General features: G+C 40.7%; 11 protein-coding genes across 18 annotated transcripts; 8 read left to right on the top strand and 3 right to left on the bottom strand.

Annotated features, from left to right (window-relative positions):
- Positions 1 to 792: 792 nt before the first annotated feature.
- On the bottom strand, positions 793 to 9,006 carry znf330 (zinc finger protein 330). Its single transcript, XM_080880571.1, has 10 exons — positions 8,953 to 9,006; positions 8,390 to 8,547; positions 8,278 to 8,297; positions 8,105 to 8,175; positions 6,684 to 6,760; positions 4,073 to 4,199; positions 3,893 to 3,997; positions 3,703 to 3,749; positions 1,999 to 2,116; positions 793 to 1,287 (listed from the first exon to the last, which is right to left on the bottom strand). The coding sequence occupies exons 2-10, from the start codon at positions 8,507 to 8,509 to the stop codon at positions 1,025 to 1,027; spliced, it is 948 nt and encodes a 315-aa protein (XP_080736697.1). The 5' UTR covers positions 8,510 to 8,547; positions 8,953 to 9,006; the 3' UTR covers positions 793 to 1,024.
- Positions 9,007 to 11,019: 2,013 nt separating this feature from the next.
- On the top strand, positions 11,020 to 30,251 carry rnf150a (ring finger protein 150a). The gene is made up of 7 exons (XM_080879431.1): positions 11,020 to 11,760; positions 19,274 to 19,524; positions 20,787 to 20,858; positions 20,983 to 21,065; positions 21,167 to 21,263; positions 21,373 to 21,583; positions 25,371 to 30,251. Exons 1-7 carry the CDS (start codon positions 11,307 to 11,309, stop codon positions 25,502 to 25,504), a joined length of 1,302 nt encoding a protein of 433 aa, XP_080735557.1. The 5' UTR covers positions 11,020 to 11,306; the 3' UTR covers positions 25,505 to 30,251.
- A 4,667-nt stretch (positions 30,252 to 34,918) lies between these two features.
- On the top strand, positions 34,919 to 40,344 carry LOC308395893 (aminoacyl tRNA synthase complex-interacting multifunctional protein 1-like). The gene is made up of 4 exons (XM_080880938.1): positions 34,919 to 35,390; positions 36,092 to 36,273; positions 38,167 to 38,335; positions 38,769 to 40,344. Exons 1-4 carry the CDS (start codon positions 34,985 to 34,987, stop codon positions 38,933 to 38,935), a joined length of 924 nt encoding a protein of 307 aa, XP_080737064.1. The 5' UTR covers positions 34,919 to 34,984; the 3' UTR covers positions 38,936 to 40,344.
- Positions 40,345 to 41,564: 1,220 nt separating this feature from the next.
- On the top strand, positions 41,565 to 63,697 carry tbc1d9 (TBC1 domain family, member 9 (with GRAM domain)). Its single transcript, XM_080880902.1, has 21 exons — positions 41,565 to 42,333; positions 49,639 to 49,749; positions 51,647 to 51,765; positions 52,077 to 52,305; positions 52,575 to 52,836; positions 52,935 to 53,142; positions 54,694 to 54,900; positions 54,975 to 55,139; positions 55,236 to 55,386; positions 57,080 to 57,294; positions 57,386 to 57,503; positions 57,578 to 57,863; positions 58,017 to 58,146; positions 58,357 to 58,455; positions 58,623 to 58,691; positions 59,183 to 59,423; positions 59,592 to 59,657; positions 60,039 to 60,125; positions 61,331 to 61,399; positions 61,556 to 61,659; positions 61,745 to 63,697. Exons 1-21 carry the CDS (start codon positions 42,213 to 42,215, stop codon positions 62,528 to 62,530), a joined length of 3,843 nt encoding a protein of 1,280 aa, XP_080737028.1. The 5' UTR covers positions 41,565 to 42,212; the 3' UTR covers positions 62,531 to 63,697.
- A 2,861-nt stretch (positions 63,698 to 66,558) lies between these two features.
- Positions 66,559 to 69,578, top strand: ucp1 (uncoupling protein 1). The gene is made up of 7 exons (XM_080879606.1): positions 66,559 to 66,649; positions 66,844 to 66,977; positions 67,192 to 67,390; positions 67,846 to 68,043; positions 68,132 to 68,233; positions 68,567 to 68,747; positions 69,202 to 69,578. The coding sequence occupies exons 2-7, from the start codon at positions 66,852 to 66,854 to the stop codon at positions 69,314 to 69,316; spliced, it is 921 nt and encodes a 306-aa protein (XP_080735732.1). The 5' UTR covers positions 66,559 to 66,649; positions 66,844 to 66,851; the 3' UTR covers positions 69,317 to 69,578.
- Positions 69,579 to 69,827: 249 nt separating this feature from the next.
- elmod2 (ELMO/CED-12 domain containing 2) lies at positions 69,828 to 78,901 on the bottom strand. The gene is made up of 9 exons (XM_080879607.1): positions 78,745 to 78,901; positions 76,684 to 76,831; positions 76,564 to 76,592; positions 75,413 to 75,510; positions 75,201 to 75,330; positions 74,706 to 74,839; positions 71,919 to 71,987; positions 71,643 to 71,776; positions 69,828 to 70,677 (listed from the first exon to the last, which is right to left on the bottom strand). The coding sequence occupies exons 2-9, from the start codon at positions 76,826 to 76,828 to the stop codon at positions 70,520 to 70,522; spliced, it is 897 nt and encodes a 298-aa protein (XP_080735733.1). The 5' UTR covers positions 76,829 to 76,831; positions 78,745 to 78,901; the 3' UTR covers positions 69,828 to 70,519.
- Positions 78,902 to 83,105: 4,204 nt separating this feature from the next.
- On the top strand, positions 83,106 to 88,262 carry gprin3b (GPRIN family member 3b). Its single transcript, XM_080880556.1, has 2 exons — positions 83,106 to 83,445; positions 85,435 to 88,262. The coding sequence occupies exon 2, from the start codon at positions 85,527 to 85,529 to the stop codon at positions 87,672 to 87,674; it is 2,148 nt and encodes a 715-aa protein (XP_080736682.1). The 5' UTR covers positions 83,106 to 83,445; positions 85,435 to 85,526; the 3' UTR covers positions 87,675 to 88,262.
- Positions 88,263 to 97,364: 9,102 nt separating this feature from the next.
- On the top strand, positions 97,365 to 131,913 carry LOC308395007 (ovochymase-2; the record flags this gene model as incomplete). Its single annotated transcript, XM_080879658.1, has 25 exons — positions 97,365 to 97,431; positions 100,458 to 100,588; positions 101,547 to 101,640; positions 103,171 to 103,311; positions 103,541 to 103,638; positions 105,669 to 105,795; positions 106,191 to 106,388; positions 106,490 to 106,705; positions 110,006 to 110,146; positions 111,404 to 111,649; positions 111,804 to 111,989; positions 113,344 to 113,453; positions 113,734 to 113,834; positions 114,381 to 114,658; positions 114,896 to 115,059; positions 115,828 to 116,011; positions 116,115 to 116,333; positions 116,924 to 117,058; positions 117,200 to 117,421; positions 117,520 to 117,702; positions 119,127 to 119,239; positions 119,322 to 119,416; positions 119,816 to 120,105; positions 130,814 to 130,974; positions 131,532 to 131,913. The coding sequence occupies 25 exons, from the start codon at positions 97,365 to 97,367 to the stop codon at positions 131,739 to 131,741; spliced, it is 4,110 nt and encodes a 1,369-aa protein (XP_080735784.1). The 3' UTR covers positions 131,742 to 131,913.
- Positions 131,914 to 132,548: 635 nt separating this feature from the next.
- fam13a (family with sequence similarity 13 member A) lies at positions 132,549 to 182,599 on the top strand. 5 transcript variants are annotated; one of them, XM_080879718.1, is made up of 23 exons: positions 132,549 to 132,849; positions 136,573 to 136,768; positions 139,659 to 139,868; positions 141,746 to 141,926; positions 144,655 to 144,802; positions 147,148 to 147,231; positions 147,941 to 148,027; positions 152,903 to 153,147; positions 159,010 to 159,051; positions 163,756 to 163,797; positions 163,907 to 164,101; positions 164,950 to 165,148; positions 173,357 to 173,516; positions 177,370 to 177,583; positions 177,658 to 177,799; positions 178,070 to 178,151; positions 178,306 to 178,511; positions 178,704 to 178,787; positions 179,089 to 179,187; positions 179,815 to 179,898; positions 180,539 to 180,735; positions 181,271 to 181,372; positions 181,486 to 182,599. In XM_080879718.1, the coding sequence occupies exons 1-23, from the start codon at positions 132,823 to 132,825 to the stop codon at positions 181,607 to 181,609; spliced, it is 3,150 nt and encodes a 1,049-aa protein (XP_080735844.1). In that variant the 5' UTR covers positions 132,549 to 132,822; the 3' UTR covers positions 181,610 to 182,599. The 5 variants fall into 5 exon arrangements, with proteins under 5 accessions (XP_080735844.1, XP_080735843.1, XP_080735842.1 ...); XM_080879717.1 differs by having other exon boundaries at positions 147,148 to 147,240; positions 179,092 to 179,187; XM_080879716.1 differs by having other exon boundaries at positions 147,148 to 147,240.
- An 877-nt stretch (positions 182,600 to 183,476) lies between these two features.
- On the bottom strand, positions 183,477 to 220,583 carry herc3 (HECT and RLD domain containing E3 ubiquitin protein ligase 3). Of its 3 annotated transcripts, XM_080881620.1 has the most exons (25): positions 220,505 to 220,583; positions 218,975 to 219,325; positions 217,238 to 217,397; positions 214,465 to 214,541; positions 213,454 to 213,675; positions 211,282 to 211,373; positions 210,798 to 210,928; positions 210,071 to 210,222; positions 209,191 to 209,264; positions 208,448 to 208,572; positions 208,222 to 208,281; positions 205,662 to 205,773; positions 204,272 to 204,461; positions 200,202 to 200,365; positions 199,926 to 200,039; positions 199,696 to 199,719; positions 199,493 to 199,591; positions 199,214 to 199,384; positions 198,986 to 199,129; positions 196,278 to 196,444; positions 193,795 to 193,861; positions 192,406 to 192,488; positions 189,661 to 189,844; positions 187,850 to 187,952; positions 183,478 to 186,936 (listed from the first exon to the last, which is right to left on the bottom strand). In XM_080881620.1, exons 2-25 carry the CDS (start codon positions 219,195 to 219,197, stop codon positions 186,728 to 186,730), a joined length of 3,147 nt encoding a protein of 1,048 aa, XP_080737746.1. In that variant the 5' UTR covers positions 219,198 to 219,325; positions 220,505 to 220,583; the 3' UTR covers positions 183,478 to 186,727. The 3 variants fall into 3 exon arrangements, with proteins under 3 accessions (XP_080737747.1, XP_080737748.1, XP_080737746.1); XM_080881621.1 differs by lacking the exons at positions 214,465 to 214,541; positions 217,238 to 217,397 and having other exon boundaries at positions 183,477 to 186,936; XM_080881622.1 differs by lacking the exons at positions 217,238 to 217,397; positions 220,505 to 220,583 and having other exon boundaries at positions 183,477 to 186,936; positions 218,975 to 219,105.
- Positions 220,584 to 222,453: 1,870 nt separating this feature from the next.
- ppm1kb (protein phosphatase, Mg2+/Mn2+ dependent 1Kb) lies at positions 222,454 to 231,853 on the top strand. 2 transcript variants are annotated; one of them, XM_080879240.1, is made up of 8 exons: positions 222,454 to 222,958; positions 224,568 to 224,653; positions 225,648 to 226,174; positions 226,284 to 226,384; positions 228,225 to 228,390; positions 228,523 to 228,667; positions 229,554 to 229,688; positions 229,975 to 231,853. In XM_080879240.1, the coding sequence occupies exons 3-8, from the start codon at positions 225,708 to 225,710 to the stop codon at positions 230,104 to 230,106; spliced, it is 1,146 nt and encodes a 381-aa protein (XP_080735366.1). In that variant the 5' UTR covers positions 222,454 to 222,958; positions 224,568 to 224,653; positions 225,648 to 225,707; the 3' UTR covers positions 230,107 to 231,853. The 2 variants fall into 2 exon arrangements, with proteins under 2 accessions (XP_080735366.1, XP_080735367.1); XM_080879241.1 differs by lacking the exon at positions 224,568 to 224,653 and having other exon boundaries at positions 222,455 to 222,958.
- Positions 231,854 to 232,328: the final 475 nt, after the last annotated feature.

Below are 232,328 nucleotides of genomic sequence, written 5' to 3'. Positions count from 1 at the left end.
GATCAGAAAACCAGTGAAGTTAATGATTTAGGCAATTCATTCCAGCTAATAATTTGTTTATTATTACAGCTGACCAAGCTAAAACGGGACGACTTATTTTGGATATAAGCATACGGGTAAAATGTTTGAGGAAGTTTTTCATAAACAGGAAGATGAAAGTCTCGAGGCACATTGTGGTGAACAGCTAACGCTTAAGGTTTGTTGTTGCTGTTTGGACTATTTAAGACAAGCCAGAGCTTTACAATCATGACTTATTGAAAATTTCCTGTATACTCTGCAGTTGTGTGTGGATTCTGGTGGAATTCAAAAATATGGAAGGATAGTCTGGTCCTAAATGTAACAATCAGACCCTGATTGTAAAAAAAAATCTAGGCAAATTCATAAGATCTGAATGAGTATTTGTCCAACAGCCAATACTGGTTGCCACCTCGTTTGAAAGAAAGTGAAGACCCCCCCCTAAAGCTCTTTAAAAGTTCACCACCATATGACATAAACAACCCTCTTATGTGTGCCAGCTTCACGCCACCAATAGGAGTAACATCATCTTCTTGAGTTTCCAGGGACCATTCACATGGTGGGCAAATGTGACAACCATTAGAGTGTGGAAATACAAAGATCAGCCTTTGCTCCTGTATCAAAAATCACTGCAAAGAGTCAGAAGCAGTTTCATAACTTAACCCAGGCTTGACTGTAAAAACAGAGGAGAAAGCAGGGCACTTAAAGCTTTCTGAGCACCATCAATTTTTTTTAGTCAGGCTTATAATAGCAGGTATTTAATTTATGAAACTGAAATTAAATTGAAACTGTTATTTGAGTCTTTTATTCATTTTGTCTCTATACAGCTGCTTGAATATTGTTTAAAAAAATGTATTTTCTCTTTCAAAGTAACATGGAAAGTTAAAACATCACATCAGCTTTAATATTCATCTCCAGTCTTAATTGTGCATCTAAAGCTTTCTTGAGGATCCTTTGGGTTTACAGGACCACGTGCTCCAGCTGCACCACCTCATCAGTCACCATCAGCTTAGGCTGCAGCACCATCCAATTTAAGACCAGCCAGCGACTCTGACGCAGTTTCTTGTTCGCCCTCTTCATCTTCTTCCTCCTCCTCCTCCTCGTCCTCCTCATACTCGTCTTCCTCGTAGTAATCGTCTTCTCCGTAGTCGTCTTGTTGGTCTCCACCTCCGGACGCTGCGTTCTTCCAGTAAGCATCGTACCCGGACGCACCGTCGTAGTAACCGTCGTCATCGTCGGCACCGGCCTGTCGACCAAACTTCAAGGTGCGCGCTGTGAACAATGCACAGGTGTCAACGTTAGCTCTGGTGTCATTACGCATGGTGGTGAAGCGACAAAGAAAAGGTCCTGTAAGATACAGTCTGCGTAATTCTCTGCAAGCAATGTTTATTCTAAGCCTTCAGGTTGTAATTTAACTCATTATATATCACTTTGTTCCTCTTGTCAATATATGACTATGACACTGCTGTGATCCTTCCACACGTTTTTGCCTCTGTCCCATGTCGGAAATGAAATGTTAATATTGCTAAAGCTCTTTGTGAGGAGCTACAAATATCAGATTCACTGAGCAGGGTTTTTGTTTCAAAATACATCTCACTCTGCTAATAGCAAGTCCTTAGAAATAGAAATCAAATCCTGGCAGCACATTTGAGAGAACAGTAATGTGGCCAACACGTGTTTGGCACTGCTTCCAAGGTCAAAGTTTAATTGCATAACATCAGACTCTGCTTTTACAGCAAGAACCATTGGAGAAAAACCCAAATATTCATGAACAATTCTCTAGAAAATACAATTAGCTGCACTGTGTAAATGACTTCTGGGGAAAAACAAAGAATTTATTTTTCCCCTCATGGTTTTGTTTCATTTTCAAAACACAGTCTGCGGGGAAGTAGCAGCTGTGGCAACTTCCCCGAAACAGGAGCTTTACGGGAAGAAAAACAACTAAACAACTTCCAGTCGTTTAAAGGTCTGCGTAACACTCACTTGACATGCTTAGATCTTTGGTCTCCTGTGTCTCGTGACCACATTTGGGACACGGAGGACCTTTTCCTTTCTCCTGTTTGAAGACTTTACTCTTAGTGTGATCATCACAGTAACAAGCCTGCAAGACACAGTTCAACTTTCAGTCAGTTATGGCACGGAAACGCTGGTGCACGAACATGATATCGATGCATAGTTCTCGCTCAACTTCAAAACTAAAGAAAGCAAAGCAGTAACAGTTCAGGCTTGTTTAGGCAAGAGGAGTAAGCTCATTCATCCACATCCGTTCATCCATAAAAACTCGATCGTATTCCCTTCCTCCAGTCTCAAATTCAGAGATCCTCACTCACTGTAACCAATATATGGCAGCTGTCTTTTGCCTCTTTTTGATACAGACTGTACTCTTAAAAAAAGGATTGAATTGGAAATATAAATGAATAACCCCTGCCCCAAAAAGCAGAGTTCCTATTTCAAATGCTTTCTGATCAGATTGCAACTGTGGCACAATGCCACGCAAGCAGCACTTGTGTAAATGTTGTGAGCCACTCCATATGTTTTTATTTTGTTCCTGATGAAGCCTGATAAACCTGAATGTCTGCTGTAGTCATTCCTACATTCTAATATCCTCAATAAACATGGCTTCTCTGTGCAGAAATGCATGCTAAAGTTCAGCTGGCGTAATTTCGTCAAAATTACCATGTTATCATAGTATAATCAGTCTTGTTGTTTGTTGTCTATATGGAGTTGGGGCAGAGTCTCATGCTCAGGAAATGCGGTTTGGTTGCTAGGAGACCAGCAGAACATATACGCTCAATTAATAAACAGCTCCAGCTAAAACTTTGCTTTGAGGGAGGATCAGCATTATTTACAGTGTTGAGAAGACATCCCTTTCAGCTAGCATGATGAGCAGGAATGATTACAGCAGGCTAATGTAATGTGTAATATTTGGTGTGCAAATGGGCATGTGAGGGTAGCTTTAATTTAAAGCTTTAAAACAGACCTGAGAAAATGCACGTCAAAGATTTACTCAGTCGGCACTGGCTGTCTATGCAGTGCATCTTTTATAGTGCAATTCTTTATCCTGTAATTTTCCAGTACAAATAAACAAACATTACTCTATATATATACACATTTAAGGATAAGCACACTCACTTGTTGTGCATTAAGAGGTGATTTATTGCAAAAGTATGCTTTGGCTACACATATTGTCATGAGCTGCCTGGCAAATTCCTTCACTTGTGCACTTCAGTAAAAGTATGCACTGCGACTATCTGGCCTAGCAACAGCTCGTATAGGTCATTGATAGGACCAACTTATTTTTAACCTCTGTAAGATTAGCTGACAACTGTTAAACTAAGCACAAGGAACAACTAAAGGCAGTATGAGCTCCGGCTGCTATTTTCAGCAGGTCCGTTGTTGTCAGCCTGGAGCGCTTTCTTGCCATTTTATTCGTTCAAAGCTCTTTGATGTTTAGTTTCAGTTACGTGTCTGTTGTACACAAGGAATATTTCCAGATAAAGGGAGAAAAACCAAAAGCAAAACCACATGAAAACAACGATGTGAATTTGTAGCCATCTTATCACATTTGGTTCGTTCTTCTTTTGTTGTTACAAACAGTTTTGTAATGCAAGTTGATAACGTGGGTTTATTTTTTACAAACATGCTTGTGATCCTTTTGCATTATATTTTCACAGACTGATTCCTCACCTTACACCGCAGACAGGAGTGTTGTCCCAGTTTATTACAGGAAACACCTAAAATAATACAACAATATTATGAAAACACATTCGTAACATCACTACTGCACATGCTCCCTCTGGATATTATCTGCTCATATGGAAATGATACACTTTAAACACCCCATTGAAAAAGCCGATTGAATGACAGTGTGACTTACATTTGAATGTTTCTGCTTGAAGAACCTGGCAGCTTGCCTGGTGCTCAAACTGATCATCCTCACATAAGAAGTTCTGACAGAAGGAACAGCGGAAGATTCGCCCTCCTATTTAAGAAGTTAAACCAGTCAGTGGCTCTACTTAGGTAAGCAGGCGAAACAATCAAACAGGGGTGGTCTCACCATGATCCCAGACACTGCGCTCACACTCGATGCAGTCGGCATCAGTCAAAGGACATGAACAGGCGTGAGTGCTCAGGCATTTCCGACCATGGCACACCCAAGCTTCACAGAAGTCGCACACTGCCCCCTTGTGATTGAGTAGGAGAATAACAAGGACCAAAATCAGAAATTGTACTTTCTTTTTTTATGTTTAAATAACCTGCTGATGAGTTTACTGGCATGTAGCAAAAACAGACACTGATTACTGAACACCAGCTGGACCCTTGACACACCTTATCATATGCTACTTAGCTTAATTATTCATTTTGATTGCACTTGCACAACACTGCACCATGAGCATAAAGAGTGTCAGAGTGATACTGAATGGTAAATGGACTGATTCTTATATAGCGCTTTTCTACTCTCCCAGAGTACTCAAAGCGCTCTATACAACATGCCTCATTCACCCAATCACACCCACTCTAAACTCAAGTGCAACTAATAAGCATTCACACACATTCACACTCCGATGAACGCATCGGAGGGCAATTTGGGGTTAGTATCTTGCCTAAGGATATTTGGCATGCAGACTGGAGGAGCCAGGAATCGAACCACCAACCTTCCAATCAGTCGCTAATCTGCTCTACCACCTGAGCCACAGCCACATGAATAATAGCTAGCCCCAGATTAATGCAGAGAAAATCTACAAGCTGCTGCTTCTTGGTTGTAGATGACCTCTGTTGGTGTGCTTGAGGCCTTGTTTATTCTCCTAGCCTGCCGTCTGGAGTGCTGTTGCTATCAGTGACAACATCTAGATGAGCGGCTGATTGTTGCGGAATCTGCTGGCAACATGGATCTCTTGGTTTGTTTGTTATTCGGCATCGAATGGCCTTACATATCAAGGGAGAGTCCTGCTGCATTTACAGTCTCTGAAAGCTGACATTATCATTGTGTAAAAGGACTCCTCCCATGCTATTTGATTATAAACCTAATATACCGGTGGGATTTTAAAGTAAGTCTTTTTTTTGCTGCTATCATTATGCGAGAATGTAGATCCAAGTCCCGGCCCCGTGCAAAATATTCCCACAGCAGCGGAATTTAAAAATAGAGCAGGTCTTGACCTTGTGCACTAGAAGTTTTCTCCCTAAAAGGACTCGATAAAGCTCTGCACTGGCACAGCTGAAACAGACAGGGCCACAAATGAACCTGCTGCCTGGATCTGTTAGAGTTTTAAGAAATCAAACCAGGACCTTGACTAGAAATTCCAAATATCAATACATACAGTGCTGTGAAAAAAGAATTCGTCCCTTTCCCAATTTATTTTTTATTTGTATATTTGTCACACTCACTTTGAGATCCTTAGGCAAATATTAATATTAGACAAAGATAACCCAAGGAAATACATACTACAGTTTTTAAATTATAATTTCGTTCGTTAAGGCAAAAAAAAGTTATCCAAACCTACCTGGACATTTTATATCAACTACTTATGTTTTTAATGCAAATGTAGAATAGTCTTGATGCTCTACATTGAACTGTCTTTCCCATTTTGTATCATCTTTGTGCCTAAACCTATTTCCTCTATGGCAATCTTAAAATGTTAAAAAGCCATTGAGCCAAAAAAATTCATCTGGACCTGAGAACCTCACAAACAATTTTTTAATCAGATTCTTCAGCTTAACATCATCCCTGAAAATCTAGAAAGCTGCCTATACTTTATTATTTTAAAAACATGGGATCCCCTCAACAAATATTGCCCTAAACCTAAATTTCTACTTGCGCCAAAATTGTAGAATTTTAAATAAACTCAACAGTACTGTAACAGCAACTATGTTGGTAACAAATTCTATTATTATTGCCTTGGACTGAAAGCTGCTGTGTTTGTTGATCTGATTCTGATGACCATGAGCTGCTGTTAGAAAGACTCAGTGACGTCAGTTAGAATGATAAGACTACAGGCTAGTTCAGGAATGCCCTTTCAGATAGGACACAGTGTGTTTATACAGATGAATATGAGTCAGGTTTCTATGAAGCTTTTAAATGGAGTCACGCAGAGGTCAACTTTAGACCCTGTTTTTTCTTCCTTTTTATTATTAATATAGAGAAGATTATGCCTAAACCTAAACTGCGCATTTATGCAGATGATACCATCATGTACTCACAAGGCTCTACTCTGAGTCACACTGTTGACAGCAGCTGCAGGCACTCTTTAGAGTACCCAACTTGGAACAGCATTCTCTTATTTTGCAGCTCATTCATGAAATACCTTTCAGAGAACACTAAAGCTGAATCATTTTGTCTCCCTGGGAAAATACAGAGGGTGCCACTGCATGATCTGGACCTTGTATTTGAATTAAATTTACCACTGACAAAATTAACTGACTTGTTTTATTTTATTTTGATGTAACTTTGTCATGGTGCATCTTCTTGGCCAGGTGGCCCTTGAAAAAGAGATATTTATCTCAAAGACTAAATAAATAAAAATATTATTTCTCCCAACAAAACCTACCAGAACAATGTTCCATTAAATAATGTCAACCTAATATCATTTTTACAGTCATAAATTACATTGCTGAATGAAAATAAATCAAACAGATATATAATAGAAAACTTAAATATACAATAAACTTACCACCATGCCCATTCCAGTGCTGTGGACCCCTGGATGTTTGACAACACAATCCGATGACTTCATACATTTCATTTTACCTAAAAACAGGAAGAAAACTTTACAGATGAATAAAACGAACACAAATAATTTCAGTGTAATGGTAAATAGTGTAATACATGAACAAAATCCCCTTCACAACATTTAGCCAAGTTACGATCACTCTCAAGGAGCTAGGTTTGCCAAAGCTACTGTCGTCAATCAAGAAATATCTTTATTAAAGTAAATACAGAAGCTTTCACTAGGACTGAGTTAAACCTTCTGATAACGCTAAAAAAAACACGCTAATAACAGAATAAACTTTCTGGGATTTCCTTATATTGATGATTAAGCATGCTTCAAGACAGGCTGAATAAAAATGAACTTGTACCAGAATAATAAAGGAGAAGAGCATAGAGAAGAAGAAAACAAAACAAAACCACAGAGTTCATGAGCCAAACTTTTTGAACTGTGTGGTTTTCATCATCTATGTAACAAAATAATGGAGTGTAATGGTAGAAGCATGTAAGGTTATGTGAAAAACAACAACTAAACCTTCTTTCAATTCTACTGTTTTACATATCAGCACATTAAAAAAAATAATCTGGTCCTTAGCATGACATGACATGCAGAAACGTGTGGAAAAACTAATGACATCCCTCCTGCATTTATAGTATTTAACAGTGTAAGTAGCAGCCAGGTACTGCTAATCAAATGAACTTGATTTATTGATAATCAGCAATTGTCAGCACCTCTATAATAACAGAAGCTTTGGCAGGTTGCTGATCTGGAGCATTCAGGTACGTTAACACTATGTCATAATCTTTCCAAAAGTGGAGATTCCAACAAATTCACTCACAGATCAGTCTGCGCAGTGCTCCGTGAAACTGCAAAAAAACCGAGAGCAACATCCAAGATTCTACAGACATGTAAAATCCTCTGTACACCAAAGTATTCTACCGTCAAAGGTGAGGACATCTAAAGCTTGAGCCAACCACAGCAAATGTACAACAGAATGGCTTTTTTTAAAAAAACAAAAAGCATTAAGATGTTTGAATGGCCCAATCACAGCCCAGTCAAGCTAAAAAATGATTACTTCATTACTGCTGCTGAATCTGGTTCTACAAGCTAATGAATCCAGGGGTGTGAATAATGTTTCCACACAATGCTTCTGAATTTGGACTTACCTTTTGTTAAGTAATTAATGACCTGGTACAATGTGTTGCTTATTTAGGTTATATTAACCTTTTTAAGACCTTGCAGGGACCTTGCTATCACTGAGCTGGCTGTGAATTGGCACATTTTTGAATGGGCTTGGATGTGAAGGTCACAAATGAGCAGGGAGTGTTAGCTTTAAAATGAATATCTTTCCAACATTACTCAAATAACACGTGCAGTGTACTCACCACACTGCGCGCAGACAGGCAGCTTCTGCACCGAGTTACAGAAATAACAGAAAGCCCTGTTCTTCTGTTTTCTAGCATGTGGCATCAGAAACGTTAAAAAAGTGTTAATTATCTCAGAATTATGGAGAATCTGCAGTTGCACATTGGTCATATAAGTGAATAAAATCACTTACCTCTGGCATTTGTCACATTCCTGCAAAAATGTAACAGTATAAAAGATTAGATACATATTAAGGCATTGCTGTTGTTTTAATTGGGCATCTATCAGCTATCGCAGCTACACACCATGTTGGAGTTGCAGGGGTGTTTGGCCACGTCAACATGTTCCCTGTTGGCTCGTATTTGCTTCTCTCGCTCTTTCCGATTTTCAGCCTTTTTTCGGGCACCGGTTTTCTTTTTGGGCATTTCTGGTTCTCCGCGGAGCTTGACACTGACTCCGTCACCTGCAAACACGGACAAACGGGGTGAACCACGCCGGGAGGAAACTGGGCGACTTCTTCTGCGTGAAATTCAGCTAAGAACGAGCAACTCTTAGCTGATATCTCATCTCAGTGCTTTTCCAATAAGCTGCACAGGGACTACAGCCAGCAACACGGGTGGTGAATTACGACAACAAGCACAACAACTATAAAAAGTTTCTGACATTTCTGTTCATGTTGGCTAGCAGCTCCCGTGTCTGCTGACTGAGCTGGTGTCTCATAAGCAAATTACATTTAAAATAAACTATAACACCACTCAACACATGTGTACATGACTTTTAGACTGTAAAGGAACCTCCTAAGTGTTCCTAAATATTACACGCTAGCGTAATTAAAAAGAAAATAGATTATTTTTGTATTTTTCTTTACCGAAATGATCAGTTCAGAGAACGCAGCTAGGTCCGTCCTGAAAATGTGTTCACCGGAACACTCGGCTAAAAACCATTCGTTCCACACATGCTGGTTTTTTGTTATGGTGGCTTAGCGTCACCTCTTTTCATTTAATGATTGATGTTAAATAATTTACTTTTTTATAGGGCAGTGGTAATGCATAAATATATAATATGGCCTACTTTAAATAACACAATAAACATTTGCAATAATAATGATATAGTCTATATGATATATAATAGAATATATATTACAATAAGATCTAAATTTAACCAGTAAAAGATCATTTCTTTTTCGAATGGGTTTGGCTCCAGTTTTTCTTATAATGCTACTCCATGTGCTAACGCTAATGGGAGCTCTACAATTGCAGGACATTTCCTGTATCACCCTTGAAAATAGCCCATACATGTTGCATAAATGACACTTGTCCTGAGACAAGATGTAAACCTAGCTGCTAAAAAAGCCAAAATATAAAATAGAATTCACCAAAATGCCTTTTTTTTATCAAAACTTTTTTTAATCAAATTGTGCTTCATATATAACCATTAGAATTACCTTTAAATCCACTTTTTGATGTTTTGATTTTGCTGACACGTTTTTTGTAATTGTGAAGTCATTTAGTTAATATCAACATAGTAATTATGCACTGCAACAAATGTGCAACCTTGTTATTGAAACCTATGTAGCTTAGAACAACAATGAGACAATATGTCAAAGAAGAAGTGAGATGATTGGATCATGTTTTAACACCAAAAGTTAGTCGTCTTTGACATATTTTGTATTTTCTTTCTGTCTTTTCTGACTAGATTTGGTGTGTCACTCTAACCAACACATCCCTGTTGCCCATATCATGGACTGGTAGATTTTGAGCATTAAAGCATTTTCTGCTGCAAGTCTCACTCTCCCAATCACACACACACATTCATACATTGCTTTTATCTATACCTAAGCACTTTTATCAGCCAAACCCCAACGAATACATCAGGGGCTGCCCCATATTACCAAAACAAACAAACAAACAAACAAACAAACAAACAAACAAACCCCCCCACCAAAGTTTCCTTCCTTTCTTTATATAACTACATTTATCCTTGACTTTCACAGTACATTACATTCAACAACTGCACCTTTTTCAGACAAAACACTTTTAACACATATTAGCAGTGATTTGCAACCATGTTACCATACATGTAAAACAAATAATACAAACATGTTTTGAAACACAAACATACAAAATATTTGGTCCTGGGATTTTCTTTGTCAAATTTACATCATAATCCACAAATAAATGTAATTTATTACTGTAATTACTCTAATTAATTACGTGTTACTCCAATTCTAACCCTGTTACCAGGTCATTTTAAATAAAACATTCATAAGTGTTTTTCTTAGCTCACAAAGATTTGATCTATTCCATTTGTAATAGTTTGAATTATCTGTTTGAGCAAGGATTGGAAAATAAATATTACAAAGTTGGGCAATAATTAATTAAATTAACATAACATAACTCCCCTCAAGGCACTTCATACTGTAAGTTAAAAGATCCTACAATAATACAGAGAACCCCCAACAAGCAAGCATTTGGTGACAGTGGGAAGAGAAAACTCCCTTTTAACAGGAAGAAACCTTAGGCAGAACGAGGCTCGGGGATCTGTTTGGGTGTGAGGTGAGAGAAAATGGACAAAAGACAGGCTGTGAAAAAGAGCCCACAGTGCAATATTAGATATTTAAGATCTACTTTTTTATTAGGTTCCCAAGCATTGGTAAATGGGCTGTCTCAAGCATAGCACAAATAAAGCATTACAAAAATCTACACATTTTTTTGATGGATTTTATTTTTGTTGTTTTTCTTAAATATATAAAAGAAAATATAACCTAGAAGCTCGATTGTTTTTATTTATTTATGCTGCTATCTTTAAAGCCTAAATTGCTCTCCAATGGAAGGATGACCCTATAATATCCTGCAGTGATTTCTAACAGTTGTAGATTCATCACATGACGTCGTGGTCGGTCAGCGGCATCTTGTCCACGCCCAGGGCACGTGCTGATGAGCAGCGAGCCAGTCCTGGGCGAGGAAGGAAAACAGCTGACGGGGAACAACAACACAGAGTCGCCTTCTCCTGCAGGTGGTGGTGTACCGTGGACAAACTCTTTTCACACTTGGCCTGTTCGGGCTGCTGCCTGGCATCCTGGTCGTTATGTGGGTCTGATACATTTCTGAAGCATCTAAAAGAGGGTTTGATGCGAGCTCTGCGTTGAGGAGGAGGTGGAGGAGGACACACGGAGCTCGCCATCCATCCTCCCTCCCAAAAAAGAGCAGCAGCCGCCGCACAATGGCACCGTCCCTCATCCGAGCTTGCCGCAGTCTGGCTCTCTCGACGTGGCTGGTGTCGTTTTGCTTCGTCCACTTGCTGTGCCTGGACTTCACGGTTGCAGAGAAGGAGGAGTGGTACACAGCTTTCGTTAACATCACCTACCTGGACCCCGTCACGTCGCAGGTGAGGACGGAGAAAACCGAGTGCGGTCGGTATGGCGAGCACTCCCCTAAGAAAGAAGCTAGAGGTCTGGTCCTGGTGCCGGCCCTCCTGCAGGACAGACAGGGGTGCGACCCAAACATCAGGTTCCCTCCTGCCCCTCCAAACACCCCTTGGGTGGCGTTGGTAGCTACGGGGAATTGCACTTACCGGGAGAAAATCCGTAATGTCGCAAACCACAACGCCTCTGCAGTTGTCATATACAACGTGGGCTCCACTAGCGCCAATGACACCATAACAATGTCCCACTCAGGTAAGAGACAGCATGCCAACTCTTTTCCCTAACACTGTCCCAGACTCCTTCAGGCAGAACAGATAATCTACTACAAAATAGTCCCGGCTGTGTTACTGAGCCCTGAAAGCCCACATGCAACTAATCTTCAGCTTATTAAGTCTCCATCCAAGATCAGTGGCTTTCATCCCTGCAGTGAAGCCTGCGAGCTCTTCTGCTTCACTGCAATCACATCAAGCCTAATGTGTTATCAGTGTGTTACACCCGAGGAGCTCCTCGATCAGATATGGCCATATATTTGCCAGATGTGTTATTAGTGGAATAGTATTAGGTTGGGATAAATATATATACTGTATGTTTTATTCCTGAGCTATACTTGTTTATTACTCCACAGAAGCATACATAAATGAGGGTGGGTTTCAAACTGTGTGGCATAGAGTCTGCTGTTTTTTTTTATTGTCAACTGCTGATTAAAAACATGGTGGGAAGTGTAGGGGAAACTTTTCCAGCTTCCAAAGTGCTGCATGCCACAAAGAGCTTGAGAACAATGGTCACAGATTGTCCATTTGAACTTCTGCTTCTTCTCGTTGTTTGACACTTTATTCCTCAGATAAATCTTGTTTGGTTACCTCAAAGCACAAATTCTAGCTACGAAATAAAACACAATAATCAGCTTCCAGTGCAGATGATGATGGAGTAAAGCTATAAAAACAGTATTTTAAATAAGGTTAATGTCCTTACATATGCTGAAAGTTATTCCCCACATTTTTTGTAAATAAATAAGAAATACTGTGGAAAAGAAAAAATAAGCCCATCTGTGTAAAGGATGACTTTGAGTGGGCTTCACCTGCTGTTCTGAAGAAGCACTCTTCTCTTTAGTCCAGAGGATGGGGCATTCATGTTTTCCTAGAATAATTTCAAATTTCAATTCATCTGACCACAGAACAGTTTTTTCACTTGGCCTCAGTTCATTTTTAATGATCTTTGGTCCACAGAAGACGGCGGTGTTCCTGGATCATGTTCACGCATGGCTTCTTTCTATGACAGAGGTTGTTTAACTTGTGTTTGCAGATGGCACAGTGAACGGTGTGCACAGATAATAATGATGATTCCTGGAAGGGTTTCTGAGCCCATAATGATTTCTAGAGTAGAATCATGCCTGTTTGTGATGCCTTGCCGCCCGAGGACCCAAAGATCACGCGCATCCATTGATTTTGAGTTTGAGAATAATTTGATGATCTTATGTCCTGTATATTCAAAAAGTCTTCAAGTTATTCATGAAATAACAGGTTTTAAAATGTTACATTATTTTTAAGTTCTGTTCTGGTTGAAACATGGTTTTGTTAGATTTTCAAATCATTTATATTTACATTTTACACAGCATCCCAGCTATGTTGGTTTGGGTTTGTTTTTACCGTCACAGAAGAAGAAGATGAGTACAACTTTCTTTATTATACGTGTATAAACCGAGTTTTAAGTTAGCCATGGCTATTCAATGTTGAAACCAGTCAAACCAGTTTGTTATTGAATGGAGAGTCCCCACTTTGTAAGGTATTTGCATTTAATCAAATAAGACAAGAGCCTCTAGACTCTCAGAAAGTGTAAGACAAGGATAGTCTGACAATCGCTCCTCAGTGTGACACTAAAGAACAGCAAACCAATCTTTTGACTGGTAACGCAGTCAGTACATGCAAAGCAAGCACTTAAAGACTAAAGCGAGTAAATGCAAAATGATCAAATAACACACCCATCACATTTTGATGACATAATCCGTGTAAAAATCTCATGAAAACAACACTTTGTGTTCTTAGAGTCAGGCCTTTCCTCGTTGTTTTGCCAGAAGCGCTGTGTTGATTAATGGTAATTGGACAAACAGGGTTGTTTAAATAGCACCCCATGCAGAATAATTTACATGCTAACAGCTTTGTAGAACAATTGTAGTGTTTGTTTTTTGTTTATTTTTTTAATCTACCCCTCAAAGTCACATTGAAAGAGAATCGTAGATCTTTAGTTTTACCCACAATCCCTAAAAATCAGTAATGTAAGTCAAAGGGAAAATTCCTGCTATTCCTCTCACATTGCAGTTCTTAAATCTTTGGCTGTTGCAGATGACAACATGGTGCCTGAAGGCTGTTTGACAAAAGGATCTGTACAGAAACAGATGTTCAAACTAAAAATGCAAATCATAGTCACAAACACTGATCAGTCCACACAGAAAGGAGATGTATAAAAACTACTTGTAGGCCATGTTGGTGTAAGTTTCATGAGACTTGTATGTCTCATCCTGTGACTTACTCATGTCATTTTATTTTTAAGTTTTGTAAATGAACCTACAAATCACTGATAATGAACATTTAAAACAGCAGAGGACAGGAAATTTATCTGTGAGTGTTTTGTTTCCTTTTGTCACACATGTTGTGTGACTCATACTATGTCGTACCAGGTATGATGTAGGACCCTGGTCTGGATGGACTAGAGGAGCATAGAGATAAAGCTGTGTGAATTAATATTATATCTATATTAATATGTAATTTCAAAACTGCTGCTAGTGCCACAAGACTGTTATTAACTCTCAGATCTCTTTCATCTCCTTAAAAAATGTTTTTCCTTTTTTATTTCTGTACTTTTTTTTTCTTCTTTTTTACTGCTTTGGTTCACTCCAACCACCACCATCAGTCTCCTACCAAACAGTGGACCCAGAACTCATTGGATACCAACATTGGACTACTGCTGCTTCATAGATGTGACTTTTTTTTCCCACAGCAAAGTTTTAAGGTTTTACTTTTTTTCAGTCAGCCTGTGTGTTGATGGTATATGACCATTAAACTTCCTCTGCTCCTCCTCTGTTTCTCACAAAGACTCCAGTGTGCAGACCTGGTTTACCTGGAGCATCAGATAAAAGGCACCAATCTATTTTTAACTCTTGCCCTGCTTCCAACCATGACATAAATATAAACTAAGGCATATTTAAGAGAAAAGAAAAGGCAACAAGGAGAGGTACAGCGATAAAGCTGGTAGAGAGGAAGGAAGGTAATGGAGAGGGCTGTGGCAAAGACACAGGTCCTAATATGTAGAATGGATAATGAAGCTGCTGCCAGAGAAAGAAGGGCAGACCAGAGCCAACACAGCTGGGCTGTAAAATCCACAGCTGCTAGAGGCAGAAACTCGGCATGGCATTATCCAGTTTAAGTCTTTCTTCTCAAGCCTGATTTGTCTAAATGCTTTGTTCAACTTTAAAGAGATAATTTAGGTTTCTGAATAACCCATGTAGAAATTAACTTATTCATTATGTAAACGAGGATTTCTCACTTCTGGAAAATTATTACTGTTGTTTCCAACCATTCAGATCATGGCACATATGAAAAAAAAACAAAAAAACTAACTAGTCGTTCCGAGATGTCCAACATTCATTATCTCACAGGTTCATATGTGCAGAGTTACATAGGTTTGAGCTTCAAACTAGTCTTTTTCCAGTTATCTAGTGGGATTAAGAGAGTGGGACCACATATATTATGGTTGCAAAACACAATACCCTGCTCAGAAGCCGTCATCCACAGGCAGAATGTGAGTTTTGATAGCTGATTCAGATTCAGTCTTCACAGTCTGTGCTCTCATGTCAGATCTTGCCATCACTGCTCTGGCAGCTTAGCTGCTGAAACACTCCCAAGCTGGCAAATGTGTTGCGTTACTATGACAGAGGGCTACCATATGCTGTCACATCAAAATGACATAATTTTGTCATTTTACTCTTTTTGTCTCTGTGTGTGTTTGAAAATGTGGCTTAAATATGTTTAATGGAACTGCTGTTTTCTGTCAAAGCCACAGCATCTGCTTTGTGTCACAGCTAGTTTTCCTTCAGTCCACTGCTGTTAATAAAGATGTAAATCTATAGTAATCAGTGCCTCAGCGATGTCTACAGGAGGCCTAGATCCTTTTAAAGACATTAACCACACAGCCCGGACAGGCTGGTGCCAACTAAATTAACCCCATTCAGTATTAATCCACTCTTTGCTTCCACATTTTGGCTAAGTGGGTCTGAAAGACACAGATCTTTCACTAGTTCAGCCTCAGTCTCCGACATTGCCCTCCTGTTTTTAGAAGCAGCTATTTTTATCTGCTCTCACTGCGTCACTGTGAGCAGAAGAAGGAGATAAGTGTCGAGGCTTAGGGAAACCTTACTTGCCCTGTTATGCCTTTTCTCGTTTCTGTTAGCTATTAAGATTATACTGCCCGTACACGGTTGTTTAAAGGTCTACAGATTTGGGCAGTTTTATGTTTCAAGTTGTTTACCGTTTAACAAGACGTGGTGCAGTTTTATCTTGTGTTTGCAAAGGCAAATGTTATATCACAGTGACTTTTCCCCTCTACCATATGGTCATGCTTAGTAAAACCATAAATCCGCAGGCCGGGAGCATGTGTCTCTAAGGTTACAGATTGAAAAATAGGTGTAAAAACAGGAAGCATTACGTATGTTATCAGGTAGAGAGAATTACCTTACATTATTGGGGAAGTAAAGCTTAGTTCAAACACCTGTTTAAAAACTTTAAAACTGTCTTCATCCTATGTGAAACTTTTATGAGCGTGAGAAGACTCATAGGGAGAGACTGAGATAAAGAAGTGTGACAGCAATTGGCCTTTACAGTCTGAACATAACCTTGTGTGCAGCCGGATATTACCATCTGTTTTCAGTCCAAATAAAAGCTTTTGTTTTCTCTCTCATTTTTTTAAAGTATTGTTTGCTTTAGAAACTCCAGCACGAATAAGCTCATTATGAGAAAGCTGCTATCTAATGTTTGTGTTTGTGCTAATATTGAAAACACTGCCAGTTGGATGATGAATATAATGCCCAGTTCTTTCAATGCACTTTAAATCCTGATAAATTTAAAAAAAAAAAACTTTTCCTGTATTTTTGCTTTTATAAGCTTCTTGGCTTGAAACTCACTTTGCTGATCCTGACATAAATCACTAAAACTGTGGCTTTTTAATCCTTTGTCGTGTAAAATATAGAAGCTGTTGACTGGGAATTATTATTATTACTCTCATGCTATCTTTGTGATGGATTCATAGCATTTGTGATATTTAAACAGTACTCTGTGTATTTGAGATGCTTGTTGGGATGGCAGTGTGAATAAAGCCACTCTCTCTAGTGACAGATACAAGGTGTGACCCACCATGGGGAGCGTGTCCCTAGAAACTGAGTTCTACAGTCACTTTGTCCGATGTGTCATTTCCTCATCACACAGGGCAGATTAATGCTGCATTTTCAGAACAGATACAAATGTCCCCATTTCAGACTCTATAAAAGATTGCTTTTAAGTCTGGAATTAACTAAATATTTTTTATGTAGTATTTAATATTGATCATTCAGAAGGCCGGGCGGCAGGGTCTTGCATGTGCTTCCTGTGCCTGTGTGGGTTATCTGTGGGTACTCCGGCTTCCTCCTGCAATCCAAACACATGCGCAGGTTTGTTTTAAGTGGCTGTTCAAAAGTGGCCCAATGTCACAAAATTCAACGTAACATGATTCAGATGAGAAAATTGTGACTTAAAGTAGTAATTAAAATCATAAATGGTTCATTACAACAAGTTTAAAATGTAATGTAATTCCCTGTACAACTCAGTACAAGTACTTAAGAATGATGAATGATGTAGCAATGTTACGGCATATGAGTTTCCAGTTTATAAATATGTTCCATGCCTTCAAAATTATAAATGGACTGGTACTTATGTAGGACCTTTATACTCAGGGTGGTTACCTAAACCTCTTCCCACTACAAGCTCATCCACCCAATCATGTGCACATTCATACAGCAATTTTGATCTATGCCTTTTTACTAACACGCACACACTCAAACTCTGTTGTTCAGTATCTTGGTCGTGGATCATGTGAACAGGACGAGCCGCTCGACCACTGCTGAGCAGCCACCCCGCTAATTACTCTAATTGTAGTTGCGTTAAGAGGCTTATACAAAGCACAATGTCATCTGATACTAAAACCCATAAAAATCAGACAATGTAAATATATCCTTTCTCCCTGGGAGTTTTTCACAAATCACTGCATCACTGCATTCTCGTATATAAAAATCGTGTAAGTGTTTTACAAGAATAGCAAGTTGTTTAAAGACAGAAGAAAACTGTAGAAAAAAAGCAGCTCAAAGTACAATTTAAAGTCTCTCCCTTAATGAGAGATGCTCAGAGCGTCTGTATTACATAATCCTTCATTGTGCACAACAAGCAAATCAACAGATGGTTGCTGGCAGGAAGCCTCCGACACCGAGAGTGAGGCTTTAGTTCATCTGTCCTGTCTAAGCTCCCAGCAGCCTGCTCAAGATTCCTCTTTAATGTAGCACACACCAGTCTGAGTCGGCAGAGTTTTAGCACCTCCTCTGCTCTGAAGCACCGTTTTTAAATGCTCGGGTTGTGGTTGGATGTGTGGCAATTTGCTCTGTAAAATATAAAGTAGTGCTGTATGCAAATATCTGCTTTTGTTTTTCCTTTTTATTGGATTTATCGGTGCATACTGTTTTGCCTAACTCCAGTTTTTTTTGTATAAAAGGAAATATTTGTTGTTTGCCCTGTGAATAGCCATCACTACCTCCACCAAGGAGGTTACATTTTGGTGGTGTTTGCGTGCGTGTGTCATCACTCTCATGATAGCTCGAACAGCTTTGAATGAATTCTAAAAAAAGCTTTGTAGGGGTGTAGAGTGAGGTCATGTTAACAATCCATTATATCTGGCTTCCATCCACCGAGGTCACCTTAATGATTTAACTAGAAACTATGATTCTTAAAAGTGTGTATAAAGTGTGTATTTTCAACATATAAAAAGTTACATATATGTCAGTATGTTTCGTAAATATAATAAATCATTCTAAATATCACGTTTTTTTTTTATTATGACCTTGTTATGTGCATTAGGTTATAAGAGTTTAAATAATAACAAAAGTATACTTTTTTGCAAACAAAATAAAATTGTGATCAAAAAACCTTTTCGCTTGATGATTTATTGTTTAGATATTTAAATTAATTTTACTAAGCAATGAAATAAGTGCTACACAAGCGCTGTATTTAAATATATACAAATAGCAAAAAAATAATAATAATAATAATTGTACTCAAAACAAAGTCAAGTATATTAAAATGGATTTCAACCAGATAAATAATAAAATCCTATAATTTCAAACTTCTTAAAGTTTGTTTAAAAAAAAAAAAAAGAACAAAGAAAACAAAAACAAAACAAAAGAAAAATTTTCAGTTCAGTTGTATTTATATAGAGCGAATTCCCAACAACAGTTGCCTCAAGCTGCTTTATATCGTAAGGTAAAGAGCCTACAATAGTACAAAGAAAACAGAGAAAACCCCAACAGTCATTTGACCCCCTATGAGCAAGTATTTTTGTGTTAGAAAATAATAAATCAATATTTTAAAAGTAAACATTTTGCACAAGATAAAGAGTTATTTTATTTCCTCACTTGCAGCACTGATTCATCTCCTGAATGTCTCAATTTGTACTTCCTGTGTTGCGTGTTGTGTAGACACAGGCGATGTTGTGGCCATCATGATCCCGGAGCGTAAAGGCCGTGAAATCGTGGCCTTGCTCGAGCAGCACATCATGATCATGTTGCAGATCACTATAGGAACCCGCAACCTGCAGAAGTACGTGAGCAGAACGTCCGTGGTGTTTGTGTCCATCTCCTTCATCGTCCTCATGATCATCTCCCTCGCCTGGCTTGTCTTCTACTACATCCAGAGGTTCCGCTACGCTAACGCACGAGATCGCAACCAGGTATGTCTGTGTGCAGCCGATGTGTTTCTGACGGGGATAGTGTTGCAGCCGTGTGGTGGATTTTCCCATATGGCCCTGCTCCAGTGTGAACGTAAGGAAAGATCCAAAATTAGCCTGACACCTGGCTGAACACGAGCATGGCAGCCCAGTGAACCATCAAACTGTGCAAATACCTTTCTTGTTGGGTTTTTTGCCATCTCTTTATGAATGGGCTGCTCTGACATTGTAGTGACGTCTGTAATGACGATCCATCACCACGGCTGTTATGATAGGGGCCGTGGCTGTGACAACTATTGTTTGTGTTTTCAATTTGAATTATACTGATTAATGTTGTAAATAGGGTACAGCTGCAATAATGAACAAATCTGCTTTCAATTCATAATGTGAGACAGACGTGGAGCAGTTCAAGCACGACTGTCTGTTATTATAATACAACTCCATGAATCGAGTTTTTGTTTTAATCCAGATTGTGGAAATGGGGTCATTAACAGATGGATGAGTTTATCTATGTGTCGTGTATCTATATCTACACTTTAACTAATGACTCCTTTATTCACACATCTGTCGTTTTTATTGCTGAGACTTTTGAAAACGTTTCAAATTCAGTCTGATGTTTACTTGGTGAGATCTTCTGGTTGCTTTTGAGATCTTTAGTCTAGCCTCTTTGCAGTAACATAATTAGTTGAAACATTTTCTGAATCTGTTTTATTGTTATACAAACGCAGACAACCAATCAAGTCAAGTAACAACAAGTGTTTTTCACATGGTCACCTGCCGCCTTATTGGGTACACCTTGCTCGTACAGGTTTGGACACCGTGTTGCCTTCAAAAGCGGGTCCAAACTCTTCCTTTAACAAGGTGCTGTGATTTTGTTCCATGTTGACGAGATAGCATCACATAGTACGAGGAACAGCACGGTTGATCTTAGTTGATTTCATCAAGAAAGATGAAACTTTATCAGCTTTTTGTCATTGCAAGCCAATATACACTATTAACCAAGGCTACTTTGTTTTAAAAGACAATTTAAATTCCTGAATTGTTCATTCATATATATATATATATATATATATATATATATATATATATATATATATATATATATATATATATATATATATATATATATATATATATATATATATATATATATATATATATATATATATATATATTTAATACATACATACATACATACATACATATTTAAATTTAAATGTTGTTAATAAAGTAATTTTTTTTGTATCTCTGTCTTTTTCATACAGAGGCGTTTGGGAGATGCTGCCAAAAAAGCCATGAGTAAACTTCAGCTACGCACTATCAAAAGAGGAGACAAGGTAACTCAAGTCTAAAAGTACACATACGGCCACAAAAGTCTTCTTATTTATGTTTGAATTACATGACATGAATTTGATCATTTTTAAAGAATTTATTGGCCTCTTATTTTCTGTCTTGTTTAAGGAAACAGAGTCGGACTTTGACAACTGTGCAGTTTGTATTGAAGGTTATAAGCCTAATGATGTTGTAAGGATATTACCATGCAGGTAACTTTTATTTATACCTTACATATATATATTTTTTCTGTGGGGAAAAAATCACATGCACTGTAATATATGTTTTTTGCACTGCTGTCTTGTTTGGTCAGACATTTCTTCCATAAGCACTGTGTAGACCCGTGGCTCCAAGACCACCGAACGTGTCCCATGTGCAAAATGAACATCCTCAAAGCCCTGGGAATCCCAGTGGGTTGTTTTGCTTTATCACACAGATAAAGTGATAATGTAACTAATCAAACCTTACATAAAGCTTTGGCAGTGATAAAGACATTAGGATGCCTCTGATATGTTCCAGTTTAGCGCGGACTGCTCGGATGAGGTTCCTCCAGACTACGAGATGTCTGTCGGAGGTCCGCCTACCAACCCCATTAGTGGAGCGAGCGAAATCACAGTTAACGAGAGCTCGGTAGTGTTGGATCCAGCAGAAAGAGGAATAGACCTGCCGGCACTCCATCCTGAGACAGAGTCAGCGCTTCAGGCGGGGGAGAGCCGTATCTTTGCCAGCAGTACGTACAGACATTTTTTACTTATAGCAGCCTGTGATAGTGGTGGACAGTACAAACCTGATTCTGAAAAAGTTGGGATTCTGTGTAAAATGTAAATAAAAACAATGCAAAGATTTCCATAAACTCATATTTTAAGAAAAATATTAGCTCATTTTGAATTTGATGGCAGCAACACGTGAAAAAAGTTGGGATGGAGGCAACAAAGTGCTGGAAAAGTAAGTGGTGATAAAAAGAAACGGCTGTAGGAAAAATTAATTAGGTTATTTGGCAACAGGTCAGTTACACAATTGAGTATAAAAAGAGCATCTTAGAGAGGCTTAGGGTTTTTTTGTGTATGTAATATACGAAAGTACTGATATCTGAGTACTTCCTCCAGGCACATATATTATGCTGAGGAGTTGGGGAAATCCAGTGCTAATTCACACTTTAACACAATTAAGAAAATCTGTTTTCCAACAGCCTGCCCTTTGTGACGTTTAATGCATCCATGTTTGATTGTTTTCAAATTAAATATACATGAGGTCAGTCCTCCTGTCTAAGATAAAAACAAGAGGAAAAACTCAAGAAAGTCACTAACTAACCTACCTAAAATCTTCGTTCATTGCATTTCTGTAACTTATATAATCACCTAAGGGCTGTGGTGTTGCCTAATAGCTGCAAGCTATTAGCACTTTGCAGCGTGTGTTTATGGGTGTGAGTTCATGCAGAAGCTCTTATGTGTTTCTCCGAACATGATCTCTGAAGCCAAACTATTTTACATTTTACCAAAACAGGGAGTGGGGAGTTTAAGTGTTTTTTTGTAGCAGCATGTTTTTTTAAGCAGTTGTTAAATTGACAAAAAAAACAAAGAATGCGTTTTGTTACTCTTTCTTTATATGATAATAAATCCAATAGTGTTTCACAATTTTTCCTACTTGCAAAGCATAGTATCGTAAACCTGCTGATTTAAGTTTACTTGCACATAACAAGTTAATTGAGAGGTAGTATATCAGTTTGCCAGAGGCACAGATCGTAGTCGAGTGCGATGAGAATGTAAATCGGACCGAATAAATCGTATGTTGCAGCTCGTGCACCAGTGCGCAAACAGATGATGGCACTGACAGGGAGTCAGCACGGGATAAACAAGCTGATCTGCCAGGATTTCTGCTGTAGCGGCTTGGCAGTGATGAAGTGCCAGTCATGTTGCTCTTTACCCTGAGTAATTAGCAGGACTAGTAATGTAGCTATCACTCTTTCCAGTCAGCCATTTAGTGCAGGTAAAAAGACCCTGATTTCTGGACTTCTGTCTTAATGCATTGCTCACGTGCATATATGAAGACTGAAAACATTGTTAGTTGTTGAACAAACCTGTTTCTGTTTAACATGAAACAAGAGCTTGAGCAAAAGTAATCTGCTTTTTCACATTTGTGTATCTGACATGGATGCCATTCAACCATCACATAAGCACTGAAGCATACTTTGGAACACTCTGTACATGTCCACAATTTCATTATACATGTACAATGACAATGAAGGGCTATTCTATTCTTTTAAAATTCCAGCTTCGTTTTCTGCTTCGAAACCCTCTCCACAGTTCAGCAGGAGAGAAGGGAAAAAAAACATTTGAGAGCATCATTTGTCTGTATGACAGCACCAGTTGTTTTCTGCACACTTGCATGCAGTTTTTTCAAGGTTGGTGGTAGGAAGGTTGCTCAGTCCTCTTTGGTAACATCACACACATCTATGGGTTACACCAACTGTTCATTAATGCAGTTAATTATTAGTATATTATAGTTATTAGTGCACTTATGCATAGACATGGTCAAAACAGCCTACTGTACTAAGCATCAGAATGGGGGAGAAAGGGGATTTAAGTGACTTTGAATGTGGAATCATTATATAGTTGTTGGCATGAGATGGGCTAATATTTCAGTAACTGATGACCTGCTGATGATTTTCCCACACAAAAATGTCCAGGGTTTACAGAGGATGGGCCTGAAAAGAGAAAATATCCAGTGCGTGCCAGTTCTCAATGCCTTGCTGACAGAAAGCAAACAGTAACTCAAATAACCACTCATTACAAGTGAGGTGTGCAGAAGAGCACATAGACTACAGCAGTAGCAGAAGACCGTCTGGGTGCTAAACCAGTGAGCTAAATAGTTGTAAACTGAAATATCTAGTGAGTGGTACTTCTCTGGGTGAAAACATCATGGGAGAATGTCCATACTCCTTTGAGTTGGTAGGAAGGCAAAAGAAACTCCAATAACCACTTGTTACAGCCAAGCTATGCAGAAGACTTGTTAGAGCCAAGGTATGCAGCTGAGCCACATATCACACCCCATCACATGCCCCTATCACCTTCTCTTGTCAGTACAAACCGTACGGACTGAAGAAGGCCATTTTTCCCTTGGACTCTGCAGACAAGGGAATCTCTCAGTAGCACTTGGTTAAATCCAGCATTGTGAAAAAGTGAGCAGTGCCTCTCCAGTCCAGGGACCTTATCAGCGCGGGGCATTGGGTAGGCATCCGACTAAGACACCTTGCCTTGTGGTAGTCAACACAGAACCGTATAGAGCCATCTTTCTTCAACACAAGAACTATGGGGCTACAGCAGGCGCTGTGTGAGTCTTCTATCACTTCTATTTTCAGCATTTCAGCCAATTCTTTCTAAACAATTTGTCTCTTATGCTCAGGTAACCTGTAGGGCTGTGAATGCACTGTCATGCCATGGTGCGTTTCAAAATTCAAAATGCTCTCTGGGCCTGTGTGAGATGGCCATCAGAAATGGTGGAATTTTGCACCTCCGGGCCCAATTCATCTCTTTCCGTAGCCAGACTCACCAGAGAAGCGGTTTCAGCTTCTTTCCATGCATTGAGGTTGAGGTTGAGGTGATATATCTGTGTGGTTCCTCCCCTGTCTGACCATACCACTTCACGTAGGACCCCCACCCTCTGAGTTACCACAAAGGGTCCTTGCCACCTGGCAAGTAACTTTGGGCTGGAAGAAGGTTCTGTGTTAACTACCACATACTCTGCCATGGGGTTGTAACTCTTCCCCACAGTCACCATCGGACGTTGATAAAGGTCATGAACACATCCTCACACACTGCCCCAACAGGTTATTAAAACCTGGCCAATCTGTCTCCAGAATTAGAGATGCGTCAGGCGTGAACTAACCGCAGCCTTCACACTATGCATTTTGCCCTTGTATTTAATTTGGAACAGCATTATGGGATATTTGTGTATGTCCTCATGCACACACCTAACCTCCTCCCACTCTGCCTCCAGCAAAGCCCCGGACCTAAACCAGAATTTGGTGGACTATAGCCCGGCGTATAGCCCCTTGGGTTCTTGTCAAGTTGCAGAATAAAGTTGTTACTGAACAGATGGCAGTCTGATGCCAAGACAGAGCAATGTGACAACAGTGTGACAAAAATGAAGGAGTAATCTAAAACTTGCATTTCCCGCTGGCTTCTAAACAGCTGACACAATTAATGAACTAGCTGCAGCTTAAGAGCCACAGATTTTACTCTCCTTTGGAAAAGTGCGAGTAAAAGTAAGCCTTACATGTAACAGATGCCCAAAGCGCCACTCTAAATGGTAATGTTTCTCATGAATTGCAACTTTTCTATATTCATTCAAAGGTGCCTTGTTAGTGTGTTCACAACATGTTTCTGCTGGCTCTAAAAAAAAGGTTGAAAAATCAGTTACCACATTTTTTAGTGGCGATGACATTAGCCAAAAGTATTAAAGACACAGCTGCCTGTGATGTGTCAGTTAATGTATCAACTTGCTCTCTTGCCCTTTAGGTGAGCACCAGCCTCCACTCAGCAGTGATTCAGACACTTCAATCATCGTGGGCATTGAGGTAGGCATGTCAGAATTAGACCTATCCACTGAGCAGGAATGTGATGCCACCAAGTCCAGAGCCAATCAGAGCTGAGACAAATAGCACAAAACTCATAGGACAAGGAGGAAAAAAGCAGGACTGGGTGATCAGGGTGCTCCCCAAGATTATCCAGTGATGAAGTGACCTGGCTGAAGATGAATGTAAATGAGCAATACAAGTGATAGCAGCACAAAATACCTGGTTCTTTCTTCACTTGACTAAAAAAACGGATTAATCCCTGCATCTATGGATATTTAGCTCGCTCATTTCCTGATGCCAGGATGGCTAGTCACACCCCTCACCATGTGGTGACCAACAGTTTGTACATTCAGTCTTTTCACATCCTGAAACCATCCTAACTACACATACAGTAACTCTGGAGGTGTATGAGCCCTTCACAGTTGTTTGTCCCGAGTGAGACAAACCAAACCTGCTGCCGAAGAAAAAGCAAGGCCTTCTGCACACCATTTTCCAGCTTTAATCAATAGAAAAATAGGAGTGGATTCTTTGACTTCCTGGTACAAGATCACTGCCAACAAATCCAGAAGTTGTACTGATATGGCGTGCACCTGCATGGCGCATTAGGAGAGCACCTGAGTGGTTTTCTTCTGATTCTCCAACAGTTGGTGTGACTTTCCACCAGCAGTTCTTCAGCTTCAGACTTGAATGTTAGCTCTGTTGTCGTCGCATGACATTAAGAATTTGGAATATGAAGGCACACAAGCTGTAATTTCAGAATTTCTCAGTGTAATTGTTTTTGTTACTATTTTGTGGTTCTCAGTTTTTAAAACTTTGACTTTACCGACTAAATATTCCTGTCATGGAGAGACAAATGAGCAAACACAAGCTAGATGTTTCTGTCCTCACATCTGACAATCATAGCTTGTCCTAAGCAGTTTGAAGTGATGTCACTCTCTGCCCTGCTGAAACTGCTGCCTGCTGAAACTTCACAACATGTGAAGTAAGGGATCATGTTCTCACTGCTGCTAAACACAGCTGTAGCTATAGCAGTTGTCACTACCAATTTCTCCCACTGTGCACACTTCCCTATACAAGCCTACACAAACCAGCCAATATAAATACGTCAACAAGTCTTTGTGCCAAGCTTGTCTTTTGCATATTAGCCATTGTTATTTGTCATTAAAGTTAATTGCCTTGGCTGACAGGCTGGAACTACACTAAATCTTTTCGTGATTACCACCCTAATAAATAACATCAGGGCAATAAATTATGTCAGTTGAAAAGACTGTGTTAGATAATAAAGGAGGCAGGGCTCGGGTTCATTCAAGGAATTCTCTGCCCCAAGCATTTTTTTTTCTTTGTCCTGGCATGAAACATTTACAGTCTTGGAGTGAGTTTACACTAAACTGGCTAGTTTTGCCAAACAGCATCGATGTACCGTACCCACAGGGTTTTTAGCATGGATCTGCAAAAAAGTGGAAAGAAATTAACAGCATTTGGAAATGTTAAAAATAAGACAGCTAACTTACTACAGTTTGGAAGCACATGTACAAAAATGGTTCTGAATTTAATATAACTAAATATTTTCATTGAGAAGGCATGTGACAACTTATGGTAAAACATAGCTTCAGTGCTTTAGCCCATGAAAACGTACAAAAATATAGCAACTATAACAGATTCTTTTATATTATTAACAAATGTGCTGTTATAGTGAAGACCCTAAACTCTTCAGTGTTTTGAAATTTTACAATGAGTTTCAGCCACAGTCTGTATATAAAAAATGGACAAACCTCCCCATTTGTGTAAGTGAAGACAGTGCCTTAAACCTGCATTCTTTCTAATGGCCAGCAGGGGGCGAGGGAAATTCTGAATGCTTAAAAGTCTATGAGAAAATGATCCCTTGAGATTGTGCAGCATCGTTGGGTTGCCGGTCAGCTCCTTTCCGTTTCCTTTACCTCCATTTCTTACTTCCAGCTCGAGGCTCCAAAACAGGACTCAAACCAGCGGGTTACATCATAGCAGTCATGTCCATCATTTATATGCAGACTATGGTTTGAGCTCATTGTCTTACAGTTGATTTGCTCTCACTGCTCTCAGAGGATCATTTGTTTTCAGAAAATCTCTCCTCAGTCTAGACTACCTGCCCAGAGCCAAAAAAATGACACAAAAAATTATTCTATCGGGATCAGATGAAGACCAAGACTGAAGTTTATTGTGTTCTGTTTACTTGATTCTGCTGCCACCAAGTGGTCAAAATTATGAAATTATTATTATGATTATGAAATAATTATTTTCAGCATTTTATCAATATACTTGTTTTCCTTATCCCAAATTCAACACTACTCTAAAAAGACTGTTTTTGAGAAAAGAATGTAGCTAACTCAGCATGTGCTCCAGAGTGGAAGCTGACTGTTAATGCAATTACATTTATTGTTTTGTTGTTGTTGTTTTTTCATCTAGTTTTTTTTTTTTTTTTAGATTAATTGCTTTTTAAAGAAGGTCTCGTAAATGTTAGCCGAATTTAAAGCTCATTTGGGTCCATTTCCTCTTACATTCCTGCAGCCATGCACACTGAAGAAGCACAAACCCACCGATATAGTCATTGGAGCCATCGGGCTCTAACTGCTGGTTCTCTCTTTAGTCATTTCCAAGAGCTCCTGCAGCTGACTCTATTATTTAAGGCATATGGTCAAACTCATTCTTGCTTTGGTCAGTCAATATCTGTATGTGCAAATATCTAAGTTTCAGAAATAACTGGTGTTAGGAGGCTTATATTGTAATTCTTTATTTGATAGCTATGATCACTACACTCTAGTAAAAGTTAAAATATTCAGGTTGTGTCTGCAGTTTTTCATTTTGATATAATACCTACAGGTGTAAGCTTGACAGTTTTTAAGTTTCCTCGTTTAACTGGAAGATTTCACAAATTTCCATTTTTATAAGCACTTATATAATAAAATGAAATCAGAGTTTTAAATCATCTGACAGACTGCATTTCTTTTGTGTTGAGGACATGAAGGTTAACAAAGATCCTGATTTTCACTAGAGACATAGCAGCTGAAATCTCACCCTACTGGGATCGTTAATCCCCTCATGCTACATGAGCTCAGGCTAAAAATCGAACAGCACAATACAAAGGCATACCCAAAAGTTGTTTGTTTTACCCTCTGATATTTTAAACTCTTGGATTTTCTTTTCTATCATCATGTCTCTAAGGCTTCCATCTAATTGTTTGCTTAGTTGGTACAATGACAAAGTAAAGCAAAGTGCATTTATTTACAGTGCTACATGGCTGGGCTTTGGTTGTGTTGCCAAGTTCAAAAATAAAAAATAAAAATAAGGTTTTCCACAGTTTAAGGCCTTTTTGTTACAGAGCAACTTAAACTGCGTGATGAAGGTCTCTCAGTTTTGTCTGTTTACAACATTTTACTAACAACTTTCTCTGGGGAATAAATGAACTCAAACACCGAAGACATGTCAGCTTATTTCATCTAATAAGAGTTTGTGTCCTGATGAAGAAAACAACACCAGTGTCCCTAACAGTAACTGTAACTTCAACATTGTTTAACGCACTACCTTTATTACTTATTTAAATCATTTCCAACATGTTTTCTGGAAAGAAAAAATGTAATTGCAACAATTTTGGGGGAAAATATAAAGCTCTTCTTAAACTTTATGTGAAAGTGGTTAGTGTCAATAGAAACTAGTTAAATGGCCTGTATTTGTATAGCGCTTTACTAGTCCCTAAGGACCCCAAAGCGCTTTATACATCCAGTCATCCACACACACTGGTGATGGCAAGCTACATTGTAGCCACAGCCACCCTGGGGCGCACTGACAGAGGCGAGGCTGCCGGACACTGGCGCCACTGGGCCCTCTGACCACCACCAGTAGGCAACGGGTGAAGTGTCTTGCCCAAGGACACAACGATCGAGACTGTCCAAGCCGGGGCTCGAACCGTCAACCTTCTGATTACAAGGCGAACTCCCAACTCTTGAGCCACGATCGCCCCACCCAGTTATCCTGCCTTAAAGAGACATTTTCTTTTTTTCACCACCTGCCACATTTTAAAAATCAAAATCAAACTACATTGAACAACAAACTTACATATTTTACATAAAAATAGTTTCATTAATGATGCATGTAATATAAATAATATGTAGTTTAGTTTATGCTTGCTTGTAGTGCGATTATCTCTGAACTTACCTGAAATGAATCATCACGTATCATCAATACTCTATTTTCCCAATAATTGTTTGCAAATCATTTTTCCTTCCTCTTCAAAAAAGAGAAATCCTCAAGAAATATTGGACTTGTAAAATAAAGCCTTATCCAGCATTGTTTTATTACTGGTAGCTTAACCAGGGTGTGCTATTTCTTTTTGATCTGTGTGGCTCTTTCTGATTGTGTTAACCTTTCTATATTGCTATATTGCACTTTAACACTCCAGTGAATGGTGAAGACTGAAGCCTTCTTTTAAGGTACAGCTTTAAAGACAGAGGGCTACAGTAATGAAAATGGGAGATGAGTCAGTTGTTGCTTACAGTATATCATTGTATTTTTTTTTTTAAATCTTTACTCTGTGGATGTGAAATGGATGGTATCAATATATTGTAAACTATATACCCAGCAGATATGAGACCAGTTCTATTTTGTAACCTAAAAACAATGTAAGTGTGATTACGAGTGTCTCTGTTCCTTTCTTGTTCTATACATGATGCATGTGTAGGAATGTCTTTGACTGTCTGTTATGATAACTTTGAATCGGGTTTTTTTTTCTTCTAACTTTTACAAACCTGTCTGTTTTATGTACAATAAAAAAATTATACACACAAAACAATGACAGCACATAGTGATATATATATATATATATATATATATATATATATATATATATATATATATATATATACACTCAACAAAAATATAAACGCAACACCTTTGTTACTGCTCCCATTCCCCATGGGATGGACGTAGAGACCTAAAATTCATTCCAGATACACAATATAACCATCCCTCCCAAACAGTGGTCACAAATCAGTCCAAATGTGTGGTAGTGGGCACATCTGCTATATTGAGATAATCCATCCCACCTCACAGGTGTGCCACATCAGGATGCTGATCTGACATCATGAGTAGTGCACAGGTGTACCTCAGACTGCCCACAACAAAAGGCCACCCTGGAATGTGCAGTTTTGTCTCACAGCAAAATGCCACAAGCAATGAGGGAGCGTGCAATTGGCATGCTGACAGCAGGAATGTCAACCAGATCTGTCGCCCGCGCATTGAATGTTCATATCTCAACCATAAGCCGTCTCCACAGGCGTTTCAGAGAATATGGCAGCACATCCAACCGGCCTCACAACCGCAGACCTCGTGTAACCACACCAGCCCAGGACCTCCACATCCAGCAGGTTCACCTCCAAGATCGTCTGAGACCAGCCACCCAGACAGCTGCTGGAACAATTGGTTTGCACAACCAAACAATTTCTGCACAAACTGTCAGAAACCGTCTCAGGGACGCTCAACTGCATGCCCGTCGTCCTCATCGGGGTCTTGACCTGACTCCAGCTCGTCGCCGTAACAGACTTGTGTGGGCAAATGCTCACATTCGATGGCGTCTGGCACGTTGGAGAGGTGTGCGCTTCACGGATGAATCATGGTTCACATTGTTCAGGGCAGATGGCAGCTGAGAATGTCCCAGTTCTTGCATGGCCAGCATACTCACCGGACATGTCACCCATTGAGCATGTTCGGGATGTGCTTGACCGGCGTATACGACAGCGTGTACCAGTTCCCACGAATATCCAACAACCTCGCACAGCCATTGAAGTGGAGTGGACCAACATTCCACAGGCCACAATTGACAATCTGATAGACTCCATGCGACGATGTGTTGCACTGCATGAGGCAAATGGTGGTCACACCAGATACTGACCGGTTCTGGGTCCCCAGACCCCCCAATAGCGCAAAAAACTGCACATTCCAGGGTGGCCTTTTGTTGTGGGCAGTCTGAGGTACACCTGTGCACTACTCATGATGTCAGATCAGCATCCTGATGTGGCACACCTGTGAGGTGGGATGGATTATCTCAATATAGCAGATGTGCCCACTACCACACATTTGGACTGATTTGTGACCACTGTTTGGGAGGGATGGTTATATTGTGTATCTGGAATGAATTTTAGGTCTCTACGTCCATCCTATGGGGAATGGGAGCAGTAACAAAGGTGTTGCGTTTATATTTTTGTTGAATGTATATAAATTTAAAAAAAAACTTGTTGGACAATGACACTTTTTTTAAAACCAAACAGTCAATTCAATCAATGTGTTCCTCTTTTATTCCATGATTTAGCAGATAAAATATCTGGATTGGATTCCAAAGGCTGATTTGTCACTTTTCACTAAAACTCTCAATATGAGGTCCAAAGAGATCTGGAGCCAACTCAATCTGTTCCATTGTTAAAAAGAAGGAATGCACTGGCCAGCTGACCAACACTGGATCAAAGTGCATGATGACAGAATTCTTGTTATGGTTAAAAAAAACTTCACAACATCTAAGCAAGTTAAAAACACTCTCAGGGAGATGACATGTATCATTGACTGGAATAAAGATACGCCTTTATGAATCTAAATACACAACAAGGTGCAAACCACTGGTTACACTCTAAAGCAAGAAGGTCAGCTTTGACTTTCCCTGTAAACTTAAAGTGCCTGCAAAGTTCTAAAAAAATGAAAACTAACAGACAAAACAACTCTTTGGACAAATGAAAACAGAATGATGTGAAGGGAAAAATTTGGAGAAGGTGAGAAACAGCTCATGAACATATCACATATCTCATATCATGTCATCTATCACACATGGCAGTGTTAATGTTATGTTATGGGCATCTCTGGGTCCCAATGGAACTGGGTCCCTAGTGTTTACTGATCATGTGACTGCTTCAGTCACATCTTCATTCTTTGATTTAGTTTGATGCCACTGTGGTGGTGTACCAAGAAAAAAAAGGAAAAATTGTGTCTTCCTCCGACAAATAATCGATCTAACTATGTCATCTTACTTTCAATCAATCAATTTTCCTGTAGACTCCTGGTGGAGCATGGGGCCACCAATGGACTCTGTTCTGGGCCGTTCTCTTCAGCTGGGTCCACGTCATTCCGGCAGTATTATGCATTACGCTCTCGACAGATCTTCTCCATGTCTGTTTGGATCTCCCCACTTTCCTTTTTCCTTGTGGGTTCCAGTCCAGTGCTTGCCTTGTGACGTTGTCGGATGGTTTTTGGAGTGTGTGGCCTATCCAGCCCCATTTTCTCTTCTTGATGTCTTGACCGACCGGGTTCTGGCTGGTTCTTACTTTAGTACTTCAAAAAATCACGTGTGACACCATGGTGAAAACTGATGTTTCGTATCCATCTGCAATTTCACATGTGGAAAATAATATGAACATATCCTCTTTCAAACACTTATATTCATAGACACATGAATATTTGCTGTATGCAACATTCTCTTATTAATGCATTCCTTGGTCACCTTTGTCAAAAAGTAGGAGACCAGTAAAGAACTTGGTTCTCCTGTGACTTCCCTTTATTTGTTGTCACTGTGGACATCTGTGGTGAAGTAAACAAATTCAAGTTGCTTCCCTTAATGGTAAGCTGTTACACTGAGAGGGTTTAATGCACACTGGTCTGCCAGTTTGAGGTCATAATAATGAGGGAGGAAAGCACTTACACTGGAGATCAAACTAGGAGGTTTAAATGTTTAATGGGGCTTTCATGGAGGCACAACAGATGCAGTAGTCCAAAGTAAAACTTTTATGCTCACACAATGAAGAAAACTGTGATCACAGCTATTGTTAACACTCAAAATAACTACATGTCTCTGTGTGTTTGTGTGTTAAATGAACAAAACAAAAAAAAGCCTCATAAAAGAGTTGCATTGACCACAATGCCCATTTTCAAGTAAACGATGTTTAAGAGCAGCAGATTTAAAAAAAAAAAAAAAATCTTTATTCTGAATCAGTACATGGTCTAACCTTCTCACTTGTCTGACATTCTCCAGGGAAGTTGAATAAGTGGAAATGGGGGGGGGAGTATCTTCAAGAAAATACTTTGGAGCACGAACACCCATACAGTGTGTCAGAGAGCCAAGCACCATTCACATGTCTGTAGGTATTAAAACTGAGGACATGTTCGGGAGAATTGTGTGCAGTTGGAGGAAAACGGAATAGCAGTTTTGCTTTTTTATGAGAAAAATAAAATCTGAAAAATAAAATCTGAAAAAAAAAACCCCCAAAGAATTGTGGAAGTTTTTTAAAAGACTTGAAGACTTTAATTCTTTAAGGAAGCTAAAATTTAATATCTATAGATAGATAGATGGATGGATGGATGGATGTTTGGATCATCAGTCGGTCAAACTGAAACTGGAGCACAAACTTCTTGGAAGCCTGCACAGCACCCCAGAACATTTGTCATACAATTTCAGGAAAATTGCTCCAGAAAGGACAAATTCACTCTGGAAATCCAATTAGCTAAGGTGAAGTCTGTCAGACACAATGTATAATTTTAATGCATTCATTCACTGGAGTGTGTTAACCATAAAAAAAAGTGGGGGTGGATTGGGCATGTTGTATAAAGTAGTTTTAACAGTGGCCTCAAGTAGAGTAGAAAAGCATTCACTTCCGCTTATCCTTTTCGGGGGTGTGTTGGAGACTGACTAGCTGTCTAACGACGAGAGGCAGGACAGGACAGGCCGCCATCTGTCCAAGGGCTAACCCATAGACAGAGACAACCATTCACGCTCACATTCCCGCATTGACACCTATGGGCAATTTAGTGTTTCCAATGAACTTATCTCCACATGGTGGAATTGAACTCAGGCCCTTCTTGCTGTGGGGCAACAGTGCAAAAGAATAGTGGGGCAGCAAGGTGGCACGGTGCTACCCGAGTAGAAAAGCGCTAGAACTCAATTAAATTTTATTTATATAGCGCCAAATCACAACAGCATTCGCTTTAAGATGCTTTATCCTGTAAATAAAGACCATACAATAATATAGAGAATACAGAGAAAACCTTAAAAATCAAAGACCACCTTTCAGCAAGGCGACAGTGGGAAGGGAAAACTCCTTAGCAAGAAACCTCCGGCAGAACCAGGCTCGGTGGGGGTGGGCATCTGCCGTGACCACCGTTGTGTAGGTAAATAAATTACCTCACATTATAAGAGCTTAACTACGGTCATTTGATACTTTTTTTACTATTATTGTTTTTATTATTTATCCTGTTGCTGTAACACAGAAAAGTATGTTGCAGGATCAATCTATGTGTTCAAAGAGCTTCTCAAAGTTATTTTTTTATTTGCTTCTCGCTTGTTTGCATCACGTTAAAACACTTTTAGGTCATTTGAAACACAATCCAGCCCGTAGTGTCACTGAATTGCTATTAGTCATCATACGGGGGCAGTAATATACCCGATAGTGGGCTATAGTTAAAATTAGCCCTGAGAGCCAACCGTAGAAGAAGAAAAGGGGGAGCGAAGCTCCAAGGCGGAGGAGGCGAAGGAGGAGGAGGTGGGAATCGATGCAAAAGCAGTCTGCAAACATTTGCAGCACAATGGGTCGCAGCGAGGAGCTCAGTGAGTTTCAGCGGGGCACCGTGGTGGGATGCTACCTGTGCAAGAAGTCCGTCCGTGAGATCTCGGCGATGTTAAACCTGCCCCGGTCCACTGTCAGCGCCGTGATTTTAAAGTGGAAGCGTGGAGGAATAACGACGGCACTGCCCCGGAGCGGCCGACCGCACAAGCTGAAAGAGGAGGATCGCCAAGTGCTGGAGAGAGTGGCGCTGGAGAAGTGTTTGCCCTCCATAAAAGCGCTCACCGCCGAGTTTCAGAGCGCATCCGGAGCCAGCGTGAGCTCCACCACGGTGCGCAGGGAGCTTCATGAGATGGGTTTCCGAGGCCGTGTGTCCTCATACGGCAAGCCCAAAGGTGCGTCCACCGGGAGGCCTGGAGAATGAGGAATGCAGCAGCTGCATATACATACGAGTGTAATATGTAGTGTCCGCATACTTTTGCCATTTCCCCTGATTATCCTCCTGCATGTGATTGCTGAGCGTCCATGCGTTTTGTCTGTTTACCTGGCTCCTGGGTGCAGCGATTTAGGGTTATACCGTTGAGAACGTGGGTGATGATGATGATGATGATGATGATGGTGGTGGTGGTGGTGTGTTCAAAGTACACCCACCTGAATCATAAACTTAGCAAAAGCACAACATTCAAGCAGAATAGGAAATTAAAGTTAAGTCTGATTCCACAATTTCTTTGGTTTAATGTTGCTTCACATGGATGGAGTAAGGAGTGACCTGAAGCCAAAATACTCCCTGACACCTGTAGGTAGTATTACATAGCTGAGTTTATAGTTGTAGTTTGTGGTAGTTGTAATAAAGAGAGCTGTGTCATCTACTAAATGGATCACGTAGGAGAATCCTGTGAAAGGTGGGGAAGTTGAGTCAAACCGAGCGTTTTCTTCATTAATCCTTAAAACTTTAGATTTTTAACAGCAAAGATTTTCTTTACAGATGCAGCAAATCTGTCGATTCTTATATTAGAGGAGCACACACCATAAGGAAAATCAGTTGCAAAGAAAGACCGTGTACCCTGCTGACACTGCGGCATTTCTTTCATGCCAGGAGTGCCGAAGGTGGCAAAGAAGCAGGTGGACGTGTCCCGCCTGGACCTACGTATTGGACGTGTAGTCACGGCCCAGCAGATTCCAGACACTGACGGGCTGTTCGTGGAGCAGATCGATGTGGGAGAGGCTTTTCCCAGGACGGTGGTCAGTGAACTGTCTCAGCACGTACCTGTGGAGCAGGTAAATATCAAGTATTAATCTAGTGTTGTTTATTTCAAGATAAAACTGTTTACCGGTCATCAATGTTTTAGATGACTGAATAATCTACTTTTTTTGTTTCCCTGAAGCCTGTGTGATATATTCAGACTGCTCATTTTATCGAAGTAACAGCCCAAAGCACAAAGATACTGACAGTGTAACAATATCTTTTGAATTGTTACACTCTACACACTCACTTTGTTAGGTACACCTGTTCAGCTGCTGGTTAACAGAAATTGTAATTAATCAGCCAATCACATGGCAGCAAGTTGTTGCATTTATCCATGCAGACATGGTCATGACCACCTGCTGAAGTTCAAACTGAGCATTAAAATAATGGGGAAAAAAGTGACGTAAACACCACAGCGTCCATGCTTTTGTGATCACAGTGTACTCCTCTTCGGATGGATGCTCCCAGCAGGATAACACACCATGACACAAAGCTCAGATTATCTCAAACCTGATATTATCTTGAACATGACAGTGAGTTCACTGTACTCAAATGGCCTCTGCAGTCACCAGCACTAGCAAGGTGTACTTAAGAAGTGGCCGGTGACTGTAGTTTAAGCTGCCCTATTGAGCCGATTCCCTCTGAGGGACGACAGTGTAAACTAAACTGAAAGTAGGATTTGTCTTCTTTTTTTTACTTACAAATTTAGGAAGACTCCACACCTGAATAAGTGACAGGTGCATAGTGGGAAAGGTCTTTGTGAAGAAAAAAACACATTTTCTGGCTTACAGGTACTGAGAAAACTGTACCTGACGAAGGTCGCGTAGACCGGACCATTAAAAATAATGGTAAGCGGGAAGGTCTGTGAAGGTTATACTTTTTTTTTCCACCTTAAAATTGTGATTTAGTATTTTTGTCTACATGAACATCAGTGTGTTATTTTAATGGCTGAGGTGGGCAAACTGAATATTCTGGCTGTAACCGCCTCTGTTCTTCTGGAATGAGGGTCATTTCACTGGTCTTAGTGGAAAAGGCCTGGCTCCCAGTTTGTGTCCCGTAAATGCTGGACAGATTTCAGGTCAGGGTACTTTGTGGTCAAGTAACAAAAGCCATCACTTAACTGTCTTATATTTAGAGGAACACTGTCATCTAACATATCACTGTATGGTAGTTTTGTTTGGTTGGGGTTTTTTGTAAGTACCAGGACATGTCCAACTATTCCGTTATTCAAATTAGGGTTAAGATTTAACACCTCGATGTCAATCTTCCGTTTGTTTTTGAACGCCTCTATGTAGTATCCTTTATTTTATTTTAGAGATGGAATGCTTGAAGCTCAGAGCCTTGAAGGAGGAAGATCTGTGTAACTGTGAACAGTAACAGCCCAAAACACTATTATGTTTACTTTGTTATAAATTAGTATACTGTGTACACTCACGAAAAATAATAACAAAGGTTTTAAAAGGTGATTAAAAATAATAGCATTAAAAAAAATCCTCAAATTGCTGACAGTGGTAATGTTTTCTAATACTGCCACCAGAAAGACAAGCATAGTCTTTTGAAGTGTTCTTTAGGCTGATTTTAAACAACTAAAGTCACCAGTATGGCTAAAATATCACGATCGCCTCTTAGGATTTTTGATCCCAAGTGCCTAACTTTGCTGCACCAGTTCTGGGAAGGACATTCCAGCTTTTCACACCTCTGCAAAGCACTGGCCAAAAGCACTGACATTATTCTTCAACATCAAGCATTCGTCATCTCATTGAGAGTTCTTCATTAGAAAATCAATTAGACTGAACACCGAGTGAGAATTTGATTCCAATAATACCGTCCTATTTGATTTCGGATGTTTGTTTGTTTTTCCCATCAACTTTACCGTCATTTGCTGTTCTCGCTTGAACATGTGGACTCTCCTGCCCTTCGTGCAGATGCAGAATCGTATGGTGGTCCTGCTGTGTAACGAGAGGCCAGTGGAGACGAGAGGAATTGTGAACCAGGCCATGCTCATGTGTGCCTCGTCACAAGACAAGCTGGAAATCCTTGATCCTCCAAACGGAGCGATACCAGGGGATAGAGTGACTTTCCAGGGATTCCCAGGTACTACAGCCTCACTGCTGTAGCTTCCTGCTAAACCTATTCTCAGCCAAATAGTCATAATAGATGTGCGCTCAGCAGATAGTGCTGATCACACGCCTCATTATTTTCCTCTTTTCATCAGTGTTATGGAGCCTCAGTATTTAGACTGTGAGTACTGCACTACTTTAACACGACACACAAACACAAGTTTCCTCCAACTCTGCGAGGCACCTTTGGTGAGAATCGGACTGCAGGCTGAGAGCAGACATCATTCCCAAACTTCACCGTTGGCTCTTCTGAGCTTTTGTGGTTGGATGCATGCAAATCCCTGTAGCCATTTTCCATGAGGATGCTGTTAACAGCAAACCTCCTGGAATCACAAACCCTGCAAGTGTCGAGGTTTACTGAAGTACACAGGGGATTCAAATTTCTCACAATGATGTCTTTGTTGCAGGGGAGCCCGATAAAGAGCTGAACCCCAAACAGAAGGTGTGGGAGCAGGTTCAGCCAGACCTGCGCACAGACGGCCAGTGCGTCGCAACCTACAAAGGAGCTGCCTTTGAAGTAGCTGGAAAGGGAGTTTGCAAAGCCCAAACCATGTCTGACTGTGAGATTAAGTAAATGATCAGTTCTCTGCAGCCTTGCGGGATCCAAGAAATTGCGGAAAAGGATTCCCAGAATAGTGGAGACTGTTATTTTAACGCCCACTGTCTGGGGGGACATGTCCAGAAAACAAAATCACACAGGTGTGATGCTGGGTGGTCACGTAGTTTTTGCTATAAAGCAAGTGAAATAATTGCGAGGTACCCGATGTTGGATGGACTTGAGATTTACTTAAATTACTTTTTCTTTTTTTTTTAACAGAAAAAAAAATGTAGTTTTGAATTTGGCCAACTGAGGGCACTAGCATACCCCATCACAATGTGCAATATGTGTCTTGGTGGTTTGTTCACATGAGAGCATTCACCACACAGGCTGCCTCAGCGTAGTGAAAAGAAAAGGGGAAAATCCTTTTTTTTTTTTTTTTTTTTTTTTTATTCTGGGAACTCTTTGTTAAAATGTTGTTTTCCGTTAAGACATTTAAAGTGTTTTCATTTTCATTTAACAAGGCATGAAACTGTTCAGAAGTCCCGTTTGAGAAACGGGAGATTGACTGATCTCGTTGGGGTTTTTTTTTTTTGTTTTTTTTTTTTTTCATTGATGAGTGAGAATGAACCGAAAATCAATCCATCATGAAACGGACTTTCCACTGACTCCTACATGTTGTTTAGCAATCAACAAAGTCTGTGATTTTTGCTTCTGTTAATCCAGGAAGTGTTATCTTAAATGGAAAAAAAATCAATCTTTGGTTTTTCAGTGGCTTCCTGAAATATCAAACAAATACTTCAAAGTCTTTTGATTTGAATGTAAAAGTGTTTTAAACTGTCTTCAAGTTTTGTATGCTGTTTGCTTTGCTCTTGTGTTTCCCTGGTGGATTGTTGTCCATAAGAGCAGCTCTGGCTGTGAGCGGAGAAGCCCCGCCCACCCTGCTGATCGGATGTTTTGTTTGCAAGGGTCAGCCAATCGGAAGACACCTGGCTTAAAGGGAGGGGAAGGGGTTGAAAGGGAAAAAATGTGTTTTTGAACTCTGCCATGCTTCAGATCGTGACTTGGTCTTTGTTTTGAAACAGTGCGCCAAGCTGTTGAGGAGGCTGCTAAAAAAAAGTGTAAGACAAACACGCAAAGTATATCTTCCTTTATTATAAAGGAGAACTTAAAACTATGGGCCGAGAATGGGGATGTGATTGATGTGATTCAGGAACCAAGAAGTGGAACAAAATGTCCAAGACGCCATGTCCCAGGTCTTTGTTTGACAGTGCAGAGCACAAAGGGAATAGTGTGATTCTCTAGAAACAAAAAAGAAAATGTTACTCACTACTTCAGCACAACATGACAAAGAACCAATGTTTATAATGCGGTCAACAGCATGGAGGGGGAGTGTTGACTAATGCTAGAGAATGACATTAATAAAAACCATTTTAATATCTGAAAAGGTTATGGAGTGTTATGAATGTCACGTCACCCCACCCACCTCCACCTACAGTGCAATCTCTTCATGGACTAACCCACGGGGTAACCCAGAGTGGAGGTACTGTACAGGTTCATGACTGAGATGACACGGTCCTGCAACCACACAGCCCGTCGACGCGACGCGGTTTGCTGGAGGGGAAAGTTAGCAAACGCGTACCTGAAACCAGGTTTCCCCGAGCTGAGTGAACCTGCAAGTAAAATACATTTCCACTGCCTTCGGTGGCCTGCTTTTTGAGGCCACAAACTGCACTGAGAACAACAAACCCTTACTTTACAGAAGAGTCAGTCTCACAGTGTTTGGGGTTATTCTTATTCTCACCATTGTTGCTCTTTTACATTATTGTGTTCCATTTCCAGTCATAAATATTGGGAAATTTGCTAAAGATTGGATGAACAGGCAAAGTTGGCAATTGTCCTAAAAGCATAAGCTGCTTTAGGAAGGGGCTCTGAAAGCCTGCAGCTTATTGGCCAAGGTAAAAACGCTTAGGCAACTCATGAACTTTTAATTAATGTTGTGGTCCTGATTAAAAAGAAGAAACCGCTTGATAAATGCAATCAAATTATTTTAATTAACACAATTAAGAAGCTTAAAGTTTCGAAAGATCACCAGAAAGCTTTCTTTTCTTTTCGTTGCAGTTTTAAATCGGCAGTCAGGTTCAGGAAAAAATAAGTTTGCTCAGTTCAAGCGGGTAAACCACATCTTAGAGAGACTGTCAGAAAATGAGCTCAAACTTGCACGCAGACCGGGTTTGTTCTCAGAAACTTATGTAAACCCAGCGTGGTGTCTGAACTGATTTATGCTCTATTAAAATGGATTTTTATACCACAAAGCCGGATTTGTTGTGCTGTGTTCGACTGGCAAATTGTCAACTCCATGAACCAGATGCACATGTCTGATAAATAAATACATGGGGACGGGGATAAGGTCTAATGTTGTCATGCAGGTTCTCTCTGAATAGCTGGATTGTTCCTTCTGCTTGTGTTGATTTGGATATTTAACCATTTATCAAATAACAAAACTCTATTTTTTGTTTTATTTTTTGTTCGGGTTTTCTTCAGGTTACATTAAAGTAAAACTACAATAAACAATGTGAGTTTGTAGAAACAATAACACGCTCTCTCGGTATTTCCGTGTGCGTCTCCACCTCCTCCCGCTGACGTCGCGCGCTCCGTGACGTGCTTTATTTTGCGTGCGGCAGCAGCTTCAGCTGACACGGAGAGGAGGACCGCGGCGTTATTGTCGTTTCATTTGTCCAAGTGTCGCCTGACCTCAGCACGCGGACGTGGACTTCGCGGCCGAAAGGACCATATAGACCGTTCCGTGGTGACTGTGTCGTGCGTTTCTCTGCAAGCAAGCACTGCACGACTGAATCGCACCTGCCGCGGAGCATGGTCAACAAAGACTGATCAGCACTGCGCCTGTGTGCGCCCACAAACAGAGCCGAAGCTGCACACGATTCCTCAAAGACATCTGTTTGTTTAAAAGACCTCCGTGGGCTCAGGAGGCTGCTGCTGCAGGAGAAGGTTTGCGTGCACGAAATGTGAAGTCCGGATCGGCCGAACCCGACCGATCCGTGCCTGCCAGGTTTAATTATAACACGCTTGCTTGCGCTTCTTTTTGCTTGGATATCCAATACTAGATCCTGCAGCTGCTCGAGAGACAATCAGGCCTTCATCGATCCTTTAGTGATCTAAAAATAACAACACAATCTAAACACAATCACACGTCCCGGTAAGACCAGTTTGACGGTCACCGTCAGCAGTCCCGGGGGTTCGATGTCCCCATAAAATAAATAATAATAATAATAAAAATAATAAACACAGCAGCATGTGGGTCACTCCCGAAGATGTGTTACTTGCTGGCGCGTTATGGATCACCGAGAGAGCGAACCCGTATTTCATCCTCCAGAAACGGAAGGGCCACGGGGATGGAGGCGGAGGACTGGCGGGTGAGTACCATGTTTTGTAAGCTGTTGTCATGACTCCGTAAGGGGGAAAAATCCAGTATTTCGTGTAAATTTGGGAAGAGAAAAAGGTCAGGTGATGGTCAGCTGCACGGTGACAGTGTGTCAGGCTTAACCGCAAGTCGATGCTGGACGGCAAAAAATAAATAAATAAAATGGAAGAGCACGTGACCAAGCAGCTGCCAGACGGCCTTTCACCTGGTCGCGTCTTCCTGGGAGAAAAGCTGAGCCTGCTGCTCTCACAGACCTCCTTCATGCCGGTGACAAACTGCGACCTAGGGCGCTGACATCACACAGAGGGAGGGGGGGGGGGCAAAGAGCAGATCCTTCAGTGTGTGGGATCTACTGTCTGCTTACACAACTTCCACCCACCGACCCACCCATATTGGAGGTCCATAATATGGTTTAAAATGTCTCAGGGTGTTCCTGCCTGCAGTGGAAATTAGATTCCATCCATCACAACAACAACAACTATTGCAACTGTGGTTTCAGCTGTGCAGCTGCTAATGGCTGTGAAGCCTCAACAACAGTGAATCTGTTTGAGTCTGTTTGCTTGCTCATGCTGAATCATTCCCCCTGCTTCATTCTCTCACTCTTCCTCCTCCTCCCCCCTCCTAGCTTGTTCCATCCAAAATGGGTCAAGCAGGAGGCACAGGAGAGCGACAGGTTATGGTGATGGCAGGATATGTTTTTTATTTAACAGTTTAGAACTTAAAGAAGACTGTTTTACATAGTTTTCGTACATGAGGGATATTGTACTGTGTGTGGTGATTCTGTGATGAAATAGCAGCATTCAAATTAGTTCAGGGGATGTGTTTCATATAGGAGCATCTTAAACAGCTGCTCAGACTCCTTGTGATCCAGAGCTGAAGAGAAAGTGATGCTTTTGTCAGTAATCGGTGTTCATCAGTTCTCACTCTCTGTCAGTCAGTGTCACCGCCCACTGAGCTCTAACACCTTGAACTGTGACAAGACTGAAATCTCTGAGGACCACTGTGACTGAGGAGTAGGTGAGGTGGGGGCCGGTTTCAACTGTTATACAGTAAAAGGCAGTGAGGTACATCCTGGTTCGGTCGATCCAGGATGTACAACGCGGATGTCTGACGCAGATTGACAGACAACCACAGATTTTCACATTCACACCTTCAGCCTTTGAACACAATTAACACGATAACTGTCCTGCACGAGCAGTTTAGCTGTAATGAGCGACACAGGAGTTGAATTCATACGTGCCTTCAGTGATGTCAGATAAACACTGTGCTCGGCTAATCAAGTTTTAGTTTCACCTCGGAGTGTAGTACGCTGAAATTTATTTGCTTCAAACACTGAGGGGCTGTGTAACGCAGAGGCTGCACAGATAATCAGTCCTGCTGATGACGCTCCCACAAAAGTAGTAAAAATGTAATTGTGTTACGGTCCAAGGTGAAACTAAAACTTAATTGGCTGGCTTTTCTCCTTTTCCTGCGTTGGCTGAGTGCATCTGAAGTCATTAGAGCCGCATGAACGTATAGTATAATTGTCGTCCTTGGACAAATGATCGTCTTGTGAATTTAAAATGACAAATCCCACCGTACACGTCTTAATAGTGGCTCCGTTTAAAAATCTTTAGAGATTTTCACAACACAGCAAGATTTTGTGTTGCATAGATTTGCTGTAATTATCTGGTGGATCAATGTTACAGTGAATTTCCTGAATATGTAATACAGAAACCAGTTTTAGGCAGAATAAACGGACTTTAATTCATTTTTTAACACAGTCTATTAAATTAAATGCAAATAAAGAGATGCAAGTATTATAAGTATAATAGTATAATATCTGATCGCAGGCATATTTGTGTCATCTCGTCACCATTTCCCCAGCCTTATTCCCATAAAGGAGGCCGGTAAACATTAGGGTTCTTCTCAATTCCAGAAAAAGACGAATATTACAAATTTAGACACTAATATTGGTAATATGACCTGCTATCATATTGATAATTAGACCCGCTGCCTTCTCTTCTCGGTCTCTAGTGTGTCCTTGCTGTGGCAATGCAGAGTGTGCTAAGTGGTGCTGGAAGATGATGTCATTTTTATGTAAAAGCTGAGCTTGCTGACTTGCATTGTGTGCCAGTTGGCACGCAGCACCCAGTGACACTGGCACTGCCCTCAGTCCTTTCAGGGGTAGGAGAAGCCATCAGCAGCACCGGACTCGAGCCTTTTACAGATCAGCATATTCATCTTGACCGAGCTGCAGCTCCCATGTCTCAGAGCTGGAGGGAGGTGGAAAATGGAAAATATGTGCTTGCTTTAGCTGCTTCAGAAAAACTTTGGGTTATGTGAGTCTATGGGTGTCAGCATCATAAAATATGAGGACCAACCCTGCACGAGCAGTTGCAGAACTTCTGCATTGTATGTAGAGAAACGGATAACTAACCCTTTTTGATAATATAAGGCTGGATACATCCAAAAGAAGAGGAAGATGTATCGACACAGTGAGAGCCACTTTCACATCAGTTTTTCTCTTTTTTTTAAATATTTTTTTTTATCAGCATTATAAAAGACCTCTCACTTCTTCACTGTAACCCCTCAAAGAGCCACTGAAGACTCAAGAAAAGCCTGTAGGATGAAAGATGTTAGCCGTGTGGGTGCTCATAAACGGGGTCTGTAGTGGTTAAGAATAGTAAGAATGCAAAAAGTACCACATTTATTGGCCTTCCTGTAATATTTGCTTTTTCCTCTACATGCTTATCACAACTGTGAAAATGAACCAGTTTAAGATATAAAGGTAGTCGGCTGGGCTACCAAATGAGCTGTAAAAGGCTGGGAATCTCAGATTTACAGTGTATAAGCTGTACTTGCAGCATATGAGCTAACAGCGCTGCACATATAATGCAGGCTGGGAGGAGTCTGCTCACTTCAGTGTTGAACTGTTGATGGTCACATGCTGTATAATCAGCCTTTACAGTAACAGGGTAGAATATGAAATTCAGAAAGGAAGGAAATTTAAAAATGCACAACAAAATGTGTTTTTATCAGATGTAAAAGCACTGAATATGCCTATTGTGAAACTCGTTACACAATTGTAGACAGTGGTGCTTTTAGCATAAAATGACACCAAGTACAACACACTATTTCACAACCTGATAATAAGTAAATGTTTGCCTGGTGCAAGTGTGTCGTGCCGGACAGATTCCCTTATCTTGTGCTTTAAGACGAGTCTTTGATGTGAGCAGGCAGAGAGATGTGGCGAGGGAAAAGCAGAAAAATGTGTCTAATATCTTAAATTGATGCAGTGAAACATTTCATGTGGTGAAGATAAAGATCCAGCCTTGTCTTGGCTTTCTGTTATCTGAAACGGTATTGATTGTAATTCCGGGGAAGATTGTGGCCTTTTGTTTGCTTAATATAAAATCCCACACCAGCAGGGCCTCCGACTCTGCTCACCCAAGCAGAAAGAGGATGTAAACAATGGAGAAATGTATTTATACCAGTGCTGTCAGCTTGGTTTCCTGTTCTTCTGCTGAGTGAAATGCGTTAATGTTTCAGAGAATGTGGTTTGTTTCCCTCTAACAATGAGGATCTCTGATTGTGTCTGAGCGGAGAAGCACAAAACATCACATGATTTCAGTTCAGGGGATGATTGCTCTGAGTTTTCCAGCCACATGCTGGATGCTACACAGCTTCATGCTGGTTGCGCACCCACTGCTTCAGTCTGTGGAAGGAAATGTCAGCGTAAAGGCAGAGGTTTGATTTGGAACAAGCAGTCACATGAACTTTGGTTTGATGAGTTAATGCTGCTGGGGTGTGGTTTTTGGGGTTGCTTATCGTACACTTGATAAAAGATCTATCGCGATAAAGACGGTGAAATGACTGATCTCCTGTATACAGCGCCGCGGAAAGTCACAATATTCATTTCTGTATTTTTTTGCTTCCAAGGAGATAGACTTTCTCTTTTTTTCCTTCTTTTTTTAAAGGACTCTTGAGCAACAGTTCTCCAGGCTGTTCATTGAGACACTGGCTCATTGTGAGCCCGGTCCTTCTACCTGATCATTTTTAGAGGATTTTTTTTAAGCTACTTATGAATTTTCAAGCACCAAAAAAAAGTAACCAACTCAAGACATGAATCAGTGTTATGTCTACACATAACAGACAACCTTTACTGTTGTAAAAGCACATCATTTGTTTTGCTGGATCAAAAAACTGGCTTATCTTGCTATGGTGTGCTTTTTAAACTTTTAAATTGAGAAGTCGAAAAAAGTGGAGAACAGAATAAGAAGTGGTAGGTCTAAAAAAAAATAAAAATAAATAAATAAATAATCCACAACAAATGAACAGTGTCTGAAAGTTATGTGCTTAAGAAATAATAGTCCAGAGCTGATCAATCAATCTGGCTGTCAAGAAGATCTTCATAAGACTGAAGACTGAGGTATGCCACATTACACAAGATCTGGGCTGAAATCAGGAAAGAGGTACAACAATGAGTGTCTACAGCTATGGACTGGCCTATCCAGACCTCCACGTGTGGGATCATCTTTACATCCAAAGACGAGCTTTGAATGTCCTTCAAGAAGCCTGGAGAACTGTTCCTGAAGACGGCCTAAGAGATTTCAGGCTGTGTTGAGGAATAAAGGTGGTCATACCAATTATTGACTTTCGATCTCATTAGAGTTATACAAATTCTTATACAGTTTTGTTTGTCGTATATACTGTATTTCCATGCCTATTTCATTAATTTGCTGCACCTGTATCCCACTTATGTAGCAAAATTGAAAGAAATGAGGTGTGGCTACAGACTTTTGCACAGTATTGTATAAAAATTGGCAAAATGGGTCCAAAAATAGCTGAACAACTGTCTTTCCTGCTGTTTGCTTTGGGTTTCACTTTAAACTATATGAACCAAGCTCAAGGTGGTCATAGAAGTTCAGTGGTCTCACCTGAGTTTCCTGCGTTAAACCTCAAAGCAGACGCCTCCTCAGGCTAAGCTATTCATACCATGCAACACACAACTGAGTCTCTTTTTTCTTTTTCTTTTTTTTCCCCTCCTCAGACTCCAGGAGTTCATACTTGGACACTGAATTTCTACCTATCACATCTATTTTTGAGACAAATTACAAAATGCTGATTATTTAACACATTAAAGTCCTCTCTGAGGTGTGCATTTTTTAACCTCGTCAACGTTCTTGTGTCGAAGAGGAAGTTGTCTTCACACTCATAACAGTTTTGCTGTTTCTCTCAGCGGGGTAAACCAAAGTGTGGATTATCTCACTGGTTTCGTGGTGTATAGGACTCCAGTCACCTCTGGGTGGTTTACTGCTTTGTGCAGGCGCTTCTCAAGGTTCAAGATGTTGCAAGTATGAGTCAGTATTTTTGTTTATTTGTCTACGGCTGGAGTTCTCAGGAAACGGCTGTTACGCATGATCTGTAACATTTGGCATAAGTGTAACTAAAGAAGTACACAGCAGATATCAGTCAGGTTAACCAGCTTTTTGATGAGGCTTCTTGATCTGTTCTGCTTTTGAGAGGTAAGAGGAACTGATAAGTAGGACTGTAAAAAGAAAGGCAGAATTTACATGAGTACAGAGATGAGAGAGCAGAGCGGTCAGTGAGTCTAATCCATGCAGATGTGCTTATTTTATTAGTTCTCTCTCAAACTGCTTTTCCCCCATGAAAATTCAGCTTCCTTCGTTTGTCTCGTTTCCCTCCTCCCTCTCTTGCTGTCTGTGTGACTCATACTGTGTGTGCTCTGATGAGCAGCAGAACAAAAATAACCTGTCTCTCATGGCACTTAATTTTTTTATGCTTAATATAGTGCAAAAATCACAGCAATAGAAGTCTCAAGACACTTTGTGTTGGAAGACAAATACCCTAGAACTGATAGAAATCCAAAGACACCCTATGAGTAAGGATTCTGCAATGCTGGGGGATATTTTTACCATTTTCATTTTAATGTAGGAGACTTCGAGCAGAAGCAGAGTCGGGGAGGCTGCCTGTCTCCGACATGGGTTGAGGGGCTGACTGCAGAAGAGAAAAGAAAGGCACAGAGAGACACCAAACAACAAACTTGGGGGGGGGGGAATCACGTCGTGCAAAAATTCATGTGTAGGTTAAAGAATAGAAGTGCTCAGTGCATCATGGGAATTCCCCCAGCAGCCTGAGCTTATAGCTGGGAAACTGAAGGACGATTCAGGGTCAGATGATCCAGCCTGAAGTATTAGTCTTATGAAAAAGAAAACTTTGAAGCTTAATCTTAAAAATAGAGAGGGTGTCTGTGTCCTGGACCTAAACTGGGAGCTGGTTCCACAGGAGAGGAGCCTGATGGCTGAAGGCTTCTGCCTCCTGTTCTACTTTTAGAGACTCGAGGAAGCAGAAGTAAGCCTGCAGTCTCAAGAACTGAAGTGCCCTGCTGGGATATCAGGAGTTTGTATGTGAGGAGAAGGATGTTAAATTTACTTCTGAATCCAACAGAGAACCAGCAAAAAGAACACAACAGTCCCTGTTAGGACTCGAGTTGCACCCATTTGGAACAACTGAAGGCTTTTCAGACATCCTGATACTAGGAAATTATAATAATCCAGCCTAGGAATAGTAGAAAACTAGCCCAGAAAGCCAGCTTAATAAAAGAAAAGTCAGAAACAAAGCAGAAGGGAGCAGCATATCTTACCTTTTACACTTATGGTAAAATAAAGCAAGCAAACCTTGGCATCCCCACAGAGCGAATTCTGATAAAATCACCGGTGTTTTTTTCTAGTTTCTTTAAGATCCAAAGGCACATATAGTGGGTCTGCCTTTGTAAAGAACACTCGGAGGTCAAAAGGCAAATTTAATAGGAGAATAAACACCCTGCTGGTCAGTTGTTTTCTGCAATCTGATAAACCTGATGGGTTCACACTAATGGGCTACAACTGACTTATAAATTATTAACTGACTTATTAACCACTATTAAGGCCATTAGTTCATAAATGCCTCGTGCAGAATGGCTCGTGTAGAACGTGTGATTATATGCAGTCATTTCTCACCCGGCACAATCATAACTGTCAGACCACACGTAAAGATCACGGGTGGGTATATGGTTGAAAAAGTGAAAGCGTTTAATGCAGAGCAGAAATGTTTTTAGCCACAGGATGTTTTTGTTGTACTCAAACCACAAGACCTCATGGTTTTCCCCTTTTGCTTAAGCATAACAGCATGGTATACAAATGTAAATACATGTTATTTGTGTATAGATGCACATGGTTGCACATTTTTAGCAGGACTTTTGTGTTGCCGCCTAACAGACTTCTTTCTGTAGTAAATGTATTCTGGGCTCTTGCAGGTTTGCTTGTTGGGACCTTGGATGTTGTTCTGGACTCGAGCGCTCGGATGGCCCCGTACAGGATCCTCTACCAGACTCCTGACTCTTTAGTTTACTGGATCATTGCTCATGGTACGTGCAGAACAACTGAAAGAAAAGCAAACTTACAATTGAAAATGTATGTTGTGCACCAATTCTACACATTTTAGCATCACATATGTGGGCCACTCCACTACAGACCCATCTGCAATCCTACCACCAGCTTTCACGCAGCTCCTGATGGTTTACCTTGCTGCTGTCACCCATGTTAGCTGCTGAATGCAAGGTGTTACATTGTGCGCTGGTGGTTTTAAAGGATTACGGGCAACGGTGCAAGAATCTGTGGTTTTCAGCCAATTGCTTGATGTAGTTTCATTGTGATTCTCATCAGGTTCTCACAGTAGTCCAATCTGCTACTTACCACAGACTGTGGCAGTAAATCATGCCATTTAGCAGCAATGCACTTTTTAGAAGCAGAACTCTTCTTTGCACCAATATTAAACCAAGTATGTAAATATTCCCGCTTTGGGCTAAGAAATGCATAAGCACTTCTTAATAGAGCTGAACGACTTCTGAGACATTTCATTTTAATTTTGTGTTAATTGCATTATTGATTACAATTTCCTAAAGGTCTGGAAAACTGCTGATCATAACACACAGGCAGAAGTTGGAAGCAAGTCGCAAAGAACGCCACAGACAAAAGTGAAGCCACAACTTCAGCAACCCCAAAGCCTGCTTTAGGGACCTAATAAGTTACATCCAGTAACTACTCTTTTCCAAGCAAACATTTTTATTATTATTCACACAAATTTCTAATCAGCCAATCACAGATCAGCTACTCAGTCCATTTAAGTATGTATTGAGTTTATGTCAAAATGACTTGCAGAAGTTCAAACAGACCATCAAAATCGAGCAGAAGGGGGATTTAGGTGACTCTGAACAAGGTTGGTTGTTGGTATCAACAGGCTGGTCGGAGTATTTTGACAGGTTACAATAACTCAAGTAACCACTTGTTACTTAGGATATGCAGAAGAGCATCTCTCGAACCTTGAAGCAGGTGGACTACAGCAGCAGAAGACCACACCAGTCTGGTCAGCTGAGAACAGGCAACCGAGGCTAAACCAGTTCACACAGACTGGAAAAATGTTGCCTGGTTTGGCAGCCTTTCTGTGGACATTTTATTTGTGTGTAGCGAGAGTGATATCAATTCTCCAAACTTCAGGGAGTTTAAAGAAATTAATCACATAGACAACTGCCGAGCAGGCTGCTCTGATAGCTGAGTTAATGTCACACTTAATGAAGATGAGGCATGATTGGTAAACAGGCAAACGGATTTTGTTCTGAACACGTGTAACAGCGTATTTAATTAGGTCGTTATCTACCAAATACAAATGTGAGAGTACCATTTCTGCTCTCTATCTGAAATGGAGGCCTACAGAGGACTTGCTTGGCTCTGAAATGCCATTGGCTCCCCTCGCCTCTCCCTCTCCTCCCCTCCCAGTTCTTAATTCCTCCCCCCAGAGATGGCAGGCGAGTGGAGCAGCCTGGCAGACATGGCTAATGCAGTCAATGTGCACTCACTGAAGGGCTGTTTTGCAGCAGTGTTCAGGGATAATGGCCCACAGTAGCAGCCATTACTGCAATCAATTTCTCCCATGACCAGAAAGACCAGTTTTAATCTCACTGCTCAGTTCTAACTAAATTGCCATGATATCCTTTCTGTTTTTTGTTTGTTTGTTTGTTTTGGGTTTTTTTTTTTTTTTTAAAAGAGCATGTAATTGTTTTCTTGACTTTCACCGATACCTCCGTCCTTATTTACCTGTCTTATTAACTGCAGTGCTCTGCTGAAGAGGTAAAATATCTACTGGGAGGCTTTTAAACAAAATAGAAAAACATATTTTAAAAACATGTGTGTGTGGCTTTGGGGAACAACCCTCTGTATCACTTTTGAAACATTACGCCTTCATATGAACTGTGATTGCTTTCACAGGAACCTCCCGCAAAGAGATCACAGAGCACTGGGAGTGGCTGGAACATAACCTGCTGCAGACTCTCTCCATCTTTGAGAATGAGAATGACATTACCACGTTTGTCAAAGGAAAGGTCCAGGTAATGACTCTGACTGTACAATCGTGAGGTTAACTTGCATTCCTACTAACGGCCAGCAGGGGGCGACTCCTGGGATTGCAGAAAGTCTATGAGAAAACATCTCCTATCACTTTACTAAACACTTTTAACTTTAAGAAAGCTTGTTGTAAAGCAAGTAGTGCAGATGAGTCCACAACAGCAATGTGGATGTGTGGGTTGTCTGCAAAAACCCAACAACCTTCAGAGGTTTTTGTTTAAATTGAGGTATTTGTAATACACCCTAAGCATTTCACCTCATGCCTGTTGTGCTGTCTCTCTTCATCATGCTGCAGGGTATCATAGCGGAGTACAACAAGAACCACGATGTCAAAGAAGACGATGACACAGACAAGTTCAAGGAGGCTAGCGCTAAGTTTCGTAAACTGTTTGGGATGCCCGAAGAGGAGAAGCTGGTCAACTATTACTCCTGCAGCTACTGGAAGGGAAAGGTGCCTCGGCAGGGATGGCTCTACCTCAGCATCAACCACCTCTGCTTCTATTCGTACTTGCTGGGGAAAGAAGGTTGGACATTACCCAATTATACTGTCTTCAGTAATGTCTTATTTTTTTCCTGTTTATCGAAAGGACCTCAACCTGCAGAGATCTGAACAAGTCTTTTCAAGATTATATCGTGAAACGCTGTTGTGCCTTAAGCCATTATATTTTTCTTATATTCTTTGAAGTTATAGCCTTTCACAAAGCTTAAACCATATATTTAATGCTACTTTAGTTCACTGATATTAAAAGTATGTCCTGTTTTTTGGGGGGGCTTTTTTTTTTCTTACTTTCAGTCAAAATGGTGGTGCGTTGGGCAGATATCACGCAGCTGGAGAAGAGCGCCACCCTTCTTCTGCCTGATGTGATCAAGGTGAGCACGCGTACCAACGAGCACCTCTTCTCCGTCTTCCTCAACATCAACGAGACTTTTAAGTTAGCGGAGCAGCTGGCCAACATCGCCATGCGGCAACTGCTCGACAACAAAGGCTTTGAGCAGGACCGCTCGCTGCCCAAGCTGAAGAAGAAATCACCCAAGAAGGTCTCAGCACTCAAGAGGTAGGTCCTGGTGCAGAGCATTACTGCTTCTTTGCTTTTAGAACTACTGAATATCTACAAGTTTCTGTTATCTTATGTGAGAAATTTGCATCTTTCAGAGATCTGGATGCGAGAGCTAAGAGCGAGCGCTACAGAGCACTCTTCCGTCTGCCCAAAGATGAAAAACTGGACGGTCACACAGACTGCACCCTGTGGACTCCCTTTAACAAGATGCACATCCTGGGACAGATGTTTGTGTCCACCAACTACATCTGCTTCACCAGCAAGGAAGAGTCGCTGTGTAGCCTCATCATCCCCCTACGGGAGGTGAGTCATTCTGTTTATTAACAGCTTCAAAGAATAAAAATAAAAACAAGAAAAACAGCAGATCTTGAAAATCAGACCCACAACTTGAAGCTCAAATAAGCGGCTTGACAGTCGTTTATCTGACTGATATTGGTGTGTGTGTGTGTGGGGGGGGGCTGTCACTTCCCATCTGCTCTTAAACACAGTGTGTACATAATGCAGCTGTCATGCTGAATCGCTGTCATCCATTTCGTTCACTGAGAGCTGTAGACTGGCGTTTTAACCATTTAGGAGTCATTTTCTGTATTCGTGTATAGCTTCGTCACTAAGTTCTAGCTAGTTTCAAATGTCACAACCTCGCTTAGAGGATGTGAGGAGAGTGGAGAGTCCCAGGTATGTAACGCCAGCTATCTGCCACCTAAATGGATCCCTGAGATCAATCCCCAGGCACCTCAGCCCCGGCGCCGTTCCTCAATAGGTCACATCATGGGGTAAGGCGAGGTCTCACTGTGGTTTCATGCTTAACCCCCTGTGATGTATTTCTTAATTTGACTCATGTGATGACTCGCATGGTCAATAGTGGGACAGTGACCTCAGATGGTGTCCAAAGGGACATTCCCCACTCGAGGTAAAATACCTAGAAATCTCCCCTATTTGTTCCCCATCAGCCATAAAAAGCTGATGGTTTATTGTCGTCACCCCACGGTGTGGTTGGGTGGGCGGCATGGACGCCCAAGTTTATGAATACGTTTTAAAGAAATACTCTGCTTTAATGTTTCCCTGTTTAATCAGTTATAATTATATCTGATGTCAGTCTTCACTGACAGACGGTGGCTCTCTTACAGCCGTAGCTGATGAGACGTCTTTTCTGGATCTGTCTCATTGTGCAACTGGAATTTGATTCGGATCTGGCTTACTATGAAAACTGTATCTTTGGATGGATCTGATGGATTTTGATTAGTCAACATCATTTAATGACTGAATCTCAATCTGTAAACAAAGTTCAGCATGAAGTGTTGCATTTCAACTGTTCCTTTCAACATGGCGGCGCGTGCACACGCAGCGGCTTCTCTCTCTGCACTACTCTGCCTGGTTTACACTCAATGTCATTTACCCTTACCTGAATACTGTATATTGTATATTGTATAGCTTTCTTGTTCATTTGTATTGTATTTATTTAAATTTTTACTTTTTAATTATTTTATTTGCATTTTTTAATCATTCTCTTATATTTAAATGTTCATTGCTATTTTATCTAGGGTTTGAGAGTAACGAAATTTCTATTCTCTGTATGTCCTGTACATGTGGCAGAATTGACAAATAAAGTTGACTTTGACTTTGACTTTGACTTAAAAAAAAGTTACTTTAAACTGCATTTAATGCCATTTTGGAGACTTAAATACAATGCAGCCTCGTCAAATATTCAAATCATCTCCAAGATCCAACTATTCCAGACATTTTTCCATCAGTGTGACTGTGACTCTCCATAGCTGCATACATGGAGAAATATGTGCAGCTAAACACATTGTTTGGTCTTTGTTGCTCTAAAATTTTACTCCCGGCATCCTGCAGGTGACCATCGTGGAAAAAGCAGACAGCTCCAGTGTGCTGCCCAGCCCGCTCTCCATCAGCACCAAGAATCGCATGACCTTTCTGTTTGCTAACCTGAAAGACCGAGACTTCCTGGTGCAGAGACTATCCGACTTCCTGCAACAAACCACCTCTAAGACTTACCTGGAAAAAGAACTCACTAGCAGCCTGAACAGCTCAGATGATGAGGTAGGTAGTTTCATTCGGTCACTGTGACATCGTCCAGGTTAAAGCTTCAAAGGCTGAATAAGATTTATCTCCAGGTTTACTCCCAGCATGGATCCCTGCTGTCCAGCAGCCCTCAGCACAGTCTGGGCTCAGAAGGCGAGCGTAAATTTAACCTGAACGACAGCAGCGTGCCCACAGCCACACAAGCCCTCATGACCATGTATCGTCGCAATTCCCCGGAAGAGTTTAATCCGAAGCTGGTGAGATAAATTGCATTTTCTTTTTTTGCATTATAATTAAACTGCACGGTGGATTGATGCTAGCTGCATGTAAATTTTTGTTGCTTTCCCAATCAGGCGAAGGAGTTTCTGAAAGAGCAGGCATGGAAGAACCACTTTACCGAGTACGGACAGGGGGTGTGTATGTACCGCACAGAGAAGACGAAGGAACTCGTTCTCAAGGGGATTCCCGAGAGTATGAGGGGAGAGCTTTGGCTGCTTTTCTCCGGTGAGGAAATGTTCAGGGTGGGCAAAATTAGAGCCCAACCGATATTAGGTACTTTAAAAATCTGACATATTGGTCGATAACATTTTTTTTTCTTTTAGACCCTATAAATAAACTTGTATCATAAAAAATGTATTATATGTAGTTACTGGTGAGTGCTTCATACGATAATAACACAAAGGAGTTTAAAAAAGTGGGGTTTTTTATGGTCACAAGTCAATGGATTATTCCTTTAGGCTGTGTTTGGATCAGCTGATTGTTGTTTTTGTGGCTTTCCAAACACCAGTTGCCAAGAGGAAGTTGCAGAGTGCCCTCTGGTGGTAAAACTGTGCGACAACAACACTCATAACAGTTGAAGGGTGTTTCTTCTGTCTGTTCTTCACTGTTTTAATTATCATTTATTGGCAGTTATTGATACTGATACAATGTATCGGCAAATGGCTGATGTCAGTCTGGATCTAGCAACAAATAAATAAATGGTACACTGTACCTGAGAGGCCTCACATAAGATTTTAGTTTTAAACCTTTTTATGTTTTACAAACTTCTAAAATGTTAGTGTTTTTAGCTCTGATAAATTTGCTAAGCACTGTCTATTACTCTAGTTGATTTTGATGTGCACAGTGATAGTTTCTAAGAAAATAATCAGCCACACATTTAAATAAATGTACAAATTTTCTTTCTGGGATTAAAACTTTGGTCTGATTATCAGAGTAAATATGGTTTAGAGACCTTTTTTTTTTCCCTTTTGTTTCGTTTCTTTTTTGGGTGGGGGGGGGGGGTGGTCTGAAAATCAATCTCAGATCTCACTTGAATTTGTGTGGAAAAGCTTGTACATCATTTTGCAATGCTTCAGATTACACAAGGCTCCTAACTGACACAACATGTTACGCGTTCAGGTATGCACTTGCTCCAGACTTTCCTGTTAGCAAGCTTGCGTTCATCCTCACCTGATTGGAGCCTGGTAAGCAGCAGCTCCTCCTCCTACTCTCTATGACCTACTTGTTGCTGCTGAAAGCAGTTTTCCTCACGGCAATCTATCCCGAGACGACAATTTACCGTGCTCCATTGAATCATTCAGCTGTTGCCAAAGTGTGTCTCATTTTAGAACAAATGGTTAAAAACCAGTTTGGCGAGGCTCTATTCTGGGGCAAATTCCAATAAGCGTGTTTAATGAAGTATGTGCACAGAGACATTACAGGTCCGTGAGGACTTTAATGTGTGTAATTGTGCTGCAAATTTATTCAGATGACTTGGAGGCCAATTGTAAACCTACAAATGGGTCTCTGAGCTACAGTATGTGCATGCCAAATAAGAATAATCTGTATTACAGACAGTTTTTTTTGTTTTTTTTTGCTGTTCATTTACTCAAATCAGGTTTCAGATCAGAGCTATGATGATTACACAATCAGTTGAAATACATATGATAATGCTTGTACTACTATTTTTGTTTGTTTTATTTTTTAAATTATTTATTAATGCATTTGGTTGTTCAGCTGTTGTAATTCCATTTGTCTGGGATCGAGAGAGTACAGCTGTCATCACACGCCTAAAAGATGTATTAGATTATTTAAGTTTATAAGTAAATATATTAGATCACTTACCTCTTCATGTGCAATCAATGAATCAGAGTTAGGTTTGGCATAGATTGGCTGCCCTACTGTGTTTTTCTTTAATTCTCGAATTTGTCTTTCACAGGAGCGATCAACGAGATGACCACCCACCCTGGATATTACGAAGACCTGGTGGAGAAATCGATGGGCAAATACAACCTGGCAACAGAGGAGATTGAGCGGGACCTGCACCGCTCTTTACCCGAGCACCCAGCCTTCCAGAACGAGATGGGCATCGCTGCCCTGCGCAGGGTCCTCACTGCCTACGCGTTCAGAAACCCCAACATCGGATACTGTCAGGTGCTCGCATGCTTGCTTTTTATTGGAGCGGCAGAAAAATCAGCAGTCCTTGACAATGCTTGATTTCTTCTTCTCTTCTTCGATTCCACAGGCCATGAATATTGTTACGTCGGTGTTGCTGCTTTACGCTAAAGAAGAGGAGGCTTTTTGGCTGCTAGTGGCGCTCTGTGAGAGGATGCTGCCTGACTACTACAATACCAGGGTTGTGGGTCAGTATATGGATGTCGTGTTCTCTCTATTTCACTTTTGTTTTCTGTGTATTTAACATTATTTTCTTGTACAGGAGCTCTGGTCGATCAGGGTGTGTTCGAGGAGCTGGCCCGTGAGTACATTCCTCAGCTCTACGACTGCATGCAGGACCTTGGTGTCATCTCCACTATTTCGCTCTCCTGGTTCCTCACCCTCTTCCTGTCCGTCATGCCGTTCGAGAGCGCGGTGGTGGTGGTCGACTGTTTCTTCTATGATGGAATCAAAGTCATTTTTCAGCTGGCGCTCTCCGTGCTGCACGCCAACATCCACCAGCTGCTGGGCTGCAAGGACGATGGGGAGGCCATGACCGTACTGGGGAGGTAAGAAAAGACGAAGCACTTCCTTTTTATTCAGTGATTTTTCTCTAGTGTTTCTTCATCATTAATAATTGTTAGATTCAGTATCTTTTACACACGTCAATCAGCCATGATTATCATTTTTGACACCGACTTTTTAAAACTTATCCATTGCAGGTATCTGGACAGTGTGACCAATAAGGACAGCACCCTCCCTCCCATCCCTCACTTGCACTCTTTACTCACAGACAATGGAGAACCACACCCAGAGGTGGACATCTTCAAACTCGTGCGCAGCTCCTACGAGGTAATAAACCTGGATCATGACGCGTGTTTCTAAGTTTGGTTTTGGTTATCTGAATTCACTCCAAAGATATGAACTTAGACTTTTATGGGATTTGTTTGGACTTTTACCTGATACAATCCATTTTTTGCGATTCTGCTTTTGTTTTGCTGTGATAACATCGTTTTACCACAGCCAAGCTGACCTATTTCACTTTTTTTCCCTTTCTGTCAGAAATTTGGCTCCATTCGTGCCGACGTGATTGAACAGATGCGTTTCAAACAGAGACTGAGGGTCATCCAAACCATCGAGGATACAACTAAACGCAATGTGGTGAGGAGATCATCTTACAGAATCTGGAATTAAGTAAATGTGTTGAGAGGTTTTTAATTGTTTCTTTTGGGCAGAATGCCAGTAGAGTGATCTGATCGTCTGTCCTACATTTACCCTGAATTTCATTTTCTCTCTTCTATTTTTAATTTGGTTATATAATGTTTCAGGTCAGAACCATTGTAACAGAGACTGACTTCAGTATCGATGAGTTGGAGGAGCTCTACGTGCTCTTCAAGGTGAGTTAAAGACAAATCCAGTGACTATAGATTTAAGCTGTGCTTACAATTTGCTTATACCACAGGTCTGTGTAGTAGAGGTGGGCCGATCGCTGCAAATATCAGTAACATTGATACTAATACTGGTATTGGATTGATACTAGTGCAATAGGATCAATACTTTGTTTCTCTCCAAGTTCAGTATGTAGTCCACTGAATTGTGTTAAATACATTCATCTTTAGAGGGGGTGGTGAAAAAATACACCTCAAACATGCACTATGAAAAATGTCTCAAGCTTTTTTTGACGACTGTCACGTCCATTGTATTTGTAACCTGTAGCACTGGCTACAGTTGACCCAATGAGCTTTAGAGACAGATACATTTACACTTAAAGTCTCCGATAAACTCAGGTTCAAAATACATGAGAAGGTATAAGATGTGTGGTTTTTTGGGGGGGGGGTTTATTAACTAATTATCGTTTCATTTTTAACTCTCTTCATAATTTCTTTAGGCGGAGCACCTAACCAGCTGTTACTGGGGCGGCAGCAGCAACCCCACAGAGCGCCATGACCCCAGCCTGCCGTACCTGGAGCAGTACCGCATCGACGTGGAGCAGTTTAAGGGTCTCTTCAACCTGCTGTTCCCTTGGGCCAATGGAGCCCATTCGGAGCCCCTGGCTGTACGCTTCTTCCGTCTTCTTGACCAAAACGCAGATGCCCTCATCAACTTTAGAGAGTTTATCACCGGTTTGGGTAGGTACAGTAAGCTTTTAATCAATTCTTATTTTTCTCAATATTATCTCTATACAGTTAACAGCTTATAACATGACTGATGATGTTCAGCTAGCAAATTGTTTTTGTAATTTGGAGGTAGTTGGAGGTGTAATGTGGCAGATCTCTAAAGCTTTTGGTTGTTTGTAGGTGTTCTGTGTCACGGGGACCTCACTGAGAAGCTAAAGCTGCTCTACAAGATGCATGTCGTCCCTGGTGAGTGTGTTTGGATTCATTGTGGTGACCTTAGAAGGTCTAAAAATGATTTCACACTAGCTGTACAGAAAATGGGAAAGAGAAATGGTTATGCTTCTTGATTTATGTGTTTTGTTTTGTTTTTTCTCTCCATTCACTGTGGAAATTGCTTTTTTTTAAAGGGCCCGCTTTAAGAAACCCCCTGTTGATATAAATTATACCCTGAAAGCTTTTAGCTGAATGCACCCTTATTTCTGGATTTTCATAACATTTTGTCATAGAAACCAAAGGTCCATTATTCGTGCATTTAACTAGTCTGGAGCAGTTGTTTTAAGCTTTTATTGTCCGATCCCACATGTTGAGGATATCAAGTTGAATTCTAAATCCTAACTTCTTTAACAGAAATGACTCATGAACAAGAAGAACCCGACTCTGCATTTGAAGCCACTCAGTACTTCTTTGAAGACATCACTCCGGAAACATCCGTCGGTGAGGTTTCGTTCTTTTCGTTGGGATTTAGATTTGTTTTGTTTTTGCGTGAGGAATTATGCTACATAATGATGATAACTTGGCGTGGTTCTCATGATATTTGCACGAGTGAAACTTCTGTTGTGGTTATGCTTAGTCACGTGATCCTCACATCATGTGATTTGCAAATTATAGTGTGGTTGTATTTTCTTTGGGACCAAAGGCTTTGGATGCACGTTGTGCACACTGACCGTTATGAAGGAACAGCAACACAAATGAAAGTTTACACGTGTGTTTCAGCAGGTGGAGCATCCATCAAGTTGCCCCAGTTACAATCTATTAGATCAAAAGCTGTTGGGCGTAGGAAAAAACTGCTGTATAAATGCATGTGAATGAGGCTTGTAGTAAGAAAGCACAACAAGCTCAAATAGAGTAGAAAAGCGCTAAATAAGAACTATACAACTGCGTGAGTGAGTGAAGGTCCACAGCATGATGCTGTTTTTGAATATGTTGAGCATGAGTCTCTTAGCTATTATGAAGTTTAGAGAAGTAAACAGGCGCAGATCAAATCTGTGGTCAAATGACTTGGTGGTAACTTTCTAGTGCGTATACTTTTCTGCAGTCTTGTGAAAAAGAGTTTCCATCGGCCTCTATGCAGTTCTGTAAAATAAGAAGTTTTGTTAATGCAGTGCCGTAGAAAAAGGCTGAAAAGTGTAGCTTGTCTGGAAGGGTTACCAGGGGAAAGCCTCTTTATCTCTAAACAGAATATGATACAATGACTTAGGTTTGCAAAGGTCGATCTGAACAAACTGCAAGAGTCCTGGAACAAAGTCCTTTGATACCATGTTTAACAAAAGCCAATCAGATCATATGAGCAAAAACACTTCATACAAACTGCCAAGCACGGTGGTGGAAAACTGATGATCTCAGTTTGTTTAGCAGCAGCAGGACCATAGCACCTTGTAGTATGTAGTATTGTAGACCCAAATGTGAGGCTGTCTGTGTGACAGCCAAAGCTTGTCTGAAATTAAGTCATGCAACAGCACAATGACCCCAAGCACAGCAGAAAATCTACAACAGACTGACTGAAAAAGAAAAGAATCAAGGAGTCACAATGGCTCAGTCAAACTCTGGACTACAAATGCTGCTGCATGCTTTAAAATATAAATAAATTAGAATTTGTAATCAGACAACTGTTTGACCTCAACCTTCCTCTTTCTTCTCAGGCCATGACTCAAAGTGCAGAAATGAGAAGGATGATGGTTTTGTCAGAGTGACATTCAAAACTGAGAAAGGTAAATAACATGGTCACATGTATTACTGCATATAGGTCTGAATGTGTTATTCATGCTTTTCTTCCATGACCACGTTGAAAGGACTCTTAGATTTTCCTTTTAAAAAAAGTATGATTTAAGCTGGTGAACGATCACATTCTTTGTCCATTTCTGCAGTGAAGAAACTGAACACTCCTGATTACCGCCATTACCTGAAACTGTGGAACCAGGAGATGAGACCTAAACGGGAAAACACAAAAGACCTGCCGAAACTGAACCAGGTGAGACTTCATTTGCTGCACAGATTACTCAGCAGCGTGAAGACACAGCCATCAGTGACCTGTTTTTAATGTTTCTGTCCTGCAGAGCCAGTTCATCGAGCTTTGCAAGACCCTTTACAGCATGTTCAGTGAAGATGTGGCAGAGCAAGAGCTCTATCACGCTACAGCAACGGTCACCAGTCTGCTGCTGGAAATGGGAGAGGTGGGAAAGCTCTTCTCCTCCTCTTTCAGAAAGGACCACAACCAGGAGGGGAACTCGGAGCCGAGCGTGTGCATGAGAGACGTTTTAGATCCTAAAGGCACCCAGGAGGTCCAGGAGCTGGGGGACATTTTTGTCCCTGCAGGTCTTGAGAATAAGCCGAGCCCCTGTGAGGAGGGAAAGGGGGATGAAGACAGCGAGCAGCTGCCCCCTATGCAAGACATCAAGCTTGAGGACTCGTCCCCTAAAGACACGGGCACTTCCTCGGCTATGCTCATCTCAGACGACGAAACCAAAGATGACACTTCAATGTCATCTTACTCGGTGCTCAGCGCGGGCTCTCACGAGATGGACGAGAAGCTGCAGTGCGAGGACATCGCGGACGACACAGTGCTGGTGCGCAGCGACGGCGGCTCCAACGGCGAGAGAAGCAACCGGCCTCTCGGCGGGGGGCCTCACGACAGAGGCCTGCCTCACAGCACGAGCATCGACAAAGACTGGGCCATCACGTTCGAGCAGTTCCTGGCTTCCGTCCTCACCGAGCAGGCTCTCGTGCGGTACTTTGAGAAGCCAGTGGACGTGGCCGCTCGCATAACCAACGCCAAGAATGCCAAGAAAGTCGGGCGCCCCCTGTTGTCAACAAGTGACTATGAGATCTCGCTGTCTGGGTGAGGAGTTATCACTAAAGAACTGTCCTAAAAGGAAAACAAGAGTATAAATCAGTGGTGTTTTGTAAGGAGAATGAAGGTAAGCGTGTCTGTGTGTGTGTGTGTGTGAGTAATAGCTGAATGAATGGGACCAAAACCTCTCTTAGTAATGTATTTTAAAATAAATTAAAGACTTTTACAACAATCACTAGACTCTGTCCAGCTGAGAAGGAACAGAACATGCATATTACGGTTCGCTCAGATGAAATCCACGTGTACGTCGTAGCTGTACTTTATAAAATATCACGCATAGGTGTTAATACTGTAATCTCTATTACTCTTAGGCTATGTAGATGTAAATGTCAGTACAGTTCCAAACTGGGACATCAGTAGTCTGCAGTGCGTACGATCACCTAACGTTATATCCGATCAAACTTGTTGCTTCCTTACTTTACGAATTCCATTGGCTGCTAATGAAAACATTTCTTTGTTTCTCAGTGGATGAAAATGTGAAAAACACAAAAGAAAACCCATGAAAATTCATAAGAGTGATTTTTTCCTGAGTTTCCATGTAAACTCTTTTCAGCACCTCTATAAATTTAACACAGTGTGTCACTTTGGCAAATTTCGTATGCATATTTGTATTTTCTGTGATGTTAACTTTCAAAATACGGTCCTTTTAAAAGCCCCAGTTCATTTTATCCAGTTATAATAACTAGTAGGAACCAACCTGTATAATTAAACTAATAAAAATAATGATGGGGAAAGGAGAAAAATGATCCACATAAACAGTTTTTCTTTCTTTTTTTTAATTAAGAAGACATCCAGTCATGCCTCGTTACTACAGACAAAAGTGTTGGTCGATGGTTCAGGAAATCAAAAAAAGTTGTGTGTTCAAGGAAAATGATTAGTACACTAAAATGCCGTTAAGAGCCTGCACTCTCTTTATGTTTACAGCAAAATCCACTAAGATATGTTTCCCTGCCTTCAGGCTAGCTGTTTTGTTTTTGCTTTTTTAAAACTTTTTTATCTTTATGCTCTGTACATTTTTACGTTGCTTTTTTTTTTAAATTAAAGTTCTTTTTTGTGAATACTTTCAATTGTAAACGCCCAGTGTTTAATTTATTACTCTGGGTTCTGATGCATTGTATATCACTCCATCCTATTAAAGTTACAGTTTGAATGGTTCAATGCTGCACAGTAAAATGCCTCCAGTCTTCTTTCTTCTTCTTTCACTGACCTCATATTGCTGAGCGCCTACAGTCTGAAAACAAGGAGTGATACTGCCATCTGGTGGAAGATTGGTTAACATGCTGATCTCCATTAATCCATCCTAAACACCAACTGCATCGTCAAAGGGCTGTTCATACACTCGCTGAACACTTTATTAGGTATCCTAGTACCGGTTTAGATCCCCTTTGGTCTTTAGAGCTGCCTCAGTTCTTCATGACAGAGATTCAAGAATGTGCTGGAAACATTCCTCACAGATTTTGGTTTATGTTGAGATGATGGCATCACACAGCTGATCCATGATCTGAGTCTTTTGTTCCACCTAATCCCAAAGTTGCTCTGCTGAACTGAACTTTGGTGACTGTGAAGCACAGTAAAGTCTGGCATTTCTGACCAGAGAACTGCTGCTCGCTGAATATTTTCTCTTTTTTTTTTTTTTTTTATCTGCAAAAATTAGGCTGTGTGGGGAAAATCGCTGTAGACCAGCAGTTCCTGAAATACTGTTGGTAACAGATTACTGTACTACTCTGTGCAGCTGGATTGTTCAGTGTTTTTGATTGTCTGTGGTGAAAGAGTACATGAATGTGTACTCTTTTACTCAGTTACAGTTCGTCTCTTTCTCCCTCCTGGACCGCACACTGTGGGGCTGTGGCCTAGGTTAACCAATCACAGCTCACTGAGCTCATTTACAGCAGGACTTTCTGCTGATTGTGAGGATTGTCTCTTCTCAGACAAATGATAGAGCTATAAATAATTAATCTATTAGAATTTGTTTTCTTCAGGCTCTTCAAATACATTTTAATTGTATTTTCTTACACTCCCTCTAATGTTCACCATCATAAGTGTATGTATACACATGTTCGGGCATTTCAGCTGTGCTTTATAATTATCTTATATAGGGAGGAACAGAAAAGGCTTGAGTTTCTCCATTCAGTTCTATTTATCTAACTCGACCCAACATTTTTTAATCTGCAGTGTTTATTATTAGTGTACGTTTTACATTGCCATTACTTTTTGCAATTTCATGCCTTTTCATGCCACGGTTAGCACTGTTGCCTCACAGCAGTAAGTTCCTGGGGCTTCTCTGTGTGGAGATGTTCTGTGGGTTCTCTGTTTTCCCCTCACAGACATGTGTGGGGTTAAGCTCACCAGGGATTGTAACTTCACTGAATTGCTATCGGTCTGTGATAGCCCTGTGTCACACTGTTCAGGGCAGGGGTGGGCAATTCCAGGCCCCGAGGGCCGGTGTCCTGCAGGTTTTAGATCTCACCTTGGGTCAACACACCTGAATCACATGGTTAGTTTGTTACCAGGCCTCTGGAGAACTGCAGGAGCTAATTTAGCCATTTAAATCAGCTGTGTTGGTTCAAGGACACATCTTTTTGGACAAAACCTACAGGGACACCGGCCCTCGAGGCCTGGAGTTGCCCACCCCTGGTCCAGGGTATACCCTGCATCTTGCCCTGAGTATCCTGGGTTAGGCTCCAGTCCCTCCTGTAATGATGAAATGCAGATATAAGCTCTCTAAATATAGAGATATATCTGTAAGCTCTCTGAACCTCACCGTTTAAACAAAAAAGGGCTGAATTGAACTGAAAATACTCGGTGTAACTATAAGTATTGCAGTTTAATACAACACTGCAATGAATCGTTGTTTAGCATTTAATGAAGGTTGTTAAGCTTTAGTTGAAACAGTTTTTCAGGGGTATTTATTCAGTCTTGTAGAGGGTAGTTTGTGGTGTGCTCAAACCAATATGCAGAAAAAATGTTTAAAAACTAAAAATAATTTAATGACAAAAGAGATCTGATGATAGTAAACTTAATGGCGATAGTTTTAACATAGGGCTGTCGAATGGGACAGCATTAGTAAACGTTATGTGGGAATAATTCTCAATGTTTTTCTTGTCTTTGCTCTTTTTCTAAGAATCTACATTTTCCATACTGTTACGTACATACACCATGTGTGATGTAATGAACAGGAGCGACTGCTGGCAAACTGCTGAGAGGCCAAACATGGTGTGATGTAAAGTTCTTATCAGCTTCACTGTGAACTTCAGTCGCCAGCTGACGTCACCACACTCCCACTTCTGCCCCCCGGCCCAAAAAAGCACATCTTTAACATGAAATGTAAAAGCTGTTAGACTGAGACAGATAATAGAAATCATAAATGAGGGGTAACAGAGCAAAAACTGTATGACGCAACAATGCTGCTGATAGCACAGAGGGGTAATTTGCTGTGAGGCTCGACCATAAAGTCTGTGGAACAGATCTTGATTTAGCCGGTCAGCTCCGAACGCTCTTGATCACAAGCTTTTTGCTGTCATTGGCTGAGAGGGGAGACGAGCCTCTGGTGAACCCTGATACCGATCTGTTATCGCTGCTGCTTGTGGCACACAGTTCATCTGAACAGTTAAATAATTATTGGGACAATATTAAAGTCGGTCACAGATCCTGGATAGAAGAAAAATCCGCTGATAAACAAATTCTACCAAGTGAAATGAAAGAAAATGCACACTCCACAGACTATATTTGAAAGCATGAACATAACGTTTAGAAAGATTGTCATCAGTTAATGACACCTGTGGAAATTTGGATGGAAATAATCGTCAGTTTCACACACCCAAAAAACGGGGACGTTATATGGTTGTTTTTCTGTGTGAGGTGACTTGAACATTGACTTTCTGACAGTCTGTGGACTTTGAGTTGACCCAGGTGTACAGGAGTACACAGTAACGCCTCTCCGAGGATGTCATAAAAACGCCAGCCAGAAAACATAAAACCACAGCAAATGATGAGTCTTTCCTTCCTGCTGAGTGGGGCCCGGTGTGGATTTTAATCTGACCAATCGCATCCTGCTCGGTACCAAAAAATCCACCCGAGGATCAAAAGGAAATTTTAATTTCGGATCATAATCGTAAGTGTGTTTCATGTCTTGAGCATCAGTCCACTTTGATTATTGATTAACCTTTCATTTAAACAGACAAATGATTTGTACAAGAGGTTAATGTTTATGTGGTTGCTTTCTAGAAGAGAATCTTACACTGATTTTTTTGTTTGTTGTTTTAATTGTTATTTCTGTGCGTGGATGCGTACCTGTCGTCCCAGCAGTAGGAAACATGGTAGGACTTAAACCCTCAGACGTTCCTCCTCCTTTGGGTGTGAAGATGGCGAGTGCTGGAGTAGCAGCCTGTATAGCTGACATGGTCACATTCCCTCTGGACACAGCCAAAGTCAGACTACAGGTACTAACTGTGCTATCAATATGATCTTTAGCCGGTCTTGCTTTGCTGTAGCCTACTGTGGGACACAGCGTGATGTTTGCCTCATTGACGAAGAAGTCAACTTTGTCCACTTCAGCACCCTTCAGTCAAACTTCTTCACCTTTCTGAACCATTTGTTCTTAAGCTGCTGCTCTGTAAAGCTGGTTTTAACTTTGAGGACAATGTGTGACCCCAGATTCAAGGAGAGAAGAAGGCAGTGGGGGACATCCGCTACAGAGGGGTGTTTGGGACCATCAGCACCATGATCCGAACAGAAGGGCCCAAGTCTCTGTATAATGGTCTGGTGGCTGGGCTGCAGAGACAGCTGTGCTTTGCCTCCGTCAGAATCGGCCTCTATGACAACGTTAAAAATTTCTACACCGGTGGCAAAGACAGTAAGTTGTTGCCTTTTCATTTATTTTTTGGTTAAGTTAATTAAACCTTCATAATTGTTCTTACTGGTGACAGTCGTGATTTCGAGATTTAATATCCAGCTGTCAAAAATCAAAAAGATGTTTATCAGATAGATGCAGTCGGTCTTATATTCCCTTAGATAAGGAATTCAGATGAAGGAAAGCTTCATTTTAAAAATAAAAAAGTGGGGAGAGTGAAGGAAGGCTATGTCTTGCAGACAAACATGCAATAGATAATTTACGCAGAACAGAGGCTTTTCAAATCTGATAAGTTAAACAAGATTTAGGGAAAGTGTTATCTCTCTCTTGAAAGCGATAAAGGATTCTCACAGTCTGGGTTGTTGAATCAGTTTCTTATCTTCCTTATTAAAACTGATACTAAAATTAGAAGTTCTCAAGCCTGTTATTAAAATAACTGAGTCTTTCCTTCTCTCCAGACCCTAGTGTACTGGTACGTATCCTGGCTGGCTGCACCACAGGTGCCATGGCGGTGTCCTTTGCGCAGCCCACCGATGTGGTCAAGGTTCGATTCCAAGCCCAGATGAATCTGGACGGAGTGGCCCGCCGCTACAGCAGCACCATGCAGGCTTACAGACACATCTTCCAACACGAGGGCCTGCGTGGGCTCTGGAAAGGTACATTCTTTGAGTGTTGCCCATTATTTAAAAAAGACAAACCATAACATCCTTTATCAGTAATGATTAAAGTATCCGTTTCCCTCAGGAACATTACCCAACATCACAAGAAACGCCCTGGTAAACTGCACAGAGCTGGTTACATACGACCTGATAAAGGAGGCCATCCTTAGACACAAGCTGTTGTCAGGTGAGGTCAGCTCACGGTTGTTTGCCTGAGCTACACAAACCCACACACACACATTCACAAAAACAGAGTCCCCGGGAGACTGCTGATTTGGCAAAAAATCCACACACCCTCTCACCTTTTTAACTGATACCAGCACAACAGGCTCCTACAGTACAGGACACGGTGTATTTTCTCTTTATGGTGCAGTGAGTACAATAGCAATATATTAGCATTTATCTCTAGAACTTATATTGCCCCATTCAGACGATTGCAAAATCCACTGACATGTTTTTCTGTGTCGCACAGCTGAGAACAAAGACCGTATTGTAATCTTTTCCCCAACTCTGTCCTCAGACAATCTGCCGTGCCACTTTGTGTCTGCGTTTGGCGCCGGCTTCGTTACCACAGTGATCGCCTCCCCAGTAGACGTGGTAAAGACGAGATACATGAACTCACCACCGGGCCAGTATAAGAGCGCCGTTAACTGTGCCTGGACCATGTTAACTAAAGAGGGGCCAACAGCATTCTACAAAGGGTAAGCCTCTTCACCTGCGCCGCCCACGACAAACTCTTCAAGAGATCCAAATATCGATAGTATCGATACTTTTATATCCTTCACGTTCAGTTTGGAGCCCACTGAATTAAATCGGGATAAAAGGAAAAATATTCTTCAGGCATACAATGTGAAAAATGTCTGAGTGTTTTTGTGTTGACTGATCCTTCTACTCTATAGCGCCTTTTAAAAAAAAATGGTGAAATGAGAGGTGTGTTAACTCATTATTGAGTAAAGTAATGCAGTGGTCATTAAAAATTGATGATTCATCTCATAAATCATGATTATGCTCTCCTCTAAATAACATGACATTATAAGTTAAAAGTATTGGTATCGGCAATACTGGCCTTGGTATCGGTATCAATCCAAAAACAAATTGCAGCATTGCATGACACACAATTTAATTTTTTCACTCTTCACTTTTTCCATTTTGTAGATTCGTGCCCTCATTCCTGAGGTTGGGATCGTGGAACATCGTGATGTTCGTCTCCTTCGAACAAATCAAAAGAGCCATGATGGTCACAAAGCAGAGGATCGAAGTGGTTAATTGAGATTCCTCAAAGTTTGACTGTAATACCTGAACCACAACCGGACTGGCACCTGAATGAGGAAACCCTAGTAACAATAATTTCTTGTGTTAACCTTATTTAACAAATCCACTGTCCTGTGGTGAGAAAGGCGGAAATCCTTTGTTGAAAAAGGATCGCCTCCTGAAAAAGTATTGACTTTATGTGCATGAGGAGACACAGCAGTCTCCTTTTATATTTATAATTTGCCACAGTGAGCCCATTCCAGATGTCATGGATGGGAATATTACAGAAACATGCCAAGTTTGCACTGAGCCCTGTATGACTAAACCTGTCAGTTTTATATGTTAGCTAGCTTAAAGCAGTGTGCCTTTACACTGAATGACTGGTACCCATAATAAAGCATAAAAGGATGTGTTTATGCAGGTCCTGAATTTACTAGACTTGTTTTACACAAACTGTTGTGGTTTGTTTTTGCCTTTTAAACACATGGACATGAAGCACATTTCAAAACAAATCTGCATTTACTAACTTGGAGTGAGTGAGATGCGAGTCGTTACATACATTCCTCAAATGCAAACCCACGGCATAAAAAGATCAGGTCATAAAAATTCAGCATCAGTCTAAAGATACACAACGTTATGAAAACAGGAGCTTAGTATAGTTTAGAGTACCACATCACTAACAGTACATTTTACAGTACAGATCAATGACATCAGTGGGGACACGTTAAATCATGCAAGACTTTTAAGCTGACAGCACCACAAGAGGAAAAATAAAGTGGAAATCACTCCTCACGTCAAGTTTTAGCCATTATCTCTTAACATAAACTTCACATTCCTGAGCAGGACTTCTGTCCTTTCCTGTCTTTAAATATAACAATTTGGCTGCTTGCTCACTCAAAGTGCTTAAAGCCTCACAAAACGACGGATCCGTTACTTTCTCTACAGTCCTCTTTGTGATCGAAAGCCCTCTGGAATGGTTGTTTTTGAGGTACAGGGCGTTGGATTTGTGCTCAGTTTGAGAAACTTTAAATATCATTACAACAATGATATGTGTGTTATGAATGAACCACAAAACCAAACACAAGAGGATTTATTGGTCTGGATCTTGTCTGGAGGGGCCGAACAGTATTCAGTCTGCGTTTAGGGTTTTAATGCTCAGCTACGTTTACGAGGAACTTTCCTGCTTCTCCTTCTACCAATCGTAACATCGTGAAAAACGCTTTTAGTTCTTGGAGCTGACAGTCAATGTGAGACACACATCAGGGTCCTGTAGGTGTGTCCTGACTATGTTATGGAATTTTTCTCTGTATTGGTTGAACTGCATGATGCTCTCGGGTTCTTCTGCCACCCAGAACTTATCGAATTCATACGCCAGATAGCCTGTAAGGAGGAAAGACACACATTTTTGAAAAATTTACCTTCTATCAGAAAATGTTTTTGTTTGTATACACTCACCAGGCAACTTCCTTAAATACACCTGTTCAACTGCTCATTACTGCATATTTAATTGGCTGATCACATGGCAGCAACTCAATTAGGCATGTAGACATGCTCCAAGTGGCCTACTGAAGTTCAAATTGTGACTTAAGTGACTTTTTAAGTGACTTTAAATGTGAACTGGATAGCAGTGCCAGATGGACTGGTCTGTTTCAGAAACTGCTGATCTGCTGGGATTTTTCCACACAACCATCTTTGAGTTTAAAAGGGAGGAAATATTCAGGGGTCACCAAAATTGGACAACAGAAGAAGATTGGAAAATGTCGCCTGATCTGATGAGTCTCGATTTCTGCTGCAACATTCAGAATTTGGCATAAATACCATGAACGTTTGGATCCCACCTCAGGCTGCTGCTGGTGGTGTCATATTTCCTTGGCACATTTTCTTGGCTCCTTTGTACCAGCTGGGCATCATCCAAACACCACAACCTACCTGAGTATTATTCCTGACCATGTCCACCCCATTATGATCACAGTGTTCCCATCTACTGATGGCTGCTTCCAGCAGATAACACATTATGACACAAAGCTCAGACCATCTCAAAGTGGCTTCTTACACATGACATTGAGGTCACTGTACAAAAATCCACAGTCACTATCACAGTCACACTGGCATCATGGACGCATTTTCAACAAATCTGCAACAACTGTGTGACGCCATCATGTCAATATGGGCCAAAATCTAAGAAATGTTTCCAGCACTTCATTGCCATGAAGAATTACAGCAGCTGTGAAGCCAGAGAGGGGTCCAACCCAAGATTAGCAATCTTGAGACTGCACCTAATGAAGCCACCGGTGAGTGTATAATCAGACGCACAGAACAAACAGCAGTGTGATTCGACTACTCACAGTACAGCTGATGAAAGTGCTGCAGCTCAGGCGTGCCCTGCACTGCGTTGTAGAAATGTGGTTTCAAAGCGCCACTCTTTAGCAGGCTGTAAGCCATCTCTGTCAAGTTGATCCCAACTATTGCATAGGAATACCTTTAAAAAACAAAAAAGTATAAAGTGCACTGTAGAAATGACATACTGTGCATATGGAAAACGTAATTTCAAAAAATGAATAAAGTCTACATTATGCGACACAAAACACCAGTGGAAGGTATATGAATCGAAGGTCTCTTACCCTAGTTTAGGATGGTTTGCATGAGACAGCACCTGCCGAGCCTCCGCTGTGTAGTTTTCACTGAAAAAACTGCAAAGAGCCAAAGAAATTAAGAGTTTATTTATGGTCTCTTGTTAACCAATAAACATGACGTCAAACAGAGTCTGCATGATTAAACATGTTGAGGTCACATCATTCTGACCTACAGATTTTAAAAATAAAGTCAATGTGTGTTTGACTGGTGCTGCTTTAATAATCTGACACATCGCTTGTCATTTTGTGTCCTCGTCCTCATCAGTCGAAAGAACAAGTGAAACGAGCGACTGACGTGTTGGGGGTTGCCTTTAAAGTCCTTCAGCCTCAAAGTCAAGCCTGTCTGACATGCTGTCACGCTCTCTTTGTCCTGTTGAATACTGGTTCTGCTGGCTCATTATTCAATACTTGGAGGAGGAGGTGTTATGACAGTGTTTCTTTTTATAATCCTCATTAACGTTCTCTTCTTTTCTTTTATACCCTTCCTACAGCTGACTGGCTGTAGAAGCCAACCTGCATGCATTTAAAGTCAGAGGTGGTGAAACAGCCACCTCTACTCCATCAGCACCACTTTTGTCTTTAGTCGCTATCTCTAGCACTGTTTAATTATTTTTCGCTGAGTTGGGAGTTACTGACAGTCCTTCTTTTCAGTCTTTGTTTCAAATATTATTTTATAGGTGAAGCCTGAATCTTGTTGGTTCAAAGCCCTCTCCTTCTTTTGTTTATTTCTGCCGGGGCTCCCATCTACCTTACTTGGGTGAGGTTTTGTGAGTAATTATTGTTGTACCCTAAAAATTATCTGTTGGGTTACACTGAGCCATGCATTTGGAGTGGAACAGTGTACCTTATAGGGCTGCCACGATTTGTCGACTAGTCACGATTACGTCGACTATCAAAATCGTCGACGACTGATTTAATAGTCGACGCGTCGTTTGAAGCTTTGTAAGATCCCAAAAGACGCAGGAATAAGTAGCAGGATTTAAGAGTGTAATAACGGACTGAAACAGAAGATGGCAGCACTGCATGTACAAGGATGCCAGCTGCCGTTAAACCCCGAAGAAGAAGAAGAAGAAGAAGAAGAAGAAGCAGCTGTGTCCCAGAATTCATAGCGCGGCCCAGCTCAGTTTCCAACAATGGCGGCAGCTAGTTAGTTTTAATATTACTCTTATTATTCTTTCTGGGTCACAAAATAAACGTTTAACATATTTTCAGCCGAGAATGTAGCTGTGTAAACCTCAAATATCGGCTCAGTTTATCAGGACACCACATATTTTCAAAAGCGCTCCGACGTTTTCGGAGACGTCTGTTACCCACTAGCTCGATAGCTAGCCGGGGGCTAGGTCACTAGCGCGGTGAGAACACCGGACTCCCGGCAAATTGTTTTCAAACCCACCGCCGTCTTTCGCTACTCAGGTTAAATATATATGAGTCACTTAGATAAATTAAAAATGTTGTTGTTTGGCTTTTTTTTTTTTTTAGTATTTTATTTGTTCCTGAGTAAATCGGTTTGTCTGAGATTAAAGTTATAGTTTTTACACAGCTGAATAAACGTCAAGCAGACAGCTGATTATCAGAAGTGTGAGATGCTGGAGAATATACTCCAGTGTCCTGTTATATTTTAGATAGCAAGGAGTTTATTAAACTTCACCGAAACAATCTGCAAATTTCATTAAAATTGAATAAACTATCATCTTGTCTTTATTTTTAGTTAGCACCTTAAAAGCTTAAAGCTGTAAGCTAATGATAGTTATATAAGAGCATATGCTGCTGGTGCAATAAGCTGTAGTTTTACGTCCAGTGGATGATGATCTGATTAGTCGACTAATCGCATAAATAATCAGTGACTAGTCGACTATCAAAATAATCGTTTGTGGCAGCCCTAGTACCTTATACGTACCCTTTGAGCTGTATCTACAACCACCTTTCATAATCTGTGTAAGGTAATTAAAAGTATTTCTCATCAAAACTTGAGTGGAATATAATCTTAGGATAAGTACCGTTGTCGCTTCTTGTGTGTGGATCGGTTTAATCATTAGAGCCTACCAAATATAAACATTCAGCAAATTCAGCCAAAAAGCACCTGATGGGGGAAAAAATGTTTCCAAGAATCCTCAAATTTCATTACAAAACCTATAAGAGCTGATGTGTGTCAAAGTTCATGCATCTATAATCAGACAGATTGCACAAATATGACCTGCATAGCAGGCGTTCTGTTTACTGTCCAAAAAACAGAAACGTCACAGATTAGACTTTGCCAATAGGTACAGAGGCAAAGACCAGGACTTTAGTGTGCTGTGGACACACTGATCAAAGAGAGAGTGGTTGGGGCAAAAAAAAAAGTACACATGTTTTGTGCTGACCAATAGTGTCTTCTTGGGAAAAGAGCATAAACTGTGAAAACCTTTGAGAACTTTGTGGTCTCAGAAAGTGGGCAGGTTGCAGTTCTTGATTCAACTATGACAGAGTTCTTCAACATAAAGCGAGGCCAAAACCAGAAGTGGACCTTATAGAAGGATGATGATTCTAAGTAAACGAGTAAATCCACCAAATAATGTCAGACAGAGGAGAAATGGAGCGTTTTGGAACAGCCTAGAAAAAACACAGAGGACTGTGGGGGGTTTTTGGCAAATATTTTTGTAAAATCGCAAATTTTTTGGTGTGTACATAAATGATACACGACAAGTTCACATCCCCCAAAAATTCAGAATTTCGTGTTGTTGTTTTTTTTGCAATGAACTCGATGTTTGAAGGCCTTTACACTGGTACTGTACTCACACGAGGTTGATCAGCCCCAGCAGGCCCATCCCTCTGAAGTCAGTCTTGGGGTCCTCCCCTTGGAATCCAATGTCTCCCCACTGTTTGGTTATCCTGGACTCCAGCTTGACTGTTGGCATCAAAAGGTCCCAAAGCTAAACACACACACACACACACACACACACACACACACACACACGATCAAATCCGTCCACTACAATAACTTGGAAGTACAACGATTCCTAATATGACCTTGTGCCGGCATTTTAGACTCCCATCCAACAACTTACAGTGTTTCTATGCTGATGTGATGTTAGACTGTGGTATTATCTTTACTATGTCAATCGATGTTTAAAAAAAAAAAATCCTAAATGCTACTCTTAGTAATGTGCAGAAATAATAATAAAACACATTTTTCCTTAGTTTACAAATCTTGGTTCAAGTCTCATCTTAGCAGAAAGCCTGTGCATATGGACACAGCTTCACTGCTATTGCTCTAGGAGCAGGAATCCATACCTTCAAAAGCATGGCCTCGTGTTCAGGGTTGTCTGAGCTGAAGACTTCCTTTCTCAAGTCTTCTACAGATATATACAAGCTGTTATATCCTGTTATCTGCAGCAGGCAGATGTGGAGGCTCTCTTTGAACCTGCAACGGAAGATCAATTCAATCACATTCAAAAATCACTCTTACATCAAAGAATTGCAGCTGACAGGCAAAGTAACCTTACTTGGGATCTTTTGCAGGTTTGATGTTCTTCACTTTCATAATTTGATCCACGCATTGCTCTAAGCTATCCTTAGTGGTTTCCAATGCTCCTCTTAAAACCTGCAGAGGAAGAGCGCATGCTAAAGTTATAACACAGAGAGCTACCAGACAGAAATCTGGCGCAAATGCTTTTAGGTCATTTACAACCACAGTGAAAATAACTGTTTTTTCAAAGTCAAAAAGATGACACAGCTAATCTCTTCTTGCACCTGGACAGACTATTGATCTGAAAATGCTTACAAAGCCATATACACAAGCATGACATGTGTAATCAGTTCACCTAAACTTGGCTAGGGTAGTGAAAGATAAAGCAATGATTAAACTCAGGGGATATACTGCGCAATAAAAGATAAAGAGGTCAATAGTGAAGGAAAGTGTGATTCCTTTCCACATCTGTGGGCTTGGAAAGCTTTCAGATTACTTGAAAATCCACAATGCTCCAGTCCTGAGGAGTTTATTACACATATCTACACATTCTTAGTCTCCAAATACTCAATATTTTTTCAAATGTTTGACACTTAACATCTTTTACTGGCCTGACAGTGCTAAAAGTGATGAGATAACAGATTTTATTTATGACAGTGCTGAAACGTAAACTGGAAAAGAGTCCTAAAAAACACACACGCACGCCTATAAAAGCTATTTCTGCTTTAGCTTTTAAGAATGTGAGTCTTTTAAAAATAAAAAAGAGCAATTACTGTCTTGCAAAATGTATTTAAACTGTTGTTTGCCTTTTGGCTGACAGCACTTGGATTTTCTTTGTCCTGGTTTGTACATCAGCACCTAATATATTAACTTTTTTTCCATTATGGCCTATATCAAATAACTACTAACAACTAAATTTAAACTAAATGTTGTAAAAAAATGCACATCTGATACAAAGATCATCAACGATATTTGATTTCAGCCACATAAAAACAAAATCAGACAAACACACCCCCAGCATTAAAGAGCTGCAACAGGAAATCAGAGGAGCTGAACAGATTATCAGGATCATTGCCAATTAATGTTTGTGCAGACCCACCGTTTATCTTTTAACAATATAAAACAATTAGCTCAGAACTACTGAAGGTAAGCCCGAAAGAAAAGCCAACAGTGGTAGAAGGTCCTTACCTTGTTCTTTGATGACTGAAGAGAGTACTCTGCAGGAGGACACAAGAAGCACATTAACACTGCAGAGAAAATGTGTACTAGGATGCAGACGTAGAGCAGATTTGGGGTGATTTAACGCACCTGCTTTTGTAGTCCTTGCTGCCCCTGGCTTGTGTCCAGAGCATATTCTCTGCAGCTCACATGTCCCCGTTACTTGTCTGATGAGCCATTTCAACCAGTATCTCAGGAAGGATGTGTAGACATACTCCCAGATATATCCAAACATGTTCTAGGACATAAACAGGTTAAGGTTCACAGATTACTACGGTGCGAGAAATATCCTGAAGACCCGAGGACCACAAAACTATTCTGGAGTGTAAGTTAACAGAGGTGGAGGAAGTACAGCTTTCATTATATTAAAACCACCACCTTGTACAAGAACAAACCCTGTGATGAAGTTTTACTTAGATAATCACATTTCAGAATTCAAATAGCTTTTATTAGTAAGAGTGAAAGGGAAGGTTCACAATATGCAGTGAGTCCTGCGATGATGTACGGTTTAGTGGCGATAATTAAAAGATAGAAGGCAGAGCTGAAGATGTTAAGGTTTTCATTGGGAGTGACCAGAATGGACCAGATTAGCAATGAGCACATCAGTACATCTGAGTTTTAGCGGTTTGGAGACAGAGATAGACAGGCAAGCCTGAGATGGTTTGGACATATGCAGAGGAGGGAAAAATTATGTTAAAGATGGAGCTGCCCGGGAACAAGAAAACAGGAATGCCACAGAGTAGATTCATGAAGTAGCGAAGGAGAACATGCAGAGGGTTGGGTGTGACAAAGGCATCTACTAAAAGGAAAAGCCGAAAGATGCAGGCAACATGTCTGTATTCGTGTTTACCTAAAGTATAAATGAAAAAATAAACTAAGAAGCTAAATTATTAGTGCATTGGTGTGGTTACAGCTCATTAAGCAGAAGCTAATCTAATGCAGTTTTTTTGTTTTGTTTTCAATGAAAGAGGGCACTTTTTACAACACGATCCAGTCTTATTCTGAAGCACTAAACGGCATCAAACTGAGAACAGCTTCTTATTTTTGTCCTCCCTTCCGCATACATGAGCAGATTATTACTTCGATTCTGATTTATTTACATAGCGATAACGTTTGGCTCAAGGTACTGTAAGATAAGGCCCTACAGTATTGGAGCAATCAAGCAACTATGAGCAAACACTTTTGTGACAGTCTGAGGGAGACAGGACAAAAGGTACACTATGGGAGAGAGAACACACAAATTTAAGGACAAGCACTATATAAAAATTTGGGGAGTGAAAAGAGGTGAGTGAAGAAGAAGTGCTGAGTTTATCACATGAGGTCCTACAGCAGTCTGAGCCTGTTGCAGCATCACTAAGGAATACGTCAGTGATAGCTGATCCAGCCCTAAATATAACCTTTATGAAAAAGAACATTTTTAAGTCTAATCTTTATTATTATTAATATGTTTGTTGTTGTTGTTGTTGTTTTTATGGACATGGAGTATATTGTGTTCAATTGATATATGTTAGTGCTAAAATACACAATTTAACCAACACTTATGACACAGTGAATAAATGCCCGTGAATATTACAGGCAAATAAGTTATTCCAACACCTCTAACTTATATTGAACTTTGGATGTGATGGATTTTGCTTCCTGAGTTGGACTCATGTTGCAGATGCACTTCACTGCCGTCTGTCACAGTGACCACGTTTTTGAAGCCACTGAGGAAGTACTCTGCTACAAGCAGAGTAATCTATTGCTCAGTGCAAGACATGATTAGTTAATCGTGGGTCATCGCTAAATGCGAATTAACATCCAACAATAAAAGCGCCGAGTGGGTATGAGAGAAGAGCCCACGCTCCTACAGCCAAAACAATGGCTAGCACTGATGCTAATGCTAAGTTCGGACATACGTGGTCATTCAGTTTATTTACAGGCACTCTGGGAGTTTAATGGGGCTTTTGAAAGCGGTGCATGTTGATGCTAGCGAAGTGGTAGTGAGCCACTTTTGATATTAATTACGTAAAGGAGCATACCGGCTTCTAAATTCCCCCAAATGACCCGGTTCAGACAACAGGTTGTCATTCGTCTGACTGGTAGCTAGCAACACCACGCTAACCTACTTTAAGTTTCGTACGAGTAGCTGATGCGTTGGGCAATATTTACCGTGAGAGAGTGGTGATGCTCGTCTTACTCTCCAGTCGTAGGGAAAGCGATGCCAGACCCAGGATACAGTCTAACTTAGCCGCAGGCGGGTGGTAAGGTTAGCGGCGGTTCGCCTGACAACAGGCTGGCTGTGATGCGTTCACTGTCTATACAACTATACCGTCTATGCCACGCACACAGCTACACAAGTCTCCCAGGTGACACAAGACAGGCTCTTCTTTCTAACCAAGACTTAAACATTGTTTCTAAATGTTCAACTAAGAAGTTAAAACAATTAACAGTCCATGACACACCTCGAAACTTGGGTTGAATTTATCACTAAGGATTAATATCGTGATGTCTTTGAACACAGCATGATAGTTTCTAGTGCTGCTACAGCGCCATCTACTGCCCGCAGTGGTCATGACTGCGCAGACAACTTCACAACTACACAGTCTAAAATTTCAACCAGACACGAAATTTCAGTTAAGTGCAATAAAAACTTACTGGACTTAATAATAAAATGAGATCAAATATATAGAAAAGATCTTTAGTTTGAAATTTTCTCAATTTGATGAAATTTCATTCTAATAAAAATATGAAAGTAAAGATAATCTAAAAAAAAAAAAACCTTCACTTGAAACTAAAGGAAACTAAACTGAAAACATAACTTTGAAATAAAAACAAATAAAAAAAAAAACTAACTGAAATAACTCAGACAAGAAAATCCCAACTGCAGGTAGTAGCTGGAAGCTAATCAGATAATCAGATATTGCATTTTCCAATATTAGCCACAAGATGATGCCAAATTCACAAAATGTGTGCTACACTGTCTATCATAGGGCTGTTTATAGAAAACAGTCATATTATGCTGCTGATAATGGTCAACAAGCCTCCATTATTCCATTGTCCGTTCAATTTTTTTAAATGGTGAAAACACACGGCACATAAAGACCCACCACTGTGTCACTTTATCGAAAGGGGCTGCACAAAAGCCCTCACCCTTACCCATTAATCTGCTTTATCGACAATGTATGCAGCCTATTCTGAGATGCTTACCAACGGTGCTCTCAGCTGTAATTAAGTCACAGTCTGCTTTCTCACCTAATCAGTCCCTCGGGGCTTTTAAAGGCAGGACGTCTATCACATACAATTACTGCAGTCCAAGCCCTGCCTCAGACCTAGGCTGTATTTAAATAAGGAATCCCCCCACTAACACAGACTGTATTGACAGTGTGATAGATCAGGGTGAATAAGAGAGTATCTATAATGCTACAATTTCGTTTTAACAACCCGGACAGACTTTGCACAAAATCTTTCAAAAGCCCTTCAGATTCGATGAAGTGCTTTAGAAAGTGGTAGGCTACTAAATGTTAGCGCTCTCTGTCAGTGCTGTTATCCACGAGGATGAGATGCAGAAGGGGTGTCACAAAACTAAAGCAAAGATCCAATGATGTCAGCAAGTACAACAACTCCTAAAAGACAAATCAAGTCAATAATATCACCCAAAGGGAGCCATACGAACGCGTTTGTATGGATCGCTGTCTCCGTGAGAAGGATGGCACTGTGTAACTGCTTCCACAACTTTATACTGTCTTCGACATCAAAATTAAAACCAGGCTGGTTTCTGTATTTCTTGGTTTACTCATTCTGATCTACATTTTAATCTGCCGGTGATTACAAGAATTCGCTGTGAAAGTCATTTAAAACATGGGAAAATACTTGTTATAGTTTCCACAGCCCAAGGAGAGTAATCGAGACATCCTTGTTTAAATCTGTACACCTCCAGTGCAGTAGTTTCCACATTTTAAAATTCATGATCCTTTAAATTCCTCTTTGAGATTCATAACATTCCAGTGAGCTGTGAGCTTGCATAAAGTTATTAATGTTTCTGTCCTGATCAGCATTGCTGCTCTTTCGTATGTCTTATCATACATTTCACCAACCATCCATCCATTTATCCAGATGCCCCTACCTGAGTCTGGCTCTGCCTAAAAGCGAATTCTACACTCAACAAAAATATAAACGCAACACCTTTGTTACTGCTCCCATTCCCCATGGGATGGACGTAGAGACCTAAAATTCATTCCAGATACACAATATAACCATCCCTCCCAAACAGTGGTCACAAATCAGTCCAAATGTGTGGTAGTGGGCACATCTGCTATATTGAGATAATCCATCCCACCTCACAGGTGTGCCACATCAGGATGCTGATCTGACATCATGAGTAGTGCACAGGTGTACCTCAGACTGCCCACAACAAAAGGCCACCCTGGAATGTGCAGTTTTGTCTCACAGCAAAATGCCACAAGCAATGAGGGAGCGTGCAATTGGCATGCTGACAGCAGGAATGTCAACCAGATCTGTCGCCCGTGCATTGAATGTTCATTTCTCAACCATAAGCCGTCTCCACAGGCGTTTCAGAGAATATGGCAGCACATCCAACCGGCCTCACAACCGCAGACCTCGTGTAACCACACCAGCCCAGGACCTCCACATCCAGCAGGTTCACCTCCAAGATCGTCTGAGACCAGCCACCCAGACAGCTGCTGGAACAATTGGTTTGCACAACCAAACAATTTCTGCACAAACTGTCAGAAACCGTCTCAGGGACGCTCAACTGCATGCCCGTCGTCCTCATCGGGGTCTTGACCTGACTCCAGCTCGTCGCCGTAACAGACTTGTGTGGGCAAATGCTCACATTCGATGGCGTCTGGCACGTTGGAGAGGTGTGCGCTTCACGGATGAATCATGGTTCACATTGTTCAGGGCAGATGGCAGCTGAGAATGTCCCAGTTCTTGCATGGCCAGCATACTCACCGGACATGTCACCCATTGAGCATGTTCGGGATGTGCTTGACCGGCGTATACGACAGCGTGTACCAGTTCCCACGAATATCCAACAACCTCTCACAGCCATTGAAGTGGAGTGGACCAACATTCCACAGGCCACAATTGACAATCTGATAGACTCCATGCGACGATGTGTTGCACTGCATGAGGCAAATGGTGGTCACACCAGATACTGACCGGTTCTGGGTCCCCAGACCCCCCAATAGCGCAAAAAACTGCACATTCCAGGGTGGCCTTTTGTTGTGGGCAGTCTGAGGTACACCTGTGCACTACTCATGATGTCAGATCAGCATCCTGATGTGGCACACCTGTGAGGTGGGATGGATTATCTCAATATAGCAGATGTGCCCACTACCACACATTTGGACTGATTTGTGACCACTGTTTGGGAGGGATGGTTATATTGTGTATCTGGAATGAATTTTAGGTCTCTACGTCCATCCCATGGGGAATGGGAGCAGTAACAAAGGTGTTGCGTTTATATTTTTGTTGAGTGTATTTCCCCACTTTCGCCAAAATGCTTGCTCGCAGATTCTCTCTAATATTCCAAAATCACCTTAAACGACAGTATAAAGCACATTGAGACACCTGTTACTGGATCGTCGTCTTCTTTATCATTACATTCATGTTAATGTTCAGGGGCAGGGACCCGTGTGTGTGGGATTTGTAACTACTGTGGAAAAAATGCACACTCTTGTGTAAAGTCAGAGTTAGCTTTATTGTCAATTCTGCAGTATGTACAACACACACACAGGATCGAAATTTTGTAACCCTTGACCCACTGTGTGTTACTAGAACGAATCAAAGAATAGTTAAGAATATGAGATGCAGACGAAAGTAAATACGTGATATCAAAGTATAGATATGAATTATATAAGATATATTAAAGCCTAAATATAATTACTGATGTCTATGTATAAAAATATAAAGCAGTGTAAAGCAGGCTCATTCATAATGAACAGTTATTTGGACAGAATCACTTATGTATTTTTTAACTACATGAGCCACATTTCTCTCCGTGTTATCAGCAAAGTGCAAAGTCTTAAGCTGTCTCCGACTCATTTGCATAAGCACGTTGCAAACCACAGAAAATCTTTAATGCGATTTTTTCTGTAGTAATAGTTAATGACACCAATTGTAACCGGCAGGCTCTTATTGTAGAGGCTCTTTATTCACCACATCTGCCGAAAGCACAGAGAAATATTTCTTCATTTTGAAAATAATGTAGATGTAAAATAAATGAACGCGATCTCGCTAAAGCATGCTCCAAAAAAGAACCGCATGAAAGTCGACCCATTTCTCAATAACACAAATGGGAGCAGAAAAACCAAAAACCTCTCCTCTTGGAATATTATGGTCTACGTTAGGAGGCAGAAAGCGCAGGGAACTAAAACTAATTAATTTCAGGACCAAGTGACCCTCCTGTGAAAGCCTGCGGCTGTTACAATGCTGCTTCCATTCGCATCTTCTCCACCCCTCCCCATTCATCCATTCATCTGGTTAACTCTGGATTGCCCTGCCAAGACCAGTTCAGTCTGGGATAGCGCACAAACCATGATCGGCTCGTCACATTTTTTTTTCTTTTTGTTTTTGTAAGCACGAGCCAGCAGTGATGAAGACCTCGGAGTCAGCGGTGACTGATTGCGCACGGTCAGTCAGTCAAGGTGCTTAAATTTTGTGCCTGACTGTGGTGGATCGATACCTCTAAGACCCATATTCTACGTGGAAGGCGTGGCTTGGTGTCATCGACACAGGCTGACTTTTCCATATTCATCCCTAGGTTTTTTTTTTCTTTCTTTTCCCCCCCCTCGTCTCACTGACGCGCAATCGGCACCCAACGGCACGGGGCATAAATCGTCTCGCAAGGTAAGCCGCCTTCATCTTTTCAAGCTCTCTTATACTGTGAGATGTTAAATTCGCCCGCAAGGTCAAATCAAACCAGCAAGCATCGGTGGCTTCTGAGGCGCTGAATTGGGGCAAGAGGCTACAGTGCACGACATGGATCTTAATTGGCCTGAATAGATCGTGTGCACCGCTTGCATGCGGGATCTTTCATGTGCGCCGTTTTGCATGAATACAGTCTGTACGTAGTCTGTCCACACTTTAGGTTATTTCTTAACTGCTGCTGGCAAAAGAAGAAGAAGAAGTAGAAGAAAAGGGAACACAAAAAAGCCCAGACACCGAGGCGTTTATTTGTCATATATTTAATAACACCCAGGATATGCTTTCCATAAATATTTGCGCTTTGACAACAGACAGGCAGATGCATAGTGGCATAGCACAAACAACCCGGCTACACCTGTCCATGACCCACACCAGTAACCTACTATTCTGTGCTGTTCGAGTCACACGTTGGGGGGGGGGTGCTCTATAGTGCGTCAGATTATCATGGTTAAAAGAGTGTGACGGGAATATTTATTCTTTAGTCTCGCCTTATCAGATACAAGTATAACCTGGAAAGCTGTTCGGTTTCCCACTGCTACTCCTAAAGAAGAGGATGCTGGTGTGATGAAGGAGAATGCCTCTAGATCAGATTGATGTTGTTACCTTTACTGAGATGAACTGCACTGATCATCAGTGGATGTCACCGAAATGGAAAAGGCCCATTAATGCCACCCATCGAATAATCATTCAGTGTGTTCTTCATTTGCTTTAGAGATAGTTTTCCATGATTACATCCTTGACCACAGCACAGCTCATCTGTCCAACTCCAAAGGGTCACATATTTCAGCTGTCTGCCGAGTGCTGGGTCATTACTTGCAGAATTGGCTGGATACTTTTACACATTCAGGACACAGACTGAGATGAAGCCATTCATCAGGCCTTGGACAAAGAAACTGTTGATCACTGTGTAGAATTTAAAACAGATAAAGGAAAAACGAGGGTGATGCTGGTTATAAATTTACTTGTGGTTGTCAAAAAAAAATGAAACTTTAAATGAGTGATTATGAGTGATTTTCAGTCCCTCAGGTATGTATTTTAAATCTACCCAATTATATTCAACACAAAGATTAAAGGATAATTGACATATGATATTGTTACTAAGTGGCTAGCTTGCCATTGGCAATATCTCACAGCATCACAACATTTAATTAAACCGAGTCAACGGGCTAGCATGGGGAGACTCAGTTCATTTCATTCATTATTCACATCTCTTTGTATGCTGTAATATTCAATTGCGATAACTTCAGCTGATTTATGAATGACACGCTGTTGGGCGTAGTTTTATTTACGGTAGGATTTGTAAAATGAGAAAAACAGCGGTTAGATCAAACGCCACCAGATGTGTGGCATCCACAGTTTTAATCAAAGATCTGTTTTATCTGTAAGCACTTTGAGTCTAAATGTCGCATTGTGTCTTACTACTACTTTGTTTACGCAGCATTTTCTTATCATACTTTTACATTTTCTACATTCAGTGCAATCAGTCAAGAGGTTTAATATGCAAAATGTGATGGATGCTTATAAAATCTCTGGAGTTTCATTTATTTCCATGTTCTGGAAAAATAAATCATGCATCAGTTGCAGCACAAAGATGATGTTGAGTTTAAAGGAGAATGTGGAGATCAATGAACCAAAAACTACCTCCATAAATATTATTATGTTATATGTTAAAAGTTATAAGTTCATTCGATTATTAAAGTTGGAATCACATATTATATTCTTAGTCAGGTGCAGGTCTCTCGCTGTTCTCTGTCCTGGCTGGTTGATAACTGTTGAGTAAAATTGTCTTGCAGAAATCACCTTGGTCTGGAGTCTGGTCTGATTATAATCATCTGAATAAAGGTGTAATTGTTGTGATAAGCTTAATGATTAAAAACTTCAACTGAGTCTACTTCTGTTTTCCTCCTTTAGGAAATTGCAAAAAGTTAATGATAGCACAGCGTGCATCCGTTTCCATCTTTGGATATACGGCAATATTTGAAGACTGAAGCAGTGACTCCGCCATGGGAACTAACCCAAAAAGGACAGTAACAGTCCAGATGGTGCCTCAGCTGGCTGGGGTGGACACACTGGGCAACAAGGAGTCTAATGCCAACTGGGCTAAAGAGCCCAACCTCAAAGTCTCTCAGGTTTGTCCAAAACCCACCCTCAGATCTCCCGACAAGCAGGATAACCTGTCTCTGACGACTGCTAACGCCGCCCCCCGCACAGAAAAAACAGGTTGTAAGGGAGGGGAACCAGTTACCACTGTGTCAGACAAATCAGCTCCAGGCAATGGAAACCAGATAAAATCTGAGCAAGTGTCAGGTGGAGACCACCAAACACCAAACCTGTCTGTAACAGGCCGAGAGGTGGGTGAGGCAGGAGCTGACCGGCGGGATTCTAATGCTAACATGAAAACTCTGAACCCAACCAGTGAAACGGGCACGTATAAGGCCAGTTCGCTGTCTCCTGTTGCAGCATCGGGCGCTGACACGAACAGCAGTGAGTACAAAGTAAAAAACCCAGTTGCACCAGAAGAGAAGCAGGTACGGCTGACACCCTCAGTAGAAACTACAGCACGAGAGAAAAGTAATGAACGCCTTTCTCCGAATGACAAAAAACGTAACGACAGTGATGTAAGGAGTACAGCATCTGAAGTACAAGATAATAAAGAAACCATTTCCAATCCCCAAAGCAGGGACATGGCTATCCCACAGAAATCTAAAGAGACTGGTCATATGCAAGGTTGCTCATCAACGTCTGTTTCTTTACAAGATCCATCAAAACCCAAGCAAAGCATGGAAACTCCGCTAAGCTCAGCCAAAGCCCCATCTGAGAGTAAAGATGCAGGAGCTGGACCAACAAACGAAAACTCACGGTCAACGCGCCCAGAGAAGGAATTTGCAACAGTATCGAGACCGCAGGTCTCCTCAGATAAACACCAGCCAGTGTCCTCACAGAAAGACTCATCCTCTCTGCCCCAGGCGACAAAAAGCATGCAGGCATCCGAGCAGGTGGCTGAAGGAAGCAGCCAGACTGACACAGCTGTCTTTGAAGGGCAGCGGGACTCCAAGCTCTACACGGAGGCTTCGACAATGACCTCATCGCTATCGCCAGCCCCGGTCAAAAAGTGTCATGATATGGAGGTTCAGGCAGTAGCTAAAATGTGCAGTAAGGCTGTGGCCACGAGTCCTAGTCTGCTGCCTTTCCCTGTGACCCACAGGCCAAGCAGTGGTGCAGTCCCAGGAGAGGAGAGCCTGGCTGTAGTCTACCAGGTGAAAAGCGGCACCGCGACTGATCCGAAGTCAGAGAGACTCACTGTAGAGGCACAAATGTGCCCCAACCAAAACACCGGCATGGTTTTCCAATCAGAAACTTTGTCACAACAGCATGACTCCAGGCTAGGAGCCAAGCCTAAAGAAGCGGGCGCAGCTCTGTGCAACATCCAGCCGGTTTATCAAATCAACATTGAACACAGCGAACCCAAGAAGCAAGCCGCAAAAACAGCCACGGCTGAAACTCCTTCTCTCAGATCAGGGATGCCCCCAGAGACAGCCGTTGTTCCTGTGCCTGGATGTGCTGACAGCAACACTGCTGCGCAGGCCCTGCCAAAAACAACGACAACAACGACAACAGCACCAACGACAACAGCACCGACAACAACAGCACCGACAACAACAGCAGCAGCAGCACCAGCAGCAAACACCACATCCAAGTCAGAGCTCACTAAAAATAGAGATGTGAGTGCAAAAGAAAAAAGCAAAGAAGCGGGAAGTAAAGCCCAGAGTAAGGAGACAAATTCTGGCAAAAAGAAGGTGGAACCGGAGAGAAGCGACAAAGAGGACGATCAGTCACGGAAGCAGAAAGGAAAGAGCATCCACGACGTCGTCTGGGACGAACAGGGCATGACGTGGGAGGTCTACGGGGCTTCCGTGGACCCCGAATCACTCGGCTTTGCAATTCAGAGCCACTTACAGAGCAAAATAAAGGAGCAAGAGAGGAAACTGATGGTCCAGACCTCGCTGCGAAAGTCAATCTCTGGTGCTGATTCGCCGCGACATGGCAGCAAGAACAAAAGGAGGCAGCAGAACATTTTCAGGTCAATGCTGCAAAATGTCAGACGGCCCAACTGCTGCGTGCGCCCCCCTCCCTCCTCCGTCCTCGAGTAGCACAGGACAGAGGTAGCCATTGTCAGACTCCTCCCATTTCCTAGAGGTCAAAACGTTTTCCCTCCCCTCATCAAGATTTTCAATGCCAAGTGAAACATTGACGCCGATCCCTGTAAGTAAGTATACTGGAATGTCGTAGCATAAAAGAGTCAATACTTGTGATGATGTTTGTGATCCAACAAGGTAGGAAATAGAAATATCAAATGAAACAAACAAGAATTAAATAAAATAAAAAACTTATTTTTTAGAAATCAATATGAGAGAGAACACAGTTTTTTAATAAAAATAAAGAAAACAAAGGAAAGGAAATAACAGTGAAACGCATGTATTTCAGTTACAGTGACAGTTGTATGACCTAATATGAAGTCCAAACCTTCACAGCAAGAGGCACTGATCATGGGATAGACATACTAACTCACTGTCAGGATATCTGTGCAAATATATTCAACCGACGTCTCATCGCATCTGGTGCATTTGATATATGTTCATGAGGTGTTTTCGTTTGTTTCCGGGGCCCTATATTTATCAGGTTGCTGTGTTTTCTTTTCTTTTTAGTGAGTACTTAAAGGGGGCACTGTATGCATACATGTACGCTGTTCGATCTCTGTTCTTCTTTGGTTTTCTATTAAAGTAAGCAAAAAAATGCGTTGACTTTTACAACGTCATTTCTCACTTTTCGTGGGTGTAGTGTTTCTGTCCTGGTGATTCTTTTGTTTTGTTTCTAAAGGAGATTCCACGTGTAAATCGAATGCAAAAACATTTATTTCGTCAGGACTCACACACAAGAATAAACGGTTTTGAAAATAAATATTTAAAAGACTAAATGATAAATCAGAGTAAAGATGCAGTCCTTAAAGAGAGCATGAAGTACGTTCAGAGTGAAAGATTTGCTCCAAACTATAGGCACAGGTTTTAGTTGAGCACTTGCAGAGGAGGAATATTAAAGGGCTTGTATCCACCCCTCAGTACATTTTAGGGGGAACGTCTCCCCATGTCCATGTCCTGAAATCTACAGCTATGCTTCCCAGGAGGAAACTAAGCCACTATGTTTCCTCCTGGGAGTCTTGGGTAGAGTTGGGGTCCTTATGTATGGAGACTGCAGGTTTTCTCTGTGCATGCCAGCTGTAATCTTCAGAAACATGCATGTCTTCTGTCACTGTGCTTTTACCAAGTTTACATGTGGAGTTGGTCCTCGGTGGCTGAATGTATTGAGTATTAGTTTCCCTTTAGCTTCCCTGTATTGATCAATAAGCTTATCTCTTTCACTGACAAGGTATTTAATGCTTGAATATTCAAAAATAAAATGTTGTGGGTTCAGACAGGCAAATTTTAAAACCAGTACTTGCTGTAGCATAAATTCTACACTTTTTGTGTGAAAGAAGGTTTTAAAGAAACAACAACTACAGCATGACTCAGAGTAAAATAAATAAATGAGCATAGAGTGATATATACTATTTTAATCTGAGGACGACTTCGGATGCTGCATAAAAACCTGCTAAAGTCAGAGACACAAAGCCAGCCGGCGTAAGAAGACGCAGCAGTGACTAACTGTTTCCTTTTTTTTCAAAGAGGGACCTGATGTTGAAGTTTTAAAATAAAGAGGTTGAAATCAGAAGGTGTTAAAAGTGTACTCGCGGGAAATGACAAATTTCCTTTGCCTAGCTATCTCAATTTTTTTTTATCTTTGAATGGATATAAACATGCAGTAATACATCCGCAGCAGTGAAGTGTCCACCTTTGATGCTGCGGAAAATATACGCTCGCCACTTCAGGGCCTCGGCTTGTTGCGGCCTGAAGTCTGAGTCAAAGCACAGATTTAAAAGAGATTGTTTTGAGAAGAACTCTTAATGTGAAAACTGATTTTTATCTGCATTTACCTGAAAAAGAAACCGCTTTATTACGAGCAGCTGAAACGTCAGGTCAGTGGCAGGATAATTTTACCGTTTTTGAAGAAACAGAGAGAAAACAGACCTGCGGGACACAAACAGATCTGACTGTTATCGGCTGATTTTTAAAACGTATAGCGACTCAAAGGGAGTCATTTCTGGAAAGTAAAATATTTGAATAGTTTAAATTGCCCAAGGGCAGGCTTTGGGGTCAAGGGAAGTCGCTTTGTTGCTTTTAACTCCTAAAATCTGATCATTTTAGGGCTGCAGGGCCTTGAACCAGTTTGTACTTTCATCTAAAGGTTTTGCAGCTGTTTTGACTCAGTTAAAAAAAACAAAAAACTCACGCTTTGGTAGCAGATTAATCATTTAGGTCCCAGAAAACATGGCAAACATTGGCTATTTTCAGCTTCTGAAATGTAAGAATTCAGTTCAGGGTCACATGGGGGTTGAACACCAACAAGCTGTCACGGGGCAAGACGTGTTTTCCTAAAACTTGGGGTAATGTTTGGACAAAACGATTCATCTGCTTCAGGTTCCAAGAATTTTTATTTTTTCTTTATTTGCTAATATTGCACATTGGATGATGGAGTGCCGAATGCGCATAATTGCAGAGATCTCTGTGTATGATTTGCCTGCACACCTAACTGAACCAGCTCTGTCCTTTGTGTGTTCTCCAGCCTTTTCTTTCCAAGGCCCTTTCTAAAACACTTCAGAGTGAATTTACTGTTTTGAGTGGCGTAACACTGATTTCAGGCGACTGCTCTTACTTTCTTAACAAGCACGTCTCTACATATTAACGTCAGGGCGTGATAACAAGAACGAAAAAGTCCTCTATGCCCGTTGTGCTGTGAAATGTCACAACCTGTAAAGAACAGCGCAGTGTATATCTGTCCCACCCAATACCTGACTGGATTTTGTGAAACCAAAGCTCTTTCCACAAAAAACAAAAACAGGAAATCTGTTTTCGTCTTCTGCTACAGCGCTGACTGAAAGGTGTCAAACCAAACTGTAACATCGTTTCAGATTCCAAGTTCAGTCTCAGGCAGTTGATGCTTTCTCTCTCCTTTCCATCAAGTTCAGTTTCACACTCTTACATTTCTGTAGGCCTGGTCACCAGCCTTAATTCGTATTCTTTCACCCCGGCTTTAATTAGCCACGTTTCAATTTTTAATAACCCCCTACGCACTGTGTCATTATGACCGGTTCCTATTTGGAAGTGCAGATTAGATTTGGCCACAGGCGGTGGGTAACACTGGGAAAGATTTACAATGACAAGGAGCACGGGGAGAGATTTCAAAGTGATACCACCCGCTGCTGCAACTAAAAGAGGACAGAGTTTAGCATGCCTTCAGTGTTCACCTGTTTGGCTGCACTTGTTGTGACCTCCGTGGGTGTTTTAATGAAATGTGGCCTTTTTCCTGGTTTTAAACATGTTAATAATTCTCTTTTAAATACCAAATAATAAACATGATGAACACTGAAGCTCTGTTTACTACAGAAAGTAGGACTCTCAACAGTTCTGACTAAACACAACCAAAATCCTCAGAAAATATTTTTTTTCATCAACAACTGATGACTCATCACAAAAGATTAAGCTACATCAAAGGATGCTTAAGCTCATAATATCTGTTAGTTACATTCATTGGTGTTCTAGATCTTTTCTAGAGAAATATATACTCTCACCAGCAGTGTTGGTCAAGTTACTTGAAAAAAGTAATCAGTAACTAATTACGATTACTCCCCCAAAAAAGTAATCCCGTTACTTTACTGATTACTTATTTTCAAAAGTAATTAATTACTTAGTTACTTAGTTACTTTTTAAAAACACGATTTACAACCTGAAATAGGTGATAAAGCGATAGATCTTTCAGCCCAATTCTACTTTTTCTGCATAATCCATCATACAAAATGTAATCAAATGGAAAAGTCTCTTTTTAAAACTTGTTTTATTAGTTTTAACCTTTTAACTTTATGCATCAAGCAAAAATTTAATTATATGCAACATTCTCTGACTGGAAGAAATTTGTTTAACATTTAAACTTATTTTCTGCACATTCCAGCACATAAAATATATATATTTTTTGTGTGTTTAAACTCACTCTTTCAAATAGATGCAAGTAGAACACATCAAAGACTCAGCGGTCCTGTTGCTCTATTTTCACCTGTAAAGCAGGAGCGGGGTAGGCGGAGGTTTACCCTGGTGCAGGTGTGCCGCAGCGGTCAGTGGAAGAATCCGCGAGTTTCTCTGTGAGTTTCCCATTACGTCGTAGCGCTCTCGGTGCTTGCTTGGAAGTTTAGGGGTTTTTTTCGCTGTAAAAAGAAGTTTTCTTCCCACGCACAACGGACACTAATGTTTTTGTCACTTTTTATGGAATCAAACTCAAAGTAAGGTCAGTACTTCCACGTTTTAAACGCTGCACGCTCATACTCTCTCCCGCACTCGATATATGATCCATTGTTGATCTGCACACAGCTGTTGTCATGAACGTCGCACTCGCTTACGTCACTGTCATGAGACATTCTTGCAAAAAAATCACGGTTTTAGTAACGCAGTAACGCAGCGTTCCTACGGGAAAGTAACGGCAATCTAATTACCGTTTTTGCAATAGTAATCCCTTACTTTACTCGTTACCAGAAAAAAGTAATCAGATTACAGTAACGGGTTACAAGTAACGCGTTACTGCCCATCTCTGCTCACCAGTCACTTTACTAGGCACATCTTGTTAGTACTGGGCTGGACCCACTGTTGCCTTCAGAGCTCCTTTAATCATTTGTGACAAGGATTCAACAAAGTGTTGGAAATATTCCTCAGATTTCGGTCCATGTTGACATGATGGCATCACACAGCTGTTGCAGATTTGTTGGCTGCACATTAATGATGTGAACCTCCTGTTCCACCACATCCCAAAGGTGCTCTGTTGGACTGAGATCTCATGACTGTGGACTCACTGTGATGTTCAAGAAACCAGTCTGAGATTATTTGAGCTTTGTTTGGGATCTGGTATCCTGCTGGTCATAAAGGGATGGACATGGTCAGCAAAAACTCAAAGGCTGTGGTCTCATGGTCCTGGGCCTTCAACTCAGTTTTTGTGTTTATGTTCTAAGATCTATATTGGTGTCTCTTGAGCTCAGTCTTCTCTATTCTCATCTCTGCGTCTTTCAGCCTTCCCAGTCATGTACCCATGTCTGCACTAACAGCATTAACGCTGATTATTAATTCAGTCCTGCGTTTTTGGGTCCACAGCTCTGCCTGTCACACACCTAAACCTGTGGATATGACAAAGGTGCATAAATGATGCTCATTTACTCCAAAGTGTGCAAAGAAAATATCCTCCACACCCTTACACCACCAGCAGCTAGCTTGGACCGATGAAATGAGGCAGGATGGATTTCATGCTTTTTTCCAATCATCTATTGTCTAGTTTTGGTCCACGTGAACTGTAGCCTTAGTTTCCTTAGCTGATGTGAGTGAATCCTGTTGTGGTCTTCTGCTGCCGTAGTTGGATGTATGCAGAGATGCTCTTCTGTAAACATCGGTTGTAATGAGTAGTTATTTGAGTTACTGTTGCCTTCCTGTAAGCTCAAAGCAGTTTACCATTTTCCTCTGACCTGTGGCACCAACAAGGCATTTTCAGTCAGTGTATAGAGAATAAAGAACGCTCTGTTTACAACCCAGAGATGACATAAGCAGTTTATGAAATACTCGGACCAGTTCATGTGGCATCAACAACTATGACAACTATGGTGGTCAGTTTGAAGTTCAACAGGTCTTGACCATGTCTACATGCCTAAATGCTTCTGCTGTGTGATTAGCTGATTAGGTATTGGCATTAATGAGTATTTGTAAGAGGAGTCTGGTGATGTGTATCTGCCATTCTGTCGTCATGTGTGTCATGAAGTGCAAAGTCGGACCACATTTTCACAGACTGCATAACATCTAACAAAGTGCTGGTAGAAACACTGGTGATTAAGGCGACAGCACAGCCCTAACGCACAGCTTGGTAGCGAAATAATAATCTCTCAAGTGTTACCACTTAACGAGGAAACTCCCAGGCTGTGTCATAAGCTAAAATTAAAGACTGGTAGTCCATGAGAAGAAGGAGTCCCTCTGTTACAGCCCTAGGGTCTAACCTGATTCCTGCTGAGACTCTGAAACTAGTGTGGCTGAGTTGACGAGCTGAAACCGTGACACAATGTTTCAAGGAGGAGAAAAAAAGTGGCATTTCTTCTGGAAGAAATTGAGGGCAGCGGCAGCAGCAGCATCATTTTGGAGCTATAATTGAAGTCCAAGATAAGTTGCAGTGGTATTGGGATTTGAGATCTGCTCACGGTGACCCAGTTAGCTTCATAAACACACAAGAGTCTCCTGTTCATATAGAAACTCTTACAGGAGCCCCGTGAAAGAAGCCATTACTATTATCCAGACCATCACAGGGATAAAATATGTCCTCGTCATCATTTGTGGGACATTAGATGTGCTCTTATCTTGGGGATGAGCGCTAATAATATTTACAGATCATATTTAGAGATTGTGGAGTGAGTAATTAGTGGTGGCTGCTGATCACAGAGAATTTGTGACAAATTCATCTCCTTTCCTTTATTATTGAGACAATATCCTTAAAATAACGTCAGAAACACCAGAGCTGTGACGCACCATTAGCGAGTGTGTGAAAACAGCTCGTGTATATATATATTCAGACGTGTGAATGCATTGAAATGTTTTGATCAGGTGAATTCAGGCGTTTGAATACGTAGAAAACAGGAGATCTGTAGCTGTGCACAAAAACTTATATGGAAAAGATTTGCAGAAGTAATTGATCATATCTGAGAACACAGAGAAGATGTGTATCTAACTTAGATCCTGTATCTAACTTAAATGATAGTTTGCAGTGCAACGATTGCCATCACTCTCCACTAACACTGCTGCTGTGTTTCCAGTAACTTAACTGCAAAGCTTTGCTGTGAAACTACTAACCTTTGTGCAAATCTTCTTTATGCACTCACATATTGAAAATTATTCATGCAAATCTTTTTCACTTGTTCACCAAATATCATATACAGTTACAGATCTAGTCAGAGCCAAAAAAGCATCTATTTGCTTCCTTTTTTTCAAAAATATTCAAACACTTACTCAAACATATTTGTACACTTACACTTTTCAGTATATTCATCGTTTGTTTGGTTTTTTTTTTACACATGCCGGTTTGATGATAAACAGCTACAGTACTTATGACCTTATTTTGCTTCCATTCTTCCTGGAAAGTTTGCCTGACTATCTCCATTTTCAGCCGTTTCCATTCAGTTTTTCGCCGCCAACTTTCATCTCCGTGTCTCTCTTTGTCACTGTGCCCACCCCCTTTCAACTCCAGCTCCCCATTTCCCCTCTCTCCCTTTCTCGCTGCAACGATGATATCATAATGAAGCATATAAGCCAGTAACAGTGCAGTAATTAAAGCTTCTGCTGGCTTCCTCTGCTCAGAATATTTCCCATGAAAATGGTCTCCCCCGCCCTTATTTATCCTCGTATTGTATTATCCAGATAGCTGGAAGTGAGGCTTGTCCTCCCGATGGCTGATCGGATCCCAGTGGAATACGTGGCCTACATTTATCTGCGGTACAGTGTTGGCCTGCACGTGTGATCGAACAATCCATGTTTCCTGTGCCTCTTTCTTTAAACTTCGCTGTTCTGTATCTGCACCCCGTCCTTCGCCTGTCTTCTCTGCATATGTTTGGATGCATTTCAGACCTCATCATTGATTGCTTACTATTCAGCTCACAAGCTCATGCACTGGTAACCTTTCAACAGTGCATATACTGTATGTGCAGAAAGGGGAAGAGGAAAAAAAAAAGAAAATACATGCACACATACTAAGTCATTCACACAAAGGTCACCTTTCCTGGCTTCATTATGGCTGACAGATGTGCCCATAAATAATCAGTCTCCTGGTGGAACCAGAAGATCCAAAACAAATACTGATAAAGATGAAGCACAGAGAGCGGCACCGGTGCCGGAATCATGCATGCACAGTGTCATTAATTACTGATAGTTTCATCAGCAATAGGTTTCTGACACTGCAGCAAAATCATCATTCTGCCTAAAGAATGATATTTTTTTTACCCCCATTTTCTTCTGCATCCCCAGGGAGAGATAAGCAGCTTTTGTCACACCGTTGCCTTTTGTAAAATAGAAGGAAAGTCCTTATCTCGAGAGAAAATGAAGTGTTAAAGGGGACCAGCGGACAGATTGATTCAGATTCAAATACGGTCAGACTGAATTTAGGAGATGATTTCGATAAAAACCCAATCGAGCGTCTTTGTATGCATGGAGATTCAGGCCAAAATGAAGATCCCCATTGTGAAACTTATTACCTCTAACCTCGGTGCTTTTGTTACAGCACGGCCCCTGTCACTCTGCGCTCTCTGCACCTCCGCAAAGGAAGTTAATCCCATTGTCTGCTTTACCTCAAGCAGTGGAGAAATTAACTCTTTTAGGTCTGTGAAAGCAAAGTTTTGGATGGACAAAACAGTCACCATTTGGAAGAGTTTCAGTTTATGTCTGGATCAAGGCCAATTTATCAAATGCATTTATTGGGCCTCTAGCTGTGCCATTATTTCTACCAGGATTGTGGCGTAGGAATATCCGTTCAATTTAACAGACAATAGTCTGAACATCTGTGTTTCCCAGGGACAAATTTTATAGATTTTGATGGCCTTTTTTAGTGCCACCAAGAGTGAAATATCTTAACAACTAGGCGCATTACAATGGAAGTTTATAATAAAAACTAAATGTCCCCTCACGATCCATTTTAATAACTTTGCAGATCTTCTGTCACTAACAACACATCGACTACGACTCTCTTTCGTTCCTGAAATGTCTCACCGATCATGAGAGACACCTGTGGATCTAAAAACTGGTCAGATGGCACTTTTTTTGGAAAACTTTGATGTGTTGACTTTTCATCTGGTTTTATAATCAAAACTATTAAGAAAAAACGTTTATCAAGTTCCTTAAAAAGAAAACTAACATTCAGAACAGAGGAGATTTCCATCACCCTTGGTTGTCCTTTGTTTAGTGCTTATTAGCACATGCATGCTAACACCAAACCAAGAGCGTGAACATGGTACATATTACTGCAAAATGTGTTATCGTGCTAATGTGAGCATTTAGCAGATGCACAGCAAAAGGAGTCCAGCAAAGCCTTACCAGTGTCCAACGTGGTAGCTGTACAGCTCTGATAGCCTCTGCTTCAAGGTTTATTGCTGATTAAAATCTGTTGACAAGCAGGGAATTACATGCTGAGTGTAGTGTGTGGAAGAGCTATAAATTAAACATGCAAGATAATGAATTTTCCTCATGAGAACTCCAGCTTTTTGATTGTGATGACCAACTAAAATAAAACAATCCTTGCATGCATGTAAATTTCCTTCTTTTTGTCAGAGGTTTTGCCTTTTATCAACTATATCAGTGTTTTTTAAAGATGGAGTCCTAATGACCTGTTGATTGGGGAAGCAGCCACCTCAGTACTCATTAACTTTCTGTTACTGTATTATGTGATACAAATTTATGGCTCTAACATATCTATAGGGCTGGTGTGCTGCAATACCACATCTGACTGAGCTCAAGGTCCATCTGTGGTGTTAAAGTTTAGTTATGGTCCTCAATGTGTGGCCAATAAAGGGGTGAATTGTTGGACGAGGCACCGTCTCCTGCAATGCGAGGAAAATGGATGTGGAGAAGGGTCACAGACGTTCCCAGGGTATGAGCACCCTGGAAATATGTCTGATATTTATCTTCGTAGCAATGACCGGCGCCTGCATCGGCCTTGTGGTCATCTACTTCGTTGACAAAGCTGACTCTGAAACAGAAGGTGAGTGTTTACACCTGCTGAAACACACCGTGCTCCCTTTTAATATCAGCATTTCCCTGAGGTACTTCAAAACGAGAAGCAATATTGTGCTGAGGATTTTCTCAAACCTCTTATATACTTGATTATGTTCTTCTAAAATAAAAATCATAAATCATTTTTTTAACTTAGTCCTTATTTATGATGTAAATTCCAACATTTTTTAGGCAAATTTTGATATTCACAAGTTTGGTGTGCTGACCATGAACATGTGTGTGAACATGTTGCATCTCGTAGCTCCTCGTGGAGATTTTGCAGAGATTGCTGATACATAATAACATATCTTTATTGCTGGTAAATAACTGGTCAATGATTGTTCAGTTGTTGATTTGAACAAAGCCAGTATACAGAGACATGCCAAAGTGAATGTACTGAGCTAAAATTCTCAAAGCATCTAAAATATCTGAAGTAATTATTGCAAAGTACAAAAATAACCAACATGCATCATCATAATAATGATTTGATTGCATCTGCTGTGTGTTAAATGGACTGATTCTAATATAGCACTTTCCTGCTTGGGCATTCTGCACCTACGTGCTTTCTACCCAACATTGCTTCTCTAACGAACACACTGAGAGCAACTCAAGGTTCTGTATTTGCCTAAAGATACTTCAGCTACTTCACAGGCAGTAACTGTCATGACGTCACCCATTGGGTTTGGACTAATGCTGTTTTTGGAATTTCCTTTTAGGGTACAGCTACATTCAATTTTTAGCCAATAATAATTGGTTAGCTAGCTGCATTCATAAATTGCATGGGCACAATGTAAGAGATGCTCATATCATCTAAACACAACAGACTGTACCATACAACAAACCATGATGTTAGTCAGAAAATCCATTAAGATGCTCCAAAATACTTTAACCACACACACACACACACACACACACACACACACACACACACACACACACACACACACACACACACACAAACCTGTGAATCAACACAGCCAGGCCTCTAACTCCAGTATATAAGTAGATGACTTACAAGAAAAAAAATTCACCCTACTCAGAGTTGTTATAAGTATCCATAGAGACCAAAACTGTTTTTTATACCAGGCTGTAAATATATATTCTTAATTCTAAAAAGTCAGACATTTTAAAATGATGGACTAACTCAAGAAGCACAGAGAGGAAGTGGAGCTCCAAACACTTTGGTGTTGGCTTAATTTTTCAACTCTGGAAGTTGCACCTTGGCCCAGACTGAAAAGTATCTCAGCAGCTATTATATTATAAACTGTAAAAATATTATTAATAAAGTTTTTTTCCCCTTTTTTTATATAAACATGCGTATAAAACATTTTTAAAGCCATTAAATTATTTGTTTTTTACAAATACCTTAAGAACTAATCTCACGCTTAACTGTACTGAAACGTAAACATGCAAACAGAGTAAAACCTTCAGTTGTGACCAAGTTAACATGCTGAGATCAGCATTTAGGGCAAAGTACAGTCTCACAGTGCAGAAGGGCTGGCTGTAAGACTTCCACGGCCTTTTCTGTAGCAAATACCGGAGCAGGAAACAGACTCAAGGCAACAGAAAATGTAAGACCAGTGCTAATAAATTGCTGTTATGGAAATAAAGGTAAGAAAAGCCTACATGAGTTTTTGCTGATGTGAAAAAGTAAACAAGTCATGCAATGGTTTTTACAGGGGCTTTTACTTTCTGATCCCTAAGAAATTAAGCCACACACAAGAAAAGGTGCACAAACAGGAGCTCTCTGTATCGTAAAATGACTGTGTTTAATTTTATTGCATGCATCATCACCACTGCAGCGGTCCTTACTATAATACCATCCACAGACACCATCTCCTCTATTTTTCCAGAGCTCCAGTTTAGCAAAACAATCACTCATTCTGGCCTTAAGCGTGAAAAAAGAAATTCAATAGATGAAAATGGCTGCTTTGTGAAAGCAGACACATTTAAGCTGACTTGTTTTGTCTTTGGAGAATGAACCCTGAATTGTTTGTTGAGATGCGTAAAGTGGTGATTATCAGCAGAAACAAATTGATTCTTACGTTACTCATCAGTTGGTGCTTCGCTCCTGAAAAACAGCTGTCAAATAAGAGTGCTGCACATTTGACTCTTTGATCAGGAATTACTGTATGATTATTATTATTTTCCCCTGGTCTTCATCACTTTAACAAATACGTAAATCTCATGAAAAAACTCTGTTACAGATGAGTGTTTCTTTTGCACCACAGAAAAAAAGACGCCGTGACCGAAGCTTCTCTGGCAACAGGCACAACACACAACACTGTGGATGCCACACAGTGTCATCAATGCTGTCACCAAGGCTTCGACTTTAAAATCACATGCCTTTATAGTGTTTTTTAATAAAAAGAAATTCAAGTGTTTAAGTGTTTGCGCGATCATAAATGGTCATGCCTTTACTGACAACACACTTCAGTCAGCGTGTTGTAAAAATGACTGTCATATCATTTTATTTATAACCAAATACCTGAAAAATAACTTATTCCAGTCCACCTCAGTCATCAAAACACAGAGACGATGACACTTACAAACTATTAAGCTGAGCAACAAATTAACTGAAACCTGTTTAATCTAAAGGAGGATTGAATAAAGAAACGGGATTCAGAGTCAAGAAGTGAAAACCCCAAATCCCTGGGTATAAACCCCACAGTCTTTAAGGAAGGATAATTGCTTTAGCAGGTTCCTGGTTTGCACTGGGTATAAGAGCACAGCAATCAGCTGTCGCAGTCAGCTCAAAGGCTCCTAATGCTGCAATCTACAAATGAATCCAGGAGCTACAGAGTGCACAGGAAGAGCGTTTTTTTGTTATTGTACAGTGACTGTTGTTGTGATTTGCCTCCATATGAATAAAAATGAAGTGAATAGAATTGAACGGTGTTTTGTTAATTGATGAAGGGTGGCTGTATTTCAAATGGAGATCATGTTGCCATGATTTAAAAAAAAAAAGAAGAAAAAAAAAAGATGGCTGAGCTTAACCATCTGATGTATTTCCAGGGCTGACCTTAGGGTGTGGGGCTCCTCAAGAGCTGTCTGGAGAGTCGGGCACCTTCACCAGCTCAAACTACCCCAGCAGCTACGACAGTGGCCAAAGCTGCGCTTGGCACATCACCGTGGACCCTGAGAAGGTGACAAGAATCATCATTAGAGCGCTTCCGATCTTCAGCCTCTCTTTAAATTATATCACCAGTAAAATTAGAAAGAAAATTTAATTATGCACTAAGAAAAGTTGAAAAACAAAGAACAAACTCCAACAAGAGTTTTTATCTAAAAATTTTAATCAGTTTTATCTTAACATCTGTAATCCTTTTAATTTACATATTCAAGAAATTACAGTGGCTTATTATGATCAGGTTCAAGCAAAGCAGAGGTGAGTTTTCTCTGTAATAGTGGCTCAGAAAACTCCACAACGCTTCTCTTGAGATGATTTCACGGTTGGTCTTGGTTTTGTAACTCCATCCATAAAAAGGCTTTATCAGAAGTTTTTTTTAAAAAAAATAAATAAATTATTATAGTTTAAAGGGAAAAAATTTCCAGGCTTCTAAGTGTCTGAAATGATTTTCCTGTGAACACCAGTTTCAGCACAGTCACATTATCTCTCTTTTTAGTTCAGATCAAAACCATTTACTCGTGTCTCTATTTCACAGTCTTTAACGGTGCTTCTGTCTGCTGTCTGATCAGCAGAGTTTGTCACATTACTGTTATGGAAACTGTCTTATGTGAGGCCAAGCAGTAGAGGACAGCTGGGATGAGTGCGGTGGCAGCGGTGTGGACAGATGGCTGCCTTGTCTCCTTCATTCTCCTCAGCTTTCCTTCTCAGACCCAGAGGACAAAACAAATCTTTGATCCTTCTTTCTCTGGCAGCACGGCTGCCCTCCTGCATGCCCGACACAGTGGCTGTTATCTATACGCATCTCTATTTCTCTGTATTTGAACACATAAGCGAACATAAAACCTGCTCTCGCACGCGTGCACACGTGCACATTCAGAATTCACACCGAGCTCTCACGCTCACCTATCTCTTCAGCAGCGCCTTCTCAGATTCAAAATAGAAAGATGAAACACCTCTGCGTGTTTGTGTTGCAGGTGATCCATTTGTGGTTTGAGGAGTTTGCCTTGGAGGACACCCAGCTCTGCACAGCAGACTTTATCACACTGCAAGACTCAGTGGGAATCATCGGTAAATATCACACATAAATTCCAGCCTTCCGGCAGGGTGGGGGATAGGAAATTATTTTTAAAAGATGGTGTTCAGTTTCTGGACAGATGGGCATCTGCCCTTTCAAGGCTAAGGGTTTCATCTCTCCACGGGCAGACTCAGCTAGTGAGCTACACACGGTCACGCTGGTTCAGTGCACATTACTCAGCACTAACTCCAACACTGTTTTTAACCACACAGCAGAGTTTATGGGGAAGGAATAATATCATGAACTTGGATTTGGTGTTGCCAGACTAGGGCACAGATTTAAAGAATGGGACTATATTTGGGAAATTAGGTGGACAGGTTGACAGATGAGTTCAGGCAGGAGTCTCTGTGGACTGTGATGTTTGCAGATGACATTGTGATCTGCAATAAGTCCAGGAAGCAGATGGAAGAGAGGAAGTGCGCACTGGAGAGACATAAGCACAACTGAATACATGTGTTTGAATGAGAAGGAGACAGGAGGAGCTGCCAGGCAGGAGGAAAGAGGGAAACTCACAGGGTTTGTGAGACAGTTGTGAGACAGAGGAGGATGCTAGGTGTGTCTCGGGAGAGATGGAGGCCTCCCTAAAGGGAGCAGCTGAAAGACAAAGAAGAAGAAGTGAAGTAAAAGAGTAAAGTCAAATATATTTGGCCTTAGGGGAAATTCTGTATTTCATATATATATATTGACTTTAAAAAAAAGTAAAATACATGAAAAAAGATCAAACCTGATGAGGCTGCAAATTGTAAAACCATTTCATCATACAAAGAGTTCAAAGAGGTCTGTAAATGCCACCTCTGTGAAAAAAGGAGATAAACATATCAAGTGAAAGCACTCAGAGATAAGTGCCACGGATAATTTGATCTGATAATCAAACTCTGGCGCTTCTAAACTTGCTAAATGCAACACTGAAAATATTCCAAAATATGATTAATTTGCAAACTACAATTTGTCAAGAAAAAATATGAAAAAATATAGAAATAAAATGCAAAGCTTATTCAAATCAGTGTCCATTGTTCTACTGTAAGTCTTTAACACTACAATAAAGCCCTCATTTATTACATACATATTACATAACTCAGTGTCATTTGTTGTGATAAACTGATGCGAAATAAACAGCTTTAAGTTCAGTTCAGTTCAGTTTATTTCAAACATGTGCCTTCACAATCATTACAAAATATCATTTTTATTATTTGTTTAAAAAGGAGTAGGCAGTATATACTTATTTGTCCCTACCCCCTCAAGTCATTCTAATCTGACATCATAATTGTTAATAAGTGCTATTTGTACCTCCCTCTGACACATGCATGTAAAAGACTTTTGATCACTCCAGCACGGCACATAAAAGAGACACTCGGACTGAAAGCAATGACTTACCCTTTTTGTGGTCATTCAGTTTTTTTCCCCTTTTTTGTTCACTGTGTGGTCTTGTTGTGCTTGTTTGTGATCATTGTAACTTTAGAGCTGTCTATTACCAGTTGGACAACCCCTATAATAAACCAGCTTCTTATCTGTGATATTTGTAGGTAAATACTGTGGCTACAATAAACCGAACCCAGTGGTGTCGCTGACAAACCAGCTGACGGTCTACTTTGACACCAATGACAGAAAAACAGACCGAGGCTTCAAGGCTCATTACAAAGCTGTGGCTCCACAGCTCACATCAGGTAAGACTATAAGAAATGACTTCATCGAGGAAATAAGCCTGACATAACGTTGGATCTCTGTCTTACGTTACACGATTGACCTGGAAGGCGAATGTTGTAGGGATGGGTGCAAGGTGAGACGAGGGGTAATAGATGGTCAATCAAAACTGGGGTGGGTAGGTGGAGGGGTGTGCTGTGGGTATCCTTGCGCTATCTGTGGAAATGAAGTGCCCTTCATCCCTGCTGCCAGAAATAGCCGGAGCCGGAGGCTTTCTCCAAGGTGATCAGGGGAATCTGATGACGCCCGGCTTCCCAGAACAAAACTACCCAAACGGAGCGCTATACCAGGTAGAGCCACACACATGAACTAAAACACACAAACACCAGCTCAGATCCAACAGCATTTCATTAAGACTGGAACTATGCATCTGAATACTACTACTACTACTACTACTACTACTACTACTACTAATAATAATAATAATAATAATAATAATAATAATAATAATAATAATAATAATGTAATTTATATTGTACCATTAAAAAAAGTTAAAAATCTAATGCATCGTCACAGGACAAGACAGGAAACAAGCAACCCATAAAAAAACTGTATGAAGAGATAAAAATGAAACTATATAAGGTGAAGTAATACTGACAGCAGAAGGATATAAAACTGGGAAATAAGAGCAATTAGAAATGAGAAAACAGGTAAATTAAAAGCAAATATAACAATCATCAACATATATGAATCATCTGAGGAAGCACCAATGACTCTTACATGACTGTATCATACTGCAGTATGATACAGCGGCTATAACTGACATTTTTATATCAGATTTCATTTTCCACGCAGAGCTGAAGGAGGTTGGTCGTAATAAACCCACTTAGATAATTAGCCTGATTAGCATAAAGAAATAACAAACAAACCACCCTGCCCGTCTCCAAGGCTCAAAAACACACGTCTAAAATTCAGTAATTAACGTGTTTGTCGGTTTTGTTTGATCCGCACACAAAAAGTAATCTGAAAAATAAAAGTTAACATCATTAGAGAGCTGCTGGAGCACTTACCCAAGCTCCAGCGATTTCCTAAAGCACTGTATCTGACTTTCAAATGCAGTTACAGTGTTCAGATCCAGTGGCAGCGTAAACACAGCTAATTCAGGAAAATTAAAAATATCTCATTTAGGATATTAAACTGATGTGACCAGATAAGCAACAGAGGTAAACATCTTTAAAACTTTAAAGTCAGACTAATAGGAGGCTTTGAGTTTAACATTTAAACAAGGCAAGTGGTTCCACTTGGTTTCAGTGTAAAGCTGAGCTAATTGTCTCTTGCAATAAGAATAGTATGTAAGTAATTGCAAATAGTAAAAATGTGTTCTTACTGCTTCCTATAAATGCCACTAATGTCTGAAACTGTTGTCTGTTTGAATAGATTTAGATATAGGATATAGGTTACGCCTAATTCTGAACATCATTTATGGGCTTTTTGTTTAAAATCTAATCAAAAATAAATCTAATTGCCAAAAGTGGATTGGTAAAGATATATACTCCTAAATATCTCACATAACATTGACGACAGTGATGTATTAGCATAGACGAGCCTAGACGTTTCCGATTCTCACCCAGATGGCGTTTGTGGTTCTGATCATTCATTAACGCATCTAAATGAATCAGAGTGTATTCGGATGTGCGGCTTTGCATGCTGGGTTTGGATGTGGAGTCATATGGCATTATTTGGCTGTCATCATGATTTCATCTGGCTGAGCTTGAGCTCGACAGATCACCGTCTGTCCAAACAAGAGCAGAGTCGGTGAGAGAATTATTTATGAGTTACAGTAGCCTATGTCGAAACCACGAGACTAGTAGAAGGAGAACATGAGGAGTGATGCAGATGGCTGCGCTGTGCATTACTGAAACGACATCAAAATGATTTTAAAGGGCAAATATTAAGCCTTTTGTCATTTTCCATCAGTTAAAATGATGGATGCTCATATTAAATATGGTCAGTGTTTAAAAGAATAATGTCAGTGTATTTGCTAGTAAAGCTAGTGTTTCAGACTGCTCTGAACACACTACTTCACACAGTTATTTCTACTCTTGGGCCTGCTGATGTCAATAAGAGGGGGTTTCCTTAATATGGTCCTTTCAGGGTCCACCTAAACCTGTTTGCAAGGGGCAGCCAATCAGAATGCAGTTGGCTTAAATGGGGAGTAGTTAAAGTGTCTTGTTTGCAACAGAGTAAATAGTGAAAAGCTACTGCCCTATAGTCCAAGAATTATAAATGTGGAGTTGGAAATTAACATAATAGTCTCTCTTTAAATCCATAGCAGACACAGCCTTTCACACTCTTTCTGTGCGTTTGCTCTTTGAATCAGTGGAGAATCACAGTGCCTGAAGGTGAAACGGTCCAACTGACATTCACCTCTTTTGACCTGGTCCCTGAAGCCTGTGGAGACTTTGTTCAGGTCTATGATTACAACCAGGCCAGCCCTCAGTTAGCAGGTAAGCATGGCACAAATTACAAACAAAATCCACAGTTCTTCTTTACATACCAAAATGTTTTCACTCATCAGTAGAGTTTACATCAAAGCTGGATATGTGACTAAGAGGAAAACGGGATGTGTTAAAATGTCAGAATAGACTGTGGGCTTTGTTCAACATTAACAATGACAACTTTGTAGGGCCATGAATAAAAGATGAGCTCAATTAAAAGTTTGAGAAGCTGTACAATGGGCCAAGTTTCTCGAGTCTATTTTAATCTTAATGAATTTAAATCTGTCTCCATCTGACTTCACTTCTCAAGCAACACGTAGCAGCTACTAATGTCAAAGCTGTTGTTCTTACACAAGGCTGCGTAAGTGTCTATCGCCTTGTCACAGACGTGTAATCCATCACAGGTAAATTATGTGGCGGAACCATGCCGAAGCCGCTGGAAATCAGCAGCAACACGATGGTGGTCCGCTTCAAATCTGACAACAGTCTGACTTCAAAAGGATTCAGTGCAACGTACACAAAGTCCAGCCTTCCTCCTGTTGTTGTCACCACCACCATGACCGCACCCACCACACAAACCCCTCCACCTGCCACAACTTCAGGTAAGCACCTTCTCCAAAGCCTGAACCCCCCCCCCATGTTAAAAGATTTTAACATTAGCAAAACAAGAAGGAAGTATTACCAAGTGCTGGTTTCGCTACAGGACCTGGTGGCCCAGAAATCCTTGATGGACGTAAAGGAGTTCTTCAGTCATCAGGTTTCCCAAATCCATATCCTGCCCATTTAAATAATTCCTGGGAGATATCTGTGTCCAAAGGATTCCTGGTTAAGCTACAGATCACTGACTTGGCCATCACAGGAGAGACTGGAATGTGCAAGGAGGACAAACTGATCATCTCAGACAAATACAGCACTCTAGGTGAGCCATTACTTCTATTTTGTTCTTGCATTGTCTTGGTTGACTACATGCTGCATGCTTTTTTTTTTTTTTTTTGCAATTTAGCTCGGTTGACCTGTGAGAGAAGCACATGAATGTGAGGCCGTTGGCTTGTGTTTATTGCAGCCGCTCTGCCGCGTCTGTAAATCTGTTGATTAGGAGTTGGGTCGCACAGAGCACAGCAAACTATAAATTACCTCTCATTATTCACTTCAGGGGCTGCAGTGAGGCTGATACAGCTTTATCTATTGCTCAGTACTCAAGGACTAAAGCACTGAGATGCACTCTTTCCGTGAAACACTCACAGATAAGCAAATGGTGTTTTAGTGGGGCATACTTTTAGATTAGGGCATATGTTTCTGTGCACAAAACACAAAGGAAAAATAACAATAAGAAATATGACAAAAGTCCTTGTGTTCTTTACGCCCAAAAGCAGGATGTTGTGAAAGATTCATTAACTTCTAAGATAATTTCAAGGAGGACTGTATCAAAATACTGTTTTTTTGACTGCTCTTCAGCATTTCACTTTCTTGCTATTTTCTAATGGTCACAAATTAGTATAATTCGTATATTAGTATATTTATGTTTAAGTGTTAAAAAAAATGACTCCGTATCCTAGATCCCACTGGGAATAAACTCACTTTCAAATGATTACACCAGGGGTGGCCAACTCCAGGCCTCGAGGGCTGGTGTCCTGCAGGTTTTAGATGTGTCCTTGATCCAACACAGCTGATTCAAATGGCTAAATGACCTCCTCGTCATGTCCTGAAGTTCCCCAGAGGCCTGGTAACAAACTAATCATGTGATTCAGGTGTGTTGACCCCGGGTGATAGAGGAGAACAGCCTCCTTCCCTCATCACTGAAGATGGGTTGTAGATGGGTTTTCCAGCATGACAATGACCCAAATCAGATCGCAAAGGCAACAAAGGAGTGGCTAAAGAAGAAGCACATTAAGGACATGGAGTGGTCTACCCAGAGCTCAGTCCTATAGAAATTCTTGTCTTAACAAGTGGCAGTCAAGAAAGCTAAAGGATTTAGAACAGAGATGTTTGCAAACCTGGTGAAAGATTACAATAAATGCCTTACCACTGTGCTTTTCAACAAGGATTATTAAACCTCACAGTAGTGAGTCATGTTGTGCTTGGGATTCAAATAATTCCACTCAATGACACGCAAATCAATTAATAACTTTTGGTTATTCTGTCTCCCTTCATAAAAATGAAATTACAATCAAAAGTAGAGCCTTTTCGTTTGTTTATAAGTGAGTAATGTCACTAATTCAGCAGGGGATCAAATAATTATTTTTCTCTCTGTAAAGTTCTCCAAATTCTGATCAGCTCATGTAGTCCATATGAAGTACCTTTGGTTTAAGGATAAAGTGTCTAGTGTGCATTGTTCATAAGTCATCGTGCTCACAATATGTATCTATGGAATTGCAGAGTAATTAACACAACGTCCTCCACACCATGCATCATGTTAGCGGCACATCATGCGGTCCTGAGATTTTCATTCACAGCCATCAGTAGGGTTGTTAGAGAATGATCTCAAACAGATGCCTTGTTGATTGCAAAGGTCAGAGAAGAACAACACGACAGGTTTCAGGTAATAAAAAGACTCTGAAAGCTCATCAGTGGACTACAGAAGCATACGACAGCGGAAGGTGAGAAAAACATTGCCAGGCCTGATTAGTTAATTTCTGCTGTGATATTCAGCTGGTGGTGTCAGATTTTCATTCTGAATTATGTCATGAGTTCAGGCTCGTGGTGATATACTCTTGGCACACTTCGTCCCTCATTGACCATGCCTCTGTGTGACCACTGTATATGGATCTCTTAATAACACGCCGTGTCACAAAGCACATACCATCTTGGACTGGATTCTTGCATGCGATTCACTTGACTCAGATGGCCTCCGCAGTTACTAGCTGAACAACAGCAAGCGCATGGTTCTGTCATGTCAATATGGCAGTCCATATTATATTTAGTGAGCTTGAGAAAACAAGTCTCCCCCTCCATCTCACTCAGCACTGGAGCGCCTCAGGGCTCTGTTTTAGGCCCCCTGCTGTAATCACTGTACACTTATGACTGTGTAGCCACATCAGACACCACCTCCATTGTCAAGTTTGCTGACGACACTGCTGTTGTGGGCCTGATCTCCGACAACACCGAGACGGCCTACCTGGAGGAGATTAGGAACCTGGAGACCTGGTGCCAGGAGAATAACCTCCTCCTAAACGTCAGCTAAGGAGCTGATCGTGGACTTCACTACAAAGCAGGCGAGGAATTACAAGCCCCTCATTATCAGTGGCACGCCAGTGGAGAGAGTGGACAGTTTCCGATACCTGGGTGTCCACATCACTCAGGACCTGTCATGGTCCTGTCACATCAACACCCTGGTTAAGTAAGCCCGTCAGCGTCTCTTCTTCCTCAGAAGACTTAGAGACTTCCATCTGCCACTGAAGGTGCTCAAGAACTTTTACTCCTGCACCATCGAGAGCGTCCTGACGACAAACATCTGCACCTGGTTTGGGAACAGCACCAAGCAGGACAGACGAGATCTGCAAAGAGTGGTGCGCTCAGCCGAACGCATCATTCAATCAGAGCTCCCTGACCTGCTGTCCATCTACACCAAACGGTGCAAGTCCAAAGCTAGGAAGATTATGATGGACCTCTCCCATCCCAACAATGGACTCTTCTCACTGTTGAGGTCTGGGAAGCGCTTCCGCTCCCTTAAGGCCAAAACAGAGAGAATGAGGAGGAGCTTCTTCCCCCAGGCTATTCGGGCCCTGAACCAGGTGTAGGACTGGACTCTCCCACACACATCACCACATGCACGCTGGTTTTTCTTCATGCATACTTCCTATAATTTATAATCTCTTTCTGCTATTTGCACATTTTTTACTGTAAATTTCTAAGTTAAATCTGTAAATTTTGTATAACCTGTAAATTTGTAAATACTGTAAAACCACTGTCATTTAATGGTTGGGCATTGCATTGCACAGCCACAAGCATTTCACCTCATGTGATACTGTGTATGGTTGTGTGCGTGACAAATAAAATTTGAATTTGAATTTGTCCTGTAATCCAAGTCAGATGTTCCTAATAATGTGGCATGTGTATCTGCCAATATGTATGCTGATTTTTTGAACTTAGTGAAGGGTTCGTCTTAATTTGCAACATGTTTTACTCATTAGAAGTTGATGTTACTGTCTCTCTCTCCTCTGCTTTGTTTCATTCTCTCATACCTTCCCTTTTTCCTCTGTCCTTCCTCTCGCTGATCCAGGTACACACTGTGGCTACATCCTTCCCCCAGTGGTGGTCAGCGCCAGTGACACGATATCTGTGACCTTCCAGTCTGACAGTCGCCTCACAGACCGCAGATTCTCTGCCAAGTGGGAGGCTGTGTACCCTGAGGATATCACAGGTACTGAGCGCTGATGAACACACTCGCAGGAGTGCAAAACACACACGCGAATACACACACACGCAAACACACAGGAGCACCTCCACACCTGAGGCACATAATGCTGTAGCAGTACAGCATCTCATTTAGACAGAACATAAAATTCTTCCTCCTCTGTCACATATTTACAGTGGATATAAAAAGTCTACACTCCCCTGTAAAAATGCCAGGCTTTTGTTATTAAAAATAAATCGTGTCAAGGATTTTTTACACCTTCAGTGTGATCTATAACCCATAACATTCCATTCAAAAACACATTTATACCTTTTAATCTGTTTAAACTTACAATAGCCTGGTTGCATAAACATTCACAAAGTTAATTAATGCTTGCTTGAAGCACCTCTTGCTTTTTGGGTAGGCGTCTATCACCATGATACATCGCAACTTGGCAATATTTGCCCCCACTCCAAATCTGTCCAAGTACGAGAGTATCTCTTGTGCACGGTCCTCCTCAACTCGTCCCACAGATTTTCACCTGAGTTCAGGTCTGGGTTCTGGCTTTGCTGTTACAAAACTTTAATGTTCTGACAAATGTCTGAAATGGGTTGTAATTCCCTTCACCTTGCATAAAGCTCCGGCTGAAGAAAAAACAGCTCCAAAGCATGATGCTACCACTGCCATGCTTTACTCACGTGCAGTGCTGTTTTTGTGCCTTTTGGAATTAGCGGAGAAATATAGTTGTTGCATAAATAGGGAGAGCTCTATCAAAGCGCAGGAGTGCATAGTGACAAGCATCCAAAGAAAATGATAAAACTCCTTTCTTTATTTTAATCACAGTTATGAAGCTAGAGAAGAATTTGCAGCTGCACATCTGGTGAAGAAAAAGTTAAAGCACCAATCACACAGTGTAAAAATATAACGCTAAAACTCCTGCTGTCTACTTGAATAAAACACATAAAGGTTATCAGCAGGCTTCGGTGCTGTGTCAAAAATGAGTTTGGTAAATATACTGAATTATTAATATGTTTTAATGGATGTTTTAGCCATCATCATGTAAGCTGTGCAGTGAAGGTGAATGTTTTAAACTGTCCATCATATTAAATTGTTTATGAAAAATGAAAAAATGAAAAGTTTAAAATAAATTCAAAATAATCAAAGAAGTTAAAAATGCTTCAAAGTTATACTTAATGCAACGGAGTAAATAGCCAGTTACATTCAATACTATGCTTCATAGTAGGCTCTCGTGCAGTTTTCTATCATTTCCCCTGTCTGTTTCAGAAATCCTGGGTTGTGGCTTTTCTTCAAAGGAGGAAACCGGAGTTATCAAGTCCCAGGACTGGCCCATGAATTACAAGGCCAACACCGAGTGCATGTGGAACATCAAGGTGCCTTCGGGGAAAAAAATCACGCTGACATTCACCCATTTTGACCTCGAAGCAAAAGATGCCCTAACGTCCACATGCTATGATAACATAATGGTCTATGACATCAATGGTCTGACTTCTGCACTGATTCAAAGCTATGGTAAGCAGGTTTTTACAGCTGCCAATGTCTGTTCCCCAAATAATTTGTACCTGCAGAGCGAAAGTAACTGAAAGTCCTGCTTCGGTTAATTGAAGAAGCTTTTTTGTGTCACTTTGGAACTGTGGACAAACTTTTTTGTCATCAATCCTTTCAGGTCAGTTTTGTGGAACTACGCTGCCTGATCCCATCCAGACAAACGGCAACAGGCTGCTGATTCGTTTCCATACAGACTTGCTTACTGAAGCTAAAGGTTTCAGGGCCTATTGGACAACAAACCCCAGCCTGCCTGCTCCAACTGAGCCACCTGTTCAGCCCAATCCCTGGGACAACATCATCATAGGTGGAGTATCTGCTCCAGCCCCACACAGTTTATTACAAGCACCTAGACTGCATAGGTGAAGCTGCATCGATCCACACTTTTCTACGAAAATAAATCAACTGATCTGTGTTGAACTCATAAACAATATGTTTATTCCCATCAGTTATACAAGGCCTGTTGTGGTGCACTGTTTTAGATTTCCAGTTCGCTAGGTTCAGGTTCACATTTGTTCCCTGTAGCATTAGACAGCTCAAAGGTCTTTCAATAGAATACAGTGTCGACTGTGTGCGCAAAGAAGCATTTCTTTGCTAATAAATTAGCAATGACAACCTTAAAAGGCAGTAATATATCAGATGTCACGTTGTCAGCGTGTCACACTGAATCCGAGTGGCAAAACAATAAATTAGTGCGCTGCATTTAACATCGCTGTTAAACACTGCTGCAAGTACTGAAACAGTCAGGCAGCATTTGCCATAATTAGGGACAGTGGAGCTCTGCACGGATTGAAATAAAGGACCTGCAATTTGTCACAGCACGGCTTCAATACCTGCAGCTATTTTATAAAATCGATCACTCTGTTTAGTATTTCTTAATCTTAACTAACACACTTTCAGCTGGGCAGTAGTTCCCACTAGCCAATTAAACTGACCCCCAGATAAGAGTTTAGCACAGCTGTTGCACAGACACATTTCACACATTCATCTGATTCATGATTTCTGCTTACTCTTTCTTCACACCCTCTTTACTGTCTCCCAGATGTGCAGTACAGCAAGGTGATTTGATGTGCCGACTTTTCCTACTAACTTGCCGGTTGTCACCTGATTTCCATTCTCAAATTGCCAATGAGCCCCAGGTGGCGCAGGGCCCTGCCAAACCGATAGCTGAAAATAGTTTTATAGATGGGCTCCACTGCCTAGGAGATTTTACTCATTCAGGCTCATGCAGGGTCGCCCTGTGAATAGAATGACGCAAGTAAAATGAGTACAAAGGAAGAAAATGTGTGATAAGAGTGACTGGGACAGTTTAGTGGGAAGTCTGTAGATTAATAAATTTATATCTTCACGCATGTCCATGTTGTGACATCAATTAGCTGAATTTTGCCACAGGAGCATCGTATTATTTTTGAATGAAGATAAAGACACTGCAGTATGTGTGCATATTACTAAAAGCCAGAATCATTAGGACACACCACACAGTTTAAACCTGATACAACTGGAAAATTATTTTTAAAAAAACACAAGTCTGTTAGCTGCTGATACGTGTCGTCTATTCAGGCTTTATTTACACAGGCACAGATTTGTTTGTGTAGCCTGTACAGTGCACAAACAAATCATTTCTCGAGAGACTCTGTACATGTGGGTGTTTGCCTTTCCAGACTGGCCAAGCACATGTGGGAAACCAGCCATTCCTCCTGCTGTTGTGTCACGTATTGTGAATGGAGAGCCAGCCACACCGCACTCCTGGCCCTGGCAAGTGTCCATGCAGGTGAGAATCTCCATGTGCCAATGAGGAAAATTCACAGAAAGATGAAAACAAACGGCATCGAAAAGCCTCACGAGTACATAACCTGTGCAGTTACAGTTTCCTCACAATATGATATCAGTGTCCTTTTCTGTATCCTATATTAATTTTCTGATTGACTGTACAGATCTGAACCCAATGCTGTTCATCACATTTAATCATCATCATCATCATCATCATCATCATCATCATCATCATCATCATCATCATCCTGTTTAGTGAGTTTCTTCTCTGCTTGTTTCAGGTCTGGCCGACCAGTCAGCCAGAACCCACATTCTCCCATACCTGCGGTGGTACTCTTATTCATAAGAACTGGGTACTTACAGCAGCCCACTGCTTTATAAGGTACATGTTCAGTTCCCTCATCAATAAATACATGTACTATTTCTAGTAATGTGTTCCAAAAAAAGTTTTTCAAGTCAGTTACAAAGAAATGACATTTAAGTCTGGCTTTTATTGGCTTTTATTTCTGCAAAAGTTTTCCTAAACTTCCTAGAAGCCCATTTGTGTAATCTCAGGAGGCAGTTATCTCTGTCTGTGTGTGTGTGTGTGTGTGTGTGTGTGTGTGTGTGTGTGTGTGTGTGTGTGTGTGTGTGTGTGTGTGTGTGTGTGTGTGTGTGCACTGTTACCTCGGGCTTATTACAGTGTGGGAACAATGCCTTGTTAGAAATGCCTCAACGCTTTGGCTAATAGGCTACAGTGTTCTTTAGAAATAGAGGCGCTGGTGCACCATGGAGCCTTTCGAGTATACATATATATGATAGATACATTTTTGTGGAACTAGAAATCCCACAATCCAAACAGATACAGCTTTATGTCACACAGTGCACTGACAGTGACAGGTACAGTGTAAAGCATTAGCATTAGTTCATCTGCTCATTTCCCACCTAGATACGCTGATGAGCTGGAGCGTTGGCGCATGTGCCTCGGCAAACACAACTTGACCTACACGGAGCCGAGTGAGCGATGCTTCAACATATCTGGTATCTATCGCCACGAGGGCTTCAAGTACCCCACAGTGCCCTCGGTGGAGTTTGACATTGCCTTGGTCAGACTGGATGGAGAGGTGACACCCACTGATGAGATATCATTTGCTTGCCTTCCATCTGAAGAGGAAGCCCTACCTGAGGGAAAGAAGTGCTACGCCACCGGCTGGGGAGATGAAACTGGTGCTGTTTTTGTCTTGTCATGTTCATTAGCAGCCTCTGATAAAATAATTGTAGCCTGATGTTTCAGAGCTGTGTTAAAGTGATATTTATTTACAAAGAACTAGAACTGCATCACCTCAGAATTGTATATTTAGCATGCCCTCTGCTGGATTTAATGTGTAAATGCCTCTTTTTTAATGTTCCTGCGTCAATCTCGAGGCTTCTGTAACAACTGAAATGACTCTGTGTGTTTATCAGGTAATTCAATTAACCCTAAAGCTGCAGAAGCGCTCAACCAGGTCGCCTTGCCTGTGGTGCCTTATGACACCTGTAACAGGATGGATTACTGGTGGTTCCAGGTCAAGACCTCCATGATCTGCTGTGGTTATACACTGCCTGATGAGCTCAAGTCTGTTTGTCAGGTAAAAGAAGAACTATAAGAGGAGCTATATTGCGGCCATAAATTGAGGTTTATCTTAACAGTAAACTGGTCTGGTCGGATAACGCTTAATTTCTGTACAAGAAGATAAGATAAGATAAGATAAGATAACCTTTATTAGTCCCACACGTGGGAAATTTGTTTTGTCACAGCAGGAAGTGGACAGTGCAAAAGTTATGACGCAAAAATTAGAATACAATAAGAATAAATACAGTACACAGCTGTACAGAATAGAATAAAATAATATACTATATACAGTAGAATAAAATAGAATAAAAATATACAATAAGATAAAAATAGAATACGAATGCTATATACAACTGAGTAAAAAGAAAAGAAGGGCTAAAGACTCCATCTGTTGGGCAGGCTGATGTCTTTTGGTCAGCATTGCTGGTGAGATGGTAGCACAGAGAGAAACTGGAAACTACTTAATGGACTGGGGAAGAGGGCCAGCTCTTTCCAGTTCAGTCCCCTAGACTCCATAGATGAGGTGGGTGAGAGGAGGATGATAGCCAAGCTAATGTCCATTACAGACAACACCTCTCACCTCTCAACATCCTCTCACTCAGGATAAATAACTTTGGATTTAACTACTCTTGGTAGTGTGGCTTTGATTTCACTTTCCCTTTCGACTCTTGTCAGGTTCTAACAGGTGAATTTCCCCAGTGTGGGACTAAATAAAGTTATCTTATCTAATCTTTTAAAAGAACAACAAAACCACTTTAGTGTTTTAATGTTCTGCTCTTGACAGGGGGATTCAGGGGGACCCCTGGTTTGCCAGGATAAAATTGGCGATCCATGGGAAGTTCATGGCATAACTAGCTTTGGCCCTATTGGATGCATTATGGATAAGAAGCCTTCTGTGTTTACCCGCTCTTCTGCCTACATCCCGTGGATAACAAATGTCATCCGCCGACACCTCTACAATGAGCACAGTATGAATCCAGCTCTTTAAACATACTTCGTTTCCCCACTGTGACAATATGTGACAAAGTCAAAGTGTAATGCCAGTTTTCTCTCTCTGTCTTCTCTATGTAGCATCAGGCTGTGGGGGACCAAAGGACCTGACTGGTACTGGTGGCACTCTGTCCTCTATGGGTTACCCTGGCACCTACAGCAACACAGCCCAGTGCCAGTGGAACATTCAAGTGCCTGAAGGCAAATTGGTTCACCTCCATTTCCACAATTTCTCTCTGGAGGAGAGTGATTTGTGCCTAAATGACAAAGTCAGACTCTCAGACAAAACAGGAAGTCTGGGTATGTGAGGATCTGCCTTCTTTCCATGTTAGACACCAGCGCAGACATTTCAGCACAGTCAGTGCAGCCTCTTGTTGTTGTGACAGTGATGTAACCAATCATTATAATGTCTAAAGTTTGATCATTTGTGATGTCAGGATAAAACCTAAAATTTGTCAGGCTAAAAAAAATTGAACATCTGCATAGCATGCATGGCAACCAGAAGCCCAAAGTAGACAAATAAATCTCTACCCAAGTAAAAATACCTACAGACCGGTAACAAATAAAAGAAAAACCTTTGACCCCCACAAGGAGCTTTCACTTCCAGAATGGCACTCAGTTATATAACCACCATGTGCTAAAGAACCATGGCATTAAACAGACTGGTACAAGCACCTTATTGAGATAGAATATATACTCAAATAACCCTTTTTTACTGTGTACTAAAGTGCCATTAATCAGTTTGCCAGGCATAGCACTGAACAGATAGTGGTGTCACATGTGATCAGCCCTAAATGTCTCAAACACATATCTGCAGTTTTTGGGGGGAATTTTTATTATGAAATGAACTCCTAGGACAGAGCTTCTAACACATTTTCATATTACCTCAGGTACCCACTGCAGTCACGTGCCTCCTGCAGACATGGTCAGTGATGGGAATACGCTTCACATCAGTTTCTCCTCCAACGACAAAGTGGTTGACTCAGGCTTCACTGCCACCTGGAGGGCAGTGGACGCTACAGAAGGTAAGATAACATAAGACTGCGAGGGAAAATTAAAAAATGTAAAGCTTTAAATATCAAATTTTCATAATATTTTTAAATCTTCTCCTTTCCTCTTTTCAAACTCTATTCCCTTCCCTCCTGTTTCTTCTTGTTGTACTTCAGTTCCATGTGGAGGGACTTTCAGCAGTGATCAGGGTGAAATTACTTCTCCTAACTGGCCTAATGACTACCAAGCCCAGACTGTCTGCACGTGGCGCATCAACGTTCCTTCATCAAGAAGTATTCATGTAGCCTTCACTCACTTTGAGCTGCAAGCTGTAAACCTGTTAGGAAATTGTGTGGACTATGTGGAGGTCATCAATGGTGAAACGATGGCATCACTCGGTGGGTCTCCGAACTTTAAATACCGTCCACAATTTATGTCTCAGGTCACATAACACACAATGGTGGAAAACTGTAATTTATTCTCCTCTATTCTGCAGGTCGATTCTGCGGATTTGCCCCTCCACCCCTCATCAACATCCCTAGTAACACAGTCGTCATCCGCTTCCTTAGTAATGGAGCCAGCCAAGAGAAGGGTTTCCGTGGTTACTGGACTACTGACACCAGTATCTTCCCAACTCTACCACCTCTCCCTAGTAATCCATGGGACAACATCACCATCAGTGAGTGTAGACATACACTGTAAAAAACTGCTATAAAGATACTTTAAAGGTACAGTCAGCCATAGTTTTTTAGGTTATTTAATAAAAAAAAAATACTTTACTCATAGATTTACATTTATTAGTGTGTAATTGCATTTTGCAACAATTAATGCATGGTCATAAATTCTGAAATTATCATTAAAAATACATCGAGGGTTAATTGGTTTGTGGAAGCTACCATGTTGCCCGCCATCTTGAATATAAGGGCTGAGACAGATCGTCATTAAAGCTAATGAGGTATATGTATAGGGTTAGATACTAGCCACATAGTAATACACCACAGTCAGAGAAGAAAGGAACTTGTAGCCCTTTATGTGAAATGGAGGCAAATTTTATTTATATCTTAAGATATGAAGGATCCGAGAATTTATATATATATATAAATATATAAATATATATACATATATATAGTCCAAGAAATATAAGATCCACTTCAAAGAAAGTTTTACCAACAGTATGTAGCATTAGCTAACAAGGGCTAACAGCAGCTAAGCTAAGCTGTTTTTGGCTTTGTTAGTAGCTAACAAAGACAAACAGCAGTGCTTACTGACAGAAAAGTTCTTCAGTATCGCTGTCATTAACAGAATTGAGTTTCACTTTCTTATTTATTTATATCAGACTCTTTTCACAAAGTTTGACAGCCTCATCCAGCGTAAACAAATATGGATTGAATGGCAGCCACTGTAGCTAGGATTATGCACTTGAATTGAGAGTTAACTGCAACCTGAGTTTTTGCAAACTGTAATGTTACATTTGTGATGTTCTTTACAAATACAGGTAAATTCTGTAAATACTGATACAAATAACAATCTGAACCCACTGAAAATTTCTTCCTAATTTATTTGTGTATTTGACGCAAATATAAATGAACACAAATGTTTCAATCACTAATTTACAAGTTGTAATTTCAGTTTACAGACTAAACATTGTGGTGTTAAGGTTTAGACCTGCAAGGTTTGGCATCACTGAATGAGACTCCTGCCGCTGTCAATCACATCTGCCTAGTTCACCTTCAGAGTGGTTGTTGGTCCAATGTTGAAAACAGCAGCAGTTTTATGCCTGTCTGGCACAAGGAGTAGGAGAATTGTGACACAGCTGATATCCTTTCATAGTTCACCAAAATACAGAGACTGACACAAACCTCTGGGTGTTGGGGTATGCAGTTATATTTCACAGGTAAAAACAGTATAATGGTAACCAAGCTGACAGTATTACACTGTAATGCTTAAATTTACTGTATCTATCTTTTACTGTAAGAAAAACTGATGTTGTAGTTTAAAGAAGCTATGCTACTGGGTTTTTTTCTCATTTATTCTTTACTTAAAATATATTTACTGTATGACTGGTATAGATGTTATAATAAATGGTGCACTTTCTTTTCCCAGTCTGGCCAGAAAATTGTGGAAACCCAGAGGTGAAACCTAGCACAGCCACTGTGAGAGTTGTAAATGGTGTAGAAGCGATCCCCCACTCCTGGCCCTGGCAAGTCTCTATGCAGGTACTGTCAGCTCCTGTTCTGCATGACAGTCAGTGACAGAGCAGATCTTTTCTTCTATAAATATTCATGTCTCTCTTTTTAGGCTTCACCGTTCTCTCCTATACCTTATATGCATGGCTGTGGAGGCTCTTTGATTCATGAAGAATGGATCCTGACTGCTGCTCACTGTTTCATGTTGTAAGATATAACTACAAAACTATCTAAATTATAGGAATTTAAATAGCACAGTTTTTGAAAGTGATTATACCTGATAAATCTGAAGTTACAATTCATCAAATGAAAGTGTAAAGAAATGGGAGATATCACCTGAATCTGTATCTTCCCTCAGCTTTATAGCTCTCGTTATAATGAGTTTAACCCTTACATACAGTTATGTGTGCTTTGTTCATACAAAAGCTAAAGTTAGGAACTAGCTGGAGTAATCAGTGCGGATCAATGACTGTAGAAATCAGACGAAACTGTAGAGACCTTTTAGATTCAATCATTAGTAAAGTCAGCCAAAGCTAAAAGAGAAGCTGAAGAAAAAATAAAAACCTGTTCTGTCTCCTTCACATTTATCTTTCACTTGATTTCCAGCCCACTGAATGTACCCTCCTTCTGGCGCATGTGCCTGGGGAAGCACCACATGAACTCCTCCATGGACATTCCCTCAGCTGAGGAATGCTACAAGGTGGATACCATCATTCGCCACAAAGGATTTGTCTACGAGCAGGATCCCAATGACATCACCAACGACATAGCCCTGGTTCACTTGGCCAAACCTGTCAATATGACAAAAGAGATCAGCCCCATCTGCTTGCCGAAACCTGGGGTCGTGATGCCTGCTGGGACGCCGTGCTTTGTCACCGGCTGGGGAGACGAGAAGGGTAAAAACAGTCATGCATTTCCAACCTTCCTTCGGTCTGTACTTGTACTATAAAATTAGGAACATCCTGTCTCAGTGATGCTAAGAAACTAGTAGGGGTGCAACGATACACAAAATTCACAGTTCGGTTCGATACTTTGGTGTCACGGTTCGATAGTTTTTCGATACAAAAAAAATGTTCATGCCTTTTTAATTTGTCATTTATTAAAATTATAAATATATATTTTAACTCAAAAGTACAGTTTTTAAATTTAATGTTGCTGAAACAAAAATAATTAAAAAAATAAATATATCTCAGGGCTCTCAAAATTTCAAAATCCCTGGTAGCCCTTCGGGCAGGGACTCTTCAGTTTTTGGTAGCCAAAAATAAATGTAAGTAGCCCGAATAAAAAAGAGAGCAATTTTTTTGATTGATGTTTTGTTTCCTGTTTTGTTTCCTTTACAATATTATACATTAAAGTATAATATTGTAAAGGAAACAAAACATTAATCAAAAAATTGTTGAAAAACAAATTACAACATTGTATAAAAATTACAATCATCAACTCAAATACTTGGTTCTAATTGAACAGAAATTTCTATGAACTTGTAAGAACTGTGTAGGACATGAATCAGTCTGTGTCAGATCCTGAATTTGAAATTTCCGCTGAAGTCACGGGTAAGAGACAAGTGGAACCAAGATCTAGGCCATTTGCTTTTTGAAGTTTGCAAAGACTGCTAAATTTTGCCAGTGGTAGTTCACTCTTTGCAACATAGTACGCTGTTCTAAACAGATTTTTCAGGTTTATTTTTAGTATGTTATTTGCAATTGGTGTTTGTTCTGGGAAAGATATTGCAGACTGAGCAATAATGCATTTCTTGCATTTCTCATGGGTTCTAATGGGGGCCTTTCTTAAAATGACTGGTCCCAGTAACAAAGGCGCTTGTCGACTCAGAAATCGAGAGAAAACCAACAACACACCCGGCAGAACATTGTTATTTACACGGGTGCACATAAGTGGTCCGCATGTGCGCATTCGCTGTCAAAATAAAAGACTCGCACCAGATAAGAAGTTGCAACGCGCGTTTGCGTATCTGATTGAGGAATCACTCATCTTTGGAAAAGAGAGTTTATTACAGAGAAATGGCTCTTTCCAAAATAAAAGCTATACTATACGCTTCTTCTGGGCTATATTCTCAGCAGCATATTGTAGCGGGCCAGGGCTGTTCGGGGTTCTGTTTGTACAGTTATGTTTTGTTTATGTTGCCATAGTGACGGGTGACGCCCTCTCGCTGCGACGGTGTGTCCTTCCGGGGTCAGAGGGCGCCCTGTGTGTTGTTGTTGTTGTTGTTGTTGCTGTGCGGTTGCCGCGCTGAGCAGTTAGCTAGCGGCAGTGTTCTTCTGCAGATGTCAATAAACGGCTGTGCTCCCTGGCTAGCTCACGGGAAGCAAGACCAAACGACACCTCCGTCTCCTCGTTGTCTGAGCTCGCCACATTGGTGTCAGAAGTGGGATGATGGTGGCACCCCATGTTCTGACCCGAGTGACTTGGTGCGCCAAAAGAAGGCACCTGGACATTTGCAAAGTGAAAGCAAAAAACAAGCGCAAATTCAAACGCGATTTCAATATGTCACATATTGACAGTGGCTCACCAATGCCAATGACATAATTACCCAGCTACATTTCCGAAAGAATGCAAAAGCATTGACATATATTTTTTCCTTCCTATGATAGCCCGACGGGCAGGGCTGAGATAGATTTTGGTAGCCCGACTGGAAAAATCGCTAGCCCCGGGACGTCGGGCTAGCGATTTTGCGAGCCCTGTGTTACAGGTATGGCCCTTTAAGGATGAAGCCTGATGGGAAATGTATTCGGGATGTGTGTAGCGGGACTGCCTGGTGTATGTGTGAAGAGAGAGAGCGGAGAAGGGGAAAAAGTAACGGTTAGCTACAGAAGAGACGAAAAGAAAATAAATAAAAGGAATATAATAACTCCCTCGACAGCCAGAGTTGTGTCGGCGATGCTCGCTGTGAGTAAATTGTTTCAGCCACTGTACGCGGTGTTCGTGCCTTAGAGAAGAAATAAAGTTCGGTGAAGCAGTTTCCTATGCCTCCTTCTATCTTTTTGCTAGCGGAGTTGACCTGTATAGTAAGCTGTTGCCGGCTACGAGTCAGTTACGGAACCTTCAAGTAACTGCCAGAGGTTTCCTTACTACGGTTCGGGGCCGCGGATCTGGCGCGGTAACACCTGTATCTGATTGAGGAAACACTCATCTTTGGAAAAGAGAGTTTATTACAGAGAAATGGCTCTTTCCAAAATAAAAGCTATACTATACGCTTCTTCTGGGCTATATTCTCAGCAGCATATTGTAGCGGGCCAGGGCTGTTCGGGGTTCTGTTTGTACAGTTATGTTTTGTTTATGTTGCCATAGTGACGGGTGACGCCCTCTCGCTGCGACGGTGTGTCCTTCCGGGGTCAGAGGGCGCCCTGTGTGTTGTTGTTGTTGCTGTTGCTGTGCGGTTGCCGCGCTGAGCAGTTAGCTAGCGGCAGTGTTCTTCTGCAGATGTCAATAAACGGCTGTGCTCCCTGGCTAGCTCACGGGAAGCAAGACCAAACGACACCTCCGTCTCCTCGTTGTCTGAGCTCGCCACATTGGTGTCAGAAGTGGGATGATGGTGGCACCCCATGTTCTGACCCGAGTGACTTGGTGCGCCAAAAGAAGGCACCTGGACATTTGCAAAGTGAAAGCAAAAAACAAGCGCAAATTCAAACGCGATTTCAATATGTCACATATTGACAGTGGCTCACCGATGCCAATGACATAATTACCCAGCTACATTTCCGAAAGAATGCAAAAGCATTGACATATATTTTTTCCTTCCTATGATAGCCCGACGGGCAGGGCTGAGATAGATTTTGGTAGCCCGACTGAAAAAATCGCTAGCCCCGGGACGTCGGGCTAGCGATTTTGCGAGCCCTGTGTTACAGGTATGGCCCTTTAAGGATGAAGCCTGATGGGAAATGTATTCGGGATGTGTGTAGCGGGACTGCCTGGTGTATGTGTGAAGAGAGAGAGCGGAGAAGGGGAAAAAGTAACGGTTAGCTACAGAAGAGACGAAAAGAAAATAAATAAAAGGAATATAATAACTCCCTCGACAGCCAGAGTTGTGTCGGCGATGCTCGCTGTGAGTAAACTGTTTCAGCCACTGTACGCGGTGTTCGTGCCTTAGAGAAGAAATAAAGTTCGGTGAAGCAGTTTCCTATGCCTCCTTCTATCTTTTTGCTAGCGGAGTTGACCTGTATAGTAAGCTGTTGCCGGCTACGAGTCAGTTACGGAACCTTCAAGTAACTGCCAGAGGTTTCCTTACTACGGTTCGGGGCCGCGGATCTGGCGCGGTAACACCTGTATCTGATTGAGGAAACACTCATCTTTGGAAAAGAGAGTTTATTACAGAGAAATGGCTCTTTCCAAAATAAAAGCTATACTATACGCTTCTTCTGGGCTATATTCTCAGCAGCATATTGTAGCGGGCCAGGGCTGTTCGGGGTTCTGTTTGTACAGTTATGTTTTGTTTATGTTGCCATAGTGACGGGTGACGCCCTCTCGCTGCGACGGTGTGTCCTTCCGGGGTCAGAGGGCGCCCTGTGTGTTGTTGTTGTTGTTGTTGCTGTTGCTGTGCGGTTGCCGCGCTGAGCAGTTAGCTAGCGGCAGTGTTCTTCTGCAGATGTCAATAAACGGCTGTGCTCCCTGGCTAGCTCACGGGAAGCAAGACCAAACGACACCTCCGTCTCCTCGTTGTCTGAGCTCGCCACATTGGTGTCAGAAGTGGGATGATGGTGGCACCCAATGTTCTGACCCGAGTGACTTTTCCCCCGCCGGTCGTGACCGGCCGGTGCGCCAAAAGAAGGCACCTGGACATTTGCAGGACTTTGTGTGGGGTAATGGGGTCGTCGGGGATGACTGACCCCTTAGGTGGGGGCTATGTAGCGGGTCAGGGCTGTTCGGGGTTCTGTTTCAATTCAATTCAATTCAATCTTTATTGGCAGACTACATGTCCATAAAAACAAGACAAGAAACACACACACACAACTCCCCCCCCCCCCCCCCCCCCACACACACACACACACACACACACACACAACACAAGGTATACCATTAAATATATATATGTATATAAATAAGTATATAAAGCATTTGTAAAAATATAAAACCATAATATACATAAAACACAATTACTTAAAATAAATCAATAAATACACAAACACTTTAACCAGTGCTTTCTGAGACTGGATGAGTAACGGGAACCACTCACTGTCGGATCTGTAAGTGCTAAAATTATACTGTTACTCGAACCATCCAGTCGTTCTCTAAAACTGAACATTAACTTTCTTAAAAGTGCTTTAAAAGTCCAGACACCCACAGCTACAAACATCTGACTGGCACTACCACTTCTAGGTATCCTGCAAAGGATTCTCATCGCATCATTATATGCAACATGCAGCTTCTGCATGCTACATTGTTTGTAGGATGACCACAAGGGGGCAGTATATAGCGGTGTGCAATACGCTTTAAACAAAGCCACTTTAACTGGAAGTGAACAAAAGCTGAATTTGCGTGCAATAGTATTTGCCTGCACATAGAGCTTACATCGTTGTCTGTATATGTCATCATCATCATTCATTTGCTCAGTAATAAAGTGACCGAGGTATTTCACCTTTTTATGAACTTCAAGAGTTTTTTGTGCCAGTTTAAACAAAGGGAAATTTAGCTGTTTATCCTGCTTGGTTCTACATATCAAAACAGCACTTTTAGCAGCATTGTACTCAATGTCATATTGCACACCATATTCAGTACAGACATTAAGAAGATCCTGTAACCCAGCACTGCTTGGACTAAAAACAACCAGGTCATCTGCATACATAAGATGATTTATCAGTGCTTCACCTAATATACACCCAGTGTTACAGGCTCTCAGCTGTATGGACAAATCATCGACATATAAATTAAATAAAATTGGAGACAAAATCCCACCCTGTCTGACACCATTGCTGACACCAAAGGGGGCAGAAATACTGCTTCCCCATTTAACCTGCATGTTCTGATGAGCGTACCAGTAAGAGAGAATCCTCACGATGTATTGAGGAACTCCCCGTGTCTTCAATTTATCAATTTATTATTGTACAGTTGTGTTTTGTTTATGTTGCCATAGTGACGGGTGACGCCTTCTCGCTGCGACGGTGTGTCCTTCCGGGGTCAGAGGGCGCTCTGTGTGTTGTTGTTGCTGTGCGCTGAGCAGTTAGTAGTGATGGCCAAATGAAGCTTTCCGAAGCACTGAAGCTTGTATTGAAAAACGGTTCATTACTCGAAGCTTTTCAACACAGTCCTCTCCGGTGACATCTGGTGGTGAAAATTTTGAAGAGCAGCTTGAATCTGCAAAATAAAACGGACTGCTCAATCATCGCTGCTCACTCAAGAGTGGAGTTCTCTCTGATATTGGGCCACCGTTCCGTTGCTTTGAACATGTAATTGGTTTTGTTTTCTCGATTGGGGGGCTGAAAAAAATGTAATGCGTATTTGCGTAATACATTTTGATCAATAAACTTTCCCTATTTAAACATGCACTATGGTGTGGCCTTTCTTTGCTCATAACTCCTTGATGTTGGTAAATACAATAAGTGAGCAATATATATAATATACATATGAGAATGCACAGCACATTATGGAGTATGCCCCTGCTGTGAAGTCCTGCCTCCATCTACTTGTCGTTTAATCACTGGACAGCTGGACAGGTTCATACAAAATATTAGATGAGGCCAATTGTCCTATACATATTTTTGACCTAGGGGTGGGATTGATTGTGAACTGGAAAGGGAAAATGCTTAGGGGGCTGAGTACGGCTGCATCGTCACTGATTTGTAGAATCATTTTTGATTCGATACAGGATCCGATTCAATTTGATTGGAATCTGGAAAGTTTTGCCTCAGTCAGAAATATTACAATTCTGATCATTTAACAGTATATATCTATAATTTCGTATCTATTAAAAGAAAGCTGACACATGTGAGACTTAATTAGAGATGTAAACAGAGAGTTATGAAACCTGCAGCTGCAGAAGCCAGCGGAAAAAAAAAGAGGCAAACACAGCGCGGACCCGACGACGCACCAAAATCTGACTCTGACGCGTCGGGTCCGCGCTCTGTGTTCACGTTTGTATGCAGAATCCGTAAACCTGCTCCCAGTTACTGTTTTAGCTGTATGGTGTTTGACGACATGTTGTGAGGTTTAACCTGAGATGCTGGCGTTTCAGGCATAATAACGTTAATTTACAAATCGACACGGGATTTTAATGAATCAATATCACTTTATTCAATTTAGCATGGATTGTAATCAGAAAGGCGATAATCAAAACCCACCCCTAATCAAGAACTTGCAAAGTAAAAACATGCTCTATGTCAGGTAGCCCTTTTGTTATTTACATTTAAAAAGAGGATTAGTGTTACTGTGCGCTGGCTGAGTCTGTTTCTTTTCTTAGAAATAGTTTCTCCTGCCCTGGAGAAAATCCACTTGCATGGAACAGAAGAGGCTGTGGAGTGCAGGAACTACACTGCAAGCTGGTAGATATGCAGGTATTCCTGGGTCCTGCAGACTATCACCTAAAAACAATAAACAAAATGATTTTCTAAACTGTGTAGCAATGTAATGTACGTATAGTGTCAAATACATTGTTGTAGTCTTCATTAGCTTTAATTCACATGGAAGTGTTCCTGAAGTCATATGCTGTAATGATATTTACATTATGAAAACATGATTTTGGACATTTCAAGTTTTTCACTTCGGCAGATAAAATGAATTGAGCAAAATCAACTCAAAATATTCCCACACGCCAGAACGTCCTCTCTTCCTCGCTGGCTCCATATCTGTCAGTGGAATGATCACCTCTTCGCTCTCTGTCACCATCAACACACTCCACGAATCCCGTGGATGATTCACTTCCTTATATCCGTTTGAATCAGGTACCGAAGCAGTTACGTGCGTAATGAAGCTTCGGACGTCACTGGTCACGTGACGTTTGCCAAACGAAGCAAGCCTCGACACAGTGCTTCTGAACCAGTGTGTTGTTTTTTTCGACACACGCTCCGGAGCGTCAGCTTCAAGCGGGCCATCACTAGCAGTTAGCTAGCTGCAGTGTTCTTCTGCAGATGTCAATAAACGGCTGTGCTCCCTGGCTAGCTCACGGGAAGCAAGACCAAACGATACCTCCGTCTCCTCCTTGTCTGAGCTCGCCACAATATTAAACATATCAAGTCCCCATAAGGAGAATCATGTTAGCAACAGCAGCTGTTAAAAGAGAGGAACAGCGCCTTCAGGTCCGGAAGCAGGGAGAGCTACAGCAGGGCTAGAGCCAACCTGAAAAAAGGCATTATGAAGGCCAAGGCGGACTATAGGAAGAAGATCGAGAACCACCTGGAGAGTAAGAACAGCCGGCTGGTGTGGCAGGGTGTCCAGCAGCTGACAAACTACAAGTCCAAATCAGGTATGGCTGAAGGTGACACAGCATTGGCAGAGGAGCTGAACATCTTCTTCACACGCTTTGAGGTCACTGCACCCTATGCCTCAGAGGAACAGCTACACCATACAGCCCACAGCAGCAGTACCATCATCATTCTGGAGGAGCATGAAGTGAGGCGCACCCTGCGGGCTGTTAACCCGAGGAAGGCAGCCGGCCCAGATGGTGTACCAGGACGTGTGCTGAGAGACTGCGCAGACCAGCTTGCCTATATTTTCACCAGGATTTTTAACCAATCCCTTGAACAGTCAAACGTCCCACCCTGCCTCAAGACCTCCACCATAATACCCTTGCCCAAGAAACCTCATATCTCTAGCCTAAATGACTATAGACCAGTGGCACTAACCCCGGTGGTGATGAAGTGCTTTGAGAAACTTGTGCGTTACCACATCACAGCAGCCCTACCCAGCAGCCTTGACCCACACCAGTTTGCCTACAGAGCAAACCGATCGACAGAGGACGCCATAGCAACAGCACTCAATGTAGCATTAACACATCTGGAGAGGCAAGGAAGCTATGTGCGTATGCTCTTTGTGGATTATAGCTCGGCATTTAATACCATTCTTCCATACAAACTGGACGCCAAGCTAAAAGACCTAGGGCTTCCTCACAGCACCTGTAAGTGGATCAATAGCTTCCTCACCGACCGCAGACAGAGAGTGAGAGTGGGACGTTACACATCTCCAGCCCTAAATCTAAGCACTGGGTCGCCACAGGGCTGCGTGCTTAGTCCACTGCTCTACTCGCTTTATACACACGACTGCACCCCCGCCCACCAGAGCAACACCATTGTAAAGTTCGCAGATGACACTACTGTGGTGGGGCTCATATCTGGGGGAGATGAGTCTGCCTACAGAGATGAGGTGGAGCGGCTGTCTTCATGGTGCAAGGATAACAACCTTCTCCTAAACACGAAAAAGACCAAAGAACTCATAATTGACTACAGAAGACACGAGACAGAAATCCAACCACTAATCATCAGCGACGACTATGTGGAGAGGGTGGCAGACTTCCGCTTCTTGGGAGTCAGCATAGAGGGAAACCTATCCTGGAGTGTGAATACCTCTGAGCTACTGAAAAAGACACAACAGAGACTGTACTTTCTGAGAGTGCTTAGGAAGAACAACATCACACAGAGACTGCTGGTGTCTTTCTACAGAGCCTCCATCGAAAGCATACTAACGTACTGCATAGGCATATGGTACGCTAGCTGCACAGTGGCTCAGAGGAAAGCACTCCAGGGAGTAATCAACGCTGCCCAAAGGACAATCGGCTGCCCTCTCCTCAAACTGAAAGACCTACACAGTTCCCGCTGCCTCAAAAGAGCCCATAACATCATAAAGGACACCTCACACCCTGGACACTCCATGTTCGAACTGCTGCCTTCAGGTAAACGGTATAGAACAACATACACAAGGACTAACAGACTCAAACACAGTTTCTACCCAATTGCAATATCATGTCTCAATGCTACTAAAAGTAGATGACTTTCATTGCCCCTGTTGTCATTTGTGCCCTTGATGTTGGAATGCTTTCAGACATGTTTTGTTGGATGCGCTAACAAATTGACTGAGTGATTGATTGTTTGAGTGATATATCAACTAGGTCGTATGTTGAGTGTCTGTATGGGGCCTTAGGCCTGGATTGCTTGGGTGTATTTACTGTATGAGAACACTGTATTTTATATGTATTTCTATCTTTTATATCATATCTATTATAGTTTATAAGTATTTATCTTTCGTGATGTTGCACTGACCGGAGACATCTTTCAATTTCATTGTACTTGTGACAATGACAATAAAGAATATTCTATTCTATTCTATTCTATGTGCTAACGGCTGTCTAAATGACTCGGGTAAAGTTTGTAGCATGCATGCTTGTTGTTTTTGTCTGCTTCCACTTGTCTTTGCACTAGGATGATGTCGGCGTAAATGTGCAGTCATATTCGTTGTGTTCTCGTTGAAATGACGTTAACGCCACAACACGGCAAATCTCCGTTAACGAGCTACCCCTGCGTGGGGCTAGACGGCCAACACGTTAACGAGCTAACTGCGCTAACACACTAGTTCCCACCCATGTAATTGAGCATTGCGTGGCACATCCAACATACTGTTTTACTTTAGTCCATGACGCGCTTACCTTCAAGGTCATACGTCACATGAAAACCAAAATAATTCCAAACGCCAGATCTGAATGAGGGTGGGGGAGGTTCAATTTGCCATGTTGCAAGGAGAGCTTAACTTCTGTCTTGCTAGCTTGCCCTGCGCTCTTCCTTCTGACTATGCTGTCTGTGTTGAGCGCTCAGTGGATCTGCGCTCGACAGTGCAGCCTAGGCGGAGTAGTCGAACGCAGATTCACTGAGCGCTCAACACAGACAGCATCGTCAGAAGGAAAGTTGATAAAATAAATTACAAATTTTGTATTGTTGATACATATGCGTACCGAACCGAAAGCACTGTATCGAACGGTTCAATATCGATACGAGTATCGTTGCACCCCTAGAAACTAGTCATAAAAAACACAACAGAAAGAAAAGAAAGAAATAACAACTTTCAATTGTCCAATTACTTTTGAGCCTCTGAAAATACAGGGCAATTTATAAAAGTGGCTGTAGTTCATAAACAGTTAATGCAATACTTTTGTTAAACCCCTGGAATTAAAGCTGAACGTTTACAGTTCAATTACATCTTGAGTGTTTGATTTTAAATGCACTCTGATAGTCTAAAAAAGCCAATACTACACTAAATTGAGTCTCTGCCCAGAAACGTCAGGCTGGATCAGTGACCCTGAGCTATTCTTACTTATGCTGCTATAGGCTCAGGCTATTTAATTTCCAATCCCCACTATGTGATTAACTGTTGTCTACTTTCTTTTGTATTCATTTTTTATGATGTTTGTTGTTCCTAGTCTCTGTAGGATCCTGTTTCCTCATTCTATCTTCCTCATTGCTGCCTCCCTGAGCCTGGTTCAGCTGGAGGTCCCCTGTTGTTAAAACAAGGGGGTACACACATAAAAACCCCACTTTTTGGCATCCAGCAGTAGTGATGACTTTAGATTTAGTGATACAATATGTAAAACAAAATTATTAGTGTAAACATGTTTGTGTTATTTTCTGAAATTTCTATGATGTAAAGATTTTAATTTGTTCTTCTTATATTTAGGTAACCTGTTCCCTAAAGTGGCCGAGAAGCTTAATCAGGCAGCGCTGCCTGTTATCGACTTCGAAACCTGCAGTAAGCCTGCTTACTGGTGGGACACCCTCAGGCCCTCCATGATCTGTGCCGGCTACGAGTCCCCAGATGAGCTCAAGTCAGCCTGTCAGGTTTGACGACACATTTAGAAAAGAGTATTTGCTTGAATTAAGGATGCACTGACGTTTGGACAATATATCAATGCATCCATCATCTAAATGGACAGACTGAAAGTTGTTAGGAGACGATGAGACTGTTGTTCATTGTTTAAATTCCTTCCGAGTTATTTAAAAACATTACGTAAGTGTGCCCGCCTCTCTTCGTCTTTTATGCAGCTCCCTGAAAAGTGTGTTTTTGTTTGCGGTCATTCAGCCTTGATCTCAATGGCTGCTGCCCAGTTTGCAGGCGTAATTAGACAGAAGAACACAGAAACATTATTCGCCAGCATTAATGAGCAGCTGCTAGAAATGCAGCAATGTGAAAAATGGGACGTTTTACATTTTAGGAGCTTCATAAAGCACGATTCTGACATTTGCCTAATGAATACTTTGTCAGGCTGTTAATAAAGACTGACTTCTACAAATTCAAGGTCACAGAGACGATTTACAGCAGCTGCCAAAATCTAATGTTCTGCAGTGCATCATAAGTAGATCTTTGCTGATTTCTTTGTCCCGCTGTCTCCTGGTAGGGTGACTCCGGCGGTCCCCTCGCCTGCACAGCTGCCACTGCTGCTGGAGGAACAAATACAACCTGGGAGGTGCACGGCATCGTCAGCTTTGGAGCTCAGGGCTGCATCAGAGACAAGAAACCATCAGTGTTTACCCGCGTTTCCGCCTTCAGTGACTGGATCGACAGCAACATCAAGAAGTATATTTATGAAAGCAGAAAAGCTTTGTAAAGCTGACATCTTTAGGTAGAGATTATTCCATGTTTAGATTTATTTTTTTCTCTTTAAAACCCCCTGAATGTAACAAATGCTGACCAGCAGCACCAACCTACAAGGTTGCATTGCGCCCCGTAAAATAATTTAGTAAATAACATATTGCTTGTACGTTTCTATATATTAAACACTGCTGAACATTTTAAGCAAATTATATTTAAGCAAATATTTGTAAAATAATTTGTAAAATAATGAATAAATATATCATGTATAAATAAACTGTTTCCTTTTACTTTATAGTGCTGTGTTCAAAATGAATATTTTAACTGTAATAAAAAGTGTAGTGTTAAAAAAAAAATCAAGGTTAATAACAATTAATGGTCATTTTATATAACTTAATTTGCCAGCCACTGTCTTGTTGTGTTTTAATGTCTCTCTGACCAGCTGTTTATCTGTTATATTCAGTCCACAACCATACGTAAAAAAAAAAAAAAGAAGAAGGACATCAAAGAACAAAAAAATAAAAGGTTGGTTTAAATTTTAGATGCTGCAAATAATAGAATACAAAAATCACCATTGGTCTGATAAAACTACATGAGGCTCTGAAGCCGTTTCCTGTTTTTGCGTGCACTTTAATACAGCGTTGAGTAAAACATTACTTCATTGCTCTTCCAGTCACTGATTAGCTCTGTTCTCTGGTAGATGAATGTTGCAGCACATATTTAAAGTTTTGGGGGTTTAACCCCCTTGATCACATGACCAGGCCTCTGAGCCAATGAAAAAACTCGGCTCAGATTTCAGCCTAGGAGAAGGAGAGGAGGGGGGGAATGAAGAGGGAGGAAGAGAGAAAGAGACAAGCTCTAATCTGTGCTCATGGTCTGCCGGTAGTGACAGGACTTCCTCAGATTTTTTTTTCCCCCTGGTTGGATTATATGTGTTTTTTAGAGTATCTGAATGGCTCAGTGTGAGGCGCAAAAGATTCCCAGCCCTGGGAAAAGTCTAGTGTGTCCTGGAAAAGAGTGAGGAGCGGAGGAGGGGAGCCAGCTGTACTTTTTCTCCTCATCTTTCCCGGAGTGCCGGCGTTTTTTTCTGTGGGAGAATGGGGGCAGGAGCTATGACCATCTGTGTGAGTAGAAACTACAAAGCTTGAGTTGACTTCCTAATCGACCTGTAATTAAGAGCTGAAGAACATATAACGGGACTGTTCTGCTCAGTGTCTGTCTACAAACTCATTTGTGATGGGGTGTGTTGTCTCTTTAAAATGTCCTGGAGGGACAAATATTCCTTTCCTAAAGTAAATCTTAACTTTCCCTTCCTCAGCTAACTTATTACCAAAAATCCATGACTCATAGGGCTGTAATGACCAATCTACTTGCTTGAAAGTACTTCCTCTCACTGTAGGGCAGGGGTGCCCAATCCCGGTCCTCGAGAGCTACCGTCCTGCAGCTTTTAGATGCATCCTTGTTCCCACACACCCGAATCAAATGAATGGCTTGTTATCAGGCCTTTGCCAAACATGATGGCATGCTGAAGAGGTAATCAAACCATTTGATTCAGCTGTGTTGGAGTAGGGATGCATCTAAAAGCTGCAGGATAGTAGCTCTTGAGGACTGGGATTGGGCAGCCCTGCTGTAGGGCAACAGTAAATTTATTCTAGCATCTTTAAAAAACAACAACTGTAAAAAAAAAACAAAAAAAAAACAAAACAGAAACACTGTATGTTTTGTTTTCAGTCAACACCAGTAATTTTTTCCAAGCATGTGATCACTTCCAGAAATGAAAATAAGAGTTGTCACCAGCACTGCACCGGGATATTCTATTTTATTTAATGTTTTTCTTCTTGCAGTAGTAACTGTGAGCTCTGCAGCTGTTGCTTCAGGGTTCCTGTGGTGCTTTTGCTGCCAGTTGCTTCAATGGCCACCCAGACAGGGAAGGAGGGAGGGACAAGGGAGGTGGGGAGTGGAGGAAAAGAAGGGCACATGCTTGGGCTTGCTATCCCCTTCATGAGCAAGTAGAAGACAAGACAGGGTTGGAAAAGTCATTTCGCATTGTGGGCCACATCTTAAATTAGCAGGATGAGTGTAAAGTCATTGTAAAGTAGTTTAACTGCACATTTAATCCCCTCAGTATAAGAAAATTAATTGCAGTTCCAACAGTACATCACATTTTTTTCCACATTTAAATTATTTATGTATTACTTCATTACATTGGTGTAGTATGAATGACTGTGAGGGAGTCTTTGTCAGCAGGACAGGCTATAAAATTTATGAAACTTAAGTTAAAAGTGCAAAATTTTTGACCTCCTTCACATTTTCTGAAGCCTTCCAGTGGGCCGGATTGGAGTCTGCTAGGCCGATTCTGGACCCAGACCTTAAGTTTGACACCCCTATGCTAGATGGGTTGTACCGACCGTTAGCAGTCTATTTACAGGACAATACTTCTAAAAGATTTCACTCACCCAAAGTGTCGAAACCAAAGGATTCCCACAGAAAATGTTTGAGACACTTCTGAAGCAAGGGGAAACAATTCCTTCCCCCAGGTCCTTGTCAATAAGTTTCCTTAATAAGTTTCCTTTTCACTGTCAGATGTTGAAGTGTGAAAATATCTTAAAAACAAAGGAGGGGACGAGCATCTTTGGCTGAATCCCAGCAACAATGGAGGCGATTGTGTTTGCAATCAAATTGCTGAGGGGAAACTTAACAAACAACCCCAAAATCTGCTATAAAACTTTTCATCTCAGTGTTTTCCTACTGTGTGAATTCAGAAGTAAGACTGCGATTCATTTCTATCTGCCATGATGATGATAGTAAAGGAAGATTTAGTGGGACATCTGCTCCGTTGGGCCCCTTACAGTCAGTCTCACAGTCAGACTTAGCTCAGACCAGCTTAACTCCTTAACACCTGCAGTAGTAGTAGCACAGGAGCCCATACTGTAACTCTGAGAGGTCCAACTATGGCCACATAAACTCAATTATATACATAAACAATCATTTGTGCAAGCGGAAAATCTAAAGATTAATGAAGATAGTTTGTGTTTAGCGTGTCTGGCAACTATTAAGACGTGTACAGCCTTTATAAATGCTGATTTAAGTGATAATGTATGTTGTATTAACACAGTCGGAGCATCTGCCACGCTAAAGATTTTGTCTCCTTACCCATCTTAGCACCATCTGTGAGGTGGGTTTTAATCAGCAGATGACTCTAGCTTCTGTGTCTTAGCAAGTGGTGAGTAAAGGGGAAAAAAATCATATTACAACCACCGTGCCACTATGGACCTTATTGTAGCCACATTTTAACCCAGGTCTCTTCTGATCGTTGACATGCTGAAAAATAAAGCCGTTGCCAGTCAGATGATTTCCACGTGTTATTGCATGGTGGATGAAAATCTGATGGTACTTTCTTTGTTCAGAATTCCATCAGTTTTGACAAGATCCCTGAAATGCAGCCCCAAACAATAACAGTGCATGTTCACGACAGTCTATCACATCTGTTGCCCCTCATTTTTCAGTCCAGATTTTGTGTAATTTGGCATACATCATCATCGTTTTTGCCCTGCTCCCCTTCCTTAAGAATGGCTTCCTGACAGTCGTCTTTCCACTGAGACTATTTCTGATGAGGCTTCAGTGAATGGTAGATGGCTCAACTGAACGACCAGACACATCGCTCAGGTCCTTTGTCAGGTTGCTGCTGGAATTTTCCTGTTTCATCATCAGATGAGTAGTTTAACAAAAAATAAATAAATAAATTCCTCTGAAAATGCTCAGGTACAAGGACTGAAAATGAGTGAAAAAGCAGCCGATGTGCAAAGATTAAGATTATGTTAAAAATGTAAAAGAAAGTTTGGCTCCTTGGAAGCAAAATATTAAAGAAATATGGAGTGACTCAAGACTTTTGCTCAGGACTGTAAATATGCTAAATGAATGAGTAATTTGCTGGAAAGTTATGGTTTGCTCTCAGAGACAGACAACAAGCAAGTGTATCTTAAAGTCTCTGTATGCAGATACAGAGACCATGGGGATGCTGTTTGCCTCGGTATCTTACCAGGTAAACATCATATTCAGGTTTTGAATTGGCTCAGCTTGGCTAAGAGCACATAAAGTGTAAAACCTAACTAAGTGTATCAAAACACCTGCTGTACTTAACTTCAATTCTTAGTTACCTCAGTACTGTTAGTATTTTTTGGTACACCTAAAAGAAAAATGCTGCTCTCTTTAATTTGATAATCATATATAAAATGAGACATATGGGTCTATATCTATATGTATTGAATAGCCTATGTGAAGTAAACAATTATATATAAGTAGCAAATCAGAAAATGTAATAATATGTTTTACCATATTATATTTTGTATTTATTTCTCAATGAGATTAGCAATGGAAAATGTAATTTTACTTGTAGTACAATGAGCCTCTCCTCTTAAGGTATTATATCAGTCTGATCTGATATCCTTACTATCGTTCAGATTCCTGGCAGCTGAGCATATACCACATGTGCTTCTCTAAATATGTGCTCATATGCCTATTTGTGCATGTGTGTGTATATGTGTCACTCTGGCAGTGTCTTTAACCAAAGATGTGTTGCGAGGTAACCTGATATTTGTCGTAGCAACTCATGCACAGCCAGCTCTCCTCTTTATCTTCCTGCTGCCCTCAGCACACGGTGTCCTGTAAGAGCATGGCAGAGTGACTGAAAGAGCTCTGTGTGTAGTCAGCCACTTCATGAGCAGCAGCACACACATTCTACTCTTTGGGATGAAGTGCGCTTTCCTGTGTAACAGGTGTCTACAAAGATGTCTGTCTCTGCTTCCATAGTGTCAGTGTCTGACTGCTGCTGTCTGCTCTCCCTGCAGCACAACAAGGCGGCGGTGCAGGTTAAAGAAGACATGAAGAAGATGGTCCAGATGCCCATCCCGAGACCCAGGATAGTCGCACCCAAGCACACCAAGGTGTTTGGAGCGTCTCTGTTTGAGTTGCGAAACCAGGGGCTGCTGGAGGATGGGGTGCCTCTGGTGGTGCGGAGGATGGTGGAGCATCTCCGCAAGCATGGTGAGGCAAAAATGCATGAGAGCACTGGAGGAGAAGTGCAACCTTTGGCTATCTTTTATTTCTTTGAGTTTTTGCTGAATACAATTGGTCTTGCATGCTGAGAAGATGGTGCACATACATTTTTGAATATCCAATCCTACTGGTGTCACTACATAAATACAGCTTTATAGTGCCACCTAGGTTTTCTTGTATTACATAATTTGTTCTAAATAAATCATACAGTTATACAATAATCAGAAACCTCATTATGTCAATCCTCTGAGTCTTGTTAATATGAGCCGGATAAGAATTAGACCAGAGCAACTTTACTAGACTACTGAAATAGAGTTAAATGGGTTTTTTTGTCATTGCATGCATTATTAATATTTCTCACAGACTTGCCATCTCACTCTTCAATTAGTTACTCTTGATAATCAGCCACAATCATTTTAATACTTCATCATTTAATTTGCTGCAGACAAAAACAATGCACAGTTGAATCACTTTCACAAGCACAAGTTTCCATCATCATCATCTAAAACCAGATATACAGAAAACAAAAGAGACTAAACATGTAATAGTTTTCAATGAGACGAACAATTTAAAAAGCAAATTTGTTGCTAAATAAATAAATATAATCACACAAATCCACAGCTCTTGCTTTGACAAACGATCAGCCAACAGATTTCTCCAGAAAAAATGTATATAGATATTAATATATAAAATGATCAACCATAACGCATAGTTAAAAAAAACAAAACAGAACTTGTAAATTTTCTATATTAACCTACATTATTTTCTGTAGTTCTTCTGTTTGAACACTAGATGTCCCTACAAGAAAACGATATCCTACTCAGGTCAACTGAAAACATAGGCCTCTTTTAAAGCAATTATTGGAGTGTGTTTAATTTGACTTAAACTCGCTGTGCAATCATTTCACTGGCCTATGTATTTAAAGGCTGTCTCATAACCAGGTAAGGTAGGGAAATAATATAATTCCTTATGGGCCAACAAACATAGATAGCCTACATGTTAGAGCTGTGGATGTGGCCTTGAGATTTCTTCCTCCATTAAGTCACCCTGAAGGACAAATTTCATTTTTGCAAGTAGTGCTTAAAGCAATTAATTTTTTTAATTGGTTCTTGTTTTGTTTTGTTTATTTATTTTTAAGAAATAAATGTATAATCCAGTGAATAACGCTGTCACTTATTTCTGAATAGTATTATTTGGCCAGAAAATAGTTCCAAATAACTACTCCTATTATTATGGGTATTAGTGTGCCATTTTATTAGCTGTTAAAAACAAAACTTCAAGGGTCTACAACATGAGTTGAAATCTTTTAGTAAGATTTTTTTTTAAAATATTTTATCATAGTATTATTATTATTATTATTTTGTTATAAAATACTAAGTGTGACAAAGTAAGGTTAGCAACAGGTGTTGATAAGGCAAAAGGCAGTTGTTAAGGTTTTAGCAAGCACTTAGCAACGCTAACTAGCAACATAATCAAAACAGATACCAAAAACAAAACACTGACAGCTATTAACACAAATCTAAGCTGCTAATTTCATGTTCACAGACTAGGGCTGTTCATATGATATGATGACGATATAAAAACTTTTATCGTTTCATTTTATGCTATCCTTTGTTTCGTGGTGTCGCAAAATAAACTGTTTACGGCAATATTTTGTCATGGTTTTGATGGTCACTGTAGTGGCTATATTAATTTCTTAAAGTTCTCTCTTTCTCTTATATTTAATATAACCACACTAGGGATGGACAAGCGCCTGTTTTTATGCGTTGTCGTTAGCAACAACGATGGTAAAACCATTGCGTGTCCGCTTGTTTATGTTCCACATAAACCTTTCACAATAAAGCTCAAGATCCTGTTGAGATTTTTCAAAATAAACTGAATCACGTGAAAGAGCAGATTATTTACGGATGAGAAGTAAAAAAGCCGCCAGGTGCTAAAAAATAAACCTTAGACTCAAACGTTAGAACAGGCTTTTCCCCGCAGCACACTGTGTAATAAATACTCACAAAGAAAGCATTACTATGGCCTTAGTGCGTTTAGACTAATTAAAAATAGTGATAATGCTAACAGCAAATACAAAAGTGTAGTTATTTAATACTAAAATGGCATGCAAAAAAAACCCAGCTAATTGTGAGTTTGGCAATAAAGTAAAAGGAAAATATTCCTGACTAGTATCTGTTAAGTTACACTAAATTAAAATTTTCATATATAAGAATGTCACTTGCTATTTTTTTCTCAGTGTGTTGTTGATCTGCTCAATATAAAGAATTAAAAAATAAAAAGATGGTTAACAGATAAACCTTTAGATTTTATATTTTTCACAATTTCACTTCTTGGTCACAAAAGTGCCTTTACATGAAGGAAATTCAGACTTGATAGCAGTGCCAGGATGTAACAGTGGGTCAGAAAAGATCCTTGCAAGTCATGGTTACAGTGCAAATCTGCAAATTGCTCTATATTCTCTGAGAATGTAAAGTCTGCTACCAAGGAAAAATTAAATTAAACTTACATTTACTATTTAAGAAAAATAAAATATTTTTAATAATGATTTAGTTTAGTTTTATTTGGATAGCACCAAATCACAACATCAGTCACCTCAAGCCCCCTTATATTTTAAGGTAAAAATCCTATAATATTACGAGAGAAAACCCCAACAATCAGACTGCCCCTTTTAAGCAAGCACTTGGCAACAGTGGGAAGGAAAAACTCCCTTTTAACAGGAAAAAACCTCTGGCAGAATCAGGCTCAGGAAGCACAGTGCTCAATTAGGGTGATATGATACTTTGAGGTCATAAGATAAGATGGGGACTGATCATTCAAGACCTTGTAAGTGAGGATTTCTTTATTTGTAATATTTTTTGTCTCTTAACTCCTCCAGCACTGCATCAGGAAGGTCTGTTCAGGGTAAATGGAAACGTCCGTGCTGTGGAGACCCTGAAGCAGCATTTGGAGGGTGGTGGTGATGTGAACCTGCTCTCTGAATCTGATTCCTGTACTGTTGCCAGCTTGCTCAAACAGTACCTGAGAGATCTCCCCGGGGGTCTGGTAGTCATGACAGTCCAGCAGGCACTAATACAGCACTACCAAGGTAAATCACCAACATGTAGTCCTACCTTTTGTGCTATTTTTTTTATAGGCAGTGTATAAAAATTATCCTGCAACATGTGTGGGTCAGTGTTTTTGTTTTTTTGACTGGCAAAATGTGATCATGTCGATATTATTGGATACACCTCTCCAGTGTAATGTAGATCTGGGTCATGACTGACTGGATGATCAGCAAGACTATCTTTAGCTGGTGAATTTTACGATTAGCCGCGCAGTCGTCTACAGCAGGCGGAGCATTTATATACCGCGTTTGCTTGTGAGAGAGGGTGGTAATATGAAGGGTGATGGGCCAGATTTTTCTGGTAATAAACCTTTGAGGTCATAAAAGGTAAAGTGAGTCATTTAGCAAGAAAAGCATCTGCGATCGCTCCCAGCTTCAGTGCTAGGTTTAATCCGTTTGATGGGAGTGGTGTATACTTTATCTGCTGCATTCCCTTTGCTTTCATAGACCCCATGAATGTCAGCCTGAGTAGTGACGCTGCTCCTGACGATAACTGGAGAATAAGATTATTTTGCTGGTTTTTGTTCAACTGTTTTGTTTCTACCAGGCGTGTTTCATTATTTTATCCAGAGAAAATCCCAAGCAGTTGGTTATTAAATCTTTCTGAATGCCAGGATTTTCTGCATTACACATTTTAACATGACAAAACTTTTAGAAGTATTAAAAAAAGTTGCTATTGCTATCAGATTTAAATCAAAGAACTTAAGACTGGTATTAATCTTTTTTATTTCAAATTAAAAGAAAAATAAATGATTTTGATTATCAGTGTTTAATGGCAGTCGTCAACGCTTTTGTTGTCTCTTCTTTGTGTATAGTTAAGTTAAATAACTTTGTACCATTGAGCTATATTTCATCACATATTTGTCTATAATACTTTTGCTATGTCTCTACTATATTTTCCCAGAGCTGCTAAAAATATTATATTATAATGTTTTTGCAACAACTGAAAGTTTTTCTAATTCTGCTGAAGGAGAAATTCAGACCTCACAGAAAAGTATATGATAACCTAGTGTATATGGTTACATTTTGTATGTACATATGCATGCAACACGAGATGTATACTCTAATCAGCTCTTTCTGTAGAAACACCAGACCCTATTTTGGTTAAGTCAAGATCTTAAACACTACATAAATAACAACAACTAATACATTTTTATTCTCATTTAAATTAGTATCTTTAATTTCTAGTATACCTTCATGCATGGTGTTACTTTCTCTTGTATTGTGCACCTGTGTCCTGTTTCCTCTGTTTATGTGCAGTGTACACATCTGTTAAAGCACAACCTTTTTTTTGCCCTAAAATACATCCATAATAAACATACAGGTGGACACACACACACAGAATCTGAACTTTACTCAGATTACTGCCCGTCTCCAAACTGAGACAGATGTACCCACATACCCACATTCGTACGCATGCATGCACATTCACATAGACCTACAGTGCACACTCACAACGTTTGCGTCACTAAGTCATTTGGGATCAGCAGTCGTATCCGTTTATCCACCTCTGACCCAATTATGTACCCCCAGTAATAGCATCAACATATTTTGAGGCAGTAATGCTCAGGTATTAGAAGTCACCATAACCCAAGATTAGATATTATAGAGGGATGATGGATTGAGCTGTTACTCCCTTCTGGAGATAGGCTGTAATAGTATTCATTATACTTGGAATTTTACTTGAATTTTTGTTAATTAATTCTGTGTAAACAGACCAAAGCAGAATGTCCTTGTTAATGAAAAACTTGAAGCACAAGTGCATTACTAATCTTTCCACTAAAGGTTGTTTGCCAGGGATTTCATAAACTACACACATTGAATTAAAAAAAAAATCCTATAACCTTTTGTATCTGTAGAGCGTGGTGGTGATGATGACACCTGGGCAGACGTGAGACACCTTCTCCTGCAGCTTCCAGATGTCCACTACAGTCTCCTGCACTACCTCTGCCATTTCCTCACCCTTGTGGAGAGCAGCCACAAGGACAACCGCATGACTGCCCTCAACCTCGCTACTGTGTTTGGACCCAGCGTGTTCCAGTGAGTGAAACATTTCTTTAGATTAGATGTGGTTAAACAGTCCAAATACACACCTGTGCACCATATCACTCCATGTAAGAGGGCATTTCTTCTTGCTGAAAGCTATAGTCACAGCCTTCTGGCCATCCATCAGTTTTCTTCCGCTTATTCAATCCACAAAGGCCTCGCTTGCCTTGTGGATTTGAACTCACAACCTCCTCCTGTTAGCCAGCACAGTGCTAACCACTACACCCACTGTACCTGGTGCCTCATTTATAAAAATGTGAGAATTTTACATTCAAATTTATACTTTGAATTTCCATTAAAAAAATGCTTTTTTAAGCTGATTCTATGTTTTGTGTATTTTTGTATAAATGCCTTTTCATACAGAGTTTTCATGTAATTTCACTGTTTACATGAAATAAATCAGTGTTGATTCCCCAGTTTTGTAGTCTGATTAATAAACAAGGGCTCTGCCTCTGTCACATTGCATTACACGTGAAAAATCCCTGATTCAAGACACTCCTAGTGCCGCCCTCAATCCTGGATAAATGGAAAGGTTGCGTCAGAAAAGGCATCCAGTGTAAAATCCAGTGTTTGGCCAGAAGGTGATGCTGTAGTTTACTGAGTGAGTAGAGAAGCAGATTGTCAGGAGAGCATAAAAATTTCATGTTTTGAAGAATAAAGTGCTAAAAATAAAGGGTGAGGAAGTAGCAGAGGTAGCAGAAGAGTGAATGATTAGAAATTAAATATAAGTTACCACAAATTTTAAAGGCAGTCAGTAGTTTTTTTTGTTTTGTTTTTTTTCAATTAACTGACTTAACAAAGGTCACTCAGAAAGCTAATCAGTTTGATTTACCTGTGCATTTAAAATACAAAGCACAAGTTCAGCTTGGTACCCTGTTTGCAGATGTGAAAATGTTCAGAAATAAATTATACAGTATGTGGCCGTGTCTCAGGCTTCTGAGCTCAAGTTTTAAATTTCCTGATAGGCTTACTCGGTGGCCAGTTTTAATGTTAGTAAGCTATACTAGTTAGTAATAAATAGTATTTGCTAGTAGTAGGCTGGACCCCCTTTGTGCTATATGAGCTGCATATCCATGTTGTGAATCTCCCAGTCTTCACATCCCGAAGGTGCTGTATAGATTGAGACCTGGTGACTGTGCAGGCCTTTTGAGTATAATGACTCATTGAACCCGCTGATTCAAGAAACCAGTCTTTGTGACATGGCATCCTGTCCTGCTGAAAAAAGCAAACAGAAGACCGATACACTCGGGTCATAATGGGATGGTTGATAATAACTCACTCAATGTGTGCAAAGACCATACCATACCAAGACCAAGACAAGACCATACCATGTAACTGTAGTGTTGTCTAGACTGATAGCCAGTGGGAATCTCCAGCGATAAATTGGTTAATTAAGGCTGGGATTCCCGTGGAAACTGATATAAGAGACACTGTAATGGATACTCTTTCATACTGTACAGTCTGTTCTCTTCAGACTGTGTAAAGGTTATATAATTAGACCTACAGATAGGCCCACAGCCCGGTGTACATCTCACACAGCTGTTCGGCAGTATCATACAAACTTGTTATAGAAGCTGGATTCAGTCTGACAACTTGGGGACTTACTTTCTATTTCAGTATCAAGATTACAGCTTAGTTGCATTTGTTCCATACAGATTGTTGCTTTTATTGCTGCTGCTATAGTCAGTTTCAAAGGGATAGTCCACCCATGAATTCAAGTTATGTTGTTTTGGTGTTAGCTTTAGATCTACAGATGTCTGATTTCTTCTTAAATTTAATGAAAGTGACACTTTTTTTCTACCAAACTACACATAATTCCTTATTACTTTACAGAAATCCATGAACAGGGCATAATATAAACATTAATGCTTCCCATTAATCCTGGGTCGGACCACCTTTTTGCTATATGAGCAAAGGTGCTCAATAGAATGAGATCTGGTGACTGTGGAGGCTTTTTGAGTACAGTGAACTCACTGAAACCGCTGCTTCAAGAAACCAGTTTGAGATGAGGTGAACTTTGTGACATGGCATCCTGTCCTGCTGGAAACAGCAATCAGAAGACAGGTACACTTGGGTCATACGGGATGTTATGTGTGCAAAGACCATATCGTAACACCAACACCAGGATGGATCCACGTTCTTATTTTGTTTATGCTTAATTCTGACCCTGGCATCAGAGTGTTGCAGCAGAAATCAAATTTCATCAGACCAGGAAATGTTTAAAGAGTCTTCTGCTTGAATTTTGATTAACCTCAACTGTAGCCTACATTTCCCATTCTTAGCTAATATGCAGGGTTCAGGGGATGCTCTTCAGCATACCTTGGTTGTAATGAGTGTTTATTTGAGTTAGCTTGAGGCATTCAACACAACATTTTCACCCGTTGTGCTTGAAAATCCCTGCAGTTTCTGAAATACTCAGACAAGTCCATCTGACACCAACAATCAGTCACTTAAATCAGCTTTCTTGCCCTTGTGATTTGAACTTTAGTACTTCATCTTGACCATTTAGTTGCTGCCATGCAATTGGCTAATTACATATTTGTGTTAATAAGGAGTTGAACAGGTGTACCTAACATACTGGCCATTGAATGTAGTTCCTATTAAAGTGCTCACATTAGTGTTTATGGATATTTATTTGGTGCTCATTTGAATGACCTTTCCCTTTAAAGAATTTCAATTAAATGTCATCTTTTTGCTTTTACTTTATTTTATTTTATTTTAGCGTGGCTCCTGGATTTGAAGCACTTAAGGACCAGAACATCTGTAACAAGATCATGGCCAAACTTATCCAGAACTACAACAATATCTTTGAGACCAACACAGACAGAGAAGACTACGCAAAAGAAGAGGCATCGCCTATCATTGCCGAGGTGCGGTATACTCACAGAAGCACCGGAAAGTAGTGTTTATGTGAAACAGATCACTGTTTACATGAAATAAATGAGTGTTGATGGTCGGGGCAATGCTTTGCAGTTTGGTAAGACAACTTAATGATTCACATGTCGTGCCCATGCACTTTAAACAGTGTGACTTCATCTATGACATCATCTTCTGCCCAGTCACCTGGATGATTGATGGCTTACACAAGCAGCCTTGTGTAATGTCAAGGTAAAAATGATTGAATTATTGATCTTATATCAACAGGTGGCTGTTTTCAGTCCTTGGTTGTTTTTGTCTGTTGTCTGCTTTGATGACTGATGTCTATTGATCAGCTGGTTTGGTTTGCCAGTTTATATTCAGGTTTATTTTCATCACCATTTCATTTCTTTTATGCGATACACATAATTACCACATAATTTTTATGTTCCTGTAATGGTTAATCCGCCAGCATATGCAAGCTGTTTAGTCGAAATTATATTTTTAAAGCTAAAATGTAATTACCGTACTGTTGGCTGGCCCTAACTTTGAGTATAAAAACATGAATTCAGTTTGGTATTTGCCTAATAAACAACAATGTAATTTTTAGCTTTTTTTAATTGATTGATTGAATCTTTCTTTTGAACATGTTGAAAAAGTACAACAACATAGAATTCAAAAGAGACAAACAAACAAAGCAAAACGAAAGGAAAACGAGCAACCACAACCACAAATAACTTTCATGTTCAAAAAGGAGCAGGAAGAAGCATCAGCTTATTTAACCCCACCCCCTTTCCACTATCAAGTAATCAATAGACTACAGAAATACCTCCTTACAATTACATTATATTTTACATGTATTTTTTTTTAATTAATTATATGTATATCTATCTTTCTATCTATCCATACATACATACACATACACACATATACACCTTTTCAATAACCCCAGTAACACCTCAAAGGAAACACAACCTACAGATATACATACCCATACCAACATGCCCGTGCACCCTCACACACATGAAAATATTGGACAAGAGCACCCTATCAAATCTCTACCTCCTCCTTCCTTTAAACATGTTGTTGACATATTTATAAATTATTAATGTATAATAATTTAGATATTCCAGGTGTCCAAAATTAAGTGTCATTGTGTATAAATTTCGTGAGCTAAAGGGGAAAAAAGCTGTATTTTTAGCTACGTGTCAAAGCATTGCCCAGCATTTATGTTGTGTAACAGTATTATCTTAATCATATGTCTGTCACCATAAAAGTCACTATAAACTGTAACTCAGTATAGAATGAATCAATTTTCACCCAAAGAGACTGCATATGAAAGCAGTAAACAAACAAATTAATAAAAACATTAACATGTTTTATTAATTATTTAATTGTTTAAAGATCCAATTAATATTTGAGTGGCGTAGAGAAGCCTACCGAATATTTACTGAGAACAGCTTCATTTACCACTATCTCATGAAACGTGACACTGGCCATCTGATGAGCAGCTACTGATGGTGGGATCTCTCTCTTGTTTTGACCTTTAGCCTCTTCTTTCATAGCACTCTCCTGTCATTTTTAACACCATTAAGTCTTGAGTCTGTGACCTATGTGACGTCATGAAAAAGCAAACATTACAAATGACCTGATCAAATTCAACTTAATAAATTCCAAAGGTCCAGATTACTTGTAACACTAAAATTAAATCTGCAAAGACTTTAAAGACGTGTCCTTTTTTTGTGATATCATCATCCGATCACAAGCACCTGTGCTGTGTTGTGAATTCCTGTAAGGGCATTGACACTTGAGACACTGATGAGCAGTAGGAAATCCCTCACCCAGAAAAGATTGTCTAACATACAAACATGCACATATACACAAAAACACTAACACACACACACACACACACACACACACACACACACACACACACACACACACACACGTGACCTGCAGAGGCATCATACCTCCTGACCTTCCTTGCAATGCCTGTGAACATAGCACACATGATCGGTGGTTTGCCTTTACTTCCAGTTGTAAAATGCAGACCGCCAGCACGTGTGCACGGCAGTTTTTAGTGATCGTGTGTGTTTGAGGAGGCAGACTGTCATGCTGTTTAAATCTGTGCTCAGCTGTGTTGATAGGAGCTATTAGAATAAAACACAACAACAGAACCCACCTACCCTGACATATTTCACATCTACTATATATATGAGATTCTTATTCCATGCATAAGGACTGGAGAAAAAGCTTCCTGGCCTTTATTAAAGATGAGACGTTACCTCTTTTGTTAATTGGCTGTATGTAAGATGTGTATTACAGATGTGACTCTCCTTTGTCCTCTTTCTTGTACCAGGAGACTCAAGTGGCAGATGCAGACACAAAGAATTCATCCAGCCATCTCGATGCAAAGACAATAACCCCACTTACTAGGATGAAAGTAAAGCCTGTGTGTTTGTGTCTTTGTTTATGCATGTATTCATACCTGTTATGAAAGAAGAAATCTGTCCAGTGTGAAGTGTGTGTTTGTGTGTGTTCTCGTTTATGCCTGGCATTCCCAGGTCTGCCTTCCAAGAACCTTTTAAATTCCCTTACATAGTCGCTTTTACAACAGCACTATAATCTGTGTGGCGCAATTAACACAACATGGGCATGTTTTGGAAAAGCTGTTTTGTAATGCTATATTTGTGTGCGTCTGTGTGGGTTATTGTGTAGTGACTAGCGTATACCACATGCAATACCACATGTATTGTTTTTTCCTGTCACTCAGTGAAGCAGACGATGACCTTTTTAGTAGTTTGCGTTTTGTTGCTGATAACTTATCAGGTGACCAAGTTCAACCTAAATTTAAAAAGCATTAACATTTATTCTTCTAAAACATTAACAGCTGTAGATCTTCACTGCTCACAATACCACCCACTGGAGTTTTATGATGCAGCGTAAAATTATTTTAGTGACTCAGTTGTCTTTTTTTTGTTTAAATTCTGTTGTTTCAAAACAGCTTTTTGAAGTGTTTACACCTTTCTTGATGAATGCAATGCTATTTCTGTGGTTTACATTCATACATACCTTCTAAAGTTATTCAGATAATTTTACTATGTACTATAAATCTCATTGTCTGCTGTTATCTGTGTGTACACCTTTTCAAGATTGGCCACCTAAACCAAACAGGAAATGCAGATCTTCCGAAGAAATCCTGCACCAACGCTCCAAATGCAAAAACAAGAAAAAAGAAGGTACAAGAGACAACCACGTGTCAGCATGAATAATTGCACTGTTGTTTTGGCCTCCTAGTTTATTACATTTTATTTCATATTTCATATATACATTTATAGGGCTTCTTATCTGCTGTATTGCCTTAGTGCTGATTACCCTGAAGTTATCTCTCAGACTGCCTGCGATGCCTAAACCCCTCTGCTTGGTCACGTGACATGATTTGATAAAGACAATTTGCTACAGGAAACAACGGCATAGTTATTTGCAGAGAGAGAAAAACAGTGGCTTTGGTATGCTGTCTTACTACAGATGAGGCCCGACACTGAAATAGGCAATTAGGGGCAAAAGGGCAATAAAACCCTGGAGAATTCCTGTCTGTGCACATGTTTTACAAACTGCTCAGGAATCATTTATTGGAAAGATGTATTTGTAAAGTATAAATTTCTCCTTTAGTCAGTTGAATTGAATGATAAATTATTATTATTTAGTATTTTATCACATATGCAGTTCAATGAGAGTAATTTTCTTAAGGTTGGTTTCAGCTTTGAGACACATTAAAATGATCTTGCTGTTTGTTTTGAGCGTAGTTTAAACAAAGCTCTGAAGCCATAAATGTGTTTATCATATCCAAGCTTGTGTCACTGTGAGATAAAAGAAATGCTGACTGATAGCAAGTTAAGCTCAGAAGGGTAAAAACATCTGCAGATGAAGGACGTTTTGCTTTCATTTGTGCCCTGCAAAGAATTTTTTGCTTTCTAGCAGAGGTTGTGTAGAAAACTGAAGAGTATTTTTAAACGTTTCACTTCAACCTTCGTCTCTGGCTTCACAGTCTGTGCGTGTCAGTGTACAGCTAAGCGACAAATGAAATACACTTCCAGTGAAGGTTAACGTTCGCTCATTGCTTTTCAGGTTTCTGCTGCTTTAAAGTTTTATTATAACAAATGTGACAAAAGAATTTAGCTAGTGTTTAGATAAAGTTTTTATAAAAACTTTGTTCAAAATTGGCTTCATCCAGTTTACATCTGTATGTGACTTTTATTAAGACGTGTTATTGTGTGAAAAATTACATCAAGTCAAATAATCACATGCCAGTAATCAACCCGAGCACACATGCGTACGTGCTAAAGCAGTCTCTGGCATTCTCCGCGTCTGAACACTGGGCTCGCTTGGTCTTGTTTTGAATGGCATTTGGCCTGATTTTTGCACGCAGGCTTGGCAACCCTGATTATCATTAATAAAGATCAACAATTGGTTCTGTTGTAAAATGCAGCACAGTAATAATTTACAGATGCATGGCGTCCACAAGATTAACTGTTTTAATTTGTGCTTAACTCAAAGTATTCAGGTAATCATTTTACTGTTTTTGTCTGAAGTAATATCTGAGTACTCTGTATAAGAATGCAACTAGTGCTTATTACTAAAAAGGAAGGTCAACAGGGAAGCCCTCACATTCAAGAGGGTATAATGATGAAATGTTCATACAGTTGCCCAAAAGACAAATGAAGTAATCTCAAAATACAGTTTTGTGTAAACAAAGCAATCAGCTGCACTTGTTTGTACTGTTGGCTTGTTTTATTTATTTTTTTCATCTACTTTTTATGTTTCTATGAAGTTTTAAAATACAAAGTAATAGATAATGGAAGAAAAAAGTCAAATATTTTCTCTGAAGTCTAGTGCAGTAGAAGTAGAGTTTCATAAAGACAATTCTCCAGTAGAATACGGGCCTCAAATTTGCACTCAAATAAATGCACTTAGATACTTTACACAACTAAAAAAAGCTGTATAGCTTTCCCATTGATGGTTGCTAAGAGCAACAGCATGTTCGACTTAAATGTTCGACCATCAGCAGCAAACTAGTGACGTCTTTTGCTTAGGAGCCAATGAACCACTAAACCCATCAACCTGAACGTCCAGCTGCTGAGTCTCATTACAAAAGCTCACAATATCCCATTCCTGGAAGTCTTAACTTCCTCTCAAAATTAAAATGGTGTTCACAGATAAAAGACTGACCTTAAGAATTTATCAAGCGATTCATGGTCACTTTAAATATTAACTTTTATTGCTATTGTTTCCCTGAGCCTCCAGTAAAAACTCACTTTCCCCATAAAGCTAAGCTTAGGAGGGGTTTGGCTTCTTTACTGCTTAAGAAAACATATTAAGTGTTTGTTTTTTAAATGACCTCCACTCACACATTTCTACCAGAGCTACACCAGGTTTCTGAAGTCCTCTAAGGACAAAGTCTTGTCAGTCTATAAAATACTTTTTATTAGCCTCAGGTTATGTCTAACAGTAAAAGAAAAACACACCCACTTACTTAAATTGGAGAGCCTTTAATCTGTTTGTTGTATCTTCTAGATTTATCATACACCTCTTTTAAACTTGAAACTTGTGTTTTGTTTGACCAACACATTTATACTCATACATGATCTTTGGACTGTAAAACAAACAGCTGTTACTGGCAGAGTATTAGTTATTCCCTCTTGCTGAAAAAACAAAACTGTCACCGTGGAAAATCACAGAAACGCTTGAGTGCTTTTTTTTTTAATTGGCAGATGCCCGCTTTTCTTCTTTTAAAGCTCAAATGTTTATATCAAGACCCACCATTTAAAACATTCATAAGAAAAGACTGTGGCAATTGTGCAAGCAAGAACAGGTATGGATCACGTTGCACCATCAAGTAAACAGAGTTCAGTGAGTACTTGTTTTGTGGCCAGCCACAGCTTCCTTTTTTATTGTAGCAGGTTCAGAGAGAGAAAACACAGAGTTCTAAATATGTCATTTGGCTTTGTTTGAAGTCTTTTGAGATTTTACTCACAAATTATAAGTTAATCCATGATTTAGAAACCAGGTCATATCCTCATTTAGGTTTGTCAGGAATTTTTGGTCTCTTTCGCTCCTGATTTTTGTTCTAAATGCGTAGGCCAAAACCAAAACCGGGTGTTTAGCCCTCTGTTTGATTTGTATGGCTGTGCCTTTATTGAGAGATATAACATGATTTCATGTTATCTTCTGGCTAAAACCGCAGTCACACAGGCCTACAGGCCAGTCTGCAACCCCTGGCCACAAATGGACATTCTCTGACTAGTTGGAAGTTGCTAGGCTGTCGCCAGGTGAAACTGATTTCAAAAAGGGTGCTGCACCAAAATCCTCTCTACAACACAAGCAAAGTGTAGCTGTTGACTGGAGTTTGCATGGAAGGAACACTCACAAACTACTTATTGAGCAATAGAAAAAATCTAAAAAACAAACAGAGATTGCTCACTTTTCACAGTAAAAGTTGTACCATAAACAACACGTTTCTAATGGCACAACTGTTTGCAGAAGAGTCAGTCGCTTCCGTGCAAACCACAGTCTGCCGCTGCAATCCTGTAGCAGCCAAAGCATTCACAAGGAGTCAATTTTACAGCAACAGCCAACTTCCACAACTGCTCTCTAAGCAGTAGTGGAATATGCATTTTTCCCTAATAACTAGTGGCTGCTATTTAGTCACCAACAAGCTTCTAGCACGATTCAGTTTAAATTTTTAGCTAATCCAAAACTGAAGAATTGATGAACTCATGCCATGGCAGTAAGTTGTTTGTCCATCCTCGATTCACACGAATCATTGGCTGCTGGTCAGATTTTAGTGAAATTATCACACAATGGTTACCTGTCTTCATCAAAATTGTGCTCAAGGTCGAGTCACGTTTATGATTTTATGGGCAGTAACTTGTGAATTGTGATGGACTGTGAGCAGGATGACTTTTTGTTTTTGAACACAAAGTTGTTTTATTAGAGACTGGAGAAATGTATTTATGTGTTCATTTATCCAATTGGATGTTGTTTAGTAGTAAAAGAAACATTAAAAATAAACACTAAAGATATCTTTTTATTCAAAAAAAGGAAAATACAAAAGTAGAACATCAAAACACAGAACGTAAGGAAATACAGTAATATAGAGAAACCAGGCTATGGTAACATCTTACCTTTACCAAACACTGAAGTCCATTAACACAACACCCATTTCTACCATCTCTCACCATGACGTCTCCCCAGAGTGTGATGCAACATGCTTCAATCCTTTGCTAAAAATAAGCTGATGTCCACATTTATTTTCCCCCTTTTCCTCCCCTGCAGTTTTCCTGTGAACGACCGATTTAGCTGAATCAATCACAAAGCTCTGAGGGGCAAAATCCATACCAGGTCTAGCTAAAGAAGTTTGTTCGACTAATAATGTTCCCAATGATCTGCCCATTAAGTGCATCAGTGACTAAATGTCTAAATGGGTTGCTGCATCCATAGATTATTGTACAGCCCATTAAGTTAAACCCCAAAATGGAAATGTTCCTCTGATAATTGGTACAAAGACGAAAAAGCCTTTTAATTCAGCCTGCACACGCTCATCTAAAGACAAGCCCATTTTAGTGTTGGATATTTCTGGCCATTATCGATAGTTAAGCTAGTGTCAGACCCATTTGATGCTCCCCACAGCCAGCTATTCAGCTTCAGTGTGCGTGAGCAGCGAGTGCTCTCCACATGAGCGAGAAGAAAGCTCTTCGGCACGTTTCTCCTTGGTTTAGCTGGTCGTGACTCGGAAATGAAAAAGGGTAGTTCTCAGAATGTGGCTGTAATTAGGTTAAGATTCTTTTCCTATACAACAGTTGACGGCTCACGCTGTTTGTACCCTCTCAGAGTCAGCACGGTAAGGTTTATAAGATAGCTCCTTTTTTCCCTAACCCTTTTCCAGAAGATCCTCGAATGCATGCTTTATAGTTTATAGCAACCTGAGCAAAGGTGTCACGTGTGCATTTCTGTGTGTTTGATTGTACAGAAATGTTATCGGCAGTGTATCAGTTGCCTCCCGTGCTATCTCAAATTTCCCCTCACGAGACCTCTCACCTTTCTCTGTGACACAGGTGAGGAAAGGGAAAATTGACAGCATGACTCAAGTGGTCCCCCAACCCAGCCTCTCTTCCAGGGCGCCCTACCACGCAAAACCTTTCTCCATACCAATAGTTTTGCCCCTGACCTCAGAGCTAAGGACCCCCAGCGCAGAAGCAATGGAAACTACACCCATGTCTCACCAAGCCACCTCAGACACTGCCTCCCACGTCGACCCTCACGACGTCAGCCTCTCTGAAAGCATGAAGGGCCTCAGCAGGTGAGTGTGTCTGGTGTAAATTATAAAAAAAAAAAACCCCATTATCGATGGCTATGTGTGATTTATGTTTAAAGTGTTATTTGTGAATCTTGTTTTTCAAAAGAGTTTAAAAACCAGGCTCATTTACTCTGAAAAATGTGGCCAGCCACTCTTTCAGTTTTATGACTTTATTAGCATCACAGTATTGTCTGCATGATGCTTATGACTGGTGTAAAATCATGTAACACACACAGCCACACACTTCACTGCTAGATGCCTGCATGACATTAAAAGATACCTTATGGAGTGAAATATGAAGGAGGGGCTCTTTTAGTGGTAAATAGTTCATGACTCCTGTATACATATGCAATGTGGTGTTAACCAAAGAACCTGTAGCCTGAGCCCGGTGGCAGCGTTTGTTTGGCGTGCAGAGCAGCCTGTCACAAGAAGCTGAAACTGGAAACCTCTTGGTGTTAAGTGCCGTCCTGGAATAGCAAGACTGCAGCTGTGTCTGTTGTTGAGGTTTTGCTTTAACTCGGAGTTTAGAGTAGAACTGCGTTCAATTGAACTTCACTCGTTGGCCAAAAATCACTACTATACTATTTAACATTAGCCTTTTTTTAAACATGCTACTATTTATCCCAGTTTTTCTCTTTACATAGTGATAAATCAAAAGTGCGTAGAATTGGATGCGGGAAGTGGAAAAACTGCAAATTATAAGATATGAGCATGTCGCATGTGATGCTTCCAAGTATTTGGATAAAAAAAGGTGACGACGTTTTTGGCTTCTGTGACCTTTAGTATAACATTAATCAGTGTCTGACTCCTGTCATCACAAGATCCTTTTACGCGTTACATAAAAGTTTAGTTTGACACGCAAACATAGAAACAGAGACAGCCATGCGTCCTATGAATGAGCAGAAAAAGTATTTGCCCCCTTCCTGATTCTTTTGGGGGGATATCTGTTATTCTTACATGTTTCAGATCATCAAACAGATTTTATTATAAGAAAATCGCGTTTGTAAATGATGATAATTTCATTTATTAATTGAAAAAAGCTATCCAAGCCTTGCCCTATGTGAAATATATTCATTAACTGTGAATAATCACATTTGTTTTGGTTTTTTCGGAACGGTGAGTTCAGTGATACGAAATCAGGAAAAGGGCGATATGTCTTTCACAGCACTGTGCTGCAAGGGTTTATATACATATAGCCAAGATCATGCACTATATTAACCCAGGTGCTGGAGTCAGAAATGCCTGGAATACATTAAAACCATTCTGTGCTTCCAAGGTGGCAAATGCTTTTGTCACCATGTCAGAGTGAGAATAAATCTTCAGGTGGATTTTCCCCACACCCTAAAATTCTCCTGGTCCACTTGTATCTGGTGGCTGTTTACCGAGTACCTCCATAATGTGCGTCAGCAATCTGAACTCACTGGTATTTAGTATTAGGCACATGCGATGTGCCAAAAGACTTGAATTACTTCACCATGTCTAATGCAAGAAAGCAGCAGATGCTCTATAGTCGTGTCTAACAAACTGCACTGTGGTATTTTTTGTGGTGTTTATAGAAATTTAATTTTCTGTTATCATGTGAAAAAATGCTTTACCATATAAGTCAAAATGATAATTTTCCACAAATATAAATCTGTGTTTTCATGTCTGTAGCTGTAACTCATGCCGGGCTGGCAGCTTGCTCTCGCTTTCTGTAGGTATGTGTCAAAGAAGTCTGTACCAGCATAGTGCTGCTTATACCACAGCTGGACCTGAACTGTTTTAGATCCAGTTTAGCTAAAATGAAAAGAAAAGTGCAGATTTATCTTGTCCAGGATAAGTTTGATTAAAATATGCCTAAAAATATGCTATACTTTTTTAAGGGAATAAAATGGGAAATCAGTTTAGTTTGCATCAAATTGATGGTAAAGAGAGCACCACATCATCGTTGTTTGTTGTTGTATCATATTAAATCTAACACATCGTTTCACAAACTGCTCCCATCCCGGGTCTTCACCACAGACTTAAGATCAAAATAATCCTTCTCAGGAGTTCCTGGAAGTAGCTCCACTTGTTGTCCACTTTGCTTTTTTTTCTCTTCTGTATGTATCAGAATCCTCCATACACTAAGTTTGTTTGCCTCCGGCCGTCACCTGTACCTGAAATATATCACATTAATCTGATTCATCGTACAGGCCACTCTAGCCAGCATAGCAGAGTCATGACAAGCTGTTATTCTCTTAGCATTGCATTGTTGCACACTGGGAATGCATACTGGCTTTTCTGTTGAGTTGCCATGGTTCAGTGAATATCATGATGTAACCGCTGAGATTCTTAGAAGCCCGTTGGGAAAAGGTGTGAGTGAGGAACATTGCAGTGTGCTGTGAATGCAGGTTCCCTGTGGGTTAGCAGTATTGTTGGCCGCCTGTCAGGAGGTCCCGTCCATCAGCCTGAACATCAGACAGCACACACTGTATTTGTAGAAAGAAGCTGCTGGCTAGATCAAACTGGTTTTCTAACAAATTGCATACTGGTGTATTTTTTTTTCCAACACTCATATGAGACGGTGGCCGTCAGCTGTCACTCACACTGTAAGTAAGGTAAATATTTTGCTTGGCGCTCTGATCAGATTTGTGCTTATCAAACTAATAACTAATGACTGTCATATTTCATTTGTAAACCATCTAGACTGAGCTTCTGTGTTACCTTAACAATGTAATAAATATGTAGTGAATATAAAGGATATACAGTACAAGCAAAAGCAAAAAGTTTGTGCATTCAGTGAAGTCATGCTAAATTCCACTTTATGTTTGCAGCACCCGCTCAGATAATGGGTTTACGTAGCTTAATTTTAAGATTAGCAATGCAAAACACAGTGACAGCACCTACAAAGTAATGTCATGGAAAATGTTCACGTCGAGATTTTTAATCGTACGTCTCCTGTTGTTGTCGTTGTCGTGTGTAATGGAGAAATTTGGGGTGGGGGGCAAGGTAAAGAAGGACTCGGTGAAAGCAAAAAAACTTACAGCTAGATTTTTTAGGTGAACATCGGGACTACGTTTTTTGTGGGGGTTTTACACATTTTTAAAAATGTTGAAGAAGCAGAGCGTGTCCAGATTGACCAACTTGCCATTAGTAGCTTTCCGCTTAACTCAAAGGGATCAGGCATTGTCGGAGTATGCCTACAAAAGCTTCTTGTTATCCCCTCAGTAAGGTAGTGGGTAAGCAGGATTTCCGCTTTTTTCTTTTGCAATTCACAGCGGCAGTGACGGCACGCACTATTTTAATACGCTTGCCAGACTGTGTAACACCCGGTAAGAACATGCGGATGTGGGGGAGAAAAAAACTCACCCGTAAAGCTGCAAAAGAATTTGGAAGAGTTATGTAGTTGAAGTACCCCTTCACTAAAACAAGGAGTGTATGCACATTTTCCGTACATTGGCCAATTTAAGAAGACTTTTGAAGCTCAGTAAACTTTGGCCCAATTTGATCGTGCCTGACTTGAAACCGAAATCCTTTGTTTTGAACTTGTTGATGTGCTGCCCGGATGGCCAAAGTGGTCCGCCCTCACGTCAACATGCCCGCTGCTTACAGTAAGCCAATTGCAGGAACAGCACGTAGCAAAGCAGTAGAGTACTAAATATTGAGTGAATCTGATCCACAATAACATGTGCAAGCTGCTGACTAACTGTGCTTGTTTGATGTCATAGGGTTTATGTTCTTATGTATCTGACACTCATACTGAGATATATAAACATTCAAACGAGTATGTTTGATCAGTTTGCTTCAATCTAAGGAGAGGGAACTATTGCTGGAGAGATTAGTGTTGGGTTCACCACACACATTACTTCTCTCTTTTTATAGTATTGAGTTACTTCCTATGTAAAGTAACATTATAATACCATTTACTTCATGACATCCATGCTACTGTGTAACATCACCTGAGATGTGCTGTCAGGCAGCTACAGCTATGTCCGCACATTGAAGCACTGCGCTTGTTACACATGACTGTGACGCTGACAGGAGGTAATTAGCTGGCATTTCAGGATCTGGTTGCCTAGGTAACCCTGTACCGGCTTGAAGTTGAGAAACATTTATCTCGGGACCTGCTTTACATCGCTAGCAGTTATTTTGCCCGTCGTGGCTTGGAGTTGCCAAATATCATTCACTTTCTTCTGTCTGTGGTCACCACATCACTGCAAATTGTTTCCTGTGTGGACGCAGCTCTAAAAATATAACGTTGAACTTAACATATTCATGCACAAGGAGAGCATGGACACATCTTTAATCTTTATCTTTTATTTTACTATCACGTTATTGTTTCTTTGCACTGTAAATTCAAAATAATGTTCATATTAAACCTGTCAGGTGTGTAGACTGCCATCTTTGTTTTCCTTCCCACACAAACTGAGATTTTTTGTTTTGTTTAGTTTTCTGTTTTTTTGGAGAAACGTGCATGCGCATGAATTTTTGTTTTTTATAAAAACCACTCAGCAAGTTGAAGGGTTATGTTTATACCAATATTGTAATACTAATTAGTTCAACAATTAGTTTTCCTATTAAATGTCAGATTACCATATTAGATTAAATTATTGCAATGTTGTATCTAATAATGATTGTTAAGACTTAGAGAGACAGCTTGACTTCTAACTAGCAGCAAAAGTACAAAAGTGCTTTAGTTATTACAGGTTTGGGTAATTAAAGTGTAAGTATACTATAAATAGTGTAATGTGCATACAATATACTCCTTTTATAGAGCTGAGTATAATACAAATACCATATTTTATGGTCAAATTGTATGTTTAGAGCAGCTGTGAGTAAATTGGCAGAGCAGGTTAGCAGTTGTCCTGCAAATTTCCAAATGCCCTTGAGCAAGATGTTGAAATCGAAGCCCAAAGAGTAAACATAGGAAACACTGCTGAGGTCAAGTGGCCTGCTTTTAACAACCATATTTGTTCAAACTTATAAAATTAGATGATCAGATGGTAAAAGTAATATTTTTCTCCCTGACTCTCTGTGTAGTTAATTAGCTGATTGTTTTGAAATCAAAGTAAAAGCCTGCACTGGATTGCAGTTACAAAACTATCCGCTGTTCCGTTTTTTGTCAGCATTTGGTAAACCAAACCTTTTGTCCCAATGTTATTTAGATCTAAATATAAAGCACTGTAAGAGTTGCTTACACAGCTACTATCTTCTTACAGAAACATCCAAATAAAGTCCTAACAGTTTTATAAAATGTAGTAATAAGTCACAGTGTTTTAAACTGAAAACATGCCTCTTTGTTTCCCTAATTTCTTGAAAATTGTTGATTAATTTGTAAAGTGGATGAATCGGTTTTATTTATTTAAAAGGTCTCATACTAAATTTAATGAACATACAGAAACCTTACTGAGATCTGTCAGCACTTTTTGATTTTTTAAAGGTTTAACATTACAACAGTTCACGTATTTGTACCAATCTTTTTTTTCTTTCCTTGTCTCAGATAATAAAGAACTGAGCTCTGCTTAGGCAAACAAAACCAGGTGATTGTGAAATTTTTTAACTAGGATATGAAAAAGTTAGGCAACCTCAAAATTAGTGCCAAGGTTGAGTTCCTCTTATTGTTGCTTCTGGCATACATGCAGCAGCAGCAGTAGCACCTCAGCCTATATTCCAGAGCAGCACATAGTTCTCTTGGTTCATAATAATTACCCGAGACAAGCTCCACAAAGGCACTGATCTGTAGCACTGCATGGCCATTATTCTGCAGACAAAAGCCAGTCTTGTGCATGTCCTTTTTTTAGCTGCAGGGAAATCTACTGTTGTGTGGGGAAATGTAATGTTTTGATCTCACAGGACTTTGCGCATCTTGCACACTAATTGAGTCTGTTTGTTTTCATATTTCAGCTCCCAAGATGAAGACAGACCAGTATCTCCTTTCTACATGAGGTAGGCCTCCTGTATATGTGTTAGAAAGCAGGCAGGACGGGAACAGACTGTGTTGTTTTTGATCGGAGGTGTGGGGGAAGTGGCTGCATGCTGCCTCAGTGCATTATCATCAGAAACAATGAAGCTGCCAGTGAGAGGGGCAGCAGGGCAGCATGCACATGCAACAGTTTGCTCAACACTGTTTGGTTATTGTCGCAGAGACAGCACGTTGTCAGAAACACCGGCCAAGTAGAGGACGCAGCAAAAGACAGTGTTCACAGATGATGTGCTGATTACAGATACATACGTGGACTCTTTTTTTAAAGTATATTTAATGCTGGCAAATATTTTGCACCAGCTTCCTCGTATGAATTCATGCCAGTAAAAAATCTTGAATAGTTTTATCCTCCTAAATGTGAGGATTTTCCTTTCTCAGCAATGTTTCTTTTAAAAGTCAGGATAACAATTTAGAGATAACTGATGGTGACAGTAATCTTTAGTTGAGGCAGTGTTGTTTCTCTCTGTGTATCTCTAAGGGATCACCTATAAACTCTTCCCATCCCCACTCACTTGTCATGCTCACGTTCATTGTGAGTAACTCCATTTCCTACTTGTCCACTGTCACATGCACACATCTAGTTGGAAGCACAGCTGAGCTGTCTGCTAAGGTCTACATGCATCTGTCACATACAAAGGCTCTCAGACTGCCACTTAGTTGGTTAACCTCAGCCCGGTCAAACTGGATCACAGATTGATGTATTTTATTTCATTTTATTTTATTTTCTGTTTTGATTTGCCAAGAGCCTCTGAAGGTCCTGGCTAACATCTGACTGTGGTGTAATACTGGATTACCTGAGCGAACGTTCCCGGTTACACAGTGCCGGGATTTAGCTGGCATAAGCTTCAGCTGGGAAAGCTTTGGAGTTGTTCCGTTCCCACTTTTTACGCCTTAAAGACCTGTTGACTTTAAAACACCAAAACAACCACTGACTAGAGAAACACATTATTTTGGTCTTACTGTTATTTGCAAAGTAGTTTTCTTAGTTAGGGGGTCCAGAGTGAAGCAATTGAATTCAGCAGTCCTTAAGCTTTTCTACAACAAAGAGTTGCCCTGTTGGCTTTTTAAACACAAAAAAATGCACAATAGGGGAATTAAAATGAGAAGACCTGTCATATCGTCACAGAGCAGACTTAAAAGTTCAGCAAATCTTACAGACGCTATAAAATTGGAAGTCCAAATTAATGTTTTGAGTCTGCCTGGAACTATATTTCTTTAGGATTTTATAAAATAATGTTTGTTTTTATCAAGATAAAGAAGACTTATACTGTTCTCATGCCTGTTTATAAAGTAGAAAGCTAAAGAATTTTTCTTGGATGATAAGACCTCGAGGATTACAGCGTTTGGACAAGAAACAGTGAGCCCATAATGCATGATGAAACCACAGCTTTGTATTGTGTTACCAGAGCCAGCATAGATATTTGCCCTTTTGACCCTATCTTTATAGGGTGTGGCTTCATATTTATTGCACAGACATGAGAATGGCCAGTCAGTCAGTATCACCAGCCAGAAAAGAAGGACATTTCATAAACACATTTATTTATTCTTAAGAATTTATTAGTATTAATATTTTAAGTTTGTGAAGGCGTTTCACCTCTCATCCAAGAGGCTTCTAAAGGTGGACGAGTCCCAGGTATTTAATCCCTTTGGAACAGGTCAATGGATCACTGTTGATCAGTGGAGTCATCCCATGAGCCAAGGTGTGAACAAAGGCGAGGATCATTACCATCAGCGGGGGTTAAGGGTGGAACCACGGTGAAGAAACCTTGGATGAGAGGTGAAACTCAAACGAAGTCCAGTTTCCTTCTTTTTCAAGCTCTCAAGACGACCATGATCTGGATGAATGAGAATCTACACGGACATCTTCATTAATGCGTCATTATCACTTCCTCTTGTGTATCAGTTATCGATACACAGGCACTTTAAACACAGTCATGAGCACTGTATTGAGTTTCCCTGTAATTCCCACCCTCAGTCACAAAATGCCAGTCTAATTTTAGGCTGAAAAACTGGTTACCACTTGAACGCATGTTGAAGTGTAACACACCTTGGTGCTGCATAAACCTTTAAGATCATGTTGTCTCAGTCAAAAGTAACTGGAACAAACCTGAGCAAGACAACTGTTAGCTGACATGCAACTTGTTCTCCATGACTCTTCAGGTGTAAAGCTAAAAATAGTAGAACTAAAACAAATGGTATCAAGTTTGTTTAAAGACAAAACACTCATGCCGTGGTTATGGAGTAACAACAGAAATGACTCTCGGTGTACGTTTTTACAGCTAGGCAGTGAAATTTCACACTCACTTTGTTAATCTGCCGTTTACCTGGGCTTTTTGGCGTAGTTTTATATGTTAGAGTACTTTCTAGAAAGGATTGGTAACTTTGCCCGTTCATATCCTGGCAGTGATGTTCCTGTTGCGCTTGTGATGTAATGAGTCGTCCCTGTTGCCCCTCAGGTCTATTTTTCCCAGAGTTCATAGCTAAGAATGTCTTTATTACTCACCAGACAGCCATCCCGTCACATACCACAGTGGTTTTACAGTTACCTCTTCAGCTGAAACCAAGTCAGTGGGGCACTACTCTCTCTGGGAAGTGATGCCATCTTCCTCAGAAAACTGCAACACTTCTTATATCATGTGCCAACCAAAAGACTATTTGGCTCGACTATAGCTGCTAAATCTTCAGGAACCAAAATCTTTTGTAGGTAGTGATGCTAAGCTTAAATGTCTAAATGTTTAGACTAATGTCTAAAAACCAATATGGATGGAATGTTTTTTGCTGAATTTTTAACTAGAGTACAGCCCACTGTGTATGGTTTTAATTTCTGATCCATATTTAGTTTTTTTTTAGGTTAAAAGAAGACAAATAATCATGTGTTACTCCTTTGGTTGGCTCTATCGTATCCCGAGATGAATCTGAGAGTCACGGGATCATTTAGATATAAATACATTTTTCCTAGCTTCCTGTACATCTAAATCTGGATCTTTTTCGTATGGGAAACAGTTCAAGCTGAAGTCATGGTCCAGGATGAACAGACAGTAGTACACAACTTTTTTGTTGTAAGCAGCTGCAAGCTAAAAAAAAAAGCCATGATCTACTGTCATGGTGCTATATTTGCAACTTAGAGCATGGCCTTGGTTTGTTAGTCAGAGTGCCATAAATGTTTCTTGAATTATGACAGTCATCAAGTCATAGACCAAATATGTAATTGACTGTCTTATCACCTTTTACCCCCGCCTGCCTTTCGCATGGGCCACAGCCCTAGAAAGTTGTAGACAGCTCTAGAAACGTCTGTCGTATTTTAGGCTTTAGTATAGATCGAATGTTCAAAATGTGACATTTGTGACAGCCACTGAATCAACCATCCCTTTAACTTGTCGCAGATTTGTTACACGGTAGCAATTTTCTTAACATGATATAACCAAGGCGTTCAGTTTCTGCTTCTGTCACAACTTCCCCTTTCTGTTTTTCCCTCCGTTAAAAATGAAACTGCACTGAAGAGAAATGTGATTTTGTTTTCAGGAATTTGTATTTGTGAGTAGAGAAACAGAAGATTTAAAAAAATCCCATGTGGATTATTTGAATTCCTTATACTTGTGAGTACTTTACAACTTTGTTACTATTACACAGTGCAGCAGGCTTGCTTTTAACTCGGCCCGGCATCCTGCCTTATAGATTTGTTATAGATTTGGTAATATCAGTACATGCCTGTGGCATGTTACACAGCTCCACCACAGTCACCTTCACAGTACACCATCATGCCGTTATTATCTGGTCTTTCATCAGCGATCCCATTTCCAGTTGTTATTACTGTCAGCACCACTGTTTATGGAAGATTTCGTTTGAGGTCACCCTCGAAGATGTTGAGGAAGCTGTAGTCCAGGAAAAGCAGACATGATGTCGATCAGTTGGTCGAGGCCAAAGCAACTTCCTGAGGAGAGCGGATTTTTCTTTTGCTGTGCCAACTTAGTCACAAGAGTAATGTGTTAATGTAATTATGATCTAACACTTAGCTAAATATGTAATAAAAAAAAAAAGACCAAAAAGAAACCACTTAAAACTCATTCACCCTGTAACCTATAAAATGTGAGAAAATGACCCTTTACATCCTAACCCTACGGTCACAAAAGATAATGTTTAAGATTTTTTATTTACTTGTTTTTTCTCAGTTAGACTTTGTAGGAGGGAAAATACTGAAACATCGAAATATTTTCAGACGTCTGAATAAAACCTTTTAAAGATGTTTAAGCAGTGGTGATGTAACAGCGGTGTTATGTTTTTTTCTACAAGCATTCAGTTGAATCCAGGTACTTACACAGGTTACAGACACATTTCATGCTGCATATAGTTTACAATCCTATTGCTTTACCCTACAAGTATTTAACAAACAGAGGGCGTTAAAAATAAAACCAAAATGAAGTCAGAGATCAGTATAAAGGTCCATGACCGTGTACTCTGCTGCTGGACTTACTGGTAGCCATGGAAGCCAGCCACTTTGCTCCCCAAGGATCCATTTAAGCTCTGAACGCAGCTGAGTTTACCTCTCACCCATGCACTTGATCACCAAAGGCCACAACGTGAGCCTCGGGGGATTTTCAGTGTTGCTCAGTGACCTATGTGAACACTTGTTTCTGCGCATTAAGCTTCCCTTCTTGTTTTTCTTTCAGTAACCACCTCTCGCCCGTCCACTGCAGACCTGGTGTGGTAAAGTAGGTATATTTCTGCTTAAAATAAAAATAAAAAGCAAAGCTCTTATGAAACAGTGAAGAGCATAAAATGGTGGATTTCCTTATCTACTCATTGTGTTGCTCCCTGAAGTTTTCTGGACAGGACCATACGCTCAGCAGTGGAGCAGCACCTCTTTGATGTGAACCCCTTAGAGGATCAGCATTCAGACGCCCACGAATCGACCCCGTGCCCTTCACGGGTGACACTAACAGCGAGGCAGAGACGTAGGCACCAAAGAGAGCAGCAGCATCAGGAGGAGGGCCAGAAACACAGGGAAAAAAACAGGTACCGTGGGCGTGGCATAATCATAATCGATGTTACTTGCAGAAAGTGGCCTTCATAGTGGAAGCACTACATCGTGTTTCTCCTCATTTATCATCTTAAAGCAAAATAATTGTAATTTACTTGTCGTACTGACCACTCAAAGCACTTTAACCACACGTTCATACAGCCTCTGCCTCGCATACATGGTCAATTTAAACTCACTAGGTTACTCAGCCTGCATGTCTTTGGACTGTGGGAGGAAGCCGGAGTGCCCGGAGGCAACCCACGCAGGCACAGGGAGAACAAGCAAACTCCACGCAGAAAGGCCCCGGCCAGGGTCGAGACCAGGGAGCTCCCTGCTGTGAGGCAACAATGCTAACCACTCCACCATTGTGGCGCCCACTTTCATTATGGAGGTCTGACCTCAGAGGCTTCCTGCAGTGATACTACAATGATACTTTCAGTTGCTGTTTCAGTTTCAGTAAACAGTGGTGAAGTTTTGTTCTGTGGGGAGAGCTTTAGTGTGCAGTCATAATAACTGGTATCATTCCAGTAAGGAGCTAATCCTTGTTGATGAAGACCTGGTGGAGTCTGAGAGATCAGCGGCACGTGGATTTTGGGGAGTGTCTCAACAGCAGAAAATGTTAATAAGACAGGACAGTAAATAGACTTAGCACAAACACTAAACAGCACATTAGCTGCTTGAGAACATATAAAAAACGCATCGGGATGACCTTGGGCATTTGGTTTCCAGAAGCATTTCATCCGTTTTTAATCTGATTTAAAACCGAGCAAGGCGAGCAGAGAGAGAGTCCGATGGAAGGCAGATGTCTTATTTCATCACCCTTTTCCTTTTCGTCTGACAACAGAGCGCCTTCCGTCACAGGAGACACCAACAAGGAGAACGTCCCGTCGAGCAGCAGTTCAGGCAGCGTGGGGGAAGACATGAGCAGCCGTGTGGACTCACAGGAAGGCCAGAGAAGTCACGCTGAGCGAACCCCCAAACCCAGGAAGCCAAAAAAGAGCCCAACTCTCATGCAGCTAAGCGAGAACACGGCTGCCCACGCAGTGAGTCACACCTTGTACTCCCCGTCTCTTTTCATCTTTATGAGTGTGACATTTTCCCTCCTTCTTTACTATTATAATTATTATTATTAATAATATTATCATCGTGAATTCATTCCTCTTTTCCCCTTGTGCACATGGCGTCACCACATGCAACAACTTCTCAAACTAATGTACCAATGATGAATGAAGCATTCATCTCAACTCCCTGCCCTCCTTGTTTCTGAGTCACCGCAGATAATTGCCTATTGCAGTTGACAAGAATCACTAAGTGGAGGCTGTGCAGCATCCTAATGGTGCTCTGCCATTAGACACCAGCTTGTAATGTGCAACATAATGCTAATTGTTGCACACTCCTTCAAACGTAAAGGCCAATTATGAGAGTGCAGTTAGCCGCTGCTTTTATCTGTTTTAGATGTCATGTGGATACATGAGTCCAGAGGTTTCTTTAGTACTGAGTACTTTTTAAAAATGTAGTAAAATACTTACTGACAGAGATTCTTATTCGGATCATTAACAACAACGCAAAAAGTGATCGGCAGCAGGGAATTAAATTCAGTGGAAAGAAAATTATTGATTTAAAAGGGCGGAAGCTTTGGCTGATTATAGCAACAGCTGTGTTTCAACAAACAAAGAGAAAATATTAAGTTGAAAATAAAGAAAAAACCTCAAAACAGAAATGTTTTGATGATAGTCATACACCAGTTCTATGTTTGTTGGCCACTTTATTTATAAACATTTTAAATACGGCAGTTTAAAAAAATGTATTCTGATCATTTGTGTGTTTATATTCTATGTTTTTTTTTTATAAACACAATTAGCTCACACTCAGTTTTAACAATATAAAAATATTGATTGTATGAGATCATTGCTTGATTCTAAATTAAGCAGCAGGTTTGCTTTGTAGTAGCTGAATGCAGCAGGCGTTTCAGTAACTGTGAATAAAAAAAAGAATTTATTTATTGAGTTTTGGAGTTTACTGCTACATATATTAACTACATCATAGAATATCTAAGGGTGGGTTTTCAGGATTGGGTAATAAATTGTGGAATTACTTGATTTTTACAGTATTTTAATGAGGTGAAGTTAGTCCAGCACTTTTTGTTTTCTGACATTTGTTTGTCTTCTTTTTTATGTGAGGAGGAAAAAGTATTTTTGTCTCAAAACTCACATTGAGAGAGAAAGATAAGAGAGAAGGCTACTTCAGTTAGTTAATGGGCCTTTGATTAATGAGCTTTACAACTTTGGCAACTTATTTATTGTCAGTTCAGTTTTTAAACAAGTAAATATATTCAAATTGGAGCTTTTCAACTGTGACATTTTATATGTTAAATAAGTAATTAATTATTTTAATAGTTTATTTAATGGTCTGATTGTAAAAAAATTACTTTAGTATACTCAGCATTCAGGTAGTGTGTGAAAGCCCTGAAAGTCACAGCAAGGTCACGGTGTGTGGTGCTTGTGGCTCAGACTTGTAGTAACCTGATCTCTGCAGACTCTTGAGTACGACTTCACAGTTGGCTCTTAAGTGACTTTTGCTGATGTAAAGTTGAGCCGCACCGTTTCGTCTCATTTAAAATAGCTTTGTTGCGTTTACACACTCGCACTCAGTGAGCAGAATTCGATAAGTGCAGACTGTTTTTATTTTTTGAGCCTCCATGAATCCTCCTTGCGCAACAGCACAGATGACACAGAGTCCCTTGACACACATACGGTGAATGCATGATAACTGGCACCACTGTGATTGGACGGTTAGATGACTGTAAGTATCTGTCTCCGTTGGTGGGCACAGCTGTCTCTGTGACTGCCAGCTCTTTAGGTCAAGAGTCACTGAACTGCATGCCAGGCGCCAGCTCCCAGATGTCTGTAAGGTGTTATAAAGCAGCATGTTCTGGACTATTTGACTTCTGCAGTTGCTGGGAAGTTCAGATTTGTGGTTTTAAGTGAAATTTCTCAGTTACGTTTTAATTCAGTATAGACTTTGTTTCTTGCAGTGAACATCATCAGGCCAAAATTGATGCGTACCCAAGAATCTTCATGGCCTTTGCATATTGTGTGGTTAAGTGCTAAACGGGATAGCGTGCTAAGCTAAGATGATTAGCTGATACACACTGCACTGCTAAAGCATCAGCATGCAGGAGCTGCTAATCTTTGTGCATCTTTACTGACAAGTGTAGGTGACCAGCATGAAAAGTAGCTTTGCACACTCCCCCTGACACAGACTGACAACAGTAAGCCCACGTCAGGTATCACATTCAGTGATCAAGTGGCCTTTATCACATATTTAGGTTTGTCGAGCATGATATAAGCAGTCCAATGAAATTAAAAGCAAAAACAAGATGAGCTCATCAGAGCAAAACCCATTAAAAAATAAATAAATAAACAGTTGCAAAATTATGCCACTTAGCTAATTACAGTTTGAATGTGTGTGGTTTTAATAGTTCAAGGAGTTTGCTGATAAAAGATCTGATGATAACCAGAAACGCAGATGCTCAGGTACACAGAGGCTCTACTAGTTCATCTGAAAGCAATGTTGTTGAGCAGGTTGTTGTTATACAAGGGACAAGAGTAAGCAGGCTGGCAAAAAAAAGTGAGCAAACCAAAGGCAGAGTCCAAAAAACAGAGAAGGTCAAACAAAAGAGAGGAAAGTTACCAAACGATGAAACGTCTGAGAAAGGTCATGTACAAGAGGAGCGATATATGCCTCTGGATTAAAACCAGGGGAATAACAGTGATAATTCGGTGTTCTGCTGGGAAGCCCTGAGGCCTAGCATTGATGTAGATGCTGCTTTCACACATACCACCCCTCCCAAACATTCCTGCAGACCATGCGCACTCCTCATGTTAACTGCAACCTCCCCCAACAGGAAAATCCCTCAAACACAAAGCCCAAGGCATTGACCTGATCTCTAAACTCACCCCACAACCCGCATGACCTGAAACACCACAAACACTAAAGGACACCCCCAAAGGTCCCGAGTTGATCTGGCAACACTTTGGAAGGTCACCACACACTCTGATTTGACCTGAATCAGTAGATTCAGCTTTGTTTAATAAATATCTAACATGACTACGTTTGTATTTTTAACTTAAAAAAGAAAATAAGACACCCTCCTCTATTTTACGAGGATATCTACTGTTATCTGTCGTCTCCATAGGCACAGTGTAACAATATTTCCTCTTGTTCTGCAAGCTGTGGGCGTCCTAAGGAGGGGCTTAGCAAAGCTTCATCCATTCATTATTTTTTTTAACTGCTTATCCAGCTTAGGGTCACGAGGCGGCAGGGTACACCTTAAACAGGTTCCCAGCCCATCAATAGACCGATACAGAGCGATACACAACTACACGACTGTGGCCTGTGTCTGAAATTTAAAAATCACTTAAAAAAAACAACAACAACACAAAAATCGTGAAAACCACTGGCTTTTGTTTTGACCAGTGTGATTTCTCATCAGTGTTTTTTTTTGGCTGCAGCACTCACGGGCTTTTGCTGAACTGAAACTCCTGAACCGTTCCACAGAAAATGTCACCTTAAACAAAAGGAGATTTTTAGCCTTTCCGTGAAAGGGGATTCCCCCCCAATCAATATTCTGACACAAACAAATCCTTATTCTTTCTGCTCTTTGAAACACCGAGTACAGATTTTAAGTTTAGTGGCGCCGTGGGTGTGAGCATAAGGAAACAAGCCACCTTCTCCATCTGCTCGTCTCCGATTCTAATCTAGACTAGCACACTCATGACATGATTAGCATGACTCATGTCGTCAGGAGTGCTGAACCAATATCGTGGCTATTTTTCTGAGCAGCACAGATGGATCTTCGTCGCAGCTCGGGCCCCGGCTCTGCCATCACCAACGTACTTGTGCCACAGAGCGGCCATCTGGAGCCGGCATGGCGCTGAACCCTGGAGGCTGGTGCGGCATCCTCTCAGCTGGTGGTTAATGCCCGGGTTGCCACTTGAGCACCACACAAACACGGTTGACCCCAGCTACATGCTGACCTCAAAAGTTTCTAAAAGTTGTGAAGTATAGCTCAGCGTGTCGTGCTTACCTGGGAGAAATATTAGGGAGCCAGTCACCATCTTCTAAAATCCAACAATTTGTATTTATTCCACTGATATAAATGTATAACTTTCAGTATAATCATTATATTATTCCAGTAACTGAGGCAGATGTTAGGCGCTATAGTAAAAGAATTTCACTTCCTCTGTTTCACAACTGCTGGTCAATCATTTTTTAAATTCCTAACCACTGCACTGTTAAGCTTAGTGTGCTGGTGTTTTGTTTGTCCCCATAAGTTTGTGTGTCGATGCAGCTCGAGTCCCTGTTAGCTGGCAGTTCTTCAAAACATTTTGTGCCAGCAGCAAAAGAAAACTGATAGTGGGAAGTGAAAGTCGCAGTGTTTTTCACCAGCTCATGTGCACAGGTGAAGCCGGATTCGCTTATAAGATGATTGTGACAATGCCATTACAGTAACTGTGTGCCAAACACAGTAGTGCATACTGTTCTGCACGTTGTACATGTTGGCCTATACATACTGAAAGGATTTAGCCTTTTAGTTGTCAGCGAGTTTCTCTCGACATCACTTGCAGACGCAGAGGATACAAACACAGAGGAGTGCACGGTATTTGTGAATATTCCAATAGCATCAAACCAGCGGAATCAATAGTTCTGCTGGTGGGATGCAGAGTGACCGCGGACATGTAACAGTCAGATGACAGTTAGAAAAAATAAACCTGTCGAGTGTGGGGGCCTCGAATTTTTGCCTTCCAATGTGTGGCATGCCAAAATATCTGAGAACCGCTGCATTAAATGTGTGTGTGTGTGTGTGTGTGTGTGTGTGTGTGTGTGTGTGTGTGTGTGTGTGTGTGTGTGTGTGTGTTAGCCATTGAAACACAGTTTAATCTTTATTGAAAATATCCTTCTCATCCATTAAACCCCACTAACACACCCACAGCCCACGCCATAGCACTGTCAGTTTCACCCCTCCTTAGCACCAGCTGCACCTCTCATCATGCTTTAATCATGAGAGTGGCTGTTCTGGGCAACAATATACTGTGTGTGTGTGTGTGTGTGTGTGTGTGTGTGTGTGTGTGTGTGTGTGTGTGTGTGTGTGTGTGTGTGTGTGTGTGTGTGTGTGTGTGTATTCACACACTGATATTGATCACTGTGTGCAAATAATCAAAATAATAAAGCAATAAAACAATAAATAATATAGTAATAAATATTAATAATAATAATCACTGTGCTAAATAGGTGTCAAGTAAATGTGAAGTAAATGACAGCATCTCTCTTTTATCAGTTTGATTAGTTGTTCTGAGAAAACAGAACCGGCGCTGTTGCTGCTTCTCATCACATTACATGATAAGTGCACACTTCATTTGTCTGATGGCCATCTGCCACACTGGTAACACTTTAGAAAAAGAATAAAGCACAGTAACTAACAAGGGACAAGTATAGAAGTAATCAATACTCACTGCTACTAAAAACTACAAAAAAAGGATTGTCTTGGTTAAATTACTTTTGAGGAGGGTTCTTTGTTCTCTAAACAAGCCAGCAATCCACGGATGTAATTTAATTTGCTTATCAACCATTCAGTGAATTGTTCTTGATGCACTTGGAAGTGTTGATCATGGGTAATCAGGCTTATCACGAACCAGTAAGGAAAACAAGTTGACCCGCCTGGTGCCGGCTGGTTCAAGCCAGTTTCTCAACAGTCACAGTCACGAGTCATTTCATCTGTTAAGAAAACTAGCTACTCATGGTAACTAGCTGAAGCAAACCCTTATTTCCCTAACAAGTTTTATTTGTTTTTTGTTTTTGTTTTTTAGTCTAGTTAAAGTTTCTTTTCAAAATAAGTGTTTGAGGGTACTTAAAGAAAGATGTTTCTGTTATCACGAAACAGTACACTTGTATGGGGAAAGTGATAATGGTAGCATGTAATGCTCAATTTGCTGCCAACTATAAATGATACATACAGTAAGCTTGAACAGAGCTTTCTTAGAGCACTGGCTGCCTGCCAAACAGCTGACTAGTCTTTTAAGTCAAGCCGGTTAAAATTAATTCGTGATTGTAATAAATTAGTTTGAATGAACATGTCGCAACTTGTTTTCCTTACAGCAGAATTTCTGTGAGTACTTTTACTGTCAGCTAATCAAATGTACCAGAACAAGTAGGATGAGCTAATCAGGCATTGAAAGCGAGCAGAAGGTTTATGACTCTGAAACGTCATTTACATATAAAAGGGTGTGAGGAGAAAAAGGGTGACGTGCTGAAGGCGTTCTGGCTCCTTTGGGGTCAGATAAGAAAAACTACACAGTCATTGTTTGTATTTTCACAATTTTGTGTCCCAGTTGGATTTAATTAAATGTATAAAAGGTCTTATTTAGGTCTCACCTTAATTTAAGAGTTGCAAAAAAGGAGATCGTCGGATTAGATGTAACCACTCTCATGTTGTTGTTTTTATGACCACAGGGATTGTTGTAAACACATCCACTGGGACTAATTTGCAGAGCTCATAGGGTGGGTGTGGCTATTCCGTATTAATGTTTTTCCTAGAATACAAGTCCTGCTTCAAAAAATGCCTTTTGTAAATGAAATAATGACGGTCAAGTTTCAGAGTTATTAATTGTTCCTTCTGAATATGAACAGTTTACCTGTTATTCAGCTATGAAGAAGACTCGCCCACTAAAGAAACAAGAGTAGACAGGACTGGCTTCATACAAGCTAAACAAACATCAATTCAAGGAGAAGGTTGTTTTACTCAAAGACCACAGTGGATCTGACCGTTTGTGGGACTCTGTGAAAGCGTCTGATAAGACTGGAGCCAATAAATACTCACAAATACTTGGGCATGTCACGCATGTGCCAGATGCTGCAAAGGGGCAAACAAAAGTGCCTTTGTCCGACAATGTAAAGAAATACTGAGAACATGTCGGATGATGTGCTGTAGTATGGTGCACTGCGCTTTAAAGGCTTGTGTGTATGAGTGGGGGTGTATGTGAGGCATTCATTCTTAGATAAACTGATGCTGCGTGGTTTGTGAGTGTGTGTGTACTTTGTGAGTACATTGATTTGAGAGCAGTGACGGTAAGCGCGTCGAGAGGGAAGTTTCTTCTGTTTGTCCGTCACAGTCTGCACGTTCTCTCTAGGCACCATTAGATCCTGGTCATATCCTCTGTGGTTCACATGACATCAGAGCTGTTTTGGGCCCTGCGCCCTCCGCTAAAGCCACAAGGATACATATGCACATACCTGAGACCGATTATTCTTTCCTACAGTAATCTGTCATTATCATCAACAACAACTATCATTAACCAAAAAACAAAACAAAGCTACTTTACAGTGCAGCTCTTTCCTCTAAGCCGTCTAGTAGCTGTGAGTCCTGATTTGTTTTCCCTAAAAATAGTTTGGTCCCACGCCTGGACAGATTTAACTGATATGTTGATGAAAATGCATGAGCTGCCAAGCGCGAGTCTTTTCAACTAAATTATTTACAGTATGGCCCAAGGGTGACGGAACAGCTCTGATCTCGGATAAGCAAAGTGGAATTTTTGGATAGTCTCAAATCTAAAAATAGGAAAAAGAGGGAGAGGCTGATGGGTAAAAATGTGGACTAAAAAAAAGCAGGAAGTGGATTACATGAAGTTCTTTTGCTTCATCTGATTTTTTGTCTGCAGAGAGAGAGAGAGATGCAGGGAGGGGGGGCAAAAAAATTCACTCAGTCAGTCTACGTGTGCTGGCTCACGATTTGTGCTTATTCTTGTTCTTGCTTCACGCCCCTCCTCCCTCGCTCTCTGTTCCTCTGTCTCTCTGTGTGTCTCCAGCACACCCCTCCCTTCTGCTCTTGCTGCTGTTAAACAAACAAGTCCAGAGCTGGGCGGGTGGGGAATATATGCATGTCAAGCCAGAGAAAAAGCAGGGAAATCTACCGTGGAGAGAAGAGAGAGGGGGAAAAGAAGAGCGGGAGGGGTGAGGAGAATCCTGTGGATGAAGGAGAAGGCGGAGCGAAGCCGCTCCTGCTCTCTAGCAGTCGGCTAAAGACAGATGGGAGGATGTTTTGACCAACTAGGGGAGCCAATCGCAGCCAGGGAGCAGCCCCCTACATTAGGGCAGGGCTAGTCTGAGGGAGTGTGTGACTCAACTTAAAGAGTGTGTTCACAGGCAGCCTGTTGTTGTTGAGCGCTCGTTTCTTTTCTCTCATGGTTGTGCAGACGTTGAAGACGATGAAGATCCAGGAGTCGCCGGTCACTTGTGACGCGGGTAGGGTCGGCGGAGAGGTGCGCGGCCCGGACTCAGACTGCGAGAAGACAAGCTGTGAGGACGTGCCCCGGTTGGATCTGACAGCACTGACTGAGGACAACAACTGGGGAGGTGAGCCTGGAGACCACCTGGCTGTTGCTTAGATGTTTCTTTCCTTTGCTTTTAGCCCATTTACAGTTTGTCTGGACAAAAGGACACACATGTCCAGACAGCAGGTTCAGGATCCTCCACCCCAGGTTGGGTGTTTGGGTCGCAGCTGCACACCTTCTGCTGCCTCATCTGCTCCTCCTCCTGAAGCATGCTGCTTCTGCTTTCCCTGCAGAATTTAATTGTTAAAGATCCTCTAGGTTCCCTAGGCTAACTATTTCTGCAGGAGAGACACCAGAGATGTGTTTGTTTGCTTGGTTAGAAGGATTGCAGTACTGCCTTCATCTCCCATGAGGAAAATATGAAAGTGCAGCAAATACTCGATCTGTGGTTTTATTTAAAGAGTAAACAGTGAGGTTCTAGCAGAATCTATCACCTATGTGGAAAGCCTGTGTGCAGGCTTAGCAACAGATGACCACTGCTGTTGTTTTCACTCACAAATCAATCATTAAAGGGTCGGCATGGATGGCGATAACAGCATACCAATCAGCTGGCTGCACAAATTTAGGTTAGGTTTGGAGAGTTTATTGATCATGGCTGAACTGTTAAAGTTCGTGCTCCATTTAAATGTTGACGTCTCTGCACGTGCCTGAGATGTCAGCTGTACGCGGGATCCTAATTTATTGATCCTGGCTTATCAAGTGGCATTACTGTTAAGAGAATTTGCAAAAAGAGCCTTCCTTCAGCCGTCAGACCTCTCTCGAGCTTGTTATTAATGTGTTTGTTTGTGCCGTGACTGCGCTGTGCGCACTTTCGATTGTGTTGTCAGAGTATTGCAAGGGTGGAGGTTTCTGTGTTGATTGGTGAAAGCCAAGGCTTTTGCTGAACTGTACTCTGGAATGATGGCCAACGTGTTCATTCGCACACTGGAAGGACATGTTTCTGCATGTTGTGTTGACATCTTTCCGCTGCGGCGATTGTCTTTGACTCTCACTGCCTCCGCCACCGCTGCTGCTTCCTGTTTGAAGCAAGAATCAAAACTGTTCCATGCAAGCAGCCTGTCAGTTTCAGCAGCCGCGTGTTTGGAGCATTAGTGGGCAATTGCGTGTTTGGTGGAGCTCTCTAGCGGCCGGACCTCATAGAGGGAAAACACCAGCAAGCTTTAGATTTGTTGTTGTCTCATAGTGAAGTGTTGTGTCTGAGATATTATGCTGTTTAGGTTGTTTGAAGTCATGGTTTGAGCGATTTTGCCCAGCCTGGTAGACGGTGTGTTTACATGCTTGTAGTTAAAATGTAATTTGTGTTCTAGTGAGGCACACCGCAGTGAGTTACAGTTCTTTATTCAGTCCACGTGGCGGTTTTACTCATTTGTATACCATCCTTTGCATCTTGCCAATTTCTTCCTCTTCCTTAAACTCCCCCCACCTCCCCTGTGTTCTGTACATTGTGTCCTGAATACATAACTAAGCTCGTGGAAACAGGGCGCCTGCATGATTGGCTGTGACAGGCTGCTTCACATGAGAACAAACAGCGATGGTCATGGTGTGTGCAAGTATTGTGCAAAGCTGAACTGTATTTCCGTGTAGTTGGCAAGATTATTCATCAGCACAGAGTCCCAGTGAGGAATTGCTGCATACTGTACAGAAGGCATACTGCGGGCCAAATGGCCATGTGGGTGAATGAGGGCTTCAGGCAGGAGTTGGAGACCTTTGTCCCAGTAAAGTTCTAGCATGACCTGATATTTGGTGTCCCCCGCCTGTGTGCCAGCGGTGGTGGAAACAACAGTGGCCGATTTTTTTTTCAGACAGCGGGAGACAGAGTTATGGATCTCACATGTCCCACGAGTTCATTAAAGTTTATGTGTCTGTGTGTTAGTTTAATTTCCAGTAACTAATTCAGCAGGAAGGATGCCTGCTAGTTCTTTGGCTTATTTCTTACTTCTCTTTCTTTGTTTTTCTTCCTTCATCTTGTCCTCTTCTCCTTCTCCATCCCCCCCATTTCCCTCTTTTGTTCCTCTAGATTCTCCGTTTTGTAACTCCCCTTTCCTTGATTTCAAAAGCATTTTCTATCCAAGTTGTTGCGATGGTAAGTCTCCCACTAACATCACTGTCAGTGCTGACTGGCCTTTTCTGCGAGTGAGATGCCAGAGTGAAAGAAAGGAAAGTCTGTCTGTCTGACTTTTACCGCTGCATGGCAACATGCTTGAGTGATCGGGAACATTGTGGCAAAGGGTGGCACGCCTGCGCACACGCACGCACACACGACCTTTAGTGAAATGGCACACCGGCGTATTTTTTTGTTTCATTAGTCCAGTTAATCCTCAGCCATCAGCGAGCAGTTGATTTAAAGGATTAATTTCAAATGCCGTGAAGCCTTACTGGCCGGCTACACTGCACTAAGCTTGATAATAGGCCTCAAAGGAAGACCTTCAGTCTGACTGAGGGTTTGTTTGCTGTGAGAGAGCTCTAACAAGCGAGAGCCCTGCTACTCGATGAACTGCACGTACCTGGAAGTGAAGGAGGACCCCCCGGGACTCCCGAGCTGGAATTTGAGCTAAATCATTTCTCATACACCTTAACCCACCCCAGCTAAGAAAAATATGCATGTGCGGTGTTGGACAGGGCGTGCATATTTTCCTGGTTGCATACTGACACCTTGAATGTTTACACTGACAGTTGGTTTCCTTCAGCGCTTGTTTTTACTCCCTTTTATCTGTTTTCTCGGTGTAACGTCTCCCCCGCATGTTTTTCATCACCTGACACCTGATTTTATGGGTGTCTCCTGTTCCATGAAATCTACATCAGAGTTCCTGCTGACTTTTATGTTTTGAGACATTTCGTAGAGAGCTCCTAGTTTAACTTTTAAACAATCAGATCATCCTCGGTCTGCTCTGTCGCTCTCTCTAACGCACACGTGCTCGGACAGATGCGCCGTTCCCCTGTCGACGTGTCGAGTGGAAACTAAAACACAAGCTCATCACTGTACCTCTCATCAGGGGTCACGCCCTGACATTATCCCACAGAGTGCCGGGCTTTATTAATAGCCCGGCGATTGTCAGGGGTATCTGCACGGCTATTTTCACCAAGCATAATTATTGCCAGAGTGGAGACTCTGTAACCAAGGGATGAATAAAGAGAGAGAGAGGCAGAGTGGGTGTGTCTTACCCACAGTTTCAGAGCAACATCTGTGACTGCTGAGCCCCAGAGGAAATTCTTTTTATTTATTTTTTTCCCACAGCACATCCAGAACCTTCCACCGAGCCAGAGAGGCTCCGAGATGATGTTAGCAGGGAGAGAAGTCGCTGTCTGGCGTCTTCAGGATGAGAACCGGGGCTGATTTTAGAAAACGAGCCGTGCATGCTGTTTGGCTTTCCCAGGACACTTTCACATTTTGACCTCCTATATTTGCTCTGACTTCACAAAATATACATATATAACCCAACAGGAAAATATGTGAAATGTGACATTCGGTAGCGTGCTAGCCACCAAAGAGCAGCTGAATGTGTTCTGATAACAGTGCCCATGAACTCACATCGGATGTTTTAGTGCTTTTATATATTATCTTGCACAACATCACACCTGTAAAGTCTTTTTTTGGCAGTATATTTCTCCAGTTAAATGTCTTCTTGATTTTTAAAGTAGAGATAAGTTGATGGCGGTGCCTGTTTTGGTTGGCAGAGCTAACGGATTTAAGAAGGCTTTTCTCAATGCGGCTGGTTTTCCAGCATCATATTGTCCCAACGTTAAGGACTTTCCATGCATAAATGTGCCGATGTGCTGACTAATCTGCTGTTTTTTCACATTCTCTTATGTCTTGCGTGTGCAGAATTATGAAAGTGCGATGAAAATCTTGACATTTTTGTTTTTGTGTCACTCAGAACCAACCCCGGCGTACTCGCTGCAGAGGGAGAGCATGGACCGCGAGGAGGCCAGGCTGTCCCCTCACTGTGGGGGGCGTCTGATCCGCCAGCTCCTGGAGGAGTCCAGCGACCCAATGGTCTCCCCTCGGTTTTACGCCTACGGACACTCCCAGCAGTACCTGGATGACACGGAAGTGCCTCCATCGCCACCTAACGCTCACTCGTTCATCAGGTAAGCTGACGTGTGCTTTTGCAGAGCTGGAAGGAAGGAACTGGGAGCTGTAACAGCATCATTTATCTCAACAGTCGCAGGCGGAGTTCATCGCTTGGCTCCTGTGATGATGAAAGAGAGGAGCTGACCTCCGCCCAGCTCACAAAGAGGATTCATGTACTGAAGAAAAAGATCCACAGGTTTGAGGAGAAGTATGAAGAGGAGCGAAAATACAGGGTAGGTAGTAACGACCGGTTCATTCGTCATTGTTAATAAAGCCCCGCGCCTTAAAGTCAGACTGTAATGATGTTTCTGTGAAACATAAACAAGAATATTGACTGTCAGAGGTGCATCATTACACCAAGTAGGGCTCTGCCTTGTTGTTTAGCAAGGCAGAGCCCTACTTCAGATTTACACTGTTATCCTCATGTGAACAGTAATTGTAGGTATTTTATTTTGAAAGAGCAGCTGATCATCTGTTTTTTTTTCTTCTTTTCCTCCACGCAGCCCTCCCACAGTGACAAAGCTGCAAACCCAGAAGTGCTGCGGTGGATGAATGAACTGGCTAGGCTTCGCAAAGAGCTAAAAGGTAACACACAGGTGCACACATTCTGACAGTTAATTTGATCTAGTTTTAGTCATGATTCAGGCATCTAACTTGCTCCTGATTGGATCACTTCCGAACTCGTCCCGCCTTTCTACACAACTTACTGAAAAGCTCTGGTTCCCGTCTTCTTCACCAGAACACAAGCTGATGAAGTCTGAGGAGGACCTGACGCCTCAGCCCCGCCAGCGCAGCAACACGCTGCCCAAAAGCTTCGGCTCGCAGCTGGAGAAGAAACCTCAGCAGGAGAAGGCGTCGAAGCCACCGGTGGAAAGCACCCTGGAAGGAATTCAGAAGAAGCTGCAGGAGAAGAGGGACGAGGTGAACCGCCCCGAGGACATCAAGGTAAATCCGCGGCTATGTCGCACGCTCACACAGACGACATTAAAAGCCAAAAGACTTTACATGTTTAAAGCAGACTGCACACTCTGAATTTATTATCACACAGAGACAAATAAGTTTTGCTGCGAGCAACACGGACTGAACTCTTGTCACTTTTAAAAGGCGAGTGACTCACTTCCTGTCTCCTGCTAACAGGATATGACACGGGAGCAGATCGCCGCAGAGAAAGTCGCCCTGCAGAAAGCTCTTCTCTACTACGAGAGTATCCACGGCCGACCGGTAAGCCTCCCTCCATGTGTTTGTTTTATTTTAGACATTTTAAATGCAAAAATTTGCCCAGTTTTGCAAATAAAGCTGAACCCATATCAGTTTGTCTGGACCAAATCCAGATGCCGTAATTTTTATTCCTGTCAGTACAGTTACATATCACGCCCTGCAGAGATCTTATAGTGAAGAAAAATGGTTTTGCTGTAATTTTGTTTTATGTTAGCAAAGTAGCTAGTTAGCGTGCAGGTAGAGAGGATGACAGAAATTTGCTAAAACTGTGCTAACAGTGTATCTTTGTTCTCCCCACCTGGAGCAGATGACGAAGAGCGAGAGGCAAATCATGAAGCCAGTGTACGACAGATATCGCCTGGTGAAGCAGATCCTGTGTAGAGCCTCCACCATTCCTGTCATAGTAAGTATCACATCCCAGCCTCCCTTTAGCTGCCGGGTTTAAAGCCACACTCTCAAAACATGCACAGACACTTAATCCCAGCTCGTGCCGGCTTTAGCACCTGCTGCTGGGAACGGACAGCAGCCATGAAGCAGCTTTCAGTGCACTCGTAAAGCAAGGTCAGAGGTTACAGGCTGAGGTCACAGGAAGTGACAGCAGAGTGTTGAAGAGGCTCAGGAAGTGCAAAACAACACAGCCAAGTTAAATAAACGGAAAATAAACACAGCAAGTTCTTAAAATGTATTTTTACATATTTATATTTCAGAAATGTAGGAAAATAAATCTGCTTATGGACTAAGTGTAAAGCTCTCAGTAAAGTTATTTACTGAACATCTTTATGATGTAAGACATGATCTGCATTATGTGCATTATATAATGCACTGCATCTAATCCGCACCACGCAGGCTGAGCCTGCTGCCATATTGTTCCTGACATGGAGACGCAGAGGAGCAGACAGAGGAGCTCAAACAAAAGCCGTTAAATGTGCTTAAACCTGACAGAAAAGTGTGAAGTACTGTAAAAGAAAGAAAAAAGGTCAGAGTTAGCGTCTCAGCGTGGTTAACTCCTCCTTCTCGACCGTCACCACAGGGCTCTCCCTCCAGCAAGCGCAGAGGTCCCCTCCTACAGCCCATTATCGAGGGTGAAACCGCACTCTTCTTCGATGATATCAAGGTGAAGAGCCATTGCTGCTGCTTAATAATCAGTGAACCGGCTCCCTCTTCCTCACCTGCTAAACTCCCACCCCTCCTCCCCCTTTATATTTACTACCATTTGCCCTCTAATGAGCCTGATTGCTGCCTGTTGATTGGGCAACTGTAGAAGTGTTGAATCAGTAGTTGCTGATCTATGAATCACTCTGTGATTGATGTAATGATGTAAGTGGATATAAAATGGGTTAAAGCTTGTTGTGATTTAAGTGCCTAAAACAAGGCTGGAATACTGGTTTATTTTTCCTAAACAGCAAATATGTGCATACAGTATATTAAAAATGTATCATTGTTATCATTATTTTTCCAGCACTGTTTGCAGGCACTCTGTGGACACCTTTTTTTTTTTTTTTTTTGTATTAATTGAACAGTTTTAGTTGAATAAAGGTGGCCTGATTAACTCCATTCATAAAAACAAATGATTCCAAATGACGACCATCGCGGTGATTTCTAACCTCTGTCCACTAACACTGCACGATCCTCACGCCCTGCAGTATTTGAGCCCAGGAGGCCGCCTGCTGCAGCAGCGCTCACCGCACGATGAGACCCTCTGCCCCCTCCCTTGCAGCCCGTTGAGACTAAAGCCTCCCTCACTCTCTTTGTAGGAGGAAGAGGACGGCTCGGAGGATGACGGAGACTCCAAGACCCAGTTCACCGTGACCGTGCGACCCGACATCGGCGTGTTCAGCTTCCTGGAGCACGCGGATGAGGAAGTGGATGGTTTCATTTCACCCGTGGACGAACTTTCCCCGTCCAAGAACACGATGGACACGAGGCTGTCCAACCTGCACTCAGCTACTATGTAAGTACTCGCAAAACGCTCGTTTTACTGTCAGTTTGTGACAGATTTGGGTCTGTTTGAGAGGATTAATCCTGATAACTCAGAAAAAATTGCAGATCTATCACTGTCTACATACACAGAAATCCAACCAGAGCACAAATTTAGAAATTCCTCTAAACAGAGTTGCCCAGTAACCTTGCCTTTATATAGGAATATAACCAGGATACAACCATCTGGCAACGAATTAAATCAAGTCCCATGTTGCAAAGAAACATTACACTCAGCGCACACCCATTCAAATTAATAGCAAAGTGTTTATCAGCCAGCGGTTGTTTACAAACTTTCGCCATTGTGTTGCAGAGCAGTTGCAGTCAGTCCAAGACAGACTTAATTTGTTTGGAGACAAGTTGCCTCCCACCTGTGTGACCTGTGTAATACAAAAAAAACAAAAACCGAGCCAAAGTTGTTGATTTTTGGGGGTTTTTTTTGTAAATGCTGGAAGTCTGTGTATATTTTAATGTGAGACATTTAAAAAACATTTCTCCTCACCCCACAGGCAGGAACTTGTAGAGCAGCTCCAAGAGACGAGAGAGGAGAAGAAGAGGATTCGCAAGAACTTGAAAGAGTTTGAGGACCAGTTTTTTAGACAAAACGGAAGGTAAGAAAAAAAGAGTTTGTCAATGTCAAATATTTGGAACTGCATAATGAGAAACCTCGACACGAAGGTTTTTTTCTCGCAGCGTCGTAACGATTGCCGCCTTGTTCCTGCAGGAACGTTCAGAAGGAGGACCGCTCCCCACTGGCTGTGGAGTACAACGAATACAAGCACGTCAAAGCCAAACTGCGGCTGCTCGAAGTGCTCATCAGCAAAAGAGACTCCACTAAATTCATCTGAATAAAGCGAAGACTCAATAAGAGGACTGGTGCTGTGTCTCCAGTGTCACAGTCAACACATCTCACCTTGCTAGAAACAGTCATGTTTTCCTCGCTGTTGGATGCTGTTGACGCGCTCCGTCGAGCTCGAGGGTTTCCCTCCGTCAAATGCTGCGCCTGGAAAAACGTTGTCGTCACCTCACCTCGAGGAGGGGACGTCACTCCGGACGAAGCAACATACGCACAAACTAAACTGAATCACACTTGTATTGCTGATAATTTATTTTGAATGTTTGTCTCATGCACAGCCGTAGAAGTCTTAAAAAAACCAAAAAGAACCCAAAACACTTGATAATTCGGTCATTAGCTATAAAATTGTCGCTGCTTTTTAAGGATCGCGTGTATTTTTCTAAAGGAGATGTTACTCGATCATGCTGACAGTACCGAAGTTTCACTTTCCACAGCATTAAATCCTCTTCTGTAAAAGTTTTATCGTTTGAAAGAAGTGGTTTCCTCTTTCACTGGGGCCCAAAGACAGCAGCTCAGAGCGCACACAGTGAGCCAAAATCTTTCATCTCCTGGAAATCACCCAGTTTCAAGATGACCACTGACACTTGCTGCGTTTTTGTACGCCTTAACCTGCTTTCCCCTCATTTACTTGATGTTAAATAAGCTATCGTCCCCTTTAAATCACTGCTGTGTTTGCTCACACCGATTAACACTGACAAGGCCAGTTCTGAGGCGAGCGCGGGCGTGGTCGACGAAGCCTCGTCCTCTGGTCCTCGCTGTAGTTTGTTTGTTTGTTTGTAAATATGGATTATCGTATATGTTTACATTTCTGTGAGCGAGTACTTTATCCCTTTTTTTCTCTCCAATTTTCTGGATGGTAATCAGTGTGAATTTGTTTTCACTGAATGTAAACACTGGCCGGGCTTAATGAACTGAGTGTGTACATTTTAGTACATAAATTGTATTTTGTATATAATGTGAATGAAATCATATTTTTACTGAAGGTTTTTTGGGCTCTGTGTTTTTTCTTTGTGAAGTTGCGAATGTTCACTCATCCAGTCGAAGGACTTTACAGACAGATCTGAGATCAGTCGGTTTATTTATATAGCAGCAAATCACAACATCAGCTGCCTCAAGGCGCTTTATACAGGAAGGTAAGGACCTCCCTAGAGCACTGTGCGATGGCGGGAAGGAAAGTAATAAAAGGAAATAAAACAGGGATTAAAAGCGTGTATAAAAAAAAAAACTACAGCACCAAATTAAATAAATAAAATTGTTTAAATATGAATGTACATATAAAAGATTATATGTGGTATAATAAAATTTGTCTTTCACCCATCAAGGTCTTCAGTTTAACTTAATGATTTATTGGTTTAAAATTGACAAAAAGCTTTATACCATGTAAGGATTTAAAATGTCATGTGACCTTTGACCTCTCCTTCAAGGTCAGTCAGTTGATCTCAAATGTTGATCTCAAACATCTCGGCTGATGAAGCATGTTCACTGAACGTTTGGAAGAATGGGAGTGAACTGCTTTCAAAAACTTTTTTTTTTTTTTTTTTCTTGTAACACCTAAAATCTCACCTCTGACATATGCCCCTCATAAAATATCAATTAAAAATAAACTATACTGAAACAAGAACCCTAACCTTAACAGCAGGTGCTCAGATAAACACTAAAAAACAACTCTATGAATCAGAGGCATCACATCTGATCCATCTGGTCATAGGTTCATGAATTCAAGCAATTTAATGAGGAAGCTCAAATGCAATCACAGGCCACACAGAAGTCTTGCTTTTATACCGTATTTTATTGAAAACCTTGGCTGGAACAGAGAGCTTTGAGTAAATTTCAGTCAAATAATGATTTAAAAAAAAAACAAAAACAAAAAAAAAAAACGTATTCTCTAGCACATTTAAAGGTGCAAAAAAGTCAAGGGCTTCACAAACCTTTGCATAGGACTAAACTCTGCAGGAGCCTTAATCAGACAAATATTGATTGAATATGCGTGTGTGTGTGTGTGTGTGTGTGTGTGTGTGTGTGTACACATGCAGTATAGAACTAAGCAATAAGATGAACTGCCAGCATTTGAGACCTTTATATGTTTGGCCCAGAGCTGTGAGTACAGAAGTGGGCTGCTTCAGGTTGTTATTGCTGAGAGGACGTGTTAGTCAGAACACATCGAGTCATTTTACTGCCCAAAGTCACATTAACACCACTGTCGTGTATGAAATGTATATAAAATATATATTATATATATGCGAGACGATTCCACGCACGTCACGCTAATACACAACCTAATTAAATGTTATCTTGTACTGCGAGGTGTCACTGCAGGAATATTTATACATCATCAGGGCAACTTTTGGAATAATATGATGGGTACAGTTTATCATCAAATGGCTATTATATGCAGACTTTTTACTAAGTCATCTGCCCACACTCTTAAAATATTCATCTCCACTTGGAGACCAGACAAATAACAATTATTAACTCTAATGTTTGTATATTTAGGTTTATGTGACATTTTGGGACATGTTTTTATTTGCTTCTTAGCAGATCGGTTCAAATGTCATTACAGAGGAATCGGTTTGCTTGGCCTAGCAAAAACACGGCTAGTTTGGCTCCGTCACACGGTGAATAAATCCAACTGAGAGCCGCTCTGATGATTAAAAATGACCAAAGTTTGTTTAACCCTCTGAGGTCTAAGTCATCATTTTATAGAAGCCATGAGAGTGTTTGTTAGGGGGGGAAAAGAAGCGTGAATAAGGCTGGGAGAAAAGTTTCATAAACACAAAAATGACAGTTTTTGTCATCCACACTTACAGGGGATTTATATTTGTAAATCTGCAACCCTGCAGCCTACACCGTAACTACACACCACATGGACACAGTCTGCGATGGCTGTGATTGGACAGTTTGGGATTGTCGTGTCCTCCTGAATATTTAAATCTACTGTGTCTACTGAAAGAGACTATATGGAATTGAAGAGAGAAACAGGACGAACTCCTGGTTTGTTGAGATACCGCTGCGTTGGCCAAGAAGGACTTTGACTGTATTCAGATACTCGTCTGTGTCAGGGACCACACTATCAGAATGTGTATCTAAAAATCTGTTTCAAAATACTTCACGAAAGCGATTAAAATTAGCACTAATCAAGGAGACTGTTCTGCATCCACGCCACGGCAAACATGGAGTGTGTATCACTGGAAACCAGAGTGGTTAAACAAGAGGTGCTCTCTTTTTCTGGGTCTTTCACCTGTTGCTCGCACAGACTGTAGTAAAATATGGATTCTTTAGAATGGCCATTAGGGGGCGACTCTCGTGGAGAACACGCCCTGGGCTCCATGTCTCTGTAACCTCAGTAGACATTTTTCTGAAGAGTTTATGGGCTCAGTCGTTAGTTTTAGCTCACACTGAATGAAACAGGAAGTTCATTTTGTAAATGATTTTATAGTCACAAAGGAGGATTAGCCAAGATAAGCTGACTGTCCCTCGGTTTCCTCGCTCATCACGTCCAGTTTCAGGCAAAAATGATTAGCTAGGGTCTTCACTGTCCATGGGTGGTGTTATCTTGACTAGCTCCACCTTTCATACTGTGGTTATGTTGTTGCTAGGCACTGTCATCGAGGGCAAAGGTATGATGGCAAGGTCACATTTTAGATATTATAAGCAAACCTGGAAGCACTAAAAAAAAAACAACAACAAAAACTGCAATTCCTGTAGTGGCCACTGGAGGCTGAGGCTAAGTTAATCCCCACTGACTGCCATGGTAAGACACCCAACTTAATACAATTACAAAGTGTATTTAAAGCCTGGTATCTACAGTTCCTCATTCATAAAAACCACATAGGGGCACAGACTTGTTCTATAACTCATCACGGCTAATGCCAAACTCAACATCTTAGCGTATTAGTCCAAATACAGTCATCTCATGGGGTCTTGTTTGATTGCGACCTCGCAGATGATGCGGCCCCTTTCAGCTAGAAAATCTAACTAAACAGCCAGTAAGCGCGACATCCACATGCTTGTAACAACAGGAAGTGCGATCTTTTTGTGTCCATCTGAAGGAGCCAAACATGTATTTGCTACCACTTCCAGTCTGAGCGATGCTAACTGATGCTTCATATTCAGCTGACATGCTTTTCTTGCAAGAAAGCGAATAATCACATTTCCAAAAACGTCACTGCTAAATGACAATCTGGTCTTTGTTTTCACTCTGTAACATGCACACACATCCACAAAAAAATAAATAAATAAAAATAAATAAATAAAGTTTTGTTTCCGTACAGAAGGTTTTGCTGTAGAAAGGCAACACTGTTGAATGCAGGTTCAAGAACAAAGTCAGCTGCTCTGTGAGCCACAGCTAAAACAGAACGAGGGATTGCAAACGATGTTCAGCATGCTTCGCTCCCTGCCTGACTCGCTTGTCCTCTTTCAGAATCAGGCATAGAGGACATGCTGGTGGCAGATTTAAAAGGATCAGCGGGACTAACACTCCTCCCAACCTCACAGTGAAGATTATATTCAAAGTGCTATTTACATACACGTATATATGTATGTGTGTGTGTATGTGTGTGTGTGTGTGTGTGTGTGTGTGTGTTAATTTTGTCAAAAAATAACCACTCTATTTAATAAATTAAAAGTAACAAAAAGCAATATATTGTCTCAAGGTAATAACATGATTCTTTAATGATTAAAAATAGAATTTAAGGAATATAAAATACACAGCTTTGCAAACAAAACAAAGCAAAAAGAAATTAAGAGTTTCTCAACCTTCTCTGGTCCTGGTTTTTAGGTCCCGAAGTTTTCATAATCCAGGGTTGTTCTGCACATTTTAGTCCATTTAGTGCTTTTTTGGTTAATTTCCATGTTGGCTGTTATCTATCAGTCATTTGATTCTCCTCTAAATGGTCCTGGAAGGCTGAGGAACTTTGCCCAAAGCAAAAAAGCAATAACACTCTGCATTTACATACATAGACCTTTAAGATTCAAGATGCTTAACGATCTTGTTAGACCATATATAAACAGAGTGACCCTCCCGTGTCCAACAATTGCCCACTCACACTCTTGACACTCACGTGGGGGTGTATTGCTGTTAAAGTGCGTTAAGTCTCCCCTGGGACTCCCCTCAGACCAGGCTGAAGCCCTCGTACTGCTCCACGGCTTGAGTGAGGCGGCGGCGCAGGATCTCTTTGGTCTGGTAGCGGGGCATGTCCAGCAGGTTGTAGCATGTGTGGGCCACGGGCAGGTAGTGCTCCTCTGCTGTGGTAGACTGGATGATGATGCGCAGGCTCTCCATGCCGTGGATGGGAATGCGGTCACTACCGGTCAGGAACACTGCAGGCAGAAAGGGGACATACAGAACAGAGGTAAAACAAAATTAGGGAAGCTCTCTGAAACATGTTTGTGCTCTTGTGCAGACACAAGCTTGATGTTTCTGGATGTTATTAATAAATCTGGTCTTTGCCTGTCTAGACAATTTTTGACTCGCAGAGAATATTGCTCCGATTTTCATATTTTGGCTAAAAGTCATTCTTGGTTGCAATGAAAGCAACATGCATGTTTTTTTTACACTGCAAAGAAATGCTTGTTTAACAGAGAAACCTGCCCACAGAACTCTTTGGGCTTTAAATACACTTTAAATAAATGTGTAAAATTACAGAACAGAAAAAAAGAAAGAAAAAGAAAAAAATTGCATTATTCTCATTATTAAGATTGAAAAACCTGAAATTCTGCATTCAGAGACTCATTAAAAGTGGCTGCAGTGAACGACCCATAAGTTCAAATGTTAGGTTTGTGGTTAGCTGGCCTGAATGGACCCTTCAGAGTGCCAGTTCTGCCCCCTGGGCCAAATGTTTGACACCTCTGATCTAGGAGCAAGAATCACAGGGTGATTTTAACAGGACATCGTCATGCCACACTTCCCACAACAGCAGCGGTATCACTATGCTCGACATTATTTAATCATATCATTTACTATTACTAAAGAATTCAGCATAATTGAGGTCTTGTAAAGTAAACAGTTGAATCTGAATGAAACACTTTATTCAAAACTCCTGAAATGTGTGATTATTTTCATTAACACTGAAAAGTTCTCGCTTTCGTTAAAGCAGCACGAAGCAGCACGAAGCAGCTCTGCTGTCTTCATGATCTGCTCTCATGACCTGCAAATTATTACACTGCAAAGCGACTGCGGGTAAGAGAATTAAACTGCCACGCAGATCATTTAAGGAGGCAATTAAAGGCTTACACAAGAACTGCTTCTTCTTTTCCAGAGGGAACTCGTGGAAAACCTCCCAGAACAATCTGACTGTTGGATGAGTGGCGGTGTACTCCCCCTTATAAACGGCGTTCTGTAGAAAGAGAGGAGAGATTTGGAGATTAAAAGCCTGTTTTACCATCAGTAAACAATTTGATTTGTGGAAAACATGTTAGTTCCTTATCAGTCAGGAAATAAAGTCCTCAGAGACGTGCAACAATCTGGGTGATTTTTGCAACTACTGGCCTAAAAAACAAAACAAATCAGTTTCCCAGTTTTTTGACATCTGACAAAACAATCTGCTGTGCAGATGTTGTAATCTGCACAAAAAGGACCTCTGGACACAGGAGATAAAGTCACGGGTAAAATATGTGAAGAACTGTTTTGGCTCATACCGTTTATGATCACATCCAGAGCTGCAAAGTAAGCCAAATGTCACAACAACCCACAAGAGCGGAGTTTCTAAATCATTTATTCGCCTCCATATTAAATGATCCAGAGGTGTGCCTTTTCAACATCTGGCAGGAATAACACGAAACACACGAGAACGAGCCTTTCAGAAAAGATCAGATTTATCTACAGTTTTCTTCACCATCCAATCTAAATTTTAACTTACCTAATATGATGATTTGTGAATATATATTTAGAATATTTCTGACAACATAATACACGTTTTAGTATTTTGCAACTAAAGGTACAATATGTAAGATTGGTAAACCACAAACAGCTGAAACATTAAAAAGTAAACTAAATCTATAAATTATTTATTATCATTACACATGTGCAATGAATTTTGATGCAGTCTTATCAGTGCAAACATTTGAAAATAATATGTATATAAAGTAAATATATGTACACAAGTAAAAACCCATCATCCCAAACAATCCTTCACACTCTATGGGCATTCATTGCAGTTGATTCTCTTAAAAACTGCACATTACTACAAGTGTATTTATGAGTTTTGGATAAAAAAAAATTCTTTGGTTCATGTTTTTAATGTCCTGAAACATCTGCCCTTGCGCTGACATTCAAACAGAAAGTGGTGCAGGGGGGATGGATGTTTCAGGACACTCTCAAATGACCGTATGACACTGGAATAGCACACTACAGAAATATCTCCTGAAGTTTGATTTCTAACTTGCTAATACTGCGTCAAACTCAATTTTTTTTGTCGCTTTAGCACTGCAGAATTTATACTTATTGTTCCATTTTTTCTTTTGCATCCAGTAAAAAGACAATCGCAACAACCAAACGTGGTTCGCCGGTATCTGTGTCTTACACCAGTGAAAGAGCCTTTTCTTTCCTGCTTCTTACTAAAGACGTAAACACCTATAATTTATCTTTCAGGTACAATGTAGCACCGCCTGAGGTGATGGTTTGAAGTAATGTTTGAGGGTGTTTCTCACTACCGTTCTAATCTACGATGCTAAAGCTAAACATCTATCATTCACTGAGGCTGGTATGTAGAGCCGCAGGCATGGCTGCAGTGGTTATTCTGAGCGAGGCAGTTCCCTGGTTATATAAACACAAAGCTAAAAACTACATCATTCTTTCCTGTGGTCGATGACAAGGATTTTAGGGTTTGTTTGTTTTTTTAAATGCGGCATCTGAACAAATCTTTCACATATAAACTATTGGTCTGCAAACACTTGTGCTGCAGGGGATTCAAGATTTTAATCCAACAATGACAACAACAAAAAAAGAAAAACACACACAGTGAGGAGAGGCTTTGCTGACCCTGAGCTGGAAAGTTGATCAGAGCAGTCGGAGTACATGTGCAGATGATTAAACCACACACTGACCTTCTCCATCTCCTCCCAGTTGTAGTTATTATTGCCGACCACCATGGCCATCAGCTCGGAGGGCTGGAACAGAGACAGGATCTCACCACCACACACCTTCAGGAAACCAGCGGAGAAGGCAGAGTACTGCTCCCCCACCGAGTCTGAGAACACGTAGCGCAGGTAGGCCTCCACAAACTCCTTCCTGAAAAACACACACACACACACACACACACACACACACACACACACACACACACACACACACACACACACACACACAAATAGGTTCAGTAAATTTATTTATTCAGATGTCAAAGTGGGACTATAAACACTCTCTTCCTCTCTCATTGTGTCTGAATCCGAGTGTGTTCACATTGTCTGAGCCGTCTGTTCAAAGCTTTTTTTTGGTTTGTTTCTTGAAACCTGCTTGGAACTCATCAACGTCCTCTTCATCCAGCCCGCTCTAATTTTGTTTACACCTCTGTGAGGTCTTAGCGCAGAAGTTGCTTAGGTAGATTAAACCTCTAATCTCTTCATCTGTGCTGGAGCCACCTGTGAGTGCGTCAATATATGTGTAAATACTAAAACAGATTTGTTTTCACTGTGCCAAGCTAAACTACAGAAGCAGGACACGAAATGCTGAATAAATCCCCTGAAAGACTTATATTTAAACAGAGTTCCTAACATTAATCTATTTTAAGACCTCTGAAATGAATGCTTAAAAGTAAAATTACTGTACTGAAGGAGAGGAATGTGCAGCTTCAACATTATTTTTAAATTTGGGAAACCAATGGAAAGCTTTAGTTTGGGCTGAGCAACTACTGCACTAAAGTCAGTGACAGAGATCCATGCATTTATCAAACATGTCAAAGACAAAAGGGAGAAGAAAGCAGAACATATTTGTCACTTTCCATCACTAGTCAAAGTCAGACTTAAGTCTGATTGAGATGCTTTGTCGTGTCCTTTGAACAGGCCGTTCAGAAACCCTCCAGTGTGGCTGAATTAAAACAGTTCTGCAAAGAGGAGTGGGACAAAATCCCTCCACAGTGATGTGAAACACTCACTGCCAGTAATTACAAACACTTGATTGCACAAGCATTAATAACTATTAACTGGTAACACAACTAGTTATTGGTTTTAGGGAGCAATTAGGTTTTAAGAACTTTTCTTTCCCCGTAATAAATACATTTTATATTCACTCAGGCTATCTCTGTCTAAGACATGTACTCAGCTACAACAACAGGAAACCCCAAGCCAACCACACACAGTGCATAACAGCATCTTAATAGATTCAAAATAACAGGTTAAAAATGCCAAAGTGAATCAGATGTCGGGGATTCAGAAGAAACCAGTTACTTTAACTCAAATGTTCAGGAACGCGCAATCCTCGAGCAATCACTCCAAGAAAGAAGAAAAAGAGAGAAACCAGATTTTTAAAACCTTTTCCCTGATCACACACACAGAAAGTAATGATGTCGTTTCATTTAGAAAGCGAGGACTCTGTGTAGCAGCTGCTGCCACAAACCCCCGTTCAAACAGGGAAGGTACCAACAGAAGGACCAACATGCTCCAACAGTTGGTCAGAAGGTTCCTTTGTAAGTGCGCATGCGCCATTAGCGTACTGCCTGCTGTAACCCTAATTTCCCTCGGGATTAATAAAGTATTCTGATTCTGATTGATTCTGATTCTCCTGAAATTTGAGAGAAATACACAAGCAGGTCTTCTCATATAGGAAACCAGCGCACAGACACGCACACAACTGCTTCACGTCAACAAGCTAATAAATACAGGCTTCAGACCAATGCTACAGTCTTCCCAGCCAAGCAAGTCACACCCACAGGGGTCACAAAGCCCTGCAAACACCAAACTTGTCTTACACAACACAAAACGAAACAAAAACAAAGGCAGGATTCATCAGTCTGATAAAGTAACCTTCAGTATCAAAATAAAACGTGCGGTATGAGATGCTGCTTTAACACCACAATCTAATATTCCTCTTGTTCTAGTTCCATATCTGTGTCGAAGGGATTTTGGAGAAACAATTTGTGTTACTGCTGCTCTCGCCATCTGTTCAGCACCAGCAGCCAGACATGTTGACACCGCCCGCCCCCAAACGCTCTCTCTCTGAGGACTCCTTCACATAACGCTGTAATCAGTGCCACTGGCACAAGGACAGCAGCTAGAAATGAGGCGCAATAGCACGGTGTGAGTGAATCTAAAAAACTGTGTCTGTGTGTGCAGCACAGATCGTGGCCTTCAGCTCCAACAATGGGACACAAGCTGCTGGCTCCATGAGCGCATTATAATCTCTGTGCGGGGAAAAAAAAAGTAAAATCTCACAGTCTTTGCTTCTTCCTTCAGAGAGGACAGAGCGTGTAGCACTGAAAAAATGGAAACGTTCATGAAATTAAATCTAATCTGGTAAACGGGCTGGTTCTTATATAGAGCTTTTCTACTCTGAGAACTCAAAGAGCTTTTTATAAAGCTTCACTCATTCACACCAGCACTTTTTTCTATGCTTTTCCTATCCAGGTGCTTTCTATCCAGCATTGACACACATTCACATTCCCATGGATGCATGGGAGAGCAACTTGGGGTTAGTATCTTGCCCAAGTATATTTGACCGGAGCAGACGGGGATTGAACCACCAACCTTCCGATTAGTAGGTGACCTGCTCTGCCTCCTGAAATACCGACTGAAACGTGCTGAAAAGTCAGCTTAAATTTTCAGTGTGCGTTTTTTTGATTTGTCGAGTCACCAAACCTGTTGTTTTTGTCCACAGCGACGCTCTCTCCTCCGGGAATCAGCTCCTTGACTTCTGTCATCCCGTAGTTCTCCCTGGTGATCTAAGACATGAGCACAACAAACAGACTCACTGTGGAGTTTTTTTACGTTGCAAAAGTGCACAAGCCGCACAAGATAATTGCAGCTTTATTTTTTAACATTTTAAAGTTAAAGAAGTCCTGTGATGCTCCAGTTTTGTTTTTTTGTTTTTTTCCAAACACCAAAACCGTCTGTCAGCTAAACCTCACACACACACATATTTTCCTCTGCAGTCAAAGACTGTTTTAGGCCCTTCTTCTGTATCACAGATCTTTACAACCAAGGATCCCTTAACATGTGCTGTACTTCATTTTCAGTTAACCCCACATTGTAGAAGCCAGAGGATCAATTCAATTCAATTGTCTTATTTATATAGCGCCAAATCAGTCGTCTCAAGGCTCTTCATATTGTAAGGTAAACACCCTAGTGCCTGTGTGGTACACAGATTAAAATGTATGTCAATCAATTACAGAGACTCCTGATCCAAACTTGTTATGTATATAAAGCACACGTGTCCACAATATCAATTTCTTCCATTCTAACCTCTCCATCACCACCATGAGGGAGACCAACGAGCCATCAAAGGACATCAGGGACAAGATTGTAGACCTGCACAAGGCTGGAATGGGCCACAAGACCATTAGCAAGAAGCGTGGAGAGAAGGTGACAATGCTGGTGTGATTATTTGGAAATGCAAGAAATATAAACTGATCACCATGAAAAGCCTGCCCTATGGGATGAGGGTGATGCATCACCCCAAAACTGGCAGACAGGACCAAGAACACCATTGGCAATATGCTACGTTGTAATGAACTGAAAATCTTTCACCACCTATGAAGTGTTCAAGATGGCACTTGTAACGGCCAGTCTTAAGTTTGCCAATGAGCAAGAGAAGGCTTGGGAGAAAATGCCGCGGTTAGACGAAACCAAAGATCAGACTCTTTAACATCAACTTGACTTGAAATACGAGATTCTTTGAGTATGAACACCATCCACATAGTCAAGCAGGGAGGTAAAGCCATTGTGCTTTGGGGCTGTTTTTCTGCTAAGGACAGGACGACTTCAACACAATGAGGGGCCACTGTGGCCATGTAATGTAAAATATAGCCTCTGTCCCTCAGCCAGAACAACGAAGATGGGTCATGGATGTGTCTTCCAGCACAACAATGACCCAAAATATACCACCAAGGCGACAAAGAACGAACAGTCGTGAGTCATTCTGTAACGTAGAACTTCAAGGAACATATTAACAATAAACAAAATAAAGAATAACACCAGCCTTTTTCACACACGTGGCATAAAAATCAACAAATAAAAAGTTACACTTACAGCAAAGTTGAGAAGAAACGTCTCCTCCACGTCACTTCCTTCATAGTCTAAAAGCTGTTGTAAACTCCTGGAGAAACAAAGAAATCAACTCATAAAAACCAACACAGAAAACTCAAACTGTCATTTGCTCAGCAGACAGAAGCAAAACAAGGAAAGTTAAAACTGTATTATGGTGTTACACACAGTGTTATAGTCACTGCTTGGAGCTGTAGTAATACAGAACTTGTCGGTAACACTCTTTGCAGCTCTTTGGTGTTATACTTGTATTTAACTCTCAACTCTATCCACGTTTGACCTTTACATTGAAAACCCAGGGATCAGCCGTGCTGCTCCAACAGCTCCGTAGATGAAACAAATCGTGAACACAGGCTCTGTCAGATTAGAGGTGAATTATTAATAATAGGAAATGACTCATAGGGAGTGTTGTGTTAGTTTTCCTGAAAAGAAAATGCTAGATGTTATAACCACCAATAACAGGAAGGACAAATGGGCTGCCAACGGAAATGCTAATTAGCCAAAGGGGATATATTATTATTGTTTTGCAATTTGACCCAAGTTACTCGGCTGAGGTCACAGTACAAAGAAAATATCAAACAATGTTTTATCAGAAAGCAGAGCTGGTGTCTGCTTCTTATCTGTGTGTTGTCTCCACTGTGCTGCCTTTAGCCTGTTGAAGCTGAACGGCTCAAAAAGACAGACAAAATAATAAGAACAAACATTTTAAGATGTAGTGTCCTTTAAGATGGTGTTGTCTCGAGAGCAACAGGCTGCTGCAGCCCGTACGTATCGGTAATCACATTCAATGGATAATCGCAAAATCAATAGTTGACTGGAGACAATTAGGCTGAACGGAAATGCTGACCGTTCCTGCTCTAAATTCAATGAAGTGGCAAACAATCTCACTGCTACTCTGAAAAGCAAAAACACTGCTTATGTAAACAAGTGGCACACGGATTTGGCATCCGGGTGCAGATTTGATCCTAACCCCGGTGAAGGTAAACATCCTTCTAAAGGAGGACTATTTCAAGTCGCTGGCCCAAGGCTGAGATATTATCATCACTTTACTCTGACAGCCCTGCGTGTCCAGACTTTCTTCTCTTCTTGCTAATAGGTTAAAATTAATGGAGTCATAATCTTTTTTTATTCCAGGCATTTTTTAAAATCATTGCACCAATTTATTTCTTTGTTTCTGTGGGACAGTAAAGCCCCCAGATTGGGACTTTCTTTATTAGAACAATTTACACGTTTTATATATCGGTCTTCACATATTCATACATTTATCGACCGGCTTCACTCGCCGAGTGTAGACTTGAGATTCAATCTCGCTCATCCTTTTCTTCATCTGCCTCTCTAATCTACTCTCCATCACCTATTAGGGCAAGATTTATTAAACAGAGCAAAACAGCATCTGAGTGCATTCACCAAATAGTGCTAACATTCACTACATTTCACTGTGTGTTATACTTGTATAACTATGCATGTGACAAATAAAGAAGCTTGAACCTTGAACCTAACAGGTGTGTTTAGTTTTACAGGTGATTAAGAAAAATACACAAAAACCCAAAACTGTAAACTTCGTGCTTGATTTAAATATTCTCCTCCTTATATTTTGCACCTTAACTCCCAGAAATACAAATGCTACACAGTAGGTCGCAAAAATCTGTGAGTTCCCTCCTCTTACGCGCAATCTTAGGATTCAGTCTCAGTTTGAAGTCTCATTTTAAGTCATTTTAAGTCTGCGATGCCGTTATTGAAAAAAACCCTGTGCTCTTACTTATGCCTCCTATCTTCTGTGACATAATCGAGGCATTCAAGTTATTTTATTGTCCCATTTATTTCTTTATTTCCAGATTAGATTCTGTGCCAGGTTTCAACTTACACTATTTAAGATATAGAATCCACTTTTCAAGGTCTTATTTATCAAGAACTTACCCCAACATTATGGACCAATGTGCCAGATGTCATGCCTCACCTTGTTTGTCTTTTGCTTCAGACTGCATAATTTTTTATGGAAGGTTTTAGGAACCCAATAACAAACTGACCACTTCCATTGCTATATTTGGGGGTTCCACTTGTTCCCCAAACATACCTTGCTTGCATGCAAACATCGCTTTTGGTGAGATCTTTCTTCCTATTGTTTGTGTAGGTCCTCAGTCATTCAGGTCGTGGTAGTTGAAGGATCTTGAAAAAGAACTTGACTTAAGTTTTGAAGACCTCTCACCTAAGAGGTCTCTTCAGTTGCATCCTATTCCCCTGGAAGTCCACTAATCCCACAGTTATCTCTCTTTATGCTTTAAGGATGTCATGTCATTTCTTAAAACTTAAAGACTGTTCTGCTAAGTTTGATCAAAAATTGAATTCTTTCATTCATTATTTTAAGTCTTTACCAACTCAGAGTACAGATTAACCCTTATATATAAATAAATATATAGATTAAAAAATGAATTAAAAATAAATGGTGAGTTGCAATGTGCCATGTTTACCGGGCTTCGGTGGGTGAGAGCTCTTTGAAGTCCTCCAGCGTGGGTGACACCTCGAGCAGCTTCTTGTAGAGAGCCAGGGGGAAGTGGAGGTCCACCACTGTGGCGTTATAGATGGCCAGACCGCAGATGATCCCGATCAGGTGGAACCAGTTCTGCTCTACAAAACACTGGAGATGCACGCAGAAACATTATTTTCCTGTTGCCTTTCTTTTACCACTTCTCTGTGGCTGAAATCTGAGCAGAGTCTTTGGTGGCATCATGTCAGCTGGCTCAACGTAACTCGACAATTTCTCACATCCCACGAGCTGAAAAATGTTATACGGTACACCAGCAGTAAATTCACACTCACAGAACTATACAAATATGAAAAAGGTACCTTTCTTCTTAACTCTAAGATATCAGAGCTTCGAGGTAAATATGCTATCATAAGGATAGAATAAAGCCAAAATATGGAGATTAAAGTTGTCATTTAAAGTAAACAACTGCCAAAGCTTCTATTACCTCTACAAAATTGTGTAGACGAGTTAGTGAAATCACACTTAAGAATCAGCTTTAGTAACAAGGAAAATTGTTTGTGTTTGTGTGCTAAAAGGGAATTTTTATGATGAGTATAAGGACGCTGAAGAGAAGGGGAAAAAAAGATAAAACTTGGAAGAGTTAGCCAGATTTGTACAAAATGAAAAAAACTGGCAATGGACAGATGTGAGGATGTCAATGGTTACACCCTCGTGCAAGAAAGAGACTGTATGTTGTATCACAAGGCACAAAAACACAAGAAAGCTGATGAAGCTGTTTCACTAACTCATCTACACAAAGCAGTCTGTAGAGGCTATGGCAGCCATGACAGTTGTTTGAATTGAAACAAACAGCTGGTCAGTAGATCACCAGTGGGCTTCATCCAATGATCGCTAAGTATGTGCCTAAAAATACACCAACCATTAACCTACCGAATAGTTGAGATATTCTGGAACAACATAGTGGACCCTGAAACCAACAACACCACCCCTCGAGCGCAACTCGCCACACCAGATCATCTTCCTCCATCTCACTCTATCCCTGACATCCTCCTCTGTCACTCCAACCCTCTGCATGTCCTCCTTCACTACATCCATGAATCTTCTCTGTGGTCTTCCTCTTTTCCTCGTCTCTGGCAGCTCAATCTTTAACATCCTTTTTCCAATATTCACTGTCCCTCCTCTGCACATGTCCAAACCATCTCTTGTCTCCACTCAACCTGAGATGTCCCTTTGGTGTACTCATTTCTAATCATGTCCTTCTGTCTCACTCCAAAAGAAAATCTTGACATCTTCTAGATTATCACTATGGCTGCAACTGTGTGTTATAATTATGTGCCAGAAAAGGAATCTTGGACTATATAAAATAAATGCTACTCTCATGCAAATACCTCTTACTTTTTTACTTAATAATTTTACAAAGAGTTAGTTTAAAAGGGGGGGGGGGGGGGGGGGGTGATTTTGACCTTAATTTGAATGACAGAGAGGTGACTGACTGAACAGAGCTAATATTATGTTGTTTCCAATCTCAGTCAGCATGACGGTCAAGGCTGAGGGACGAGCTCCCTTATAGAGGTGAGTGTTTTGTAAACCTTAGTGTTCCCACTGACATACAGCATCTCTGTGTATAACTGCAGAAACAGCAGCTCTTCTTCTTGGAAAAAACAGCAGCAGTCAAACAACTGCCAGTCCACATTCGGGTAATCAATTATAGGCCGACTGCTCTTTAGTCCAAAAAAAAAACAAAACAAAAAAACAAACCCAGACAAAAGAAAGCTGAAAGGCTTCAAACTAAAAGGAAAAGGTCAGTGGATTTATTGAAACACTGACTTCTCTTTTTGAGCAACAGATATGACTCGTCCATCCTGCGCATGTCAAAGAGACATTATCTCCAAGGGGCAAATTAGGCTGGACCCCACACAGCCCAGACAAGATGCTTCAAACCTAAAACAAAGCTGAGTGCAATTTACACACACAGCACAGGAGCAGTATGCTTACTAATTACTTAAATCTTCTTTCTTTTCTGACGTCACTGAGATCTCATAATATCATTATTAGCCTAAACGCTTTACTTCCCAGAAAACAGCTGAGCTAAAAGCCAACAGCACAGGCTGCTTATTGTCAGCAAGTCCAAATATGTTTCAGTCTGCAGAGTCACAGTATTTTTCTTTTTCTTTCAGAGGTAGAAAAAAAAAAGTGGACCACTGTATGCAGCTTTCAGCTTTGTGACTGAAATGCAATAACCCCTGTAAAGCATGGATTAGCTGTGCTACACTGTTGTGCATTAGGAATTAACCGATGATTTTAGTTCATATCCAAAGTTACTTAAACAGTTGTGTGTTTCTAAATTATCCATAAACTAAATAAATAAATAAGCTGTCTCTGATCTGTCTCTGATGTTTTAAAACACAGTCTCCAGATTAAGTATCATTTTTCTTCTGGATAACCATCTCAAAAGATGAAGTTTCCTATTTGAAGACATTGCAACTACTCATTCATTAAAACCTGTTCACAGCAGGTGCAGCAGTTGGAAAAGAGCTTCGTGTTTAACTGTCTGCAGCAGTGCGGCTCACCGTAATGCTTCAAGTTGAAGGTAATATGCTAAAATTAGACTTAATTATATTTAAATATACTCGATAAATACTTTAACATACTAATTCCACTGCCTGTTAACTGTCAACCAGGGAAACTCACTTTATCTGAGAACCAGAGCAGGTTGGACTCTTTGTAATGAGTGAACATCCCGTACACGGGATCCATCAGCTCCTTCAACAGCAGCAGGAAGAACTCTTTAGTTACGCCGCCTGCGTCTACGGCCTCCTCTCCATCAAAGATCACCTGGAGGGAGGAAGAAGCAGATGAAAAACAAAAACAAATCTTCGCTTTGTCCAAGTTACGCCTCCGGTGAGTGCCGCCTCTCACCTTGAGTGGTTTCTTGAGGTCCACGTCAGAGTACATGGTGAGCTCACGTAGTGTGTCGCTTACTAAATGGCTCCTGCGCACATGGAGCACCAGGTAAGGGTTCCTAGCGAGGTGGGGTTCCAGTGTGAGCAGCATAAAGACATTGTGTAGGTTTGCACCGCTTACTGCCATCTTGGTAACGGACACAGGTGGAGAGAAATGGATGAAACAATGTTCACATGAGAACGAGAACAATTAAGAAACATTTGCTGACACATAAAGTCTGTCAGCAGCGGATACCTGCATTTGCAGTTCAGCATCAGTTTGCAGCATGGTTGTCTTGGCTTTTGCGTTCAGTATGAACGGGTAGGCACACAGGTTTACTGCGGGAAAGTCACTCTGCAGGGAAAACAGAATGAATGCTTAATAAACCATCACCATTTAAATGAATCACATTTATCTATTATCATTTATCTTAATAACTGAGTCTTTAATTCAACTACCTGTGAAGGGGATGATCCCACTTTCTAAAAATGAGAATGAAAGAAAAGTCATCTGATCAAACCTGACACTTGAAAAATAAAAAGACATTTAAAAGTAGAAACGAAGAGATTTTTAAATTCCTTCCAATGCCCGAGTGTTGTTTATGAAACAAGTGGGCAGCAAGAAGAGACAAACAGACCTGACAAACACAGATGCCTTCCCAAAAACCTATCCCAAACTCAGTACTCACAATCTCAGCTTTACTCAGAAACCATTTGAGGTAGTCTTCCTGGATGTCCACGAGGCTGGTGACGTCTGGGATGTAAAAGCGGTTGTACTCCACGTGTTGTGCCTTCAAGTTTACCTGGTAACATGGAACAAAAACCTGCTGATCTCCAGGAAATGTCACAGTACACGGCAGACTACAGATTACCGAGAACCATCTGACCGTGACACAAACACTTCCTTCTTGGATTGTATTGCCGAACAAGCACAGCTGAGAACAGCGAGTGTCGTTTGTGAATACCTTGTGGAGCTTTTCCAGCAGCCGAAGAGTTGCAAGAAAATAGTTCTCATAGAACATGGGCACGAGCACCGTCTTGCCTCCTGTTAGCATAAAGACAACAATGCTCTTGTACATGTCGACCATTCGGGTGAACACGCTGCCATCCACGATACACCACCAGTTGTCTGCAGAGACATAAAAAGGAGAGGAAAATAAATGACCTCAACCAAATACACCATGATATTTTATGGTGGACTCAAGTAGCACTGAGGTTGTCAGTTTCTTCTATGATGTATTGGAATTTCAGGAATTACACAATAGCAATGCTTCTGTTTTAGCAGTCAAATGAGCTTGCAAAGAAAAGCGTCTGGACTTCTTTAAGTTACTTGAAGACGTTTCACCTCTCATCCGAGACGCTTCTTCAGTTCTAAGGTCAAATGGTGGAGAGTCCCAGATATAAACCTAGTGGGAGTAACCCCCCACAGAGGGACAAAAGGACCCCCTGATGATCCTCTAATCGCCTGAGCCAAGGTGTGAAACTGGGTGTGGGTCCCAATCAGCCAGAGTTTCGGATGAGTTACTCACCCGAAACTCTGGCTTCTCGGATGAGAGGTGAAATGTCTTCAAGTAACTTAAAGAAGTCCAGACGCTTTTCTTTGCAAGCTCCTTTGACTACGATGACCTGGATGACTGAGAACCTTCACAGACATTCTGTTTTAGCACTTAAATAATTTAAAGCCACTTCATTAGATACACCTGTTCAACAACTTGTTAACACAAATATCTTATTAGCCAACCACAGGGCAGTAACTAATTAGGGATGTACGCAAGTTCAAACTGAGCACTGAATGGGGAAGAAAGATGATTTAAGTGACTCTGGACGTGGCGTGGTTGTTGTGCTAGATAGGCTGGTGTGAGTATTTCGGAACCTGCTGATATAATTTGAATTTCCCATATAAATATCTTCAGGGTTTACACAAAATAGCCTGAGAAGGAGAAACCATCCACTGAGCAGTAGTTCAAAATGTTTTGCTGCCAAAGACCAAAGAGCAGAATGGCAAGACTGCTTCGAGCTGACAATAAGGGCACAGGAACTCAAATAACCACTCGTTACAACCAAGGTATGCAAAAAAGCATCTTTGAACTCACAATATGTCAGACCTGGAAGAAAATGGGCTACAACAACAGAAGAACACACCAGTTGCTACTCATGAGAGTTAAGAACAGGAATTTGAGACCACAGTTCACACAGGCTCAGACAGAAGACTGAAACACGTTGCCTGGCCTGATGAATCTCCATTTCTGCTGTGACATTCAGATGGCAGGGTTCAAATTTGGCATGAACAACATGAAATCGTGGCTCCATCCTGCCTTGTAATGACAGTTCAGGCTGGTGGTGTGGGGCACATTTTCTTGGCACACTGTGGGACAGTTAGCACCATTTGAGCATAGTTTAAAGCCCACAGCATACCTGAATACTGTTGCTGATAATGTCCATCCCTTTATGACACAGTGTACTGTCCCTTCTGAGGAAGCAGCAGGATAACGCACCACGTCACAAATGTCAAATCATCTCATCGTTTTTGATCATAGCAGTGAGTTCGCTGCACTCAAATGGACTCCACAGTCCAAATCTCAGAGCACATTTGCGATGTGATGGAATGAGAGATTTTCATCATGGACAAATCTGCTGAAACTGTGTGACATTACCGTGTCAATGAGAACCAAAATCTGAGGAATGTTTCCAGCACCTTGTTAAATCGATGCCATGAAGTATTAAAGCAGTTATGATAGCAAAAAGGGGTCTAAGGTGTAACTAATAAAATAGCCAGTGAATGTATGTTTGTGTGGCGTAGACCAGACATGCATGAACAGTTTTACGCAGCAGTCGGTCACATGTGCAGAGGTGAACAAACCTTTCTCCAGAGCGCTTTTGTCACTCGTCTGTATTATTGCAGCAGCACTATGAATATCTTTGAAAGTGTCAACAACATTTTATGAAATATCATCCAAATATTTAAAATAAATGCACGAAAGTAATTTTCAGGACCCACCAAGAAAAAAAACAAACATTATTATTATTAAACTGATTCATGTGGCCACAGACTGAAGACTAAACTAGCAGACGGGCTAGTAACTGACCTTTACCTCTGTTAAAACCCCTAGTTTTCCTCAAATATCAGTAGTGAGTTCAAAAATCCATATGAGCCAGGCTCTTTTTTTTTTTTCTTTTTTTGTGTCCCGTTTGGATCTTTAGCCATCAGAATTGTTGTCTTAAGGCCAAGAAAGATGCCAAGCGGATTTATTTTACCAAGTGGATCATCGTGGCCTTGCCATATTGGTCCATTTGATTGACCTTTATTATAATTATGAATTTATTTTATTTTCAGTTGTTACAAACAGGACAGACATGACTGGGGGATAGGACAGGGAGAAAGAATGAAAGAAAGAGAGGGAGAGAAAGAAAACCAAAGGGGAGAAGAGACGGTGAGAAGGGGGGGAAGAAAGAAAAAAATAAAAAAAAATAAAAAGCAAAACACCTGGGTCACCTGTATGGAGAAAAAAAACAGAAGAGAAAGCAGACAACAAAGAGCAACATAATAAAAAAAACAGCACCATCACAATAAACTAGCTAGCAGTAGATATCAGTAGATACTAAATAATAAACGATATTGTGCAGCACGCAAGATAGACAGCGCACAATGTGCTTTGAGGCAGCAGCCAAGAAAGCTTTAGTCCGCGTCTGTGAATACCCGTGTGTACACCTGTGTGCATACCTGTGTGGATCAGCATGCTTGCATTCCAAAGGTTTCTCCATGTAATGATCTGCTAGGGAGTGTGGGGAGCCACAGCCCTGTCCTTTATGGTATGAAGCAGGTATGGAGGAGATCAAAACTCCAGACATCCAGAGGCCCCCAGAACACAAGAGACCAAGGAAGACCAACAGAGGGGCAGCCGCGCCACTGTCCCAGTAAGAGCTGAGGAGAGTCCCAGATGAGGGCTCACTCAGCAGCCGCGGAGCAGAAGCCAGGGGGAGTTGCAGTGACGTGCCCTGAGCTCCGCCGGCAGCCAGCTGTGCCTGAGTGACCGAGCCCCAGGCCGAGAGGCCGGGGGCACCCCACCTCCGAAGTGGCCCGAGCGAGCCCCAGGCTCCAGGCCCCGATAAGCGGCCGCCAAGGAGTGAGCCGGTGTGTACCCGGACGCCCACCCCCAGACACAAAGAACCACCAACACACCGACACCTGAGGGAGTCCGCCACTGGCAGGGGAAGTGGTGGTGGGTGGAGATAGGCCTCCCAACCTTGGAGGGCCTGAGATGTCCCCAGAGAGGTGGCGTCTGACACCCAACCTGACATATAGACACAGACATACAGGCACACACAGATACAAACATCCATTCCCACCCTCATGCTCTCATATGCACTTACTCCACACTCAACCAACGTGGAGACAGACATAAAGAGACGCTGTACACACGATCACACTCCCCAAGCGTACTCTACGAACCGGGTCTAGGTACCCTTGCCCCTGGAGGGGGGAACTGCACCCAGACCCAGGTGGTGTTACCCTTTCCCCTGCGGTGGGGAGAGGCAGACCGCCCCGACTCCGCAGCAGCAGGGAGGCCCCACACTCCAGACCGCAGTCGGACGGCCAACTCCTCCTAGCCCCCCCGCTCCAGCAGGCCGCAGAGAACGGGGGTGAGAGAAGACTCCACACCTCCCTCCACCCGCTCATTGTAGTGTTGATGCATGTGTGTTCTAAGGTGCAATTAAAACCCAGGAGGGCATGGAGCTACCTGCCAGAGAGCAGCAGGTAAGCGCATAGTCCCTCCTGCTAGCCCATATGAGCCAGGCTCTAATGTTTGAAGATGCTGTGAAAATATTGTTGTCCGGGTGGTGTTTTTTTATCTGTTGCTGACGAAGCACACGTAGCACAGATATGGACGAGGATACCGATATATTCTAAACATCAGCGTAAGCTTAACATGGTGGGACATAGCACAGAGTTGCTGAGCTTCACAGTTCTCAGTTATCTCCCAAAGTCAAATCTGAATGAAAAACTGTATTCAGTGTGGTCGTGCAAATGTAATACCCAATACTTTGCTGGGGTTGGCATCTAGCCGCAGAATAGCCATTGCTAGGGGTATAGTGAGGCGGATGTAGTTTTTGGAGTCCTGCAGGGCCGGGTACTCTGACAATATGAGGTAGATCCTCATGGCCTCGACATCAGGAGGGGAGCGTGGCAGCTGAGGGATCAGCAGGCTCTCAAAACTCTTGGTGGCCTAAACAAGAGAGAGAGGATGCAGACATTACACCCTCTGTTTAGTTACACTGCTCAGAGAAAGAAGATTCATGTTAGAGACAAAATGCAGTCAGAGAATTATTAGGGTTTTACTGTTTTTAAAAAAAAAAAAAAAAAAAAAAAAGCTGAATGTGATGGGATATTTTTATATTTCCAAACAAGCTGGATGAATGAGGCAGCAGCGATAAAACGTCAGTTGCTAAATTTTGCAAGAGGTTATTTAGTGGTTGGGGAAAGAGGCCTCAGCCTGTATCAATCATACTGAGGCCACTTCAGTCCCAAACATAACATTAGTGCGCCAATGTTAGGAGTCGTCAACCAGTTCTCCATTTTGTGCCATGGATCTGTGGCAGAACTTGATTTACTTTCAAAACATGGATTTTCTTTTTTTTTTCCTTTTTTTATTCCACCAAATAAATGGTTACAAAGCAAACCCTGCATGTATTAAACCTGCATCATTAAGGAGCCAAAACACAAAGCGTTTCAGACAAAAATCACTTTCTATCACATTCATTGATACCAATTTCTATGAAAATCACTATGGATTTAGACGTTGGTGACCTACATACAAACAATGAGGTTTTAATTTGGAGTGAGCAGCTGATTTTCAGCAGCAACATCTACAGCCAGAGGCACAGGGGTTCATTAGGATTCACGCAGAACTCCTTCAATTCCTGAGATTAACTGTTTGACACTAAATCTTTCACAGCTCTCACCAGCTTTGTCTGGTGACAGTTACGTTACATTCATTGCTTATGAATCCACTTTATGTGTAATAGCTTAAAAGGTAATTGATTAGGTGATTAGAGTAAACCAAAACTTGTATACTATTTTCTTTAGTATACAAGGGATAGCTCAGTAGGTAGAGTGGTGGCCCCATGATCGGAAGGTCGGGGGTTCAACTCCACTGAACGGCTACCCTGAGGTACCCCTGAGCAAGGTACCGTCCCTACACACTGCTCCCTGGGCGCTGCATTGGTGGCTGCCCACTGCTTCACTGGGTGAATGGGTTAAATGCAGAGGAACTATTTCCCTATGGGGACTAACACATACACATTATTATTCATGCTTCTGGTCAGATAAAGAAAGTCAGACAACAACAGGAGCCATTATCAAACACATGCACCATGTGTCCTTAAGAGACATACAGTAAACTGGGTTTGGAGGTTAGAAGCAGTACCTGCTCCATGAGTTCAGAGAAAGCTGGTTTGCTCAGAGTCTCAAACAGCATTCTGACAGAGTTGAGATCGATGCCTGGGATCTTTGGGTTGGTTTTGAAATGGGTATCATCACTGAGAGAAAGCAGATAAAGAAAGATATAAGTGAGATCTCAGCAAAGGATAAAAAACAGAGCTCATATTCAGGGAATTCGTGATAAAGCTTTGATGGAAAGTTGCTTTGGATTAAACACAGGTCTACTCCAAGCTGTCATCCAGCAAGTCAGCTGTGAGTCACCTTTAGGTAGGTGTGATAATACTCACTGCAATATAAGCAATGGTTAAGTATACATGCAGCCTAAATGTATTTACGTCTATCCCTAAGCAGATCTCTTCTTCTGCCTGGGAGATGACGAGAGTGAGAACCAGTTGATAAACACACTCGCTGCTTCGCCTTAAACAACCCTCAACATATCACTGACACTGAGCATTAAAGATTTAGCTATCTGTAAATGCCATCTTCCTTCCCTATAGGCACAACAAGACAAATACTGACTGACACAGTGGACTGATCCCTAATGGCAACTATTTACAGCACTGTAGCTCAGGTGGCAGAGCAGGTCAGCCACTAATCAGAAGGTCGGTGGTTCGATCCCAGGCTGCCTCCTGGCTGCATGCCAAATATCCTTGGGCAAGATACTAACCCCGTGTTTGCCTACTGGTGGTGGTCAGAGGGCCTGGTGGCGCCAGTGTCCAGCAGCCTCGCCTCTGTCAGTGCGCCCCAGGGCAGCTGTGGCTACAACGTAGCTTGCCATTGCAATTGTGTGAATGGGTGAATGACTGTAGTGTAAAGCGCTTTGGGGTCCTTAGGGACTGAGTAAAGCGCTATACAAATGCAGGCCATTTACCATTTACCACTCAGTCAGATTAGACGAGATCCTGTGGTGACTGTTTGTCAAAGAGCAAACAGTGCTGCAGATGGTGCAGCGGTTTGTGCTACAAAACTACTGAGTCACAGCAATGACCCATTAAATTCAGAGAACTCTCTGAGCTTAAAGCACCATCTGAGCAGTTTTGGGTCCCAACTGTGATGCTAATACTTCCTGTGCATGGATGTGCTCTGAACAACTGCAGCAAATCCCACAGCTGTACCTAATAAAAGGAGATACAAATACAGTTTTTATGGCTACATTTTTGGGAAGGTTTTCATGTTATTAACTAAGGCAGAAACTAACATTTATTTCCATTTAGTCAGACAATTAGTACAAGTCTGTCCTCCTGTATTTCATATGCACTACTTACTTACTTTATGATGGATGTTACTATTTGTTTTACCTCCTGTGGCATTTCAGTTTTTGAAAGATTCATTTTTCACGCATGTGTCTGTGAGGCCTTTTTTTCCAACCCGGTGACCTCTACAACTCATTCCCAGGACGCGATAAGTATCTGCTGATTAGTTTGTCCTACATACATCATGATGTCAACACACAGGTTGATGGACTCGCACAGATCTCGCTAACCAAACAGATAGCATCTTTCCCAGGCCTGACAATCAGCTGGATAAGATGATATGCATTGATTTGAGGGTATTTGACAGAGAAAGTACATCTTTGTGAGTTGATCACACGGCATGCGTTTCCTTCATTTATGGCACACACCTGAAGGGCTTAAGAAGTTACTCTGTGATGAATCTGTACTAATAAAACGCTAACAGATCCTTCTTGTTTCCTTTTTTTTTTTAAACCTTTGTTGGGGACTGTGGTGCCCTTTTTTGTCCTAAAATACTGGGAGAGTTTCTGTGGCAGCATTCAGTGGAAAAACTGCAATTTTGATGTCGAGCGCGACTGCAGTTTGTGCCATCTGTCACCTGCCTGAACCAAGGCCAAATATCCTGAGCATGTGCTATTTTTGGCTCAGCACAGTAGCGATACAGACGTAGCACACGTGCAGCACATAATTGTACTAACTATTTTAAATATGTCATGCCTGTCTAACATAAATCATTGTCACATTTTCAACCTGCAGAAATCAAACACTTCTTCTAATAATAACACAGACAGTGACGGAGAACGAAGAATAAAATATCTGGTCATAACTTGTCATCCAGATGGTATGCATGCATCCAAGTTTTGTTTGGCAAATACTGACTAAATCCTGCACTATTAAGGTGGGAACTTAAACATTTTTATCACCTCTTAATTAATTATTTCAGCTCTTCTTTACACTTCGCATTTTGGTGCTATATCTTATTAACTGTTAAATGTTTCCTCCTCAAGGTCAACACTGTCTTCTTTTTCTTAAAGGTGAAAATAAAATTACAAGTCTGACTTAAGTAAAAGTAGCAAAATCTAATTTATATGAAGTACCTTTTCTAAAGAAAAAATATCTTGTCTATGTAGATTCACTAATACTCTTAGCACTGTAAGCTTTTAGAAAAGCTCTTAGAAAAATGTAAGCTCAGTGGTGTTTTGTCTTCCACTGAAGGTTTTTGCATTAATACATGCAACCGTGCTCCAATATAAAACAAGTCCTGACTGCACTATTTGTGTATTTCTCATATTGATGCAGGTGAGGTCTATGCACCTTTGGTCCAAGAAGCTGGCATTCCAGCACGCCGTCGACGACAGCTGAACTATGACGTCACTGTAAACGAAACACACATTACAATGAAAATGTAACGGGGGAGACTTTCCAGTGATTAAAGTGAATTAAGCTCTGTGTGTATTTGTGTAAACCAATTATATATGAGTCTACATTCTATCTTATAATCTAAAATATCTGACACAATACCCTTTTATCGTTGGCTTACTTTGTGATGCTAGAGTCTGTGTTGTACATCAGTTTCAGCCTCAACGAATTCAAACTTTCATAATTGATTGGTGAGAGACTTTTGCCAATATTAATCACTCTGAAGTCTTCCGAGGGGACAGAGGTCTGTAGAGGGGAAGACAGAGAACACATAACACCACTGTTACAAACACGGAAGACTTTGCTTTGGTCCTTTGCAGTCTGTGTGGGAAAGTTTGATCTGGGTTGCGTCGACAAAATAAAGAGGCCACGCCTGAGATGGAAATGTTTTGGCTAAGCGCTTTACATCTTTATCAGCCTACGTTCCTGACAGTTTGCTTGAAAGTTACATTTTTTTAACCAGATAAAGGCTCCAAATACAGAGTTCCATCAACTGAACTGGTTAAAGCTGAGACATTAACGCCACCCTGTGGTGAAACACTAAACCTAAGTAACACAGACATGATTGCTTGGAGTTTTTGGATGTGATTGCTTAGAATTATACAGCGTGCTGCAGGAAACTAAGAAGCATATGTGTGTCACATACGGTTAATCATTTTTTAATTCCTGATGGTTTTTAGAGTACATCTTTGATTTTCAGTTTCACATTTCTCTATATTTTTAACATGAAAATAAATAACAAAGCATTTATGTAATTCATGAAAATTCAAACAAACAATAACAATGGTAAAACTGGAAGTAAGTATATATTTTTAATTTTAAAAAATGTGATATTTTAGTATTAATCTTTATGAAATCACATACCTGCTCATTAGAGTACAATAAGAAGCTATGGTCTCCTCCACAGATGATTTTGGTCACGGTATACTGTTTTGATTCTAATTAAGAAACATAAAAAAGAGATAGACACTGAACATAATAACAGGGAATAAAATATATATATTTCACACTTTAAATCACTTTAAACTGCATGTGTCTGTAAAGATTCCTCACCTTGAGAAAAAAGATGATACACAGTAATGAAGGATAAAGAATAATACACTGTGGAAGCATAAAGCAATCATAAAGCATTTGGCTCAAAAGCTCTTCTTTGTGCTATTTCAATTTGATATACATGGCAGAATAAATTGTGTTCTTGCAGTCTCCTTACAATATATATATATATTTTAAATCTCTGCTGTGACTCACACCCCCTAGCCTACATTACAAGCAGATTGCAGGATGATTTCTGGTAAATCCAACAGAAGACACTGCTGTGCAAATACAAGCTGTTTTGGCTGAATACCAACTATCCTCTTGGTTGTTTTGGCAACAGCAACTGGAGCCAAATCAGAAATACCTCCGCAAGACAGTGAAGCAGCAGAGTCTAGCTGGACACTAACAAAGCCCACTGTATCGTTATCAGTCTGTTCTTTCTGTTTTAAGACTTCGTAAATTGTAAATTCTCTCAAAGTTCTCCATTGTCTTCAAGGAAAAAATCGGAAACAAGGTTCCCAGGACCATAATGGTTAGGCCAAATAAAACTGTAACATTCACAGCTGCCTGCCTGGATTTCCACTGCAGTTACCAGTAAAGGCACAAACAGGAAACATGTCTAACAAACGTGAGAAGTGGGAATGAGGCACTTTTAAAAAGGCATTCGGTCACAAGCATATAGGGACTGATCGGCAAGTCCTCTGCTTACCTCTTCTATGGAATTTTCCAGTCAGGAAACTGGCCTTGACAGGAAATGGGCTTCTGGCATCCCCCAGTATTCCTGTTCCCAGCTGGCCATGGCTGTTACAACCAAACGCATATACCATGCCAGAGGAAGGCACGAACGCCAACGTGTGGTGCCTGGCAAAAGGAAAAACCACGAAATGAAGAAACTCAAAAAAGTAAATTTACCACTTTGATAGTTACACATTTACAGCATTAGATATGCAGTTAACATTATCAAAGGTACCTTACAGCTCTCTGATTTAACATGTTCAGTTTAGATCAGTTGTTTTTGCAGCAGATATTTTTTAATTATTACTAATGTTTATATATTTTTTTAATTTGGATTCTCAAAGAGAAGTTTTGTTCTAACGGTCAAGAGGATAAAAGAAATAACTGAGCAAAAAAAAGATGCAACAAATGTCTGTGGCTGGAAGCAAAACAATCAAAGCTATTAACATTTAAGGGACAAGGTAACTTTCTATAAGTCTTTTCAGTATTCCTTTCCCATCAGGTGTGGAGAAAATACTAAAACAAAATAAACAAAAAAACACACACCGTACAAGAGAGTTAAAACTGCGGCTTTCTGAGAGTCAAAAAAAAGTTTAAGCTTCATAAACATAGACTTTACTCCAGTGTTGTTTTACTTGGTTTCATGAGATCGTATGGGTATAACCAACAAAAGCCCTCTGTAGGTTTATCAGAGACAGTACCTGCCACAGGTGATTTGGGACACCTCGGTGCCCATGAGCTCCAGCACTCGTCTAGGTAAAAGCTCACTATTGGTGGAGCCGTGACCCAGCTGACCCCACGAGCCATCACCAAACGTAAACAAGCCGCCATCCTGCCGGGAAGAGTAAACACACTGACCTTTTCCGTGCTTTTTTCCATTTAAGAGGGAAACTTTATGCATAGTCTTGCACTAAAACACTTATGGCACACGTTAGGTGGTAGATTAAGATAAGATGGGGTTAGACCGTGTGGTTGGAATAAGACTCAGTTTTTAACTCTGTATTAACAGAGTGTTGTGTAAAATAATATAAATCTCTTGCACCAATTTTTATGGCAGCTAAACAAGAACGACCTAACAAAACAAGACTTTATAATATCTGGTTGCATAATATCTGTTACTAGAAATGGCCAAAATTAAACATCCATATGTAAAGCATGTACAACACAGTTAAACATAAATCATACCTTTGTCAAGGCTGCTGTATGTTCATCTCCACAGCTGATGTAAACAACTTTCTGAGATCTCAAAAATTTGATGTGGCATGGGACGGCACGATCTGTGGAAGGCGACAACACACGAGCAAGTCCACACTGTTAAACACTTCAACCAGATGAGTCCACTCAAATTAAGAAGATGCTGGAAAACACTTAAACTTTTGCATTCTGATTTAGCACCATAATGGCAACTAAACTAAACGTGGATATGTTAATTAATTAAATTATTTAATTATTTAATATTGAGGATCATTTCCATGAAATGTTAATAAATAGATCTCTTCTCCAAAATGGTGACCTCTAACTACTCATAAAACAAAAAATGAGCGTGAGAGCAATCAAGCTCGTTGCCATTGTTCCACAAACAATGGCAACAATACCGTTTTGCGGTAGATTTGCTGCTGTTGTCCTGTGGCCTGACCCAGTATTGGCCAAACTTTAAATGTCAGGTAGACATCTAAAGTTTGACTCTACAACACTTTGGTATCCGGAGGAGTTCATGGTCAACTCCATGACTCCAAGGTGCCCAAATCATCACCCCTCCACCACCGTGCTGACAGATGGTATGAGGTGTTTATGCTGACATGCTGTGTTTAATTTTTCCAAATGGTGCTGTGCATTATGGCCAAACATCTGCACGTTGGCATAATGATAAATGGTAAATGAACTAGTTCTTATATAGTGCTTTTCTCCTCTAGCTGACCACTAAAGCACTTTATACAACATGCCTCATTCACACATTCACATCCATTCTATGCTTAAGTGCTTTCTATGTGACATTCAGAGACACAATAGAAATAGAAGCTTCCTATTAGTAGATGACCTGCTCTACCTCCTAAACTACAGCCACCCCAACGGCCTCATCTGTCCAAAGGACTTTATTCAAGAAGTCTTGCAATTTTCTCAGATGCAACTTTTCAAACCTAAGCTGTGCTGTCATGTTATTTTTAGAGAGAACAGGCTTCCTCCTGGTAACCCTTACAAATAAGTAGAGGTGGGAATCACCATACATCCCACGATACGATATTATCACAATACTTAACGCACGATACGATATTATTGCAATTTTTTTTTAATATTTTGCGATATTCAGATTCTGTACATAAAGGTAAACTTTATCAATATTTATTTTATCTAATATCAAAGTCTCACACTCAGTCTCTCATTTCAGTCAGTTTTATTGTTGACAAACTGAACGGTTTGTATTACAGTCTAGTCCAACTTAACTGAATGCAACCATCTGGTACAATTATAGCTATTCTGAACTTTGAAATTTATGAAAACTATGCAGCCCCTTCAGCAACTGAAGAATTTGAAAGTAAATTAAAACAAAATATAATTTTACATTAAATAAAAAAGTTTTAAACTTAATTAAAATAAAACATGTCTTAAATTAAAATAAGTAAACTGTCATGTTTATTGCTGCCAAAAAAAAAGTTACACACATTTGGACAGTGAAGGAATGTCAGGATTCTTGCTCAGAAAAAGGATCAACATGCTCTGAAGTCAGAGCATGTTCCAGTCCACAAAAACTTTTTTTGTAACAAAATATCGATTTCTGCTGTCCCTGTATCGATACATTATTAGCAAACAAAATATCACAATACTACACAGTATCGATTTTTCCCCCCCACCCCTACAAATAAGCCACACTTGTTCAGATTTTTTCTATTTGTACCATCATGAACTTTACAATTACCTGCTAATAGAGGCCTCTAGAGTCTGAGATGTAGCTGCTGGGTTTTTTGCAGTTTCTCTATGTATTGCTCAGTTTGAATTTGCTGAGACGTCCTTTCCAGGGAAGATTGTGGCATTGTGTTAAGACGTGAATGCTTCAGATCAGAAAGTGCCAAAACGTCTGCTTTGATAGCGGTACTCACACTTGACAGTCATTATTAATTATTAATAGTACCTAGCTGTTACTTAACCTCTAAAATATTATCAAAAGAGTACAGGTGTACTTAGTTTTTCACAACACCATGTGGAGTACTGTGAAAACCTTTTTTTTTTTCCAAGCGCGAATAAATTGATAAAAATGTGAGACACAATATTACGTAAAGATTTATATAATTTGCATGAAGCTCTACACTCTGCATTATATCATATAACAGTCGCTGTTCTTTCTAACCAGGTGATTATTACCTTGTTTATCATTAAGGCCCAGTTGTCCAGCTCTGTTTTTGCCCCAGCCAAATACAGCTCCAGACAATGAGAGGGCAAAACTGTGGTCTCCTCCTGCCGTTATTTGTGCCAAAGGAATTCCTGCCAGAGACTTTAGAGGATGAGGGAACAGCTTGCTGGGCTCTCCTTTCCCCAACCCGAGCTGCCCGCTGGTGTTCTGGCCCCATGTGAACAGCTGGCCATCTGAGAGGAAAAACGCACATCATGAACTTTACCTCACATCAACACCAATAATGAACACAAAATACAGGGCAGATGTCTGTTTTATAGAGTGGCTATATTTAGAGCTGTTACAGGGTGTGGCTCAGACCTACATATTGCCAAAACATCAACAACACCAAATGTTTTCATTTATAGCCAAACTTAAATCAAGTCAAAGCTTACACCAAACATAAATAAATACACAACTTTTCAGGCTGACAGATAAATCACAGACCCCATTATCCTGTTAGTATTAATACATGAAGCTATGTGTGTTTAGCCCCAAGAAGCTGTGGTTCAACATCTGATCACATTTCTTTGGACAAAAAACAGTCAATTTAAAATCTCCCATAATGCAAAACCATTGCATTTTCTCAAACTATGCTCTCCTCCCTTTGCAATCACATATTTTAATGAAAATATTATGTCTTGAGTCCTAGTCATGCTAACCTTGATGCTGATGGTTGACACTTTGTTGTTACATTGATAAACACACACACTTGTTCTCCATCATTACTGCCTGGTGATTGCTCGTAAAACACCCTTGACCATGTGCAAGTTTCACTCAGATCTGACCAATACTGTTAAGGCTTAACGCTTCTAGTGAACTGTGGACGAGCGGATAGATGAGCTAAAATTTGCATGAAGTGAATTTAAGAATTTATGAGGGTTTTCTGATGCCATACATTTCAGCTCGATTGGACACAGTTGGGATCCAACATTCAGATCGTGAACAGTGATGAGGTGTTATAAAGAAATTGTCTTTCACACCTCTAGAAAGTGCGATGCAGTGCTGATTCCCACACATTACTTGAGAGATGCGATGGTCACACAGTCTTTTGACCAACCTAGGATAAATTTAAAAAGAAACAAAAACATTTGTTTATCAAGCTAAAAAATACACATTTAAAACATTTCTTGTTTAAGTAGATGATGCATGAAAAGGCTGGGAATTCCAAATAATGTCAAACCTGATGTCTATTGTCTTAGCTGATTATAGGCCAATCACAACCTTCCTAACCTGCCTTTTTCAAAAAGTCTTGAAAGAGTAGTTGTAAAACAGCTAACTAATCATCTGCAAAGAAATTGTTTATTTTAAAAGTTTCAGTCAGGTTTTAGAATGCATCAGATTGCAGAGACAGCTTTAGTGTAGGTTACAGATGGTTTTCTTATGGCCACTGATGGTAGATTCCTGTCTGTGCTTCTTCTAAACCTCGGTGCAATGAGGTTCGATGACCATAATTTAATTACAGCGATTAGAGCATGCTGTAGCTATTCAAGGTGGTTCGAATCACATCTATCTAATAGACTTTTTACTTGCTATTTAACTTTTATTTATACAGGTAGCCCCATTGAGACTCAACATCTCATTTACAAGAGAGATCTAATTCAGACAAACTTCGTAAAATTATAACACTTCAATTTGTTCATGTTAATTGGGAGTCCTCTTTACACACAAAGGTGAATTATGGAGTTCTACAAGGTTCCACACTAAAACCAGTTCTGTTTATATTATACATGCTTCCCTTAGGCGAGGGGTGTTGAAATCCAGTCCTCGAGAGCTACTGTCGCGCTCCTTCTTCCGACACACCTGAACCAAATGAATGACTTGTTACCAGGCCTTTGCCAAACTTGATGGCATGCTGAAGGGGTAATCCAATCATTTGATTCAGCTGTGTTGGAGTAGGGATGGATCTAAAAGCCGCAGCTCTTGAGGACTGGAGTTGGACACCCCTGCCTTAGGCAAAACATATATTTTCACTCCTATGCAGATGATGCCCAACTTTATCTATCCATGAAGCCAGAAAACACACACAACTTAGTGAAACTGCAGGAATCTCTGAAAGACAAAGACCTGGATGACCTATAATTCCTAAATTCCGCTACAAACTAAGGTTAGCATACGTGGCCCTAAAAAAAAAATCTTAGAAATATGTTACTATATGCTTACTCTAAATGGGATTACCTTGGCCTCCAGTAACACTGTGAGGAACCTTGGAGTCATTTTGACCAGGATGTTTTTCAATGCACACACTAAGCAAATATATAAGAACTGCTTTCTTCCTTTCGTGCAATCTCTTTCTCAGATTGATACTGAAAAACTAGTATTTATTACTTCTACGATGCAGTATGGTAATTATTGATCTCCTAAAAACTCACTGAAAAGCTTCCAGCTTTTCAGTGAGTTTTTGTCACGAGTACTGACAGGGACTAGAAAGAGCATATTTCACCCATACTGGCTTCTCTTCACTGGCTCCCTTTTAAATCCATAATAATCGGGTCCCATTTTATGTTAAAGACCTCATAGTACCGCATCACCACAATAGAGCACTTTGCTCTCAGACTGCAGGCTTACTTTTAATTCCTAGAGTAGTTAAAAGTAGAATGGGAGGAAGAGCCTTCAGCTTTCAGGCCCCTCTTTTGTGGAACCAGCTTCTAGTTTGGATTTTGGAGACAGACACCCACTTTCCTTTTCAGATTAGGCTTAAAACTTTGCTTTTTAATCAAACTTATAGTTAGGGCTTGATCCAGTGATCCTGAATCCTCCCTTAGTCATGCTGCAATAGGCCTAGTCGGCTGGAGGCTTCCGTGATGTACTGAGTGTTTTTTTTCTCTTACCATGTGTTTTTACACTAATCTTCATTAAATCATTAGTTATTAATAATTTCTTGCGCTCTTCCACAATGTGTCTTTCTCATGTCATCCTTCCCTTACCCCCAACTGGTCGAGCCAGATGGCCGCCCCTCCCTGAACCTGCCTCTGCCTGAGGTTTCTTCCTGTTAAAAGGGAGTTTTTCCTTCCCACTGTCACAAAAGCGCTTGCTCATAGGGGGTGATCTGATTATTGGGATTTTCACTGTATTACTGTAGGGTCTTTCTCTTACAATACAAAGTGTCTTGAGGCATCTATTGTTGTGACTGGGTGCTATATAAATAAAACTAAGTTGAACTGAATTATGAAAGGCTGCTGCATACAAAATACTGACTATTAAACTATCTCGCTGAGTATATGTTTACATGGGGCTTCTTCTCCTCCACTATAACACTGAGGTTAGTCTGAGTAACCAATGGATTAACAATGAAGATGTCACTGTAGTTTTTCTTTCTTTTTAATAATGATTTTGTGAGCATATAGATATAAATATATTTCTGATATATCTATTTAGTCTTAGTCTCTTTTGTCTGCTTTCTTCCCCTCATAAACTTTCAGTAAATTGTCTATTAAAAATAAAATTGTTTGTCAGGGCACTAATTGCTTATTCTAGAAAACGTTTTGCAAACCACTTATTACAGTAAAATCCCATTTTCCCAGTATTTGCATGTGAAAGACTTACAGGAAGTCTGTGACTAACAGTTTTCAAATAGGCTCTGATAAACCTGTCTACGTCTGCACGCTCTATGGACACACTTAGCTGTGGCAGTGGCCAGATGTACGCTGTACAAGTAGGTGCTAGGCTGCTGGTAAGTACTGTAAGTTTTCCTACTGGCATGTGTAATTCTGTGTGGCCAGGCTAAACCCTTCTTCCTATAAACTACACGGGCACCTGGGAATTCGAACAGTCGTCTCTGTGGTCCCCAGTCCCAGCTGTCCCCCATCACCAGCTCCCCAGGCAAACAGTTGACCCTGTTCATTCACTGCCATCGAATGCCCCCGACCGCATGACACCATCGCAATCTTTTGGGTATCCAGAGCCCCAACAACCTCTGTGAAGAGATGACAGGTCTACAGTAGAGGTCTTTTCATTACTTTTACTCTTTACCCATTTGTTTTTCAGTTATAAGTCTAAATATTTTAAACTACATGCTATTTATTATACAAGTATTTATTGTACACAATAATACAACAGATCCAAGAAACATAATATACACATTTCTTCTGAAAATAGTATATTATTAACTGCACTGAGAAATGCTGTGTTGAAGCACGTGCAAAAAGGATGTGTGGGTGAGACTTTGCAGTTGGTGTTGGTGGTATTCTGCTAAGGACCAACTAAGGGTTAGCTGCTTTAGACAAATTGAAAACTCAAAATAGTTGATAATGTGGTTTTAAGTGAGGTAAGACTATAGCATTTAATCAACAATCAACATTTTTAAGCTTGTTAAAAAGATTCAATAACATAAACATAAAATGATAAAGGCCTTATAACAAAAATATAATTATGCCAAGTTGGCCCAGCATGTTATACAACCTGTGAGATAACATCCCAGAATCTATGCAGTGTATCTAACTAAAGATGTGGATGGACATACTTCAAATAAATCTGTGTATGATTTTTAAGGTCCAGCAATTCTTGTATTTGTTCAGGGCTGTTACAAGTTCACCCACATGCCATAACAAAGAACATGTAGAACACATTTCCACCCACATAATACCAACACAGACCCATCATGTCTGCAGTCACTACCATTTTAGGAAAAATGCCCAAAATGTGGGTACACGAATCCTTTCTGTTTCATGTCAAACTCACCTAATGATGCCCAATTCCAGCATACAGTCATGCTGCTGTTACATGAGTGTCTGTGCTTTTTTTTAAATCCTCAGTCATCCTGCTTCCACATCAGATAAAAACACAACAGCCACTGAACCTGCTAAGACTTGCAAAAGACATTTCACTGCATGCTCAGTCTTTGTAACTAAGCATCAGGGTATTTTTCTTCTCCCATATAAAATATTATTGGTGTCCACTAAAGAGCTTTTGGCTTATACTAAAGGAAAATAACCAGGTCTGTGATTTCTTTAAGTTTTTTGAAAGTGGAGTTTAATTTATTCCAGTTTAAAATTAATTATTATTTATCAAATGGCTGAGGAAAAAAAACTTTATATAAAACTTTCTATTATTTGAGGCAAAACATAAAACAGACTCTTTAACTCAAACAACTATGTGCAGACCAATCTTGCTCGTGTGCCTAATCACTCATCATAGATAAGTTTTAACCTTGGTTATGTGCAACTAAGTCAGCCAAACATCACTAACGGCCCAGAATTTCACCATCAGCCCATGCCCATTTGTATAACTACTTTAATTGATTAACACTTTTATTTAAACGTAAAAGATGCAAAATAACGAGCTAGGTTTTTAATACATAACTCCACTATAGTTGAAGAACAGAATACAATTTGACTTTTTTATTAGACCATCAATTCACCTCCTGCTTGTGCAGCCAAACACAGACAAAGACAAATCATGCCAAATCAGTCCAAATTCAGGCACATGCTCAAACATACTTGCTATGTTGTTCACCAGGGTGGTCCAATCTGGTGTTTCCAATTTAGAGCTTACCTGGGGAAGTCCCTGCTTTGTCATGACCCAGCTGTCCCCAGCTGTTAGAGCCACATGTGTACACACTGCCATCATACATAAGAAACACAGAGTGTTGGCTTCCACAGGCGACCTCTTTCATTCCCCTGCCACTGAACACATGACAGTTCCTCGGCTCAAACACAGGGTTCTTCTCCACACCAATACCCAACTGCCCATCCTTGGCATTCCCCCAGCACAGCATGTTGGTGAAGGGAGAGGAAATGAGCACCGATGTGAAGAGGCAAAGAGAGTGACAGCCAGATGGAGGAAGACTATAATGATCAAGCTCGAGAGCAGGCCCGCTTTCGCCTCTTCATGTAAATTCCAACCCTAGAAGCAAAAGAAACAGCGTGATTATGCATATTTCTTCGTAAGGAGCTGATTACTTTGCTCCATATGTGAACTCTTGACAGTTTTTCAATTAGGGAACAAGGACGGGCTCGGAGGTTGCTGTGGGTGTGTGTGACAGTGATGTAAGCATGATGACAGAGGAACAGGCAGTGTATTTAAATAAACCCTGTCAGTGTAATCCTGGCTTAAGCAGCTCCAAGCAGTCCCGCCTTAATGTCCAGCCTCTTCTAGCACAATAATATTACCAACTGAGTAAGCCAGAAAATACACAAAAGAGAAACGGGCCAATAGAGAGTATGCTTTACCTCACAATGTCCCAAAAACGTGACTTTTAAATATTATACATTTTCACTGTTTAAGGTGTAAATCGTAACTGGGATAAACGCCATATAAATATTTTTTATTAATACTATGAGTTATATCATTACAAGTATAACCTATATTACAACCCTGCAAAAACTAAACTGAATCACCTCTGAAAAAGGTGATTCAGAGGTGATTCAAAAAACACCTCTGAAAACAGTTGTGATGAGAGGATGCGGGCACATGTATTAGAAAGCACTAATTTACCTGGGAGGGTGGAGGAAAATATAGGGAATGGACCAAAAGCCCAGGGTGACCATCCTTATCGCAGTTAGTAAACATTAACTAAATGTTACATTAAATTAATATTAGCTATACATTATAGCTTTGTTTAGCATGCTATAGCACACCAGTCTTGGCTGTGAGTTGCTCCCGTGTATTACCAGTGCGCTATCATTATTATTATTATCTAAACACTGGTAGCTCGATGTGAGATACGCTTAGCTGTATATTTAGCTGTATTTTAAGTGTCAGCGGCTGCTTTATCGTTTGTGAGGACCAGCACGTTAAGTCAGGTTAGCTTCCTGACCCGTGCTGTGTGTACATTACAAACACATCCTGCAGCAGTGGCTAAATGTCCCCACTGACATTACCTGAGTAAGTTTGTTAGCGAGCCTGACAAACCACACAAGCCGTTATAGTTAATAGCTAACTAACGTTCGCAGGCTAAAACAGCGCTGGCTGTCAGTCTTATAGCTAAAAAACAGAGACCCGCTGGCTAGCCGATGAACACAACCTAAGCACAGCGGCGCTGTTTTACAGCTGGGTGGTGCAAAATTAAAACAGTGTGTTTACCTTGACAGATGCATTCTGAATTTGGGCGACTGGTTTCGGTTCATCAGCCCAGAAAACAAACGAGGAAGTGCCACAGCTGCTTACGTCACTAGACGTTATGGGCAGGAGACAATGTGATTGGTCCGCCGAGCATGGGGCTCTACCAATGGCTGTGTCCGAATTGGTGAATGCCTACTAGCGTAACAACAAAGTCCGTGAACATTAAATCTATTGGTGTGGCTATTTTATTTTCCCAATATTTAATACTTTTTTACAAGCTTTGTTTAAAATGGCGGAGGCTCTTAATTTTAATATCTGAATCATGTCAGCATCCCGTCAAACTAAGTCTTTTAGGTGTTATGTTTCACGTTTGTGTTAGGTATTGGAAGGTCCTGTGATGTTTTTTATGTGAGTGAAGTTGCCCCCCCCCCCCCCCCCCCCCCCACCTTCTTCAAATCCAACAAAAGTGGTCCACAATATGTACGTCTCCCACAGTGTGTGTCTGACAAGGTAATCAGCAACACAGGGGCACCACAAGGGACTGTCTTTTCTACTATTTGTTTATAATGGAGCATTGTAAGGAAAGATAATTTCCCCTAGGGATCAATAAAGTAATATTATTCTAATTCTGATGTACTGTCTGAGTACTTGTGTATACATTTTCTGCAGTTTTATGTATTTATTTCTACTTTTTCATTGCAGGAAAACATTTTGTTTATTTCACTAAATGTATCTAATAACAGCGTTATGCACATATCAGAACCTTGACATAATGTCAAATTTTGAGGTTTGACTTTTTTTTTTTTTATCCAACTCATCCTAGTTAACGACTTATCTTCCACTTTTACCCCCAGGTATGGAAAGAGTTTGACACACTGGCTGTATCCCAATTCAGGGTCTGCAGCCTTAAAGGCCGCATTTTAAGGCCAATTACGTCACAGCGACACGACGAAGGCTGTCCCAATTCAAAGGCTGCTCGAAAATGCGGCCCTCAAATGCGTCCTTCATTTCATTGAATTTTAAGGATGTGGCGGTGGACTCCGTGGCCCAACATATCCCAGAATGCATAGCGCGGCAGTGGGTGTGGATAATTTTGCCGGAAAAAAAACGGCGGAAGAGGGGAGGCCGAAGAGTAAACTTTTAAAAGTAAGTACTGAATATTATGTTACTTATTTATGTGCGAATGTTTAATAACGAAGAACATTAAAACATTACTGTTGGCCACATGTCGGCAAAGTTATGTGACATTAGCGATGTTTGTACTAACTTGGTTTTAAAGCCGTAACTTTAAAATATACACCGTTCAATTGTTGACGTTAATCTTACAGAGAATGTGATGATTTTATGGATATTTAAATTAAGCACTGAGACAATTTTAGTAATGCCAATATATTAAAAGAACAATATTTGTCTCTCATATATATAACACAGTTATATATACAGTGTCAAAGAAACCTGTCTTTGAGTGAAGATTTAAGGTGACAGGAAATATAAATAATATAAACAAATGCAGCTTGAATCTTTACTGAAGCTCAGTATTTGAAACAGAGTTCATTCACTGCTGTAATAACTAATAATGATTGAAATTATAACTTTAATATTGGCCATATTATATTTACATTACCAAAGTGAGATGACTTTAGTCTCATGAACAACATTAGCTAATTGTTATTTACTAGCTAATCTTAAATGACTGTTCAGTACAGAAGTGAAGCCCAATAATCATGATTTCACAGTCAGCCTCAGATACTTACCAAATCAAAGCTCATGTAGAAACAAACAAACAAATGAACAAAAGATTTTCTCCTTCATTTCTGTCAAACAAAGCTGTATGAAACGTTTCCAGCTGTTAGTGTCATGGTTGCTAGGCATCCTGGGCAGCGAGACGGAGGCTAGACTGTCCCATTTCACAAGCCTCTCACTTCCGGCCTTTGAGTACGCGGCCCTTGTGGGCCATTAAGGCTGCAGACCCTGAATTGGGATACAGCCCCTGTTTCGTTCTCCACCCAGTAACCTAGATTCCAGCAGGCAAAGATTGGACTGACGTAAACACCCAGGCCTAAATTACCTACTGGAGGCTCCGGGTCTAAATTAGTGCCCTGGCCATAAAGAAACCAGAAGCTTAGTGAACAAAATCAATGCTTGGATGACGACATTGTGTCACAAATTGTATTTTCTATTCCTACATTGCCCTTTCGGTGTTTCGCGACAGTTGGCGCTTAGAGGTGCAGCTTTATTATTGGTACCCATAGCTGCCATTAAGACTTTTTTCGGCTAATTTTATGCGCTGTAGACGGGGCGTCAATGTGGGCGGATACTCTTACAAGATTTTGATTGGTGCGGTCACATCATAGGCCTTGCTGTTTGATAACAAGGCAAGACGAGGGGGCAACCGTTTTCATTCAATTTGTTATCACGCCACAAGAAGCAAGCAAAGGATCTTTAAAGTTGACGAATACATCTGAAACTCTCGAGGTATGGCTTTTAGTCAACATGCAACTGAAATCTCGGTAATGTTAGACGAAATGGTAACTTTTACCTGATGCTATCTACCTTGTTAGCTTGCGTGCTACAGAGCTATCGTTTGCAGCTAGCTAGTTAATGCTAATATGAAAAATGGATGACGTTACCGTTTATATACTGCTTCTTTTCGTAAGTGTATTGAAACTGCATTTTATTAAGGACTGCTTCTTATTCAGATTCTCTTAGGATAGCACTTCTAAGTGCCTCACACATTTATGATATTGGGATCGATAGTGGAGCAGTTAGCTTAATGGCTATTGCATCATTCTTTAGCTTTGCCTTTGACGCACATTCTGAGAACCTTCACAGACATGTTGACGCACATGAATACACGGTTTACCCTGAGATGATTTACAACATATGGACGATATAGCACGTCGGAAATTCTCCCTAATCAGTGTTTATTCACTAATTAAACCAAATACAATAAAGGTCATTCATTAATGCTGTCCGAGTAAATGTTGCTTATTAACCCATAAGAAGCCCTGTACACAGTGAGGAAAGTTCCTGTTAAGGCTTTAACACTCTCCTATAGGTTTTACTAACAGTAAAAAGAGTCTGGGCTCATATATGTTAAATTTTAAGTGTACAATAGTGTGAATTGAGGTTGCTATAGTAGATGTCCGAAAAAGGCTGTGCGTGTTGTTGTTACTGAAAGGAAGGTTTGTTTGTTTTTTTTTAAATGTCCTTTCAACTCGACAAACCTTGTTGTTCAATAGCCAGACACGGATTTCGTAAATGCCAAGTAACAGGCAAGACTATGGTTTGTTGGTGGCAAAGAGTAAATTGTAAAGTTTGTTAAATTTTATAATGACCTTTATCTCCGCTAGTGTTGAGCTATAACCTTCAATTATTTTATGCCTCTTCATTCTTTAGTATGCTAGGAATCTGTATAATCTTAATGAACTTCAAAAAAAGTTTGCATATGCTACATTTAGTTGAGATTGTTAAGAATATATGCTTATGTGTTGTTTATGTTTTGAGCGACCTCTCATTTCTTTACGTTTTCCTGGGAAAATAGGAAATAGTTGGAAATCAAGTATTTGGGGTAAATACAGAGTTTTTATAATTCTAACAAGCTTAAAAGTCAATATTTGGAATGACTACCTTTTATTCTTTAAACAGTCTTCAGGACTAGTTCTCCAGACTTTTTGAAGGACATTCGAAGCTCTTCTTTGGATGCTTGGTGCTCTTTGTTCCATTTTCCTTGACGGTGATCCCACAATGCTTCAATAACGTTAGGGTTCGGGATCCGGAGAGGCAAATCTATGACTAATGACTCTTAAGCTAATTTTTAGGCTACTTATATTTTTTGCTGTGTACTTGTTCAGTTTTCTATTTTAGCACATATTGCAGAGTTTTCAAACAACAGCTTTTTGAAAACTTTGTTGGTGTAAAAATACTTCTGTCAAACTTATCTTTGGAGTTTTTTGTGGATTAAACTAAAGAAATGTCTTTATGTGACAGGCCGCTACTAACCAAGTGCCTAAAGATAAAAAGGATAAGATTGGTTATTTCAAGTCAAATCAAGTGGCTTTATTTTCATTTCAACCATGTGCAGTGGTACAGTACACAGTGAAGCAAGACAACGTTCCTCCAAGACCACGGTGCTATATTTAACAGACAATCAACACAGGACTACATAAGGTGAGCAAGAAAAGTGTGCAAAGATTGCACACACAAAAAGACAACCAGTTGCCAAGTTGTCTGTTGTGTGTAGACACAACACTGGCTCATCTCTTGAATCGCATTGTGTAAATACTTAAATGATTCATGGGTCGATGTTGAGTAACTTAAAAAAAACAACAAAAATGGTCAAGTATAAGGGCTGAACTGAAAATGAACGAAAAAGCAGCCAGTGTCCAAAAGAAACTTTGAAAGACCTTCAATCAAAATGTAAAGAAAAGTGGAATGATTCAAGGCTTTTGCACAGTATTAGACATAATTTTATGTCATTTTATGTTACGTTCTATTTGTTTAGCAGCTCTTGGAAGATCAGCAATAAAATTAAATAAAACTGGGTAAAGCTTTTAGTAGTTAGTCGGCAAACACAGAATCCCTGTGGTATCCTTAAATGGAACTTCACAGTAGTAAATGCGCAACACTTTGAATTTAGAATTGAGGATGATTCTTATTGTTAGTTGACTAAATTTTTATTTGAACGTGGTGAATGTGTGAACATGGGGTCTTGAACACAAGACCTGTTGGGCTCCAGTTACTGCCTGTCATTATTTTCTGTCAAATAATAAAAGGTTCAGGAAGTTCACAGGGGGTTCAAGGAGATGACGTCATCTAATAGTCTTAATGCAACATCGATTAAGTATATTTAAAAGTAACCACTTGATTATTTTTAAGCAAATGATCAAGATTAGTATCAGATGCTAGTAATAGTTAGGAGGTATTTGTCACTTATTACTAGATGGATTACATTTCAAATGTTTCAAAAATATGAAGGAATTTGTGTAATCTGTTTTTTTCTGATTTGTGTTTGTGTAATGATTTCTAGTTTGAAGAGACCTTTAGTCCTCATAATGGAGCCTCCTCCTAAACAAATAAAAGATTTTTGTCATGCTGTGTTCCCAGTCTAAATGATGGATTTTAATTTTTTTTTCCTTTTCTCTTATTTTCCTGCTTTGTCCAGACAGTACACTGTTCTGCCTCTCCATCCAGTGGCTTCCGAGGTGTTCGTGCTGTCAGGGTGATGTCAACAGCCTGTCTCGCACGCTTGGCAAGATGCAGTGGTCTTCACGTGGGTCGAGCCGGTCTTGTACAGATGAGCGTAGTCCCCCTTCCAGTCCAGCATGACAGCCACTTCCAGTTCATTTTCCGCAAACCGTTCCACACCCCGTCAGAAACTCGGCACAGTAATACACGCTTTGATCCAGACAGCAGCGGCCGCCCCACTACCTGGGATTCATTTGGAATCTGGGACAATCGTATCGATGAGCCCATCCTGCTGCCCCCCAGCATTCGTTACGGCAAGCCCATTCCCAAAGTTAGCCTATCCAAGGTAGGCTGCGCCTCGCTCATTGGTCAACGCAAGGACAATGAAGACCGCTACCGCGTCTCCGAGCTGACCGACAGGGTGCTCTACTTTGCTGTGTTTGATGGGCACGGTGGATCGGAGGCAGCTGACTTCTGTGAAAAATACATGGAAAAATATATCACGTAAGGAGTTCATATGAGTCGCTGTCACAAGTAGCTTATTCATTTCTGAATAATGTGAATGTCAGATGTCACAGCTCTGTAAGTGATTTTTCTTTCTGATTTCCTCAAGGAACCTTCTTGCAGACGAGGAAAATCTGGAATTAGTTTTAACAAAAGCCTTCCTTGAAGTAGACAAAGCTCTAGCAAGGCATTTGCACTTCTCTCCAAATGGTAGGTGCTTTCACATTATATGTTCTTGGATATGCTGTGTACTCTGTTTTTATGTGATGACACTTGTTTCTTCTCTCTTCAAACATAATTTACTTATCCTACTTAGGCGTTGAAGCTTTGGATTTCCCCACTGAGCACTTTTGGTTAGAGGTCTGTCATTTTCCCCCCAAGTTCCTTAAATAATTCATGAATAAATTAGCTACGCGTAGAAGATATGTTAGTGTTTTTCTTGCTTCCAGCACGACATTGCCAGAAACAGAAAGGTAACAAATTAAAGGAAAAATCAGAGTACACATTTGGATAAACGGAACAGCTTTACCTTACATGCGTGACGCCACACAGGGTTTACCCAGTGGGTCGATTAATGAGAAAATTGTAGGAATTCTTGACTGCTGTTATCAGATCTCGACCATTTAAGAACGTCACTACCCCGAGGTACCTCCTAGTGAGAGAATATCATTTGGACAGAATCAGATCTGTCAGTAGAGCTTTAAAGACTTTGCATAATTAGTTAATAGTGAGTTTTCCTTTAATTTGTCACCAATCTGTTTACTTTTCTTTGTCTGCAAAGTGTTATGTTTAAAGCAGGCATTTTTATTAAGGAATGTTTGAGTATAACTCAAAAAAATTAATGCAAAACATTTCCCTCAATAAATCTAATTTACATGTTTGCCCTATTTCTGTAAAATTCATCAGCTTAGCTTGAAATTTCTCAACCACCTTTTATGTCTTAAGTTTAATGATATATGAACGCTAGTGTACTTGTTACATGGCCTCACTTTGGCCTCACTCTGTGAAATGTCCCAATATGCCTGTATGTGTGTGTGTGCATGTTATCTACGGCAGCTGCGGAGCCAGCTAAGAGCTGGAAGCCCTTGGCACCAGTGTGGATGACGAGAGGCTAGATATTGAAGGAGAGTCCAGCGGGTCCTAAATCCTGGACTACTGGAAGGTTCCCTATCTTTCTCTCACTTCTCTCTCTCTCTCTCTCTGCCTCTACCTATCTCTATCTCTCTTTTTGATTTTTCTCTTCTCACCAAGTGTATGCAACGCTTCTTGTGAGACAGTGCTTCAGTTTGAAAGTTGTGTGAGATTTATGTTGTCAGCGACAGATCCAGTCCATGTTTAATATTCAGATTAAGCTTTAAAGAACGTTAAGTCTCTATCAGCTCATTTAATTCTGAGGAGAGGAAAGGATAAACTTTTTAATTGCATAAAATTTTACCGTTATTTATCTACCACCAGAACATTGTTTGCCAATGTCAAATATTTGACAGTAAAACTTGTTAATCTTCTTTGTTCCAGTAATTTCTCAACATTTGGCATAAATAAAACATTTTTTTCTTATTTATTTAAAACGCAAGTCGTTTACTTTACTGAGTCAGTTGAACATAATATTTCTTGTGACTGACTTATTATATTTTCTCAACCCTAGAGGCATCCATGGTGAACATAAGAGGAAAGATAAAATGCTGAACTCACTATTATGACATTCTCTGATGTTTCTGTGTTGCTTTACGAGTATCAGGCCCAGTATCGGGCACTGATAAATGTTGTTGTTATTTATTATCTTTTTGGATTCAGCTTTAGACTTACCTGCTGTAACATTTGCTCTGGACCTCAGCTCTATTCTGCAACAGTTCAACCTGCATGTGTGACTGCCTCCTCTGTTGTTTACTGTGTGAATATCTGTAGTTTTTTCTAAGTCTACTACATGGCTTCCCACCCATGTGTTCATGTTGTAGCGTGTGACTGCGAGTGCGTGAGATACACCATGTTGTTGTTAACACTATGGGCAGTGGCTTTGTGGAGCTTGAGATTTTCTCGTATGTCTCTGTAGCACCCGGGATGAACGCAGGAACCACCGCCACCGTGGCCCTGCTGAGGGACGGCATCGAGCTGGTGGTCGGCAGCGTGGGTGACAGTCGTGTCATGTTGTGCCGCAAGGGCAAGGCCCTTAAACTCACTGTTGACCACACCCCTGAGAGAAAGGACGAAAAAGACAGGTACATGATGCTTTTAAAAGCAGGTTTTAAACTTCATTTTTTCTTTCTTTTTTATTAATTGTAAGTGCCCTGAAAAGAATCCTGCCTTCGTAGCATACATGTACTAATATACCGATCTGCACCTGTTTAAAGGATAAAGAAGAGTGGGGGGTTTATCACCTGGAATAGCCTGGGGCAGCCAAATGTCAATGGCAGGTTGGCAATGACGCGTAGCATTGGAGACTTTGACCTGAAGAAGACGGGAGTCATTGCTGAACCTGAGACCAAAAGAGTAACGGTAGGTTTGTAAATTTAGTTTGTCACTGAAATATATATTTTTTGATACATGTTATCTTCAGAAGATGCAGTTTTTGTCATTTTTCCTCTGTGCACCACCACAGTGGGTCTTAAATCAGACAATAAAGATGCAACTGACTTTCAAACTTTTGAGGGTTTTTACAAAAATGTTAGTGTATAGGCACATATGGCTGCCAATGGAAGCAAGGCACTGGGGTTATTGGTAATGTGACTGCTGACAGAAGTAGCAGGATGAATTCTGAAGTGTGCATGTCATGCTGCAAAAAAAATTTGACAGTGCAAATGATAATGACCTAAAGCAAACTGGAAAAACAACCCAAGAGCTTCTTGAGGGAAAGAAATTTGATATTATTCAATGGCCAAGTCAGTCACATGATCGTAACCAAACAAAGCATGTCTTCAGTTACTAAAAACCAAACTGAAGTCACAGAGAGACACAAACAAGCAACAACTGAAGGTGGCTGCAGGAAAGCCCTAACCGAGCAGCTCGAGGGAGGAAAGCATTAGGTGAGACCTTAGCCACTGACTGCAAAGTTCACCCAGGTGTTTAAAAACAATCCTTATATTTAAAATGTTTGTCCAATTATTTCTGAGGCACTGAAAATGGGGACTGTTTTATAAAAATGACTGCAAAATATTTTGTTTGTATTTTGTACGTCACGATTGTTTGATTTAAAATCCACATTGCTGGTGTATTGGGCAGAACCATGGACTGTTTTAATGCAGATCTCTGCAACAGCACATTTTCACATCTGTTGTTCGCTGAAGAAGACAGTAAAGCCAGTCTTACCATCTTCTTGTAATAGTTCAGTAGATTTGTCTTTTTAATGTCTGTTATAAAGTATTATTTATTTATTCCCTTTCAGTTGCACAATGTCCATGACTCATTCCTGGCGCTGACCACAGATGGCATTAACTTTATTATGAACAGCCAGGAGATCTGCAATGTCATCAACCAGTGTCACGAACCCAAAGAGGCAGCACAGAGAATATCTGAGCAGGTAAAACATTTGATGCTTTTGTTGAATATTAGCCCATGGGTCAATGTGTTACCTGTTCTCCTACAAAGTTGTTTGTTGCTGGGTTTCATTAAGTTTTGGTTGACTCATGTACTGAAATGATCTGTTAGACACAAAAAAGCTTCCCAAAACCGTGTCCATGTTTCCTCAAGTCTGGAATTTCCTACAGAAGATTAATTTTTGCTTGAATTTATCATTCATCCGATGACTTTCTCTAACCTTGTTGTGCTTCACATTGCGGTGCTCTGTTTTGTTTTGTTTTTTTAAGGCTATTCAGTATGGTTCAGAGGACAACAGCACAATCATCGTGGTGCCGTTTGGTGCCTGGGGAAAGCACAAGAGTTCAGACACGAGTTTCTCTTTCAGCAGAAGCTTCGTGTCCAGTGGTCGCTGGGCATAGGCTGCGGGACATAGGATGAAAGGACGAGGTCTGTTTAAGACTTTGTTAACATGTGCAATACATTTGGCTTCCTGTAAAGAAACATTGTAAAAAGTGTGTGGTTTGCCGAAATAATGACACCTAATGGCTACAACATTAATTACAGTTGCATGATGTTTATTGCCTGTGTGAACAAAGAGGCAGTGAATTCATGGGGGTAAATCTCCCTTTATACAAGGTTGTATCTACTAGCAAGCCAATGACCTCATAGGTGCTAAAAGTGTGTGAGCAGCAGACGGGAATGTGTGTTGGCTAAATCTGTAGCCTGCTCTACAGATTTAATTCCTCACCTTCTTCTGCCATTCACACGTTGTTTTATCAGTTTAGATTCATCACACCACAATCTCACTCACAATTTCATTTTTATTGTTAACCTACATTTTTAAAGAAAATGTATCCCACCAGTTTTAAGAGCACAGGTTTTAAGTTTGGACCATTTCTCCATTTTAATTTTGGGAGCAAGTGCAACAAAAGGAGTCAGGGTTGGGCAATTGAACTACAGTGATTGGTCATCAGCTGCTGTGAAACCCACACCTTGGTTGAAGAACTGGTGTCACTGATAAAGTCACTGACTGGGCCTTAAAAACTTTATGGCAAATTTAAAATATCTAAATTATATAGCTTTCCTATAAGAATTGTTCTTGTACATTTAGTTGCAAACCAACACTTTAAAATTTCCTTTATATTTAAAGAAAAACAAAATTTCTTAAAGAGCCGCAGAAGTTATTGGAAGACTTGGACAATCTTAAAAGATGTAAAGGTTTTGAACAGAGCTGCCTGGACAGCATTTTGGTGACTGAACTTGGTATTTATATAGGAATAAAAATGAAATTTTATGTTTCTTTGCCAGGCTTGCTTGATTTGCAACAGGTCCTTTAAAGGGGACTTAAGTGTTTGAGGTACTGAATCATACTGTTTCTGTTCTGTAAATAATCATCTGTGTGATATGTACACCTGGAAAACTGGTCTCACCTATATTTTCTTCATATCTCAGCTACGTTTGGCACATCAGAATATTCTACACATGCAGGTCTTTAGACACGGACCTGTGGTGTGAGTAACCTGGCGTTATTTTTGGTTTTCCACCGTTGTGTGTCAGTCAGACACAACAAAGCACACCTAATGCAACACTAGAGAATTGTTTAGCTAAGAGCCATGTATGACAATGTGAATGTTTGCTTAAACTGAAACAATGTAACCAGTCTCTGTAGGCTATAGGTGTGACTAAGCTGCTCAAGTCGTGTTGGCTGACCTTATGTGAGTGGATGTGTTTTCAGACTTAATCCGTTGAGCTGGTGGTGTGATCTTTTATTTTGTCCTTGTTAAGGCTAAAGAAATACAGCACGTCATATTTATCAGCATTATTTTATCTGTGAGTTCCTAATGTTGTATAAACTGTCATCTTGTAAATGTTCATGTAAATATATTTTCTCTCCCTTATTCTTGTATCTAACGGGACTTTGGATATTATAAAGGCGCTTGTGTGTATGATTTTCAAAATAGTTAACAAGCCTTCTGTCAGAGTTACTCTCTAACCTTGTGTTCAGTATTTTACTGTACTTTGTTGCACTGCCTCTGAAATATAATCATTGTGGTGTTGGATCTGCACCTGGGACCCAAATGTGACCATTTGAACGACACTGTTAGTACTGTACTCTTGGTCTAAACGGCTTGTGACACTTTCAATAAAAAACGATACATTTAGAAACCGTTTTCTTTGTAACATGGACGTGTTGTTATCCTCGTAAATCTTTCACTGTATGGACAAAAGCATTGGATCACCTACACATCAACAGAGCAGTTTACATGCCACTTCAAACAGATAAGAAAACATTGATATTTTTTAAAATATTTATTTTTGCATTATGTCTACATATATTCCAGATTTTTCTTTACTTTTTTTTTTTTTTTTTATTTATTTTTTTAACATTGCCAACGAGCTCAAACTTGGTCATCTTTATTTAGAAAATTACAAATTGTATGGAAGAATTTGATAAATTAAAGAAGGCAGGTGTCTGAAAAATAAATCTTGGACACCTTAATTGAGTCCAGAGTTAGGAAGCTCTGCTCCACCTACTTGACTAATTAAATAACAGGTATACGTAATAAATAATGAAATCTTAATTGTTGTCAGTTAGACAAGAACACAATATTTTTTTTTTTTTTTTCAGTTAACCAAAAAA

Source organism: Rhamphochromis sp. 'chilingali' (genome assembly GCF_963969265.1).
Source record: "Rhamphochromis sp. 'chilingali' genome assembly, chromosome: 4".
NCBI lineage: Eukaryota > Metazoa > Chordata > Actinopteri > Cichliformes > Cichlidae > Rhamphochromis > Rhamphochromis sp. 'chilingali'.
The sequence above is the reverse complement of the archived record's forward strand: the minus strand, read 5'-3'. Positions and strand labels throughout refer to the sequence as shown.

Excerpts from the sequence above, each read along its gene's own strand:
- znf330 (XM_080880571.1), bottom strand. The coding sequence starts at position 8,509 with ATGCCCAAAAAGAAAACCGGTGCCCGAAAAAAGGCTGAAAATCGGAAA. Across the intron at positions 3,750-3,892 it reads TCAAGCAGAAACATTCAAAT|GTGTTTCCTGTAATAAACTG; the intron begins GTAAGTCACACT and ends GTATTATTTTAG. Across the intron at positions 1,288-1,998 it reads CAAAGATCTAAGCATGTCAA|CGCGCACCTTGAAGTTTGGT; the intron begins GTGAGTGTTACG and ends CATTGTTCACAG.
- rnf150a (XM_080879431.1), top strand. The coding sequence starts at position 11,307 with ATGGCACCGTCCCTCATCCGAGCTTGCCGCAGTCTGGCTCTCTCGACG. Across the intron at positions 19,525-20,786 it reads ACGCACGAGATCGCAACCAG|AGGCGTTTGGGAGATGCTGC; the intron begins GTATGTCTGTGT and ends TTTTTCATACAG. Across the intron at positions 21,066-21,166 it reads GTAAGGATATTACCATGCAG|ACATTTCTTCCATAAGCACT; the intron begins GTAACTTTTATT and ends TTGTTTGGTCAG.
- LOC308395893 (XM_080880938.1), top strand. The coding sequence starts at position 34,985 with ATGCAAAAGCAGTCTGCAAACATTTGCAGCACAATGGGTCGCAGCGAG. Across the intron at positions 35,391-36,091 it reads CTCATACGGCAAGCCCAAAG|GAGTGCCGAAGGTGGCAAAG; the intron begins GTGCGTCCACCG and ends CTTTCATGCCAG. Across the intron at positions 36,274-38,166 it reads AGCACGTACCTGTGGAGCAG|ATGCAGAATCGTATGGTGGT; the intron begins GTAAATATCAAG and ends CCCTTCGTGCAG.
- tbc1d9 (XM_080880902.1), top strand. The coding sequence starts at position 42,213 with ATGTGGGTCACTCCCGAAGATGTGTTACTTGCTGGCGCGTTATGGATC. Across the intron at positions 57,504-57,577 it reads CTACAATACCAGGGTTGTGG|GAGCTCTGGTCGATCAGGGT; the intron begins GTCAGTATATGG and ends TTTCTTGTACAG. Across the intron at positions 61,400-61,555 it reads GACATTCAAAACTGAGAAAG|TGAAGAAACTGAACACTCCT; the intron begins GTAAATAACATG and ends CCATTTCTGCAG.
- ucp1 (XM_080879606.1), top strand. The coding sequence starts at position 66,852 with ATGGTAGGACTTAAACCCTCAGACGTTCCTCCTCCTTTGGGTGTGAAG. Across the intron at positions 66,978-67,191 it reads CAGCCAAAGTCAGACTACAG|ATTCAAGGAGAGAAGAAGGC; the intron begins GTACTAACTGTG and ends GTGTGACCCCAG. Across the intron at positions 68,234-68,566 it reads TAGACACAAGCTGTTGTCAG|ACAATCTGCCGTGCCACTTT; the intron begins GTGAGGTCAGCT and ends CTCTGTCCTCAG.
- elmod2 (XM_080879607.1), bottom strand. The coding sequence starts at position 76,828 with ATGTTTGGATATATCTGGGAGTATGTCTACACATCCTTCCTGAGATAC. Across the intron at positions 75,331-75,412 it reads AAACCTGCAAAAGATCCCAA|GTTCAAAGAGAGCCTCCACA; the intron begins GTAAGGTTACTT and ends CTTCCGTTGCAG. Across the intron at positions 70,678-71,642 it reads GCACTTTCATCAGCTGTACT|GCTATCTGGCGTATGAATTC; the intron begins GTGAGTAGTCGA and ends TCCTCCTTACAG.
- gprin3b (XM_080880556.1), top strand. The coding sequence starts at position 85,527 with ATGGGAACTAACCCAAAAAGGACAGTAACAGTCCAGATGGTGCCTCAG.
- fam13a (XM_080879716.1), top strand. The coding sequence starts at position 132,823 with ATGGGGGCAGGAGCTATGACCATCTGT. Across the intron at positions 148,028-152,902 it reads CAAAAACAAGAAAAAAGAAG|GTGAGGAAAGGGAAAATTGA; the intron begins GTACAAGAGACA and ends TCTGTGACACAG. Across the intron at positions 178,512-178,703 it reads ACCGCCCCGAGGACATCAAG|GATATGACACGGGAGCAGAT; the intron begins GTAAATCCGCGG and ends TCCTGCTAACAG.
- herc3 (XM_080881620.1), bottom strand. The coding sequence starts at position 219,197 with ATGCTGTGCTGGGGGAATGCCAAGGATGGGCAGTTGGGTATTGGTGTG. Across the intron at positions 209,265-210,070 it reads TGGAAAATTCCATAGAAGAG|AATCAAAACAGTATACCGTG; the intron begins GTAAGCAGAGGA and ends TTTCTTAATTAG. Across the intron at positions 204,462-205,661 it reads TCTCTGAACTCATGGAGCAG|GCCACCAAGAGTTTTGAGAG; the intron begins GTACTGCTTCTA and ends TCTCTTGTTTAG.
- ppm1kb (XM_080879240.1), top strand. The coding sequence starts at position 225,708 with ATGTCAACAGCCTGTCTCGCACGCTTGGCAAGATGCAGTGGTCTTCAC. Across the intron at positions 226,175-226,283 it reads TACATGGAAAAATATATCAC|GAACCTTCTTGCAGACGAGG; the intron begins GTAAGGAGTTCA and ends GATTTCCTCAAG. Across the intron at positions 229,689-229,974 it reads CACAGAGAATATCTGAGCAG|GCTATTCAGTATGGTTCAGA; the intron begins GTAAAACATTTG and ends TGTTTTTTTAAG.